The following is a 286,185-nucleotide window of genomic DNA, read 5'->3' on the forward strand; positions in this document are numbered from 1 at the left end:
ATGGCTTCCAGGAGCTGTCACTGAAGCAGCAGCCCTGGCACACCCTGCTCGTCTCCCTAGAATGCCCCACAAAGCCTCACAACATCCTGGACAGGGCCAGGGCCACAAAATGGGGAAAACCCTGGGGTTCCCCTTCCCTCCTCTTGGCAGCACCCTCCCCTCTGTGTCTCCCACAGTGATGACCATCACAGCTGCCACGCTGTCCTGCCCTACTCTGAAGTTTCCATGAGTCAGGTCATCTGAGCAAGAGCTGCCCCACCAGCTGTGCCCTGCACAGACAAGGAAAAGCTGGAATTACCTTTCTGCTCATGGCATGAAAGTCAACATTGAAGGACCATGCTGTTAGCTACCTTGTGGCAGCTGGAAGAGGTTTTGGACACAGAAACACCAAACACATCTAGCTTGATTATAATTTTGAAGACAAAGCTTGTTGTGACAATGAACTATTTAACTTTGTAATGGGTCTCAGCATCTTGTAATTATGTGCAAAAAATTACGGCTCTGAACATTCAGAACCACGATTAAAATAAAAATAAGGTACTAGTACATTTGGCTTAGTCTAGCAGATTTGGCTGACAAATTAAAAGAACAAACAGAGGTGCTATTTATTACTATTTTATGTGAGCTGGTGATCAACACTACACCTGCAACACCAGGAAGAGGGTGACAAAGCTGAACTTCCTGTCATTTACAGGAACCTATGAAAAGCCTTTAATTCAACCCCTGTAAAGCCATTCATTGGTAGTTTGGGGTCTAGTAATGATTACCCCACAGGGCATTGCTGTGGGGAGGATATGGCTAATCCCCTTCCTGACAGAAATTCAAAGTCTGCAAAGCAGAGCCTCCATTTCCCTTTTTATTCACACCAAGTGGTCCCCAAACAAGTCACCAAATCCTGGGCTGAAGCGGTGCAGCTGGAGAAAGATTGATTGTCCTTCTCGGATGTCCCGGCTGGCCATCCAGCACTGCTAGCACTATGGGGGCACGATCCCGATCGCCGTGGTTCGGGACAGCACCTAAGGCAAACCCTGTGCTATGAGAGCAGTGCTACCTTGTGGTAGGATGTGGCTCGGCTTATGGCTACAGTCAGCAGAAATCAGAGAGCGCACTCCAGCTGTGGTGAATCCACCTTTGTTAGGTCCCAGGGGAACCGACAGCCAAAGAGAACGAAGGAGGGGTTGCAACAGCTTATAAGGAGGAAGGGAAACAAGGGAGGAGTCAGTCCTTGGACTAATAGTGTTTCAGAGGGGACTGACATATAAAAGATTGACTTAGGGAGAACACCAATGGGGATAACTTGAGGGTGGGGCCCCAGCCCCTGAGCCAATCACTTGACACTCTAGCTGGAAGTTTCTAGAGAGTTCTAGAGAGAAGGGTGGGAGCACCGAGTGACGGACAGGGCACCGAGGAGGGATTTGAGAAAGGGTACATTAATCTCCAAGGCAACTGGGGAGGAGTTGGGATAACTGGCAGCATAAAGGAGGGAAGGGAGAACCAGGGCAGAACCATTGCATGATAGGGGGAACAGAACAGTCCAACTTATAGAGACACAACACAACACTGGGTGAAGTTGAAAGAGCTGGAAATTATAACCCAGGGCAGAGCAGATGGTGCAGTCAAAGTGAGTTACTGCTCCTTTGATCCCACCATCTGGGCCCCCTCCCACCTGCCCTGCAAACAAACCCTGGGCAAAGTTGTTGCCCGCCCCCAAAGCTCTGCTCCCCACCAAGCTGCCCAGCATCTCACAGTCTCGCACAAACACATTTTATAATTAAAGCACTCCAAAGAGAGAGAAGACACAATTAGGAGGACTCTGGTCCTCTTTTTGCAACCTTAACCCTGCTCCTGTTCAATCTGGCAGAACAGCACTGTCACCTTTCCCCAGGATAATGAACTTGGCTCTGTCAGACCCTTTCCTAGGGAGGTGAAATATCTAACAAATTCTGGCCCCTGTTACCCATTAAGCACAAATTGCTTCAGAATTGCCTTGACCTCATTGCATTGGTCATCCTTGGTCCTGGTCATCATCCTCATTACATCTCCTCTGCAGAGCACACTTAAGAATGCTACCAGGCTGCAAAAAGTTCCCTCTTCTCATCCTGCTTCTGGAGTCAGACACTGGATGTAGCTCCCTATGGGCAGGAGGGCTCCAGCTCCAGGCACAACAACCAGGGCAAAGTTCTGGGCTGGCCCTTACCATGATGGGCATGAGCAGGAGGCACAGCCTGGGCCAGGGTGGGCTGGATCCTCTGACTGCAGAGCTCCCTGGAGAGCTCAGGCAATGCTTACAAACACAGGGCCAAGTGGGTATTCCAGGAAAATTTCCAGGCCAAGTTCTCTCCTTGCCTGAGACCTCACACTCATTTCCTGTTTGTTTTACTGTCCAGTTGTTGGCTACCAGTAGAATGAAGGTCACAGCTCAGTTTGTTAAAAATACCCACCCAGTTATCTGCTGGATCATATTTATCCTGTGTTTTCCTGGTTGTAAGCAGTCCTGGAAGGCACAGGACCACTCACCTCAATGAAGGCAGCCAGTCTGGGAGTATGGTGTTTTATCATTGCCTGCTTTCTCCCAAAAAGTGCCATGTGAGGGCTCTGAGCTCCCTTTTGAGGGGGTCTCACAGCCTTCCCTTTAAGAGTGCTGTGAGGTCTCTGGCACAGAGCAATCTGTTCACAGCATAATTATTCTCTGCTAAGGCCTCAGAGACCATGAGGCTCCTGACATTTTTCACTGCCTGGAGAGGGGTAATTTTTCATTGCTTTCCTGAGGACTCTTGTACTTTACAACAGTAATGGAGCATCCAGCTACACCAAGCTGCAGCCTACAGTTTATTTTTATCTCTTGATGGGCATAAGCTGAAGGACTTCCAGCTAAGATCAGGAAAATGGGGAGGTATAAGCAAAGCTAGTAAGTACACAGAAGAGGCCCCTAGCAAACCACAGATTCTATCACAGTGCATGCAACATGCTTTTGAAATTGTATAATAACAAGATATGCTTTACTAAATACTAAGTAAAAAGTAACAGGAGAGACTGGATCTTGAGTTACAGCAAAATAAATAAATTCTGAAATACAATCATCAGTATCATACATGCCTCTAGCTTCATCTGTCCCCAGCTATAAATCCAGAGGCCAAATCCAGCTGCAGCTGGTATGGGACTGTGTCAGCTGAGCTGCTGGTTGGGAAAGACATCACTTCATCTCTGGGATACATACTGAGGAAAAAAGAGCCCAGAAACCGTACTTTGGCAGGATCTGCACATCTCCAGCAAGTTATTGCATTTTTTCACATAGTCTATTTAAAAGAAAGTAACTGTAACAGAAATCACTCTTGCAAGCAGCTGGTAAAAAAAAAAAAACAACAACAAAAAAACAGAGCAGAAAAGGATTGAAATTATAGCTCCTATTTGAAGGGCCATTGCATGAAAGAAGTGTTTGCAAATACTTCTGAAATCTAACATCTAATCTAACTTAACAAAACAGATAAGCAACAATCTGCAAGCCTGAAAAATAAAAACATCTGAGTTTTGCCAAACCTTTCCAGTGATTTGCGAAAGAATAAATATTTTCATTTTAAGCTCTAAAAAGGGAATTATTTCTGAGACTAAAAATGTAAAGCAAAAATCAAACTCTTTCAAAATTTATTTTTCTGGTAGCATTCCCAGTGCTGCTGCTGAAGGGGAGCAGGCTGGGCTGCTGGCTCAGCCTTACAAAGAGTGTGGGGAGAGGGAGGAGGTACAAACAGGGCTGAGGACACTGCCCTGGTCAGGGCAAATCCCTGCTCCCAAGACAATTGAAAGCCTTCCTGCCCTGCAATTACTTCTCTCTTGTATTAGAAAATCTGCACTTAGGTGACAGAGTAAAAGTCAGGTGAATTTCTTTGGCACAGTCTAGGGCAAAAATTAGGTTGATGCTATTTGCTCCAGACAGGGTGGGTTTTTTTTTCTTTTCTTTTCTATTCCTTTTAAACCCAACCCTAAAATTCAAATTAGGCTCCAGCTCAAAGCCTTTACCACCAGGGCATGAATGCTAAATAGCCTGTTCCCAGTCCAATCTGTTCACTGCTTGGCTAATGATTATTCTCCATAGAAACCTCACCAGAGTCAGTTATTATTCTCTCCTCATGCACTTGTATCTCTCTTGTATTTATATAAGATTAAGTAGCCCTGTTAAGTTTTTACCTCTCTGATTGGAGCTTATTTTAACCTCAATTAAGCCATCAGCCTGGGTTTCTGAAGGCAGAGCAATAGCATAGCCATTATCATTCTCTCCACCTTTTGTATGAAAATGATGTTGAGGATTGGTTGCTTTGGGGATTGCTCTGTGGCAGGTAACCAACGCCGAGAGTCAGAGGATAAATGGTGCCAGACTCCCAGAGGTGCTGTGGCACTGTGTAATTATTGTTCCAGACAGCTGAAAGCAGCAGGGTTTCTGGTTCCCCTGCTTAGTTTCAGTCTGCCATGATTGCTGGCACAGAAAGATGTTGATTGTAAGTAAACATCAATTATGCCCTGCTACCCCACTGCTAACATCTCTGGGCTTGCAAGAAACAGAAGCACAGAGCTGTGCTTGGCTCCTACTACCAAAAAAACCATCTATATGGATTTCAACTTCCAGGTTTTTGTCTTGCTTGGTCAAGGGACATTGCTCATAAATTCCAGCCTCATGAATAATGAGAGTTATGGTGCTCTTTGTAGCACTACTTATGTGCTGTACTTCAATGCTGTTGCTAATATAATGACTAAAGTACTTATTCTTTGAAGAAGGCATACCCAGGTGATGCAGCAAGCAATTCTGTTATCTTTTCTGGAGCAGAGGAAGCATTTTAGAGTCTTTAAAAGAAAAGGAAAAAAAAGCAACCAACCAACAGGGCAAATATAACTTATCAATCATCCTATATGTCAAGGTAATTCTTTTCAGATGATGTGTTTTTTTAAATGTCAGCCTATTCCTTACCCTTTTTTATGTGGCTTTGGGATTTCTTTTTTTTCTTTACTAAGGGAGGCTTAAAAATGCAGAGCCCAGACATGTGGCAGATGACAAGCCCTGCTCCTGGGGCTGTGGGGACAGTTACAGAGCGATTTCCGTGGCACTGGAAATGCAGCCCTGACGCTGATGGAATTTCGCTGTGCTGTGATTGCACCGCACTGCAGTGAAATGGGTTCAATTTGATTATCTGGCTTTTCCAATTCGCCTATATTTACAACCTGCCTGACCTCTGGGGGAAGGGGAGGACAGGCAGCCAGTCATGTTGGAGACATTTCAAAAGGTCAAAGCAATACAGCGCTTACCACTATAATTCACAGGCTCTACAATTCGGAGATAGCGCTCTCATGACAAAAATTGGCAGACAAACACAGTTAATGTGAAATATTTATCTATTCCCAGAGCAAACACAGAAAGAAGAGAATGCTTTCAAAATTCTTCCCTTTCTCCTTTTGGCACATGATGATGTATAAGTGCATAAAAGCAGCGTGCAGACAATACCTTCTCTTTTAGAAGTTGCCCTTGGCTGGTGCCAAAAGGTTTGTGTTGGACTGGTTACCTTGTTCACAGCCTTGGTGCTGATGTTAACACATCTACAGCCCCAAAGGGAGGATTTTGAGTGTGTTCCTGCTGATGCTGTCCCCAGATGGGTGCTACCCTCTGCACCTCCACCACCTGTGCTCAGCAGTGAGGCCTCAACCTCCCTCCAATGTTGTACCAGCAGCTTGGGGGTGGGTGAGAGCAGACAGTCCTCTGCAAATCTTAATTAAACTTTGTTGTTGTTCTATTATTTCTAGAGTCCCATACTGCTGTTGTTATCAGATTTCTAAAGCCCATACCTCTTCCATGTATTCTCATGGCTGCAGATCTTCACTGACTCCTTCTTCTGCATGCTGTTCTCTCTCAGCTCAGGGCTCCTCCAAGGCTCCCCCTGACTGGCTAACCCACCCCCTTTTATCCCAGTCATCTTCATTGGCCACAGCTGCAGCCCAATTAAGGACATCACAGCTGCAGCCCATCAAGGGCAACCGGGACCTCTGGGGCAAAGCCTCTATACAGATATTCAAATACAATTCCTCTACTATATTTCCCCCTTTTCTTTTACTCGAGTTAACAGTTGTACAGATGTTCAAGTACAATACATACATTTCCCCATGACTCACAGGCCATGTACACCACACATAGCTCCTTGCTCAAAGGCCATACTCTTTCACAGCTCCCTGACCCAAAGGCTATGTTCTGTCACAGCTCTTGGCTACCACAGCTCTCAGCTGTCTCATCTTCTGCTAACTATCACGTCGGGGTCACCAATGGTTCTATTATTTCTAGAGTCCCATACTGCTGTTGTTATCAGATTTCTAAAGTCCATACCTCTTTGGTGTATTCTCATGGCTGCACATCTTCACTGACACCTTCTGCATGCTGTTCTCTCTCAGGTCAGGGCTCCTCCAAGGCTCTCCCTGACTGGCTAACCCACCCCCTTTTATCCCAGTCATCTTCATTGGTTACAGCTGCAGCCCAATTAAGGACATCACAGCTGCAGCCCATCAAGGGCAACCGGGACCTCCGGGGCAAAACCTCTATACAGATGATATTCAAATACATTTCCTCTACTATATTATTGTTGTTGTTCTATTATTTCTCTAGAGTCCTATATTGTTGTTATCTGATTTCTAAAGTCTATACCTCTTTGGTGTATTCTTACAGCTGCCAATCTTCACTGATCCCTTCTGCTGCAAGCTGTTCTCTCTCAGGTCAGGACTCCTCTAAGGCTCTCCCTGACTTGCTAACCCACCCCCTTTTATCCCAGTCATCTTCATTGGTTACAGCTGCAGCCCATCTAGGGCAACCGGGACCTCTGGGGCAAAGCCTCTATACAGATATTCAAATACATTTCCTCTACTATAAAACTTCACATGCAGTCCTCCTGTCCTGAGGTACAGATTCATTAAGGTTGTAAACAACCACCACTCATCCCAACTGGTTAACCAAGAAAATGGTGTGTTGACTCCAAAGTACTATTTAAAAATTCTTGTGTACTTTATAGGCCCCAACAGTCAGAAAGTAAGAAAAGCATCTTCATGCTCATGAGGTCTGTGCAGGTGTCTGTTTCTCAGATTTCCATCCCTCCCAAGCTGGGACCCCAGGCCCAGGCAGCCATGCAGTCTGGATCTACGTTTTGCACCTCTAACGTCTTTGTTTTTAAGCACTGCTTTTTCCAAATGTCCCCCAAAGTTAAGCCTTCTGGTACTGGGGACACTGTGAGTTATATTAGTTTTATTTTGAAAGCTGGACTGGTTTTTGGGTTTTTTTTAAAATGAACACTTTGTATGACATTTCTGAGAGCTGCTGTCTATCATTTTACATCTTATTGGATTAATGTGTAAGAGAGAGTGGAGTCTGAGAGGCAGCTATAGGACCTACTTCTTAGCATCTTTCATCTTCTCAGGAAAGATGTTTGAAAGTCAGCCTAAGAGTGCAGAGCAGCTTGAAATAAGGTACAGCCTCAGCTCTGTGAGTCAGCACAGATCAGCACTGTGAAGTGTTCACACAGGGAAGCATTTCAGTCAGATGCTGCATCACATCCCCAAAGGATCACTTGAGGCTCATGTAGCCTCTTCCTGCAGCTGCCATGAGCTCTTGGTCCTCTTCTTAATCCCTAACAGAAGTCTCTGGTGACAGCCAGACCCTGCACAGAGCCCAGGAGAGGAATTTTCTCTGTGGGACAGGCACTGGCTTGTCACTGGCACTGGCACTAGTGCTGGTCAGACTCTGTAGGCAGAAAATATTTTGTTTGTGTGTCTCCCTCTGCTCCAGTCAGCACCACATCACCATCTTGCACCTGTCCCCACGTGGGTATTTGATGACTCACTGAAGCAATAGCAGCTTGTAGGGAGGGGAAGAAGAGGAAATGAGACCTGTGTGCTGTTGGATATGATAAACCAAGTGGGCAAGGAAGAAAAAGGAGTGTGCCAGAGGCACAGACCATGTTTATGAAGTGTGTTTAGTTCTCACCCACAGAGCATCTCCTCTGCAGCCCAGCTCACCCTCACAGAGGAGGAACCCAGCTCAGACCAAAGAGCAGCCCTCTGGTTAGAAGGTGGTTGAAAGCAGCTTCTGCTTACACACAGGACTTAAAAAAGAGCTTTGCACCAGAGGAAGCAAATGCTGCTTTAAGGTCACAGTACCTGGCACTAGCTGGGAGTTTCCATGATCTGGGAGCAGGACGTGATTAGGCAAAGTGCTTTGGGGTGTCTCATCCCTGCTCAACCACTGGCACACTTTTGGGGTTTTCTCCTACATTGTAAAGGCTGCAACTTGTCTTTACCTCTAGATCCTTTTAATAATTCTCTCTTTGCTCTATCTCCTTCCATTTCTTTTTCCTCACCTTGCATTTTATGTCTCCCATTATTCAGCAAGGATCATTCACCTCCCTCCACCCCTTTCCTAAGGCATGTCATAATTTATAATTATCAATACAGACAGTTCAAAATTCTTTAATATAAGACCATTTTCTGGTGAATTATAAACCCATCAAGAGCAGAAAAGTTTACAAGGTTTGCTGTGTGGGATTTCTACTGTGGCTTGTAGTGTTTGAGAGACACTGTCACAAAACCTGCTCAGAGAAACCTCAGAAGGAGCTCAGAGGAAGACCCTGAGGTGAGAGGCCTTCAGTGGGGAGCATTAGCACATCTGCTGTTCGAGGCAGAAATTCAGAAACTGGCTGAGAGGTCTCATGTTAGTGATGAGATTTTGTCATTTCCATGCAGCTTGACCAAATTTGGCCAATTTTTAAGTCTGTGAAAACTTTCAGACTACACATGGGCAATAAATTCCAGCTGGAGGTTGCCAGATAAAATATCTTTGCACTGAACATGTGCCCTCTGAAGGGCCATGAGATGCCAGATGAGCTTTCTACACCTCCCCTTGTGGGGCACAAAGGACCAAATTAAAGCTATTTCAGAAACCTTAATTTTAGAGGCCCCTTTTATTAATTGCTTAGCTGAATGACCTTACTCGGAGCTGTGCAGACAAACAAGATGAAGATTCCCACTGTAATAAAGCCATTGGAGAAATGAATATTTGCTGTATTTAGAGTATGCAAAATAAAGCTTTTATAAGAAACATGTTCATATAACTGAAAATGTCAAAGGTGTGTCTTTATTGTTTGTCAAAAGAATTATTTAATTATTTATTACTCCACACTGCATTGCCAAGATTTACACACTAGTTCAAATAACAGAGTTGCTTAAAAGAGCAAGATGATGTCTTTACAGAAAAAGCTTGTGCAATTGGCATAAGCTCATCTTGGCTGGGCTCTGTCATGGATTGTCTGTAATATCACATTGCCAGGACACAGGGTAGAAAGGAGAAAAGCCCATCAGGCTAAAGCCCAGGATGCAGAATGCTGAGAAGGGTGAGAGACAGCTCCTGCAGGAGTTTCTCCCCTCTGGAAACCAGGCTCAGCAAAAGCCTTTGTGAAAGTGAAGCAAGTAGTAAAAATAACAAGGCAATGAAAAAAATGAAAACAAGACAAAAATATCCACACCAAGAAACAAATACATCTCCAAGGCAGGACAAGGGAGCAACTCAGGGAATTTTTCTGCAGATAAGAGAACTTGGTAAAAAATCCCCAAACTCTCCACCCTGCAAGTCATGTCTGGTGATGGGAGGATGGAGGATTGGATGGACTGTGAGTGCAGCCACAGCTCACCCATGTGGGGAGGACACTGTGCTGTTCTCAGAGCTCACTGAGACCATGGCTGCTGCAGAAACTGGCATGCAACAAGGGCTCAGAAGGTACAAATCTCTGCCAAAGCCACCACCTGCACTGTCAGGCACGTGCACGCTGAGCAGAGCCAGTGGAAGGTGGATGGTGGAGCCTCAGTCTCCAGGTGTGAGGTGGCCAGAGGGAGCCTCCCAGGCCAGGTGAAGGAATGCCCACGAGCCACAGGAAGAAATGTCATACAATTGACAAAAAGTTGCTTATAAAAAGTCTACAAAGGAAAAAAATACCCTATAGTGCTTCTTGTTACTAAAGCTCCTTTTCTATTTTTCTTTAATTCCAGCTGTGAGCAGAAGGAAAAGCTTTAAAAAAGAGGCAAGCAAACCTCTAACCCTGCATAGATTCCTCCAGGCTGTTAACAGCTCTCCAAAAACTACAGCTACACAGCCTTGGCATTCCTGATCTTTTACAACAAACTGGGCTTTGAAACAAGATTTTCCATGTTTGCTTCTTCATGTTACAAAAATTAGAAAGGAACAAAAAATTACAGGCTGCACCAAAACACATGGACCCAGAGGGACATTCCTGAGCGTCCGCCCTGTGTCTGACCCTGGTCTGGCACACGTAACTTGAGCTGCTCTGGAAATGCCAGCCATGTCAGTGGCCATCAGGAGTTTTCCTGCCAGGGCTGTAACTCCAGCAGCAGGTTGCTGAAAAGCCACAGCAGAACTGCAGGATCTTTGTGGTACAAATGGGCAGTCAGTGCCACCATTCCTGTCATGCACGGCTACAGGCTCTCTGGAACTTTGCCCTGATGGGAGCAGGCAGAACCCCAGTATCACTGTAGAGATAAGGCTGCAGGGGACTTCTGGAGGTCAGCCAGGGACACCTAGAGGAGGCTGCCTAGGACCCTGCCCAGATGGCTTTTAAATATCTCCAATGATGGAGACTCCACCACACCCCTGGGTACTGTGCCAGTGTTTGATCACCTTCACATGAAAAAGTGTTTCCTCATTTTCAGAGGAAGCCTTGCACTACCTAAAAAGTTTTGAGCACTTATGCTTTAGGTTCTTGTGAAGAAGCAGGAGCAGAAAGGAATAAAACCCACTCTGCCATTGCTTCTTTGGCAGCTGGCAGGCAGAGTCTCCAGCCTCCTCCCTTCCTACCACAATTTTATTGACTGCTGGAATAGTGGCTGTACCCATTGACAATGCAAAAATGAACATTCATGCCCAAATTGATAACAGATGTTGGGAACATCTCAGAAAACACATGAAGCCCTAAATTAGTCTTTCACTGAGATTAATATTAAAATGTCATCCCAGCATGGTGCAGTTCACAGCAATCTGCCAAGACAAAGAAAGCCATTAAAAAAGTTAAGACTGTGCTGTAAGTCCAAATAAGGGAAGAGAAAAATGGAAGTTTACCCTAAGCTATCCTTAGCTCACCTTACTATGTCTGGATGTGGCAGGTTGTCAGAGAACTCTCCAAGAGTCTTGGGAGCAGGTATGCAGCAGATCAAGTTTTTCAGCTCCCAGCTGGGCAAGAGGTCACTGGTGCTTGCAGACTGGAGCTCACTGTGAACCTCAGCAAAGCCTGGCTGGATTTTAAGCCTGTGTTTTTCAGTCTCCTGACATATTTAGGCATGGGGTGAATTTGCAAAGACCCCAGCACCACAAGTTTTATACAGAGAGCCATTGGACTTTTGTTACTCTCTTGCTGTCCCTTCCAGGTGTTTCAGAGGAGTCTGAAGAATGTCTCACTAAAGAGACCCCCACAGAACATCCTACACTTGTTAGCTGATTTACAAAAGAAAGATAGTGAAGTATCACCTTAAGGGCAATACAGAAACCATGAAAATTTGCACTGACTATGTTTTGACACCACAAACCACCTGCTGCACATACACAAAACCCACACTTGGGAAGGAATATTGCATTGGGCAAGAGTGAGAATGTGTGTAATAGGGTTGTGGATTCAATGACTTCAAACGAAAATGAACATGTCCAAAGAAAAGGGATGTTCAAAGAACAATTTTGTCTTCTCCTACATTTTGGTGCCTTTTGAAGCTATCCTGGTGCAAAAGAATTCTCTTCAGGCACAGGTTTTTAAAGAAAGGCTTTGAGAGGTTTTGCCTTAGAAATTAGTACTTATGATGCAGCAATAGAAGGAGATCACGATGAGCAAGAGCTGGTTACAAAGAAGGAAAAAGATAGAAGCCAAAGGGAGCTGGGAAAGGTCAATAAGCACAAGTAGAGCACAAAGCAGACTACAGCAATTACAGCATCTTTCTGCTCTTATGCCAGTACTGTACCTTGTTGAAAACATGGTGCTTTTCTGTTCCCTGCAGCATAACTCACAAACTCGCAGGATTGCTGTGCCAAAAACCTTCAAGTCAACATACTATGTATTTATATCATTAAAGAAATAAGAGGTCACTTCATCCATGGTGTTTAAGCTGATATATTCAAAACATAAACATGTTTTGAGTGACAAGGCCTAGTAAAGCCATTCCATAGTTTCCTGCTATGAAATTTCTCCAAAACTTCTGCCTGACTGTTGCTACAGGTGAATATGGGCACAGCTGGAATACTCACTACAGCAAACTCGTGCTCCTGCAAGTCTCCATATTTGCTCCCTGTGCTCTCCACATCCCTCTGAGATCAAAGACACCACCATGTCCTGGTTCACAGCACAGCAGGAGCAGAAACTGGAAGTGACACATTTAGAGAGTGGTCCTTTAGCGCTAGCACAGGCGCCCTGAGTTGCCACTCGCCTTGATATTAAACAGGTGTTAAACAGTAGGCAATTTTATACGTTTCTTTTAACTGGAAAGTGTCTGGAAAGCAATGAAAACCTCACAGAGAAGTTTTTGTGAATGTCAGAGGGAAACATCTGTTATTTGCAAACCTAATAGGAGGGAAGCACTGCGGTGAGAACTTTCTCTTTGGCGCGTTTTTCCCATGCCGGGAAATGCTCCGTTGGGACCCTCACTCTTGCCTGCTGCAACACTGCTGGTTGAAGGATTTGCCTGCAAGAGCTGTAGAATCTAAAACTGCCAGAGGTTCAGGCAGTACCTGAGCCACCAGAGAGCAGGTGGAGTGAGGCAGCTCAGCATTGCACAGGCTTCCTAGGAACACAAGGCCATACAACTTAGCACCATTTTGCCTTTAATTTGTTGCATTTCCAGCAAAACTTTAAGCACCACTGCTGTTCATTAAATTATGTCACTTGGCAGGAAAAAAAAAGGTTATTTCAGGGTCTGTCACTTAACTGAAGTTTAAGGAAGGCATTAAGGAAGATTCTAAACACAGAGAATAACAGGTAGAAATGAATCAGTAGCGCTTACAGGACAGACAGATCCAACACATTCCTCCTCCCAGCATTTACTACTGGCCACCACCCATAGGTCACTGGGCAACTCAGACACAGCTTATCCTGAGGGATAAATTTGAGATGGCTCCTGAAAAGCTGTTGCTTCTGTTGCAGGTGCAGCTCTGGCTGCTTTGCTGGGGCTCAGGGAGGAAAAGTGGCACTTTTAGAGCATCACGCAGCTGGTGTTTCAGCCTCCCCTGACATCCTCTGCTGCCCCAACCCCAGGCACAAAGATGCTGTGGTCCCCACTTTGTCACAACCTCAGAAACTACTCTTGACAAGAGCAGTTTGACTGGTGATGCAATGTGTCCTAGTAGAGAGAAAAGGGGCTGCTTTTCTATTTAGACCTAAGGCTTGAGCTATATCCCAAGTCTGGTGTATACCTCAATATTATTTATTTACAAACTCAGGAGATCTGAATTAGATCAAGACAAGTCATACTCAGTCAGATTCTCATTTCTCCAGTCATTTCTTTATTTTTCAACTCAGTCTGAGGGTAGCAAGGACTGGAATCCTCTCACATCAGGGGAGAGAGGTTAGCAGGAGGAACTGCAAAAATTTTCTCTCTATCTTATTAGCAGGTGATGACCAAAGCAGAAAACAAGCCAAGTCTTGGAAGACTTCTGTTAACTCTGTTCAGCTTAGGGCAAACTCTCAGAGCCAAAGAAAGTAGTTGTTTACTGTTGTGCTGTCAGCTTTTAACTGCTTGGTGTGACTGTTTTGGGTAGAAGAAGCAGCTTTTGTCCCATTCCTCTGCTGTACTTGGTTCCTGCCTGCACTGGTTTATTGGATTAAAACATACAGATTGAGGGGGTAAACTAGCCAACAAGCAGGCATGGAGCTCCAGTAGGCTGGGGCAGAGGGTGGTGCAGTGCAGGCTGCCAGCCCAGCACCCACACCTGGGAGCATCGCTCCTCCCTGGGCATGCCTCTGTTGGGGCACCTCTCCATGGGCACCACCATGGCTCACCCCTGGGTGAGAAGTCACATCCATGTTCTCTTCTCCTGGACTCTTCTTCTGGGTTTGTGTGGGTCCATTTGTTCTGTATCTGCACCTGCCTAGAGAGCTCCTGGCATAACTTTGGACCCTGACCAAGTACTTGCAATGTCCTGGAAAAAGCCTCAGGTGAACTCAGTCCAGGGCCTGTGACACAGAGCCCTACATATGCAGGCATTGGTTAGTCACACATTTTCATGGTCCTATTTAGCCAAAACAAGATGATTAGCACAGGATGGAGTTAATGTAGAAGGGAAACCTTTACCAGACATTCCTGCACTGATTTCCATGGGCACAAAGGCCATGTGCTGGGGTGCAGGCTGCTGGCCACATTGAGCCACTAGCTGACACTGGTTTCTGTAACCCTCCAACCTGTAAACAACAAGAAAAGCAAAAAACCTCAACAAAAAAAATCCCCCTTGATTTTGGGGGGGTAGAGGAAAAGGGACCTGTGCACATACAGGCACTTTCCTGCTCAGGCAGGGGCTCAGCCAGGTGTGCTGCTTTTCCTCTGAGTAATCTGCAGAGACACCAGGATTGAGTTGTGCCAGCTCTGCACAGGCTGTTTGCTGCTGTGCTCTATCCCCACGGAATTTGCCATAAGCCAGGCTCCTAAAAGGCTTAGTGTGAAGTCCCTTACAGGAAAACTATTTGGCATTCATCTGCTGCTCAGTTCCAAGGCAGGTTACCTCGGATAGGCTGCAAAATCATGATGTAAATACCTACAGCTTTGCATTACAGAGCTAACCCAGCTCCTCCCACCTCAGAGCCTGCAGGAGAAAGGCAGCAAGTGCCTCCACAACCCTCCTGCAAAGAGCTCTGCCCTCCCTGGCAGCAGAAGGGCTGCTGTGTTCACAGAATCACAGAATATTCTCAGTTGGAAGGGACCACCAAGTCCAATCCTCAAGCAATAGCCCCTGCTGGGATTGAATTTGTGACACACAGACATCAGCTCCCAAGGCAGGCAGTGTCCTCGAGCACAGAGGATTAACTTCATGAGTGACAAATTAAGAATAACTGTCCCATCTTCATTATTATTCCAAAAAATTCAGAATGTAGCAGGAAATCTGACCTCTGTAATTGCCTTTTTCTCCAAAGCAGTAATCACATGAAATAAAAAGGCTCCAGCTTCTCACCCACAGGCATACTTGTAACCTCCTGCAAATACACAAAGATGATGCACAATGCCCATATTTTATCTGCAAATGTTACATTGGGCTAACAGCCCAGGCTGAAACAGATGGGCTTAGGTTCTAAAAGCAAATAATGTGTCCTGAAACACTATTTCAGCATGTGTTCCCTTTAGAAGTATGGCCTAAAGAGAAATTCTAGGTGCACTGGTGGACAGCTGCTTCACCTCTGAGCAAAGTGAAGCCTGTGCTTTCCAGAGCCACAGCCTCTGCTGCACAGACCAGAAAGCCCAACCCATTCCTACCTGTGCTGTGCAAGCCACTTTCTCCAGCCTCTGCCCCTTTTTCCTCCTTTCAGTTGTCTTGATTTTGTGGGCTGAAGCATTTAGACACTTACTGCAGGAGCCTTTTCCCTCACAGAAGCCCCAAGTCTTGAGTGAGGTCATGAGCTTTGTGTGAATGGCTTAGCCCACACTAATTAGGAGCCCCTTTTTTAAAGTATATATTTTTTAGGCTATACTGACATCTGCAGGTGCACCATAATGGATTTTGGAAACTAGAGACACTATCTTTGGTGAATCAGCCTGCAGGTTTGCAATGAAAAGGATGATTGGGATGATTGCATCCCTGGGAGTGAGGGGGAGGAGGAGCAGGGCCAGCTCCCACGAGAGGGGGCTGCACACTGCAGTGGCCAAGCCCTGCTACCAAACCCTCCCTGCTGCTAAGAGCACTCACTCCTTCTTCATGGAATTGTTCTCAGGCCAGCAGGCCAACTTTATAAAGAACCTGCAAGGTGCAGCTGCTCAGAATTAGCAAAGAATTGTATTTAGTGATATTTTGGCTGGTATTCAAACCTGTGTAGATCAATGTTTGCCTTAGTTTAAACAATAGCCATAAAAACCTACATTTGGAAAAATGCAGGATATTGTAGATGAGAATGAGGGTCCAATTAACCTAGGTCATTGTTACTTGAATTTATAAATGCCTATTGAAATTGTATTCAGCCAGAGCATAATGTGCTTTGCAAATATTCTCAAATTTCTAGAGTTCTGATCTTAAAGTGAACATCTCTGATGCTGGAGATGTCACTGCAGAAAGATGTCACACATTCTTCTAAATCAAGTGGGGTTCAGGGTGCCTTGCCTTTAATGAAGCTGTAAACAAAAAATCCATGAGAGATGCCACTTGAAATAGTTGAACAACAGGTGCCAAGACAGGTGGGAATTTCTGCCACTTAATACATGCCTGCAAGCTGCAGAACTGAAGGAAATTGCCTGAAGCTTAACTACCCATGACACTGGTATATTATAACAGTTTTGTGAAGGTTATGATGTACCAATAGTTTTTCTTAGATATGTCCTTTGTGAAGTAAACAAACACAGAGAATTATCCTCATTTACCTTCCAAAGATTTTTCTGGCTTCTTAAAATATTCTATTACCAATACAAGACTTTCTGTAGTATCTCATTCTGAAAGCATTTCAAGGCATAAGGATTTTGACAGTCATTGTGCTGCTTCTAGGTATTCTTACACTATGAAAAAAAGAATAAATAAATTAACAAGACAGAGTCCTCTTTGTTTAAACAGAGGAGCTTCCAGTATCTAAGTTGTGATTTGTTTGTCTCACATCAAATTAAAACTTAAGCTCTTTGCCCAGGGTTTAGAGGATCTCACCAGACACCCAGGCCTGCCTGACCACAGGGAGGCCTGAAGCAGGGGCCTTCAGGGACACAATTCCCACTTTATCCCTGCAAACTCTGCCTGTGCAGTCCCAGGACCTGCACCTGTGAGCCCTCCAGACACCTTGTCACTCATGAGAGGGGCAGCAGGGACTGATCCTGGAAGCTGTTACTTTTTAAAATGAGATTGCCATGGTTGGGTACCAGGAATTAGGTGACATACAGATGAACACAGTAAAGCAGAAAAAAAGCCTGGGATGAAGAAACTACACTTTTTAATGTCAAAGGTCAGGCTCTGCTCACTTTGGCTTTCCAGGAAGTCCTACTGAGGGTAAAGCAGATCCTGGAGCAGCTAAAGAGAAGGAAGTTGGACTGTGAGTGTGCTAATGTTAGAAAGCCTTTCCCCCTCCCAGCCAGGACACTGCATGTGAGTGCTGCCTCAGTGCTCCTGCAGGTGCAGAGCTGCATTTGTACCATTTCCTGGGGCTGGCTGAGCTGGTGGGTTCCTGGAGAAGGAGCTGAGGTGCCATTTCCCCTGTGAGCTGGACAGGAAGGGGCACAGGCACCTCCTGTTCTGCTGAGATCTAAGTGCCCCAACCACAGCAAACAAGAGGAAGCAATTCAGCCAACACAGCTGCACAGTGCCTGAGAGTCACATCCCAGAGTCAGACTGAAGCCTTTGAGCAGCTCTCAAAAAATTGCTGCAGAGCTTAAAAATGATCCCAGCATGTGCTGGTGCAGAGTGCCAGCCATGGGTCAGGGCCTGTGAGCATGAGAAGCGACCCTCTAGTAACACCACACTCTCAGTACACATCTCTCAGGGCAAGATGCACAAACAAGGTTTTTGAGACATTATCTGCCAACTAGAAGTCATGGATGGCCCTGAGTTATGTCCTGGAGGTCTCTGCACAAAGTATGACTGCAGGGAGTCAAGCCCCTCTGGGTTTTCATTACACAAAGCGTGATGAAAACCAAGCTGCAGGGTAAGAAATAACCCTGCACAGCAATTAGGCAACACTCAGATCTGTCTTGTGCACTGGCCCATGTACCCAGCAAACAGAGAGGTCCTACAGCAAGAGCAGTGGCTTATCTCTAGCTGAGATAGGCTCTGTAGCTCCAAGGGTGTCAATGTCCCTCAGGCAGAGCTGTCTGCAGCCTTTTATAAATCCTGCAATGGCATGCTGCCTGATGAGGTAGGAGGCAGAGGTACAGCTCTCCCTGGCCATGGTAGCTTCAGGCATGCCCCTGCCAGACCCAGGTGCTCTTGCAGTAAGGGTCTGACTGAGGGCAAGGTAGCTCTTCCAGTCCCCAGAGGAGAAGCCACTTCTTTTGTCTCACAATACAGGACAAGGCTGGAGAGTTGGAGCCTGAGTGGATCAAAGAGACAGAAAACTCCCTCAGCAAGTCAGGTACAGCAGCTCTGAGGCAGATAGCACTGAATGTGAGCTTCTCTCTTCCATCCATTTAACCACCACCATGAAGTGCCTCAAATGGAGAAAAGCTGATCCTTCTGACTTGGCTGCACTGGGGAGAGAGGCTTTCAAACATTCTGTGGAGACAATAAAGGCTAAAACCACTAGAATATCAGCAAATATTTACTGCCTTTGCTCAGTTTATACTGGGCATCTGGACAGAGATCTTGCCTATATTATATGTGAGCTGTGGAGCAGCTCAGCAGCCCACCAGGCACACCCCAGAATGCCTGGCAGCATGGAATCTCCCAGGAGTTCATCACTTGGCCACACTTTTGCCATGTGGTTGTTTGCATCCTTGTTATCAAATTCAACAGTGCAACAAGCACAACCTCAAACCAAGCAGAGTGTCCATGGAGCCACCATTTCCATCACAGATTTACACTGGTGGAGAGAAAACAAACCTCCTGTCTCTGGGATTCCACAAGAAAACTCTGGGGCAGGTAAACTCTGTAGTAGTCACACATTGTGTGCAGCATGGCTGACAGCCATGGACAGGAGGCAACCTGTCCAAGAGACAGAGGAGGAGAGGAGAGGGGAGGATGGGTGCTGTTCTCACATCCCAGCACTGGTGGAGACCTTGGGAAGTGGTGCCCAGGAAGACACAAGTGCCAGCTTCTTGCTTCTCAGTGCCAAAAGAGTTGTAGTACAAATTAACAGACAAAAATATAATAGCCATGGCCCTAAAGGCCAGGGCAAGCCTTTCTCTTCTTCTGTTATGAAGATTAGACATTTAATAAAACCAGGAAAATTGATTACATGCAAGACCTGTTGAAGGCCCTGGGCTGAGGACCTGGCTCACTTGCTGACATGACACACATTTAGTTCAGCAAAGAGGAACCTGAGGGCAGGAAAAATCCTCATCCAAACTCTACTTGGTAAAAGTGATGGGGAGAAAAGAAAGAAAAAAAAACAGAGTCAGTAGCCAGAATGTATATTTTGGTTTGTGTTTTGTGATAATCTAAACCTGAAGTCTGATCTGAAAACATCTGAAATGCAAGGAATTCAAATTCAGGTATGAGTTCATATTTGGATCCATTCCAAGCAAAACAAAAAAGGACTGTCTTCTGCTGTTTGAAGATGAAACACCTTTTTTTCTGCCAAACTGTCTATTACCAAGCATGAATTTAGCACAATTTAAAAAAATTTAAAAAGGTGGGGTGGGGAGTGGAATACATTTACTTGAGTTTCAAACAGATATTAAATAGTCTAGATATGAAGTTGCCACCTATGGAGACATAAGACACTAGCTCAGCTCAGCAACTGGGAGTTTTCCAATCTTTAAAAAAAAACATTTTGCACATTGTCAAAACAAACTACAGATAAACAAGCATACAACAGGTGAAAAATGTGACTGCAAGGGCTGTGTTGACAGTTCTGTTTGCACAATACATTCATTTCAAGGTACTTGAGCATCTGTTACATATTTAGTTCTCTCCTGCTAAAGACAATAAAGCAGGTGAGCATCACTTACACCTAAGAGACCATATGTTTGTGAGATGCTGGGAGGTTCACTCAGCAGAGAAAGAAATGCATTCCCTTCAGGGGAGAGCAAAGCAGATCAAATTTCTTCTTTGCACTTTATTATAATGACATTATTAATGCAAGTTATAGAAAATAATCTACACAGAATACAGCATCTGGGCTAAATGCTTCCTTGCTGCCAAGACATTAAAAAAGAGTCTTGCTTTGGGTTTTGTGGACAAATAAAGTACAGAAATGAAAGTTAAGAGCAGCTGATTGTTGTGGTTCTATTTCTGGAGTCCATACTGTTGTAATCAGATTTCTAAAGTCCCATACCTCCTCAGTGTGTTCTCATGGCTGCAGATCTTCACAGCACAGACTCCTTCTTCTGCATGTTGCTCTTTCTCAGCTCAGGGCTCCTTCAAGGCTCTCCCTGACTGGCTAACCCGCCCCCTTTTATCCCAGTCATCTTCATTGGTTACAGCTGCAGCCCAGTTAAGGACAACTGGGACCTCCCAGGGCAAAGCCTCTATACAGATATTCAAGTACAATACATGCATTTTGCTAGGACTCAAGGCCTCTGCTATATTTCCCCCTTTTCTTTTACTTGTTAACAGTTGTACAGATATTCAAGTACAATACATACATTTCCCCATGACTCAAAGGCCATGTACACCACACATAGCTCCTTGCTCAAAGGCCATACTCTTTCACAGCTCCTTGACCCAAAGGCTATGTTCTTTCACAGCTCTTGGCTGTCTTATCTTCTACCAAATATCACCACAGCTCTTGGCTGTCTCATCTTCTGCTAATTATCACATCAGGGACACCAATTGTTGTGGTTCTACTTCTAGAGTGCCATATTGTTGTTCTATCAGATTTCTAAAGTCCATACTTCCTCAGTGCGTTCTTATGGCTGCTGATCTTCACAGACAGACTCCTTCCTCTGCATGTTGTTCTTAGTTCAGGGCTCCTTCAAGACTCTCCCTGACTGGCTAACCCGCCCCCTTTTATCCCAGTTATCTTCATTGGTCACAGCTGCAGCCCATCAAGGACAACTGGGACCTCCCAGGGCAAAGCCTATGTACAGATATTCAAGTACAATACATTTCCTCTACTATAGCTGATTTCCTCTACCCTTTGTAATGAATCCACTTCTGAATTGTTAGAAGGAAATATTGGGCATGAAAAGGTGGCCTCCATGCAGATTTCTTCTACTGAATAGAAACTCCCAGATGCTCAGCTTAAAGCCTCAGCTGAAGACAGGAAAAGAAGAGGTTGTTTTGATTTGAAAATTCTTGTTTATGATGCCCCCATTCCCAGAAACACAGCAATGGCTGCTTTTGCTCCCACAGTTAGAGGCAATTTTTCATGTTTAGAGGAAAGCCATGATTAACATTTATTCAGAATGATGTACACTGGGAGTACCATGTCCACTTTTGGACTGCCCAGAACAAGACAGACCTTGAGATACTGAATTGTGCCCAGTGGAGGACACCAAGATTGTTGGAGGCTGGTGCATGTGGATGAGGAGAGGCTGAGAGGGGCCTGCCCAGCCTGGAGAGGGATGGCTGTCAGGGCTCCTGCTGCTGTCTACAGCTACTGGCAGGCAGGGAAGAAGGAAGAGGGAGCCAGACTCTTTTAAGAGGTGCACAGCAAAAGGCAATGAACACAACCTGGAACCTGGAAAATTCCACCTAACTACTAAGTTGGACTTTGTGTGCTGTGAACGGAGTGAGGTTTCCCAAGGTTACTTCCAAATTACATCATTCTGCAATGCTCAAACTGGAGGAACAATCCACCCTCTTCACACCTCAGCTGTGATGGGAAATGCAAAAGCAAAGGAGAGGAATCGTATGAAAACAAAGATGCATCTTTTATTTGACTGTATGGTGTCCGGGACAATTCAGCCAGAAGTGCCCAAGCGAAAAAAAATCTCCGATTTCTGACTTCTAACAAGGTTCACCCAGCTCAAAAAACTTACCAGGTGAATGCATCTCCTCTTCATTGACTGCAGCTCTGCTGAGACAGACAGGGGTCTCAGCCTGGAGAGAGGTTGGAAATTTAGAAATTAAATTTAGGTGTGTGCACTAATTGGCCAAATGAGTTTGTGTTAGTGTAGGTGCAAAAGCAGAACTCCAGGGGGGTAGTCTCACTGCAGCTGAAGATGCTGGTCAAGTCATAACAGGAAAATATTGTTGGCTGTGAAGATACCCAGGTTACTTACTGAAGGGGTTTTGAAGTGTTTAAGTAACAAATAAGATGATACTCTTCTTTTCCAGCTCTAAGAAATTCAGGTCTAGACTGCAAATTGCAGTTATACTAAGAAGACAGGAAAATTACCCCTGAAAGACATTTGGAGAGGACTGAGTTTCTTTGTGCATACTGAAGTACAGAAATACAAGTGCTGTGATGTGACCTTTCCCTACAAGTATATGCAGTGGTAACAAAGGGGAAATTTTGTATGAGAAAAGCCAATGGATTTAATGCTTGAATGGGTTTTGTTTAAAACTAAAGCACTGGTATTCTAAGTAGTACTTACTGTGGGGTTTTTAACAATGTATTAAATGTTTGTTTAGTAAGGAACCGAATGGTATTTCCTCATTGATGCTAACAGGAACCCCTGACACCTTCATTCAATAAGTGAGATCTGTGTATCCTCTCTGGAAGGACAGAAGTGATGCTGATGCTTCAGGAAAGGGTTAAACAGAGATCCTCAGTAAAGGAGAGCTGGATGGCTACAGCAGGACTGGCAGTGAAATGGGATTGCACAGGCATGCAAATGGGGAGGACAATTCCTACAGCTGAGCACTTTCTCACTGCTTCCCTCTGACCAAATCAGGACAATGTTATCCAAGATACCCCAGCTCCTTGCTGGACAGATCTCCAGCCCACCAGATAAGGGCCCTGAAAGCTGTAGCAGTCAGGCAGGGCAGAAATGCTCCCATGGGGAGCCAGCTGACACAGGAGGAGAAGTGGGAACCACCACCCAGCCTCATGTCTCATTCCATGAGAAGCAACAGTGTAAATGGATCTGCCCCACAAACACTCCTCTTTCTGCATGGGCATTACTGGCTGGGGGGGTTCCCACTGACAGAAAGGGCAGAGGAAAAATCTCTGGGGGCTGTGCAAGCCTGCCAGCATTGCAGAACTGGCAATTTAGGGATGCACTGTCAGCCTTCCCAGGCTCCTGGGGATGGAGACAGGCCTGAAAGGCATTTTACTGGGCCAGAGGGGTGGTGCCTGGGGCTCCTGCTTTCCCCCACACCAAGGCTCCCAGCAAGGCAGTGGTTGTAGAGGGGAAGCAGCCCCAGGGGAAGCAAAGCTGCTGGGCTGCTCTCCTCAGGCACACTCTGGACTGAAGCATTTGTCACCCTGGAGCATTTAGTGGGGAACAACTGAGCTGTGCAAAGTCCCAGGGGAAAGCCAGAGCTGACCTTCACCGTGCCCTCTCACTCACCTGCCACCTCCTCCAGGCCTCCAGCAGCCCAGAGCCCACCGAGCCCTCTGCCTGCTACTTATTTATTTATCTGTAAAGATGAGCCTGGGGCGTTTCATGTTTCAGCCTTTTGTGCCCTTGAGGGAGGAGATAATGGAAGACCTGGCAGGAGATGCACACAGTCATCAGCCCAGGGATCCCCCACACCACCTTTGCAGGGATCCCTGGGAGGGCACCACACTGGTATAAATAAATATTTATCAGCAGTGCACCATTAACCCATATACTTTTTAAAACAAAGAATGTGAACATAAATAAAGCTGGGCTAAAGCACATATAGAAAATTTGCAGGAAACACTTGAGACTTGGAGAAGCATCTTTCCTGTACTAGTGGGTTTCCTTCTGCAAAAACACAACAATAAGTAAGAAGTACTTCAACTAACAGCTATAAATAGCATCTTGTGTGCACACTCAGATGATTTACATGCTTGTCCTGGAGTGATTGGGCTGGAATGAGTTGCAGCCTGTTCCTCTTCCTACATGGCAGGAGTTCTCCCATTACCTAAGCTTCATTGTTTTTGCACTTTTTATTCCAGGGCTTCACGCATGGCTTGTTTGCTGCTTAGTTCCTTCCCGTGTCCAGCTTCCCTCCTTGCCAGCATTTCCAGCCATGGAGATGACACCTGATGGTGAGCTGATCAATGGCTGGTTTCCTTCCTCTGAACTCACCCACAGGGTGAGTTCACACACACACACACCACAGTCTGTCAGCTTCACAGATGTTCCCACTTGTTTTCATGGGATAGTTGAAAACAGTTCAAATCCACCAGTGACTGAATGAAAATAATTCACGCCTGAAGTAAATGTGCTGATTTTAATCATATGAATCCTGTTGTAGAGAGGGACACACACACATCCATATACATTCCACACTCTTTGCAGACATGTGCACGTGTGCATGTTTTCTAATGCAGATAATATGTTTCTTCTATTGGTTTCTCTTGGTATGAAGCAGTATCTTTAGAGACAGGAAAAATTGCATAGCGCTGGCATGAAGTTCTTACTATTTGAATTTCTATGGCAAAGGCACTAGTGGAAATTTCCCTTGGGAAAATACATGGCATCTGAGGTTTCTCCCTACATTAAGGAACATATATAAATGAGCCTTGATTATACAAATTGCTAATTGAGAAGATACAATGTAACTCTCCTTGCTATCATAGCTGTAGAATTGCATTTGCCTTCTTTAAAACTTCTGTGCTGCCTCAAGTAAATAAGGGTGAAGTACCCCAGTAAAACACACCATTGTCCCAGAACAGGAGTTCAGAGGCTTTTTAATCTGCTGTGCCAGCTCTCAGCCTTTCAAACTGCAGCTTCACAGACGAGTGCCATCTCCTCTGCAACCCACATGCTGCTGGAGGTGGTTCAAAGACATATGGGGAATGAGAGCCTGTTACAAGCAGCAGACAGCACAGCTTCTGCCGAAGGCCAGACACAATCCAGCTGAGAGCCTGTGGTGTACAGATGAAGTCAAGGCTGTGCCTGTTTAGTCCAGTGCTCTGTCAGCCTTGGCAACTCCCACAGGTGAGCACAGAGTCACAGCCATCGACTGGGAGCTGTTGGAGACTGAGGAGAAGTCACCAATTGCTTTGTTATTTCTTGTAGGAGCACATGGATACAGACCTCCCGGTTTATCCCTGTGGAGCCCTGTGAAGATTCCTGTTCCTCAAGCAGCAGTAACAGCTGCCAGAGGATGTGCTTGTGCTGAGGCTCCACACAGCTGCAGGGTGCTGCAGAAGGGCTGGAGGCACTCCTACTCACAATGGTTGTTTGCCTGCAGCTGGATTATGCACATGGTTGCTTCCAATGTCCACAAAAGGTTGAAGAATGCAGAGAAAACAGCTCAGACAATTGTTTATTTGTTTTCAAAAAAGGAAAAGAAGGAGACTTTCTCAGTGGAGAACATCAATTCATAGCCAAGTACCCGTCTTTGGGACTAGAATAAATGATGTCTCCACCAAAGGAGATGAATGCTGGTATCTCCTGCCAGGCTGGGCCATGACACCACCTCTTGCTTTTGCCTCACCATGAGTGGCAGGACAGCCTCTCCCCGAGTGAAGTTCAGCAAAATTAGGGTCTCAACCTCTTTGGGCATCTGTCAGTAGAGGGCAATGTAGTTACAAACAACCGACCTGCTCCAGGTCCCCACCCAGCAGAAGGCATCGACCTTACCTAGTGTTTTATATTGCCATGTGTGACCTAATAGTGTATCCTGCTGTTATGTGCCGTGTTTAACATACCAGCAACACTATGTCATGCAGCTGATACTAGAATTAAGGTCTAGGGTATGTGTTTATGAAGGCAGGTTCCCTTGTGATCACTGCTATTTGCGGCAGGGGAAAGGAGGGGACACAGCCCTGGAATGGTTTTCCAGTGGGCGTTTGTTTACTGTACTTTCGATGCACTGGTTTATCAGCCCAGGGAATAAGTTAGAGCTTCCCAGCCTGCCTGTCTGGTTACAAATTCCAGTCTGTTCCTCCAGGCTGAATATAGAGAGCAGCTGGCTGAAGCTAAATGAATAATACTGCCTCACAAAACAATAGCGCTGGGCTCAACATGTTGCACAGACATCTATTTTGAGTTTTGATATTTAAAGACTAAGGAGGCATGACAGGCACATTTATGGGGCAGCAATTACCAGCAGCCTGCAGACTGTGCCTTGGATGTGAACAGATTAACACCTTCTTCTCTGCGTGTGTCAAATACTCTGGTAAAGAGTTCACCTTTGCAAAGAAAGTGTCTCTGAAGAGTTGACAAGTCCTTCCACTTCCTGTACATCCAGCACTTTCCTGTTGGATAACCTTAAGCAGAAACTTTCTGTGCTGCAATCAATCCTATCTAAAATAAAGAGACGAAATGTGCTGCTGTTATTTTACTCCATTCTGTAACATTTATTGGTGGGAAATGGTAGAAAGATCTAACAGATCTTTCTGGTTATTAAATTTCTAATTTCATTCTGGTCTAATGAAAGCACTAAGAACCTCCTTAGCAGATAAGGTACCTCAATGCTCAAAAGCATCATTGCTGTTTGAAAGCCAATGGAAAAGGGAGGTGATTTTCTTCCTTTCAAGACTATCAGAGCTAAGACATAACCAGATACATAGGTTGCTTTTGGAGATACTTCACTTCTTTCAGTTTCATCATCTCACTACAGCTATGGATGTCTGCAAATACCAATAATCCAGAAGGAGGCTGGATTCTCATTTTTTTGGGTACAACCTGATCACCTCTATTCATTTCAGACAAAGGAGAAAAGGGATTTGTATGGCTCTGTGGCCTGAGCTTGCAAGTATATATTGAAAATCACAGCTTCAGGACACTGTCACGACAGATTGAAACACTCTCATGCAGGGCAGTGCAAGGATGAGGCTTTAAAATGTATTTGTTTTGTAGTTCATGCCATAAAATCATATACAAGCAGTCATAGGAACTTGCCTGAGGTTTTATAAGCTCATAGTAGCTTCAGGTACTCGGAAGTTCTAAACTTTGACTATTCTCTCCAGCAGGAAGGAAAACTACTCTCAATTAAATGGTGCTTAAGGGAAAAATTGAGTCTTTCTTAAGAAGTTCACTGGCTAGTGACTCTGGGGTTAGAGATAGCTCTAGATCACAGTGGGAGGTCACTCATAGCCCAGGTTTAGGGGCTCAAATATAAATTAACATTGGATAAGAAAGCTCCTGGCCTAATCTCCAGCTAAATTAGCAGTGTGGACTGGCCTGCAGATAGCTTATGCACTGATGCATTAGTAGGTTCATGGCAAGTAACTAAAAATACCTAGGAAAAGGTATTGAGATGGTTTGGCAAAAGAATGCTAGGAAATCCTAAACTGCTATTCATGCCAGAATTTGCTGGGTTTTTTCTGCAGTTTTGAAACCAGCACTGTTCTCTTATCTCATCATGTAGTTCTGCATACAGCAAACGACTGGGACAGTGAAAACAAGCAGTAAACAGAAAATCCCACTGAAAAATACAGTATATCACACTTCTGACTTTTGCCTGAAGATGGATTGTGATACAAGTACTTTGGTCTAACCAATAAGGTCTGTAATCATTAAGCTGGGCATGTGTTTAAATGTTTTGCAATACGAATAGAATTCATCTGAGGTTTTTGGAAAACTGAAAAAATAAGTATATAATAATTTTTTAAGAAACAGAAAGATTCAGAAATCAGATTGTGATTTCCAGAAAAAGGAGGATCTAGTAGCAATTTCAGTAGAATTAAGCATTCACATCTCTATTTTGTGTCATCAGGCTTACAGATAATTAAGGAGCATATTCCCACAACGAATATTGCACACTTATTTACCCATATATTCTCTCTAAGGTCTCAATAAAGAGTAAAAAGTCTTCTAAGTGGTCAGTTCAAAGAACCTAACCTGGAACTGTGCTCTGGAGCACATGCTTGAAGAGACCAACTCAGCAGTTAGCCTGGACAGTGCCTTAGAACCACAGAGTAATTCAGGTTGGAAGGGATCTCTGAAGACCATCTTGTCACCCTGCTGCTCAGAAGGGGGTCAGCTGCAGCACCGCTCTGGGTTTTGATGACTGGGCTTTGCACATCTGCAAGGATGGAGACTCTGCAACCTCCCTGGGAAAGTTGTTGCAGGGTCAGGACCTCCCTCTGCCCTGCTGATGAATCAGGTTTTCCCACTGGCTAATTTGAATTTCCCATGTTCCAGCTGGTCTACTGCCCATCAATGTGTACCACTGAGGAGTCTGGCTGCATCTGGCCTTTTGTGGACCACCTTCCTGAAGCTTTCCCTTCTCCATGCTGAACAAATCAGCCTCTCCCCATACATCACCTGCTCCAACCCTCTCACCATCTCTGTGGCCTCCTCTGGACTCAATCCTGTTTGTTGATGTACTGTGGAGCCCAAAAGTGGACAGAGTGCTCCAGATACACTCCCTGCCTGCTGCCTTTGCTTCATGCTCCCTCAGCTCAGTGTGGAGCTGGCTGCCTTTGCTGCAAGGGCACACTGCTGCTTCCTGTCCCACATTTGGTCCACAATGAGTCCCAGATCCTTTTCTGCCAAACCACTGTCTGTTTGCTTCACCCCCACCCAGTCCTGCCATGTGGGGGGTTGTCTCATCCTAGGTACAGGACTCTGTGTTTGTGTTTATTGAGTTTAATGAGATTCTTCTCAGCTGATTCTCCAGGCTGTTCAGTAAAGCCCTGAAGCACAGCAGCTCTGCCCTCCAGCATATGAATTATCCACCTCCCCCCATTTCAGTACTGCCTGCAAACTGCAGGGAATAGAAGAAAGAAGCACTTAATGGGACAATGTGCATCCAAACCCCAGAAAAGAAGTGTTTGAGGTCTTATCTGCACAGCAGCAGCCATGCACAGACCTCCTGTGAGTCAGCAGTGGGCACATTCACAGCACCTGGCAGTGCTGGGACAGCCAGGACAAACTTCCTGCCACTAGCAGCATTTCTGGGTGCCTGTCATGTTTCAGGCAGACAGAAGTGTAGGGCTGCTGTGACTGAATGTCTAGGGAATGTGCCTGCTCCATCTGAAGAATTTATTTTTGCAATAATGTAATATTAGTATGGTAAGCAGGAGACAAAATAACATTATGTATTTTTTATCAATTCCTTTGCCATCAGAATACACGATGAAATTTTTTCCATGCCTCAACAAAGGGACATGGGAAATAAGAATCACTAACTGATCTGGCAGTTTCCCCTAATTTCAGCTATTCCTTATAGCCCTTTTTATCCAGATTTTGAAGGTTTTTTTCTGGGATCAACTGTGTCCCCCACTGAAAAAGTTGCAGCTGGTCCAGATCTAATGGGTTAAACGCCCTGTTCCTATCTCTGACAATGTTTTACTGCTCTGGAAACTCTTTTAGGGCCGTGTGTCCAATAAAATTCAGTATCTAGATAGTGAAGCAAACTGCAGAACACGCTGAGCCTGGCCTCTGCTCACCACCACTGCTGGTGCTGCACAGCTCCTGGCCACAGCCCTCTGCCAGCATGGCTGGGAATGGCCCTTTGTGTCCAGAGGAAGATACCAAAGCACTCCTGTACCAGGGAGAGCCCTAAAGCAAGAACGAACCACTTGTCCTCACCTCATGCATATGGTACTGAGCACAAAAGGCTGTGCGGTTTCTCAGGGATGCGGTTGCAAAGGCGGGGGATGCACATGCTCTGCCTGTTAATCACCCCTCGGGTGCTTAGAAAATGTAAATCTGCTCTCTGTGTGCTGGGCTTTGGCAGTGCCAGCCACAGAGAGCTCCAGCTTCACCCTGCAGCGTGCCCAGCGCTCCCCGACTCCACACTAAATAGGCTCCCACCTGCTGCAAGACCTGAGGAACCACTTGGCATGGCTTGCTTATAAATAGCACACACCTAATCCCAGCACCAAATTAAATTAGACTTAAAATATTCACACAGTCTACACCTGGCTTCCTGCTAATGGCAGCTACACTAGTAAATGTTTTTTGCCTCTACCAAAGCTGTCCCCTCCAAGGCAGATCTCACAGAACTCTTTGCTCTGAGCAAGCATGACTGGGACAAGGGGTGTGCTCTGCCTCTGCTCCTCATTTGGGCCAAGTCTGCCACCCAAGCAGGCCACCCCTGAAGCCTGCTGGCTTTTTTTTCCCCCAAAGATATATCTTCAGTTTGGTTTTTTTTTGCATCATGCACAAAGTACCATCTTCTTTTAATTTTATATATATATATGGGGGGGAAAAAGACAAAAAAACCACCATTTGCATTTTCAGAGATGCTGGCAGAGTGTGTACTGGGCACTTCTGAAAACAGAAAACTGTATTTATTCAAAGTGTCCAAGAGGTGTGCCCCTGAAGTCTTCCATTTTCTCAGTGACACACTGACTACAGAGATTGATGATATGACTTTATGTTTTAAGGTTTGCTGTATAATTGTTTCCATATAATAATATGATAAAATGTGTTGCTTTTTTTAGCACCTACCTTTGGCCTTAAAGGCAACTTGCCCAGCTAGACTTCCAAGGAACTGCTGCAGGAGGAAGCAGCCACTGCCATACAAGTGGTTCAATAAGTAGAGCCTTTATCTGAGCAGTGTTGTTCAGCCCAGGCTGCAGCAGCTGCCTCTGCCAAGCTGGATGGTCCAGAAGTTTGCAGGACAATCAAATTTTAGTAAGTGTGAGCTGTGAACCACCTGGGCTGGACCCTAACAGGCTGCCCCAAAACAGGAAGAAAACTTTGAAACTTCTACATTATTCATTTATGTATTTTAAAAAGTCAACATTAGCTGTTTTTGTTTAACCTTAATTTATCTTAATCATAATGGTAAGGGCAAGTAATTCAGAAAAAAAAACCAAAAAAACCCACCTTTATCTTTGGCCTGAGGAAAGTATTTAATTCACTCTTTTGTAACAATTCTGGCTGCCAGATTAAAAAAAAAATCATTATTAATACATCTCTTTTCAGAATCTATCAGTCTACATGTCCCATATGGCAAGGCTTAGGTTTTGAGGTATAGTAAATATCAAATATTTATGCAATTTTGGGGTGAGGGGAAGATGGAAAGACTAGGCAACAGTTTATAATTCAGGTTCTGTTTAATCCATGCTAAAAAATAAACTTTGAAAACCACTGTGGAGGCAGCATTTAATCATGTGTCTAAGTCAGAACTATATCTCCTGGCAAAGTTGGAACTGAGTAAGAGGCACTAAAACCAGCCTTCACAAGCCCTATAAAGCCCTTGTGCAGTTCCTTTCTGCAAGTAGTTATGAGCCTTGCTCTTAAAGATGTGGAAGATGTGCCAAAAAGCTGTATCCATGTAAACAGGACTTCTGGTTTCATCACTTTGGAAAAGAAAATATAGCAGTTACACTCAGGGCACCTGAGGAAATGACAGGCAAAGTTTGGAAAAACTGGTATATAATATTAATTGCTTGCAAATTGCTTATTATTTGCAGAGCACTGTGTAAAAATAGAGAGGTTGCCTGCTCTGGCAAGTCAATGTACTTTGTTATTTTAGCCAGTAGCATGAAGCCAGACTGCTGTGGCTGAAGGGGAACCACTGCTTTAATCTGCACTTCTCACCAGCAGACCCACACATTAAAAGCTGCTGCCTGAGCAGCCAAGCCACCCAGTAGGAAAGATGAAAGGGAAACCAGGATTTTGAAAACAGTCTTTCTATTCCTTGCTTTGCCTCAGAGACTGTGGGCAAGCCAAAGGCTCATGTTCCCCATCTTTTAAAGGCTGGTGACAGCACTTTGCTGCCCTGCAAGCATGATGAAGATATGTACATTTAATACTCTGAGACTCTCTGGCACTAAAAAGAGAGAAGCATCCTGAACGGATACAGAGTAGACAGGCTGCCCTGGAAAGGAATGGCTGAGGAATGTGGCTTAGTATTTGCAAATTATAGTTGACACTTTTTTTAGGACTTAGTATTTTCTGGCAACGATAATGTTCTCAAAGGAACAGACCCACAGTCTCTTGCAAATCATGCACTAGAGCAGATGTCATATTTCTGATATTTTATTCCATTACATTTATTTTTGGAACTCTAAAAATTCCTAAATCCTCCAAATCTAGACAGAATACACTATCTGTGTTGTAGCATAAATATGCATAGCTGAAGCCCTGGTTATGACTGTCAATACTAACTAGAGAGCCCTAATGTGCTTAAATTTAAGCCCACTTAATTTGCAGAAAGCTATTCAGATGCTGGCAGTCAAGCTGGGAATTTGAAGAATATTTAAGTTGTTGATTAAGTACTTAACATCAAAGGTTAATCCAAAATTGTCTGTCCTACTTTTCTTGTGGTTATATGGTGACCTGTATAAATATTGGAGTTCTGTCTCGCTCCTTCCAGTGCAGTCAGATCTCATCACCCCAAATTATCCAGGACTAGAGGAGGCACAAATGTGCATTCCTATGTCAGGCTGCTCACTAACAGCTCCCTTGTGCTGCCCATTTGCTCTCACTGATGAGATGCAGATATTCACTAATTGAGTGTGTGAGGTCCAAATAAGGCAGGAGGAGGAGGAAGGAGAAGAAGAAGGTCCTCAGAGCTGCTCCTCTTTCCATACCTGTGGGGAGGCCTTGCATGGGCAGGGAGAAGCTCAGCGCCAGCAAAGGCACACGTGGGAATGGGCACGCTCTTCTGAGAGCCTGGGTTTTATTAGAGCTCCAAAGTGCTGTGAGTCAAGGTGAAACTGGCAACACTAGATCCCTCTCTGCCCAAAACAGTTTCCATCTGAGAAAATCCTGACCCTGTCATCATTTTGCACATGAAAGTGGGAAGGTGAAGCCCTCTCCCCTCTAGAGACTGGGGATTTGTGTGCAGGACACCAGGTCAACAACACAGAGCAGAACAGAGCATTTGTGCTGCCAGCACCAGAGCTTTCATGGGGAGGCTTTGATTTCTTTTTTCTTGAAGCCATAGGCTCTGCAACAAGGGTTTACAGGATGTTTTTAGCATAAAACAAACTAAACTATATACAAAACTCCCCACCAACTTTCTAACCCTTCTTCTTACAGAGAAATGCCAGAAAAGATGAGCAAATGCTATGTAACAGACTTAAAACTCAAAAGTCTCCCATCTTTGTTGTGGGCTATTGTAAAATCTTGTAATTTTAAGCAGATGGACAGGCTGAATGTTGAGGCTGCCAGCCCTACTTTGTTGAACACCATGCAAGCCAGGGCAGCTCTGTACTTCTGGAGTTCTCTCCAGCCACTGTGTTAGCAGAGCTGTGCTACAAAGCTCCTCTGCAGGTGTGTTTCTTGTGAATTTCATGTAGGGAAGAAGAACTTAGGTGCCCTCTGTTCTCACAGGCTTCACTTGGGGTGCTTGGGGCCAAGAAGAGTTCACATTTACCTACTTTTGATGCTGTTTCAAGAGATGAAAAAATGCAGTGTGGTGGTTGAAACTCATCAACTGGTTGGAGCAGAGATCACCCAGTGACAACATTCTCCAGCACTTCATATTGTTACAGAACCCACCTCATCTTCTTCAACAACTCCCATAGCTGCTGCAATTGCCTGCTCTTCCATGTGACACCAGGGAAGAGTATCATTGATTTCTTGCCTGTTTTAATGGAGCTTAGCAATTAGAAGAGAGGTAGAACAAACATTGCATCACCAATCAGTTCTCACAGGTAAGCACCAACTGATCCTCAAACCACAAATGGGACAGCAGTTGGTAAAAATGAGAGGTACAGACATATCCACAGATTCAACATGATGGAGGAGTTCCTGGTACTAATTTTTGGGGTTATCTGCACAAACCCTGTGACTTTACAAGTTACTTTCTCTGCAGTTAAGGAAATTAAAGTTAGGTTACAACCTGCCTATTTGTCTCCTGGACTGTAAGGATGCATGGCTTGTTAAAATAATATATTCTTTAAACATGACTGACATGCTTATAAATGGCCTAAAAATCCAGGTCTAGTAAAATGACACGTGAAGTATGTGCCTTTGTGTTAGTTTAGTCTTAAATGTACATGGGAATTGAACCAAATGTTGTTCCCTTCAGTGTTAAAGGAAAAAGCTCATGGCTTATCTGAATGTGTTTATTCTAGTATGTGTTCACGTCTCTGGGAGTTAGGTTTTTAACTGTACTCCCAGGGTAGCCAGGATGTTGGTAAATATTCACTGGCAAAAACATCCCTTCATGATTGGAATTCACTCCCAGCAGGCATTAAATTGGAACAGAAGAACAAAGGATATGCCAGACTTGATCAGACCACTGGTCTGTCAAGCCTGGTACCCTGCCTCTGGCAGTGGCCCATTCTTTATGCTTCAGACAAAAGAAAAAACAATTTAAAAAACAATGCACCTGTCTGGAAATGCATCCCAAATACCTAACTCAAACGTACTACCTCATCTCAATGTACCCAGGACTAGAGTAACAGAGAACAAAATAACTTAATATAGTACTGCAGGGAATGATTGCATTAATTTTATTTTTACTTCACTGTATTGATCATTTCTTTAGGAGAGACCTTACTTTAATATTTATGCAGTTCTGAGTATCTCTGACACTGTTGAAAATGACTTGTGGCTTCTCAGGGATAATTTTGTGGGTGAGTGTTTCAGAAATCAGATTTCACTCTGGCAGTCTGACACACAAAAACTGCCTTTCACTTATGGCTCAAAAGCCCCTGAAGTCACCAGTTTGGGTAGCCTCGGCAAGAATTGCTTGATTCCAACAATTAGGTTCTGCTTTTATTATTGCAGTTTATCCTGTATTAAGGCTTTATCAGGTCACCCTGCCCAAGACCCACTGTGGTAGCCCATGCACAAGCCTATTTCAGTTTTGACACCCCCTGCTTTCAAAGGCTTTACTGTCCTGAACAGAATCTGTGGCAAGTGAATGGAATAGGTAAGCCAGCAGGGAAGGTGAAGGGCAAAGTTCTACAGTCATCAGGAAAAGATTATCAAGATCCTCTCACACTGATACAATGACAGATCTGATCTACTCATTGAGTATGTGATTTTATTGGCAGTGTCAGGAGAGAAACTGAGGTTTCAGTGACATGGAAGCTGAGTGATAATCTCAGCCCAGGTATAATTGCCTTCTGGAGAAGATGCGAGGCCTGCTGATGAATAAGGTGCTCAATACCCAGCCTTGGGTGCCAAATAGAGGCTCTTAGCAAATCCTAGACATCCCCAGTGCTCTGTTCCTCATGAGCAACACATAAAAAACACAAATATGCTGTGTCTTTGTGCAGGTCAAGTCTCTTCAGGCCTGTGAGCAAGCAGAGCATCTCTGTTTCCAGGTGAGTAAGAAGGGCATCTAGACAAACTTCCTGCACACTTTGAATCCCCCTGCCTCAGGCCACTCTCGAGCACTGCAGCTGAGAAATCTTTGATCCCCAGTGCACTGTATCACACAAAGAGTTTGTGTCATGAAGTCCTTGCTTTTGTCTCTGATAAATTGTAGCCATGTGTGTCTAAGGCAGAGCTTTGTCAAACCAAGGTGCGTGTAAAGCGATAATCACAAAGATGGGCGCGGGGGACGCCACTGGCAGTGAGTGCTGAGGAGCCAGGCCTGGGGAAAGGAACCAGAGCTTTGACCTTAAAAGCTGTTCTGAGCACGTCCAGTCTGCATGGGAAACTCAGTCAAGAACGGACATCTGTGTTTTCGGTCTGTTAACTTGTACTTGACAGCTTGGGTTTTGGCAGCCTGAAAAGATTAAAAAAACACAGCCTGGCCAAGGCAAGTCTTGCACCGAGGCCGATGGCGGTGAGGGATTAGAGGTGAGGGAGGCCAAGGTGCCAGGCACAGCGGTAGTGGTGGGCCCAAAGCTATGACAACAGCCACGCTGCTCACTTTTCCTCAGCTGGTAGCTGTTTGTTTGAGGATTTGTGCTGCCTGCCCCCTGGGTGAGGGTTTGCAAAGTGCCTGCTTGGAAAACATTTCCACCTGCGTTTCTGCACACAGCTGCCGGGGGAGAGGAGCACAGGCTGGGAGTCTGACACTGCTCCACACACCTCATCTCCCTGGGGTGTGCCCTGGGCTGGGTGACTTCATGGCCAGATCCAAGCTCTTCCCAGTGCCTTTAGAGCTGGTAGAGCTCTTCCCCTGTTTCTACAGGGTGTTCACCCACTGAAGGTAATTGAAAAAGGAGCTCACATATCTGACTGCCATGGGGTGTAAAGCTAGCTGAGAAGGAAAAGTGTAGAGCCTCTAGTGGGTAATGAATTTCTGAGTGTGCATCTGTGGTCTTACTTGCTGGTAAAGTTTTTTGTTTCATTGACACAAGAAGGGAATCAAGATTTTTGCCTGATTGAAACTGCAGCAGGGCAGCAGATTTAGAGAAATGTACTTGTCCACTTTTTGCTGCTGGAAGCTAAATGCTGAGAGAGCTGCATACAATACTCACAGCAAGACTTTTATCAAATCCTGCCACTGTTAGGACTATGTCAGGCCAAAACACCTCCATCACATGGAGTCATCTAATGTTGATGAGCTGATGGTATGCTAGGGACAAGGATTTTGCAGGCATTCTCCTTCCCCCAGAAGCAAGAACCAAGAAGCTGAGACTGCTGTGTTGCTTGTGCATATCCTAGTAAAGAGGTACTTCAATGCAATGAGATAGAAGCTCAGAGTAGTGTTGAATGTCATTCTGAAAAATGTTGGTTTTGTGGAGGGGGCAACTGTTGTAATACCCAGCAGTGCTGTCTTCTGCTGGTGCAATGGAGGCAGGAGCCAGCTGGAAGGCAAGGCTGTGCTGCTCCAGAAACCCACCCTGTAGGTGAGCAGCTGGACTAGCTGAACCTTCCAGACCTCTGAGAGCCTGTGACCATTCTAGCTCAAGGTCATTTGGCAGTAGCACCTGACAGAGAAGGCATTTCTTACAGGCTAACTTGTGATTGAAAATGTTTTGTGACTGAAAAACAATCCAGTCAGTAAAGAGCAATAGGAAATGCCAACCAAGTTGGTCATTTAATTCAATAATTTGTTAAAAAATGTGACTGGTAAGAGGGCAGGGTTACATTCCCAAAATTTGTAAGGCTTATAATAAACTACAGAATAGAATGGCACCATAACAGCCCAGTTCTAGTCTCTGGCAAGGCCAGAAACACTGAACATTTGGAATTATTTTTGATTACTCCTCTAGAACAGCATGCCCAGCCCTTATGGAGTGCCCAAGCTGCCATGTGTCTTGTTCATGGGAGTCGTGAGTGTCTGAGCAGACATATGGTGAGGCGAGGAACCAGCCGGTGCGGGTGATGCACACGCTGCCAATTCACTCGCTGCTGCTGCTGCTGCTGGGCAATTAGGCACATCAGGAACTCACTGAGCTTCTTTCCCTCTCTACTTGTTCGTAAGTGAAAAGACAAAGTGTCTGCAGGGCTCATGCACACTTTCCCTGCCATTGTCTTCATCTGAGTCTCCCCTGGCAGTCACCAAAAGTAAGACAAAAATAACACTGTTTGAGCTGAATGTATCTCTGTGCAGAGAGACCCTGTAATGCCTTCCACAGCATTCAGGCCTTGCCTTGGGCCTGCATGTGGCTCATGGCTGAAGCAGCTGTACAAAGGGGGCCCTTGTGCTGGACAAGTTCCTTTGGCACAATAAAAGTCTCTGCTGTAAGAATAAAGCTTCTTTGTGCCAGGAGCAGAGCATTTCCAGTGTGTGGCAGTGGAAGGAACACCCCTAGAGACTGGGCAGCATCAGGCATCCTTTCCCAGCATGAGGCATCTTCCTCTGATGCTGCAGAGCACACAGCAGCATTGATTGCAAAGAGGCAGGCTATGGAAAGGGGCTTTCTCCTGCACCTGCCTCTCCCCCAGGCCGTGGGGCAGCTGTGCCTGGGTGGTCATCTCACTGCTCTGTAAGGGAGCTTGGGGCTGTAAAGATGAGGACTTGCTGCTGCAGGGTTGTCTCTGAAAGTGTAAGGTGGCCAGTATCTACTGCTCTAGTGCAACCAGGCCATCCTGGCACCTTTGGCAAGAGTGCCAGACATGGCCAGGACACCAGGAGTTGGTAATCTCTTCTCCTGCTCCTTCTAATCCTTCTCAAGGCCAGGGCTGTGGTTCACATGCAGGCTGTTGAGCTGCAAAGCCCCAAACAAATGTTCATACACCAGGCAGAGATGCCATTTCTTCAATGTTCTCCTGCTGCTGGTCCAAACCCAGCTTGTGAGCTGAGGGGGCCCCTGCTGCCACCCAAATGAAAAACACCCAGTACAGGCGGGAGCACTTGTGAGGCTGGTGCTTAAAACCACAACTGAAAACAAACCATGTCAACAGAATATCAAACCAGACATTGACTACCTCTGAAACCACATGCAAGTCTGACTTCAGCTGAATCTGCTAAGTGTGCATGGTAAAATGGCTGGTGTGGTCACATTTCCTGCTGTCCCCAGGCCTGGGCACTGCGGTGCTGGGAAGCAGAGCATTCATCCCAGGGAGCAGCCAGGGGATGGACCAGCCTCTGGAACTTTGTACAAATGCTCCCAGTGCTGCCAGTGCTCCCCAGCCCCATGGCTGCTCCCCAGCCCCACAGCTGCTCCCCAGCAAGTTGTCCAAGCACTCAAACACTGAGCTGGGAAGTGCAGTGAGACTCAATTCCATCTGCTGGCATCAGTACAGGGCATTTGTGGATGGGCAGGGTGGTCCCAAACCATCATGGTATGCTGAGCTGTGGGTGGCTGAGGACAGCAGGCCCTGTGGGCACCTTTTGTTGAGCAGCCCAGAGAAGGTTTTTTTATCTGGCTTTAGTTACAGCTGGAGTTGTGGTTGTTAGGAGGACCTTTCACAGGGGCTTAGGGGATTCAGGCATAGTCTGCAGGTAGAAAGAAATATTTCTGGATTTCAGACTTCCCTTTGTTTTGGGAAAGGGATGTTGTTGGTGGGAAAGCTGGGCTGAAGAGAGGTCATGACCTGCTGTGATTGCTCCTGCTGACAGTGCAGGAGACACGGTCTAGTCTCCTCTCCTTGGCTGAGGGAAAGGCTGCCAGCTCCCAGATCCTGTGATGGCAACTGCCAGGGCTTTGTCTGTGAGCAGCTACTGCTGTGCACCACTGGAATGCCTGGGGAATTTCTGCCTTAAAACCCACCCTGCCTCCACAGCAATCAAGTGTCAGGATGAGAGGGACCAATTAGAGGGACAAGTGGAGAGTGGGAGAGGCTGCAATGCTATTCACTCTCTGTCACTTCAAAAGGGTTTTATTTTCTGTATGTTTAATATGCAAATATTTAATGGGGTGTATTAGAGCATTACAGCCATAACTTGAGACCTTTCAGTCAAGAGTAAACAGGTGCTGAGTCTTTCTTTTCAAGGCCAGGCACAGCTGCAAGCCTGCCCTCCCCAGTACATGATTATGGCATGCTGCTGGGACTTTTTCCACATCCCTCCCCCATGATGCTGCACACGCTCCTGCAAAGACCCTTTTTTTGTCTTTCTGCAAAAGACTGTCCTCACTGTTCAAAAGGAACAGGAAAAAAGAAATGTGATTTATTAGCTCTGGCACAGAGGGCAAGGTTTTGACCTCAGGTGTGAATCTGAGAAAAATACTATTTTCTTGACAGCCAGCCCTCTTGGAGTGAATTAAAACTGCTATTGTGAGGAAATGGATTAAAGCCGTTTCAGCTTTTATGACAATACAAGCTGGTTACTTTATAGACCATCTAGGATGTAGACTCGCCCCAAGGTGCTTTATAATCATGGGTTTAAAGGGAGAGAATTTGCCTGCAGAGATGAATCAATGGGTGTATTTTATGAAACATTAATGACTGCTTTTGTAGATGTAAATTTGGGGGTATGTGCCTGCATCTCTCTGTGCTGTCCTGCAGCTGCAGCTTAAGCTCTTTTGCTGTTAGTGAAGATCATAATCCAGCAGTGCAGTTTTGCTGGAGGAGCTTTACATCATCTTGTAATGTAAACAATATTGTAAGAGAGCCTGACAGCCCCACAGGATTTTCATTGAGCTATGATTGATGTGGAAAAGGATGGAGCTGCAGTGATTCTGCATCAGTCACAGCTCTTGCCTGGCTCTAAAACTGACCCTGTTAGCACAGTCTGACTTGGATCATTTGTCTCAGAAGTACCAAGGGATTTTAAAACAGCTGTGGATTCAACCATTTCAAATGGGAACATATTTTTGGTTTGTGGTAAGAACAACATAAACCGTATGTGTTTCAGAACTCGGGCCTCAGCATTCCTGGCCTGTTTTGTCAGTGCGTCTTTGCTCCTCGGCAGCATTCACACGTATGGGTCCATGGAGGCTTTTTTGTTTAGTTGTGTTTTTCCACTTCAAGTCTTTCTCCCTTCTTTTTTCCTTCCATCCTCAAAGAAAGACAGACAGAAAGAAAATGCATCACCCTTGCTTTTTCGGGTTAGGCAAGGTTTAAGCTGAGACAACACGTCAGCAAAGGGACCATTTGTTTTTCAGCCTTTGATGTATCCCTCATCTGATGTTTTTTCTCCTAAATTCTGTAGAATGTGCAAGTGCCTGGTGGTAAAAGCAAATACCAGGCACCATGGCAGAGCCCTGAGCAGTGCCTGCCCTGTCTCTGTGTCCAGATGGGTAACCTATTTCAGTCACGCAAATTATTCTGCTTTTCTACTCCTCAGCCCTTTAGATCACTCCTCCCCTTCTCCTTCAGCAGGTTCCTTCCCCACTGACATCTGTTCCCAGGAATGATGAACTGAGCTTTGGAGCAATTACCACAGTTTGTATTTTCCAAACCAGCTTGCAGCATGTGTATTAAAAACACCAGCATTAAAAGTCAACAGGGTGTAAAAGGTAACAGAGTCTCCCACCTCAAAGCTAATGATGTTTTGCCATGTGAACAAGAGCTGTGTATCCTAATTTGCAGGCTCCTTTCTCATTTGTACAATTTTGAGCCGTTGTTTAATGAAGCCCGTCTGGTTCCCATGATGGGAAATTATATTATCACAATGCTCATGTTAAAGGCCTTATATTTCACCCCAAGCACCTGTGGCTGCACAGCAAGGAGGAAAGCTGTAATGTGCCAACTTGGATTCAGATTTTGAAGCAGGGAAAGGCTGATTTAGGAAATGCTCCTCTGCCTTCTTTGCAGCCAAGCACAGCAGGGGCTGGGGAGCTGGTGGGCTGTTGGGTGCCTGCAGTCCAAGCAGCTCTGTGCTGCAGCCAGCAGCTGGGGATTAATATCACAGAGAGAGTAAGAGCTGAGTTATTTCCGCAATCCGTTCACATAATGGATGTGAATGTCAAGATGTCGCCATCTGAAGTATGAGCACCTTGGAACAAAACAAAAAATTACTGGCAGTGTCAGCTTTCAGGAACGCTTTTCAGAGGTGGTGGAAAGCTGCACACACAGCACTGATTTTCTTCAGCATCTTCCTTTCTGAATAAAGGGTGACCTCAGGCCCTCTCCTCTTCCCCCACAGGCAGTCATGCACAGGTCTCTTATAAACTAAACCCTATGCACACTTACTACCATGTGAGCAGCTATTTGGCAGGCAGTTTCTCAGGCAGGCACCCTGCTCCGAGTGGATTTGTGGCTCCAGTGTGTGTTCAGACTCTGCCAAAGGGCTGTGAACAGACCTGAGCATCTACAAATCCTTCCTGAGGTTTTATTCCCCATTTAGCTGCAGACTGCCCGGAGCTCGTGTCAAACATGTGACATGGGCTGATTTGGCAGTGTCCCATGTACAGACACACCCTGAATCTGTAGCTCCAGGACCAAAGCAAAGCTGGAGCAAGGTTTACTGCTAACCAGGAGATGGCTGTAATCACACTGGTACTGAACTGAAGCACTCTATGCTCAGGAGCTTCCTGGCTGGAAGTTTAAGTAACATCCAGATAGTCACCATCAGTGCAGTTGGTCAGAATAATCTACTCTGTGAGCTCTGATTATACTGGAGAGCCAACTACTTTGCAACTAAAATGCTCCTTTCTTGATCTGGGAGCACAGGCAGGGGAACCTGCATCAATACATCTTGGACTTGGATGCTCAGCAAGCCTTTGCCCCCAGGGCCCTAGTACTGCTATATGACATTAGTAGGAAATTTTGCCTTGCATGTCCCATAGAAAAATGCTACTGACTTTGCTGTGGGTCAGCATGTGGGACAGTGCTCCTTCCCATTTGTAAGGATCCTGGCCCAGGCCCTGTAGGAACTTTGTAACAGGGCCATGGAGTACAGAGAGGGAGTTTTCACTGGAGCTCCTGTGTTTGGTGCCTATGCTGAGCAGTTACTGATGTCTTAGAAATAAAATGCCTGTTGTATCAAAAGAGATGTGAAAATATTTTTTTTTCTCAAATAGACACTGCTGCCCAAAAGTGCTCCCCAAAAATTGTCAGTAGGGAAACATCAAAGCTGGGGTATCACTCCTTCACCATCCCAAGTCAGCTGCAAGGAGATAACTGGTATTGAAAATATTGGATGCAAAATAGGTATCTGATAATTGGATCCATCCCTGTCCATGGTCTGTCAGGATCCTTCAAGGGCTGAACAGTATTTCCCATCTCCCACCCCATGTCACCAACTTTCCCATCATGTAAAGAAGTTTAATTTCCAGGAGAGTAGAAGTGCCCCGGCATTCAGACCTGGCTGCCTGATTTGAATTCAGATTATTTCATCAAGGTAATAACAAGATCTGGGATCAAAATCTGCTGGAATAATTTAGAAAGCCATGTGAGGTCACTGTTGCTTCTTACAAATAGAGCTTAGACATAATTTACCTGGCAGTAACTTGACCTGGAAGAGAGAGGTTTATCTTCTTGGCATGCTGAGTCTGAGTAGCTCGACAATCTCTACATAAATTTGAGATCTTTCATTCTCCAGCTGGTTGTTATTACTTATAATCTCTTAATGCAAAAAGTATTCCTTCCAGGGGCCCCTTTCCTTGCCTTTCTTACCTTTGCTTTTTTTAAGAAAAAGATATATTGCATATTGGTTTGCCTTAGGATCTCAGGCCCATGTCCTTGCAATCATAATTTGGTCACTACACCTAAAACCTTTGTTATGTTTTAGGTGCCTCTTCACCTCTAAATGTTTCACTGTATTATAACATACAATTTTCAGGAAAGATTGAGACCTATATTGAAAATTTTGCGTTGTGGACACACCCCAAAGCTTTGCTTAGAATCCCTTTTGTGAGGAGATTACAAGCAGAACAGCAGAATTGCAGGATTACAGTAGAAATGGGGGAAAATTGTTGCAGAGATTCCTGAGAGAAGCCTGGTCCTGACCTGTCTTAATGTAGTTATGATGCAGTTCTTACACATCACACTCCACTCCTCTTTGGGTGTTTGAGACTGGCAGTGGGTTGCTGTCTCCCCTCACTAGGCCCTTCTCCATGTCTTGGGAAACACTCCCAGTCTCTTGTCCCTTCCTTGGTGGCAGCAGGACCAGGCAGCTCCTCCTCACTGCCTCAGCTGCCTGTCTAATGTCTGCAGTGCTGCCCCTTCTCCCTCATCTACTGCTGACACATTGGGGGATTTCTGCTGCCCTTCAAACTTCTCTGGCTGCTGGAGCATGAAGCACCTCCTCAGCATTTCCATGTTCTAAGAAAGGGTGGTTTCACTTCCTTTTGGGGTTTTTGACTTTTCTTAACTCCAGGAGGGCAGCCCACTGTGGGTTCTGCTTGCTGCTCCTTTAACCAGAAAGACCCATTGCGAAAGAACTGCCTCGTCCTCATGACCAAACACCATGGGGAGCTCTGTGGCAGCTCCACCATTGTGCAGGGAAGGGGAGAGAGACAAGATCAGCTGGAAGTGAGCTGTGTCTCAGGTGTGTGCCCAGGGCTGGCAAGACTCACTGTGAACTGGCTTCTGTGCCCCATCCTGGTCACCAGTGGTCCCACAAGCGTGAGATGGCTGTCCTGGCTGTGCACCAGAGCTTCCCTCTGGGAATCCTGGAGGCATGGCCCATGGCCAGGCCACGTGCAGGTGAGTCCCAAAGGATTGGGATGCTGGGAAGCCTGGTGGGGTCAGCCTGCCATGGTGCTGTGTCAGACCCAGCCTGAGACTGGAAGGCAGCAGATCCCTGGTGCCTGGCCTCAGCTTCACTGTTGGAATAGAGTCAGTGCCCTGAGGTGTCTGGCACCAGCCCTGGGCTGAGAGCATGCTGACCAAAATGCAGTCACCCTAGAAGGGAAGAAGCAAGAAGTGGTGCTGCAGAACATATTTACATCAATAAAATGTACTGTAATACAAACATCCAGTTTGATACATTCATTAGAGTTGTTGCCTGTGCTGCTGCTGTTTCTGACAACAATATTTTCTCTTTTCTTCTCTGATTACCTGGACCCCAATCATTACCAGTATGCTTCCCATTATCACTGAGCCTCATTTTAGCAATGCACAAACAACAGCAGCCTCGGAGATGACAGTTTTAACATGACTAAACCCTCACCCACACTTTCAAACTGGGACAGCTGAGAAAGAGCTTTTATGTAAGATGATGCAGAGCATTACAGCCATCCCCATCAGGTGTTGGCTTTTTTTTTTCTTTTTTCTTCATCTTTGCCTCAAGATGTTGCAGTTTTAGGTTGTATTTGCTTTTTTTCCAGCTCATGACTCCATGTGTGACTGGAAGGCAGAGCTGGAGCAGGCTGTGCTGATGTGTGTAACATTAGTGCGGGGCTGCCGGGGAGCAGACAGCATGTGACCAGGGCAGGCTAAACTGGGACATGGCACTCACATACCGCCTTCCCTATTTCTGGCTCTGCCTCCAGGCCCAGGTTCTGCCACTCCCTCTCTTGCAGGGCCAGCACAGCAGCCAGGGCCAGCAGCAGAGGCAGGTCTGTGAGGAAGAGCATCGGCCATGAAAGGGGAACCAGCAAGGGGACGGGGCTGGAAACACTCCAGGGAGCCCAGTCCCACTGCAGAAGCTGAGGCATTTCCTGCTTCTCCAGCAAAAAGAAACGCTCAGCCCTGCATGAGGGAGCTGCTCTGTCCCCTCTGGCTCCTCTGCCATTGCTTTTGGTTTTGCTGTGAGTTTCTCAGCTGCTCTCCCCACAGCCTGTCAGCCCCTGCTCTTCCTCCCACCGCTCATCAAGTGACTGTGATGGGTGGAAGGTGGAGGGACACTCCTGGGGAATTTATCCAGCCACCTTCGAACTGTGCAAAGTGTACAACTTCAGCAAAGTTTTAATCTGCCCCTGAAAGTTGCAGGTTCTTTTTTATTGGAAAAGAGATTTAACTGAAAATCCAGGACTATGTATTCTGTTGGGTTTTTACCTATGATGAGTTAAAACATGCTACGTGGAATTTTACTTTATTTATGGGGCAGTTGTCACACAAAAGGGGCACAATTTCATTCTCCTAAGAGCTGCCTACAGACATCTGAGAGCAGTGCTCTTCCTACACAGCCTGCCAGAGGCCTGAGTCTAAAATGCATACATTTACAAGAGGTAGAAAGCAGAAATGAAACTTGCTCACCAATCCCCACTGCACAAACTGCTAAAAAAAAAAAGGTTGTTCTATACAAAACACCTATTTAGGTGTCATCTGCCATTTCAAATACTACCAAAACACCTATTTGAGGCTGTTCTGATATTGCAGCTATTATGGCTGATGACAAAAAGGGGTGGAATAAAAGCTCCTCTCCTTTGGTGTTCACTAAGTGGCTCCAATAGAAGCAGGTACTGCTCCCTGCCTACAGGTAACTTGTAAAAGCTTTAATAGGAGAACAAAGAATGAGAGCCTGTGGCACAATGCTGGCTGCAGGCAGCCTTTTCCTGCCAGCCAGTGAACCCATTAGAACAGGCAGAACATCAGGGCACAACATCTGCCTGGATTTCACAGCTCCTTCAGCCCAAACTTTCAGCCTAAAGTTCTTGATCAAAGGCCTCCCCAGCCTTGTCCCTCTTCCCAGTCCCTCTCCCTGCTGGCCTCAGTCTGCTCCTGGCACCAGCCTGGTTCCCTTTTTTCCCAGTTTTCTTCACAGTCTGTATATTCTTTTCTATCCCCTATAAATCTCTCTTGCTGTCTGTGGCCTACCACAGAGAAAGAGATGTCTCTCCCACAGTCTCTCCCTTTTTCCTCATCTCCTACCCAAATTTTTGTGGCCCCATGAAAATGGCACTTTCTGCATCTGAGCTGATTTCCCCCTGCCCATTAACTCTGCCCAGCTTCTGCTGGGTCTTCCCTCTTGTGTCTCCTGATGACCTCCCACAACTGAGTCCAGTTCCACCACAGCCTCCCTGTATTTGCATCTGCTTCAGAGAAACCTCCTGCTGCCTGGAAGCAGCATTAGACTCAAGAGGACCCAAAGTAAAGTGGAGATTTGGATATTCCTCCTCTATGAGCAGATGGAAAGAAGCTGCTTAGCCTGACCTGTGAAGAACCCCTCCATTGCCCTCCCCATGGACAATTGGCCTAGCAGAAAAGACTTTCCCTCCTGAGAGCCTCTCTCCCCCTCTCTCCAGTTGTGCTCTTTGCCTCTGGCTTCTCATATTTCTCACCAGCCACCAACCATCCCTTCCCCTCTGACATCCTCCATGGGCTGTGTGTGGTTTGGCAGTGGCAGCATCACCTGCACCGTCCCCTCTTGGTGATGCTGTGCTCTGGCTGCCCTCTGCACCTGCCCAGCATCAGCCCATACCTGACACACACCCTTTGAATCCTGCTGCTGCTCTTTGACTCAGACCAGACACCCACCAAGGTGGCAGGATACTGCCAAGAAACAAGGGAAAGGAGCTTATCCTCAATCCCCACCTGCTCTTCCTCGTGCCAGGTTTTCTTTTCCTTTCCCCCACACTGTCCTTCACTCCATCACAGATATTGTATGTTAACATGCCCTGATTTGATTTTTCAATTCACTCTGAGAGGCAGTAGCTCATCTCTCTTCTTGGTCCTAACTGATCATATTATCTCAGGAATTTTTGTCACCTTTTTAGAAACCTTTCCTGCTCCTCCAGCTCAGGCTTTTCTGTCTGCCTGTGCACCTGCCACTCAAAGGACTCCTCCCATTTTCCCCCTCCCTCTTGCATCTTATGCTTAAAGGCATATTAGATTAGAAGAATTGGAGAAGCTTGTGACTTTTAAGTTCCAACAATGCTCTGGTCTTGGCAGATTCCAGTGATGTTGTCACAGATGAATCTATTGCCTGGGAAACTGGAGCACCCCACCTGCGTCCTGCCCTGCCCTGCCCTCCGCAGTGACACACACTTGGACTCGGCTGCCTTTGATGTAATCATTCCTCCAATATGTCTCTCTGGGCCTATTATTTATCCTATGCAGCATTCCCTCTTACCTTTTTATTTCTGACACTGGCCACTTCTCTCCTGTCATGCTATCCCCCTTACCCCCACATTAGCAGATCATTTCAGTTCATTTCTCAGCAAAAATTATGTGTCTTCATAAGTTTCTATTATAGTGCTTCTCTCTCCAGTCAAAAAAACAGAGGTGACATGAAATTGAATGACTTTTTATGTTTTCCTCTGCATATTTGTAATCTCATCTGGAAGAGCACTTAAAAAATGTTGCAGAGGATCTTGTTATGACTAATACAATTCTGTCATGCAATTAGCACTAGACTTATTTAATAATCTAGTCTTCAGAGAAAAATTCCCGTATCAATAACATTTATCAAGCCCCCATAACACAAACCACCAAGGTATCAATCCATCTTTTCCCTTCAGTCACTTGATACTATATAACCTCTGTTAAATGCAGCACACCTGCTTACTTGAGCCCTTTTCTTTAGAAATAATGGTTTGCCACACCATTCAAGAAAAACAACCCAGCCCAGGGGCTCTTCCCTAGCAACATTTGGTGTTCAACATTTCAGAGGAATGTCTAAGCTTCACTTTCATGAAATAAGGTAATTTTTTTTTTCTACCTCTACCCAGCAATGAGGTTATGTACTTAGGGAGAAAGCCTGCCTCTCGTGTAGTGTTACAGTCCCTGGCATAAATACAGATACAAATCTCACTGTTACCAGTACAGTGTTTCTCGTTTGACTGTTGCAAAAAGCCACCAAAGCCTAATCTGAGTGGAAAGCTTTCCCTTGCCCCTGCAGTTTCTGGTGCTGTCTGTGTTCCATCTCCCTCCTTTTGCCTGCCCAGAATGGGCTGGGGGTGAGCTGGGTGTGCTCAGCCTTCCCTGCAGCATGGAGAAACCATTTCTAATTCATCTTTAGCAGTATGGTGTGAGCAGCCAGCTGAACTTGTATCAGGAATCAAAGCAGTTCTGTGTGCCATGACTCTGGAGGAGAAACACATGCTGCAGCAAGTACAGGGTCTAAAATAATAGACATTGGAGGGAAATAAAAAGCATGTCAGAGGGTGGATTGTTAAGCCCTCACAGTCAAATCCTGAGAGGTATTTAGCCCTCCTAAAGCAGCTCCTGTTGGCTTCAAGAGGCCTCCAGGTGCTCATCTCCCTTCAGGATCTGTACACAGGGCTTTTACTTAATGAAAAGATCTTCACTGACTGGTAGGAGAGTGAAAGGGTTTTGAGCACAATAAAACATTTTCCCTGGATTTGTGGAGCAGGCAGCATGGACTGGGGTTGTAACAGCAGTCCCTGTTCCCCTGGAAGTGGGGGACACAACTCCTGCTTCTGGGAATGTGGTGCTGCCTCTCAACTTGCTGCAGTGAAACAGCATGTAAAATGGGGAACAAAAAGAGCTGCTGTCAGAAGGGCTGGTAGGTAGCAGATGCCTGTGTGGCTCTCTGGAGAGAGGAAAATCTCTTAATTCTGATGGCCTTGAGCTCCTGACTCTTCAACAGACTGCATATTGTAAACCCCAAAACTTACATTGAAACAAAAGGCACTTCCTTGTTTCCATGTGGAGTGGAGGGGGTCCCATGACTCTTCCCAGGGAGGCAAAGTGATTGCTAATAAAACAGTATTTCAGTGCTCATGCATCCCACAAAGAGAAAGTAGTTTTATTATTATCATTATCATTACTGTTATTATTATTAGACATTGAACAGAAGTGCTGTAACTCAGAGTATTATTTTCAGTAGTTCCAGCACTGTCTGCAGGACACCTGCTCTCCACGGTCATTTCAAGACAGCTCCTGCTCTGTTGTTATTGGCTCCATACCAAGAGCCAGCAAAGCAAAAAATTTTTCACTTAAGCCCAAACTTACTGTTCTCCTGTCAGCTTCCCCATAATGTATTACTTCACCATGTCCTTTGACCTACTGCATTTCTTTATAGAGAAATATAATTAATTTTGAGACACAGCTTAGCTCTGGGGTTCAAAACAGTTTCACGTGTTTACGCAAAACATTAATTTTTTCCTTCTTTTTTAGTTTTCAGGCAGAAAAGGTTATGAGAGTTAAACAAAGCACTGCTCCTTCCAAGAGCTCCAAATGCCAGCATGGCTGGAGGAAGCTGATGGAGGGGGGAGGATGGAAGGGATAGAGGTGGGGCTTTCTCAGCCAGAACCCAGGAGCCAGAGCTGTTCCTGGGAGCTCAGGTAGGAATGAGAGACAGGAAGGAATGAGAGACACCTTTGCTGCACAAATAACCAGTGGTGTATGTGAGGGTGGATCTCTGCAGATGACTCTGATCTTTGAGGGAAGATTTGTTGAAGCTGCTGCTGCCCACAGCTACATCATCACCTGCTCCTCCCGGGCAGGCTCCCCCCTGGGGACAGCTCAGCCTATCCAGCAGCATGTGCCAGGGATCCAGGCAAAGAGCAGCACCTTTTGCTCACAGAAACCAGGACACAGATGGGCTGTTTAAGTGACCTGCCATCCTCCTTATTCATACATTCATTAATGAGGATTTGTCATATGAATGATGACAAATCTTGTCACTGATGGAAGGTCTTACTTGTCACACCAATAGCACTTTCTTCATTTGTGGATTATTGTCCCAGGACAGAGGTGTTTCCAGAAGCCATGAAGGACCCAGTTAAGCCCCTTTTCTCATATTTTCTTTCTGCAGCAGAATTGCTTACCTTGTGGAACACACTCACAGTCCATCTGAGAGCAGGTGCTGCAAATCCAACACGTGGGTGCTGTTAATCCCACAGGAATTATTTTAGGGAATGGAGGGGGAAGGAAAGTTGCATATAGGTATAGGAATTAACAAAAAATCCTCATAAAAATTTAGCACATTTCTGAGGCATCCAGAGCCACCCAGCACCATAAGCAACCAGTAACTGGAAAGAGATCTATTTAGTAATAATGAGAGATGCACTTGGCATCTTATGTTCAAAGGCATGTGAGGTTTTTAGTCCTTACAATTTCAACAGTAGTCCCATATCTGATGCTCCACAGAGAGCCTTGATAACCCTTTGCAAGCCCAGTCAGCACCTTTGAAGTCAATGTTGCCACAGTAATAGCTCTGAAGATCTGTGCTGGCTCTAACCTCACTGGAGGAGTGTTACCATCTATTTTGTAACACTCAGGTTCTTTGAACTAACAGCACTCCCTGGGTTTACAGCACCTGACATGTCTGCTGCCAAACTTCTTTGCTTCTTTCTTACTGCTTTTCCAAAGCAAAGTCTCCTATAACTTCATTTCTTATTGTTTTCAGTAGAAAAGAAAACCAAAAACCCTGGTTCCATAATAAACTCCATGTCTAACTTTGCAGGAATGTTACACAAGTAGACCTGCTGGGATTGAAGCAGTAACCTTTTGCTGGATATTTGTGTTTGTACATCCTCTTGGTTTAATTCATTTTCCTCAATGAGAATGAAAACACACTTCCTGAAAACATACTTGCATGAAAACTAGTGGAAAAAAGTCTAGATTTAATATCAAGAAAGATGTAAAACTAGTTAGAAAATGGACTGTGGGCTGTTTTATTTTTTTTTAAGTCAATATTTCATTGTCATATTGTGAGGATTAAATAATGTTCAGGTTAAGGTTTGTCACAAATCTGGCACAGACTAGGCAAAGGCAGTGCTCCAAAGCTATTATGAAAGCCATAGCTGGCATTTAACATCATGCATCACCTATGAAAACAAGAAACCTCACAGCACACTCTGATCTAATCATGATACATTTGACAGCTGAATGCCAGAAAGTTCTCTGCTGTTGCTTAATGCACTATGGAATATCCAAATGATAGAGTGACCCCTGCCCAGGCCTGACCTGGGGGCTCAGCCTTGAGGCTGTGGGCTGAACCAGGCTGTGCTCACCTGGCTGTGCAGGATCTGCTCAGCTGTGGGAGATTGCATACCAGGCCAAACTTACCCTTTGCTGTTTGGAGCATTTTGGGCACAATGAGAAGTGAACTGCTCAGTGCTGGGTGCTCCTACAGATCCCACTGTGCCTTGGCAGTGCTCACCCCTCCCATACTGCCCCAGAATGGAGAACCTAGCACAGAACTGAGCTGCCAGGCCACATCACAGGCAGTCCTTAGCAGGGGCAGAATAAAAGCAGTTCTAGAGTAACTGGTTGTAGCCAGGGACACAGAAGCAGCTCACAATGCAGTGAACAATCTCTAGATTTTTTAATCTAAATATCCATATCATTATGATATCTAATAAAGAAGGGAAACCAATAGTAATTTATCTGAAGTGTAAAAGCCTTTTGAGTAACTAATTCTCCAGCCTGTCAAGCATAAGTCCACGTAGCCAAGATTCACTACTCTTTTGGTACCCAAACTAAGATAAATGATCATCTTGTCCACAAGTCATCTTATACCATTTCCCACAGGAAGACAAGGTTTGAATCCAAATTGATTCTGAAAACCCCTGAGGTATGGTCAGAAATCAAATAGATGTCAGTAAAAAACACTTAAGAGGGAAATGTCAAAAGCTACCAACAAACAATCCCAGCCTGTGGCCCTCATGAAGAGTGACCTGCCAGGCAGTGCAGAAAGGGACACACAGTTTTCAGAGATCCAGCAGCTGTTTGAGTGTTTGGTGCTGTCTGCCCACAACAAAAGAGAAGGCAAATGCCATCCTGGGACACACACACCTGTGAGTTGTTTCATGTAAAACATGGAAGAAATTATTGTGCTCTAATTGGCACCGGTGCATTCTCTGTGTAGTTTGGTGTCCAGTTCACACCATCATGTGTTAAGGAAAAGGGATGGTCAAGGCCCAAAGATTCTCATATGAAAGCCCAAAAGTTTAGAAGATGCAATTCAAGACAAAAGGCTGATGAACTGGGCATTTTCTGTATGAAAATGGGAAAATGAGGAAAACTTAAAACTTAGCTGTCTAGCAGAAACCTGACCTCTTTCTACCCATCATAAACCGGTGATGTGAAATGTGACGTCTTCCACTCTCTGCTTTTGTTTGGTAGGGTTTGGTACAGCAGGACTGTGCAAATTTAGACCACCTGTTAGAGCATTTTCAGACCTTTTATCTGTCTGAGCCAGAGGTTCCTCAGGTCAAAGTCCTGCAAGACTCCCCTCAGGATCCAGTTGTTTGGCCAACATTCATCACAACCAACTCCTTTTGAACATACCCAGTTGTCTGGGATATGGCATGGCTTAGCCCTAAATGCTGCAATGAAGCTGAGCTCTGGGACACGATGGTTCTTGGTGACAGCACCAGTGTGAGGAGTGACTGCTGGCCCTGGGAGACACAGACTGGACACACAGTGTTGGAGGCATTTCCAACATGGGCATCCTCAGGGTGCACCTGCCAGGGCTGCCAGGTGTGACACAGGACCTACAGAAAACCTGCATCTTCCTGGACCAGCAGCTGGACTCAGGTGGCACTTCCTAGGGGAAAATGGCCAAAAGTCTGTGCCCAAGCACCTGAGCTGTGCATGCTGTGAAGAAGAGGAGGAAGAATTGGAGCAGTGGAGTGTTTATTAAAGCCCATATAACAGGGGCACCCAGTGCATGGATAAAGAATGACATCATGCTGCAGTGACAGTGCTGGGCAAGGTCTGGGGTTTCTGTCTGTCCTACAACAGAGACTCCCAGACTGAAGCCCACCTTGTTGATGGACCAAGAGCAAGGTAGTGCCCAGCAGGGCTGGCAGCAGGGTGCACAAAAGAAAGCCAAGGAAGGCAGCAGAGCAAGGGGAATGGCTGGGATAGGGGCTATTTCCCTGCATGTTACTGCAGCCACTTGTCCCTGCAGGCACTGCCCCCCATCCCCTGCTGCAGCTGTCATCACTAAACCCACAGCTCACCCAGGGTGTGGAGCTGGCACGGACCCCATCGACCCCAGATCCTGTTTCTGGGCTGCACTGACCAAGAGGGCAATCATGCACACTTCCTTCCACATTTATGCAAAAAGCATCCACCCCACACGTATTTCCACTGTATTTGAGGCCTTGTGAAATCTTGGCAGAAGTGGATGGATTTTGCCCAGAATACACAATTTAGTGCTAATTATCTCTTCCTGCTGGGCTTTAGAGCACAGAGCTTTCAGTTCAAGAACAACAGCTACAAGAGCTAATGGATTGCTCTGTTACCAGGAAGCAAACCCTTTGCAGAGCGTGGAGGATCCTGCCCGGCTGCAGGTCCCGGGGAAACTCTGCAACAATAGGAGGATGGAATTCATTAACTCTTCAGGGAAGGAGAGCACAGCACCAGCATGGTAATTGCCTTCCGCCCATGCTGCTGGGGAGAACATCCCAACACAAAAGAGCATCTCACCCCTCCCAAGGCACAGCAAATTATGTTGTAAATATAGAAAAAGAAAATTCCCCTTGTTGGGTCCATGAGAAGCTGCAGAAGAGAAAAGGATGAACTGTGGTTGTGATTCATTCCCTTCCATGTCACATACAGTAAAGTCCATATTTTCTGGGAGTGAGTGTACAGGATATGGATTAAATTGTTGCTTTCCAAACCCCCCTTCCCATGTGCACTTATCTCACATCTAGAAAGGCCTATGGGCCTCTCTGACTGGGCTCCACTGACAAACACTCCCTGAGACAAGGAAGAGACTTGCTCCACTCTGCTGGCAATTAAGCTGCAGGTAATGAATTAACAGCATATAGGAGTCACACCGGGAGCCAATGATAATTTAATTCTCCTGCATTGGCAGTTAACCACCCAGCAGTAACCATCCCAGAGCTGCTCTCCACACAGCTGATTTTGGAGCTTTACAGACCTACCTGTGGTGATCATTTTGGTGATTCCAATGCTGACATGTAGCCTGAAGGAGAGTCCAAAGTACCTCCTAGCACAGCGAGCATTTTGGCTGGTGGTGACCACGTCTTAGTTTTTCTTTCAAATGCAGTCTTTTGGTGTGGCTACTCACCTTCTCAAATATCCTTACAAGTGTAAGAAAAAAAATACCAAAATATAGAGCAGATGCTTCAGGACCTTGGACTAGACCCATTATTGACACAGGACCAACATTACACCCTTCTCAAAGACACATTCTCACTTGCTCATATGGTGCACAGATGTAGGCTGCTGGCAATGATCCCTAAAGCAATGTGGGCAACTTCCAGATTTTCAGGTACCCTTTGTCTCCATTTCTTGTGCAAGATTCTGGCCAGTTTATTCTCATTTGGGTCTTTGTAGTTATAAGGCTAAAATATCCTTCTTGTTGCTGCATTTTTGCTTCCTCTTGGAAACAGAGTGGGGGAAACACTGCTTTAATGAATGGAACAACACCCAGCACTGAAGGTGAGGAGTGGTGGCATTGCCACAGGCCACCAAGATAATCCTGTGACCTGCCTGCCCAACACACAGAGGTTTTACTGGCAGCTCTTCCAGAGAGCATGCTACTACCAGTGGGAAAGGTTTTCACAGCTTGGAATCATGATTACCACCACCAAAAAGTAAAAGGCTCTGAGACTAAAAGGAGTGAGAATAATTCTTTCTGAGCTCAGGAAACAGCTGTACCAAGCCTGACAGCCCTTTGCTGGGACAGTTGTAAGCATCCTCCATCGTGTCCAGACAGAGTTCCCTGTCTCAAGAACAAGTTGTCCAGCACTAGTTCACTGGGAAACACCAGATAAAAAAAAAAAAGAAACACCAAATTGATGCCAAGGAAGATTTTCTTCCTTAAAATGAAGATAAATAATTCTGCTGCTTTATGACTGGTGGTTTTACTGTGAGGTATTGCACAACAGGATTAAATAATGTTCAAGTATGACTGCACCCACTTCTCTCTGGCTGTAATGTTTTCCTTAGCTCATTGTGTCTCAGACAAGGTTGGTTATGAAGAAAAAAAGCCTTTTAGGTCTGCAGATTACATGCACATGAACCCTTCTCACCTGAATGTGGTAACAAGCATGTGGAATACATATTGAACTCATTCTTCATAGTGTTTTGTCTCATAACATTTGGAATTCAAGTAAGCTTTGTACCTTAATAAATAAATATTTAGCTAATTGCATTAATAAACACAAAGCAAAAGGCAGAAAATACCCTTCCTATCCTGCATGTGGACAGCCTCAGTTTCCAGCATGAGCGGGAGGATGACCATGGGCAGAGACCACGGGGTTAATCAGAGCAGCTGGACACCCTGTCCACCAGGCCCCAGGAGCCTGGGCTGCAGAGGGCCCTGTCTCCCATCTCTCTGCCTGGTTGGCCTGCCCCTTCTTCCACATTTTTAACAGGATTTGCCATGCTCCTTTTCTGTCCAGGTGGTCTCTGCCTTGGTACCATCCCAAGAGACAGGAGAGGCTTGACCTCCACAAACCTGCTCCCTGACTGATCCAGTGGAAGAAAGAACCATGTGAGCCCCACCTTTGAAAGAAAGGCATTATTTGCCTCTTCTCACCCAATACACATAATGAGAGTGCTCCACCAACTCTTTCATCACCCATCTTCTCACAGGACAAGATGCTTATCCTCTCTCCCATACTTTTTTCCTTTAAAAACCAAACAAATAAAAAACAGTTGACAAACTGTTGACAAACAGTTAACAAATCTGAGATGCAAATCTCCACACGAGAAATAGAACTTTTGCAAAAAATGATAAGCAGCTTGAAGTAGACCTTACTAGGGCAGACACCAAGCAGGTCCAGGGATGTCCTTCTGCCTTTTATGCAGTGCCTCCAAGCCAAATGCCCTGGGAGGGGCTACAGCCATGGGAGAGCCACATCACACAGGCAGGATTTAATGTGTTGCAGCAAATGTGTAGGAAAGCCATGGTCTGTCTTCCCTTCAGGCAAGGTTTGGGATCTGAGCAGTAAGTCAGGACAGCCCCCATTGCATGGGCATCTGGATCTGAGCACCAGGCAACCTCCATTTCATGGAAAACATTCCAGCCCCATTCACAGGGCAGCAGCTTTGCTCTCCTAGAGCCCCCACCTAAGCATTACTGAAATTGGATCCCCCAGCATGCCTGTGGATAATGACTTAGGCTTACCTTTCCTCTAAAGACAGGGAAACTGGACCAAATACAAAGATTTTTTTCCTGCTGTAGAAATGGTTCAATTGTTTCCATCCTGAATGTGATGTTTGTGATCCAGGACTTTTGCCTTCCACCTCATGTGCTCCTGCACACAGGAAAAAGCAGCACCTGGCTGTTTCTCCTGGCAGCACAGCAACTGCTTGTTGGCTTTGACAGAAAGGGACCAAGACCCACTCAGATGCCCACAAAAATGGTTGGTTTTTTTCACTAGGGCAGCACACTGCTCACCCAGGGGGAGGGGAAACAAGGTTATTTTTGGAAGCTTTGCTGACCATCTGCTGGATAGCTATAAAAAAGCTTTTGTGGGTCAGGTCTGAAAACACTGCAGAGCCATACTCTTAGCTGGAAAGATTCCATATGGAGACTGGATGAAAACCAGCAAGGCAATGGACATGGATGCATCTCTTTTTTGTTGCCACAGCTGATGGAAACCTCCAGTCCATGCTGGATGTTTGCTGACATGATGCAGACAGCAGAAGCCAGATCTAATGAGATGCCTCAGCCCCTCCAGCAGGCAGCCAGAGGTCCCTGTGCCCAGGTGATTGGGGCCACCTCAGTGCCAGTGGGTCAGCACGTCCTTCCTGCCCAGGTGAAGGACATCTTGTTTTAGAGAGATCCCAAAACCTCCTAAGGAGCCTGATCTGCAGGCCTGAGGTCATCTCAGTGTATTCTTCCAAAGCTTGGGTGGAGGAGGCCCCTCCCCTGTTCCTTGTGCAGCAGCTTGGAGTGAGGGCACTTGGCAAGGATGTGGTGCTGGGCTCAGGCTGGTTCTCCTCATCTCCTACATCACCAAGATGCCACCATGGACTGGTCCTTGGGACACAGCAACAGCACAGGGGCATCTCCTCTGCCAAGGGACTGCTCTTGCCACAGGATCAGAGACAGTTCCCTCTGGTGCCTAGGCTTGCTTTTATCACTCGTGCCCTCTCTCCACCTTCTTTTTCACAGGTCCTGAGACGCTGTCTAAAGAGGAAAACATCCTCAATAAAAGGAAAGGGTGTGCACCAGTGCTGCTCTGAAATACTTTTTGTCTGCTAGGTTATGGTGATCAACTACTGAGGTGACAACTGGGGGATTAAATAGGATGTTGGGTTCCTTCTCCTCATGTGAATAATTTAACTTTTTGCACATGGGCAGGAGAGGGGCTTGAAGGAGTGCAGTGAGCCCTGTCCAGCTGTCCAGCACAGACATGGAAAAACACAGATTCCTAGGGAGAAATCCATATTTTGGAGCATGCATGGACAGAAGGACCTGGGTGCATCCCTGAGTCAAGGCAATGCCAGGCAAAGAATTTTCCCTTTGCACTCTGTAGCTTCCCAACAGAGATGCTTGGACTTTATTCCAGGGTCAGGCCCTCAAGTTTTTCTTGTGTCTAGCTCCCAGTCCCAGTGTGATGATGTCCTGCTGCCAGTGCCTCATTTATAAGGAAGGGAAAATCCAACCCATTCAGATTTTGAATCTGCTAAATGACTAATGGAGCTAATTGTGCCCTCTGCTCTTGTAGCAGCTTGAAAGCAAAAAAGAGGGGTTGACACAATAGGGCAAAGGACATTTTCTAGCTCTGACAATAACTCAGCAGCTGACTTTTACATTTGCAGAGACATGCTGCCAGCAGCCCACTCTTACTGGGCTCCTACTCACCTTTGTAATTTACTTCAGTTTTTGGCCTTCAGTCCAGTCTTAAGCAACACTGTTCTTGGCTTCACTCTGGTACCTATCAGAGCATACTGAAACCCTGTGATGAATAAAGCAAACCCAGAAAAGTAGAATACCTGTAATCCAGGGCCTACTTTGTAGTTTTAGCAAAAGCAGCAGCAGGTAAAGCACAGACATAGCAGTGGGAGAATGGGGAAGAATTATTCTAAGTCAAACAGCACAGGAAGAGGTTCTTAGCTCAAAACAAAAACGATCTACTTGCATCACAAAATAAATCGAGTTTTTAGCAGCAGCTGGAAGTCACACATGCAGGGAACAAAAGAGCTCATTTACACAACACTGCTTACTTACATTTCAGAGTAACCAATGTCAGTGCAGGACCAAGAGCAGAGCAAACCCAGTAGTCTGAGTTTAACTATGAGCTGTTACTGCTGCTGACTAAAATGAGAGGACCTTTCCTGAGTTGTTTCTCAGCATTGATACTGGGATATGTGTCTTGGACTAATAAATTGTACTAGTTGTTTCTTTTTGGGAAACCAGCTTAAAATTAGAACATGTTCAGTGCCTGCAATGCACCAGTCTAAAAGGAGAAAATCCACTCCCCAAAATTCCTTTCTCTTGCTTTGGTGTTACTTGGGAAAATGATTCAGCTGAAAAAATAATCCAGGAAAAATGGCTGTTTACTAGTCAGCTTGTTAAGGATCAGTCCTGATGGGGCTGTACTGGGAAATGGAAGAGGATGAGAGGGTGCTGGATTCTCCCTTCCAGCAGCAGCAGCAACATTTACTAATACTGACTGCAATGGTTGCTGAATTGCAGACTTGAAGTTTGGAGATACAGTTCTCAGGAGGTTTAACCATCTGCTTCTGGCATTCCCAGAAGTGCACCAGCATCAGCATGCTGATTAATCCATTAGAGCCCACAGACCATCTCTTCCTTCACTTGTATTGCTTGGGGAGAATGGCAAGAAAGGCTTAAACCCACCTGAAACATTTGGACTGAACTGCTCACTGGTGTGGGAATAACAAGATAATTCATGATTATGTCCATGTAACAGCACTCATGAAGGACATATGAAACTTGCACTCACTTTTTCCATTGAAACAAGGAGGTTTCAAGGCAGCACACTCCATTCTGGCCCTCCTGGAAGACAAAGACTCCATTGTTGGGTTAGTTCCACTTTGCATGACAGAATCCTGTATTTGTTTGGCTGGAGAATAAGCAAATAAACGTGATTCTTAGCCTGTGATGGAGATGGAGGTATCAATCCTGTTGGCAGTGTCCCACATGGATAATGGCCAGACACTGTAGTTAGCACCATAATTCAAGTTTTCCTGTTCAAAGGCAGTGCAATAGTAAATCACTAATTAGACATTCATACTTGCACTTTTGTGTTTCTGTTATCTTTAGTCCTTTCAAATAACAGCATAAACAAGAGGGTGACTGAATGAATGAAACCCACTCTCAACTTTCCTATCTCTCTTGGCTGGACAAGCAGTGGCACGTGCAGGGTGCAGTTCAGAACTGCACTGTAAGGGATGCAGTAATAGCTGTCTTTGCCTAGCAAGGACATTTGTTTGGTCCTCTGCCCCAGGAAGCCAAGTTTCAGAGGTCATGCAAAGATTTCATATCTTTGACACATCACCTTCCCTGCCAAAATTGGCCAGGCTTAATCATCAGGTCAAAATGTAAGATGAGAGAAGGGGACAAGCAGCACAAGCTCACAAATACCACTGCTTAGGAGATCAAGGCCAAACCAGGGTAGGTGGTTACAACATATTTATAGCAAGAGAATGGTATTTCACAAGGTTATTTAATTTATTTCTGCCTTTTTTTTTTTGGCTGAGAAATATACAATTATTCTAAATTTAGAGCACCTCAGAGATTATACAGCAGCATTCTTCCACTCCTTGTCATGGCTGGTCATTCAGGAGAGCATCTCCATGAGCTGCATGACACTGATAGTAGCATGCACATTTTGGGGGAGCAAAGACTGCTTTCCATAAGGAGAATTGGATATCAACATGCACTCAGAAAACTCCATGTCAGGAAACAATGTGTCTACATACCTAAGCAGAAAGATGGGCAAAAAGCATTTCAGAAGCTACAGGAGAGAGCTCAGGTAGTGGATTACAGAAAAAGGCTAATTTGTGAAATACAAGGGTATTAACCATGAGACATCCCAGAGGAATTTGAAATTTGTGCTTAGAGGGAAGTCTATGACTGGATCATGCTGCAATGGTCTGTTTGAGGCAGATCTACTGCAACAATGAGGCCAGACTGCCTCCTGTTCTAGTGTTTCAAATGCTGGCTCTTCCAGCAGCAGTCACTGGAACTGGGCCACAGCACGAGAACCTCATTTACCCACAGCAGCAACAAGGGATGCACCAGTGTTTGGGTGGATTTGGTCTGTGGGGAAAAACTGACAGACCTGGGTAGCAGAGGAGCAGAAGATGGACTTGAAGAGCAGCTTTGAAATACAGTTTAAAAACAAGGAACACAAATGGTCTTTGACCCATAGATGGTTCTTGTGACAAAATATGTGCATCATTTTTTACATCAAATTTTCCAGCTAATTTCAATTAGTTTTATATGCAGTGAGCTGAACAGATTCAGATTCCAGTGAATTAAATGTATTTCCACTCTCAGAGAGTAAGCAATGCAGTGATGTAAATGGTGAAGCAAACTAGACTAAATAAGAAGCTACGATAAAGTAGAAATTAAGTTTATCCTTAATGTTGAAAAATCAGAACACTTTCATAGCAAGGCTGAAAAAGTAGATCCTACAATGATTTTACTGATCTAAGTAATCATGAGACAAGCAATTTCTGTAAAGAAAGATGGAACAATTTGTATTTTTAAACATACATGCAATTTGCTGCACTGAGGTGTTTTTTCCTCTCCACTCCTCTCCCCTGAGGATTGCAGGCAGTGCCTCTCCTGGGGAGCCAAAACACATGTCCCTAGCAGGTGACCTTCACCAAAAACCTACCAGGAACAAGATGATGTATTGGGCCAGCTGGAGCTATAGAGAATCAGCAAAGCTTTTATTCTTTCCCCTCTGTGAGAGCCACTGGCAGAACCTGAGCTCCTTCCAGGCTGACAGATCCTCACACCCCATGTACAGCAGCAATCCCAGCAGCAGGGAGCAACAAGGCCCAAACACCTCTGGTTTCTGGGAACAGACTTTCTGGAATTTACTTATTTCTGGAAGTAAACTGCTGGTGGCAACCAAACACCTGGCCAAAAGTCCCACCAGCCCTTTTTTTTGGCATCTGTTAACTCCACATATGACATTTTGATTGTGTACAAAGTCTGAGATTTGGTTGGGCTGAAGAATTGGCCTCTGACCACAGAGTAAGAGGGTAAGTTTGTCAGGTGGTATAGCTGCTAATGAATGAGCTTCCCTGGGCTGCTGAAAATCACAGAAACATTCTATTTGCCACTGTCCTTCAGAACAAACTGCATTCCAGAGTAAGACAGAAGGCTTTCCCATGTTAGAGTCCTCAGTTCTGTTCCCAGCTTTATCTGAATAACCCTGTTCAAGTTACATTACCATTCATCAATTATTTCATATAATATGGTTTTTATTTCTCCTAAGACAGGAAAACTCACATTATAATCACCGTTGGAAAAGATACAGAAACAGTGATAACACTCATCACAAATGTAAATGGTAGAATTCCTTGTTTCTTGGTTTATAGAGTGCCTCTCCCTAAGCTTCAGGACACAACAGATTGTCTGGGAGACTAGAATGTCAGTAAGAAGACAGATTTAATAGATAAAAGCGGGATTTTAAAGACAATACCATTTTTTTGGGGGAACACAAGTCACTATTCTCATGAATTTGTAATTTACAGGCTGAGGGGCAGCTTTTCTCTGGGCTTGAGCAATGTAAGCCAGCAGCTCCTCCAAAGCATGACTGCTGGCTCGTGCCTGAGGCGTCCCTTGGAGCTCTCTAGACTGGGGAAGAAAAGCTGACTTGAGGTCAGCTTAGCCAGCTTGCCTTGATGGAAACCCCTCTTATCTCTGCAACCAGAGCTGAGATCATTTGCCCTGGTCACCCTTTAACTGCAAACACAGTGCTGCTGGCAGGACAACCCACTCCAACTCCCAGAAGGGTCAAACCTTCCTCCCCCTCACTCCAACAGAGGAGTTGTGCCTTTTCTGATCACAAGGACTCAGAGTCTGTGCAAGTCTTAGCTCAGCTCCTGGTTTGGAGAGGACCAGTGAGAGCATTATGCTCAGCCAGGGCAAAAGAAGTTGAGAACTACTGCCCACAGAGATGTTGTCCCATTATTGGATTCACTTGGTTTGAGAAGGGAGTAGGATTCCAAGTACCCTTTTTGAGTATAGGAACTCACAAACCTGTTAGGAGCCCTTGTTTTGTTTCAGGATTTCACAGGATTTTCCCATTAACTTATTTCTTGAACAATTTGGTTGAGCAGATTTTATTTTTGCACACTGAAAGAGCAAAATGCTCCCTCTATATCTTTGCCATAGCTTACCTGTCATTAAAAATGTAGAAATTTTCACAGAATTCAAGAGATCTGATGATATCCATGCAGAATTTGGCTAAAGAGGGAGCTGTTAAAGGGCAAGAGATGGGAATAGGACCCAGTCATCTTACATGCTGTAGGGCTGGTCTTTCTTTGGGCTCAAAGCTACAAGTGAGCAGGATTTCCAGGCAGAAGAACAGAAGCTCAGCAGGAATGACACAAAGTTAGTGTAGGCATGTTTCAGGCTTTTTTTGCATTTAATAATTTATCCCCTTTATTCCTGAATTAACACAGAATGTAAATCTTGTGATCATTACACAAAGCCTAGTTTACACAATGATGAGCAAAACCCAAGGACAGTCCCCAATACAGAAATGTCAAAATCTAAAGGCAGAATCAGAGGACTTGAGGCTCACTAGAAAACCAAAGGAAAGACCAAAATGGCATTCTCAAATATATATTCTAAAGATTACTTGGCACTGTTCTCATAATTTTTAAAGATCCTTTGGGGGATCTGCCAGTGTTGAGGTAAAGCCTTAGAGAACTTTACCTCATTTTAGGTTAATATTACAAGACTTTCATATTTGGCAAGCTACTAGGACAAACTCTGCCAGAAAAGTCCTCCTCTCATCAGCACATTTCATGTTTAGTCCAAACTATCGGTTTATTTTTTAATTAGTTTTTTAAAAAGTAGATTACTTTTTGTGAAGCAGTGAATATATAACAATATATTGTTCCCCCTAGAGACAACATATGTACAATGCATATGATAGGCATGATATACACAAATAAGATGACTGTGTGACAGATTAGTAACCAGAGGCCATGAAAGAGCAGAGGGATAAAACAAAAGTAATAAATGTTTGGTCACTTTTGAGAGTTAATTTGGTCATCACATTCTTTTGTGGGGTTTTTTTTTGGTGATAATCAGATTGTGCAAATATCATTATAACAACTGTTCAAGAAAAATATTAACATTAAATGACAAAGCACAGACTTGAAAGATACTCTAATATTGAATTTCCCAGATGAAATTTAGAGATTATTGTAGCAACAATTAAACAAGCTATTCTGCCAAGGAAAGATTAAAAAAAGTACCTTTTAAAGCACCAGACTGTGAGCTGCAAACCACACACCAAAATCTCTATCCAAGCAGAGAATTGTGTGCAGACTCACACCTTGGTAGTAAATAAATTAGAAAGCACCCACTCTGAAGAAGTGCTCAGCACAGTGCAGATTAAGCTCTTTTCTCCCTTCTCCTCCATCACCTATCTTCACTATAGCCTCCAGGACCAAAATGGACTTTTCTCATCCTCACACCATTACCTTTACTTCAAATGGTCTTCTGTACCCTAAGAAGTATTTTCATTTCTCTGTTATGGAGTTCTATGTTGGTTTGGAGTGTCATGTTCTGATCTTTCATTGCTTTGATGAAAAAAGCCCCAGTGTAGCATTTTGCTGTAGCAAAAACTGAGCTTTTAGTAGTGTCATATTTTCTATCTTGGAAATAGCTTTTCTTTCAAATTGCCATTTCATCTGGTGGCCACCACCATCCCACTTTGCCAGCACAAACATGAGCAAAGTGCTGCTTGTACAGACTTTGGGTGTACCAGAAATAATTGCAGTAGAATAATTTCACTCAAGAGTGTGAGTACAACACTTGTTGGCAGTTGAAGCAATTTTTACTGAGTCTGAACAACACTGCCTTTTAGGGTAAATATGTTATGTCCTGGGTTGATATGCCATAGTGCATTATTCTACTAAAATTTAAGGTATTTACTGAAGCACATTGCAATTCCGAGATTAGCCAAAGTAACAAAACTTTTTCATTTCTTTTTCTAGCATCCATTAATCTATTTGGAATTCAATACAATATGTTAAAAAACCTTTCAAGCTCATCATACAGAATTGCTGAATATTTCTGTGCTATTAATTACACACACGGATAGGCTGCTCCAGAAAAACAGCAACTAGACAGCAATGTGGCTATGGAGAATTTGGGAATGTCACCAAAATCACCACTGGGATTCCATATGAGTATTACTGAAAGAGAAGGAGCAGTTACTCTTTCTCAATGTATCTTCAGTGTATCCTCTGTTTTCTCTCCTCAAAGTTTTCTCTGTAGCCCTAAGTCCCTCTTTCTTTTCCTATTAGCTCAGGACCTCCTAAGGTTATTTCCCATCCCAGGGCCAAAACTTAGTATTTACTTCTGTAACAATGTTCCTATAGTTATTCTGTAACATTTTCCTTATTCTCATATTATTTGATAAAAGAGGTCATATAATTGTCACAATTTTGCAACTCCAACTGATTTTGAGGTGGTGGTTCATTATATTTTGGAGACAGGTCAGTAGCAGAAATAAAACCAGTGCCCCAGGCACAGCAGGGCTGTCCCATGCTGAATTCCAAGGACACTTTTCTTTCTGCCAGCCTGCTCCCTGAGTGCTGTGCCAAGATGAGGGATGCATGGTGAGCCTGAGGAAGAAGCAGGCACAGACATCAGCTTGGGCACACAGGGCAGCTGATGGACTTTTCATCTTGTGACTGAAGAACAGGTCATAGCACAGTGGAGTTTCATTAAATCTACACAGCTCATGTTCACTGCTCTTTCCCAACTTTCATTTATCTCTAAAAGACAGAAGCAAAGGCTTTATGCTTTTTATGCTTTTGCTTTCATTTTTTTTTTTTTTTTTTTTTTTTTTTTTTTTTTTTTTTTTGTGGGAAACTTGCTGTCCTTGAAACTGCTTTGCCATTAATTCAGAGAGAGGTCACAAAACCCACATGGCCACAGCTGGGCTGCTGCTGCTCCCCTGGGGCTTGGACTCGGTCACAGCTGCCCAGGCATCCCCACACACACACAGAACTTCCTCAGTGCTGGGGCTGGGAACAGCTTCTGCATCCTCTAAGCACCTCTGGGTTCCACATGAGTTTGCTCAACTAAATGAAGACACACCACAGTTTGTGTTTTTCAAACAGGTAACAGATGATATTACAAAGTCACAAACACCAAAGACATCACTGAGCTTAACAGATGCAAAACTCAACGCACCAATCCATTTTGAAGATTAAAATGTTAATAACATAGTGTAAGTAATGAATATAAATTTTCTCCCCCAAAACAATGACATTTCCTGAGTAAAAGTTGCTTGGACTTTACTTACTATCCAAATTACTGGCCTTCTGCATTCAGCTGTCACTTATATGAGAAACCTTAGGTTTACCAAAATTCTCTGTTCTACTACTAAAGACAATAAAATTTTCCCATTTCACCAAATATCTCACTGGGTTTATTATTTTCCCATTTCACCACAGACATCTTGGAATATGAAAAATATGAAAATCTTAAAATAGTTTCAAGAAAGTGTGTTTCATTACCTAAAAGAGAGCAGAGAGCAGTTCTACCTGGGAGAAATTCTGAACCACCTGATTAATTCTGTTATGATGATAATTATAAGACAATATTATTAATGCAACATAAATGTTGTTTTTTTCAAAACAGCTTTCACATATTTAGCTCAATGATACTATGAAGGTAGAATTTTACTTAAAAGTGCAGTATTCATATACTGTACAGCAAGATGCACAGGAAGTAAAATGATTACTATATGGGAGAAATCCTCTGTATGCATTAATACTGAGATAATAAGATTGAGAAATACCCAAAACTTAGGTATGTGAATATAAAGTAACTTACACGATGTTCATAAACCCCCTGCCCCCCATATTAACAACTGAAATTCCATTTTAGGGACCATTAAAGAAGAGAACTTTGCTTAAAGAACGGTCTGTAAACTTTGCTTGAATGACAAAACATTGTAACCATGCATATATATTAAAATTTTCAAGCCTTTATACTTACATTACTGAAATTATATACCTGCAATGTTGGCATTGTATTTTTATGAAGTTCAACAGCAATAGATACATCAGCCTTTCCATGGACAACTAACTCATTGCTAAGTCAAGAAAACAGTTGGAGACTTATTTCATTTAAAAGCAGTCTTATTGAAAAATAGCATTGAACAGTACATTAGATAGGTACACCAAAATAAAAAGACCCAAAAGAACAACCCACATGGTTCATTTTGAAAACTCAGTTGTTCTCCTGACACTGGTAAATCAATGTAGCAATCCCTGTGCCTGCACACAGTTCAAACCCTTCTTCCACTTCCACGCTCCTTATGTACCCCTGAAACCCAGGACTGTCACTGGAGCAGGAGCTGTGTTTCAGTAACTTCTCATAAAAATCATTTAAATGCACTTTCTACATTACCAGAATAATGACAGTAAGTCAGACTTGTTGACGCATTTTATTGTGAGATGGGGAGTCTGGTAAAAAACTAGAAAATGACCATGATGTAACAAGGAACTTAAAAATGAAGTTTCAGATTTGTAACATACATACATGAATACAGGAACAAATTGGCACAAAAATGTTAAACATTGTTCCCAACACTGTTTTATAAGATTATTCTAATTTGGCTTACTAAGGAAATGAGAGTTTTATGGTTAGACTAATCTCTTAATAAAACTGCAGAGCATCATGCTATTAGTCACACAGTGAATTTCAAAATTTAAGAGCTTTATATTAAAAACTGGGTAAAGGTAAAATGAATTGATTGCAATTGTAAAATTAATACATTCCCATTTTAATTCTTCTGTTCTACAGTCCAAGGCAAGTATAAATGTTAACATAACACTGTTAAATCAAATCTCAATGCAAGAGAACCGATTGCATCTCTACTTTAAATCTTATCAACTTTCCAAATTTTCATACTAAAATATATTATTGTATTAATACAAACTACAGTATTATACACTACACTGTGTAATAAATAAAGAAATATAAAAATAAGACACATAAATATAAAAGTTTTCTAAAACTAAAAAGGTACATATGTCAGTAAGAAGGGTATTAATACTGCCAGGTTTGAAGACATACAGTACAAAATGTTGCACAGATCTATAAACTAAAAGAAATAAAATAATACTGATAGGTAAAAATCAGCTAACATTGTTAATAAATGGGGTCCATAATAACTAACATTTGAAAATACTTATGAGCCAGATAACATGTCATGTATGTGTCTGAAATTAAAGTAAACCAATAAAGCAATAAAGCAGATTAGAAAATTTCCCTTGTAATTATTGTAGAGAAATTCTGCAAGTCAGGTATTAACCCAAAATACCACCAAATAATTAAATAATGAAATATACCAGTGTTCTTACTTCTCTGATGGCTGAGTGTTTTTTCCCCATGAATAGTTTAGAAGTTTGATACAAATCAACAAATGCTAGTTATTGTAGGCCACACATTGGGTAAAGGCTGCTTAGAGCCTTTGTAATACTGATAAATGGCACTTACAGCACATAGGTCTTGCATAAGGCCAAAGGAGATACAAAGCTTCATATCATATCCTTCATATTGTTACTACATACTCAAACACAATTACAAACACTGTTTTTGACAACTTTCCTGTCCTTACCAGTATCAACACTGTTAGTCCCTGCAATCAGAACTCAACGACAATCTTCTCAACTACATTTTTAACCACATGAGTAAGAAACTTCAGTTCTTCTATCATCTTCTTCATTAAGGCTAACAATACACTTTAAATGATAATATGCTCTACTACAACATCTAATGTCATAAACTGCTACCTTCTAGGTTGAATTTACAAAGGTAGCCAAGCACTGTTTGCAACTGCATTACACGTCTCTGCGAAAGGGAATTTTGTAGTGCAGAAGTTCTCACATTGTAAAACATAAGAAAATACTGAAGTGGATTTAGGAAATGTTTTACCATAAAAAAAAAAAAAAATCATATAAATCTCTCCCAATTGTACAGTTTAAAAATTAATCAACTTAAGAATGAAAATTAATACTGATAAAACAAACAATGCCAGATGCTTGTCTAATAATCAGGTTTCCTACAACCTGGTAAATCTTTGCTTCCAGAGTCACTGTATTTTTCTAATCTGCTTCATGTTATAAACTTGTTCCTAACTTTGAAAACTGTGTGAAAAATTACTAAGTTTGAGGTTCAGGCACACCTGGATTTCTTTTTTTTTTTCTTTTCATTTTTTTATATATATATTTTTTTACACAGTAGTGAACAGAAATCACAGTATGCAGGCTACTGTGTTTCCATGAAAAGCATGTATAATATAGAAGGAACTTCATTACCAATTTTTTTTTCCTTATAGAAAAAACCTAGCACGTAAGCTTTATTCATTATTTTCTTCTGACACCTGCCCATTATTTTGTATAACTTCTGGTTCTGCATTGCTTGCTTGATTTACAGCTTCATCATTCTTGTCACCTTCAGTTTTCCCTTCTTCCTCTTCTACTGCTGCTACTTCTTCCGCATCCCCTACTTCTTGTAGTTCCCTACATTCTTTTTCTTCCTGAAGTCCCTCTATGTCTTTTTCTTCCTCCTCCTCTTCCTCTTTTTCACTGTACTCCTCCTCCTCCCTGGTTAGGCTCTCCCTCTCATCCGAGTCGATCTGCGAGGGGGACGCCCTGGGCACGGCGTGCTCGCTGCTCAGCGCCTCGGGGCCCAGCTCCTCGGGCTCGGCACTGTCGCGCTCCTCGGGCTCCCTTTTGCAGTAGGAGTAGCGATGGTTCATGTGCTGAGAGTAAGAGCCCGAGTGGGAAAACCTCTTTCCACACTTGTCACATTGGTAGGGCTTTTCCCCAGAATGCAGTCGCATGTGTTCGATCAAATGGTGTTTGTGTTTAAATGCTTTCGTACAGATTCCACACTCGTGAGGTCTTTTACCTGTAAAATAAAGCACAAACAGTTGGGCATCTTGTAGCTGAAGTTTTAAAAATGTGCACTGCTGTTTTCATTGTAAAATGCTGTTGATGAACATATTAGCATAGATGAAATTTTATATAACAAGATGTTCTACTCAATGCATTATCAGCCTGAGTTTCTCTCCTGAGCCCAAAGGACAAAGGTGCAACGGTACGTTGTCACAATCACTACAGTAATTTGTAACTTTTTTTGGAAAAATCATCATCTCATAAAGAGATTCTCATATATAACCTTTAGCACCAAAAAAGTGCAAAAATAAATTAGAAAATGAGACATTTATCTTGCATAAATTATTTTCAATTGAAACCATTTTAACTTTTCTATATTGATGGTATTTTAAAATTAGCTAAGCTTTTACGTTGGTGTTGGTGTATGAAGTCCTTCCATGATACAGGTAAAAGGAAAATCATTCTAAAATCTAGGCTGAATGCTTTATGTACAAAACTTGCTGACTATGCATGCATTGACATGAAAAAAAATCTGTTTCCCTCAGTGTGTTTCTGCTGTTTTCCAGCTCCTGTCTTGTTTTTAGAGTCTCTTAGAAATGTATCAGGAGCCTAGCAGTGTTATTTTGATTTTGACATTTAAAGTTGTTACACAAAATGACTTTGCAGTCTTAGCTCAGACATAAAAGACAAAGACAGTAAGACATCAGGTTTCTGATCACACTACACAGACGACCAGCACAACCATGACATCTCATGCCAAACAAGGAACAAGGCAGATGTTGGTCTCTCTTCCCAAGAAAGAAGTGAGAGGACAAGAGGAAATGGCCTCAAGTTGTGCCAGGGGAGGTTTAGATTGGAAATTAGGAACAGTTTCTCAACCAAAAGGGTTGTGAAGCACTGGCTGCCTGGGGAAGTGGCTGAGTCACCATCCCTGGAGGTACTTAAAAGACAAGCAGATGTGGCACTTTTGGGACAGGGTTTACCAGTGGACTTGGCAGTGCTGGGTTAATGGTTGGAGTCAATGATCTTAAAGGTCTTTCCCAACCTAAATGATTCTATGATTTTGAATGTTACATTGAAGTTAACACTGGTAGGGGAAGAACAATTCTGCTAGGAAAAGGAAGAGTTAAAAGAGTCTCAGGACAGGATAGGTATGAAATAAGACACCCTTAATGAATACAACTTGAGAAAATTGATCAAGACAAAAAAGATTTTGTTATGCTTTTAATTTTATATGTGAGATAACATTAAAATGTTAATATGCAGAAATATAATTAATTATAATAATTCAGCTACTCTGTCAACCAAGAAAGTAGAGCAGCATGAAGGGAGTAGCCAGAAGTTCTAAAGAGTTTATTTTATGGATATGGGGAAAGAGAAGATAACAGAGCCAGCAATAATACAAAACCCAACACATATTTGGCAATATATAGTACAAAACCCAATATATATATATATTTGGGACCTAATCAGTAAAAAAAAAAAAAAAAAAAAAAAGAATTCTTACTTTAAGACACCACAGAAGAAATAAGAGAGCAAGAGGTAATAAAAATATCCTAAAGATACCAGAACCTGAGCCAAAAGGAACAACTATGAGAATTAAAAATAAAAATCAAAGCCAAAAGGGTGTTCATTAGCAGTTAGATTCTATGTCTAATGAATAGCTGAAGCTGTTAACTTCAGGGCATTATAAATGTAGCCCAGTTGGAAAATCCTTCATGCCAGATATGCACACTGTTTTTCATGCACAGTATCAAATACATACATGATCCTTTTTCCGTCAGCTTTTATTTTTAATTTTTTCAAAATTTATAACCAGGCAAGGTAAATTAGAAGTAATATATCCTCATTTATAGGCTGTAGCTCACAGATGATTATCCACAAGCCAGATGCAAAAACTCCCCTTTTTCTATTTAGGGTTTAGGTCTAACAAATTCAAAGAAAGACAGAATTGCTGTTCTGTCAAACAAATATACAAAACCAAGTGTTTCTAAAGAAAGCTTAGCACAGGCAGTAAGGACTGCTACACTTCCCTACACCACCTGAGAACTGGGTTCCAGTTGAGATTATCAGTTACATGTTACCAAAGAAATAACAATCAGAAAAGTCTTTTCCTAGTACATACCTGTGTGTTCATACTTATGTCTCAATAACGAGCTGCTCTTCTGGAATATTTTGTCACATAAATCACATGCATACATCCCATTTTCTGTCTTTCTCATTTTTTTCTTTGGGGGTGTTGAATCAGAATCATTTTGATCTTCTAGATTGGATATTCCTTCTGAGCTAGTGTCTTGCCTTTCATCCTTCAAAAAAATTATAAAAATAGGTTAACTCCAATAAAAGAAGTCACTCACATGAACTGAAGCTTCTATTCCCATTCAATTCCATAAATAACCAAACAAAATTGTTTAGACTTCCACAGTCAAAAAAAAACCCCTTTACTGCATTGTTCTGCTTTGCAGTCCCTGCCACCAGCCAGATACAGATTTCCTCACTGGGACTGGTTTTAATCACATCCAAATATGACTGTTGGCCAGGTCTAAGCTATGTTTTAGGGCCCATAAAATAAATGCATTATTACAGACCTGTAAAGCACTTCAGTAAGTGGGAAGGGCAAATTTGTCACCTAACTGCATCTTTCAGCTAATGCTGGTCACCTACCTTTTGCTGCCTCAGAGATTTTATGAAGTTAAAAGATTGTTTTTGCTGAAGTTTTCACAAAAAACCTATTTAAATTACCATTCAAATTTGCATATTTGACTACCCTCTTCCTCATGAAACTACCACAAGTACTATTTAATCCAAAATTTAGGGGACTCCAAGTACTGTCATTAGTAAATATTTTCAAAAATATAACTGTTGTGTATTTCTAAGCAGTTTAAGTGCTAAAGCTTCCTTGTAAAAGCACAGTATTTTCTACTGATATCAGCAACATGTACATGTTAGCCTCCAACTTTTAATATAAGCAGCCTTGTAACCCTTCAATGCTCCTCAGTCTCTGGCAATACAGAAGCCTGAATAAAATGCTAGACCACCAATTTCTAAGATTTAAGTAGAAACACTCAGCCACTTTTCTGTTCTGCCCTGTCCCTACCTTAATGTTCACAGGTGATTCTCAGGAGGACTGACCCCAATTAGATCCCATCTCGATGTACCCAGGGAGGAACAAGCCAGGATACAGGAATGGCAGATGAAGATAAATATCTCCCTGACTTTCAGTTGAGACTATATCTGCATTTTGTTTAAAGTGACATTACAGTGTAGGATGAATTCAGCTACTCTGCAAATCAAGGAAGCAGAGCAGCACAAAAGGAGTAACCAAAAGTTCCAAGGAGTTTATTTTCTGAATATGGGGAAAAAGGAGATGCAGAGCCAGCAAAAGACAAAAGCCATGTTTTTATTTTGCTTTTTGATCAGGAGCATTAGATGGTCTTTAGAACAGTGAGCACTAATGTCCTAGAAGATTAAATATGGAGAATTAACTGAGTTGTCCACACTCAACAGTTTCTATTAGTCTGGACTCAAGCTGCCTGAAGCTAACTAGCATGGCAGAGGGCACAACAGTAATATCTATTACCTATTTACAATCAAGTCAAATAAGCCTGATAGCTTGTATTTATCTTTTTATTTAGTTCACCTTGATAGCTTTCTGTTAGTTCAGCAGAGGTACAGATTGAATACATCATACGTACATCATGTAGGAATATGGGGACCGAAGTACCTGATTTCCATTGGCTTGGATCTGTTTTGATGGTGTCTCATGAACTGCAGGACTAACTGTAGTAGAGTATGTATAAGCCACCTGTGGAATCAAAATGGTTTGCTTATTGGCAGCGAGAGCTCTCAAGCAGGGAACACTGTTCTGGTCAGCAATGGCAACAATTGTAGGTAACTGGGCAGTGACTGTAGGTATAGCAATATTTATGGGATTGGCACTTGGTGGGATTACATTTACAATAGGATCAGAGTCTGTAACACTGCTGTCCTTTTGTGGTTCTTTTTTTGCACAAGTTAAGTTCAAAGGTTCTTCTTGGACAGAATAAACACTGTTCTGGTAAACACTAGTTATGGTAGATCTTTCCAACAGTTCTCCATGTTGCTTTGGTAGCGAAAGGTCAAGAGGTTCTATTTGTGGCTCTTCTTGTACACCCTCTGCCGTGTACGTGTAACCCTGTGAATTTCTTGATGAAGAAAGGTTTAGTGGTGATGCAGATGGCGTGCTACTGTGTGAACCATTCAGAGTTGAAGCCCCTGGTAAAGTCTGAGATTTCGTTGTACTGCCAGGATTTTGTGAGTTATTTGTGCTGTTCTGGGGTTCGCTCACATTTGAAGTTGCTGCTTGATCATCGTTGTCTGCGGGGCTGCTTAATTTAACTTGTTCAGGAGAAGATGGTCCAGAAGACTGCACAGAAATCTGTCCAGCTTGCATTTTTTCAAACCACTTTTTTACCACATCCAGTGGTAGGTTTACAGAATCTGCTATTTTTGAAAGCTCTTCTGCACTTGGTTGAGCATTTAATGCATAATACGCTTTTAGGAGTGAGAGAAGGTTCTTTAAAGGTGGCTGACCAGGAGACAAGTTGTTCTCCCCGGTTTCTGATGGGACAGGGGACTCAGGTTTCTCAGCTTCTGCTCCACTGGGCTGGGGAAGCTGAGGAGGGCTTTTTGTTTCATAGTGCTTTAATTCTTGAAGTGCATTAAGATCTCCTGGGCAGTCATCACAAAGAAGACAAGTGCTATCGTTGGTCTCTCCTTCAAAGTTCTTATCTTTCTCAGACTTCACTGTGAGATCTTGTGGTAATTTCTCATTTTTGCAAGTATTTGCAGGAACAGAGTTTTCTTTTTTTAGATTTTGTGGAACAACCTGAAGTTGACTTGGCTGCTCCAAGCTGTAGTTGATGATAATTTTGGTTGTCCCATCTTGGTCAACCAAAGGAAGACTGATAGCTGAAATGAGGGAATGGCCAGCTTGTTGAATAGATGCATTGTTGATTGTTTCTTGTTCTTTGGACACAAGATTAGCATGATTGTTTTCCAGTACTTGCCTTATTACATTACCATCCACTGCCACTTTTAGTACATTTTGAATGTCACTTAAATTGATGCTTATGGGAGACACCAGACCTACTGTTGGTAGAACAACAGCTTGCACCACACCCTGAGGAGAACTGGTTGCCTGCAATGGGCTACCACCACTAAAAACCCCATTTTGCAAAGGGTTTGAACAATTAATTCCTGAAGCAACCACTATGGGCTTGAATTCATAATCCACAGGTTCAGTTTTAATTTGGTTAAGAGGAAGCTGCTCTTGCAAGGGTTTATTTTCTATCTTTTGTCGTATCTGTGGTCTTGCTGGGCTACCTGGTGATGCAGAAAGGGAAGGGGAGGAGCACTGAGACATCTTGAGCCCTGACCGGGCTCGACCATTCACGGGCATCAAACCAATACACTTCTTACTGCTTATGTGTGAACTGTATGAACCAGAATGGGAAAAACGTTTCTTGCAGTTTGGGCACTCATATGGCTTCTCTCCTAAACAGAAGAAAAAATAAAAAAGAAAAGAGAAAAGGCATATGCAACAGTTAACGAGGTTACAGCGCAACTTCATCAAACAATAATTATCAGAACAAAAACATCATAATGACCTCTCAAAGAGTTCTAGGGGGGAAAAAAATCTTATCTAGTGAATTGAACAGTAAGAGTATAGCTCTGAGCCAAGGCTCCTTTAACAAGTTGGTGATCCATAGCTATAGGATGGAGCCCACATGATCATATGTTCCAGTATTTCTCTATTTGACAATTATAGATTTCACTGAACTTCATTAAAGTAGTACCACCACTAACTTCAAACTTCTTATATAATATTTCTTATAACTTATCCAATAAATTGTGTCCTGAGTCTACTTTAGTATGACTAATCTGGAATGATGTCAATTACAGCCGCAGGAGGAACACTCAGTTCTTATGTCCTGATTATTATCAATTAAAATTCTCTAGAAAGGCTTGCAACACACTGAATGATCTGCAAACTTTGAAGAAAAACAGACAAGTGCAAAGGACCAGAAAGATGTCCCCATTTCTTCTGTGACAAGTCAAGTTTTCCTTAATTGTAACAGATTAAGTTGCAACTGTAAATCCTCTTGAGTTTTTCTACATATTCCCCGCAGGGAGCTGAAGGCTGCAGTCAGTGCTTGCAGTATTCCAGAGGGAAAAATATAAGGAAAACACTAGTATTTTAAACTTAGACTTACAAGACTGCTATTACATCAAAGTCATAAAGAGTAGAAATGGCAACATTAGTACTCAATTCAATGCTTGATTTATTTACCACTGTGGATTCGTAGGTGCTCCTTTAGGTGGTGTTTATATTTAAAAGCTTTTCCACATTCAGTGCACTTGAATTTTCGATTACCGCTGGACTGCGTCACATGTCTCTGTAAGAAAGAAATCTTAATTATTGTACAGCACAGCATCTTGCAGAAACACCTTCTATTTTCACAGTGCAACATAGAAAAAGCCATACAAACCCAAAAAGAATCAACCATAATTGTAAGAGACTGAAGGTGGTATGGGAAAAGGAAACAAATTACAAATCAGGTAAAAACTGAGGCACACGTTTCTTCGGAATAAATCTGATACAGTAAAGAGAAAGAAACAAAACAAACTCAAAACACAGTTGCCCCTTCTCCTAAATTCAGGTGAAGTTTACACTGACATGTTAGTAGGAAGTTCCAGGATGAATGCTAGTTCTACTTGTGAAAGCAAAACCATCAAGGAAAAACCCCAAGCCCACTACCCACAGAATATTTCATGCAGGATAGAAAAACATTAAAGTCTATAGAAACCTGTTTAAACTTTAATCGGTTGACTTGATTTTTCCATTTACATGCTTCCAGGGCTTACTGTTGGCCTTGGATCCCTCAATATAATGATGCCACAGGACTGCTCAAGAGAAGGTAGCTTAGTGACAATAAAGGTACTCTTGGTCACAATTAATTTGCAAAATAAATGTGAGAAACCAAACCAAAACAAATAAAAATATGGAGGGGTTTCCCAAGTACAAAACATCAAACCTCTTTTCATCATTTGCACTGAAGCTCTGTGATTATTTTTGTTAGATTTTGCCTTGTGAGAACATTTATTGTTAAGTTCTAAATTGTTTTTGTCTTTATTGCTATACTAGTTTTAAAAAAAGCAAAAGCTAAAACAGACATGTAAATATCTGTAGTATATATGTGACACATATGTTCAAGATTTGTAATTTTACCACAAACAGTATAAATCTGTGAATGTGTATTTTTAAGGACAAAAAATACATGCACTTTTAAAGTTGAAACAGCTTAATTGCCAACATAAAAGAGAAGAACTAGGAATTTTTCTGTTCAAACAACTTGTTTATTAGAAAAATCCCAGCAACTCCTTTTTAAATAGAGCTCATTTGGCAAAAAGATACTTTACCTCTATGGGGATGCACTGCAGATTTTTGGTAACTGGGGCAAGCATTTTCATAAACTCATGAACAGAGTTGTTCGTGGACTCCAGGGACAAACAGGCTGCCCACCACCACCAGCAGGTGTGGATCAGCTACCTCTGGTGTGAGAGCATGGGGGGAGCCCCTGGCCCTGGCCTGCTGTGCTTGGCAGCACTGGGAGCAGATGCTCACCGAGTGCTAGGGCTCTTCCTGAGCACAGACACAACAACTGGGGCTGAGAACTGTGCTGGAGAAGCAGGGATGGATAAAACACAGGATGGTGACCCTGCTGTGAGACATGCCTGCAGATCTGAAGAACCTTTGGCTGTGCAGATTGCTGGATGAAAGTCTGAACTCTCTGCTATGACATAGGCTGTCCAAATTACCAACCCTTCCTGTTCTACTCCCCGTCCCCCTTTAACAGAAGACAAATTGAAATAAGATCATCTAAATTACTTCCACATACTCTAATTCAACAGTTCCCCTGGGAGAAGCAGTTGGTTAAGCTGCAGATTTTACCTCTCAGCAGATCCTGCTCCCCCCACCCTGATCAGGGTGAGCTGCTTCCTGCCTCCCCCTGGGCTCTGCAGTGAGGTCTTCACTGGAGTTTATCCCGATTAGCACCTGACCCTCATTCCCAGTTTGTCAGCTGTCTTTTGCTAGTTCACATGGCTTTTCAGCTCTGTTTAACTAAGTCCCTTGAAGATGATGTTCTGGAAGACTGTGGCTGACTCACTGCATTTCACTTTAAATGATCCAACTGCATTGAGTCTAGAGGACCGTGTCAGGATTTACTTAAACCTGCTGAGAGTCAGTTACTACTGTTTGTCTTGAATTATACAAGCTAACAGAACTCAGGATATACACAGTTACTGCAGGTCCTGGACTACATAAATATTCATACTAAGTATCAGGGCATGTATTCAATCTGTCAGAAATGTTTCTGCTCCAGTCTTTAAAATCTAATGTTCTGTTTCTAAGGCATGGAAGTCCATACTCCACTTATCAAAATTCTAATGAGTTTTCCTGTTTTCCCAGTCATAGCTGTAAGGTGCTTTAAGCTTTCTGCTAGGTAGTGTTTCCAAATCTATTTTGCCTTAGCTTCTTATATTTGTAACTCTCTCTTCAGCTTTCTTGCTCTCTCATAATACTGTTCAGAATTACTTTGAAGGACCTTGTTTAAATGTGGCTGAGAAATCACAACATTTCTCCAAAGTACCACCTGTAACACTTTCACCTTCATTTTCTCAGATTCAAATGGTTTTCCCCATCTCAGCACTGTTAAAGCCACTTTAGTTTGCACCTGAGATATGTGATATATTTCTAATACACTGTACATAATTGCTGTTTTCTGCTCATTAAAGAATTAACTGCAACATTCAAAGAATATTCTTCTGCACTCCTTCAAGAACTGAAAGAAGAAACATCAGCATTAAGGTCTTTAACTAGCCACTAGTACATCCCTGCACCAAATGTTTACGGTGCTTAGGACTGAAGCTCACCCCTCTCACACCAGAGAACAAAACTAATTAATGAGAATCCTCCAAAATTATTTGGAAGACAGAGATTACAGGTATATCAGGGGTTTTTCACAGATGATTTGACCATGGTTTCCAAGAACTGCCATTTCTCAGCAGTGTGCACGACACTGTGAAATTCTGAAAAACTACCTACAGGTGCTTCATAAACTGATGAGAAAAAAAATGAAAACAAATATAAGAAGTACTTTTTCACACTTCAACATCCCTTTTGGTGCTTCACATGTGAAGGCAGACGACACATACAGCATCACCTCCTACCAACTGTTCGTGGTGTGGAAGCAGCCAAGGGTGCCATGAGGAACAGGGGGAGGAGGGAGGGAAGAAAAAGAAGAAGAAGAAGAGGTGCAGGGTGGCTCTCAGCTCTCTGCTGCAGCAGGAGTAGAAGTTTTGTATACCTTCCCCTGGCTCAGAAGGAGGCCCAGTGTGCAGGTACCCCTTCCACTGCCTTCACTAAGCTAGATTTTATCTTTGCTCGTTGCTTCTTTGTACAGAACAATTATAAGATTGTCACATGATGGACATTACCAGCTAATAAAGTTATCCAAATAATCTATGGTCAGGTGAAGTTCTTTAAGAGTAAGACATCAAGTTTTAAACATGCAGCTGTTTAAGATCCACAGCCAGGAGGTCTATACTTTACTAATGACAAAATTTTCCATTACTCAAATGATGTAATCATGTATATGCAGCCAATTTTGAAGACATGACAACTTTGCAATAATAACAAAAACAAACAAGTATTTCACATTTACCAAGTATCTAAACCATTGTAGTTTTAATTCTGGCTATGGCTTGAGAGAAAATAACACACTTTCACAGGTGTAATACTGAGTTCCAGATACTCCATAGAAACAACATTAACCAAATACAATTGTGCCTTCAAAAGTATAAATCCATTAAAATATTTTTGTAGGAATACAGTTTAAGCTACCCTTTTTAGCAATTCTTCTGAGTGTTTACTCACTTGGTGTTTTTATTTTTTCATTCAAACTGCATGCAAGTATGGCTTCTATCTCCCCCTACTACTTTATTCTTATGGTTTTAGGCTTGTAACTGAAAAGACTGAAAACAAATGTGGTAGCCCACAAGAAAAGCATTATATAAATAGCATTCATAGATTTTATAGCTAGAAATATAAGATGTATGTAAGATGAAAGTAACTTTTAAAGTGCAAGCCAAGCCAAAAAGGAAGCGAAACAGAAATTAATTGCTCATGGGAAGCATATTTGAGTAAAAAACAACTGCCACACCAGAATATGCTGGTGAGGTTATTCCAAAGCTTGTGAGACAATAAAATCTTTGCAGAAGGGTGGCTGATACTTTTTGTACCAATTTAATTGACCTGTGAATGTGAACACTTGTGTACGAAAATGTATCATAAATTTTTAACCCTGTTATATTTTTGGACTTGGTGATACTTTGTAGAATGGAGGTTAACAGCCAGTGTGTAAAAAAGCAAAAAGCATCTCCTTTACCCTGGTTTCCTTAAGTAAAGCATCTTCCTTTACTCTGGGCTACAGCCTGTATGTTTAGTGGTACCAGAAATGTTGGAAGTACTTTTACTTTTACATTCAGTTTTTCATTTTTCTGTTATATTTGTCTCCTGTTTCGTTTTGGGAGGGTATGAATCTTTCTGGACTGTCCTCTGAAGGAAACATCTCCCAGCCTCTTTAACTTGGTGGTGGAAAATCTGTATGTTTTTTTCTCTGGATAATTCCTGACTGTTTCAAGTTGGTTCCTGAGCCTCAGAGTGCCTCTGATAAGCATGTACTGGGGATGGATGATGGGACATTGTGGGGGTAAAAAAAAAAAAGAAAAAGAGGGATGAGAGAACAGAGACTCAGGATCTTCTGATGGTTATGATCAGATAGTTAACTCGTGGAAGACATTCCAGGGACCCATGCCCTCAGGTCAGCCCATGAACCAGAGAAAACAAGCTTATAACATCTTTAGCCTTTTCTGTTGCTTCATTTAGTACTTAACATCATATTTCACACATTTAACACCATATTTTAAACACTAATTATTTGTATATTGTCTTACAGCATGAATTGCATTTAAAAACTGTACCTCACAGTTCAAGCAACACAATGGTTTGTTTCTTAAGGGCAAAAATGCTACAGTAAATTGTGAATTATTCAAACAGGACTTATGAAAAAAAAACCAGGAAATGTTTCATTAAAGGCTTCAAATTAGATTTAAGTCATAATTTTTATGCAATGGTAACCAATGAACAGAAAAAACCAACAAATTACCTATAAATGTAATAAAGCACTTCTGAAAACAACCCTAGTGCCTAGATGAATGAAAACAGGAATTGAGATCTCAACCAGCTACAGAAAAAGCCTGACTTGAGCAGCAAGCTTGAGTGTGTTCTCTGGGCCTGGACCATGAGCACACAGATGATCTGCTGCTAACAGTTTACTCTCTCTGCACATTTCTGCCCACATAACAAACCACAGCGCTGCTGCAGAGGACAATAACCATAATTCAAATGCCACTTACTGGGTCTCTTCCTGATTTGTGTGATGTCATGTGGCGGTCAAGCTGCGTTTTGTACGCAAACGTGTAGCTGCACAAGGAGCAGCTGAAGTTATCCTCGTTCTTTTCATGGCGGTATTTGATGTGTTCCTTCAGAGAGGTGAAGCGCTTGTACCCCCGGTCGCAGTACGGGCACGTGAGCAGCTGGGAAAACGCATCAGGAGTTCCTACACAGGGCACACAAGGCACCACGCTTAAATAAACGAGTTCCAAACTTATTCCCTGCAACAAACAGGATTTACATTTGCACCTATTACTGTAAGAGAACATGCAGCTGCTGGAAGCTCCATTTGTTTTAGAGAAGGACTAGTGGTAATTTAGATTTTTTCCACATTTTGGAAAATGTGGAAAAATTATGCAACCGCCCACCCTATGGTAGTTGCCCCAATGTACCTTGGAGAGAGTCAGTACAATATGCTGACAGGACAAGAAGGAATGGTTTTAAACCAAAAGAAAGTAGATGGAGACTACATGTAAAGAAGAAATTTTTCATGATAAGAGTGGTAAAATTCTTCAACAGGTTGCCTAGAAGGGTGGCAAATGTCCCATTCCTGAAAATATTCAAGACTAACTTGGACAGGGTTCTGAGCAACACGATAAAGTTGAAGATGTCTCAGCTCATTTCAGAGGGGTTGGACCTAGATGACCTTTAAAAGTCCTGTCCAACCCAAACCATTCTATGGTTCACAGAGATGTATGTGTTGGTAGAATATACTGTCTGCAGGACAGAAAGTAGAGAGATCAAATCTGTGGCCATATATATGAGTCAAACATGGTCTATGGAATTTATTTTGCTGGCTTTCATAAAGTACTTCTGTATTAGTACAGGGAAAAGTGAAACCAGACTGAAGCTTAATATTAATTTCACATGTCTATTTCAAGAAGTCACCATTTAGAAAGTTTTAGCTCCATCCCTTCTTACCAGCATATGTTTAGCCCTCTACATAGGGCTAAACTCATTCTATCCTTGAAAAATTAATTGTTTAAAGGATTGAATAAAATACTTCTTTATAAATTTATCAATAAAGGTATGTTCAAATAAATGTAGGGTTTTCTGTATTTGATCAAAACACCAATTCATAGGTGTGATATCCTCCAATGACCATGCTACTCTTCCTTGCTTCAAGTCAAAGAGGAAAGCAAGTGTTGCAAGGATGCACCTATGCACTGTGCTGAGCCTGAAAAGGTGGAAGGTCTTTACTGATTAACATTTTATGCTCTGACGCACAAGGGGCACATTTGTACACGCTGTCATTTTAGAGTTTCAGAACTGTAAGAATTATTAATGCTCCTTAAATGAACCAGTACTTTAGAAAGTACTTCTGAATTATTTACCTTCATGACCTCTTCCAGCAGTTATCACCACAGATTGATAATATGTCCTATGAAGTAGCAATTAATTCTGTTTGTGTGGAATTTACTAAATTTTTACCGAATGTGCCACTGATCTTGCAACAGCGAAAAGCAATCAGATCACTTTTCCTTATGACTAAAAATCACCACTTTTTCTGTCATATAGGTTCTTTTACACTTGTTACAGTAACAATCAAAATAACCCCTAGGGATTAACCCACAGGGATTGTTTTGTTGTACTATCCATTTTTGCTTTTCCTGGTTTAGCTGAGTTGTCCAAAAAGAAAGGCATCCCCACAGGTGTAGACCAAGTATACTTCCTTTCAATTCTCTTTTTACCATCTATAATTCAACTCATCTGACATAAAGAATACTCCATTTCAGCACAAATACAACTCAGTGGAAATGTCAGAAGCACGTTAGCTTAAATTCTATTTCCATTGGAGGAAATGGAGAAATGAAAACAGTTTCCCAAAATCACAAAAAACTCTGATTCTCTCAGTTCTCTTGTCTACTTTTCCAGTTTGGAAGCATGCATCTTTACCAAATGTCACTATATTTTTGGCATTTTCTGTTCCAAAATGATTAAAACACTAAATACTATTATTCAGCATTGTGATCTTCACAATACTTCTCAGTGAAATTACTGGGATAGGTCCAATTTAAATGATTAATACAAATATGTATTTTTAATGATTACATGGAAATCATATGACAAGTCTGTAAAACTAACTTGACAATATGTGCCACTGGAACCACATATTAAAATCTTAAATTAATGAATGCACTTTTTAAAGTAAAATCTGTAATAGCATAAAATCTCTGGAGGAGCAGAACAAAAAGGTTATATTCATTTCTTAAAACAACTAGAACACAACTCCTAACCATTTATGTAGGCTGTTAGCTTTTCTTGAAAAATCATAAATACTCCAATTGACACAAGCTATCAAAGCTGAACACTTGAGAGAACACAGAATGCCAAATCAATCTCAGCAGCATTCATCTCCAAATACTTCATGATGAAGAAATGAACAAAGTGTAACCTCTCATCTCACACAGAACACCTTAAGCATGAAACTTCTTCAGAGGAAAAAAAAACTATATCTACATAAAAATAACAACAGGTCATTATTTTTTTCACATAAACATTTTTGTATGAACAATGCTTCTTTTTTCTCTGCTGCTGTTCTTTCAGGCAAAAAAACCCAAAAGCCTGTCATAGACCCAATAAAAGAAATTCTATCTAATAGGCCCTATTGGGAGCTTTGTTTAGAAATATAAAAAAGGAAAGAAATATGTTATAACTCTCCTTAAGTTATTCTTATACAAAATTGTACTATTTTGCTTTACTTCTATTTTGTTTAATAAATGTTTATTCTGTTCTTTCATATAAGAATGTTAATGGATTTATGAAAGTATGAACTTCTCAATGACTAGGTTATCATTTAGGTACTCCTACAAGTGAATCCCAGTGCATGTCTTGTTTGCAAAATCAAGTGGCAATGTTTTTTGCATGATGATCCTATCCTCTTATAATTAGTTAACTAAGATTTTTTTTTCCAGTGTAGTAGCATGTATATATACTGCTGTCTTCTTAAGCACAGCAGAAGTTTTGGGTCAAAGAGTGAGTACAACTGATTTCATAAGAACTGAGCTGATGACATATTTACCATTTTCATCCTGACCACTGGCTTCTGGTGTGCCTTGTCTCTGGTCCTCCTCAGGTGCTTCAGGGTAGATAACAGCTGTATCTTCTTGTTTAAGGAATTCTTCAACATTAGGGTCATGGTTTTGCTCATTCTCTGCATCAGAATCACATTCATCTTCTTTTACTAAGTGTGAAAAACAAGACACAAGATACAAAATTAAGTTTAAAAATAATATAAATGGGATTCAGTAATTCACATTGCCAAATATCCCTCTAGCCAAGTATTTAAAAACTCTTTACAGATACTAGCATAGGTCAAGTCCTTTAAGATGCCAGATTATGCCCTGTTTTGGAAGAATTGGTAGCATAATGATATTTAAAAACTTGACTAAACACAGTTTGCCTAACTCAGTGCATTTTTGTCATTTCAGACTTAGCTGCTCTTCTCAATTTCCCTAAAAATCCTAAATGCAACATTAATCATGATTTAGGCCTTGTAGTTGGAAGGCCTGTTTACCATCTTGGCTCCTGTGTTTGCAAAAGTACATTTGTTGCCTTCAAGACACAATTTTTAATGTTATTTATAGCTGTTCATTAGCACAAACTCAGAAGATATTTGAACTCCGTAAAAACCTGGCCAGATAAATGCAGCAAACTTGAACTCTGACTGGCTTGTTCTGTGGTGTTGGAAATGGCTACCAAAAAGGCTTCAGGTCTAGTAAACAACCTTCAACATTTCCCACTTAAAGACTTAAGAGAAAAGCCCAATGAACAACTGTATTGCAAAGTTAGCAAATAATAAATTAAATATTTTACCTAATGCTTGTGTGATAAATATTTGATCCCAAGTATTAGCCTAAATACAATGTTCATAGAGTTTATTTTTACCATAGTGGAACATTCTGTGAAAGCTCTGCCTGCAGCACCTTAAATCATTACAGATGTTCTTCACTATTAATGTGAGGTATATTTTTAATAGGAAAGAGAAGTTTTATGATTCATCTCTCAGTGTGAAGTCACATACTCAATTTACAATTTGACACAATCTTTTTATGACATGAGGCAGTCTCTTACATGTAGACTATAATGCAATGAATAATGCAGCTCTCCACACTTATGTGGCAAGAACTGACTTTACAGGAACTGAGAAGAATGGGTGAAACTAGAGTTTAAAACATATCAATGTGTTTAGATGTGGCTTTGCTTTTAAATAGGACTTACTCTGATATTATCTACCTATCTAGTAAGGGCATTAAATAAACCCCCCACAAACCTTTAAGAAGTTGGATGGGATATTTATTAATCTTCTGGCAGGCCGAGAAATGGAAAAATAACAAACCATCTATTTTTGTTTGAGTCTGAAACTGAAGTACACATTTCATTTTGCTTTCTATGTAATCAGTCCAAACAGAAGAGTGGATAATAAAATACAGTATTAGCTTAAGTCTATTTTTGTATATTTCTTCACAGTTTCAAACACTACCTGTTGACCCTACATGTAAGCTCATTGCTATTCCTTGTCCTGCCCTTTGGAGATGCAGTGCTGCTGGAGCTGTGTGGTCAGTCCCTGGCAGGGCTGCTCTGTGGCCCTGGTCACCTGCACCTCTGGACCCTGGACACCAAAAGATGCCCAGACTTTTTTCCTCAGCTAAAACAACTTTTACAGTTTAAGACCTCTAGCATGGAAAAGCAAAGCACTTTTATAAACAGAAGTGGGAGAATTCCAAAGCTTTTGGAATGATACCTAACTAAAATTCAATAGCACTTTATGAATAAGGGACTCAGATTAACAAAGAAATACCTGTACATCCAATTTCATCTGTCTGAGCTTCAGGCCCCAGGATTTCCTTTCTTTCTTTTCCAGCTGAAATAGCACATTTCACAAAAAGAATGAATATTTAAAGAAAACCCCACAAAACAACAACAAAAGCCACATGCACTCCAACAACTTAAGATACTTGAGTTATTTCATCAGTGCTTTCCATTTCTGTATTGTTCAGGAGTGCATTTAAACACAATGTTCTTTTAAAAATATGGATGGCACATTATTTCAGCAGTGTGTGATCAGTTGAACCACAAAGATATTTCATACTTAAGAAAACCAAACCTAAAAAGGAAGCAATACTAAACACTGACCATTATGTGAAGAGAGATAAAGCCATGGACAGTGTGTTTCACCAGCAAATAGAGAGTCAGCTACTTAAGTGACCCCATGTAGAAATGCAGCCATCTGATACATTGAACATTATTTCCAGAAATCAGAGCATCATAAAATAAATGCAGTTATGTTATTTTCTCCAATTAGCGGTTTTCAAAAATGATTGATAATTTGCTGGTAATGCCTACAAACAGCAACCTAATGTGTTTTCTTTCTTGCAAATTATCTGGAAACCACTTAAGGCTGTGATTGCCTTAAAAAATTAAACAAAAAAAAAGGATTTTAAACACGTGCTCCCCGTTCAGAACAACTGTGCTCTGCAGAACTGCTTCACGTATCGATTCCAATACTTGGTATGAATCTGCAGAACCAGCACTGCAGAGCCAACCTGCTGCTCCAGCTCTACCAGCTCTGCTGAGCTGCAGCCCTCAAGGATGCAGCATGGAAGTTTTAACTCTAATTTTCACCAACAGGTTGCTGGTACAAATCAATAAACAGCGAAGTTATTCTTCATTTTGGTTCATTGGTTAGCATGGACTGGGAAGCTCCCACAGGAAAAGCCACTGCTGACATTTCTGTCGGTACCTGGCTCAGGGCAGGAGAACACAGCAGAGCTACATTGCTTGATTTGCTCTCTGTCAGTCCTATGCTATGCCAATAGATGTGAAACTAAAGTGTTATTTCATAGTTTCATTATGGAAACCTTGGATGCTACAGACCTACACTCAGAAAACACCTTCTAGGTGATGCAGAAAGTTAGAGCACAGCTGCTCTGACCTGAAATGGCAGCTGTTACACTTCTATTACTTATACTTCTTTTACCTTCCTTCATTTTACTTCAGTGCAGGAAAAATCTTTTAAGTTGTCAAGTCAAAAGCCCAGAACATTCTAGCTTTTTAATTACAGAAGAAGCCAATTTCTCCTTTATGGAAGGAAGATGATAAAACCTAGGAGAACTTTCAAGTTCTCAAATAATACCAGCTTCCTCAAAGGAAAAGCTTCTTAATTCTGCCTACTTTGACCAAAGCCCACAGACCCAAGGTATCTGCAAATAGTGGCAATTCAAACAGACTTCTTACTTTAAACAAGAAATGTGTTTAAAAGGAAACTGCAATTCTTAAATCTTACCTTAATTTCAACTGACATCTTAAAAACCCAAATTTTGGCTCATGGTACCAGACTTGGTTCAGAGTTTGTAAGATGGATGACTTGATGCAAAGCAAATTTAAACTCAAAATTTAATTTCTTAAAGTCAAACACAATACAAACCCACTGTTTTCCTTGAAGGAGGGTTTTTGATGGTTGTGATTTTTCTCCATTATGAAATAGGATCTACATGAGGGGAGGATATCAATCAGTAAGTTATTACTCTGGAAATTTAAATTACAGGGTCGCCAGTAAATTCCTCTGGCTTCAGTACAAATAAAAGTTATGCTTCCCAAGAGAATGTCAAGGAATTTATGGAATTATAGATTAATCTAGTGAAGTTAAACTCCCTCTCAATTCTAATAATCCTAACCTCTGTTTGGTACTGTCTCTTCCCAATGACTAAAAGTAGGGTATAAGACAGGGAGAAAGCCTTTTTCACAGGGAAATGCTGTAGGAATAATTAATAATTTGAAAAATATTAATAGATATACATCTTTATAGCTATGTATGGTCCACAAATAAAGGCAATGTTGCAATTGTGCCCTCAGAAGCCCAGTTATCAGACAGCTGGGAAACAACAGAATGGGATGTGATGTGGGATGTGATGATGGGGGAACAGACCTCAAGACACTGTTCCACCAAGCAGAAGTCACAGCTCTGAGTTCCAGAGGAAATTCAAGCTACCTGCTAAATGACAGCTTAAATAGAGGTCTCCACAAATAGCAGCTAGGTCATGAATATCCATCCTAGTATTGCAGCTGGACATACCAGATAGTGTAAAACAAGTTCTTGGCCTTCTACATCTCATCACTGCTTATGAGCTACTGCTCAGAGACACACTGGGGCTTCCCAGGGTTAAATGCTGATGATTTTCAGATGTCAGGGGACAGTGTTAACTAGCAGCAAACATGCCTGACAACTACTGGTATTGGCTGACAGTAAAGATCTCTGCATGGCTAAGATAACTGATCAAATTGAAACCACTAGCAAAGTGGAAATTTTGGCTGTAGGCAGAAATACAAACTTCACTGAAATTTCCACTGCAGTCTTTATCTGCAGAGGAGGAAATAAATTCCAAAGCCCATCAAGAGAGTTTCTAATTTAAATTCTTCAGAGCTAATTTTCTGATATTCAAGTAGCAAGCACTATTTACAGCTTGCAGTATTGACTGGTTGTTTGCTTTTTGACCAAAAACATGCCTCACACAGCCCACCAAATGCCAGCATATACTTTTGAGCATATAGGCTCAATCTAAAATTTGATGACTTCAAAGAATTTTTGAATTCCAGAAAGCACATAAACATAAAACACATTTTTACTTTTTTCAAAGATATCTTAGTTCCAGTCCTGAGACCTCCAGATCTGCTAAATACTTATAGTACATAATAATTTTCTTTTAAGAGCATTAATACAATAAGTTTAACTCCGTCTTTTTTTTTTGTTTTAATTGTAGCATAGTTTTTACTTCTAACTAAAGCAAAGAAAAATCATATTAGAGAATCATTGCACACATGAATGCTGGCACACTGTCAACAACATGTACAGGATACACGTGGTTCACTTTTTTAAACCCTTAGGACTGTTTCAGTTAAACCTCTTGAGAAACACACCTTATATTTAAAACACCTGTTCCTAGGGTCTTTTAGAAATTCAGTTAGAATGACTGGAAACGGAAGGAAACTAATCTGATACAGAAATGTTATGTGTGTTGTTTCTATTCTGGGCAATGCGTGAACAGAATAAATATGCAAAAAACTCATTCTGTCAAGTTCAGCTAAACCCAGAACTACTGAGTACTACTTTACTGATGAAACACAACTTACTGAAACTGCTCTAGAGTATATTTTCCTAAAGGTAATCACTAGTCCTGAAGATAGCTGCACACCATCTACACCAGAACATTCCCCTGTATGTGAGAGATCATGTATTCAGTACCTCTCTCTTCATATTTCTAACATGCAGCCAAGACTGATGATGTGATTTTCAGCTCAGACCTTTCCTTCTAGGAAAGCTATCAAAAGAATAAACAGTATTCTACCCTAGCAAATCAAAGCTCCATAAAACCTAATGTAGCCTCACTTTTCACATACAGCCATTGCCAGAAATTTCAACTATTTATTTAAAAAAACCCCTATTATCAAATTAAAAAACCCTTCCAGACTGCTACAAAAGAGGCTTCAGAATACATAATTTTTACAGATCTTTTACAAATCTGTGGTGTTGAGCAAGCTTGTATGGCAATTGATTAATCTTTTGTCTGGCTACCAATGAAATTCTGTCTTCATTGGCAAACTCCAAAGCAGAGAGACATTGCTTATATTGCAAATCTTCAACCACAGAAGAATTTAAAATTAAAGAGAAGTTAGAATTTTAGAAAGCAAATTTTTATAAGTTAAAAATGGTATGTTTCACATAAGAAGTCAAAAAAGATGGCAGTGCATGTCTAGAGCCCTGAAAAGCCACAGAAAGTTGCCCCAGATGCTGTGTGATGGGTACATCTCCAGAAAACAGCCAGTCCAAGAGGTCTTGATCCCAAATGTCTGGGAGCCAGTGCTCTTCTTCCTTCCCCTTTTCAGATTTCCTACACCTGTCCTTGAAGGGTTCAAGCCTACCCAGAGCCCACTTTAATGTAACCACACTTTCTGAAGCCTGCAGGAGATATTACAGGAGAACTAAGAAAATTACCTACCTAGTAATTCAGCTCCAAAACACTCATTTCCCAGCACAGCATACCTTGGCAGCTATGTAAAAACAGGCTGAGCTGATGCTGTTCTTTGAACTCTCAGCTGCTCTCTCTCAGCTGGACTGCAGTTAGGGCCATATGAGTGCTTTCAGTTTATTTAGATGTGAGGTCATGCACCATGTATTAAACCACCACTGTTAAAAGTGGATGCTAGGAATTGTTGCTGGAGTTCAGATATGCTGAAAAACATTCTGTATCTTTCAGGGCATTAAGGCCAAATTCCACAGTAAATTCCACTAATTTATACATTTATCCCAATTTGGCTCAAAAGTAAGCATGCTGTGTGATATTATGAAACTCAGTATCTGGTTCCACAGTAAAAAAAGGTCCATTTCCTGTCTGCTTAAAATTTTCAGCTTCTAAACCTGCTGCATAATATGTGCAACACTTACCTTCTTCCAGTATTTTCAAAGTAATGATTCATTATGATTTACATAGCCAATTCTAAAACTAATAATCTAAAAATTATTTTTTCTGCCTGTATTTTACAAGGAAAAAGAGAGAAATTTACATCTGATTGGGTTTTTTTCATGTTTTTTGTTTACTGCTTACTCCCCAAGCTGAGCCAATCCTGAACCTTACAGGGAGCTCTGGCAGAGACCTGCCAGGCAAAGACTTGAAAAAACCAAGATCAAGTAACTAGTCTTTAATCAGCCCTTGGAATGCTGCATCTACAGTCTGGAAGCTCCTACTAAACAAAGTCAACAGAATTAATGCACCTCTGAATCTGCTTCAAATAATAAATTAAGAAAATAAAGTATGTTAAATAAATATGTTATAAAACCTCTTTTTTGGTTGTGAATCTTACATGTTATTTCAGTAATAAAGGAACCAAAAAAAGTTCTATTGAATCTTCATTTTAGAAAACTTTCTTTCCATAATATCATCAGTAGAAATGAACATACCTTCATCTTCCCAACAAGTGTTTGTACTCGCTTCTCTTTCACTGTTTTCTGGTAACACTATATGGTCCGTTGGCAAATCATCTTCTGGCACACTAGCATCACAGTCTGCTGCATCTGTTACACTTTCCTCTTCCACTATATGCAATTTATCTTCATCATCTGAGTCTGAGTTTGCTTCTACCACATTGTTATAATTGGTGACTGTGGAGAGACAAAAACAAAATACTGATCAACATACTCTTAACTGATGGCATGGGGTCACATAATTATTGCTTCTTGGCCATGGGGATGGCACTGCCTTGTGAGCAGCTTGGCTGTAATGTCACACACAAGGAGCACCTGACAGCTCCCGGGCTCCCACCCCCTCTCACTGTGCACACCCAGTATAAGGCTGCACAAGAGAAGGCAGCGGGCAACCCCAGAGGTGGAGCCACAGTGGAGCAACAGAATTCCAGCTGGATCACTCCAATGTGGATGCCAGCATTGCCAAATGTCTCATTTATGATTGTTATGGCACTGAAGACCCCGTGGCCTCAGGCACAGCACCCTTCAGAGAAGGCAGCCCAGCTGCTCTCGGGGCCCCAGGAGCAGCCCTTTCCTGCAGGCACACACTGTGTGCTCCCCCAGCCCAGCTTCCCACTGCCTCCTCCTGTAACCAATGGCACCCCACGCTCCAGCTGTGGGAATCACAGGGAAACAAGTGGGAACAAGAATGAGACTGGATTCAGAATGGCTTAAGTGCTCCTGAGTCAAGCTAAAAGCTCTTGTAGTTACACCCATTAAAGCCTCAGCAGGATGAATGTGAAAGGAAAAATCACAGAGATCACTTAGGGAATTTCACGTAACACTTGCCCAGTTACCATAAAAAGGTAATAACTCTACTTTCTTAGCCTGGAGAACATATTGCAAGTCTTTGGACAAAGGATTACATGACAATATATATGTTTCTGTCATATGTGAGCAGATTATTATTATAACAGTCTTCATTTGTCGGCACAAAAGATCAGTTACGGTCATTTCAGCTAAAAATGTAAGGAACTGTAAGTAAACTGTATTAAGAAAAAATTACTTTCACAGTCTGTTTAAATGTCTTGTTACTCACACTGAAGTTAAACTATGAAACAGATCTACGTTGGTATTATTTCTCCACTGCCAAGCTTGAACTTCTTACTAAAATGCTTCAAAATACAGTGTAAGAAAGAGAATAAATTTATAGATGGATAAACCAACAAGACTTGGCTGCAGCACTCTTTCAATGGTTATCAGAATTATACCTGGGAGGCACATAATCATGGTACTTTATGATACCTGCATCCTGTCACTGTTAGTTCACAAGAAGCCACTGATTATTTCATGTGAAATACTGCCTATTAAAGTAGATAAATAGCAAACCAGACTCCTGCTCTTCTGAAGTTAGCTCTTCTTTTTTAGTTTTTTTAGAGTAGATATTTTAGTCATTTAAAAATGCATGTAACCAGGAAAAGTGAGTCACATTATGAACAGATAGGCTACCATCTCATTTCCTTCCAATTCAGGAGAAAAATGTCTCATCTAAAACATGCATGAGAATGACAAAAGAGCCTTTTCAATTTAAAACAATCATTCAATGTTTCCATATTTTACACAGTGCTATTTGAAAAATGTAGTAACTCCCCACTACTCATGGTATTGACATCTTCTAAAACAGCAAATTTGGGCAAATTGCCTAAAAACTAGTATCTGGTCCATTTCAATTGATAAATTGATATTCACTTAATGTCCTCTAATTGATTTTGCCAAGTAAAATAGCTACTGTAAGTGATGCTATAATACTGTGTGATATAGAAGACATACAAAAACAGGAGACAAAATTCCCTCACCAAAGCAGACGAGATTTATGAATTCATTCTCCTGAGGAATGGTAAATGCAACTTTAAAAAAGTGTGAGAACAGACATAAAACAAGAGGAAGTTGAAAATAATTTTAGCCTTTTCTCTTGATTGGGTTTTACTCTGAGGCTTAGATGCAGAGTATTATTAATATAAAATAGCAATGTATTTTCATTTGCCACATATAAAAGAGATAATTAAGAGTGAGGATCAAAATTTATAGGGATAAGTTCAGATGTAGATAATGAATACTTTATTTTTTTAAAAATAAATTTCCTATTTAGTTTGGGAAATTAAGTGGTATTCCTTATATTAGACTTAGAGTGGTTTTATGGAAAACAAAACCATAATCAAACAGTTTGTCTTCAAGAATTAGACTAATGGAGAAAAAATGTTTCCTCATTAAATACATTACAGATTTGATATAGTCATTAGGGCTCTCTTCACCATGAAACATTTCCATTCATCCTCACTATACTCAAGTGCCAACTTTGCAAAAGTTAAAAACTCCTCCTTCCTTATAAAAAGCAAAACTGATCTTTGGGATTTCAGTTTCTTTCATTAAAAATCAGTTGTCAAAAAGGCAAGACAATAAAGCATACAAGAAATCTGGTTCTAACATTTTTTCTTTCCTCTCCCCAAAATGCTTTAGGGAAAATAAAACTGCCAAAGCTGCATCTAAAAGGTCTCAGCACATTTGGGGTGGCCAGGAAACCCACCACCAAACACAGCAGAAAGTCAAGCACTTAAAATGACAGAAGCACTCATATATCTACACATAATTTTAACTAAATGATTACATGCTGCTTTCCTTGCCTCATCTAGTGCAGTGATAGCAAATACAAAGGGAATGCTCAGTTTAATGGAGTGAACTGAATATTTGTAGCCTTCTGCCTCATTTGTTTAGATTGCAAAGTGATTGCTCAAACTTCTTACTCCCTTCAGCCAGCAGTGCACCCAAAGTTTCCCTTATAGGATGTTAGCCAGAATGGGATTCCATATTATATATTATAATGTATGGCATATGCTTGTATGCAATATATTGTAACTATTTATTGTACAATTATAAGATTATATATTTTATATTCTACATAATTCCCTTAGATGGTATTCAGAAGGAATGCTTCAAAACACATAACTAACTGAACTGTAGTAGGGTGATGCTATCTCCATTTTGCAGATTGGAACCTGGTTTCTTAAAACCCAGAAAAGTCTTCTGGCAATCCTGGCATTGCCACATCAGTGCAGGGCACTTTAGGCTGTACTTTTCAGAAGACTTTGCATTCATACAGTGTTTTACACATTCAAAGCACACTTGTGTTCATTCCAAATGCAGCTGTGCCCAGAGCCCAGGTACTTTGGCCCATGTGCCACAGCAACCAGAAACATAGAGACCACTTCCAAATAAATGACCTTCCAGAATCACATAAAACCTCTTTCAAAATGAGAAAGTAAAATCTAGTCTTTCTGAGGAGCTTTCAAACGCCCTGGAGAGAATGCTTTTGATTCCTGCAGCCCTCTACTTAAATTACTCTGCTTTCCAGCAATTAAGGCAAGGGTTCTGGAGGCAACAGCTTCCTTTAATAAACACCCCTGATTTATTCTCTGGGCAGCATTCCTCCTGTGAAAAAATTATGTGATCACATAATTAAAGATCTTATCGTTATGCATACATGCAAGAGACAAATTAAAACAGTTTGAACAATCTTCATTTCAACATTTTCCAACTTTTTTTGAATGCTCAGCTTTCAAAGTCAAGTGTTTGATTTCAAAGAATGTATTAACACTCTTTAATGGAAACGATGGTTAAAAAAACAATCAAACCCTGTAATTTACTGTATTTTTAGCTAATTAAAATTAAAATCAAAATCCCATTACATGATACCATACTGATACCTTCATGGCTGCAAATCTTAGCTTTAGCAATGCAGATTTGCTCCTGGCACCCTGCAAGACGAATGGGTGGCAGTAGGAAGCTGCTGCCTCCATTTGCTCAGACAGATTTTGGCTCCATGTTTCACAGGAACTATGGCATCTGGCATTCAATTCCAGGGGTAATCATCCTCCCCCTCTCCTTTCTTCAGTTCAGTCCTACAGCCAAATTTAAACCTTCCCTATCTGTACATAATTTTGTGTGTTTTCTCCTCCCATCCTAGCTGTTTCCTCAGAATAGTGACCACTGAAAGAAGAGGACAACAAGCTCACAAGCCTTGTTCAATGCCTGGCGCCAGAGTAGCTGCTGAAGTTGGGAGAAATAAATTTCATTAAACCTTTCGGATAAAGATTGAAGTATATTCAATACAAAAGCAATACGTAGAGACAACTGCTTACAATCTCAGAAAGAAATTAAATTGACTATACATAAATGATGACTTCAAGGGGCTTCTAATTTGGCAAAATATTCCATGCAGAAAATAAAACACACAGAAAACCTTGCTCGGAACAGCTATGGCTTCCCAGTGAAGGAGCTACAAGTATTTCAGACTTCAGTACTATTTACTTTTAGCTAATGTCATTTAAAAGTAGCGACTAGCTAAATAAAATAATTCAGCCTGGATCACAGAAATTTGGCACCAACAACAGTCAGTGTCTCCAGGATGAGACATTGCTCTGTGAAAAGCAAGGACAATTAGAGAGGTTACGTCACCCTCGGCCACCACCGCTCCAGGGACGGCCATCAGCCACAGGGGACAAGCTGCAGACCACTGAGGGGTGTCTTATCAAGATAACTGTAAAAGCCACAGATCATGAGCCATGGCTGTAATCAGCTGCAGACAGGTCACAGACAAGCAGGTATGATGTATGACACACACATGGGCCTATTCTGTTCAATGTACAGTATGACACTTCAGCAAAATTTTACATTATTAAAGTTTAATTATTAATTTCAGCTTTACTTTCACAGATTAATAGAAAGCCTCAAAAAACATATTATAAATTACACTGAAGACTAAATATTGATTCAATAAAACCAATTTTTATATCATGACTATATAAGATCTCAAATAATTATGAAACCGTAATTAAAAATACATTTTATGAACCATAATTACTTTTTTCCTCTTGATCACTTTCATGATACAGTATCCTGGTTCTTAAAGAACAAATCACTAGCTGAGCTGAAATTTTCCTTGCTCTAACAACAAATGACTGCAAAATGAACTGCAGCAAATGAGCTTCACTTTCTGGATTTTTACAGTCCTAAATGCATGACATTGCACAATTCTAATTAAAAAAGAAATGTGCTCAGATGGAACTAGTGATTAAAGAGCTAAAACAGAGATATATATTATTTTGCTGGTTGAATACAGGTGGGCAACTATGATACATATGTCTAATCAAATCAAACATGATATTTGAAAGGAAAAATTTGCTAGTTGCTGGTTTAAAATCAGTAAAACCAGGAAATCCAAGGTGAACACCAACATTGTGGTGATGAAAGACTATAGGATTCATTGTTTCCATAACATAATGGGTGAGTCCCCAAAAATACAATTATTATTATTGCCATCTGGGTGGCATTAGAAGGAAAGCTTCTTAAAAAGCTGTCACCAGTTACCTGCTCACCACTCCCCATCCAAACCTGCCCTCAGAATCATTAGATGGCATGAAAGATGACATTCCCAACACAAGGAATAACACCATCAAGTTGATGTCACTCAATAAGATAAAAACATACATGGTAGAACATGCATCAGAATGATCTGAGATCAAATCATTCAAGAGGACAGAACTGCACTTAAAAGAGGACAGAAATCCACAGAGCTAAGGCAAAATGCCTAACATGTAATACCAGGATCTGGAAGGCTGCTTTGAACCTGCTAAAACCTTTTGCTCAATACTCAACAATGCTCACTGTCTTTTATGTAGGATCTGGTCCAGCATTCTTACTAGCTGTCTTTTGTACACCTCTCCATATGTATCCCAAAAATTCTTCCTACTTCCACTGAACAAAAAACCCCCCACAACTTTTGGGAATTTGTGAGTTAACATTGTTGAATTTTTTTAAGATGTTGAACACATAACCAACACATCTGAGTTGTGTGAGCTCAGCATCTCAACACTGAACTGGCAGGGGATGTAGAACAGGTGTGAGAGATTCTGATCTTTAAGAAATCCTACTTCTAAAAGCTCTTCCAAAAAAAAACTGTGAATGCTCATGCATGAATTCTCCTAGAAAGAAAGGTTTGATTCTACAGACTGGAACAACTCCTGTGCTCTCTGAAGTTCATTCCCAGTTCATGGATTTCTGCTCTGACACCCTACAATCATCTCTTGGAAACCATTTACTCTTTGTCAGCCCACCTGAAAATCTGCTCCTATATATTATTTGGATCTAGTGCAATATTTAAGCAAAATATATTGTGAAGTCTGAAACCTAGTCATTTAGCATTCAGTATTTTATACTTAGATTTTAGGGTACACTATTAATTTTGTTACTGCTCCTGAATGAAATGCCATACTTTCAACTCTCCACTGATAAGCTGCATAGACCTTTATGTTATTATCATATTTTTCCTCTCAGTTTAATACATGCACTTGACATGTAATAATATATACAGAACCATGCTAACACCTGAAGCAGAAACATGAGAAAGAGCTTAAGAAAAAAGAAGGCATATGCTCATGCTTCTACTAAAATTCTCTGCTTAGAGTTTTCTGGCTTCTGGAATTCCTAAATGACTTCTACTGTCTTCATACCTAAGAGCTTAATTTTCTGTGAATTTGTCTGCTTACTTTTTGGATTCATGAAAATTTTGGCATCCACATTAGTCTGAGGCAAGCAGTTTCACAGCTCTGTATTGTGGGCAGAATAAGTTTCTTCTGTTGATTTTGAACCTGCTCTGCACTCCCTGCAGTGGGTGCCCATTGTGTGCCCCCCTCGTGTGCTCTGTGCTGTCCATGATTTTATACACATCACAGCACTGCCCTCCCCTACAACATGAAGAGTCTTTGTTCACTTGTTACCCATACAAGTTTTTCCACTGATCATTTTTGCTGCACCTCTCTGGACCTTCTGTTCTGCTGCATCCCTGTGTTAGCAGGGGGAGAGGTGACAATCTAGAACTGCACTCAGCATTCATCTTGGATTAGAATGGCAGCACTACAATGCACTGTTTTCTTCTCTATCCCTTTTCTAACAACACAACCATATTTCTAGGACTTTTTTTGACTTCCACAAGTAATTAAGCTGGCATTACTAAAGGTTTATTATCTGTAAACCTGGAAGTGATATTCTTAAATAGTAACAATCAGGTCAGAATCCATCACAGGACCCTTCCTCATACACTGCTTCACTTCTATCCATCTAGAATTTTACCTGCCATACTATTTGGCTATGTGGAAACACTGCCAGTATTTCCCAAACAAGTACAAGCAACCCTTAGTGAAAATATTTGCTGCTTCACACTCATGTCACTGCCTTCATCAGGCAGCAGAGTGATTTCCTGTAGCACTGAGATGGCCAGCAGCATTTATAGAGGAGAGTGGAGGCAGCAAAAAACATTCCATTAGGTAGCCTGTTGAATTCAGTAAAAATACACAATGAGATATCATTATGTGCAAAGAATGAAGAAACTGTATTATACTTTCAATTAAATTGTTCAGGAACAACAGCCATGCCAGAGATTAGTTTCTGAAACAATTCATTTAAAATTTAATTTAAGAACATACTTGCAATTTTCAGAAAAGTCATTCTGCTTTTAAGAACAGTATAAGTGCTATGACTGTGGAGAGCAGCAATAGCTTTTATATATAAAAGTTTGACTTGTGTTGATTTATATTTGTGTAGATATACACACACACAGGAGTGTGCTCACACAAGAATGGGGAAACTGGATTCAGTCCTTCCTCTGCCTGAAGGGACCAGACTTACATCTCCTACACATGTTTATATAAATATATGAATAGTTGGAAAAATATAAGTCTAAATATTTATATGTACCACGTAAATTTCTGATAATTTTGTTTAACTAATAAAAACCTCTTTCAAAATAGCTTTACACCTCCTAACTGAATTCTAGTCAAATGCAGCATGACACACTTTGACTGAATATTCCAACACATTTAGAGCCACAAAATTCAAGAATTCTAATAAGCTCTAAGGTATATAAATCACCTCAATACACATGCATTGGATTATTTGCTCTTCAGGTCAACTCAAAGAAACTTTGAGTTTAAAATAAATGCTTTGCAAACAGACTGCAGAAAAAATGTGCTGTAAATACTTTACCAAGAGGGACACTGGATGTTTGGCTTGGCTTATCCAACACACATTAAAATCAACAATGTAAACAGAATTTTTCTGCTTGTCAATTTTAAATTATGGTCTTAAAATCCATCAGCATTTGAAACTAAAAATACCCCTGACTATCAATGTTGATGGCAAAGTCTGGAGTAAATTCTGATGATCTAAGTCAGGACCAATTCCCCAGAATAAGGGTAATGGCTACAGCTCAGGCACTACACCCCGAGATGACATAAGTGATACTGGGAGCAAATGTGGCAAATATTCCAGTCTCAGTGAGAAAACTTTCTGCTGGTTGCCTTTGTTCTTATCATCATGCCACTTTCAGGTAACTTAGTCCTACCTGCAAAATGGCATTGGAACAGTTTAGTCATGTACACGCAGGACGAGCTCAAGGCTTCCCAGTGGGGCAGACACGGTGGAAGCTCTGCCACCACTGATGTCAGAGTGTTACTTGTTACAAATGTATAGATCTTCCAAGGGCAGGAAACTCCACAAATAACTCCAGTGCTCAGCTGAGAACTCAGCTGTATGTAGAACTGACACAAGTGCAGAGATGAGAAGCAAAGAGTAACACACAGACAAGCATTTCAGGTGTTTAGCCTTGGTCCAAAAATAATCCTTAATACAAGAAACATTTGTTTACATATGTTTACATATGTATACATACAGATACATACTTACATACATATTTTCAGGTTTGACAGCCTGAAGTTAGATTTGGAAATGAATACCTATATCATAATACAAAAATAATATGCTTTTAAAATATTTCCCTTATTTGGGCTCCTACAGCGAAGTAACTTAAATATAATTTTCACCATGTTGCTTTGAGACTCTTCATTACTCTGCAGCTTTTCTGTGTTAAAAATGCAAACTTTATAGCTTTGCAAAATGAAGTCTTTCAGTCTTTCAGTGGCACAAAGGGACTTGCAAAGGGACTCTTTTGGATTTGCAAATGCTGGTCATTTTTCTGATGAAAAAGCTAACTATTGCCCAAATTTTCTCTCTTTATAGTCTCTGGATTGGTATAAATGCTACGTGCAAATACAAAAATTCTTAGTGGCAGCATAATTTGAAATATTGTATTTACTACAAGGTGCTGACAGGTTTGAAAATACTATAAATGGTCCCATAAGAAAGAAATTAACCTTCAAAAACAAGACAGCCAACGGTGTATGAGAAAATTAACTGTACCCTCGGCCTGTTATCACCACTGTACAAGCCAAGGTTTCTACAAATGAGAACTTAACTCTGTGTAATTCCGTGTCACCTGCTGCTGTCAGGAAGCCTTACAAAAACTTATAGGAAATTTAATACTTTAAGGAAGTATCTATAGAAACAGTGAAGTATTTATGAAGCAGTGAAAAAAGAACCATATCCCCTCCATGCTTTTTTTTTTTAATTTCTATAATTTCACTGCAGCTTTAAACACTCAGAAGGGAAGAAGCTGTGTACCATTGTAACTTTTCTTTCTCAGGGCTCATCCATTTCACATGCTGTCCCTCAGGGAGCTGCAGAAAATGCACAGTAGTGTTCACTCAATATAGGTGACAAAACTTCTCCTATGCAACAGTAAAATATTTACAATTATTTATATTTGTGACTGCATTTGGACAAAATAAATATTAAGCAGAAAGTGGGAGTAGCTATGTAATACACAGGCATGAACTTTTGATAAATCTGCACTCTGCCCATTTTTCACTTTCTAAAGAAGACACAATTTTTCCATAAAGTTGCACAGGCTTAAACAGAAAATCTTCATATTAATAATTTAAAAAAATCTGAATTTTCAAAAATATACTGCAGAGACCAATTCTGGGTAGATGGCAATGTTTTAGTCACTGTCTGATTAAATCAAAGATGAAAAAAGTAGAAAACCTTTCCCTCATGTCCTATGTGACTGCTGGTAAGTTTGGATTTCTGCCACCAGTATTAGTTGCACAGTTTATCATTTTCCTCAGAAGACTGGAAAAATTAATCTGCACACCCAAATCTGCCCCTCACATTCTGAAGGCTGCAGGGGTTTACTGCCTCCAAGACAACTGAGCACTGTGATCATAAAAATCAAGTGTAAGATGTATAAATATCTGAGAAACCTTCACCTTTCAGTACCTCCACTTACTGAACAAATGGAAAGAGTGAATTAAACTGATGAAAGGCTGAGAGCAAGAAGTATGTCCATGTATTACATAATCTGTTTAACTCTTCAAAAATTACCTTTTTACTGGTGATTGTACCACTCTGCTCTATGTTCAAAATACTCTTAACTCCAAACAGTTGACATTTTTTTCTTTATAAAACTTCTCAGATATTGAAAAAATTACCTAAGAGATACATTCAGGAGATAAGACAATTAATTACTTTTTCAGAGTTAGGTTTTTAAAAAGGTGATTTATTATTCCAGTAGAAATTTAACCCTGCACACAGAAAAATGCAACCAACCAAAGATGAGCCACAGAAAATTCTCATCATTAACTGGCACTAGGTACCAATGGGCTCCAATCATTTGGGAAAATGTGGTGAGGAGCCTATTTGATTGCAGCAAGATGAAGGCACTAAAACACATACAGTCATAAACCACACACACCAAAATTACTTGAAAGTTCCCTCATACTGACCAACTTGCTGAAAAAGTGTAATATCCTATTTCTGGTCACAACTGCAGCATAAATCGTACACAACTCTAACACAGTTGCTTTAGATTTATCCTCATTAAAGACTTAATCTGAATTACAGTTTGATAATTACCTTAATCCATGCTGAAAACCTTGGCAGCCACGTTTTCTACAGCCACAGCATTCTACATAAAATGTTGTGTTAGCAGAAGCTATCACTTGTAGCCAAACCCACTCCATAATGCTACTCAACTCAGATACCATTAGGCCAGGTTAATCCTTCAGGAATACACGGCTGACATGTTTATATAAATGTATATATTTCATGATACTGTATATAAATGTATCTATTTCATAATACATTTTTATATAACATCATTACCTAGGTTTATAGACAGTAAATATTTATTTCAGGGATAATAAAAACACTACAATACAGGAATACCAGTTTGGCTTTAAAGTTTTGAGATCCTTTTAAATATAAGCAGAAGGATGATACTCAAATGGCACATTTTATACACATGAATAGCCTATGACAGAAATTTTTTCTTGTTCCAAAAATTTTATGACTATCATAAGATGCCACTAAAAGTCTTCAGCATTATGAAAATTTTATATTTGGCACACATACCACTGAAATTAATTACATGCCTTGTGAAGCTCTGACATAATTCTTTACTCATCCCTAAATTAATAGAGTAATAAATGATGCAATTTTGAAGACATGTTGCATAAATATAATCTAAATTAATAAACTCACAAAATTTATTTAGAGTACAAATTTATTTTCATTTCATATTTTATTTTCATTTCATATTTCACAACATTTTTTTTCCCCTAATCTCCAATCAAATTTAATCTCCATTAAATTTCTTAAATATACCTCTTGGGAGAGAGGCAGTTTGTCAAATGCACAATGGCCATCTATTTGTTCTGACTGTAAGTTCAAACACTCCAGTATTTGAGTAACTCCTGTGCCTGTTCCCCACTTATGACACAGTAAAGGGACTTTTTTTTAATTTGTCTATTAAGTTGACAAGTTATATTTTGGCTTCACTCCTACCCCACATATAGCATTTTAATGGTGTTTTATGTTTCAGTTTTCAAAATATGAGTCCTAAATTTTGGATTCAGGGTAACAAATTTGTAGTGATTATATGTTATTATCATGACAGATTGTTAGAGCAAACATTCCTAATTCCCTTTTTTTTGAAAATAAAGATTACAAAGGGATGCTAGAATATCAAAATGTAGATGAATATAGTCTTAGCATGCAATTTGGATGATCTGGTTTGCTACACATACCTTTGTACTTGACTAACATGAGTTTATTATGCATATTCATACATGATTTGCACATAATTTTTGCATTTATATTCACAGCTAATCAACCAAAACATTGGCAGCAGAAAATTGCTGTCTGGGAGTGGTATGACAAGTTCCAAGTCCCTCCAATTTTTAATTGTCTACTACATTTCTGCAATGCTCATTTTCACATTACAGATTTTTCACATTACTGATTTTCAATTCTTTTAAAATATGAAATCACTGACCATTTATATAATTTATTTGTGTGAAGTGGGAAATAAAGAACCATCTAAATTCTAAGTGTGGCTTGTTCCCTTTGCAAGATAATGAACAGCTATCATTCTCAGGAATCTACTGCAGTGAAGGAGCATGAAAAAAGAGATGGTCAAAAAATACGCAATGGATTTACAGCATTTTACTGGACTTCAAGGACAGACAATCCCTGGTGTTCTCTTGAAACAGGTGGCTACATAAGATTATGAAAGGCCTCATTTATCCTGTTTAAATGGAAGCCTAAAGCTTAAGGAATAATTTAATTTTCAAAAGATGCATTCCATGAGGACTATATACATTGCTAAAATAGTAACGGGAAGTTTTATGTCAGTGGATTTTATACATTTAAATAAACATTTTTATATTTATACAAATCAGAATGAAACTTAATTGGTATTTCTAATATTATATTAAGGAAATAAACATATTTTGCCATACTAACCTCTTGAAAATACTTCAAAAGTCTATGAATGTATTCCACAGCACACATTGGCAAGATGTTATTTTTCTCTGAAGCTCAAGTAATTTATTATAGATGCTTCCAAAGCTGGGGTTAACTTTGTTAAAACTGTAATCTGGGTTTACACTGTTCCATTCCTGTGCACAAATTGTTCACATATAGCTATTGAATCTCCCTGCAAAGGCACTTAAACCCACATGTTTTGACCAAAAACTGGACAAACCAGTTCTTTGGCTCCCGTGTTGAAGAATAACCATTATCTATCTATTGCAATATTTCACAGTCACTGTGAGCACATGCTTCAAGAAAAGTCTGGTTCCCAAAGAAGGTATGAGAATACAATAAACTTTCAGGATTTACACAGCCATGCTGATACTGACACTACAGCTGCTCTCCATCAGAGATAGGAAGATTCAAATCAGCATCGAGAAAGTGCTGCAAGAATGAAGAGAAACACATACAAGAGCCTCTTTCTGAAATACATTAATATATGCACTCTAACACAAAAAAATAGTAAATTAGGCCCTAGCCTAAATTTAAAATAAAATTCTCATTCAGTTCTCAATATAAGTTACTTAGATGAACTAGCAAATTATGAAATGTTCTAGCAAACTGTTTCAGACTGTTTCCCTTAAAATGTGAAATAACATCCTGAGAAAACAGCACTGCCAGCCTTGAAGAATGAAACTCTATCTATCAAAACAGTCTTAAGGAATAAGAAAATACCCTGCAAAGCCAGGAACTTCAGAGCAGACATAACATGATGACACGATATTATCTCTGTCTGAACTTACGTGGCAGAGTAAGCTGGGCAATGAAAGCTGGAGGCTGAGCCATGGAAAGGGACCTGGGGGTCCTGGTCCATGGCAAGGTGAACCTGAGCCAGCAGTGCCCTGGCAGCCAGGAGGGCCAACCCTGACCTGGGGGGCATCAGGCACAGCATGGCCAGCAGGGCAAGGGAGGGATTGTCCTGCTCTGCACTGGAGTGCCTCACCTCAAGTGCTGGGGGCAGGTCTGGGTGCCACAATATAAAAAGAGATTGAGCTGTCAAAGGGTGTCCAAAGAAGGCCATGAGGGTGTTGAAGGGTCTGGAGGGGAAGCTGGATGAGGAGTGGCTGAGGTCACTTGGTCTGTTCAGCCTGGAGGAGAGACTGAGGGGAGACCTCAGTGTGGTCCTCAACATCCTCCCACGGGGAAGCCAAGGGGCAGGCACTGATCCCAAGGGGAAGCCAAGGGGCAGGCACTGATCCCAAGGGGAAGCCAAGGGGCAGGCACTGATCCCAAGGGGAAGCCAAGGGGCAGGCACTGATCTCTTCACTCTTGTGACCAGTGAAAGAACACGAGGAAATAGCAAGGAACTGTGTTGGGGAAGGTCTGGGCTGGATAGCAGGAAAAGGTTTTTCACCAGAAGGGTGGCTGAGCACTAGAACAGTCTCTCTGACTGGCAGAGCAGTGAAGCAGGGGAGGAAGGCCATTGTCTGCCCTTCCTGCAATCCTGGAGGCTGCTGGCACCCCCAGGGAGGGCTCCCACTCTTCCCTTGCTGAGCATCAGGGTTCTTTGCTGATGCTACGCTTGCCTTTAAGCCTTATATTCCTCTGATTATAGTTCAATCCTGCATTTATGAATCTTACCAGCAACAGAAATTTCTACCAACTGCTGAAAATTTGTATACTGCTCAATGATTTCAGAAAATAATCTGCCTCTCTCAAGAGAGATATCAAATTCACAAGCAAACCCAGTACAGGGAGAAATGGCTGTAACTGACACAAGTGCCAGGATTTCTAATATTCGTATTTATTTTTTAACTAATTTAAAGTATTTCTCTACCTTAAAGAAACAATGGTCCAGAAAGCATTTTTAGAATCAGGAAAGAAATAGCTTTTTTTACTGAACAGAACTGAAGTAATTTAATCTGTAATGTGACCAAGATTCAAAAAAAGCCAGTGTTGTTCTCTGCTGTGTCTCTGGAGAAACTCCTTCAGCTGCTTTGCTTCATTCAGCCTCACATTTATTTCTTCATAAACTCTAAAGTGAATTTTTCCTTACACTATTTTGCATTTTCCAGTCATTAAAAAGCCCCCCCAAACCCACAGGCAAAAATATTTCTAATCTTTCACTAATTTGTAGCTATCTTAAAAAAAACAACAAATGAGACTGCAGATAATTGTTATTTATATTTATATAATATTATCTGTAATTATTATTTGGAGGGGCAAATTAAGTGTTTGGCACAAAACAGTGGAACAGAGAAAATACATTCTCTTTTGACATTCTTCAGTTAGTGTTAACATGAATGTAAAGTGAGCTGAATGAACAGTAGCTAATAAGCTAATGCTAAAATCTTTCTTAACCATTCATAATTACAGTATGCAACTACAGTATGCAACTTTTTACAGTATGCAACTACATGATACACTGAATTTCTATGAAAGCATGCACAAATCTTTGCACAGGATCAACACACAGCACAGTAAAGCTGGTAAAAGATTCCTAACCAAAAAGTACTTTAAAAATAAAGCAAATAAAGAGGATCAAAAAGATATTAAAAAAAAAAGAAAACTAAGATTTTAAATATGATATTGGAATTTACTGTATGGCAGGTGTGTTCCAAGACTTATTAATAGTGATGAATAACTGTACTCAATTTAGTCCAACACCTCCAAGTTCCCACTGTCTACACAAGGATGAAGTCAAACATTTTGAGACTTTAATTTAAAAGAGCTTATCTGTTCCATGCAACATTGAAATTCATACATAAGGTAAACAAACAGCAATAAAGAACAATCCAACAAAGGATCAGTTAGTGGGTAGCTTAAGCAGGAAGACTAATTTCCAAAAAAAAGACCCTATTCACCCGCATATTTATTCACGTAAATGACTTGATATGCATCCGTTAATGCACAGGTATTCTTAAATTTAATTTTGCTAACTTCTTGTAAACAAATTGAAAAGACAATTGGAAAGCAACTTAGACATGTCTGATTTCAGATGAGTACTGAGGAAGACAGCAAGAAACATCTGGCCCTCATTGCCAGTCAGACTTTTTTTTGTAAAGGCAACTACAGAAACAGCTGAAGCCTAACAAACCTCAATGCATGGTTTCTTACAAAACTCCTTTGTTTAGAAGGCAAATGATTTTCAAGCTTACTGTATCAGGTCTCCTATGAAGAGACAGAAATTCTAAAAGGGAGAAAAATTTCCAAATACCTTGTGATTTTTTTTTACTGCTTCACAGACAGCATCTGAGAGATTTTTTAAGAACTATCTGGTTAAAATTACAAGCCAGAGAGCTACTGAAGACAGCAAAGGCATAGTGTTACCTGTAGCTACTTTAGTGTATGTGATAGTTTAATTTAATAGAGAGTATTTCTAGAGCAGATTTTAGTTTTTAAGAATCTCATTTGCTCTATCAGAACAGTGAACTGCAATTCACTGATATGCTATGAAAAGGAATAGCAGCAATAGAAATAATGCTAAAGAAATTAAAATATTTTAAACTAGTTACTCCATTTGTGAATCTTAATGATGAAGAGTTGGCGTTAATAGCTCAGACATTAAACATCTCTAGTCTTACAACCTCTTATTTCCTAAGGGAAATAGAACAAAAACCATAGAATTTGAAGAATTCAAATGTGATCAGACCTGACTTTTGGATCTTCTAAAAAGAGAAATATATTTTCCAACCTCTGATGATTTTTCCAAGAACATACCCACACCCTTTATGAAGATCTATCTAATCTTCTGTTCCTCCTAGAAGCAGTTGAGACATCTTTATGGTTACAAGTGTAACTAAAATAAACAGGATTTCCTAGAGGAATTGGAATTGCAGAAGGGGCTACATTAATACCCGATTAGTTTTTCAGGGGAATTCAGTGTTTTTGAAGCTGTGACACCATCAGAGACAGGAGGGTGCAGGGAAATGGACTGAGGATTAGAACAAAAGCACAGTCAGTGAGCAGAAGTCTACTGAGAAGCCATCACAGAATAAGAAATCAATTTATTCATGAAAAACAAATGGCCAAATGAAGGTGGTAAGATGAGATGAGATGTTTAAAAAGAAAAAAGCCCCACAACTCTGCAAGCTGCCTGACAGAAACAGCACTTCTGGGAACACATTTCCATTGTGTTGAGGATTATATGGAAAGACTCTGTGCCCTAACTTTCCTTTACCACAGAAAGTAAAATACTCGGAGGTGTTATGGCCAGTTTGAAGAACTGCCTGGTAAAAAGTCTAATGAAATAGCTGAAAATAACACTGTATATACCAGTAATAGCCAAATGCATCCATACTGCTCTAGGGATCCCCAGTTAAATCTACAACTTTTCTGAACTCCATGAATGTTAAGAAAGACAATTATTAGAATGAACCTTTATGGTTAAAGAAGCTGTGTAGAAACTCAGGAGATGTGTTGTGGACTGGTAAAAGCTGAGAGACACCTATGAAATCTCATCCTACAATTTTATTTTTTAAGCCAAATATGAGACATGAGGTGAAATAAATATTTCTCTTTGAAAATATGAGTCAGTAAGTTTACCCTTGCCTTCAGAACACCCATCTTTTTGCCAGCTGACATAAATGACATATTGGTTCTTTCTGGAGGACAAGGAAACCAGAGAGAGACAAAGAGCAAAGAATTTAGAACAGACCCATGAGGCTTCACATCACAATTTAAATACAACATGACTTTAAAAACCCTTTAGGGTAAGAGTGAAAATCAACTTTGCTTTACCAGCTAAATTTAGATCAATTAGTAAACACTGCAGTCTAATAGGAAGCCACAGGCTTGGCCAGTGCAGGTAATGGCCATGCCCTGGAAAGCAGCAGCTGTAGAGGTGCTGGAACAATCCATCATCCAGCTCACTTATGAGGTCTGTTGATTAACAAACTCAAGGCCACAAAGGAAAGAGAAAAAACCAAGGGAGTAGAATGGGTAATTAAACTCTTCATTTACTACACAGTGCACAGAAACACATGTGAACATTCCCCACACTGGCTTCACTCCAGGTTCCTTCTCCAACATTACAATGTTGTAATATCACTCATATCTACTTAAAGACATTAAAAACCACAAAGGAACCAAACTTTCTTAACACAAAAAATGATTTAAACTCCTTGTGACTAGAAATTTTGAACAATGACAGCGACTTCTGAGACACAAGACTATCAGAGTGGCCAGGATGATGAAGAATTTACAACAAAAATTTCAGATAAATTTAAGAATTTCAGATAAATAGTCAAATTGCAATATGCCTGCTATAATGAAAGGACAGCAGCACTGCATTTTTAAGTAAACCAAAAGTGATGTTAAACATACAAGAGGAGATCAGAAAAGTTAGGAATACTAAGGAAATAAAAAAATAATACACTACTTATAGTACATATTAAAGTATAAAGCCAATCCTCCTATGATGCTTAGCTCAACAGCAAATTCAGGTTATATGCTTTTGGATGAAAAAGTACAATCTTAGGGCCATTGCTTTGAGAATAAGGCATACATAAACAACATAATTGTAAGACAAAGTATTTCAGGCACTTAGAAAACCATACAGAGTTCTAGAACTTTGATATCCCAAATAATTTTTTTTATATGAAGTTCTGCTTGTTTTGCAAAGCTACATATTCTTGACACGTACTCTATCAAGATACTTGAGGAAAACTCAAGCCATATGACATTCAAATTCCTTTCTCCAGAATTCCCAAGCATTTTGTCTGACTACCCACAATGGAAACACTCAACACTACAAACCAACTCCTAAGTGAAACTTCACATTAATTTTTGGCCAACTGAAGCAGAGTTTTGAGGAAGCTGAGTGAACCAGAAGAGCTGAAAACAATATATTGTCATAATCTGAACACACCTAAGAAACAACCTCCCTTCTCTGTAAAAAGCCCAATCTAGTTCTTAAGAACAGAAGAAATGAAGATTAATTTCACAATATATTTCATTAAATAATATCTAGATCTTATAGTAGTCCATTAGCTCAGTGCACTCTGAATACTAATTATGCACTATCTCACTTTAGTGCCTTATGGAGTAAAACCTGTCAAATTATGAACCAATGCTTATGGAGACATAACCTCTATGGCAGCATTTTGCTGGTACCAATTATTCTATTAAGAATTCTTAAAGGATCTAGCAAAATTATACATTCTTTCTGTAATTCTACTGTGACTTGTACCATTAGACATGATAGTGCAGTAGGATCAGTAACATGTTCTTAGTAATAACCCAACATGAAACGATGAATTTCTTTACCATTTATTAAACACTTTGAATAAACAGTTCTGATGTTATGGTCAGGTCACTGCTAAAAGGCAGTGCTGTAAAGGAGAAAATTTACTTGGTTGCAAGAAACTCAAGATGCACATGGAAGTCCCTGCAGTATTCGGACATACCCTCTCTGAAATAAGCTAAAAAGTTTTATGTTTTATACTTCCACCATGGGCTGTGCAGAACTACAAGAAACTACTCATTCCCATAAGCCAAGACACAAAAGTGAAGAGGGGCTGTAATTACTGTTCACCTTTAAAGTGAGTCCACTAGGTTGAATGAGATACTAGTGATGGCAAAACAAAAGGCAGAAAGTTATTTGTGTTATCAGCTGTATGGATAAACACTCAGTATTATCTGATTATCAGTCTTATCTACAAGCTCATTGGTATCTATGTATGCTGTTACAAAAAACTGAATTACTTCAACGTGACTAGCAAATAAATAAGCCATGGTCCTTTTTTCCTTTGTTCTTATTTTTGAATAGCAATGAAAAAAATTACCTGGTTGTCTTCCTGAATTTAGAGATATTTAGAATCCTAATCAGAAATCAAAAACATCAGAGACCAGTCTTACCCTCATCAGAAAGACAGATGCCTGGCTGCCTGATCAAACACATATGGAGCTATACTTTCTATTCAGACAGAACATCTGATTTTTGCAAGTAAAAATGCATTTGTTCACTCTTATTTTACAAACACACAGATCATTAGGCACAGAGTAGGCAATTAATTAACTATGTGCAGTTAAAGAAATAAACCCAAAATATTTTCTTTAAATAATAAAAATGTCAGCCACATATACCTGTTCTATGCACTTGTCAAAATGCAGCTTCCCCTCAGAAAAATGAGGTACAACTGAGCAGCATAAACGTTCCAACAGCAGTTTAGCAAACAAGGAGCTGTCAACTTCCAATAAGCTATTATTCACACCTCTTTAATCACTGCCACAGAGTCGATTATAAATAGCCTCATACATTTTTAAATAAGGTCATTCTGAAATGAAACAACAAAGAGGGTAGTAAATATTCCAGTACATAAGCAATTTAAATTCTACAGCATAACAGGGCTGTGTGTTCTCAAATACTCAGTTTAAAGAAAGCCAACAAAACCTTTTATTAACTGGTGCAGTGTCAGACACGTAATCTCTGTGAGATCAATAAACCAGGCCAATTATGGGGTAGTTTGCAAACAGATCTGAAAGAAATGAAACTATTAAGACTTGCTCACAAAATCCAGCTTCAACAGCATTATTTACAAATATAAAGTAATACAAATTAAGTTAATACAATACACAGAGCTGCATGGGCAAGTGTATTATGTAAACATTTCATACGAATATGAAACAGCTTCTCTCTGTTTTCCCAGAAGAACAGCACAAAGAAACAACTTATGCAGAGCCCTAATCATATGAGACTGTTCTCTGTTTTTCCTGAGATTTTAAATAATTAGAAATTAATGCACAAAGAAAAGCAAGAAAAGATCTGCACAAGTAGAAGTTCTAATTTTTTCCTCTGTTCCCCATATTTTCTGAGATTCAAGATTACTTGATAAAATGACAAATATGACAACACTAAAATAAATTATCAATTAGCTCAGACAAAAAGTGATAAAAATTACACTTTTTTTTTTTCTCAGAAGCACTATAATAGTGGACCACTATAAAAGTGGACCACAATTTAAAGACGTTAATTTAGCACTACCAGAAAAAGAAAAATTAGTAGCAAAAAATATCCCAAATAGTTCTCATTTTATTGACCCCACACTTGATTGTTACTGTGAGACATATTAGAGCACTTCTTCCTGTTATAAGCTTTGTTTTTCTAACTTGATACTCATAGAATCATCGAATATCCTGAGTTGGAAGGCACCCAAAAGGACCACGAAAGTCCAACTCCTGACCCTGCACAGGACAACCCCAGGAATGCCACCATGAGACCAAGAGCATTCTCCAAACACTTCAGGAACTCTGGCAAGCAGTGGTCACAGCACCAGGTGTGGGGAGCCTGTTCCAGTGCCCAACCACCCTCTGGGTTAAGAATCTTTTCCTAATATCAAAACTAGAAAAATCTCACTTGACACAGCCTCAGGCCATTCCCCCAGGTCCTGCCACTGGTCACCAGAGATAAGATCAGTGTCTGTCCCTCCTCTTCCCCTATGAAGAAGTTGCAGACTGAAGTGAGGTGGCCTCTCAGTCTTCCCCAGGCTGAACAGCCCAAGTGACATCAGCTGCTCCTCACACAGCTTCCCCCCAGGCCCTGCTCCATCTTTGCTGCCCCCTTCACACACAGAGACGTGTCTGTGCTTTTCAAGGCTTGCTGATACATTGTGCCATACCCACCCATAGAGCCAAAGTCCTCACCTGCTCCATTGTGGAAAATGAGCTCTATGAGTAGGGGACCCCAATACTTCCCCACTCCCCAAACCTTTCTGAGGTATTTAACCCAGTTACAATTTCAGCCTCACTTACTTATCAGATTTAGCTCAAAGGTGTTTTCTATAGTTCACAGGCTGCTTTGGACCTGATTCTAAAAAGGCTAATATTTGCCATGAGCAGTAAAAATATCAAAATCTTTCTCCAACCTAGAAGCATACCTTAATATTAAAATGTCATATTTAAGTATTCATGCTCCTGGACAGACACAGGAGGCATTGTTGTTTGTACCTGCACCTGGAGCTGGCCATGCCCAGCAGCTGTATCCCCACAGCATCACACCTAACCTACCACCCTGCTGCATCTTCTTGGTGTTTTGTGGTCTCACCATAAAGCAAGAGTGACCTCCTGTATAAAGGATATTCAGAAGTTCAATTCAATTAAGAACTGAATTAACTTCAGGATTCAATTAAGAACTTCACAGCTATCAAAACATTTACCTACACCCACAAACACCCTAGAAAGCAGTGTAAAGGATCCACTCTTCTCAGTCAGACAGTACTGGTATTCTACACAGATACACCTTCTAACTGTTTTAAATAAAGCATATTATAGTAGCTTGCATAGTGAAGTGATAAAATTGCAGCTGACTACAGCAAAATCTACACAAAAGCAAGGAGCAAGCTGTGCTATTTCAGTTCCAGACAATAGAGAAGAAGAAAAGGTTCTGATGTCAACAGGCATCTTAGAACATGTTCATTTCCACATTAGGTATGTTGCTTTTTCATCTGGTTCACTGTCATCTCCCTCACAACAGCCCTTAATGAATACTTAGAAAAGGAAATAGCTTACACAAAGAAATACATCCTCTCAGCCTTAATGTCACCAAAGTTTGGTTCATTCCCCAAAGCTTGCAAACTTCTGTTTTCTTAGGTGTACGTCCTCCATCTACCTTAAATTCCATAATTTGTTCATAGGAGCTAGGCCAGTGTTCCAGATAGCTGTAAGATTTTTTTAACCTGTGTCAAGGAAATGGAGCTATGCCTGAATAGAAACGAAATATTTTCCTCCAAAAAGATGCACTATCTTATATGTACTATACATATACTGATAAGCCACCCCTGATTTTTCTATTTGTTCTGTATAAGACAGTTCATCTGTACTTTCACTCTAACAACTTTTGGTAATAACAAAGCCTCTTACTTGCTGTTTGCAGTACGTTCACAAGCAGAATTTTCTGGAGGAAACAAAGAGTCAACTAGACATGATTTCTTACCTGTATGAGCATTTTGGGAGGAAGGTTTTCAAGCATTTCCTAATATTAGAGAGCATACCTTCATTGGACTACTATAAATAAAAGAGAAACCTTTTTTCTCATCCAGTATGCAACTAAGTGTATAACCTGGTAACTGGGAGAAGTCTTGTGTTAAGAGTAGTTTCAGTGGTTGCTGTGAGCCTCATGGTAATTTGCTTTCAGCTGCCTCACAACCTTGCAGAAGCCATGGAAGAATACTGAGTTCTGATAAACAAAAGAAAGAATTGTGATACGTTTCCCACCACAGTGAGAAGGGCAGAGTTTGGATTCACAAAGCACAATGAACTCGAGAGGTGACAGGTCTGGACCCTTAAGATGTTTTAGGACGAGATATTCAACACTATCATCAGAGATCAAGAAAGTTGCAGCCCCACAGTGGCATTCCACAAGCAAGTAGGAAAGGATCAAGGAAGTGAAACTGAAAAAATCCCATGACTTTTGGGTACCAATTGTGATGCTACATATTCTCAACATCAAAAAAACCAAGGTCACCATAAAGTACAAAAGGGTCTGGAGCAAGCTGAGCCCCAAAACCAATGAAAAACAGTAAAAAATGTTAAACTGTTATTTGTATTCATTAGTATCAGATGTGACCTCTATAAAGAGTAAGACAGAAAAAATAAAATTTGAATCTTATAAAATATGTCTATATTAACACTATAGATACACAGATGTGTTTACACACATATAACTACAATTATTTATGAAGTACCTAACATCACCTAAAAATCACCTACTTGACAGTCAACAACTATAGGAAAAACAATTTCATTGTAATCCAGCAAGGGGAACCCCAGCCCTTGCTGTGTTTGTACTCTGGGCTGAGAACAGAAGCAGGAATGGAAACGGGAACATAACAGAAAAAATACAACTCAACTATGAACCAAATGAGTTAAAAATAAACCCAACTCTCACATGATAGCACAGTATTGCTCAGTATGTTAGGACCATGACACAGTAAATAGAGAAGAATATAACACACAAATACAGATGAAGGCAGCACGACAACCACACTTATATGAGCTGTAAATGAGAATGAAAACCAACACCTACACAATAAAAACTTTAAAAACTAGCAGGTGGGCAGCCCACATGGGATGAAATATCAGCTAATGAAATTCAAGTTTAGAGATAACATTCCAAAGAAGGTCTTGGGGCATGCACAAACAAGAATCTGCACATGAGCATAAGTTCACTTCATTAGGAACATGACCAAAAGCACAGCCCTACTTTCATCATACTACAGTAAAATTATTTTTAATTTTATGAATTAATTTATACACTGAATTAATTTATACTGAATTACCCTAAGGAATTCAAAACTTAAAAAACACAGTGTTGTCTTCTGACCTACCTGTGAATAGCCATGCTTAATTTCTCATGTCTGACCCTACTTGCTTACTCATTTGTTACACAGTTTAATAGATAATTCAAATGACATTGAATTAAATAGTTTAAGGAAAGGTATATGCATCCCAGTCATGATGCAATATCTGGATTGAGATACAGTATGTTATCAATTACACCTTAATAATACTCATGCTTCACTGGATATGGCATCAGAGGAATGAGTAGTAAACAACATCTGAAATTATGTTTTGTTGTTTTATTTTCTTCTTTGGTGACTACACAAATGAAGAATTTCACACTTTTTTTTTTTAATAGAATATATTTAGTACTTCCAATGGATGCTTAGCGTCCCCTGACAGCCACCTGCTTCAGGGGAGAAGGGCTGCCCTGCAGGAGTGCTCACTTCTCTCCAAGATTAAGTGGAATGAATGTGCAGGAGTAGCCCAGATCTCAGCATCTAAAATGCTGACCACTCATAAGCACAGGTGACTATGACAAGGTATCTAAGGAAGAAAATACCTGGGAGAAGCTACCTGGCGAAAACCTGAAAGAAAACAGACACTTCAGGGGTAAGGTGTACTTGAACCTTCTCCCAGGAGGTAGTAGAAGAAACGTGTATGAGAAAACTGAAATAATTTCCCTTTTACAAAATCCATTTGGCTTTCAGTTTTACCCCTTGTCTCCTCCAACATTCTAATTTACATACTTGGGAAGAGATGCTTGAACTTCCTTAAATGTGCAGAAATAGTGAGTGACACATGCAGCAAGTGTGAGAGGGGACAGCAAACATGGCCAGGTTTAACACACTGGGAGCTACTCCCCAAGGCTGACAGTATTACCATCACTGAACCAGCCCTGCAGAGAACTCAGGCCTGCTGCATACTGCAGAGAAGAGTCTACATTTGTATACAGGCTCTTCACCAAGTGAAGTGAGCTCCATCAGGTTCCAGCTTGACTTGGCAGGAGGCAATGACAAACCAAAACCTTCACTGGTGTCCCAGCTTGTGCCAGGCCCAGGCAATCCCATCCTGCTACTGAGACTGGCTCATTAGTGCAGGCATGCTGCTGTAGACACACAGATTACCTGTTTCAAACTCATCCAGAGCAGTACTGCAAGCAAACTGGAACACAAATAATATATGTAACTAAAAATAAGCTTAAGGAATAAAAAGAAAAAAAGGCAGAAATTTCAGCTAGGAGCTCCTAAAATTTCCTAATAGCTTCACCCTTCTGCTATGGGCACCATACTTGGCAGAGAACTCTCTTGTAAGTCAAGCTCTGCCACTCCTAACCCTCCTAAGACAAATTTACAGCCTAAAAGAGATGAAACCAGTGTCAAGGGAGTGTTCAGTCCTATTTCTTTCAAAAAAGATTGCCAGTGTAGGGAGCTTAATTTTGTCCTGCATTTCTACCCCTACATTTTAGTGCTTGGGTCCCTAATCCAGTCAATAACTGCTAGAAAGTAATAGTGGGAGAAGCAAAAGGTCTAAAGCATATTGAAAAATTAAAGAAGATTTGAGCATCCTAACATGAATGTAATACAGGACATCACTTTTCTTATCCTTCTTTGCTGCTGTTGCAGCATTGAAAAACAATTTTAAAAGCAAATTTTTATTTAGAAATTATGACATTGATCAGAAATAACAGTTTATAAAGTAATTTTCCTCAATTTGAGAAGGTCATGCAAATATGAGTTTTAGAAACTTATTACACCTAATCAAACTGTAAAACTTTTTTCCAAAAACACAGGCTACAGTAAGAGCAGAAGACAGATGTCTGGAAATTTTAATGTGGGTGAGTCGTTGGTCCAGGTAGGACCTGCAAGATCTCAGACTTGCATGGACCCATGATCACAGTTTAGTTTTTCCCATTCATGTAAAGTGTTTTCTTGACCATTGGCCACTGCTGTGCAAAGCTTCTCTTCAGGAAGCCCCTGGTGCTTTCTCACTGCATTTTGCACCAGATATTGCAGGAACACCTGCATACAGCAAAAGCTGCCAATGTGCTCCAAGAGAAATCCATACTGCACAGGAAAGGGATCCTTCCCAAGCTCAAAATACCACCTTGATCACAAATTTTGTTTCCTAAAGTTTACTTTGCTTCCAGTGTTCCCTACTCTGCATGTAACTAAGAAGTGCTCAAATTCCTTTTGGATTTAGAATATGTTGCTTCCTTTGTTTTCGTGTCTGTGTCTGCACTGCTTCTGTCAGATGATGTACCAGGTACAATGAACATTTTACCAAATCCCTAAAGAAATGAATCAGGGTAACTAAATTATCTATTTATTTAGCTTGCCACTAGTACAACAAAATGAAAAGGGCCACCTCATCTTCAGTTCTGAATTCTGCTCTCCAATCCCCAGGCTAACCTGGGCACCTCTGAAGCCATCCTACACAACTGGCAGCCCACATTCAGCTGTCCTGCCACAGGGAGTACATCTTCCCTCAGCTTCCCAGCAGGGACTTTCCAAGACAATGTGTACTTTACCCTGCTGAGCAAAGGAATTAGAACAATGAAAAAAGGATCAGTGACAGAATGTCTTAACGTGGTTCTTGCCAATAATATGAAAAGATGAGCCAGTTGTCAGAAAATATCCATGGGAAAGGTTCATTTTGCTTTCTGAAGTCATCCTGAATTAGCTACACACTGGTGCAGGTGGTAGGTCTGCTGAGAAGGAATTTGACAGGGCAGATTTTTCCAACTCTATAAGTTATGTATAGAGAATCATAAAAACACAGAATGGTTTGGATTGGAAGAGACCTTACAGATCATTTAGCTCCACCCCAGGTGCTGGACCTTGCACTTGGCCTTGCTGACCTTTGGGAGTTTTCCTGGGCCCAGCTCTCAGTCCTGTCCAGGTCCTGCTGGGTGGTCTCCGTTCCCTGCAGCAGAAGGAACTCCACAGAACAAAGCCCGATGTCCTGCTGCAGGTGCACTGTCCATCTCACTGTCCATGCTGCTGACAAAGATGTCACACAGGGCCAGTCCCAGTGGTGACCCTTGGCCACAGCTCTTTGAGTGGGACTAATCAGCCAATTTCTTATCACTCACTGTTGCATCCATCAGATCCAGCTTGTCTCCAGTTTTGAGTGTTAAATTCTTCCCACAAGCCCAGGCAGATGACAGAGCTGCTCTTCCTTTATCCACCACTGCCATAACCCTGTCATACAAGCCCATCAAATTTGTCAGACATGGTTTGCCCTTAGGGAAGCCATACTGTCTGTCACTAATAATTTCCTTATTTTCCATATGCCTTAGCATACCCTCCAGAAGGATCTCCTCCATGGACTCAGTGCTGGGCACTGAGGTCTTTCTTTTTTCCATTTTTAAATATCAGGTCATGTTTTCCCTTTTCCAGGTCCATATTTAAATTGCCATCAAGAAGAAATTAGCCCAAGATGAAAATACATCAAAGGATGATTTCTATACCTATTTCAATTTAAAAAAATCATTATTAAACTCACATACTGAAGACAGATTACAAAAATCTTATTATTTGTAGGAAATGTCATTCAATTAATATGGTACTCTTGAATTTAATGTACTGCTTCCTGGAGAAAAACTGAACGTTGTCAAGTATTTGAGGATCCATATAATCTGATTTCATGAGGAATATAAGACATTTTATTGTATGAAGAAAAAAGCACTACAGTATTAGAAGTAGTTCATTGGATGAAGTCTCACCTTTGCACCTCTGCCAGAGCTTCAACTAACCTATCAAAAAATATTCCTGTTTATTAAACCTAGTAAAACATTTCAGACAGTAAACATGATTGCAACTTTTAAATAGCACTTACATTTGAAGTTACTTCATCTGAATAGAATTTCACAGGTTCCCTCCATCTTAGGTTTGCAAGGCATAATGATAAACTGCTTTTATTTTCAGAACTTAGAAAAGGGCTTCAGAGAAAGACAATTTTTTCTATCTTTGCTTTTAAGTAACTATTCTGAACCATAAACGTGCTCATATTTGACCAAAGAAAAGCATACATTTATAAGGTAAATGGTAATGAGTCTCAAATTTCTCTTCCCAACTGGTAAAAGAGATTGTCACGCATCACAAGGGAGATGAGGGGTGCTGAGACAGAACACAAAGTTCCCCAGATCTCTGCCAGCTTTATAAAAGGTCAGAGCCTGGGGCTCCAGCTTCCCGGAGCTCCTGGGCTTCTGCTGACACATGAGAAGTGAGAGTGGGAAGGAAGGAATTCTCCCCCTTAAGTGAATGGCTCAAGAAATCCCAGGACAGGTGGAGATGGCAGTGTCAAGGCAGGCTTAGATGAAAAAAGTCTGGAATCCACATCTGCAAGTGTGTATTTATGTTTACTGTATTAGTTAGCAGCCTAGAGTATGTTCTGTACACATATGGTAGCCTTGTCTACTTAGACTAAAAATTGTTCTGAATATCCTTTCACTTCCTGTACAGGATTTTTTTCGGGAAGTACTTACAAGGGCAAGTCCTCCTCCCCTATGTTAGTTAACTAAAATCTGTGTACAGACAAACCTTATTCAAACTGTTCTCTAAAAGCAAGTTGAAATAGTCATATTTAAACAAATTACAAAGAGACAGGTTGGAAGGTGAGAAAAAAATTTTCATAACACAAAGTCGACTTTAAACTTGAAACTATGAATTGATCTTAGAGATCAAAAAAGAGGAAGTGAAAAGTTACTTTTGCATGGTTCCATCTGAAATTATAATTTTTATTTCAAATTGCTTACACATTAGCTTCAGCTCTTAAAACAGTTTTTTTCTAATTTAACTTCAGAAAGATTCTAACAATAGACTGAAAAGAAATGCCACAAAATAAATTCTTCCTCCAGAAATCAGTAACGGGCAGTTAACAATCAACAGCCCTCTTCAAGCTGTGCCAATTAGATTATTTCCAGTGTAATATCCTCCATACCCAATCATAGATCATCTAGTTCCAACCCCTTGCCTTGGGCAGGGACATCTTATACTAGACCAGGTTCCTCAAAGCCTCATCCAACCTGGCCTTGAACACTTCCAGGGATGAGGCATCCACAGCTTCTCTGGGCAACCTGTTCAGTGCCTGACCAGTGAAGAATTCCTTCCCAATACCTAATCTAAAGCTACTTTCTCTGTTTGAAGCCACTCCCCCTGTCCTGTCCTTACACATCCTTGTGAAAAGTCTCCAATTTGCTCAAAGGCTCCTTTCAGGTACTGGAAAGCCACTATTAGGTCAGCCCAAAGCTTCCTCTTTTCCAGGCTGAAAAATCCCAATTCTCCCAGCCTTTTCTTGTAGGAGACCTCCCATCATCTTGTGGCCTCCTCTGGACTCACTCCAACAGGTCAGTTTTCTTCCTGTGCTGGGAACCCCAGAGCTGGACACAGCACTGCAGGTGAGGTCTCATCAGAACAAAGCCAAAGGGCAGAATCACCCTCCTCAACCTCATTAGCTCTTTCTTATTTAATTGAACTTTGGAGAGTATCTCAATAGCATTATCATCACAAACCAGCACCAACTCCATGATTCAGGGCATCTCTGCAGGAGTGGCTGAATGTTGTGCCCTGCACACCCTCTTCTTGCTGTGTAGACCACCTGGTGAACACACAACACATGTGCATGCATATGCTCATAAATTTAGACAACAAATCATGATAGCACATGATGATTACAATTTTGGAATCACAGGTAAGAAACCAGAAGAAATATTTTAATTTTCAATAGTTAGGAAAACAAATCTCTCCACAACACTGTTTATAGGTGTGATGGCAATTTCAAACCCAAAAGTAAATTGTGTCTGTCACTTAAGCAGATAAAAATACAGTTTTTATAGCACTTTTTAGGAGCAGCTGTGCATTCACCAACAGAGAATTCATTTCAACACTGACAAAATTTTCTGCAATGAGCAAAGGAGAAATAGAAGGGGTAAATATTAGCATATGCGTGACTAAAATAGGAAAATTCAACATTTTGTCAGAAGCATCATTATGCTTTAAGTAGAACAGAAGAGTGACTGGATATTTTGAGCTGTGCATAACTTCAAAAATGCAGCATATATATCTTCTGATTTTCACCATTTGTAGCTACAATAGAAAATACATTCATGAGCTTTAAAGATATTAATTACAGAACCACAGAATATGGGTTGGAAAAACCCTCTGGGGTCATGGACTCCAAGCTTTGACTGGACACCACAATGTCAAGTGCCATGCCCAGTCTTTTCTTCTGCACCACCAGGGACAGTGACTCCACCACCTCCCTCGACAGCCTGTTCCAATGTCTGATCCCCCTTCTGTGAAGAATTTTTTCCTGTTGTTACAGAAACCTTACACCTTATGTTCCAATGTTGTGAGAGGCATTTGTGTTTGTATATACTAATAGCACTTGTCCCACTGGTGCCGAATTGATTTTTGTCTTTTTTCTTTTATATATTCTCTGTATTCTTTACACATATATTTGTAGCCTATTATTGTACTTGTCATCCCAGTACTTTTCTCTACCTTTTCCCTAAGCAGAAAGGCAAAACATATCCCAGAGCTCCGAGCCCTGGGGGATTAAAGGCCCTTATCCCATCTTGGTTCACCCTAGCAACCAAGGCTGAAACCAGCTTTTCAAGACACATTTTTATAAACAAAGTTTGCTTCCTATCTGAGGGGGGAAGATTCTAAGAGGGTTGAACCAGGGGGAATTACCTCACCACTAATGTCTCTAATTGGTGATTTTTGTCAATTATGCTAATTTGCTAAATTTATAGAACTGTATTCACCCTGTGATGGAGGGGGGTGGGTGTTTTGTGGACATTTTCCATATCTGCCCCTGGAGGCCTCCTCCAATAAAGACCAGCCTTTACATTATCTCCTACACTTACACTATCTAGAAAGTGTATTGTTTCATTTCTAGGTTCTCTAAGGCATCACCACCACATCTGAATGTAACATTCTTAAAACAATAATCTGAAATCCAGTGGGGGGAAGATATAAAAAATACCCTTCAATATTGAAACTCTGATACTTAGTTCATTAACTGCCTTCTTCTGAAATATTCTTTAAGAGTAGACTGAAAGAGTCTGTGGCTCTTGATGTGACAGTATCTCATATTAGCATTTTTGGGAAAAAATAATGTTTTGACCATATTATTAGATTCCAACAAAAAAGATCCAAGTGCCAGACCTAATATCTAGAACTGTTGCCAGTTGAAGATTTCACTGATAAGAGAATTAAGTTAGACCTAATGAAGTAAACAGTAAAGGGAAAAAAAAAAAAAAGCGGTCCTACCCTCTCTCAGCACACCATGACTATGGCAGCAAACCCTAACAGATGCAGGAATAAAAGCAATAGTTTGCACTACTCCTCATGTTCAGTGTCTTAGAGCTAAACTATAAAGCACGACAAAACATACTTGAAAAACAATGTTGCACTGTTTGATTGTCTAACTGATCACACTGCAAAGCACCAAATTTTGGGGGTTGTTGCAGTGACAGGTGGATATTCACTGCAGGGCAGGAACAGAAGGGGTTTGCTGTGGCACTACTTTGCCAGTTCCCTTGCCCTCTTCCATAGGTGTCAGCATCCCACCCATGACAGCAAAGAACTTTTCCCCTCAAATCTTTACAGTTATTTGTTCCTCGATTGTGCTATGAGAATAAAAAATCCCTAAAGCCTGAGGCATGCAACTCTCCTTCAAAGCAGGAGAAAATAAAATCTATGGGTGAACAAGTAGCTGGAAAAACTACCCTGATAACAGGCAGTATGCTAGGATGAAGAAAGTAAAATGTTCTTTACTTCTGCTTCTTCCAGGCCCTGGCTAACTGAATATCTTCTCCAAGACATAAAATGGCAGCAAGATGGGTATTAACTTGCAAGCAGTTTTTCAAATGTTCCACTATTCATCCAAAAAAAACCATGCTGTCTTGCTCACATTGGTATTCTGTCCTATTTTTAAGCTTTTAATTACATTAAAAATTGCCTTCAGAATCTAATACATTAAAAAAAAAAACTGTTCAACAGCCTTTGTGGAGTCAACAGAACTGCTACAAATACATTGGTCCTTGTTTTTGGAATGAAGAGAGAACTCCACATAAGCAAAAAGAAGAGAGAACTCCACATAAGCAAAAAGAAGAAATTGCATGCCAGCTCCAATGGGTCTGAACAGAAGTGCTCCTGAATTCTCAACATTATTAATATTCTGTTTTCAAAATGGCAAAACATAATTTTTCTGTTTTTCTTCTCACGTAGAAAGCTACTTGAACATCTTCTGGTTCATTATAACAATGTCAAACATTCTAGATACTTAGTAAGAGCAAATTCCTGTAACCAGTTGCTATGCTGTAGCTATTAGCTGAGCAAGCCATACCCCAGGAAGGATATAAAGAGGTCTGAAATTTTAGAAGCTAAAAATAGTTGGCAGCTTAAAGAAAAACCCAAAATTATTTGTATTAAAGAGTTTTTACTGTGCGAAGAAAAGACTGTCAAATCTAGAAACATCTATTCAAATTTTGATACTGTGTTAATTTCCCCAATTTTAAAGGACACGTGACCAGGCATAACTGCTAGCTTTGAGGTGTAAAATAGAAAATCATGCACATGAAAAGAAAAAAAGCTAAAGCAGGTCTAAGGTTTGAGTTTGGTCTTTTTAAGACTCTGAATCTACCTTGAATAATTTTTCTTTAGGTCTTTAGGCTTCCTTTCCCTGCCTTAGTTGTCATCTTTAGAAGCTGATTTTTAAAATTTTTCTGCAGGACAAACTAAAATACTATTTCCAATAACTCTGTACTGACACAAGTGTACAATTTCTGGGGTATGTAGGACAGAAACAGGACAATTTGAAGGAGTAAAACCATTAGTTTTTATTTTACAGATCACTAAGTAATTTTTTAAGAATTCTGAAAACAGTATCTAGGAAAAAGTATTAACAAACTTGAATTCATAATACAGTCATCTGTATCGTCCTCAAGAAATGTTTAGGATCTACGAATTGAATGCTGAAAGCCATTGGCAGACACCCTCTGTATGGCATGTGATACATCAACATTTGGACTAATACCCAGCTGGGGAAATTAATCTGAAAAGCATTGAACATTGCAGAAGAGATAAGAGCAGACTCAGCACATCAAAATCACTCAGCATAGATCACATGAAAGACATAATCAGAAGTTAAGCAGGGAAGATGACTGCACAGCTGAGGAGAAAATAAAGGCTCCTGCAAATTCATGTTGAGGCCCTATGACTCTACACTACATTTTTCACTCACATAACCACTTGCTGTTTCTTCATGGGACTTTTGCCTCATTCCATATACAAGATAGGCAATGTTCTTTCACTAAGCAGGTAGGCAGATTTAATTTGCAAAGGCATCACTGTGAGAATGTTCAACTCCCAGTTGACCCTGAAATTGTGTGGGATCTTCTGCTCCAGCTGGATCACTACAAATCTAGGGGGCCTGATGGGATTCATCTGAGAATCCTCAAAGAGCTGCCTGATGTTTGCAAAACCTCTCTGGATGATTTCCAAGCAGTCTCAAGAATCCAGAGAGGTGGAATGGAAGCTGGTGGAATATTGTCTCAGTTTTGATGAAGGGCAAGAAGGAGGACCCCAGAAACTACAGGCCTGTTAGTCTCACTTCAGTGCCTGGCAAAATCATGGAAAGGACCTGAAGGACAATACAGTCACTGGCCACAGCCAGCATTGTCTCATGAGGGGAAAGTCCTGCTTGTAGAACCTGATTTCCTTCTACAACAGGGTAACCCACTGAGCTGATGTAGGAAAGCCAGCAGATGCAACCTTTTTGGACTTCAGCAAAGCTTTTGATACTCACTCACAATATCCTCATGGACAAAGCATCCAGCTGACAGCAGGACAGCCCTGTTACACCATGGGTGAGCAAGTGGATCATGGGTCAGGCATGAAGAGTTCCAGTGAATAAGGTGACAGCAGGCTGGTGTCATTAGTGGGGTTCCACAGGGAACCATCCTTAGACCAGTTCCCTCCAACAGCTTCATTAATGGCTCAAAGGAATACTAAGTAAGTTTGCCAATGACACTAAACTGGGAGGAGCTGTCACCTCCAAGGACAGAGAGGCCTTGCAGAGAAACCAGGGCAAATTACAGGTCTGGGCAATCACCAGCTATTTGAAGATCAACAAGGAAAGTGCTGCACTCTGCCCCTGGGATGGAGCAAACCTGAATGTATGGACAGACTGGGCAATGAGAAGCTGGAGAGCAGTGCCATGGAAAGAGACCTGGGGGTCCTGGTCCATGGCAAGGTGAACCTGAGCCAGCAGTGCCCTGGCAGTCAGGAGGGCCAACCCTGTCCTGGGGGGCATCAGGCACAGCATGGCCAGCAGGGCAAGGGAGGGCATTGTCCTGCTCTGCTTGGGGCTGGGGCAGCCTCACCTTGGATATCATGTGCAGCTCTGGGTGCCACAATATAAAAAATACAGAGCTGTTAGAGAGTGTTCAGAGAAGGCACCCAAGGATGGTAAAGGGTCTGGAGGGGAAGCCAGAGGAGTGGCTGAGGTCACTTGGTTTGTTTAGCCTGGAGAAGAGGACACTGAGGGGACACTTCAGTTGATCTTCAACATCTTCCTAAATGGAGGGGCCAACATCAATCTCTTCCCTCTTGTGACCAGTGGCAGGACTCAAGGGAACAGTAGGAAGCTGTGGTGGGAGATGTTTAGGCTGGATATCAGGAAAAGGTTTTTCACCCAGAGGGTGGTCGGGCACTGGAACAGGCTCCCCAGGGAAGTGGTCACAGCACCAGCCTGACAGAGCTCAAGAAGAGTTTGGTCAATGCTCTCAGGGACACAGTGAGATTCCTGGGGTGTCCTGTGTAGGGCCAGGAGTTGAACTCAATGATCCTGATAGGTCCCTTCCAGATCAACACATTTCATGATCCTATGATTCTTTGTATCAATGTACTTAAACATCTTCACAACATCACTCTGACAACAGGAAGACTAGGCTTCACTTGATAAAGTAAGACCAGATTTAAAAATTAAATTTAAAAGCCACCAACATAAAACAATAATTTGTGTTCCATAATTTGGCAGTTCAAGTTTTTAAAAGTATTTATCATTTTGACAACCACATACATGTGCAGGTGAGAATTTTAACACAGTGCAGCTGCCCCTGTGAACACCAAGTGTTCTACAAAAGTGACCTCAGTGGCAGCTACACAGCCAGAGCAAGCTCTGTTCATTGACCACTGAATGAGAAACAGATGTGACAGAAAGCTGTACATTACAGACCATTGTAACCACTACTGTTCCAGGTATGCAGTGGCCATGCTTCACTTTTTACATATACTCTTTCCTGCAGCTGGTGACCTGGCTCATCTTTTGGATCCTGGCTCATCTGCATAACAACTGCAATAACTCAGCATCACACAGGGTCTCAGACTTGTAGCTCTCCTTCTCAACGCTGCAAGTAATGTTGGCAAATTCATTTTGTCTCAAGAGTTTCCAGTCAGAGACCTGAAATAACCTTGCATCAATATCTTTGAAAGATACTATTCATTAAGTCCTAGAGACAGATGAGAATGAAAGCAAAAGCTTGAAGACAAAGCTTTACCTGTGTAGTAGTTTCTGGTACCTTAAAAGCCTCTGCAAACATTAACACTTCTCTGTTCCCAATAACCTCAGTCGATATCAGCCCTGGCAAGGAGCTACAACCTGCTCCTTGATGCTTTCCTCAGAGCCTTCTCTTCCCCATCAGCTAGTTTCCAGGTCATGTCTTTACAGTTCCTTTACTTTAACCCACAGAATTCAAAGAGGTTAACAAAATATCAAAGTAACATGACAGGCACACAGAGTTTAATATTCAACTGAAAAATACTACACCAAGCCTTTTCTCAAGTGCACACATGACTGGGCTAATTCAGGTTTCGCAGGCAGTTTCTACAGTTTTTAAAACCTTTGTTGTTTTATTATTTTTCTTTTTAGACGATATTCCAAGATTATAAGCAGTTAATGAAATCATGCTAAAGAGACCCACACTCATGTCTGGGTTCAGTAGCAAAATCCTGTCGAACAGAGTGGTTTTTCAGCTATGGATTCAGTTTGAGAGATATTAAAGATACCTAAATATGATCATTTTGAGGACTCCTGAAATTCTAAGAGCTATTATGATTAGTAGTAAAAAAAAATTGTATCATTTAAATATTTAAAATGGAACACAACTTACTTACCAGATCTGTGATGAGAGCTAAATCTTAACAAGAGTACACATTTATAACCTGCACTTGAGAACCCTGAATCCCAAGCAGAGTATCCTTAAGGGTACATCACCAGCCATATCAAAACCTTCTTTCCTGACCTTAAATTCACAGAATTCACATCCTTTTGCAATACATAGATACCTTTTCTCAGTTAAAAAGCAAATGAAAAGTCTTAATGAAACCCTACAGAACACTGTGTTCAGAACTTAAGACAAATTATTTGTTCAAATTTCACTTCATAAACTTTGCCAAGTTACTCCACAGCAAAAAGGATTTTTTCATAGGAGACATGAATCCTAAAGAAGGAACAGCACAAACTCCAGCATGAAGACTTAAGTTTTCACAAAGCAATAAGCAACAACCAAAAACAAAACAAAAAAGGAAACAAAATCTTGCTTTTACAAGGTAACATGCTACCCAGATGCAGCATACATTTAATACATATTTTAAATAATTCGTCACATATCAGTTCTAAGGTTAAATCTGAGACTCTGTAATTGCTGTTATAAGGAAAAACTGGTAAAGCAGATGTTCAAGAATTGAAAGGAAAAGAACAGATGAGGGCAGTATAGATTTTTGTCAATTAATACTTTAGAAGATAAGGAAATACTTACAGCTATTTTTAACCACAGCTTCCTGCTGTTTTCCAGACTTACATCTAAATCAAAGTGCCACTTGGCAAAGTAAAACTGCAACTCTGACAACTTTCACAAGCTGAAGCTGTTCCAAGAAAAAAACAAAAAACCAAGAAAACACAAACCCAAACAGGATCCTTCTAACTCTTCTTCCCTAAGCAATCTGTGCCATATCAGCTTATGCTAGGCAGGAAGGATCTCAAGGGGTCATGTTTTCAGTGCCATAATGTAAAAGTAAACACTGAAAGACTGGGAAAGGAGAGTATTGATTCTTACAGGTCAAGGAGGCACAAATAGAAAGGAAGAAATAAGTGGTGTCAAGAAAAACAAAAATTAGCAAAATTTCCAGGCAGAACAGAATAGATTAAGTTGACTAGTCATCACACTAATTAAAAATGCTCTGTATTTTCTCTAGGAAGTGCACTAAAATACATTCCTTTTCCGTTTTACAGGTGTACCTAATTTAAAACAGCATGAAACTTCTAAATAGGAAAAATCAAATAATCTACTTCCTCAAGATTGTTTGTTGCTCCACTTGTAACATCCAATTCCAGCTCATGTACCATGCCAAAAATCCTCTTACTACCATCAGGAAAAGTTGAGGTTTTTTGCCCAGATTCATTGAAATTGAGACCAAAAAGAGAAGAAAAAAATACATATATTATGTATGTTGTACAGCTTTAATAAAGAGGCACAGAAACTCAGCAATGGAACAATTCTAACAAATCAAAGGCAGAAGTTACAAAGTATTTTTTTTTTGTAATGGCACCTCAGTGGGTTGGGGGTTTTCCCCTATGTGCCACAGATGACAGTTTTACTTTCAGAAATTAGATATTTAAAAAGACCTAATCATTAAAACATACATGTATACATATAAACACCCTGAATTTAAGGGGATGAACCTAAAAATCAGCCCAGTGAAATGCTAATCTAGTTTACACATAATGAAACTTGGGTAAAAGCAAATGTAATTCCAATAGGGGCATATAGAAACACCACATCAAATGCCTTTCGACTACTGCTATAGGCTGTTGGTAAAACTCAAAACTATGCTAATGAAGTTTCTAAAAAAGAAAGTTAAACATGGAAATCAACTATCATACAGTAGCATTAACACAGAAAATGAAAATCTTTGCAATCATCCACAAATTCAGTGCTTGAGTCATTGAGAATGTTTTCAGTGCATTTCATAATAGGTGTTTCATGTTGGCACAGCTCAAACTACAAGCATATAAAAATCACTGCCTATTTTAACACACTAAACAAAACAATTATGAAGTGTGTGACAGTTCAGGTAGAAATATCAGTTGTTAGCCGCTATAAACAAAGTAAGCAGTATTTCAGATAATTTACTACTATGCAAAATAGATGTTATTACTATTGGTTCGTCACTGCAAAATTTCTCCCTGTAAGCAAAACCCAACAATTTTTTAAAAAGCAGAGTGAAATAAAAAGGAACGATTACAGAGGGATGATGAGAAAACTGTAGAGTAACAAAATAGGGCATACTAGGTCATATAGAAGACATTCCACAGAGCATATATAAAAAATTTTGTTTGACTTTTATTGTATGTAGACATTTTGATTTGGGAAGTTACTGAAGCCACTGAGCCACACTGCTCAATGTAGACATTTGCTGGTTCTCCTTTTTTCACAATGTTCCCTTAACATCTGCAGTTAGTATCTTTTACCTTTTTCTCTATTTATGCTGCAAAACCAAAGAGCTCATCTGTCAGAGATGAACAGCAAATCAAATAATAGTCAGGGTTTGGAGGCTGGAAGATGAATTATGAGCAGATGCCAAGCAGAGCAGCACTGCCAACACCCACTGATCCCTGAAGGTGTCCAAGAAGATGGTGGATGATACCCAGTGGTGCTCTGCCCAGAAATGTGAGTCTAGGAAGACTTGAGTAAGATGGAAAATTGCAGCACTCAATTTCTGCAGCAGATGGGATAGACAAGGAGCATGGGATCCACCAAGGCTATTTAAATCCAGTTCAGGGGCTCTCTAGCACATGCCATGGTAAGGGGTCTTCAGGCCTGTGTGCAGGATGGGGATTGTGCTGCAGCTCCTCAGAGAGGCTTCTCCTTACTTTCTGAATGGCCAAGAGGGATCCAATTGTGTTGAGAAGCTTTCAGGATCTGTGGTGGTTTAGGTGAAAGACTGGCAGCTGAGAATAGTTTTGAAAAGACCTTTTAATATGGAGGTGAAGAGCTATTGGTCACTTTGGAGCCCTCAAACACGAAAAAAGAAAGCCCACACCCGAATGCTTCATGCAGAAAAGCCTTCATCACATGGGAATCTCTGTGGAGCCTTCTGGAAGTAGAAGGTATGAACACACCCTCCCTCCCAGAGGGACCTCAAAACTATACAGAGAACCACTGAAGGACACTCCAGAGCCAGATCCTTAGTCTGATTCAGGACACACAGTCCTTATAATCAGATTTGACGACCAAGTTGCAGAAAACAAGGCAACAGTTTTGATGCATAATTTCTATCTTAAAAGATAATAAAAAATCTGCATTCTTGACCAGACTTTACTAGTTTGGCTCTGGAGGAACTGCACACTGTAAGGGTGGGAGGGCAAAGGGACAGCTGTGATCAAGAGGCAGAAGGGAGGCTTTAATTACCTTGTCATCATGGTTAAGGCTCCTTCTTCTAACAGTGCAGTGTGGAACCAAGACATTTATTGTTATACCACAAGAGCTGCTTAAAATTTTGCAGGCTAGAATAAAATTTAAAGATTACTCAACATTCAAGTTGCTATTAGAACACTTTGTTTTCACTTTCTTATAAAAAGTAACATCAGCCAAATTTGTTAGAATTTTGACATATTGTCTAAATTGAGGCAAATACTCCACATGGAACTCATCTGTCACAAAATAGCTAAAATCCTTTCAAGAAACCTGGATACAGAAAATATTTTAAAACCTGAGCAAAATACATGTGCACACACACTGAAGCCTCATCTTTGAGCGTGGTGGCACCTGTATATTTAGTAGAAGGAGCCTTCTATGTTTAACAATGTGCAATTTACAGGATAGGAATTTGCACTTTACTGTCTTCATCCCCTAGAACTGGCCTAAAATACATCTTCAAGGTACTGTGGGAATAAGAAATTTGTACATACTAACAACAATAAAAAAAGTTGAGATCCACAACACCACATAGGTCTTTTCAACTTTATCAGCTAAGCTGTCTAAAATCTGTGGACAGCCTCAGTATTGTCAGAGGTCTCTGTGCTCCATTTTCCTCAGAGTAAAAGTTTCCAAGTTACAGCACCCGAACTGTTTTATACAGTATATAGACACAGCCCCAAGAACTGAGTATCTTTTGTGCACTGACATTATCTGGAAGAATACTGCCACAGCAGCACTGGAAAAAGTTTAGGAATTTCAGCAAGAAAGTTTAACAGTCTTTCTTTGACAACCATGACTTCAAGGATAAAGTTGGTCTTTTCAAAAATGAATTTTCCCCACAGTTTTAGCTCTTTGATTAGGTAAGCACTGAAAATACAATCTAGAAGCCAGAAAGTTTCTCCTAAGCTTTCAACTACTCTGTGCTGACACCTAGGCAACATAGAAAGGAAAATGTGATTAGAATGCAAAGGGCATGAATGAAGTGAGGAAAAGGAAAAAAGGAGATTGTAGCAGATGCAGTGAGTGGGAAGCTGCAGGAAACTGGCAAGGGAGGATTTGAGCCTACTTGGCAAGAACAGTGGGAACTGGAGGGAGGGTCAATGGAAAACCCAATCATGGAACACAGGCAATTGACAAGAGACAGTAAGAAAAATGGCAGGTGAAGGACCAACAAGCAGTTGGGTGAAGAGGGAGAATGAGGATGCTGAGAAAGTGGGAAAACTGGGAGCAGAGAGAAAGGCACAAGCAGGGACTATCACAGAGCTCAGAAACTGGGAATGCAAAGGAGGGGGACACAGAGACAGCATCACAGGTGCTGAAAGGCAGTGGGAAGAAGACACATTAATGTAGCTCTTTTCCATTTCTTCTGATAGACACTGGTGAGATGGAGGCACAAGAAGATGGAACAGAACAAAAAGGAGAAAAATTAGAAAGAGGCCCAAGGTAGGAAATAAAAAATGGTAGTCAGAAAAAAAGGAGAAGGGAACCAGGTAAGCTTCCATGAATATACAGGTACAGACTGAATGAGGAGAGTGTGACTGACACAGGAACTCTGGATAATGCAGCTGGGTAGCATGAACAAGACTGAGACAAACATCCAAAGATGGAGCAGGGAGGGGGTATGGGGTGTGAAAGCAAGTTGGGAAAAAAAATTCACGCTCAGAGCTGCAGAAAAAGGAGAATCTTCTGTGGTTTTCAGAACTTTTTCAAGTGAATGCCTAACTCCTAACTGTTATCTGTCTTCTCCCTTGGCAAAAGTTATTCAGCTTGCTAGCAAAACATGCCTCCTCCTATTCTACAGCAGTCAGTGGAACCTGCAGCAACAGCCCAGACCACATGGCTTCATAGGGAATTCAAGAGTTCACAACTTGCTGATCAACTGCATACAAGATAACAAAATGAAAGTGCAAAGGTATCAGCTCAGGCTGTTAAACTCCACTTTTCCCACCTCAGATGAAAATAAAGTCATATGAAACCATTACTCATGTGGCCCCTCCCACCCAAACTGTATTACCCTTCATTGTAGAGGATGCATCTCCTCTGGGAAAGAATGAAGAACTGTCAGTGACTGCTGCATCTTTGGTTCATTTACTGCAGTACTTGCAAAGTTGTGAATGATACCAGAATTGCAGCAAGACAGTCTCTTGCTGATAAAACCATATGCTATTCCTGTCTTTGCTACAAATTCAGACCAGCAGGTAATTCAGACCAAGTTTATTTAAACCTACTTAATTATGCTACTTTCTCTATTTTTTTTTTCAGATATCCACTTGAATTTTCTTCTAAAGCAAACAGCTACTAAATAATCAGCTGCAGCTATGCTAGTGGGAGCTATTCTTGGTATTGCACAAGTTAAGCAGGTTTAAGCATTGAATTATTTAAGAATGCAAAAAAGTCACCCCAAACTGATGGAAAACATTCCCTTTACAAATGCACCTCAAAGAGACAGTTGTGAAGTATTACAAATACCTATATTTTTATTTCTGAATAGTATTGAACATTACACTGCAAGATTCAAAGCAATACATAGAACAATAAGGTGGAAAACTGCTGTGACTAATTTTCCATTAAATATATACCACACATCTGCACTGAAACCTGAGTTACATGGAAAAAAAGCAAGTTATCAGGAACCTAAAAGCAATTACCCATACACATACATGCACACACATTCAGTGAAGAATATGCATCTGGAGAGAAAAGACAGAGCAGAGTGGAAAAGCAGTGAGATCCAAATTAACTATATAGCTTGCCATTTTTTAACCTCTGACTGTTCACTTAAAGTAATAAAAGTTAAAACTGTTTAAGATATAAGAGTAGATAAATCAAGAAGGATAGGAATTTAAAGGGTCTCGCTTCAAGGGTTCTTTATTTTTTTTTTAATAGAACAAGGCCTCCAAATCCTAGACTACAGTCTCCAGGTACTCCATTTGCTGTCATGCTTCTTTCAAAGCAAATTACATTTGACAAGATTCGGATATCAACAATTAATTAAACTCAAAGTGGGAAATTATGTTCACAGCCCACTTAAAGCATTAAAACCGTCTTCTGCTGATAAAGTTTAACAAGTAAAATTACCAGGAAAAAACCAGCAGTTTTAAAAAACAATCCTTTTCTGGTCAGATATAAGCATTTGTTTCTCAGTCAGAATATCCAGAGATCTGCCAAAAGCCAAGAAGAAATGAATGTTACATAGGGAACTCTTCTACACTGGGAATAAAGAACAGGTGATGGTGACTCACTTTATATGCATATCAATGGCATGACTAAGGATGAATTGCTCTGCAAAACACAGTAGCCCTTTGTCCAAAATAAACTTCAAAACCTGCCCATCACTTCTAGTGAATAAATATAAATTAACAGAATTGTTGGCATATTTTCTCCTTTTTTACATGCACATGCATCCTCTTGAGCTCAATGGAAAAGCTTGGTCTTAAAGTTTTGAACTAAGATAAAAAAAGAAACCCAGAGAAGACTGGAAGCCAACACATATTGCGTATTTAGAGTGGGTGTGTTTCATTTGAAAGAAAAAATTCCATTCCTGCAGTTGAAGACTGAACAGAGAATATAATTTAAAAGAAGTCTTCTCATGAAGAGCAAATGTTGAAGAATGGTATGTCTTGTCTTGTAAAAGAAAAAATTTACAGCAACTAGATGGACTCACTGGAGTCTGCTGCACTCTGGTTCAGATGGAGAGTTGCTAAAAATCCACTGTTCCCATTTTTAATATTATATGTAGTCTCAGGGGGAAAATTTGACTTGACAGTGAATTAATCTGCTCTTTTGGTTCTTCTTACAAGAGAAGTAATTCTGTGGTAGCAGCAACAATGTAAAGCTACTATATTGCAGGATTTTTCTTCCTCTTGCATTACACTTGCCCCTTAGATTGTAATTTTTCCTTTTATTGTTCTTTCCTGTTCTGCACTGGTTTTTGTATCATATTCATTTTAAATTAGATTATGCTGGCAACAGACTAGATGAAATTTTGTTGATATTTTCTCTTTACGTAATTTGGTAAATATGATCATCTGATCTATAATGAACTGTAAAAACCTTTTCAGTGTGCCCGTATTGCAGTTTTGGTTTAGTTTAATGGTCTGTTATGGTATTGATTTCCTTGGAGATAGAAACTAATCACAACTGCAGTATCCAGGACCATTTGCCTCAAATAAATGCTTTAATTAAAAATCAAAACTCTAAGAGAAGTCAGAAGCATTGCTACCAGAATATCTGCCATGTTTCACTCCAGTTTCCTCTCTCCAATTCTTTCTATGCTTATGAAGTTTTCCTTAACATGGGGAACACCTACACAATTTACATCACTTGATTTTGTACGTTTAAAAAATGGATTTTACATACTTGATCTCACAATCAGTTGTTAAAACACATTAATATTTGGTTCCAAAATATGGAGTAAAAACCAGCTTAACTGAAATGGCAATTTTGTCTAAGCTCAACTGTTTTCCAATTCTGCTTTCTACTTTACCTGTATCTATGCTCTATTAGTCATTTCCAATATTCATGTTGTCATTCCACCTCTTTTGAACAGTGACTACATTTCTCATAAACTTCTTGCTTAAAACACAGCCTAATTTGTAAGAAGAAAAATCCCCATAGTTTAAATACTAGGTTCAATATCTATTTTAAGATCAATTGCTATGTTTAATATCTATTTTCTTGTTCTAGCTGCTACAGCACAATTCCTTTTATTGCATGAATTTCTGTTGAAAAATTTTATGTATCATGTTAAGATTTCAGTCCCTCTGAAAGATGAGACAACCATCTGTTCTTTTGATGCATGTATTAGGAATCACAGACCAGCAACTCATCCTTTATCATAGGACAAGTACTCTGCTTCAATATTAAGAGTTTTAAAAACACTGAATTTCATTTCTCCCTTTTATTATTCTAGCACAAAATCTCTCTGCAATTCCATGTCACTCTCATTTCCATAACCCTGAAAAACTTCACATCATTTGCAAAGTTACTTTTTGCTCTCCACACCCTTTTTCAGATCATTTACTGAACAGCAAAAGTTTTCTGCATTTGTGTGAGTATCGTATTTTATCACCACTCCCTTCTTCTGCTACCCTCAATTTTAAATTAATTTCTCTGCCCTAAAGGATTTAAGAACTTTCACAAGGGTCTTGGCTAACCATGTCAACTGCATATCCTTCTTGTCCACCTGCCCTGTGACTCTTTTAGAGAAATTAGGAGTGTGAAATCTGTAAGTCTGGAACTCTGGACCCATCCCTGAGCTGTACCCTCCTTCCCAACTGCCCTGACACTGATGCAGTCCTCAGTAATCAATGTATGGAATGCCACAGATTGCTCAGTGATTCCATTCTCATGCCATCCATAAGGAAGGCTACATGTTACCTAGGGGGCTGCTCCCTCCCCCCACCTCCAAACTCTTAACCACCAGTTTCAAGGCAGTTTCCTTTTGCAAGGGAGCAGAGCTGGACTGAAGTGAACTTGTTGCACTCCTGTGCTGTGAACACACTTACTAAAGGCATTGCTTTTTTGTTCCATGACCTTATTTTCTTCAAGTGCCACTTCCATACATTAATCAGTTTCTAGTATTACAGAAAGCCTCTGGTTTCAGATGCTTGAAAAAACAGGCTTTAATAGTTTTCAGGCACCTTGTAAATTGTTCCCCAGACTCTTGGTTTGGCCCTCTCTAGTGTTTCTGGAGTAAGCCTACTAGAACCTAATGTACTTCCTATTCTCAATGCTGGGCACTGTTTGAACTTTATGAGGAAAGGTTATCTTCCTCTTTCTGTACTTCCATTTACTGCACCACCTAATCACAAAAACTCTCTTGATCCTTCACACAAGTCAACTACCTGCAGGTTATGTGGTGATTTCAAGGCTTCAAGAAAAATCACACCACTGTGGGATGCCCCTTGCTATTTCTTTTTAGTTTAAGGAACATTCTTGCAGACATGCAAGTTGGGGGTGAGGAGGGGCCTTCAACACAACTACAAAGGACTTGTTTTGGACAGCTGAAACATTCCTGGAGGAATGAAGTATAGCCTGATTGCTGTTAGAGTAATTCCTCAACAACACTAATTCCAGTCTCTTCATTTGGGTTCAGTCCATCATTTAGGACAAGTCAAAACCACTTTCCCTTGCAAGCCCTCTAACATTCTGTCTGTTATATTTCTGCTGTCTAATGAAAGTGTCATCCTGTGTAGTGGGATTCTGGCAACTTCTTGCACAAATTTATCACCTTCTCTAAAAAGAGGACCAAGAATTTCTTTGTCTTTCTGGAATCTGCCAGTCTTGCAGTGTAATTTAAAAGGCACCTCCAGATCCTTCACATCATATTATCTGTGAATACAATCACTGTGGGCAATGATTTTATTGTGACCTTGAGGGGACAACAAAGTTCAGCTGGGGACAATGTGATTGTGTATATGTGCATTTATTTGCATATTAATGCCACAGCACAACAGCAGCCTGAAGTGAAAGCTCTATCACCCCCCTTCAGCAATCACAGCTTTTATTTTTGCAGTTCTGCAGCTCACTTATGTGCTGCATTCTCCACTATAAGTACCTAATTAAATACACTATAATTTTTCCCCATTGCACACTGTGCTATAAGATACTTCGGTTTGTGAGAACTCAACAATGTTTACAACCAAATTAAACACTCCTTCTGAAAACAAATTCATTTGGGTTAAGTTTGGGTATTTAATAGACAATTAAGATAAGTTTGTTCTTTAATAGAAGCACAGAAGATGTAAGAATATGAGTCAGATGTATTAATGATGCATTTTCTTTATTTTATTTTAAAATCATATCTCCTACTGATATATGCAACTAGAATTTCATATTAGAAATATCTATGGGAATGTCCATTTCCATTCAATGCTGTCCAGGTCAGTATTGACTGATGGGAAATAACAATGACTGAAACTGAATTTTTGGTTCCTTATATCATCAACTTGTATCATCAGATACATAACTAAGAGATTTCAAGATCAATACATTGCAAACATGTTTAACCTGAATCCTGCAAGTGTCAAGGTGTAGTGTCAAAAGAGTATAAGGTCATGTCACCTAACAGACATGATTCACAAGTCTCTATGTATACATGAAGCTCTCTACAAACAGCTTTATAGAACAAAAAATCTTAGCAAGAGCCATAAGCTATAAAACAAGAATCACTTTTATGCATCTCAGTTGTGCTCACTGAGATTAAACTGTAAATAAATAGCACCCCAGCCTTTCTTAGAAAGAAGTTTAAAGAGCAATTTAAAATATTTATTATCTACTGTAATTTTTACAGAATTCTGTTTTCAGTCTTTCTTATTCACACGCATTTAATAATTTCCTTTGGTTTCTTCATGCCATGAGGCAAAATGTGAAAGAATTACTCGCATCCTAAAAGTGAAACCAAAACAACCCTACTCAAATCAAAGCAATCTTAAGTAAATTTGACAATAAAATTAAAGACATTCACAGCCAAGTCTTGACATTCATTATACATCAAAGGTAATAAATATACAAATATTTTGACAGGATAGCTTGAAGCTGAAGAAACTCTGAATTTTACATTTTCAAACATTCTGAATCAAGGCTTGAATACTGAAGTCTCAGGTAAAGATTTTCAGTAGCTGCTTGAATGTAGAAATTTGAAGAACTATAATGTATTCATTAAACCCCATAATCCTTATCAGAACTACTATTCATCAATCCATTTTAGCAGCAAGAAATGTTTACCATGCAGAAAACTCCAATATTATTTCCAGATTAAGGAAAAATACTCTCTCAATTGCCTGGTAAACAAGTTAGGAAAACATTATTCTATGAGATTTTCCAAGCTGCCTTAGTAGCACCAAGGTGCACTGCTATTTTCCCTCCCACTTCTGAAATGCTTTTTTTCACTTGGAGTATTTCTAGATTTCTTACTTATTAAAGAAAACTCCATTAAATTTAAAGGTAAGTCACTGAATAGGCAAGCCAATTCACTCGATGATAAACACTGGTAATTACATCAGCATATCAGTTTCAATAGAAATTATAGATGGTCTCCAGTCAAGAAAATTAGAGAGTAGCTTTAGAGATCAAAAACAGTGTTAAAAAAAAGATGTTTGAAAGTCGACCAAAGTACACCTATTCTGTTGTATGCCTTTAATTGCATTGCTGTAGAAGAAACTCACCACTAATGGATCTTTTTCTTTTCCTACCAGGATACATTTTTTATTTTTTTTTCTATTTTTGACAAATGCTTTAACCTAAGTTTAGCATGCCTTTTTCAAACATAACAGGCAAATGTTTATCAGCTACTGCAAGAAACAGAGGCTGCCAAAGCTAGTTCAGCAGAAATTACCAGGCATTAGCAGGGATAAAGCAGTTGCAGAGCACAGAGCAGTGGGTGCCCCATTCTGACACACCAAAGCGTTCAGTACCACACCAAGAAGACAGCAGACAACCTTTGGCCACATCCAAGGTCTTGACACAAGTCCCACACAAAATCATCCTGTGATCTTCCTGCACAAGTAATAGCAAGATCCCAGCTCTGAGGTTTTGAATGGAGGCCATGGGACATTTGATATGGAACTAAGAATAGGTGAAACTATTTATTACACACACCCTCAAAAACCAAACCACAAAAAATCCAGACCCAAAAATATGACAAGATTGTACCCACTCATGAACACAAGAGGGTTATTAAAGCCTGTAAGTCAGGACAGAAGACTGAAAGGATGTTGTTAATTGATGATGGTCTCAAGTCTAGAATTTATCATGATTATAAAATTGACAAGAATACAAAATGAATTTTCACAGACAGGAGCAAACACTACAGGCAGCTTGTGACAACTTCACTTTCTTTCAGGGGCAAGTAACCAGGACACAGCGGAGATGTAGGACAAAAGTTAATTTTTTCTATTGACAAGAAGCCAGAAGAACTCCTCTCACTCACAAATAGGCAATAAATAAGAATTTTGAATAATTCCTTCTGAGTAAGATAGCATGATCATTCTCTAGTACCTTTCTTTTTTTAACATAAAATATCCTAACTAGTTTGGCACTAAACCTTTGCTCATGCAGAGTTTCTTACTCAAAGATGTTTCAAACACCTCCATGAAATTTTTGTCTCCAACTTCAGAGTAACAAGTCAGTCGTTTAAAATTTAACTTTTTTAAAACTTAAATATGACTTTACTATCTATTCTTCCTCCCCATTTACATTTCACTTTCATTTACTAGTTATAATAATTGCATATAGTCATGTAATCAGAAAATTATTGCAATGTGTGCCTCAGCTGTATTGTACTGTTCTTTACTATTCTTTATAGAGTAGTTATATGTTTTGATACCTCCATTTAACTATTTAAATACAGACACATATTTAGTAATGCTTCTTTACCTACTGCCATGGACACCTATTATATTTGATAGTGGTTTCTTAAGTGATGTTGGTTCCTATCTAAAAATCCCGAGGTCCTCAATTGGACATAGCTTTGCAAAACTACTTTCCATCTCTAATATGAAAGCATGAAAGAAATAAAAACAATGGGGTTAGAATCTAAGTTTTTAGTTCCCAGGGTTTCCTCCAAATTAATTCAAAGGAGGAAGAGGAGGAGAAAGCATGATCCTTTTTCAGGGGCTGGAGGCTTTCCTTTTCAACTTGCATAGGAGGAATACAGACCTCTCAGAGTATCAAAAGCAGTAACTGGACATTTTATAAAATAATTTTATAAAGATTTAAAAATAATAGTAGAACTGCATTTTGCAACCAGAGGTTAGGAATGCTTTCAGAAAGGGCACAGGAGGGAGGGGAAAGAGTAGGAAATTATACCTGCATCTTCTTAAGTGCGAACCAGGATTTTGGAAAAGCTAGCATTCTTTACCTACAAAGTATGTCAAGTCCCTTCCTCTACCTGACCCTTCTGATTTCTATTGAAATGCCTTATTTAGCCTTCTATAGCCCCTGCACAAGTGTCCATGTTGGGGAAGTATGTAGGTCACAGAACACACTGATGTTTATGGTTAAATGTGTGTGACCAACTAATTACATAACAAAACCCACACAGTGCAGCCTGCATCAGTACAAATAGCAATTCACAAGTTCTGTATTTCCTAACACACAAGGGACAAGCTTTTACAACAGTCTGCCTCAAAGGCTAATGGCAGGGAGAATGAATTCTGCATGCATCAGTTCAGTTGTTGGGTTTTAAATATAGATTTTTCAGTTTATTTTGCCTCTTACAGGCACAGACAGAGGACAGCTGTAGGGAAACACCACAAATATCTTGTTTTCAAATTATGCAAACAAGATGCTCACAAGACTCAGAGATCTGGTAACTCATATATTAAAACCCCCCACACAGTATACATAAACTTCCTCACAAGGAAGTTGTGTCCTGAAAGATGGGGCAGAAAAAGAATACTGTACTGCTCCTTTTCAGCCTGTGCATTATGAAGTAGTTCTAGTGAAAACTGGTATTCCCTCATGAGACATTACATATGAAGTGACCAAAAGAAAGAAACAAGAAGTAATTAAAAAAAAAAAATTCACTGACAGTTGGGAGCAAAAAGATCTCCTCTGACTCTGCCAAGTTTATGATCTCTGAAAAGTCAATCCAACCAAAACCAGAGCATTCTCAATCAGAAAAGAGGGAAGAAAGGTACTTACACTGCTTGCTCACAGTCCTGTCCCATGCTGTTCCCCCACATGTTCTAGCTAATTGACACATAGAGCCTTCTGGCAATTCTGTTTATTACATTTAAAAGCTTCTTGTGTTCAGTAATATCACTCTATCCATGCACCAAAACTGAATGCTCATCTGGGCTTTTTTTACCTCTTCAGTGTAGCATTAGTAAACTAGGGGACAAAAGAGAAAGTGTGAGCTCATCATTTAGAAGTTACACACATTCTCCAAAACAGAACATGTGCTAAAACAGCTCTATGACTGCTCCTCAGGAGTCATTTCTGAAATAACTGTTTCTGTCTATGCAGTCTGAGCCCACTGAATGTTTAATACTTTTAAAGAAAGTTTCATGGCCTAAAGTAACATAGGAGAAGGTCCATGGAGGTCTTGGACTAGGGCACTGCAGCCACTGACATGCTGTCCCTAGAACAGAAACATTGATTTGGAGTGGGAAGATGTAGCATGAAAACCACAAATAGAAGGAAAGAGGAGGAAGAAAGTTCAGAACTTGTTTCATCTAACAAAAAACTTGGTCTTCTTTTGGATTATTTTCCCTAGCTAATCATCCCAAATTTTCATCTGAAATTACCTTGGTTCTAAGCCTTTTAGAAACACACAAAATTATTAATTTACAATGTCAGAGGGGGGAAGAAGGGAAAGTCCTCAACAGCAACGTGAACATCAAAAAACCTTGTGAAATTATGTTTTAAATATAGCCTGTTCAGTTTACTTTTTGGTTTCAAGTGTTTAATATGTAGTATGAAGAGCCATTAGGACCACAGAACATGAAGTTATCTTTCTGACCCACTCCTGTGTAACTTTGCATTACATAACAGCACAAGGGCAACAAAAGGAGTCAAGCCCTCTCTTTGACAAGGACTCTGGCTCATTTTGTATTTGTTAACAAGCTCAATAAATATTTGAAATGGGAATAGAAAACTATGCTAACAGTCTGACATTCTTCTCCACCCTTTTGTACCTCCCATACAGAGGAGATTGGCAGGGGTTATTGTTGCTCTGCACAGTAGAGTAGTAGGAATTAATGCCATCATCGTGCTGGACACGGAACAACTTTATTTTCACACTTTTTAACATCAGTGTAACAACAGCATTGCAGAGTCTCTTTCCTTAGCACACAAAACTTAAGCCAAATATTCTCATTTATTACTATTTATTTTCAACTATGAACCATTAAAGCCACAGACACACAATGTAAACTTTTGCCTCTCTCCTAACAATAAATTTAGAATATACTTAACTTTCCAAAAGATTACACATGTTAAATATTCCCACATACCAAACACGAATAAAACTGCATCCAAGCCTGTTTCACAGAAGAATGAGTGGTTTGCTACAATTGTTCACAAGTTCATCTGGAAATGTGTAAAAACCCATTGTGTTGGTGGCAGTCTGAGATCATCTAGAGCAACAGGTGTTCAACCTGTACATTCAATCCATTCCCAACCGGTGACAACCAATTATAAACAAAATTCCACAAGCAGAAATGCATCAACCTTCTCCTGCAGAAGTCCCACAGCAACAGGCAGATTACAAAGCAAAACCCATGAGCTGCTATGCCAGGTTGTGCAGGGCAGGAATGGATGCAGCAATTTCCACGAACACCAACACTTGCACACATCTTGCAAGAGCAGGGCCCCTCTCAATAACTTGCAAGGACATTCTAGAACTTCTTCAGCAACTGAAATTTGTCCAGCTTCCATTCCTTCTTCCTGCTGCTGTTCTACACACTGTCAAGGAAGATGAAAGCAAAAAAAAAAGGGAGCTAGTACAAGGGATGGTAGTTTACACTGAGAAATGCAATGCATACTGAAAGGATGTTTTAAAAACCCTCACAATACCAAACTGACAGTGACATAGTGCAGACTTACATCAGTAATCCAGAGCACTATTCAGCCATAGTGTTCAAGTGTGTTCAAAAGGAGAGACATGTTTATGGAAGTCAGAAAACAATGCTTTAATCTGGCCCAGTAGCTTTGCATTTTACACACTATGGGTACTAGCAGTAGATTGAAGAGAAAAACGTTCAACACTTAAACCTACATCGGACTACTACAATGTATTATCTGCTTGCACTCTTAAAATGAAGCATGGGAAGTTACTGACAAGGAAAACTGGCTTTCTCTAGCTTTCTCTCAATTTCTTTAAAACTATTTAATTGCAAGCACCTTTTTCTTCTTTAAATGTGACCTTTTACATGTTCTTCTAAATCTGTTTTGTTTTGTACAGCTGCTAAGTTGTAAGTAGACAGTATCTGGAAACATTGCAAGTGAGCAATAATTCAGTTGAAAGAAGCACAAACATATGGGTGGGTAATTACTATAGAGACAGCTGAAGAGTAAAGAGGGAAAAATACTTAAAATTTGTAAGAACAAAAACTCCCACCAAAACCAACACCCTTCAATCTTCCCATAGGAGTACCTTCACAAGGTATGGGACTGCAAACTATCATACTAATATGAAACATTTGCAAAGCTTGAGTGTCTACTCCATGCTGTGTTTTATCACCCATCCATCTTCTCCATTGAAAACAAAACAAAGAATTTAGGGCTTGGTCAATCTGCAACTGTTTATGTTTTCCTATTACAGTGGGAGTTAGTCATGATTTTTTACAAATAATTTTGAATAATTTCAACTTGTTCTCCAGTCAAGTAATGGAAGAGCAACAGCATTTACTTGTTTGCAATAAGTACAAGTGCTCAGGAAGGATACTGAAATACCAGCTCTGCATTTCTTTTTAAGATTTTCCTTGAAACATAAACAGTTAAGTTGTAGCTCATGATACTTCCTTCAGGAGCTGTTTGCAACTGCTATGAGATGAAGCATACATAGATATGCTTCTACACTTCTCTCTGCATGGACAACTGCCTTTTTAAGAGATAAAGTTCCTACAGAAGACTACAGGAGACACTGTTCTCATCATGGTGCTCTTAACTTTAAATGACTGCAAGAAGACACTTAAGAGTAGAACTCTTCAGGAGGATAAATGGAAAGACCCAAATAATTAGAGATACAAGTGTAGGTCACCTAAACCAAGAAGATGCCCAGGTAGATGATGGAAGACAACAAGCAATACATATATAAGCCTGTACTAAACTACATCCCCCTACCTCCCAAACATGAACAGCTTTCCAAATAATTGTGTAGCATCCCGCATTGAAAGGGACCTGCAAGATCACTGAAACCAACACTTAGACAATGTATATTTAGCAATTCAACAAATTCAGAAGTTTAGTCACCAACTGCCAATAAATACCATCACCTGAAGATCAAAATCATATCCTGAATTGATTAGATATTGGAATAATCACATTTTGTTCTGTTAATCTCCAACTTCCCCGTGAACAAGGCAACTCAGTTAAATACAGAGGTGGGCACAGCAGGTTAAACACTAATGCCCATATATACTAACAGAAGTTTCACAAATGGCATTTGACAAATATGAACTGATACGAAAATATTTTTTCAGAAATGCTCTCCTTTTCCAATCTCCAAAATCACCAAATATCACAAAACTAACAGAAAAATTGAGATAAATGTACTTCAACTTTGAAGAGAGACAACTAGAATGCTGCATTTTAAAAAAGGGGGGAAAATAGAAAGGCCAAATGTCAGTCTGAATTTCAGTATCTAAATTTAAGTGTTAACCTTCATTCTGCCCTCTCATTCCTGCATCTCATCTAAATTAGGAGTCACCGATCATTGTTATTTAAAATGGAGCTATCCAGTCCAAAACCAGTTAATTATTTCATCCTGCAAAACACATGCTCTTCTGTGCTAATTAAACCCTGTAAGGGCCCTTACTGGCATTTACACACAATCATATTAGTTACCACACCCCTCAGCTGAGAGCCCAGGACAACACAGTGCACAGATCAAGGTTGTCTCCACACAACCCTAACAGTGTCCCAACACCACTATACTACCACACCTCACATTTGAAACTTCTCTCACTTTCAGTGTGGTGTAAACACACACCACTTGTCAACAAGTTTGTAGGGTCACTATATAAACAAAACAATTTCAGCAAATTAATGCTCTTGGATCACTGGAAGGACAAGCCAAACTAAGTGGAGGCAGCATTAGTTTTGCTGGGAAGCTTTTTCCTCAACAGAATGACAGTCTTGTCAATATTGCTTAAAGTCAGGTTTGTCATCTCTGCAAACTTTCCTTAAGGAATATCACAAGATACAGGTCTGTATCAGGTTTGCATTGCAAAGCTGTTGGTAGTGGGGGGCTACAGAGGTGGCTTCTAGAAAAAGATGCCAGAAGCTTCTCCTGTGTCCAACAGAGCCAATGCCAGCCAGCTCCAGGCTGAGCCCTTGCAGCAGCACCTCTGGAATAAAACATTTAAGAAGGGGGAAACTGCTTGGAATTAAAACAGTGGAGAGAAGAGTGAATATGTGAGAGAAACAACTCTGCAGACACCAAGATCAGTGGAGAAGGAGGGGGAGAAGGTGCTCCATGTGCCAGAGCTGAGGTGCCCCTGCAGCCCATGGTGAAGACCATGGTGAGGTGTCTGTGCCCCTGCAGGTCCACAGTGCAGCAAACACCTCCTGAAGCTCATGGAAGACCCTGCACCAGAGCAGGTGGAGGCCCAAGGAAGACAGACCCAGTGAGAAGCCTATGCTGGAACAGACTCCCAGTAGGACCTGTGGAGAGAGGAGCCCATGCCAGAGCAGGTTTGCTGGCAGGACCTGAGACCCCACAGGAGACCCACCATAAGGGAAATTATTTTAACTTCAGTAGGAAACCTATCTTCCCAGAACACATAGATCCTCTAAAGCATCAGGACATGGACTAATGTAATTAACAGACTCATGTAATTAGTTCAGCAATGTCCTTACCTTCTCAGAATAGGGAAGATGTCAAATTTGTCCTGTTTCCCAGCCCCACTCCCATCCTAGGCGGATAATCACTTACTCTTTCTGCTTCTTGAGTCAATAAGACAATCCCTTATATTGTAGAAACTACTGCTTTGGCTGCTTTACATGCCAGAGTGCAAAAGCAAATTCCCAAGCACAACTGTGAGTTCAGTGAACAGAAGACAGGCTGGTAGGAAAAAACCATGAATTACAGTTTCAAACCACCCTTGAGAACTGTTAGCATTAACTTCATTCATGAGCTGAAGCCCTAAGGACAAGCAGAAACTGGGGAGTCTCTGCAGGCATGGGTGGTAGCACTACATCAAGGGGACACAGTTCTGCTGTGAGACTACACAGTCTCCTGCAGAAGCATTTTTCTTCCATGTATTGAAGTGCTTTAAGATGGTACTTGAAAGCTTGACAAACACAAACTATTACAGCTTGAAGAACTTCGATAATCTGAGTATTTCTTTTAAGTTTCTGAACAATTTCACTGCCTAACTTTCCATGACCTTTACACATACTAAAAGCTTTATAGCTAACAGATTTCACAGAGCAAGTATCTAAGGTTATTAATCATTATTCCAATAATTTTTCTGTTTCAGTATACTGTCACTATTTGTCATCCTGAACAGTGTGAGAAGAGGTTATTAACACAGACACAGAAAGAGGTTCACACATTTCTGCATGTGCCTATTTTCACGCTACTATAGCCAGAGCATTTCTGAGTGAGGTCTCACTAAGAAGGTCTAGTTTTAAAGTCTTGACAGGTATGAATTATATATATTAATGCCACAAAAGCCTTAATTATACTGACAAAAGCTGCCTTTCAAATTTACTCTGTTCAGGAATTACTGTAATGTTTACCTTTGTAAATTATTATTATTTTCCTAATGTGGATTAATTTAGAAGCATCCTCAGTTATTAAAAACACTACTTCTGGTTGTGTGCCCAATATACAGTTGCTCACCTTGAAGAGCATTACTCTGAGTTATACAGTACACCACAAAGCATTTGTAAAACCCAGAGGAACTTACTCCAACTCAGGATTTACTCAAATGATGAGTTGTTTTGACTTCTCTTCTGAATCTGCTCTCATGGAGTTAGCCAATATATTCTGATAATTTGTGTTCTTGTTATATCAGGCATCTCTACCATCACAGCTGGATTTAATACTAGTAAAACTATAATTCAAATTCTATTTGTTTAATTTGGTAAATAACCTGGTTCAAGAACTTTAGAGGGCTTTTAGGTAGACAAAGTAAACAAATAATAGCCTTGGCAAAAGCCTAAAATAATTATAATCAATTTTCACAGCAGCTCTGCTTGTTCTCAATAGTTCCAGTCCATCATAACCCTTAAAAAAAAACAAAAAAAAAGTTTAATTTCCCCATCACTTTATAGCATGTTGAGTTGAACTTAACAGTACAATTACAGTATGGATTTAGCATTTTCTGTACTATCTGGGAACATCTTTTGCATATGTTTCCTCAAGAAGATTTAAGTTCTTACATGTCCTACAGCTTTTCTCTAAACTTTCAATGATATCCATGCACTGAGAAGCAATCAGAGTAGCCTACAAAACACAGTTCACCAAACCCAAGTTCTAATTCCTGGTCATGTTATTTGCCTAAAGGGAACCTGAAGTCAGAAATATAAAAAGACATCAGGTGCTAAATTCTGCTAAGAAGTTTCTGACAATTTCAAAGACTCTTGAAATGACATCATTTGCTCCACACTACTTAAAAAGATCATATTAACTTTCATTAACCCATGGAACAAGCAGTATATCCAAAATAGTGAGTTGTTTATGATGACAATAACCTCAATGTGAAGAGACTCTAAAAAACAGATAAAACTCCTTAGGATCAAGCCTTTGAAGAGCTCTCCATCTAATTCTAGGGAAAATCTTTAAAGTTGGCCTAAAACAGACACATCAAACTTCCTCAATCACGTAACCCATAGCAAGAAGCTGGTGACTATCCTTGATTACTAACAAACAAACAAGTGATTCCACATTAACCTACAAAGTTCTTTAAAAGACTATATAAAAATGGCAAAAAAAAAATGCATGAAAAGCAGCAGGTAATATCCTAAACATCAGATGAGCATGTTCTTGATAAATACAGAAAACAGCTTATCATTATTGTACACATTTTTCCACAGCAACCTAATGCCTAACAGCCATCTGCTGTAAGGGGCTGCATGTTGCTGACATTATTAAGGAGCTTCAAATGACCTTAACTGCCTCTAAGTGAGAGTTATATTCAAAGGCACAGCAAGTGGGAGATGCTCTGCATAAAGCATTAGTGAAATTAAAAAAAAACACAAACAAACAAATACCCACAAAAATGAAACCCCAAACAAAGCAAACAAACCAAAACCAAACACATGCCCTTCATTCACCATCAAGCAATCTTAAAGCCAGTGCCTATTATTGATTCACAAGAATGAGACTGATTACCAGAGCTAGACAAGCACCAAGAACTGAACATAACTACTCCATTTGAAGCTCATTACAGCACAGGAGTCAAAGACAGTAGGAAAAAATGGAGATGAGATATACTCTTTCTCCATAAGGTGGTTGTATTCTTTCTCATTACTAATTTTTCAGGGTAGCAAGGAAGAGCAAGCATGTAATTTGTGGGAAAACAATCATTGTTTATTACAAGGACACATGCCAAACCTCCAAATCCTTCAAAGAAGACAGTTCCAGCAAGGTTAAAAGCAGCCACCTGTTTCACTTTATCAGCAAGTTCCTTACCCATATTTGCACATTAGTGCGGAAACAAAAAAAAAGGTAGAAAAATGACTAACAAAACAGTAGTGAGATTCAGGGTAGAAATACTGGTGGTTAGGTAGAAAAAGCCAGGTTTTCTCACAACTAGCTTTGTTGAGCTCAACTTCTGCACCAGGTGAAGCTTCTTGAAGTATAAGACAGGCATTCATTTCTTCAACCACATGCAGGCAAGTAAAGCTAGGTTTGTTATGCTCACATAAAAAAGGCTTATTTTTCAATACCACATCTCCTTCCATACTCCGAGAGAGGATTATACAAGAAAATCCTCCTCATGCTTTGACCATGCTTTAATGAAACTGATACATTTCATTCTTCAGCATACCAGTTTTGATTGTTCAATATTAGATACACCATGAATTAACATTTTTCAACGCCAAAAACATAACTTCAACTTCATTCAATGTAATAAAAATGTAACTTAATCAAGGATTTCCTGAGACACAGTGACTACTTTCATATATCCACACAACATAAAACCCCCTCAGCCTACAATTACTCAGTCCCTGGAGCACCTGATGGACACAGTAGCATGTGAGGATCACCACCAAGAACCCTGGCAAAAAAATACGAATTGTCATTTTGTACTGCCATAGAAGATGAAGCTCTTTAATACATCTGAAACCAAATCATCTAGAAAGGCTCAAAAGTACTTTGCAAGTATTGAATCACTCTACATGCAATGAAAGACATAAATAGAAAGCATATTACAATTATTTATTGGAAACATCTTTAATCCAAAGACTAAGTTAAACCATATTGCATGAGCAGCTTGCCTCCTAACCACTTAAAATGTTTTACACCTTCCACAGCCATGCAGAAGTTCTGACAGAAGCAATGCACCCACATGCCTTTAATTCCCCAGCAAAACTCATTCAACACATACACAGAATTCCCATCCTTAATACACATTAGTCTATCTGTTCAACATACATGCATATTCTACCTCACACTGTGCAGAAAACAGGTGAAAGAAAAACCTCTGTTCTACTTTTCTAACTTGTCCTAGAAAGTACAGATCCAGAATCCCAAATGCAATATATAAGTAAAGAACAAAAATTTGTATCAGATTAAATTCTGCAGAGAAACAGAAAAGTAGATATAAACAAACAAAACTTCAACCAACAGCAAAAAAAAAACCAACTAAAAACCACCAAAAACCTTCAATTGTCCAAAGATGCTGTTCTCTGTCCACCAGACAAAAGTTCCTAAGCTTCAATGAGATTTTGGATATATTCAATGAGATGAAGATGCAGTTAGCATGAAAAAAGCAAAAGGTTAATTGTTCCTAGATTGCCTATCCATGACCAGCTGTGAAACTTTAAAGAGGAACATTTCTTTCAAAAATTGTTTAACAAGCCAACATATGTGAAAGTGGTTCTGAGCACATCCCATGTCCTTCAGGGGCATCACTATTCTAAAGTAAAAAAGCTTTCAGCAAGGAGTGAGTCGTCATTGATCCCACGAAAAGTTTTTAACAGAAAAGGGAGAGAACACTGGCAGCCAAAAAAATGTACAAAACACCCTCACAAATCTCATTTTTATATAAAGTCAGAAATACTATGGGATTTTTTTTTCTTTATTACAGTCAGAAAACACTCTCTAATTCTTGTAAATCTGTATCAGTTTCTAGGTGATAAAAGTGATAAAAACATATGCTAAAGACTATTAATTAAAGGAAAAATCTCACCCTCCTCAAGACATGATGCAATCTTAATTTTCCCTTTTTAATGTGAGGATATCAGTCTTCAGAGTTTCAAACACACTGAAGGCAAGGGAAAAACCCCTACACTTTCTAAGTTTCCTTCTATTCTTTTCAGGCAACCAGAATACCTGGCTAATTAGCAGAAATTACCTCCCTCTAGTAATATTAAAACAGTCTCACAGTTTCCTCCAGCACCCCTTGCAGTTTGGTTCACAGTGATATAGAAATGACACATGAAGAAGCCACAGTCTGGATTTCCAGGATTCCAGATCCTGTGTAGTTTACTCTTAGACACAAGCTGAGGCCTTGCACTATTCCTAGGAGAAAACAAAGGCTTCAACATGAAGTTTATCACAAGCTGAACACAGGAGGACTACAACAGTGAAGAGTCACAAGGGGTACAAATATCCCATATACTTAATTTTCCCATCATGATTTGTTTTGCTATACAAGGATCCTCAGTGTAACAGAAAATACAAAAGTCCTTTGTGCAGAGGGCAAGTGTAGCTGAAATAGTGCCAAAAAGACTGACATGCTTTTTGCTCCATCTGCCTGCTAATAACCACGGGAGCAATCAGCCAGCTGTCTCTGCTGTTGATCTCCAATACCCAGAAGTTCCCAAAAGAAGTCCCCAAACCCACACCCACAAGCAAAACCACAGCAAAGAAAATTTAAAGCCATTTTCCAGAATAGACTGGAAGACAGAGGAATCAACAGAAGATTGCAAGAAATTCCAAGCAAATTTTTTTTGTTTGCTTAGGGAGGATGAGAGGGACATTTACCTCGTGCTACAGCAAGTAGCTACCCCAGCAGTAGCTCAGTTTTTGGCTGGCAGTGGCAGTACTCTTACCGTGAACATTCAGCACGACTGTCACAACATTAAGAAAACAATACATGCAAATCACTGTTTTAAGAAGCAATTATCTAATGGGCTTTTGGTAAGTGCTGCCTCTTTATCAGTAAACCCTAAACCAAACAAAAACCAATACAAAGGGTTTGGGGAGGAGGAGGATGCCCAGAACAAAAACTCTACTGCCACCTTTCTCTTTTGCAATACAACAGTGCATTAAATAGGATAAAGCCTAAACAGACATAAATGTAAAGGAGATCATACAAATGTATTTAGTACCACTTCTATAAAACAATATTAGTCGTCACTGTTTTCATCTGCATAAATGAAAGATATACCTAGCCACTGGAGGACTCTTAAATCTGAAGATGTACATATTAGTGCCCTACTTCAAGAATTTTTTACTTACCTTTTCAGGACTATGAAGTACAAACTGTGACCCTTCAGCATTTACTTAACAGTACAATTACACTTTGATCTCGAACCTACATTCACACTTTGCTTTTAAATCCCGTAATCCCCACAAAATTTCACATATTTGTATAATGGTATAATGATAGGTGGAGCTTTTTTGTAATAAAGCAATAGAAGAGTGATCTCAGGTGCCTGATGTTAATGAAAGTGGAATTACATCTCCAGACTTGGGAGGGAAAAAAAAACCAGTATCAGTTTTTTTCCAAACTTACACTTTTTGTCAGAAGAATATTTAAAAGCGAACACCAAGACAAAACTTTGTTTTGTCCATCCCCTCAGGTTCCTTGTTTTTTAACTGTAATGGCTTCAGACTCTTTGCCACCCAGCTACTGGAAATGGGATTTCTTCTTGGCAGTGTGTGCCACAACTGCATGTTCTAACACAGGGCAGCTCAGGCTTGCACACTGCCAGTGATTAGAACTGCCTCTCCAATGTTTAATATGCACAGCTAGCTTGGGAAAGCCTCAAAAGCAGATCTCGTTTAAAGTATATGTTCTAAACAGCCACCAAGACAGGGGAAAGAAGATACAAGATATCCCTGCCATTGATACTGAAAGCAATTTGCAGGCATTCTTTAGGCAAAGGATTGCCTAAAGGGAAAGAACAACATTTTTAGGTAAAGAAACTGAAGGTACATATTTTGATACTGCTCCTGAAATGTTATGCATGACTTGTAAAACTGATCAGTAAAGAAATAAACAAACAAACAAAAAAACCAACATACAAGTTAAAAAAAATCTAAACAAAAAAATCCAAAGCAAACAAAACTAAATGCTACCAACTGTGACTTCAAGTATGGTAGTAATAATTTGTTTATTTCTTGCTACAAAGTACATTTCTCTATACCACCATATGTGATGAAAATCTCTCAGATAAAGAACTGCCTACCTCAACCAGCAGCATTATTGAAAGTACTTTATAGAGCTCTTGCTCTAAGTTCTGTTTAATGATAGGGTTGGTTTGGGTTTGGTTTTCTTTTGGTGTGTGTTCTTGGTGCGTATTGTTTGGTTTGGGATTTTTTTTTTTGGCAGAGATGGGGTGTCAGGCATTTTATATGCTTCTGACCTGAAACTCAGAATCATGCAACAGTCAGTTTGGGTTGAAAGGGACCTTTAAAGGTCAAACTTCCGCATGTGCTGCTATTGCCATCCCTCCCATGGTAGAATATAACAAAGTATTTTACTGAGACTGGTAGTAGCTGAAAGAAAAAGCATGCATATAATAAGAGAAAATTAAAGTGGTTAGTTTTCTACTTCCGATTCAGGAGAAACTTTTTCAAATGGACTGAAGTTTAACTGAAGGAGTTTAGCAGTTGCTCAAGCTTGGTTTTTTGTTGTTCAAAGTCAAAACTCACAAGTTGCTTCAAGTAAGCATGGTGTGTTAATTAGTTTTAAACAGGTCATAAAAGAGTCATAGTTCACATGCAAAGTAATTTAACCATTCACTAAACTGCTATTCAATAGGCAATGAAGCCTAACAAACTGCTTCTTCCAGAGGTCCAGCAAAGACAAGTTCCAAGCACTTCTGAAGTGAAAATGTAAGCATTGACCTTTGTTAGCAAAACACATCCAACATGGAATTCACAGCCAAACTGATTTACCCCCTTTGGCTGCTCCCCCAGCAAATGGAGCATTAAAAATCACTGTTAGAAAACTTAAGTGAATTTTTCCACAACTTGCCCAACCATAAAATGTATTTTCAGTAGGAGGAGAAAGCCATCATCAACAGTTAACAATTACAGAAAGTTACTGCCAAGTTGTGTGCATTAAGCCAGTCTCAAATCCATAAAAGTCATCTAACATTTCTCTCCCCCAATAGAGGGAAATCAAATAAATGGAAGATGGGAGTACAGAAGGCACACAGGGAGAGAATCCCTTGAACATAACAGACAGTTCTTAGATTTCTGAATCATACAAATCCAGTGGCTTTAATATAGCTGACTATGACAAGTGTTAAATCCTAAATTCATCTCCTTGCTAAAAATCTCATATTAATATTTTATTTTGTTACATAATGCTTCCTTCACGCAAAGCTAAGTTCCAGAATCTTATACCTTTATGTAATACAGAGCTCACAATCCCCATCCTCAGCCTTCCCCCACATTTCACATTAAATTAAAATGAAACTAGTGTACCTCATCCCTTATCCCACAGGACAGAGTCTGCCATAGCTCCTTTCATGCCTCTTACCCTGTGCTCTCCTTTCACTGCTGCACATCTCCCTGCCCTGGAAGACAACCCAAGGCCATTCCTGGCTGACTTTACTCCAAACACTGGACATTTTATCTCCTTTTCTTCTTCATTCACAGTATGAGACAGAAGCAAACAAGCAGTTGAGGAGAAGGCCCAGTGGGGACAACAAGGGATGATCTTATAGAAAACCAGTTGTTATACAGAAACACCTTCAGCCCACATAAGAGCAGGGGAAATGGTTGCAAAATGCACATAATAAATATTTCTGAGAATGTGGCTCCTTCTTCCCTTGCTTTTCTGGTCACCCCCTAATAAAGTCACATCCTTTGCTGCTCTTTGACTAGAACGATGGCAAATGAGGCTCATAGGAGGCTCAGTCATAGGAACACTGAGACCTCAATAAAGCCTATAGCCTATCAAGGCAGTATTCACTGACAGTTATATGAACACCTTACTTTTGAGTTTTCATGTAGTCATAATGCTTAGTATTATTTCTTCAATGCATCACAGAGACGGGAGGTCCTTACAAGAGACTCAAGAACATGGATCTGCTTGTATGGAGACCGGTTTACTATTAGCTGCAAAAAAAATGTTGGTACTCAAATACTTAACTGTGAGGTTTACAAGAGAAAAATACAAAGCCAAGGTGGGCCAAGAAGTAGAAGAGATCTTATTCAAAAGCTTTTCATTCTTGCTTAGGGTTGCTCTTTCATACTGAGGCTTTATATCGTATCTTCAAACATGTTATGGGTCTCTACATTTTATAGGTATCTTTTCATTATACTTTTGTACTATTTCCACAAAAAAAAGCACTGCACTAACCACCTGTACTTGAAGTACAATTTCTGCTACTTTTTCCTGTTTGTCTTATGTTCCTTTTACAAAAACCCCAAAATTCAGAACTGATTTTTCCCCCTGAATTAACGCACAGCATTAAGACATGTCATCCCTCCTGCAACTAGGCTGGTTCCCAGAGGCCTGAAGCTTCAGGCCTGGGACATCTCAACTCCATGAACTCCCCTGTATTAGCTATGTCTGCCAGCTGCTCTTCTCTTTTCATATATAAAATAATCTTTAGGCAGCATATGGCCTTGACTATGTGTGTGTGTTCTGGCAGGTTCAGGCTAAAAGGGTTACAGGCCATTTGTCAAGCTGTATCACATTTCCTCCACGCCCTTCCTCTCCTGAGTAACCGTATGCCGGAGCACGGCCATGACCGAGGGAAGGCTGTGCCTCGAACTCAGCATTACACACTGGTGCCCATACAGTGAGTCACGGCTGTTAAAATAAAGGGCATGACACAGCAGAAGTTAAATTGATAAGGAATTAACAGTTCATCAGGCTTGAGGAGAAAAGCCTGGTTCTCCAAAATCACAAGAGGTTAAGCCTTCGGTTGTTGTGTTAGACAACCACTGGAGCCACTATGCACCAGCACAGAAGTGAGGTCATGCTACACCACCCTTCAGATTCATGGGTGAGGAAGCCCACATTCCATGGGCCTCAAGAATCCCACTCCACTCTGCAGCATGAGATCTGTAATTGAAGGGCTTTGCCAGTTCCATACAATCGGCCAAGTGATGATCTGCATGTCTGCCTAGGTAAACGACAGATGTAACAACATTTACTGGCTTATCTGAATATCTCCAAGTGTGTTACAGGAAAATCAGAGTTTGACAATATAAACTCCTGAGTGACTCAGGGAAGATTTACTGGCATAGCTATATCAGTCAAGGCACCTGGCTATGCCTCTTGCCAACACCTCTGAAACCACTACAGTCAGGATGAGTTTCCAATACACTACTGTCTCACCTTTGGTTCCTACTTCCTCTGAAGTGCAGTAGTGTTTTGGGATGAAGTATTGATGGATGGCTGAAAAGCAACTTCATTTCCCTCATCCACAGCTTCACAGACAAGTTTTCTGTACTTCACAATTAAATCTTTTTACTGAGCCAAACTCTTTCCCTCCTAAACAGTCCCTTTAAAGTGAGCCAGTTGCATAGAGCAGCAGTCATCTCTTTTCTTATTCAAAACAAAGAAAATTAAAGATTTATATTAACAGAGCAGGTATGACAATCACAAGAGATCACGCTAAAAGCTCTTCCATGGGAATCATCTTGTTTCACACAGGTCAATGAACAGGTAATTTACAAGACATGCTTCAGTATCAGGATAAGAACTTTTCCCACATCTTGGCCAGACACCTTTGAAGAAAAATCATGAATTACTTCTCAGTACATTTAATGATGCTTGAGAAAAGTCTAAATAAAATGGATGCTTTCCGACCAGGGAACAGGCCGTTAAGTTTCAGAACTTGAAATGCACAGGAATTGCACACTATGAGAATGATCAAATTTAGAGGCAGTAACAAAGTGGATTTCCTCATTCATAGATGATTTACAGAAACAGTAACTAAAGTCATAACAATATGTAGCTCATAACATAAGAATATGCTGTAGATATCTGCTTCAATATCTACTTGGGGAAATATGAAATAACTGGTTTCACAAAGCAACTTTGAACAGGTGGCTGCATTTCAAAGTTTTTCGTCCAAATACAAAGGCAGCCTAATGCTTGAGAAACAGCATAAACCCTTCTGTTTTGTAAACCTTCAGAACACCCTTATTTGAGGCACAGAGCATAAGGAAACAGAACTGCAGTACAATGAGATGTATCAGCATGCAGCAACAGATTCAGGATGTTTAACTTACTCTACCAGCTCCATCCTCATCCCAAGTGACTACATAGCGCTACTTGGGTAATACCAATAAACCACAGTGCCTTCTTGACCTTGCTGCAAGTTAGTCCTGAGATGCCCCAAAAGAGGTGTTCTTCTCCTGACACAAGACCAAGCAGTTATCTGTAGAAAATACTCTTGCCTTGGGATATGCTACTCTTGGAATTGCATACCCTTTTTCTAATGGGAAGCTAAGAGCTTCAGTAATAGTAGTAAATCACAAAATTTGGCTTCTGAAGACATTTCTGTGCAGAAAAGTTGTCTGAATTGTTAAGTATACCACTAAAAGCATTTAGAGCACAATAGAAGAACCAACCACAGGAATGCCCACTTACAATGGAAAAATCAACCACAGGAATGCCCACTCAAGATAAGCCTAAGTATCATTCTCACAGCTCAAAAAGTTAGGAGCTCACCAGCTGAAGCACACAACCTTCACTTACCTGCGGTCTGCTCCCTCCCTGTCCCCACTAGCATTCCATAAAGTGGAGCAAGGTGGAGGAAGAGCTGAAAACATCAAGGAGGCCACCCATGTCCACATTTGTATTGTCTGAAAAACAGTTCTTTGGGGCTTCTTGTGATGCTGAACAAGCATCTATACAAAAACCACAGAAGTGCCAAAACATAACCAGATCAGTTTCTCAGGATTGCAGTTGGAACTCTGGTGGACCTCTCTACTGAGATTTTTCATGACACAGCATCATTGAAGACAATTACTGATACTGACTGTCTCACTCCATGGTTAGGCTGGAAGGAAGGGATGAAGGCAGCACAACATGTTTATGCAGTACTTATTGCAACAGTTAAAGAAGTCTGGTCCTTTTGAACAGAATTCAACAGCAAGCTGCTTGACAATCCCCAAACAGGTGCTAACTCAACAACCTAACAACTTTCAGGTTTGGATAAGTAAAAGTACAGCAGCAAAGTTGTGTTCTCATCTTGAAAACACAAACTGAGCTCTTCATTCTTATCTCACCTCCATGGGAACAGTGGAAGCTAAGCTGTTAACAATGCCTCTAGCCATACCTAATATATTTTGTTGATTATGCTATTTAATAACGTAACAATAGCACGTGGGACCTGGAATCAGAAACAGTGAAACTAATACCAGTGAAATTTATTTCTACATGTGGATACCTAGATTCTGAAACCTCAAAACAATGGACTCAGAACAGCTTCTTACAACCAGCTAAATGCTACACATCTTACTTTGAAATAAGTTGCAAAACAGACTGTCAGACACCTTTGCATTAGTTTGCTTTGTGGTTGGTTTCACCTATGTTAACCACATTTAAAATTGGGGGGGGAGGGAGGAGGGGATTGGGTTTTGTTTGGTTTTGGGGCTCAAAGCTCCAAATAGAAAAACTCTTCTTGGGACTTTTCCCAAACTCCTATGTATTGGGATAAAAACTGCATTTCTTCCATGCTTCCCATGCTGGTGACACAGAGGGCTGTATCTATGGTAGTGCTAACTGTTTTAGGAAAGGAAAGTCTCATGCAAATAAAACTTCTGTCTCTTTTTTTCTTTTCTCTTAACAAACTGTAACTTTCCAAACCATGCCTGACAGCTGCCTGCTTTCTACACTGAAAGTCTGTTACAGTTCATGGTATCAAAAACATTGCTAAGCAATTTAAAAGAAATTCCTTATGGGTCACTTTCAGAAGTTAAACCTTAGGGAATTCTTCAAACCTACCTAAAAAACTGCTGGACTTATTTACAGCTGCTTCACTTGACTTAACAGTTCTAATAAAGTAAGTGCAAACCATACAGGTTTGAAATGGTTCATTATCATGTAAGTGCTGCTTTGGTGGTTCAAAACAACCACTGGAAAATGGTGATCAGCTGTCCAGATTCCAGCAGACATTATAGCAGGACTCTTTACCAAAAGTTGGTTGATATACCTCAAAGGAAACCACTGGCAGGTATGATAACCTTGTTAGCAGTTAATTCAGTCACAGGACAAGAGACGACTTTCAGTTACCAAGACTTACATTTAAATTTTTATCTTGATGGCACAGCAGGAGGAACTTGCTGCTATTACTCAGTAGCAAAAAAACCCTACTGAAATGTTGAAGTTGTAAGCAACAGGTTTGCTTCTTCCATTAAAAGAAACATTGTTATGATCTGTTAAAACTAATGAGATGCAACTCAATTAGTTGAAAGACATACCCATTACAAAAAAAAAAAATAAAAAATTACTTAATACAAATGTCCCTGTCCCTAGTCCTTCCCACACAAATATTACACAACTCTACATGATCATTACAGGACTGTTTTAGGTCATTACTGACTTTACCAAAAACATAAGCTTAACTTCAGAGCACCATCCTAAAAGAAAACCAAGGCTGAGTTTCATGTTTTTGTTTTGTCATGTAATTGTTATGTTCATCACATTTAGCAATTTACACAGATCTTCTACACTTGCATGGTTAGAAGAAGCTTTGTTCCTATTTCACCAGAAACTGGGTTCAGAGCACTGCTAGAGACAAACTTAACACCCCAGTTAGGTTGGGGACTGGAGCAAAGGGGAGGAGGTTTAAGTTGGCAGGGAGAAGGGGAAAGAAATGGGAAAAACCTCACGCAGGTGCACAAGCAGAAAGGGTGGACCACAAACCCAAAAAGCATCCATCTTTTATTATCTTTGTAATATAAATAAAAAACTGTGAAAAAGCAGAGCAGGAATGCAAAAACTTTTTTTTTTCTTCTTTCTGCAAAAAGAAGAAAAATAAAAAGACAAAAAGACAAAGAACTAGTAAGTTGACTCAGAAGACTGTTTGGGATGAAACAGATGCAGCCTGTTCTAAACTTGAGTTTTTCTAGCATAGATCATGGATTTTTGCCCCTGTACACGACCAACATCTCAGTGCTGTAATTATACCAACAGAGACTGTTGGCCTTGCTTCAGTTCAACTATACATGCTACTGCACTTAGAATACACCAGAACAACCCCATCCTTCAAAAGAAGAAATAACACTAACCAACTTACAAAACCCAAAACAATTTCATGCCATATATGTCCTTACACTTAGAACAGAACAAATATTTTAAATCCCTACAATACCCAGCATCTGCATATATTTTTGGTTTATACTGTTGAAAGAATATTTTTTTTAGCTGAGAACACCACTTTCCCCACAGTAAAAAAATTAAAACATTACAGTAGCATACAGTTCCTGTAGAGATTCCAACTGGAGCAAGATGCAGTTGTGCAAAGTCTATGATGCATGTTGCTTGTGCTAGACTAGACTAAGAAAATCTACTCCTTTCACTACTTTAGGAAAGAATTTCTGAACCATAGTAACGATGTTGCTTGCAGCAAAGTAATTTGTAGAGGTTGATTGACATTGTAACTGTTCACTGACTTCCGCAAAGAGCTACATTCAACATTGAACAGAATTGCACTGCATATGGATGCTCCTCCCCGGGTAATTCTTCCACCCCAAACCCCCTTGTTGTTTAATTTACAGGCGGATGCTATTAAGTGAAGTCATCAAACATTTCTTGCTCCTATGCAATAAAGCTGGTTGACCCACGGGGTGCAAACTCCTGGAGTTCACCAAGCAGAGTCCTCCAGACAACCCCTGCACAACACTGAAAGCAGACAGGCTCCTGGGGCTGCCAGCATTTCAAAATTGATCCTGGCCCACACCAGTGCCCCTTGCCAGCTGTGCAATTAAGGCTCACGTTGGGCTGTGCTTCCAGAAGGCCAAGCACCCTAGATAATGAAGGTACAGGGTAGATAAATCAGCACAGGGTAGATAATCAAAGAGCACACACATTCAGCAGCAAACCACATCAGAGAAAAAGCAAACATTGGAACTGCAGCCATTATTTACTGGCTTACAATGCACTAGCAAGAGCCTACACAAGAGTGCATCCAAGAGAAGAATAGGAAAAAGATAAGTATTTCATATCACCATTGCTTTGCAATACAGCTGGCAATTAGAGTTGCAGTTATGCTGATGACCAGCAGAGTTCCTGTCTCCTTACTGATCCACTTGAAACACCACAACTACTTTTCTTCCCTTCTGGAAGATAAATCAAAATTACTGCATATACACAGTGCTATAAAAAATGCAATCAAAGCCTTTCCAATGGTAATATCAGAGATTTAAGGTGCATCACCACAAGAGCAAGAATCAAAAGAGTCACTTTTGTCAGTTACTCCATTCAATAATCAGCAGAAATGATCATTTACAGTTTCAGCAATGCATGTTTTCCCCTTCCACTCCAGTCAACAGCATCCCATGTTTAAAGCTGACTTTAAAAAATGCTCAAACATCTTGAGGGGTAAACAATAAAATACATCTTGTAACAGAAGGATGTTAACAGCACACTCACTTCTTGCTGAGCTTTTAGAAACCAACAGCAGCCAATACATTGTAGAGTGTAACTATGTTGTATTGGGAAGAAACAATCTAGTTGAAAGAAATCTGGGATTTCTGGTGTAGACCAAGAGCATCTTCAGCTCACTGTGAGCAGCAGCTGCACATGTGACCAATAAAGAGAACCTAGCACCACCCAGCCCCCAGACAAAGTATGGCCAGGTGCATCATTCAAGAGCTCAGAAGTCTGATATTTGAAAATATAAGTAGTGCAAATAACCTAGAGTTCAACCTGAGAGTGAGTTTTACCTGCTGTTCTTGTGTTATAAGCCCAAGAACATCCTTCTTCAACTGTTTAGATTACACACAAAACTCAATAGTGGAGGTGGTGTAAGAATTAACTTTACAATTTATCTGTTGGGGCAAATAACCCAGAAGAGCATTATCTGCAGAAAGCTCTCACAGACACCAATGCTGCCCACCAGCCCTTTCACTACAATATGCTTTTGCCAGGAGAGAGGGATGCAGGCATATTCATTTTAAACCAAGTGTAGAAGATGTACAGTCAAATTATCACATAAAATAGACTGCATATATTCTCCAAACTTAGAGATGTGTTGTACACATGTAATCTTATCCAAACTGCATCTGAGGAAGCTTTTCCCAACTGTTCTTAAGCAATCAGTATTTGAGAACACAAATTTTTTATTTCTCAGAACACAAAAATTTTGGGCTAGGTATAAGATATACAGAAATTTTATATCTAGCCTGTAATCAATTTCCAAATGTGCAAAGAATTCTGTGCCCCCCCCCATCCCTGGGTAAAAACAGATACAGCATGATGACCTAGTCTGCCACCTTGAGCAGCACAGAACACAATTTCAGCCACCAGCTCAAGATGTCCATGATTCCTGGTTAACCCAGAAACTACTATTTAAAAGTCTTATTAAGCTCATTTTAAAAATTCATTTATGATCATCACAAACTAATGTTTGGTAAATTCCCCAAATTTAACTGTCTTTAAGACCTGACACATAGAAGAAGCCTATGGTAGAAGTAACTGCTGAGAAGCAACAGGCATCTACCTTTACCTGCTAGAACTGCCCAACTTCAGCTTTCACATCTTCCTCTGAGCTTCTTTCCTCTGTGACTTATCAAAACATTTCCTACTCTTCTTCCAGGTAAACTCAAAGTAGGCTTCTTTATTCTCAGCACTAACTGCTTTGCTAGAATTTTAATGTAAGTTTGGTGTTCTGGTTTTGGGGGGTTGTTTTTTGTTTGTGGTGGTGGTAGTTTTGGTTGCATATTTTTATATTTATTTGACTTTGGTTTGTTTTTTAATATGAACACAGACACAATATTTCCTGTATATCATGCTGGCAACAGTTCTGAAGAGCTGGTACAAGAAGCAGGCATGATACTCTAGCTTTGGTCTTCTCTAATGACATATACAATTGCAACACCACCTCCTCAGCATTTTCCTGTCAACAGGGAGACATTTCAGAGTCCTAGGAACTCACAATCAGCTGGCAACCACCAACTTCAGTGTCTTCCAGGACCATCCTTTCAAAGGAATGCACACATTAGCAGCAGTGAGCAACTACAGCCTGAAAGACTTTCTAGTGTTTGCTGTAATTACATTCTACCTGAAGCTATTCAAAATTAAAATCCCCAAAAGGTCAATATGAAAAGTTAGCATGCAAACACTCCTTCTGAGTAGATAATCTCACTTACTGCTACATATAGGACAAATTATTTTCAGATCATCAGTTTCTTTCATATTACTTTTCATAAGTTTAACTATCAAACACATGGATTTGAATTCTTCAAAAGGGTATTTGGAAGAGCTAAAAATATGTTGCTTTAATATGGTTTTGGGTTTTTTTTTAAAGTATTTCCTAAAGACTTCTTAAAATTCACACTAACATGAAAGGATCAGAAGAAAACACCGCCTAGATCATTTTCACCCAAATATCACATTTCCAGATCATTGAAGGAATGTGGTGACTTTCCACAGAGCTTCTTGTACAACTTCAAGAGATTTTGATTTCTACAGAAATAGATAAATATATTGCTTAGTCCATGAAATTAAATTATTTCTTTTCAATGGAAATTTGGAAAAATTAATGCAGTTATGCATATAGACTTAACTCCTCCGTAATTTTTAATAGGAATTTTTAACTCAAGTAAAAGCTATGACACAAAAAAACTACAGATACAAAGTTATGTTTCAAAGCAGATGGATACTACATTGATACAGTTATGGCAGAGAAGAAAAGGAAGAAAAGATACGTGTCAGGCTGCCTCTACTTCTGTTTGCAAAACAAGACACTGAAGAAAAAAAATCAGCATGAAGTTTGAGCTATCAACCCTCTTGATCTTCTCTTAAGAAATCTACCCATGTAGGGATGGTTCAAACACTCCTATCACTTCATCTCAGAATCTGAGATTTTAGAAGAGCCAGTTACAAGCTGAATTCCTACAGGATGCCTACTCTGCCTTCCACCAGTCCCCTAGTTGATTACAACAGTGCAAACCTACTCCTTTTCTAACATAAATCTATTCATTTCCATAAATGAAGTCAAAAGGACTGTAAAACAACACTGTACAGCATGAACACTAAAAGATGAACTATTTCAGCTATAACTTAGTACAGCATGAGAGATTTAACTATAAGTATCTACTTGTTTAAGCACCATTCTTCAGTTCTTGCCTGTGCTGCCCCCCCTCCAGCCACTTCACTCTTTAAGTACTGAATGCATCCTGTGGTTAGTGAGCACTCTGAATATTGAGGACATAGCAAAATCCAAGATGTGCACTCTGGCTATGGAGAAACCTTCAAGAAGGCAACTACTACTATACAGGAAGAAGGGAATAAGAAAAGATATTTTTTTGTCTAAGTTGCTCAGCTACACAATAGATTCTTCCTTGATCTGAAACAACTAGCAATTACTCTAATCACATTGAACTCAAGGCCCTGAAAATTTCACTGCTATTTAAAAAAAAATAGTCCTTCACAGATACATCTCAGTTCAAAGCTTCAAAGCAGCTTTTCCCATTATTAAACCTCCCCACTCCAATGCCTCAGTCTCATTTATGATCACCATTTCAGTACAAAAGCACTACTTAAGTAATCAACAGAAATTAACATTTTAAGTTAAAAGCTAGTTGTGACCATCTATGACAGCACATGCAACTGAACAAGAGAAAACAGCAGAGCCTCACAACACTCTGAGATAGCATATAGATTGCAAGAAGCTCATTCCTTCCCCAGCAGGAGACACAAGAAACCTGGCTTGAGTGAGATAGGTTGATACCAAGGTGTTCTGAAGGAAAATACATGGGGCAGGGCAGGCAGCCTGCTTCCCAGCTGAACTAACACACCAGTCTATGAGTGCCACAGAACTGAAGACTAGATTGTTAGAGAAAGCTCTAGACAGCTAACATCTTCACAATGTAGCTTTTAGTGCTCAAAAATTTCAACCACTATTATTATTTTCAAAAGAAAGTAATAAAAGAGAGAACTCACTAAAGGAGTTTTAACAGTGAAAGAGCATAAAACAGTTTTTTGATTAGTAGAGGTAAAAAGAGCATTAAGGTGAGACAGCTCACAGATAGTAAATCCTAGATTCAGGCATTTTTGCATCAACTAGCTGCTTATGTTCCCACTAAAATCAATGGTATATTCTGCTCATCCTAAAGCAGATACCTATGTTCAGTCAGCTGAGCAGTTCTTCAGGTCCACTGGCTAGGTCTCTGCAGACTATAATGGGAACACAGGCAATGAGCTCACACCCTGGCATCTAAATTTAGGTGCTCAAGACTGTGAGCCAACCCTACAATTTATACAGCCAAAGTACATAGGCATGCTGATAGGCCAAACATACACATGCTGTAAGCAAGCTCTGGGACAACAGCCCTTTAAGAAAACCCTTTTCTGAAGAAGGATGTAGGGATAAAGAGAAGTCAATAAGAAAGCTGCTAACAGAATGAGCTGAAGTCTGACTACATTCCATACAAGTTTCAGTCTGCATGAAAAGAAAATAGTTTGTAGATACACATAAGGAGGAAGAGATTCTGCCCTACAAAAGTTGTCTTTAAAAATAGCAACACATCTGAATGACTTCCAGCACACAACTGCTGAGGGAAACCATCCTTCATTCATGAACTGTGTGAGTAGGGAAGGGCTGACATGGATCTATCTTTTTATTAGAATTGTGTGACATTTTTCCCAGTTGCCACGTGTATGTACGTAGCACTGGACTTAAAAACTAGAGTATTAAATAAATAAAGGTCGCGTCAAAGAAAAGGATGTATTCAAAATGAAACAAAACCCCTAACAAAAAAATCCCACACCAGAAAACTCCTACAACACAGAAGCTAGATTTTGAGTTAGGGCATGCTCAGACACTGCAATAAGACAACAAAGCACCACTTCCCTGAATTGCCCTAAATTGACCACTTGTTCTTAATCTCTCCCAATTGTGAGATAACAGATCCACTTGTTGACAGAGCCACAGATTGCATCAATTGGTTGCCCATAGAATAACACTGGGACCACTTGTTTGACAATTATGCAGGCTAACATCCCTCTCTCTCTCAGTTCCTCAGTATCACACTCAGAGGAAAGGACAGAAGAGTGAAAGCAGCTAAAGCACAGGCTACATTCTTAACCCTTGAGATGCCAACAGTTGGCCTACTGAGGTGTTCCTGTACACTTGGCTTTCTTGGCAAACAGGATTCTCCAGGGTAGAGTGTGAGTAAAACTCTATCTACAATTCATTAATTCTTCTTCTCCTTTGGGCTTGCCTGCCACTTTGACCAGGAATGATTTTCAGTCAAGAAATCAAGATATTGAAGCACAGGTTCAAGCAGCAGTCACAGGAAGACTGGAGCAAAATATTGCTGTAAATAACATGACAGTGATTCTGCATTATTCTGCTGTCTTGAAGTCTGACAAAAGCTGTTCTTTCCTCACTTTTACTTTTTCAACATGACCACCAGACTTCCCCTAAACCTTTACTCGACAGGATATTATTTCCTCCATCTAATACTTTGTCAAGTAACCCCAAGTAGCAGTCTCTCTGTTATTTTGCCCAAGGACCTAAACTGATAATTATTTTGATTGTCCTGAATCCTCTTAACTACTAGGACAGGACTTAAAGAAATAAATCACACCAACCAACAAATAAAAATTCTGGAAAACAATTCCACAGCACTAGCAGTGTGGAGCTGTTGGTTTGTTTCAGTCTTTAGTAGTTGCTACTTAAATAGGACCAGAGCCATTTTTAAATGAACAGGTGAAGAAACTTTTAATTTTCCTTTTGGAATGAAGCATTCCAAAACATAACCAAGAGATAGTAGTTAGCTAAAGCCCAGCACAAAAACAAAAGCCTTGGGGCTGTCAGTAGCCAGACATTCAAGAGGACTCAACTCAACTGTTCCCAGACAGAGAAACCTGGGGACAAACCCACCAGTTTCCATTTTGAGGTAAGGCCATTCACATGCTCAACACATCACATTGTTTAAGAGCTCAAGACTAGAGCAGGAGGGTATAACATAGATTTCAGTCCAGTTGGAAGGAATGCTTTATGCCAATGGGCTCCAGGCCTCTGAAGGAAGACTTCCCAAATTAGCACAAAGACTCTGCAGCAGCACAGCAAGTTGCAGGGGTAGGTGAGCTGAAGGACCCTCACATGGCAGGCTGCTGGTCAGCAATTCTGCCAGGAACTGTGGCTTTGAATGCACACCTGTTTGTGCCTTTATGGTCTCAACTATTCAAGCTAGCCTTTAAGGCACATTAGAGTTCATTTATTCCCCCAGGCACTTGCACTTGGGACAGTAAGAGAAATGTAAAATCCAACAAGCTTACATTCCTGAATTGTCAGCTGTGGGTATTACTGAGGTTTATAGCTGTCTCCTTGAACTAGACTGCATTTGAGATCAACTGGGAAATCAGATCAGCTTCCCAACTAGGTACAAAACAGCAGGTTTGTTTCCTCCAGCACTGCTTCTCTAGTTCAGCCTTTTCACTTCACAGCTGGTAGAGATGCTTCTCCAAATGCCACCCTCACACCACTAGACCCAAAAGAACCCCAAGAGAACATCCCAGGCTTGGAAACCAATGGAGAAGCTGTGGGATCATTAGTTACTAGAAAACCTCCCTTAACATTTCAAGTTTAAAGCAGCCTGGAAACAGAGAACATCAAGAAAATAGCAACTCTTACACAGCATGTAGTTTCATAGCCTGAGAGAATAGGAGAGAGGCAGAAGTAAAAGAAAAGCTGTTAGTACATAACATATAAGTAGCATTTTAAGATCTGAGGGTTTGATTTACCAATTAAAACACCTGAACCTGCAAAAGTGTACATTTGACTTCTGCCTCTTTATTCTGATTAATGCAAGAAAAGGATTTTCTGGTATTATTTACAAGTACCCAAGACTAGTAGATAAGAGTTCATAACAGCTCTGAAAAACACATATCAGTTTCACTCAACTATGGTGGAACTGTTCAGAGTTTTCTTATCCTGAGAACCAGTAAGCATTGTGGCATATTTTGTAACTTACTAATTTACAGCCTGCAACAGTAAGGAGTTTCAAAATGCAAATTCTTGCTGTCATTAATATTATACAGTTGAACTAAGTATGCCACAAAGAACACTACAGGCTAAATGCAGGCTAGTGAACTCAGGTATGTAAGTGCAACATTCAAACCAAGGCAGGTTGTGATAGGGAGAGGGTACACAGGTCAGGATCCAAGCAAAAAAGCACACCCTGCTGCTCAGCCTGAGATTCTGAGCAAAATTATGCTGGTAGTGTCAAATAAAGGCACTAAACATATTCCTTAAAGCAGCAATAGATGATTAAATACTTCTTCTGCCTCCTGCCAGTGGCTGCCGCCTCCATAATCCACACAGCTAACACAGGTATAGGTCCAGGCCTCAACTACTTTTTAAAATTATTTTACTGGGCTGAAGCCTTTTAGTTCCAGCTCATGCTCAGGGCTGTGAGCTGTGGGGCTAAGTGCACCTTCCAGTGCTTCTGGGAGGAAAGCAGGAGCCAGCTCTGGGTGTTCATGTCCAGAGAGAGTGTGAGGCAGCTGCTTGTCTTCAGCCATCCCCTGCTTGCCTGTGTCAGGCAAGAGAAGCAGTGTCCTGCTCTCCCCAGAGCATCTCCTCTTCGAAGATGGACTGAAGTAACACAATTCTCCTTCCAAAAAAATTCAAACCCCCAAAACATCCAGCTCAAGAGCAATTCTTTGTGCAAAAGTGTTTTAAATCTGAAAATTGGGTGCTGAGTGAAGCATATTTGTTTTCAAGCAGAATAAACAGGTTTTTAATTACTTTTCCTCTAAGCTATGAAAAGAGAAAGTGAACAGTGAAAAAACACAGAAGAAGGGAACTGCTGAGGAGATCGAGCTTCAAAGTTTTGTTCAAAAACCAAAGAAGTACACTCAGGATTTCACAATTATTCTTACCAGGTTTAGTTATATATATATAAAAAGACAGATCTCCTTGATGTTTAATGTGCTTTAAATCTCTGAAGTTAATGAGAGTGAGTTATTTCCTAGTTTGGAAACCTTTAAAAAAACAAGGGAACACACTCTTTCCTTAAAAATAAATGTTTGAAAATTTAATTAAAAATCTAACAGAAAAAAAACCCAAACAAGTGCTTGTGTTAAGGTGGAAAACAGTGGCCAAAGCACCAGACTTGGAGGAAGCTCTCACCCCATGAGGTGCACAGGGTCCAGAGACACATGAAGTCGTTTCAGGGAAAGCCTCAGAAGGTGCAGGGTACACAAGCTGAAAACCCCCAAGTCAGAGAGAAATTTCCCATAAGCCTTGTGTGAAAGGCTGCCTCCTTATCCTCCAGTGGCTGAATAGTGCTTTTCTTCTGAAACAAAGTGCATGAGGTACAGCGAACAAACTGTAAAGGTAACTAGGCCTTTTGTCATGGAGTTCCTCCACCCACTTGTACTTTACCGCACAATAGCTCGTTTACAGATTCAGACCACTCCAGCTCCACACAGAAACAATCCTGTATTGTGAAGTGAATCTACCAGAGGAGTAAAATCTAAAAATACTGCAAAAAGTCTATAGCAATCATTTCGTAGAATTCTCCGGTTCTTCCCTTAGAGACAAAGGCTTTCCCAATTTGAATGGCTAATAACAGACTTAGTCACTCCTTACTTGAGTGTGACTAATAGCCTGCAAAAGCAAAAAATGCATATGTACCATATGAAGCTGTTTATCTCTTAAAATAATAAAAAAAATAAATTATTTGTACTGAAGCAAAAGTAGTCCTAATGTGAAAACCTATGTTACCTCCTCTCCCATGTCCAGTGGGGAGAACAAAGCACTTTGTAGCACAGAGCCACTCCTGCATGTGCTACCCAGGACAAGCCAGAGGTGCCTGTTTACACCAGTGGGCAGGCACAGCAGCTACAGAATAGTGATGGGTAGAAAAAACTAGCAAAGCACATGGCTCAACCAGCAACCTGCCTAGTCAGCCATACATTAACACAAGTAAATCATGGGAGACCAGTCAGGCTGCTGGGAAAGTCTGGAAGAAAAGACAGATAGCCTACCTACACTCTACTTGCACTTTCACCTCACAGAAAATAGTAACTCCATCCCCCACAAGCCACTATAATAGAATAAAGATAAACGCAGGATTATGCCAAGTTGACCCCAGGCTTTGTTCTTTCCCTCCAAGCATATTCAGTGAAAAGGTCTAAACACACATCTGATTTGACAAGCATTCAGATTCACAAAGAACGTGGTGAAAGTGAAATCATACTTGGGGCATTCATGGGTCCCTATGTCAAAGGTCATTCAGCAGTGTTTCAGCTGCTGCTTGCTAGGATTTGAAATGAACTAGTTTAAACCCCCACCACCACAAACACTGACATACAGTTTATGCCAGCCAAATATGTCATAGCATGTTTAGCAACATTTAGCTCAGAGATAAAATAATTTTTGCATGAACATTTAATTCTCACAATTGGCACTACCTCATCTGGAAAAATGGATCATTTTCCTTTTTAGTCACATTCATGTCAACTCACATAACTCATCTGCAGAATATTGAATTATTATTAGAAAGAATGTCTGACCAAACCATTTATATCCTTCCCTCTTTACACAAAAAAAAACCCAAACCCACAGTTTTTTCTACCTAACTAGAAGTTAATTAGTTGCTTCAAACCAGAAAAAAAAGTCACATTTAAATCACTTAGCTACCCCAGAGAGCTCAAAAAGGTTTATCAAATAACTTATCATTGATTTTCTTAGTTTCTCAAATATTATTTGAGTCTTCCAGCTGCCATTCAGGATATTTAAAGAAAGCACACAAGAAACTAACTTGAAATAGTAGCGGGCTGGTAAGCTTCAGGGCTACTAAAAGTGGGAGAGCCTGCAACTTGAAAACCTGCTGAGAAATAACAACAGGGAAGGAAAACAAATGTATTCTTCCAAAGCCTTTGTGAAGCTCGCTCTCAGCTCCGGGCAGCACAGTGGCAAGCCCAGCTGTCGATTCAGCAAGCTGCAAGACTGTCACTCCAAAACAGGTCACAGTTCAGCAAGCAAGTTGTTATTTGTTTTCACTGCAGAAGAAGAGGTCTACACCCTAAAAAGCAGCATTTCTGAGGCAGTGCTTTCCTAGGAACAACTCTATTTCTTGATGTCTTACAAATAATACAGCATTTTGTCACCAGTAGACATCAGTAGACGTCTTAACTGGAAAGAAACTCAAACCTCTCTTTATTACAGGAGGTGGTTTTCCATAAGAATGCTGGCTCACCATAGCTGGCAATCAGACACATTTCTGTCACTTTGTCAGCAACCCAGACTTTCCCAAGCCAAGGAGTAAGGCACCAACATCTCCTACTGCTACCACCTCTAGCTCCTATGCCAGAGCACTGCCAGTGCATCTGCCAAAAAGCAGCCTCTGTTCCTCAATTTCCACCAAAGGCACACAACCAGGTAACAGCAGACTCAGGACTGCCCTACTGACTGCTTCTCAAGGCAGCAGCAAGAGGGCTGTGTTTAGTGGGATTCACACCATTAACTGACAGGAATTAGTTGCATTACATGTTCTCATCTCAAACACTAGGGCATCAATTTAAATAACCTTTGGGCAGGAGACAGTCTTTATTCTTTTGACAAATGGGAAAAAAAAAAACCTCTCAAGGAAGCACAAAATATGCTTGTTCTTTTTGGCTAAGGAAATAGGCCCCCTGAATCCTGCAGATGCTCAGTATGACTTCTTCATCTGCACCTTTCTCACATGAATAACTAAGATTCCATTAAAAGTAGAAGACTGACATGATCTCAAAGACTGAATATTTTGTTCCAGAGCCCCCAAGCCTAAATGGAAACCTACACGTAGGCTTTCCAATGAGTGTCCTGCTTGCAGAAATGGAGAAAAACAACAAAAATAACACTTCTAGAGAGTTTGAGACAGGAGAGATGACTAAAGAACCCTTACTCTTTCTCACGTGAGGATGACAACACAAGCAGCACAAGGAAATGCAGGCCTCACTTCTCTCCAAATCCCTTCTGTCCCCTGCTGTGAACAAAGCACATTGCTTTCCTAATGCCTGGCAGGTTGTGTTCAAGATGGTACAGAAATCCCTCCTATTCTATCATGCTGTGTAAGCAAACAGATTTGTCATGTTGGGGCAGTTGCTTACTAGTTTCAGAATATTCTGAGTTTTGTAGATGGCTACCAGATACTTTGGGAATCTGAGAGGTACAGAGAAATAATATTCAGTTAACAAAACCTTAAAAAAACAAAACAAAAAGAAATAGAATCAGAAGTATTGCTTAGTCTCATCAATAACACCCAAGGCAGTAATATCAACTTTTTTTTTTGGCTGCATGGTTTTCCAGAACTCCACTGTGAGTCAACATCAAAAGGAAATCTAAGGGCAAGCACATGTGAATGAACCTGAATGATTTTGAATACTCGTTTCCTCCAAAACAGAACCTGACACTCCTTGTTCTCATATGCTACAGGCTGATCAGCTGAGGATTGCATTTCAGTCTCTGCAAGTAACCCAAATTAAAGAGTTCCCAACTGTATCAGAGACTGTCCACTGAAGTACTCTGTAATAATCACATAAGTTTTCCAGAACTGCATGATTTGCTCCAAGAAACCTAAACCACCTATTATTACAGCAGAGATAATCATATGCCTTATTTAAGCTGAAAAACACAGATTTGGCTTTTTTTGGTAGCATTTTTTCCCATCTCTAAAAGAGTCTTGCTTGGAAGAAGGGGAAGAATGGAGGTGAAAATACACTGTAGCTCTGCACATCTTAAAATCTTGATGCTTTTGGACAGCTAGAAAAGCATGACAGGATTCACTACTTCATCCAGGAGTGAGAACATTGCACTGACTCATTTAACTTCTTTTAAGAACTACTCAATTCCAGAATAAGGAGAAAAACATGAGGCTTTATAACATCTGTCTATACAGCACATCTAAAAAACTTTTCTTCATATTTGCTGGAGTCACCAGAATTCACACAGGGCCTAAAACACATAAAAAAGATGGCAACAAACAATATTTCACATACCCTAACTTGTCTACTGCAGAAACCAATCTGTTCTACCTAAGAAAAACAACAGAAAAAAGACAGGTAAACTGCATGGTTCTGGGCTGAAGTAGGGAGCAAATCAGTGTCAACCTGTGAGCTTCCACATCTTCATAGCACTGTGTTTGTCAAAGCTTAAGGCAAGGGCTGGTCACTAGGACCCACAACAGGAAAACTGGGGAGAGGACACAAGGTAAAGGATAAAGAAGGCACCTTCCAGGCCTGTATTTTCTAAGCATCTCATTTTGTGACATGCATTGCACTTCTGTTTGCACAAGGCCTTCTGTAAATTCATAGTTTGTTCACTAAATGCTTTAGAGAGGAGACACTAAGCTCTTTCCACATCCTCCTCACTCCAACCAGCAAAAGACAACCTGTTTGCATACTTTTAGAATATGTTGTAATTTGAGTTAAATCTAGCAATAAATATTCTGAACTGGTTACCTTTTAAACTTGAAAAACATGGATTTACAAGTTTCTGCCCTAAGCCATTTCATAGCTTTGCAGCGGATGCTCTTAATTATCAAATCCTAAACTCAGGATTCCAATCCTGCTGTACCAGTATTTGCCAACAAAAAACTACCAAGAGACCTTAAGCATCAACCCAAAGGCTGTTATAATTGAGGGCTAATCCTGTTTCTTAGTACTAGGACTATATTTCACTAGTGTATTTTTAAATAGAGAACTTCAAACATACCAGTTAACCAAATGCTGACTTCCAAACTAACAGGTATTAGCAGGACCCAGAAAGTGCTCAAAAATTCCTGGCTTTAGTGAATTTGTCTGAAAGGGACATTTAGAAAGTGTACTGCTTGGTCAGACAGACTGACATACCATATCACTTGCCACTAATGACAAGCAATCACTCAACTCCACAAAGCAAGGACTCTGGATTCCACACACCCCACTCCTCAATGGTATAGGAGGAGTACCCCATTACAAGACTTCTCTTATGGATGTTTGGAGTATATTAGCACAGATCCATTCATATCTGCAAACTTTCCTCATAATATGGTGTTTGAGTCAGCTGTGCCACCATTACACCTTAAACAACACAGAAAACCACAAGTAAAACTGTCCACCAAAAGAATACTTTTTCTGTACCTAAATACTTTTAAGAAAATGAAACCCCCATTTTCCACATTTTCTTCTGGCTAAGTGAAGATGATCTTTCAACTGTTCTGCCACTCTGCTCCTCTGCAATTTCCCATATCTGCCCTGAAAACCAGCCACAGCAAACACTGTAGCCATGCCAGCCAGATCAGTTGAAGGCAATACCCTTCTCAGCCCAATATGTAACTATAAAAACCCTATAAAGGACAAGAACAGGTCTAGATCTTTTTATTCATATTCATAAATGCAACTTTCCTAAGCTGCAATAATGTGCAACATACTGCTTTCAGGAGTGCCAATTAAGTCACAGGAGTTGAAAGATTTGTAAAATATGTAGCTAACTCCTTCCCCCCAAGAGAGTTCACTTTCTTATTCTTACTGAGATGTCTTTACATCACCTACCAGTGAATATCCGTCCCTTTCCGTCTGTGACTGCAGAAACTAGTGGCTTCCTACTGTAAACCACAGCAATCACATGGGGCAAAGAAAGAGGAGACGAGAAAAACCCCACAGATCTCTCTTAAGCTAGTCTGGAATGTATTTTATTTGTCACCAGTTACAGACTACCCACTGTCAGAGATAGTTAACTAAGCTTTAGTTTTATCACCAGCTTCCTTGCTAAGTAGCTACAGTCTTCAGCACCATAAAAAGACCATATTATTATAGAAACAATTCTGAATGCAAAATAAAAATGTATGTAAAGAGAATTAATAGTGCTGTCGAGGGAGCAGCATTTGTGGAGCACTGTGGTATTATCAGTTTTCGTTATTTCCTTTTTCCTTGGGAGAGGGGGGAGGAGGCAATGGGCAGGAGACTTTATTGCAGGACAGGAAGGGAGCAGAAATTTTGAGGAAGGGTTTTTGCTTAAGGCAAATCAATCCAAGGGACTGGGGAAAGTTGATGTGTAACATGTAGCTTTTAAAAGGAGATCTTCAAAGGACACAATCCTTACAACAAAACAGTATCCACATCCAGAACAGTCACAAGGAGACCTGGCAGCAGCTAACAGAATGACAAAAATAAAGCTTGTTCAAATAGTATTCCCATTTTATTTATTAAAAGTTTCAATTCATACATTTTGCTGCTCAAGCATAGATTTCCAGAGCCCATTTCAGTTTTAACCACAGCAACATATTGAACACACCACAACAAGCAAGACAAACTACACCAAATGTGAGTTAAGAGGTTTGTTTAATTAAATATTTTAATACAAGTTTTCCATGTTTTAACAATACATATGTATTCTATGTACCAAATTGTTTTTATCCTGACTTGCCAGTTAGTTTGGAAGCTCATATATATCAGAAGGTGTCTTAATTTCCTGAGCAGATGCAAACCAGGAAGATCTTCCATTTAGCATAAATTAACGTACTGCACCTGGTTTTTTTTTTTTAATGGGGGGATAGCACCTTTTAGAGCTTGAATGCCATAAAAACAAACAAAAAATCTTCTTGAAAGCTGTAACTGGAAGTTACAAGTGCACAAGCAGCCACTATTGCTTACTGACACAGTAAACTGTAGACAATTGAAAGGGCTTTTTAAACACTGGATTCTTACAATGGGTAAGTATAGCTGTCAAAAAAACTTGATAAGATTCCTCATTAGTTTTTCTGCTACTATGCTTCTGCACACAGCCTCATTTGTCTACTTGAGCCAACTCTCTACAGCTTTATATTTCATGTCCTCCTCCTGCATCTGGACTCCCTGTGTCTCAGCCATGCTCCTGGCCCAATTTCCTTCAAATCTGTATTAGCACATCTTCCAAAAGACTTAATAAACCTAACACACTTCTGCAGGGCAGATTATGTAATCCTGTAAGCAAAATATTAGAGATAAAAAAATTTAAAAGAAAGGAGAAAACCACACACACCTGCATGATGAAAATGAAACTGAGCCATCATGCTGTTACTCCCTTCCTACCCCCACACATATACAGCAATCAGAAATAGCAAGTAGTACATCACCAATTTAGCTCATAAGTATTTTCTTGCCAGAAGAACTGTCAGCACTGCTCTGTAAAGCACCTAGGAATACTTTTGACAGTTGAAAAAAATTAAGTTTATTTTATACCCAATAACATGATCATAAACCAAAGGCTATTCTCTCCATCTCCAGTACAGACGTCCTCCATGGCAGGCTTGTCATTTTTTTGCTTTATAATGGAGTCATTTTATTGTATGCAAGAAGCCCCAGGCATTCTGTACAGCCCATTACTCTTTGCTGCCCACATTCAGATGGCTAATCTGCTATCAGCCAGAAGCTTGACAGACAAAAGGAAAAGGCAGGAAAACAGCTCATGCAGCTGCACATGCGCACACACACTTCAGCTACAAAGTGTTCCAAGAGTAGACCCAAGAATGAACAAGACACACATTGGATTGACAGTCCTACTTAAGACTGTGGTTGCAGGAAGACACACGAATTCTTTAAAGGTAGACAGGTTGGGGAAATATTTAAGGGATAAAAAGCTTCATTAGGATGCCTATTAAGATACTTTAAGGCACAAACCCGGAAGACTTTACTCAGTAAGCAAGCACCTTGGAACCTCAGAAAAGCCAAACATTTTTATTCTGAGAATTTGCAATACAAGACCTTCAAAATGCTTAAAAATAATGTCAAAAGTCAGGAAGAGAGTTAAATATAGGCAACTGTAAACTATTAGAACAAGACATTTGACAAGCTTTAGATTTCAGCACTTCTGTTTTCTTTCTGGCTCAGAAAGGAACTCAGTCTTTTCTAAAGAGTTATATGCCAAATTATTGCAACACCATACATATGAAAAAACAAATGCAATGAAATTATTTGCATACAGTAGTGCATAACAAGGAGCTTTTTAATTACTTTTTCCAGGCACGTGACATAAATAAATGGAGAAGGCTTGCAACTTCATACTAAAACAAAGAAAATGCCTATATTTGCTGGAGTTCTTAACCACCTTATTCTATTTCACTTCTGAAGGAAAGCATCTTAGCACCACCACAAGCAGTACTGCCAAAAACATTTTTCAAGCATCAGATCCACAGACAACAGTTTGCATCAAACATCTTGTAAGAATTTCTGTCAGGATCATAAACCTCTGCTGTATGTCATGATTTTTATTCAACTAAGTCTATTTGTATCCTTTACAGTTGAAAAGCTAAAATTCTCCTTGTGTGAACTGGCTTAGTTCACAGAAACAGAAAGTCTGCCACTAGTTTTATTCACTCACATGCTGAGGTAAAAGCCAGGCTCATCATCATGTAACAACCACATGAGCTATGCAGGCGTGATTAATCACGTGGTGAAACAGAGAGAACTATGGCACGTTATACTGTGTGATGTCTCACTGGAACTATTTCCCTTTTCCTAGTCCACAGCTACCAATTAAATTCTGCTTCTCATTTCTAAGGTATTATTTCACTATTGTGCAGAAAGTCTCCCAGCATTTTGATTGCACTATAGAACCAATTCTATCTTCCAATATTTGCTCAAAATCATATTCAGTGTTCCAGGAATACAGTACATCTGTCAATTCCAAATCTGGAAAATGTACAAGGTAAGCCTTACCATGAAGGGCAGAAGTTGTCAGAATAGTCCGTTCCATAGAATTAGTCTCTGTGGTTTTACTATCATTACAACACTTATGAACAGAAGTCTACCTTGTGTTAATACTGGGAGCATTCAGACCAGTCTAATAAATTAAATTATTGGATATAACTACAAATATATAGGTATAGATAGATGTAGATATATATATATATGTCTACAAAACAAATCTGTACAGCAAATGCAAATTTACTTTCAGCACCAGTAGCTAGAATGTATCAAAATAGGTTGTTATAACAAGCCATCCTACAATCTGCTCCTATCCAAAGTTTAAAGTTGGCAAGAATACTGTTTTCTTGTTGCCTTTCAGACATAGAAGTTCTGAAATCCCCTGCTGAGCCTTGTCCTGCAGGTCAAGTACTTGTCTCCTTCTGCAGCCATCTGCAGCATCTCCTCAACAGCAGCACATCCCCAACAGTACTCTGCAACCTTATCTTCCTCTCCCACATGTGCAAGGTAAGAAGGGGGAAAAATACTACATTTGCATATGTAATTATGGTGCAGCTCAGCAGTGAGCAAAAAATTACTGGAAGTTGAGAACAGATATGCCCATGACCACACCTTAGTATTTCAAATGAAAATGCTTAGCAAGGAAGGGGAAGGGACAGCAGCAGGGAAGGAAGCCAGTCATTACAGCTCCAAATCTGCTTCAAAGCCCTTATTCACCACCTCATGCTCTTTACCAGGCAAACTGTACCTAGGTCCTTCCTGTGAACAATAGCATAAGAATGAATCCAGTAGCGTGTGACTGGTTCTATTTTGCTTGACTTAACCAAATAGCAGTGCCAGGAATACTATGAAGAAAAGGAAAGGCTTTGGAAAGACATAAACAAAACAGGATGGAAGATTAAACAGATTACAGATTCTGAACAGTATCTCCTTTTCCAGTCTAAGACTTAACATGACTTATAGTGGATAGCTTACAGGAACTTAAGAGAAATGACAAAATGGACTAGAAGGTGAGAAGGAAAATCGGATACATACCGGGAAGCACACAAGGCAAAAATACCTCAAGGCATTAAGAAAAACTGTTTAAAGACAAGTGCATCTTAGAAAGAGGGACAACTCATCTCCCTGATGCTTCTAGGCATTAATAAAAATTATGTTAGCTTACGTGAGGAGGAAGGTGTTAGGAAAACAAACAAATAAGAAGCCCAACCTGCTTCTTTAGAGACCTACCAGTTCAACAAAAACCAACTTAAGTCTTGTAGTTAAGGCCTGATTTTTCTGTTCTTTAGTTTGTCCTTTTTCAGATGGAATAGATTTCCCCAGGCTTTTTTCAAATCATGCCACATTTGTGATGTTTTGTTACATCATTTTGCTTTCTTCCATATACACATCTGTGGATGGATGCCTACAAAATAGAAAGAAAATTGCCCTCACTGTCTGTCAGCTGCCTATCAAAGAGAACTGGGAAAAGGATATTTGCTGAAATAATGAAAATATTTTATATCACAGTAACTGAAGGTGTTCTCTAGCATCACTGGCCCAACTAGCATTTGATCCTAACAAGGACAGGCACAGTAGTTCATAGGTAAAAATACTCTCTACCACATCAGACTCTTAACCCCTTCTAGTGCTGTCCATGAAAATCACTCTCAGAACCATGGTGAATGGCAAGGCTTATAACTAATTTTTCTCCAATGATCTTGCCAGCTCCTCCAGTGTTCCTGACCTGTGAGAAGCTAAAGAACAGAGGAGTTGCAGAAAGAGAGGATATCTGCATCAGAAGAAGTACAGAATACTATGCAGTTACTTAAGGAACAGTTGTTTCTTTTCCTTCCGATACTCTCCCATATCATAGAGAGTTCTTGGTGTTTAAAGAACTAATTTTACATGTCCTTTCACTGAAGAACAACTGCTACTCATATTCACAGATCCTAGCTGAACAGGATGCAATGTCATCACAGCACAGCAAACAATTTTTTTGCTCTCTTTTTCAGTTATAATTAAGAATACGTTCATCATTAGACATGCTCATTTGCTTTACACAGTTCTCCAAAAATAGGATCAATGGAACACGTTGAAGGGAAAGCAACAAGAAAGATGCTACCAAACAGAAAGCAAATATTTGTAAGGAAACCAATAAAGGATGACCATTTTCAGGTTTTAACCTTTGGGTGACAGCAGCTGTTAACCAAACTGCTTTGAAACAACAGGGGTAAAGTCCTCACATCACGGAGATTGTGACAGCTGGGAGTGACAGCTGAAAAGGAGAGAACTGAAACAGGCTGCTTTCAAACAGTACTGACTTTCAAAAATGAGAAAGCATATTTTTAGTTAACTTCTGCTGCTCTGAAAAGGCATGTTAAAATAAAATATATTACATTACAGTAATGGCATCTGAGACAATCAGAGTGAGGCAAAGTAAAATAGGCTCCTTTCTTCTCTATTGTCCTTTCTGGGGACAAATATACAAGTCTAAAGAAACATGGTTAATATGTTCAGCACTACCCAACTGAAACATCTGAATCCTGCCTCGCTGCTCCACATACAGACAAAAATTTAACAAATTTCTTCTTTCTACACTACCATCACCTATCCTGCTAACACATGTGAGTAAGCTGCCAGGTACTCACACAAGGAATTGGATGTATAGGCCAAGATACAGGAAGACTCAGTACATACATTTTTACTGCCTGAAAGGTGCTTACATTCTGTGTGATGGAAGTAGTATTCTTTCTCAGGAGTACTGAAATAGATTTATAAAGCTATACTGCATTTAACTGGAGTCAGTATTTTATCCATCAAGTCTCACTGCTCTTGACTGAATTCCCATTCTTCTTGACTGTCACTCAGGAATACTACTTATCTATGCAAAAAAGAGATAAATAGAATATTAAATAAACAAACTGTAGCTCAATAGGAAAAATGAAAGAAATGGTCACAAAGATTAGAAAGTTGCAACTGTGAACAGTTTTTTAAAATATCAAACTTTTGTTACTCTTTCCAACAATAATAAAATAAGATGTAAGGAACTGGAGAACTAGAAAAGCAAACCAAGACTGAGAAATACATGAGCACATAATAATTAGCAAAAAAATCAACTGAGAGTATTAGAGGTAATAGCTTATAAAAGGTTGAAAAAAAACTTGCCAACATAACATGGACATAGAAAGTATTACAAAACAATCCACTCATGAAACCCCCTACACAACTCAACAACAATTCCAGTATTTCAAGGCATCACCGAGTCAAGTGAGGTCAAAGCTATTTACCACTGTGATATTCTCATGCAGCAGCCAAATACATTCCTCCCTGGAAGGCCAGCAAGGTGCATCAGAAATCAGGTATCAGACCTTCAGTGAGAAGCAGACTACACCCCTGCCTACTCAACTCTTCTTCCCTCAAACACAATTTTGCCTCTCCCATACAACCCTCTGCTCTCCAGACTTTGCTTGGGTGTTTGTCCATATTTTTTTTTAACTGCTAAACATTTCCAACAGCATTTCTCTCAGCAGGAAAGAATCCCTATCCTAACTGATGTATTGCAGTGTCTCATGAGTGGAGCTAACCACACATCTTCACAAATGAAGATATGAGAACATTCTTCATACCCACCTTTGCCTTGTGCTGCCCAGGCAGGAGCACCACCCACCTGCACCCACAGCTGCTTCCCACACAGCTCCACCTGTGACAAGCAGCTGTGCTGGTAAAACCTAGACTTGCATGTGTTTGTCCCAGTCTAGTCAACTTATCAGGCCTGGCACTTATTTAGGCATTCCTGGGAAAGTTTTGTTTTGAGAAGGACTTATGCTTTTTTATTTACTTACCATTTTCAAATATTAGAAATGCTGGTTATTTATACACTGAGACTCTTCTCTAGTCATTACTGTCACAACAAAACCAACATCTGATGAAATAATTTCTGCCCAGATGTGCAACTCCAACACAGTCCCCTTAAAACCCTCCACATCCCAGCAGCGGTGTTGATGTTAACAGTGTAGTCCTTAACTAATTCCTTCCTGATGTGATTTATTTTTGTCTACCCTTGCATCATTGAACAGAAGATTTGGAAATACAAAACACACCAGAAGACAACATTCTACTTTTCTGGCACATCACTACATAGTATTTTCACTGGTGATGTTTCCTGTCTTCATAGTCTATCTTAATACCATCTAAAAATGGCTAAAGACAAAATTGAATTTTGCATCTTGCTACTTGTTCGGTGGAAGCAAAAATATTCCAATAAATATGAACAAACTTAAACAATCAAGCTGAAAGGAATAGTAACTACCAAATGACAAAACTATTCTTTCCCTTTAAGGCTCTAGATCAAGCCAAATGCAAGAGTAGTCCTGAAGATTACAAATGGATTGGGACTCAGTCTTGCTATGGACTTCCTGTGTGACCCTGGGTAAGTCACTTGAGAATTTAGTTCTCAAAAATAACAGGCCTATTATAGCTGCCAGAATGAAGCACCAATGTTTCTGAGACCACAAATGAAAGACAGGGTTCTGCTTACTTGCCCAAAACAGAAAAGATCCTAGGCTTGAGTCCTCTTGAAAAATGTAGGTAACAACCGCCAAAAAGTCAGGAATATTGATGTTAATCAGCTGAAAGTTAATCTGGAACTGTACTTCGCAATATGGTACGAAAGCCTACGTAAAAACAAAGTAATTTTTGGGTTTCAACCTCCAGTTTTGGGTATTTGAAACCTATCATGAGTAGAACCCTTATGATTTCCAGAGACTCAGAATGTACTGTTTACAGTTGACAAAGCACACCTACTCCAATCAGTTTGCAATATCAATTAGTTAAATGTTTTTGAAGTGACTACAAACAGCTAATGACTTCAGCAATAAGCTTATATTTTTGGTAAATAATAATGACTGAATTTAGAAGCAGGGATGCTTAAGAGGCATTTGGCCAGATAATGTAGATTCAGCAGTTTCTCTGCAATAGAGAGCAGTGGATCAAAAATCAGTTAAAAAACCCCAAGTAAAAAACCTACAACCCAAGTTTCACAGAAGTTAATTTTATTTCTTTACCATAGTAATACAGAGTCCCACACATGTTAAAAGTGTCTGCCATCCCTCACTGGCATTTTAAACTCTATTAAAACAGATGTTTCCACATGAGGAAAGGCATTACAGTGATATTTTGACTTCAGAGTACTTCAGCCTCTCCCCCCAGCACTGGAAAAAGTCTATAAGAAAAAATTACAGGCTAATACCACAACCGGAGTGTCAGTGGGGAAGGAAGGAGGGAACAGCTGTAGAACCCCTTCCTCCTGCTGTGTCCACAGAGGAACTGCTTACAGAGAGCAAGAGCCCAACCAAAGTCAGTAACACCAATTAACAGGACCTGACATAAAGCCCGAAGTCCTCAGAAACCCCTCCCCACTGAGTCTACCTGATGTAACTAAAATATTCAGCAGAAAATTTGGACTGAATTCAAAGAAGTGAAATCCTCAGACTTCTAACTAAAAACACTGAGTGATTTCTATGAGTGGGAAGCCCATGTCAGAAGGAAAGTTTCATCTTCTTGCTACTTTTTATTAACCCTTTCAGCAGCACATGTACAGAGCCCTACAAGCAAGGCAAACAGGAAACAAATTACCTTAAGAACACCCAACTGCCTCAGGTAATTAATTACCATAAGACAACCTGCTTCACAACTATTAAAATAACAAGCACGGACTGCTGACAGAAAAGTGAAGAAATAGTGACCTTTTTAAGAGAACTCACACTATATTTCAGTAGCTAACACTAAAATAGAAGTGCTACTTGTTTATAAGAGAGAAGGTTTCCTTGATCTCAAACAGTTAATTCAGCTGTCTATGTAGACCCGTTCACTGTGCCTGGAATTTTAACTCAGGCTACATTCCACAAATCCCAAATTGCAAATTTAAATTAACATTAGAGTGAAAACATGATACCTAGCAAAAAATAAAGGCAAGGGGGCAAGAGAAGACAGGCACAAGCAGGAACGTTGTATCCCAAGTGTCACTAACACCTGATGTCCTGCCGGTAGGTAACACCTTGGAGCTAGAAGAAATACGCTTTTGCCTTATTCAAAGGGACTTACAGTCTGCTTACAGTTCTTAGCCTGGTAGCAAAACTTTATATGAAAGTGTTACCTAATAGAAATAAAAAAGAGAGAAGAACCAACTGTAAAGCAACTGAAATAGCACTCTAACAAGTCAATCGACATAACCTTTTAGTAATGAACTCACTGTGACCAAGGCTGGCTTATATCTTCTCCTCACATGTACCTGACAGCATGCAGAATTTACCCAAATTCATACATTCCTCTTTTCACCATCAAATATGCATCTGAAAACCTGAAGGCATACTTGTATTATTTTCAGAACATCTATACTTTACGTTGATATCTTTTCTCACTCTGGGAAGGAAAGTTTTAAATATATAGTTTTACTTATCTCACAGCATTGTTGAAGAACAAGATACATCACATTTAGTTTTGCTGTTTAATAAAAACTAAGACAATCCCGTAACATACATGAGAGAAGCTAAGAAAGCAACTAATCTTGCCTGCAAACCAACTCAGAACAAGAAAACCTTTGCTGATATTGAATCTATTTGAAGTCTACTCAGGAGTCTCACAAGAGCGTGGCTATGCAGATGACTGGCAAAAAATACCCAAACCACATCTCTCTTTCCTCCTCTTCATTTTTCTACCAAAAAAGAGGGAGAAGGGAAAGAAGTAGATGGGATGAGAGACTCCCAACCAGTGCTGTGTTTGTGCTGTATCACATTATCTCAACACTTTGTTAACTCTCCTGCTGTAGCAGAAGTTGTTTGTGTATTGGCCAGAGCTAAGGACAATGACACAGGGTAGTTTTCCTCAGGTAGGAAGTGCCAGATTTCCTTGTAGGTGGAGGCCTTAATGGCAGCACCAATCGGCTCTTTGCTGACCTCCTGTAGGGACCAATAAACAAGGCAGAAAAGGAACCAGCTCCAGAGTTAAGATGATAAGACTGTCTTTCCAACTAGAGTTAATGCACCAGGATGGCTCCCAAACACAGAGAGTAAGAAGGGGAAAGAAAGAAAAAGCAAAAGTTTACAGTGTAAGATTAGCTGTATTAAGTTTTACAAGAGATAAAAAGAAGAAAAGTTGACAATACTCAGTGCCATAGCCCAGTATCATTAACTGGCATATTGGATGTCTAGTGCAATCTCTCTGTAATAATTTCATATTCTGTGGGAACATGGATAGGAAACAACATAAAAATTCTTTTATTTTTTTATACTACAAACAAGCCAGTTGCTTATGCATCTCCCCTATGCCCATTCCTCATTAACAGAGGATACCTATAAGAACCAAGTGCATTCTGCGACTTTGGGGAAAAAAGCCTCATACTTATTTATTTTAAAGGTTAAAGGGTTAACATTTTTTTCTATGCATTTTCTTCAGTAAATATTTGCAAGTCAAACATAAACCCACTGCTGAGAAATCTCTATTATCCAGATTCTATTATCTAACCGATCCTGATGCTCCAATGCACAATGACTTAAGTTGGTTTTAATTCCTCAATAAAAGGAACCAAAACCAGCCTAAACCAAGACACACTACATTTTACATTACAGAACTAGTTGATAAAGACTCAGAGGCTTTACATAATAAAGTAGGTGCAGGAATGAGGTCCAAAAGTGATAAAGATGAAAGATACCTGGAATGATACCAGACCTTATACACCTTTTGTTTTCTGCAAGTGATACACGCTGCAGACAAAACGGTTTGTGCTAAACAGCCTTAAATCTGGTTTTCTAATATTAAGCACAAAGGAAAAACACTGACAGCAAGCGTGGTAAATAAATCCCTCCCCTGAGAATGAAAGCAGCAGACAGGAGGGGGCTGACATGCATGCAGGAGAAAACTAAACACCATCTTTTTTTTCTACCTGCACAAGTTGCCATTTGCTGCAGCAATCAAGGATCTTTTTCCCCCGTCGATTTCAAAAGCCAGGTTTTCAGAAAATTTCTCTCTCAAGTCATCTGTTGATATGCTTTAAGAGTATGGTATTCATATCACTGGATCTTTAAGAGAAAAATCCATTTTCTTTCCTGTTCAGGTAAACATGTTTACAGCTCCTGCACAGACGCTGGGTGGTTCAGACTCACATGTCACACATGTTGTCGTCAGCAACAAGAAAAGCCCCTTTCTCTGATCATCCACATTTTTAATAAGGCAAAGAGAAAAGCACTTTCCAAACTTACCTTTAGCACAGCCAAATCATGAGCTAAATATAAATATTTACACTAGGACAAGGAATTAATAACATGAGCGTGGAAACAAGAGTACTTGCTAGAAAACGCACACAGCAAAAATAAGAAAACCCTTTTAAGTTCAACGCAATCAAACGAACCCGTTAGCCCCTGGAAAGGCCGTCATTTATCACCACGTTATGCCCCGAACAGGGAGGATTAGAGAGGTGAAGCACCGATGGTGACTCCGATCTATTTCGGAGACCGTTCACTGCATATGAAAACATCTCAGATCGCAGGCAAAGCCTTCCTATCTGTGACCCTGCACAGGAAATGCCACATAAAACCTAAAATTGCCAAGGAGGGTTACAAAATCGCCTACTCTACATCCTATTCCGAAGAGTCGTGCTACGAGGACCGAACTACTTCTCCATTTTCCAGAAAATAAGTAGAGAGTGGGTGTTACGAGCCTTTATTCCCCCCGCCGTGTACCTTCCCATTGCATCTTAAAGTAACACACGTACCAAAGGGGAAAAAAACCACTACCCCACAGCAGCCCTTAAGCCTGAAATGTAAATGTAATTCCTTATATAGACTGCAGCAGCTGGTCACACACGCACGGAGAGCGGAGCGGGGGCCCCCGGCCAAACCGTTACCACCCATTATTATACAAACAGGTACCTCCGAAGCCAGAGGGAAGGGAAGAAACTTCGCCGCCCGCCCCCGCCGCCCGGGCGCAGCCCTCCCTTCCCCACCGGCCCGGCGGGGCGGCCGCGGGGCGCCGCCGGGCACCAACTCTCGGCGGGGCGGGGAGGCGCGGAGCGGGCGGGCGCGGAGCGGGGGCGCCGGCCCGGGGCGGCCGCGCTGCCCCCGCGCGAATCGCCGCCCGCTGCGGCGGCCGTGCCTCCCCCGCGTGTGCTCCCGGGTGTGTCCCCTCGGGGCCGGCCGGCGTCTCCCACCGCCGCCCCGAGAAAGGCGAGCGCCGGCCGGGGGCGAGGAGCCGGCCCGCTGCCGGGCGAGCGGGGAGGAAACTCCGGCGGGCGGCAGAGGCGCTCCCGGGCGGGCGGCGGGGCGATCCCGCCCGCGGGGCCGGGGGGAGGCCCCGCTCCGCCCGGGGTAGCGCGCAGGTAACAAGTTTCGGAGTTGGGGCTGCCGCGGCCGGGCGGGCGGCGGCCGCTCCCCCGCCGCTCCCCGCGGGGCTCCGCGTCCCCGCCCGGGCCGGAGGGTGGCGGCGCGGCCGGGGGCCCCCGAGCCCGCTGCCGGCGGCGGGGCGGTCGCGGGGCTTGAGGGGGAAGCAGCGTGTAACGGTCCCGGACAGCGGCGGAGTGCGGAGGCACCGCTAGGCGGAGGAGGGAGGCGGCGGCGAGGGAGGCTGCAGGTAGCGGATATAACGGTGCGGAGGGAGCCGCGCTCCCGGCGAGCCGCGGCGGGGGAATTACTTTGGCGCCCGCCCGACCTCCCCCCTGCGCGCTCGGGACGGCTGTGCCCGGCCCCCGCCCCGGCCCCGCCGCCGCCCCAGCGCGGCCGCGGCGCTGCCCCGCGGGTGACTGACCGTTGTTGCGGCGCGGGTTCGGCTGCTTCCTGCGCTTACACCTGGGGCCATCCGCCATGATCCGCTCGCTGGTGTCTAAATGCTCCAGTCACCTCCTCCCCCGCCCGCCCCCCTCACTCCCTCCCCTCCCCCCCGGACCTGGTTTACGACACTGGGTGGTTTTACTTTTACATCACCTTCCTACACCTAGTGCTCGCCCGGAACCTTGTTGCCACGGGAGACGGGCGCTTTACGGCAGCGCGTTTGAACGGCGGCGAGGGAAAAGTTGCGCCCGCAGGTACCGGGAGCGACGGCGCCGCCCGGGGGGGCTCGGGCCCCCCGACCCCCGCGCCGGCGGCAGAGCGGGGGGACCCCCGCGGGGCGGGGCGGGGCGGGGCCGGGCTGGGGGCGTCGGTGGTCGCCGGCCCCCGGGGCGGTGCAGCAGGGTTCCCGCGGAGCAGCACCGCAGCGCCGCGCTGAGGGTCCGGCCCCGCGCCCGCCCCGCTGCCAGGTGCGGCCCCGGCAGCCGCCCCCAGGTGCGGCGGGGCCGCGCTCCCGGCCCGGCTCCCCCGGCCCGCGGGGCTGTCCCGGCGCGGGGCCGCGCTCCCGGCCCGCGTGGCTCGCACCTGGCGGGGCGCGCTGCGCTGCGGGCGCGCCCGGGCTCACCGGGACTGGCGGGAGCGGCCGCTGCTCTGGCGGGGCTGAGCGGGAACCGACAGCTGCAGCGCAGGGACGCCGTTCCCACCGTGCGCCAAGTCTGCCGCGCTCGGGCTTTCCGTGTCATACTTCCCGGTTTTACAGAGAGGAGGAGAAGTATAAAATTCTGTGCCTTTACGAATAAAAAGAAGAGAGCAATTTTTCACGGATAATTAATAAGCAAGCTCTGTTGTGCTTAATAAACTTATTTAATATATATAAAAATTAAAACCATCAAACACTTGTGCTATTTATTTACTCTTGCTTTTCACTTCAGGCAATAAAATAATTAAGAGAGTTTGCTTCTAGGCTTCCTTATTTCTCTTTTTTTTTTCTTTATCTTGGCATGATTCTGTAGAATTTATAGTTCTGTGCTTCTGGGGAACTCTTTTATCTAAAGAAATTAAATGTAATTAAATTAAATTTCAGTGAAAGCATTTCTATTAATGGGATACTTTCAATAAGAAATTGATACACTACAGAACTTGAGGTCTTCAGCTGTTCTACATTGTCCTATTCCACATGCTATATATTCACATTCTGTAGCAGGTCACCTCATTTCATGGAAGCAGCATAACATGTCTATAGGAAATGAACTATGGAACACTGCCAGTTTATGGACATACCTATGAGCATCTGAAGCTCCCACAAAAGTCTGGACAATCAGAAGTGCTTAGAAAAGAAGTATTGGGCTAAAACAGGTGCAGATTTAGGTAAAGATCCAAAGGGATATTTTCCTAATCAATTGTACCCTCAAAAACCCCCAAGCCTTGGCTTTGGATACTTACATGAAAGCAGTGGTTGCAGTTGCCAATCATTTGATACTTCTCAAAAAATCCTTAAGTTTAGGTGTATTGTTTTTACATACACCTAAACTTAGTGATGGTTGGCTGCTGATCTCAGCATTTTAATAAGGATCTGCCTAAGAGGGATGAAAGAAGTAAATCAAACAGTACCAAGTGCTTGATGGACTAACGGGAGTTGTTCAAAAGCATTAGATTTGGCATCAGCTGGGACTACTGAACCCCATATATGAGGATGGCTAAGAACTGCAACATGAAACCAACTATAAGATAAAAGTGAAACTTGTCAGCTCAAATTTCAAGTGAACGAATTACAAATTTTAAGGCAGAGTTTTGTTTTTAGTTCAACATCGTTGCTTGTAAAGTTTCTGTGCAGAAGATAACCTGTGGCTGTGAAACTGTTTGCAAATGAGTGCTTAAGGTATTTTGGAATTGTTAGATGCTTTTTATCATTCTGTGGATGAATTTGAGGACGAACCAAAATATGATGTACAATTCTTCATGCAAAGTTTTTACTTCCTTAAATTTAGTCATGTTCTTAGAAGGTAGTTGCAAATAATAAATAATATCTGTAAATATATTTGCAGATCTGTAAGAATATTCTCCTGCATGCCCACACAAAGTTCCAGGCCCTCTTTAAGCAACCTTGAAGAGCTTGTTTTCATTGAGTCTTGTTACTTTTCACCTCTGGATAAAATTCTTGTCTCTTCCTTTTGAGCAATTTATGTTTCCTAAGAGAATGAGAAGAGAAACAGTCTCCTGGTGTTTGTTGTGCTTATTTTTCAAGAGCCATAGTGTCTGTTTGAACTGGAATCTCCTGAGGTTTCCAAGCAGCTGAGAGAAACTGGTGACAACTCCTGCTGCCCATTAGTTCCTGAAGAGCAGAACTGAAACTGGCAGGAACATTGGTAGCTGTACACTGCTATAGTTTGGATAAATGAGAAGAGAAAAACAAAGCAACCTTGGTGTATGTTATCTTTGAGACCAGGGAGGTCTAGAAAATAAAAAAAAAAACCCAGAGATTAATGTTTTGCATCAAGTTATTGATGACTCCAATCACTATTCATGGTGAAAAGTGTCTCATTCACAACTTGTAAATAGATATGTAGACAGGTTGGGTTGTTGGGGTTTGAATTTTAAACTTCGTCATATTTAATCCAAGCAACTGGGCACTTCACATCTTTGTATACAAAGTTCTAATTATTTACTGTGCCAAATTAAGGGTGCAGCCACTGTAAAAGAATTTTTACATCCTTCTAATTCTGGATGCAAAGCAACTAGTTAAAATTCCTGTTACATTTGTCATGTTCTGCAGGACGTGAGCATGTTGTATATGTAATTTAAACTGGTTTGTGCTTCAAGAATGGAAAATCTGGTTTTCCATTATGATGCACAGCTTTCAGTCTGACTTGTCAGTCAAGGAGGCAGGAATTAATTAAGATGTTCATTTGCAAAATCTTAGTGAAGAGGTATATTTCTGCATCCTCCTAAATGTGGCAGTCTTGAGAAGATATCTCTTTAAAGGAGGAATTCTGAGACAGTGGTCATCCATAACAATTTCTAGTAACATAATTTGTATGGGAATTTAGGCAACCTGAATAGGTTATTGTAGTTAAAACATGGGATTGCACAGCTGCTGTACTTCACCTTTTTTGAAATTTATTTCCATTGTCTGAAGACAAGAATTAAAATATTTCCATACTCACACTATGATGATGTTGTATGCATGTGCAAAAACCAGGTAGTGATTCTTACAGACAGTTTTTTTCCATTTTAAAAATGTTCCTGTATGTTGTGTTTTGATTTATGATCTCTTAAGTATGTATCATTAAATAAAAGCAATCAGTCCTTTGTTTGTATTCCTACTCCTTATTGATGCTTATGATGTTTCCCATTGTATCTTGATTATTCTAGATTTAAAGGTGTTAATTTAGTTTCAGGAATTGAGAATTACAATGGAAAACAACTCACTGTTGTTTCTTGTGTATTGTTTCTTGTTTTATTTCTGATTTGTGGAGGTTCTTATTATCTTTTTTTTTTTTCTGATTTCCATTAGTGAAGCTTTGTTTTCAATTCTACGTATTTCTTGGAATCTCAGTTCCTAAACTTTATTTTTCAGTTAATGATTTTTTCTTTTTGATTTTTTGTTAAATGCACTTTTACCCCTCTATAGGAATTGCAGTTGAAAGATTTGTTAGGAGAACAGTGACACAGAAATACACAGTTTGCTGCAGCTGAGGAACTAATCTTGAATAAAGTGTTAATTGTTGAGGTAACAACATAGAAGTGTAATGCCCTTTCAGATGGTCTTCCAATTTCTATTTATGCTTCCAAATTAATCAAATAAGTTTTGAAGTTATACCCTGGGATGCTGTACAGTCTCAAAAAATGGTAAAGCTGCTTGAAATTTTCCCATTCATTTAGAGCAGACTGTAAATATTTATCATGGGAAATTACCTTTTTTTTCACTTTCCTCATCTCATAATTTTGTTTTCTGTTTTCATACTTTACCCTTAATTTACTTGTACATTTAAAGCTTGGAGCTTATGAGGTCTAATAAATTGTCATGTCTTTGCACAACTTGAGGAGATTGGACCTGCTTGAAAGATGTAAGTGTGAGGGTGTAAACTCTGCCATAAATCATCAAAAAGTACATAGCATAGATAGCTATAATGACTTGCACATATGCAACTGACTTTTCTAACATCTTCCTTATTAAGAAAAAGTGTTTGTGAAGGTCATAAAGGCTTTCAAACCCATTTTGTTTCTCTTGCTCTCCCTTTGCCCTACTTGTTGCATATTGTTTTTCTCTTGAAAGTAATTAACCTGTGCTGATACCTATGTCAGGTTAGTATGCTGCAGAAAATGAATGTACTAGAATATAACAAGGACCTACTCTTCCATTCTTATACTAATTTTAACTTTCATTGTGATCTCTGTTTCAGAGCCTTCACACAGCAAAAAATGATCTGAGAAAAAACTTGAAAAGGTCATTCCACATTCTTCACCCAAAAGGCAAATCTCATCTATTCAAAACGGAATAGGAATGAAAATTTGGATATAAGTGGTGGATAGTGAACAGTTGTGGGGGTTTTTTGTTTGTTTTCAAAATACCTGGAACTTCAGATGAAAATGTCTGCTTCAACACTTTATTTTCTACCACTAGATGCAGTAGCAAAGTGCTGCTCCAAAATACTATTTTAAAGAAATTGCATCTGAAGTTGTGACTGATCAACTTACACTTGTAGTGAAGTTAGATTGCCCGCTTTTAATAGCAGCACATTTTCCATTCATCTTTATTTATGATGATTCTGCTAAGTGTTCTTATCCTTTATACTAATTAAACACTAATGTGTTGTGAATATTTTCACATATGGATCATGTTTGTTTACTTCTGTAACTTCCACTCTATTTCTGATTTAGTTCTGCTCCCCAGCCCTTTTGCTGTTTGCTGTCTCACAGTTTTGTGCAGTTGCTCATTTGGCTCTCATTTGGGGTTATTCCCTTTGTTATGATGTCTGTACAGCTCTTTAAATCCCAACTTAAAATAATTTCTTAATTATTTCATTGCATAGTCTTCTCATTTTATCTGGGGGTTTTAGTAGTTGAAACACATTCTAATGTTAGGCGTTAGTCATTTGTTATCACTCGTTTCTTATTTTTCCTCACTTTAAGTGCATAATGTTTCTCCAGGGAATGTTTGTTAATACATAAAAGGAAAGCTGTTGTTCTGGAGCTCAGTGTGTCTTCTGAATATACAGGATTAACATAAAGAAAAACAGAAAAAGTATGAGAGTCTAACAAAACAAACAAATAAATACAGTTGAAAGTCTCATTTTGCTTAAGAGACCTCAACAAATGATCAGCCAACACCATAAGGAGAAACAGATATTGCAATGGTTAATTTCTGGAATGTGAAGTGAAGCTTTGGTGCACTCAGCATAGTTTGTCTGATTCTCAGGGTTGGCAAGGTCTGTCTGATAGTTACAAACATATGGTGTTAAAATGCAATATGTTTGAAATTCAGATGCATAGACCAAACTTATTGGAACTACAGAGCTATGTAAAATTCAGGTGTAATTATATCTGAGTTGAGTTAATTGGAGCAGGCAACAGCAGTTCAGTGCAAGAATAATCATGTGTTGATACAGAATTGGAAAGGGATTGTGATTCTCACGTAAGGCTATGCATATCAAGAATTTTGGGTTGCACTATCAAAAAGAAAAGCCTAGTATGGATCCATCCAAATAATAGGGTTTTCTGTTTTCCATTGTGGAAAAAAAATTCTAAAAAGATTTTATGTGAGATCATCTAGAGTATGTCTTTTTTCACCCAAGTATTAAAAGCCTGCATTAGAGTAATTATTAAGGGAGAGCAGGTGGTCCACAGGTTTCTATGAACTAAATGATTTGAAAATTCACTTTATTAGGTTCCCTGTTGTTCCTGGGGAGATTTGAACAGAGATGTCTATGGTGGGCAGTATCTTAAATCCCTGGGCTTTAGATGTTATGAAGAGCTTTCATTTTCTCTTACTGATGACTAAGTACTGTAAAAATGACAAGAGCTCCTGTGTCATCTTAAGAGAAGAACTTTAAAACACTCTCCACACCATTTAGATAAATGTTATGGCCATTAGATTATAATATTTCTCTAGTTCCATTATTATTTTAAGTATTTTAAACCAAAAACATCCATCAGTACACGTGAAGACCATCTGAATTTTCTTTAGGAAGGTGAATTTCCATCATTACGGAATGACAATGGTTCAGATTTTTATTAGAAGAGAATATAATTGAACCTTGGTTTTCAATATCCTGCAGGAACTCGGTGACTACTGGGATTTCATATTAAAGATTGATCATACCCAATGTTTCATGCATGCTGGGCTTGTTCTGAAAAGCCCAAATTGGTTGCTGAAAAGCAGTTAGGTAGAGAAAAACCAAGTTTAAAGGTCTGCAGGTGGTTAGGTAGAGTGAAGAATTAGGCAGATTAGGGAGTACCAGAAGCAGATCTTCATATGCCCTGAGAATTTACCTGAAAAATCCTGAATAAGAATAGAATTCTACCTAGAATTATGTAGAAGCTGGAAATAGTAATTCAGAGCTTTGTAGGTGTCTGACCATGACCGTGGTTTTGCAAATACAAAAAAGCTATTGATGCCTCAGGTTTTAGCTTTTATGTTTTTCAGATTCTGTGCTGCTTTAGTGTGTAGTTCTGAGCTTCATATTAAGGGATGGTAAGCTCTCTTCACAGAGTAGGGAGACAAAACAATTTCTTCTCTAGCTGGGGACCCAGGACAACCCATCCAAATCTCAGGCCCAAGAGCATAAACAATGATGGAATGAAGAGAGAAAACAAGAAAGATAGGACTTCATAAGCTAAATCTATAATTGGACAATTAACTCCAGTATGCTAATGGACTAGAACTTATAAAAGGGAGAGACTTCATGACCAGTCCTTCACTTTCTGTGACCATTTTGGGTTCATCTTGGGTGTAGCCCTGGCTGGGTTCTTGTACTGCCCAAGGTATATCCATTGAGGCCTTTTAATAAATACCTACTTTATTCTTTAACTCTGTCTAGCCTCTGTTCTAGGTCAGCCCTCACAAGGCATCACTCTCTGCTGCAAAAAAATTAAAAATTGATTTGTTTTAGGAAATTTTGTTTTATTTCAAAGATTCATGACCTATTTCAGTAGCTGTTGGTAGGCCTTCAGTTGAGCAGTTGAGTTCTTGCAGGTGATGACTAATTCCTGTTTAGTGACCATGGTAGGTGACCATGTGTGGGACTCAGCTGCCTCCCATAGTTGTACTTGTGGGCTGTTCCTTCCAACTGCTTTGTAGTTAGTGGGGATCCAGTCAGTAGAGCCTGGCACATCTCACAGGCACATAAGTGAGATGAATTCCTGCCCATCTCTTAGTTCTGACATCAGTCCAATCAATGAGGTGTATTTTCCTGTCATGAGGTGTTTGGAGTATTGGAAATTACTTCATTCCTCTGTTCTAATTTTTACTCTCAGTTTTGTGGGGTGAGAAATCCTAGAATTTGTTGTCTCACCTGCAACAGATGTCTGTTTTGTCAAATACATTTAGATACTGTTTCATGACAAGGCCATCCTCTGTGGATTTTCATATAATGTAACACCAAAAGAAACAGAAGTACTTGTTATGGCGTGAAAAAAAATGCTTTTTTCCCCCATAAATATTTGAAATCCACACAAATGTTTATTAAACATCTGGGCAGACTTAACATAGAGAAGATAACTGTGGAGGCCTTATTCTGCAGAGATGTACAATTCTGAAGTTCAAAGTTTGTTCCTGCAGCCAGATGTATTTGGATTCATCATTTCAGCATCTTTCAGAGAAGGACAGAAGAAATTCACTTAATTGTATTAATAACAGTACTTTGGTGCCATGCCATTTATTCTAAATAATGTCAAAAACTTCATGGGATTCATTGCTAATTTTGGTGTTACATTAATTTGCAAAATGGATAAACTCCTCTCTTCAATAGTGTTCTTCACCATGAATCCAGAGCTGAATCTACCTTGGAATCTTCACCTTAGCCTGCTTTGTTTTCAGTTGCTGACTGCTTCCTAAATAGTGCTCTGCTCCTAAATGGTGTTTATATGTTCTGTAATGTTTTTATGTTGACACTGTTTCTTGCTTAAATGTTTATTCCAGAAGGTCTGAAAAATTATGTTTGCAACTCCAGTTAATTTCCCCTTGCCAGGTAGCTTATGGGCAACTATTTTTCAGACTCTCTTTCAAGGTATTCTAACTACAGCCTAGACTTAAGTTGAGTCAAATCACAGTCACATTTTCTGTTGAACAGTAATGCACTACATTTGTTTTACAGACTCTGTAACTGCATTTTAAGGACATATGCATTGCTCGGGTCTCCATTCTGCTTAAACTGATGCAGGCTGGTATGAATCCTAAGCAAACTGTTTTGGTGCCTTTTTCCCAGCCTGTTTTTCTTCTGGAATAGTGATGGATAACCCTTTCTGTTGACTTGGGCAAGATCAGAGAAAAAAAAAAGCAAACAGACAGACCTGTCCATTGCTGTGACTACCTAGTCTGAAATGCCAAACTTAGCAAAGAGGCTGTTCTTCATACATAAAAGAAAATATAGACACAGTACCCAGCCAGGCAGGAATCACCAAATGCACCAGAGCAAAGCCCATGACTAAAATGAAATGGAAATATTTCATGTAAATTCATCTGTGTGTTCTTTTACTTGCTTGCTGCACAATGTTGTCTGTCACTTCTTACTACACCAGAGCTCAGGGTGCCTTTCTTCATTAGCTTTTCTTACCTTTCAGAATGTTAAAAACATGCAAAACAATTTTAGATAGCATTTATGGTGTATATCTGTTACTACAATTTATCTGTTTGTATATATACACACATGCATAAAGCTATTTTTAAAGATTAGGAAGGTCACAAAGGCATGGGCTTGGCCTAGATTCATGATCCCTTGGTTATACCCGCATCTGGCTGCCCCATCCTTCCCAGGAGATTACTCCCACTGCAGCCAAGGCTGCTGTTCAAATCCCCATGTATTAGCAAACTGAAAACAGCAGTAGTCCAAATTAAAAATGCTCCACTGGACCAGCAGCTGCAGACCCAGCCTTTCTCCCATTTATTTGAAGTGGCTGAAGAGGCCACTGTTTCCAGTTGTAGGATCAATGTTCTTTTCAGCTGCTACATCCATATCCAGCATGAATGGCAACATTACAGAATGGAAATATTAATTCTTCTCTTTTCAGTCACAGTTTTAATTTTATCCCATAATATGTTAGCTACATTACCCCATCTCTTCCTGCAGCTTGAGAAGGTGTGTCGCTTGGCAGTGTGTTAATGTATCTTCCCTCCATGTTCAAAATAGTTTCCAAATCCTAATGATCCAGGTTATGCAAGGCCCACTCTGAAGATGATCTTGGAATTTCCATGGAAGGCAGTCCTGGGCAGATGCTTATGTGTGATTTTGACTTATACCATATATGGAAGGTCATACATCATGTCAGACACATTTCATTTGTCAGAGTAGTCTTCCCAAATACTTTTAGAAACTAGCTAAAATGGAAAATTCCTTAACCAAGGAAAGTGTTTGAGGATTCATTTGGTCTTTTCTTGTTCCAACACTTCTACCATACTGTTAACTACCAGCTGAGGGGACATATCTCTTTTGGGGAGTAGTGTGGAGGAGTTGGTAGCAGAAAAGTTCCAGATACTTTTTATTCCACTTTCCTGATGGGAAAAAATACAGGTTTCTCCAAACCTTTGCTCTTCCCCCTCAGAATCTTAACAAATTCATCAGAAAGCTCTTTTCTTCATCAATTAAAAGAATGTTGAAAACACTTCCCTTTTGCAGTCCTACTTGGATCTAAATCTGCATTTGACATTTCATGCTACACCCAGTTCCAACAGATGTAGGCTCTGTGGCCTTGAAATTAGGTACTATGTTAAGTTATATCTAATTTTAGGCCATGCCATATGGCTCTCCCTGTATTCTCCTAGATCGTGTATGGAAGGTGAGCGTGCTGTTTCGTTACAGAGATCCCTTACCTCCTGAAGGCATGGGAACACTCCTGCTCCTTGGACCACAATCCATCAGCAGGCTTTGTAGAGCCCTTCTACATTCTGGTTAAAGATATGATCTCAAAAAGGAAATACAGGCATCAATTAATATCAGGACATTGATCCCTAGCTTGAGAATGCATATTCCCACTGCACATTCCATAATAAAAAATACGCCACAACAGGTTATATTTAACAAGGAAAAGAATTACCAAGTTTAAGGATAAGTATGTAGCAGTAATTTTTCTATTTTTCCCTTTAGAAGATGCCATTTGATATTAGGGACTAGCAATCTCCAATTTTTAAGTTACTATTAATTTCAGTGAACAGACCTGTCTTCTGTTATCTGACCATCTGGGATCCTTTTAAAAGAAAAACATCATTCCAGTATTAGAAAGAATATTTTAGCTTGCCATATTTAATCAAAACATATTGAAGCAAGATGCAAAGCAGTATCAGATAAAAGCTAAATTCCTCTGTTAGATGCTAAGTGAGTATAACCTTCCTGTCTAAAGAGAGTCAAAGAGTTTAAGAAATTACTGGCTTAGGGTTATGCAGAAAATAAGAAGGAGTAGTGATTTAATAATGTCACAGTTAAATATAATAATAAAACACAAAGATTAATATATGTTGACTATATGTTAGGACTTTTTAGGGGTTAAGATAAGCATTAAGCAGAGTGTCAGGTTTTTCTCTTTGTCTCTCCCATTAGGAATTAGATCACATTCCAGAAGGCCAAAGGTAATCACCTTGTTTTCATTTTCCATTATGAATTTTTCAGTGCTGCTCTGTCGGGCTTTAACCACGTGCTTTCTAAACAGAGTCCATCTGACCAGTGCTGAGTGCTCTGCTTGCTGGCAATGCATCCATCACTGGGAGTGTGCTCCCTTCTCACCTGACAGCACTGCTCATCCAACTGCTCCCAGAGTGGGAATCTACAGAAGGCACTTAGAGAGACTAGGGAAGCTCTTCCCTGGAAATCAGGGCTCTTTGAGATGAACAGAGGGAGGTTTGAGATGATGCTTCACCCCATGCTGCTGAGTCAAGTCACCATTAGGTCAATACATAGAACTCTTGGGAGTTCTAATTACAGCTGAGAATCTTAGGAAGTCAGAAAAGGAAAAAAAGAGGAGGGCGGGAGTGCTTTCATAGCCTCTTCTTTTGAATATCCAAGGAAAATGCAAGGAGAACCCCATTACTCATGGAACCCAAGAACTGCAGTTGCAGAATCTACCCAGCATCAATCCCACTGATTTAATCCACAGCAATTAGTCAGCACTAAGTACCTACAGAACTGTCTGTGGTGGACCTTGCTATAAGATTTGTCAGCATCAGTGTTCTATCTCTTCTACACATTGCTGCTGGTGCTTGATCTCCATTTCTTCTAGCTTGAATTGATGTACATGGCATCCAAATTTTTGTTTTCAGTGTATTTAGTATTTTGTAACAATTTGTATCATTATAAGCTTGATTCAATGCAATTTGTTGAGGGTAATTAGCCAGTAGTTGCCCTTTAAGGAAGTAAAAATGAAAAAGTAGTTGTGTAGTCCTCCTTTAGAGTGACATAGCTGAAATAAATCTATTGCCCAAAAATGAATGGTAGGCAAATTTGTCAGGAGGCAGCTGTGCAGAGGCATGGCTGGAAGTGGGTGTCACTGGCATATACCTGGAAAAGCTGAGAGAAGTGACAGGGGGAGAAGTAAAACTGTGCTTTGGGGAGAAAGTCCTGCAAAAGAACTTTTTGTTGTCCAAGTGCCGCTTAAAGCGAGGCATGAAATGGCAAGCAACACAAGTGCCTTCCCTAGTATTTCATTCCTGCCTGGCTGGCAGAGCCACAAGCCAGAGCTTTCTGGAAACTCTCCTGGTGTGCACTTGGCAGCCAGCAGCCTCGGGAGGGCTCGGGCAGCCGGGCGGGTGCCCCTGCCCGGCGCTGCTGCCCCGGGACACCCTGTGCATCCCCCGGGAAAAGCACCATTGGCACCCCGTTAGCAGAGCCAGGCAGCCGGACCGGGATGGAGGACATCCTGCGGCATGAGCTGGTAATTAAGGAACCTCAATTAGGCAGAGCCTTGAGGCAAGAGGATAACCTATGTCTGGGAAAAACAGGTGGGGCTGTAAATCAGTGTAAGTCGCTTGAGAACTCTTGGGGTTTGTTTGGATTTTTTTTTTTTTGGTGGTTTTTTGTTTGTTTTCTCATTTTAATTTTATATATATATATATATTTACACACACACAATATAATTGTATCTATTACTTTATATTCCTAAGTGGTTTAGAGCAAACTGTTCCAAAATATTGAAGCATGAAGAACAAAAGAATTACCAAATATTTGAATTAGTAATCATTCCCAGAATTTTGAGAACAAATTTTTGATACAGAGTGTTACAAAAAAAACCAAAGTGATTGGTTAGTGGAACATCAGGGAGACACCCCAGATAATTACCTGAAAATGAGCAGTGTCTTGAATCTCTCAAAGTGAAGTCCTATGGATTACAAGCTCCATTTTCTGGCACACAGTGTCTTACTTTCAGCCATTTTTTATTCTTCATTTTTGCCCATCCACTTTCAGATGTAACTAATCTCCCCTAGGTGGAGATTCCAGCATTACTGCAGAACTGTCCCACTGCACATTCCGTAATAAAAAATACACCGCAACAGGTTATATTTAACAAGGAAAAGAGGAATAGAGAGTGGCACATCTGCACAATGAATTTATATAGCATTGACTTGGAACTTCCTGACTTCAACAGTGCTTCCAAAATAATAATGCATTCATAGAATTACACTTAGCTTTCTGCTTTTAAAAGGAAAATATTTGAAAGCAAAATTATTTTCATCTTCCAAGTACTTCTGGCTCTGTGTGTGAGATAGTGGAAATAACACAGGGCTGTGTAACCACAGCAAACAAGTGGGGTAGGAATTCTGTTCCTGCTTGGCTGGACCAAACCAGAGCAATATTGAAGCCTGTATTTTGAATTTAATAAGTAAAAGTTTTTTTCCCCTAAACTCTATTCATTTCTATGGATGAAAATAAAATTACTTGTAGACAGAACTGGTCTACAATTGCAGGTGACCTGCAATTACTACTGCCTGGGATTTCCATCATAAGAGGCAGGTTTTAGTTGGCTATAATTTCAGCTGTTGATTGGTTGAGATTTTACCTGATTAGACAGGAGCTTCCTTTGCTGGCTAAATCCTGCAGCCTGACTTTTTCAAGGCACAAGTTTCAGCAAAATTTTTCATCAATATCTATCAAGCAATTAAGCAAAAAATATATTATTCTGACCATATAGAGAAGCTCGGTATATTAAGCTTGTTTAAAATTTGGTAAAGTACTCACCATCTTGTTGGGATGTCTTTTCTGCCTTCTGTGCAGAGTTTCAGAAGTTGCAGCTATTTGTACAAATTTAGTACATGGATGTCGAAAAAAAACCAAAAAAAATCTATCTACCCAAGCATGCTCCAAAGCAGGGACAGAATTAGATCACTAAGAAACACTTGATTGATTCACCAGTAAAAATGCTGAAAGGCAGCTGAAATATGTACATATGTAACCTCCTAGCAATTTTAACTTTTGTGGGGTTTCGCTGGTGAAATGTATAGTTATTTTCCTTCCCAGTTTTACCAGTAAAATTCCCTGATATTTACAAAACTTTGGAGTTTAGATTTTATTCTCCCTTTTATAAATGAATTTTTTTTACCATCACTGTGAAACCAAAAAAATGGCCACCTGACTCATTGACTTCTTCCTAGGTGTTACTCTGGAAGGCATTATCAGATACTCTTTGGATACTGACATCTTTAACCATAATAATAAAAACGTTGAAGATGTGTAAAGATGACATAATTTTGGAATCTTGGTCAGTGAAGATTATTGGGCATACAGCACTGTGTCTTAGCTCGATTCTCTGTTAAGTCTCTTTTTAGCATCCAGCTCACTTCTAACAACCAGGGAGGTTATTGATGTAACATGCACAGAGCCTCTGGTACTTCCTCAGTGCTCCATCAAAGTGAAAATCTCTTCTCCATTGTCCTTGTATCCTCTTCCCACTATTTTTTGCTGTCACCGATATGACCTAAGAAATAAAAAGTTGTAAAACTTGCATTACTACTGGTAAATTAATGGCCTTATTAATGTTCCCAAATGCAATACCAATCATTTGTTTCTGTGATTACAGAGATGTGTTCGTTTTCCTTTATAGGTTACTCAGTATATCAATAATTTTAGCTATTGAGTTTTGATACTTCACTGTTTTCCCGTGGGAGTATTTGGAGATAAGTTCACAAACCAGCAGATTTTAAATAAGACACATTGCTCCTGGTTTGGAAACAGCTCCTAGAGCTGAGTGTGGTGCACACCAAAGGCCAAGGGGCCCGACGGACAGGCTGATGCTGTCTTTGCCAAGTCTCCAGGAGAAACTGGTGGATATTGGGTCAGGCCCTGGAAGTTGTCTGTCTTCTTCCATTTAACTGCAGGCTTAGAGCAAGTCTGAGCAGCTTTTCCTGTGGTGAGCTTAAGCGTGGGATCAGTGCAAACACATATGTTCTTGTGGCTTCATTGGATCCAGAAAATCTGGTGGGAGTGTGTCTGCAACTTAGTCGTGATTGCTGCAAGCTGTGAGCGTGACCAGGGACACTGCAGAGCTTCAAAGCCTTGGGAAGACTGTGTTAAGGTTAATGACATTGGATATGCAGCTGATTTACAGTATGCTGAAAGCATCTTTCCTATATAAGAGATGGAAGAAAAAGCAATGTCAACTGTGACTGTTTTGATGAGTAGATTTGACACATTGTTGCACCCTAAAATTATCTGGGAAGTTTTTTGTTTGTTTGTTTGGTTTTTTTCAGACTAAAGATCAAATACAGATTTTCAGTAACTAAAAATTGCAATGTGTAGGGTGTTTACAAGTTCTAGAATCTAAATCAAGGTTTTGTCTACCACTTATGTGATATCTACCTACTCCATGCCCTATTATTTAGCTTATGGGAAAAAACTGTGCTGGTGTTACTTTTTTCCATATGTTCCACTCTGATACTGAACTCCTGAAAAGCTCAAAGCAGACTAAATAGGTCATAGTCAAAACAGTAAGGTTGCTCTTCATGCATTCTTTAAATCAGATGTTTTAATTATAGCTTTCAGTTTGTTTGCTAATTAGAAAACAGGTCCACAGTGTAGTATCTATCTACTTCCATTTGAATCAATAAACAGAAAAGTCATGAGAAAGGGACCTCTTCCCTCCAGGGAGTCTTTTCTTGTTAATGTTGACTCAGGTTGTTAGTGCTTATTCTTGTCTCCTTTCCTCTTCTGCTTACTTCCCAGTCTTTTCTCTTTCAGTTCCTCCTTGTTTCCCAATGTGAGTGAGATCTGTTGCCTTTCACATTAGCATCTATGCACTTGTCCTTCATATTTACCTGCTCTGTCATGACTGTGTATTTTTCAGTCTGCATTATGAAAGTGAGGTCTTTAACCAGGTTGAATAATGCTTTTTAAGCCAATAAAGAGTTCAGATGTGAGTTTCATTGTAAGTGAAACAACAGAAATACTTTAGCTATAAATAATGAATATGTACTTTTAAATAACTTGTGAGAAGTGTTTGGAATAATCCTGAAGGTTTGCCTCCCATCTGCAAATCACAGTGCTGGCTGAGAAATGAACACTTTGTGTGCTTGCAACTTGATTAAATTGAGATAAGTTACTAAATGGTCTGACTTTTTTCTGTTTGCTCTGTGCTTTGAATGACACAGTCAGATTTTATAACTTCTCTTTTATGGTTATCTGAATCCAGCTCCTGCAAAGACTTAACAGGTATATATTACTTTATTTTGGCTGTGTGTGTAGAGATTTTTTAGATTTGGGACCATGATAAGTTTCTTCCTTGCTGAACAGACCGCTGTAAATTTCAATAGGGAAGCAGAAAAGCCCCTTAACAAATTTTAAGGAAGCTTCTAAAACAATGATTTGAGGATGTACTATTTAAAGTGAATTGCATTAGGTACTAGGTTATTTTGAAATAAAGGATGTCTGAATAACAGTGACCTGATTTTTGTATGTTCAGGCTTGCTACTGCACACCATAAAATTAGAAACTATTTGTAAGGGAGTGAATAATCAGAAATTCAAATGTAGCCAAAATGCTCTGATGTTCAAGGGATGCAAATTCCCAGTTGTTTAACACTTTGTGCAGGGCATATTGGGTCCCTGCAGACTCTAGACACACCTTGCTTGGATTCCATATTTCTCCTGTGTGTCAGGTCTGAAGGGCTTTTCCCACGATCTGGAAATAAAGAAAGGTCAGGTAAAACAAATACCATAAAAGGGCAAGATAAAATTTTTCAGATTTTAGAGACATTATCTGTCTTCAAATCCCCTCACTAGACCTACATTAAAATAATGATCACAACCCAAATATAGAATATTTGAACTGCCCTTTTCCAGGCCAGATGTGCTATGTTACGTAATGCCATTTTCACCATTTTAGGGTGATTGCTGGAGCTTGGAGTAAAAGGAAAATGAACATATTGTAGGTATTGCTCCAAAGAGCAAACATCATAAAAAATGTTATAAAACTCAAGGCCTTGAGCAAAACATTTTAGCAAATGTAAGTTCTACTCTGAGCCTTGCCTACATTCAGGCTGAATTCTTCAGCAAGGAACAATCCAGCCACAGGCCCCAGAGCTTGCAAAAAGACACAAACACAAATGCCTGCAGCCACTTCACCTGGACACATGGTAACTCCTCAGAACTCACTCCAGCCTGGCTCACTGCTAAGGCAAACCCACTACAGCAGAAATTTTCTCCATATGCTTCTCTAAACCTTATTAAATCAAAACCATCCAAGCCAGTAGTTGTTGGTACGTGTGTGCAACAGGCTTTCCAGCAATTCTTTGTAAATAAAGCATCAATGTTTCCCACTGCTTGCAGGGAGAAAATCTGCTGAGTTCAGAGCACTGTGATCAAACCACATTGCAAAGTCACAAACAGAGAAACACAGGACAATCCCTGTCCATTTTTTGCACTGCAGATGCATTAATCAGATTCCATTTTCTTCACTCCTTCCAACTGCATTATCAGGATGGAGTGCCAGGGCCCTGCCGCCACGGGTTACGGAGCTGTCCCCTCTGCCACTGCAGCCAGAGATGGGACAGCACACTTTCCACTTGAAGCATTTCACAGCTGTGATCTCAAGCAGAAGAGGAGTGACTGCACAGAGCATTTGAGAGGAAACTACACCCGGGGAAAGCCTTGGAGCATCTACAGCAAGAGTCTGAACATGTATAGAGAACACACCACAAGAGCCTCTGAGCTCGGGCAGCTCAGGCAGCATTTCTTCTCTTTGAAACATCTTTTCACTGTGAAGAAAATTTTCTTCCTTTTCAGGCGTTCTGTAGCAAGGGCAAAAATAGGAACCCAATTAGGCCTGGCCTCTCAGCAGGGAGGAGAGAGCGGCCGAGGACAGGGGGGGCTGTGCCTGGTCATGCCTGGGGCACAACCTGCCCAGGAACTCGCTGTCCCTCAGGGGAAATGTGACCTTTAGCAGCTCCCTTGTTCTCAGGGGGGATGACAGAGCAGCTATCCTCGGCAGGAGCAGCAGGGGAGGCTGTATGTGAGCCCTGTTCCCTCAGGGCCTACGCCTTGGGGTGGTTGTATTTTAGGCCACATTTACCTCCACCTTGTAGACTCAGGATGAAAGAAAGAATAAATAGTCTTTTCCCAAGCTATTGAAGAGAAACCTGCTTCCTTCTGGGAGAGGGACTCAGCAGGAAATGGGCAGCATTTCCAGGCTGTTGAAGTGTCCCCATGGCTTCAGACTCTTTGCAAAGCTGACCAGGGGTAGGGATAGGCAGGGATAGGTAAGGTAGGTAGTTTGAGCCCAGCAGACACCAGCAATCTGCCAACTCTTCTTACTTACTCTCCATCCATGTGCCAACTGGGCCAGTCAGATCTCTGGCTTGGCCTTGGGAAGGCTGGTGTGCCTGCACAGCTCTGAGTGTTGTTCAGAAAAGTAAGTGTGGGTTTTCAAACTTATTTAGTTCTTCACATGTGTTTCATTGCTGTGGTATTTCCAGATCTGTGCCTGTTTTCATTTTTTTTCTGTTGTTTCTTTTTGTTTGTTTGTTTGTTTGTTTGTTTTTCTTTTTGCTTAGCATCAATAACATGAATAGGAGAGATTTAAAGATAACAATTGTATCTCCTCTCTGGCTTTATTTGGCCATGGGATTATGTAGTCTCATAAGGTAGTTTACTCATAAAAAAACCTGTTTAACCTCATAGCCTCACTCTGCACCTATCCCACTTTGATTTTCACTTTTCTGTGTGAGCATCCCAGTTATTCAGAAGATGTCTGCAGAGGTGTCCAATGCCTTGGACTATTCAGATGTCTGCAGAGCTTTGGACAATGCCTTGGACAAGGGCCTGAATTTTTCCTATGTGCTGCCAATGCTTTTCTGTATCTTATGATCATGTTTTGCATCCTATAATCATGTTTGTAATTTATCAGGACAATCCTGTCTCGGCTGCACTAATTCTGTGATCATCCAGCAAGTTCATGCTTATCTTGCTCCTCTGTTTTTTCCATTTTTCTCTTGTTAGTTGAAATTCCTGATCTCACACTTTCTACTTTCAAGTGTCTGCTCATGTCTAGTACCTCACTCCCCTTTCCTGACATTTCTGGGGGAAAAAAAAAAGGCAAAAAAAAAGCTGTTAATGGTGCTACCTTATCTATTGCTTTTCTTCAAGGCACTTGTACTTTATGCAAAATAATAATGTAAAACTCTGAGCAGAAGAATCAGGAGTTCTTGCACTTTAAAAAATTGCATCAATGAAGAAAGTCTTGGGCAGTGTGTGCCTGCTGACTGCACCAGGGCAGGGAGCTTGTGGAAAGCAAGGGTTGTAGTGGCTGGCAACTCACACAGAGTCTGAAGCTCACAGGGAATCACTGTAGGGAGATCATGGAATTGATTAGATTATATTGTGCACAGTCATCAAAACTGGTCCTCACAATGATTGTAATGATGTGCTTTGTTCTGATCTTTGCTTGCATAATATCAGAGGAGCATCATCTTCTAGATAAAATAAATGTAAATGGACGTAACTGAGCCTGACAAAGTTATCACTCTCCAGTTGCTGGAGGTAAGATGAGAGAGAAAATAAATTCACTGCCCTGTAACCAAAAAAATTTTTAAAACTCACAGGTAGAGAATTTGCTGCTTTTGGGGGCTGGTACAGCAAGTCTCTGAGTGGCCATGCAGTAGAAACAGCAGTGATCAGTGTGTTCCACAAGGGTGGGTTTGAAGAAGCATTAGAGATTTTATAGCAGCTGAAATATAAATAAAGGAGAAAGGCAAATGTCTGAGGATGAGTCAGCTGAGAGGTGAATGCATTTACTCATAAGTGGGCTGTTTTGTAGATCACAGTGAGACTCCTTAGCCAAGATAAGGCTGCAGACTCTGGGCTTGAACTTTTTAGAAATCTTTGATTAATTGCTAGTGGATGATCCGTCTAAAACGTTCCCATTTCTTTCTCTCTTTCTTTTATTTAGCTCCTATTTCTTTAGCCTTCTGTTCTCTTGCATTTTCCTTTTTCTCTGTATTTTTTTTCTCTAATTAAATATAAATAAAAAGGACTGCATGTTCTGTGCTGTCACTTATGATACATTACTTCCCAGTAGAAATCCCACATTCAGTAGTGATTTTAGCTGACAGATTGCAATTAAATAAAGATAGAAGATTTATAGGTTTCAACTGTGAATCTGCATTTCTTGTCTTCTGTGTGGTTTTGTTTTCCAAGTTAGCTGGCTTTTCAACACGTGCACATGTATAAATATTTCTGCTTTTCTATCTGATCAGATAACTATTATTTAGGTCACCTCTAGTCAAGCAAGCCATGCTGGCATGGCAATGTCAACTAGGGAAGGGATGGGTTTGGGGTTTTTTTGGTTTTTGGTTGGCTGGTTGGTTGGTCATTCTTTCTTTCTTGTCTAACTAGGGAAAATCTGAGTTCAATGTGCAGTGAAACCAGAAGAATCCTCGAAAAGACTCAACAAAAATTCATGCTTTTTTTTTTTTTTTTTTTTTTTTTTTTTTTTTTTTGAGAGACCTCATTTTCCTTTGGGTAAAGCTCCACAGGTGAGACCTGGTCTTTTTCTCCCTTTTTCCGCCCTTTTCCAGCTCTCCGTGAGCTGCTCCCGGCGGAGGCGCTGCCAGCGCGGCCCCAGCGTGAGCCCCGTGCGGCGGCTCCGGCCGCGCCCGCTCCTTCCCCGCTCCTTCCCCGCTCCTTCCCCGCTCCCTCCCCGCTCCTTACCCGCTCCCTCCCCGCTCCTTCCCCGCCCGGGGCCCGTCGCTCCTTGGCGGGGCAGGGAGCGAAGGGAGCCGGCCCGGGGGGAACCGCCCTGGCAGCGGCCGCCCTTGGCTGCCGCGCAGCCGATGTGTTTCCCCGTGTCCTGCCAGTTCCAGGCAGCCAGAGCGGCCGCGGGAACAGCTGCAGGGCAGGAAGCGAACCCAGAAAGAGCTGAAAGCTGATGTTGAGCAGCAGCAGGCGGGACAGAGGATGCCTGATGCAGCTCTGCTCCCTGGACCGTGCAGCACATTCCCGGTGGGACCGTGGATGCGCCGCAGCGGCAGCGATCGCGCTCCCGCAGGAGCATTTCTGCGCTAAACGCCGGGCAGGAGGCAAACCTGGGCGCATTCAAGCGAAAAACCTCCTGTCATTTCAAAAAAACTAACTGCAAGTTAACTAGAGTTATTAACTATTATATTAACTGTAGGTTTCACAACATTAAATCCAATTATCTTGGAAAGTGGCTTTTTGAGGAGAGGCCTCTTCTTTTATGGTCATTTTTCATTTCTTGTGGAGGTGATCTGCATCCCAAGGAGAGCTGAAACAGTCCCCCCAGTTCTGCATGGAGCAAGGTGACCCCAGCTCCTGGTACACTTTCCATAGAAGAGGATGCTGTGAAACATGAGAATTTGATTCTGTCCTGGGTCCTATTCACATCTACCTTGGTAATCCCACTTCTTGTTAGCAGAAATACTAAAGACAGAGAAAACCTAGTTTATGCTATCCTGCTCCAGACCTCTGGAGCAGCCTATATCACTGCAGCCTTTCTACTTTGTCTGTATTCAGTCCCTTTCAGTGTCAGTCCTTCTCACTGGGAATTTGTTATGAAGAAAAACCTTAAATGCAAACTACTTCCCAGGCCAGTAAGAAATATTTAAACACTTCAGGCATTCAGTCTGTGATTCAGAGATTTATTTATAAAACTGTTGATTTTGGGACACTAAACCATTGCATTTAAACTGCAGAAGTGAGTCATATTTGTGGGAGGTAATTACTACCAGAAAGCACAACTAGCTTTTGTAGGTTTCTCTGTAAAATGTCCACTTAGGATCCGCAACTACTAAAAATAACATGCTTTGTTGAATTTCAGCACAAGTTATCTTTACAGAATTATGTGGCTTTATACATGTATTCTGTTTTCATGTCATATGAAGAAGTAAGTGTCTCACATACCTGAGAATTTATTTGAGTGTTTTATATGGACTGACCAGGTAACTTGTTCTGCTTATATGATTTTCATATAAGCAGAAGTTCAAAGTTTCATATAAGCAGAAATTCAAAGATTTTGTGGTAACTTCTAGAGAGAAGCCATTTAGCATGGGAAAAGAGATTGTAGCAAGCACTTATAAGCAGTGTTTGTTCATCAGAAATGTATCTAATTTCTTGTTTCATCCAAACCCACAATAATCCACTCAGTCTGTTCTCTTCTCCATGGTTAATAGATTTTGGGAGCTGAGGGAGTTCCAGATGTCCAACACCTGCAGAAGCTACTTGCAGAGCTGAAGGGAACTTTCCTCATTATCCCTCAGTCATGACTGAGGAATTCAAGTTTATTTAACTTGTGGTCACTTAGCAGCACACCCTACTAGCAGATGAGTCAGATGGTATGCCACCTATCCCAAGAGAATACCCTGCAACTGAGTTCAGAAAAATAATGCCATCCATCCTGGCATTCTAGGCTTTGAGCAGTTTTTCCCATGTCAATCAGGGAGTGCTCAAGGTGCACCATGAACCCAAGGAGCCTTTCATTGCTAGCAGGCCAAAAATGCAGCTGCTACCCAGCAGTTAAACCACGGTGCTCTGACTGCCTCCTTCCCCTTCAAAAGGGACAATTATAGAAGAGGCCTTCCTTTAAAAATTGCTATTACCTGTTTGTGTGATTTGCCAGGAATCAGGTAGTGTGTGCTACATTTCCCAGGAATCTTGTGACAAGATCATGGTCAGGAAGCCTTTCCCCTGTTCTCCCTGCTCTTCCAAAGTGAATCCAGTTCCCACTGACTCCATAGCCTTGGTGAGGTGATGGGGTCAGAGATGGGGCACATGGGACCTGCACTTGCCTTTCCATGGCTTTCTGAGGAAGAAATCTAAATATTATCGTGCTAAGCTATACCCCTTTGAGCAGCTCCACCATATTCTACCCATGATTTTTTGACAAATAAGGACTTTTTTATTTTTCCTGGCTTTATATATATATATTTTTCCCCCTGGGATCAAATTTTAATTACCAGCTGGCTCTGAACAAATGTGCTGCACTTGACCATGGCAGCAGGGCTGGCTACAAGAGGGTTTGCCCACATAAACTGAGCTCCCCATGCTGCTGGGATACCTCTGGGATTTACCCATTCAGGAAGAGGGCTGAGTGACTGTCACCCCACACTTGGAGACACCACACATTGAGGGATCTCAGCTGCTGGTCAACAAAGGTCAGAATTGTCTCTCATCACTAAGATTACCTCAATTGGTAAGAGCAGGGTGCTGATAATGCCAAGGTCATGGATTTCATCCCTGAACGGGCCATTCATGTAGGAGTTGGACTTAATGATCTTTGTGGGTACATTCTAACTCAGAATATTCAGTGATTCTGTGAAACCTGCTCCTCCCTGTGCTCACAGGGTTTTCTTCACACCTGATATCAGCATGGAAGTGCACTTGGGTACACTTCACACTTTTACCTTTACAGGCACTGGTAAAAGGGCTTTTCCCACTCCCTAACTCACCTGGCCCTACAACATGTCCTCATTGCCTTATTCCTTCCTCTGGCTGCATGCTACTGCTCTGGGTTAGGCTGAGCTTTGCTTCTGTGCTGCTTCATCTGAGCCTCTCTACCCCTGACCCCACCATTTTTAAACATAATTAGTTGGTACAGCCTCCTGTATATTACTGGAAGTAGAAACTCCTTTGTGCTGTGGCTCCTTTTCCAACAGGAAACACCTTGCCAGAGCCCTGAGGTGACACAGCCCAGATCTTGCACCAGGAGAGATTTACTCTGTTTTTTATTCTGTTGATTTACTCTGAGATTTTAGCCTTCTGACTTCAGTAAGGACTGTCCACCTTTCCTGCTGAGAGACTTTGGCCTGATCTGGAGAAGCATTAGGAAAGGCTGCCTGCAGGCAGACAGACAGACAGAAAGAATGATAACTCAGCTTTGGTACAGAATTTGGGCTCTGCAGTCTCTGGTTTATGTGTTTGTGAGGGGAGTCAGCAGCATTTTTAAGCCAGTTGTTTTCAGTGATTCAGGAGACCTAGAAATGCTGTGAGGATTGCACGGATAAAGACTGGTCATAGATTACTCATAAAAAGCAAGATATTTCAGAAGAATAAATTAAATGTTAGCTGACAATCTGCTTGCCAAGTTTTAGTTCAGTAGAGTTGAAATGGCCAAGTTTTTAATGCCAACAATTGAGGTTTGCAAAGGAAATACCAAACCAACCTGGTGGAAAAAGAGGTGGACATTAAATTACAGAGCAAAGACTGTCTTTGCTTTGTAGGTGGAGAAATAAACAAATTACAGAAAAGAAAATCAGTCTGAGTCTTTTCAATTTGATCCCTATGCCTCAGCAGAAAAATGTAGGATGTATCACTAATCTCAGAGCTCAAGGGGACACTCAGCAAACTGTGCAGAGCTGTTGGCCAGGGGACAGGGAAGAGGACCAATACAGGGAAGTGTTGCAAAAATGCTCAGAAACTGGTGCTCAGTCTCATCATGTAAAGACTTAAAAAGAGCCCAGACCAAAAATTCTTGACTGTTCTTTTTTCAACTAGTGCCAAACAGACACATTCTTTCATGTATACAATAGTTTTTCTTGGATACTATGTGAACAATATATACTTGTCGTTGGATATTTGTATATTTTTTCCTGTATAATGTGTAGGAGCATGTTCCTGAATTCCTGCAGCAGCAGCAGGCCAGCTAAATTCACTGTGAGCCCTATCTTCATCCAAGAGGCATTCCTCTGAAGCTGGAGAAACTATTCACTGTGTGGGGACTGCCAAAGCACACTGGAGCAAGGAGAGCAAAATCTTCTCTTGAAACATTATTTCAGTCATTTCAGTTTTACAGAATACAGGAGAAAACATTGTACATTGCATGGTTAGACTTATTTGTCTGCTCCAGAAGGCTGAATGCATTTCATCCAGAAATGACAGAGGTGCCTGAAAAACCACTTCTCAGAATTAGAAGGTTTATTCTGCAGTGCAGCTTGCCAAACCACACCCAGCAATGGACATCAGAGAGGTCACAGTACAGAATGCCAAGGCACAGGCACTGGTTCTGACACAGGACCAACCTAGAGAAAACTTGATCAAGCAAATTTTGCACCGTGTACATCCCCAACAGATGTGCTGCATTTGTGGTTCATGGCAGAGACTGGCAGCCAGTGGCCAAAACTTCCAGACTGGTCTCGTCAGATAACCTAAGAATGACTGTCCTCCCATTTTTAAATTGCTAGCTCAATGAAAGTCTTTCCTGCTCAGTTAAGCAGATGTTGTGCAACAGTAGAGCATTTCTGGGGTTTCTGCAGTAAATTATTCATATCTGGAAAAAAGGCAGCACCAGGTACTATTTGGGTACCTCAATCATGTGCAGCAGTCACCTGTATGTGCCTTTTGTGGCTGCAGTCATTTGCAATAAGTTGCTGCAGTTTTGCTTACTTTTTTGTTATGCTTTTCTGTTCTTTCTAGATTTTCCTTTTATGTACAGTAATTTTTAACGAATTCAAAATACATATGTGTTTTATCACATGAACATATGTAAATCTTGTGGTGCAGAGGAATATACAGACTGTTGTTACTCTTGCTTAAATGATGCACAACCTTTGTAGTTTTAACCTTCCAAATAAAATCAGAGAAAAGTTTCACTGATTAAATGATCTGTAGCAGCAGGAATACATTATTTAGTTTTTGGTATATGCTCCTTGCTAGAGGTAAATGAGATATCATTGCAATACTGTTCACTCTGTTACAGCTCTGGCTGTGTCAGCATTTACGTTGCAAACCTTCTTCCAGGGGTTTATAACTCAGCCATAAAATGCACTCCAGTCTAAAACTTGGCATACAATGTCTCAGTCTGGCAGTGAATTTATTTTACAAAAACCGAGAACAATCCAATATCTGTTTGGCTGTATCTAAGTTACAATTGTTTAGATTTTTAGCAACAGAGTGGGCTGCACAGCAGATCTTGAGAAGTATCCACCTAACACATCACTCCAGCCTCACCCTTTTAAGGTCACCCTAAAATCTTATGTCAAACTTTGTAAAAGCCTGAAATGCTTTGGGAAATGTTAATACTGCAGTGAGTTTAATTCTAAAGGTGGAGTTTCAGAAGTGCTGCGCATTGCACTTCTCTAGGTAGCACTGCCACTGCTCCCACTGCCAACAGAGCTCAGCTGAACTCCCAGACAGCTCTTCATGGTCCACAGCCAAGCCCCAGACCTGCTGTGATGGTGGGTAGCAATGTCTGTTCCACTTCTATATGTGCCTTCATTCTCAGCACCTGACTCTTCTCTCCCCTTCACTTCTGGCCCAGGGCAGGAGCCCAGGCACCTCACCCCGCGCGCCCTCTGCAGTGCAGGGCAGCACAGGGAGCCAGGCTGCCTTCCCCTGGGCCAGCCTCTGATTGCCCACAAATCACACAGGGAACAGCCCCAGAAACACTGGAGCTGCTGAAGTCAGGATCTCGTGTTCAGATGCTGAGTTTGCCATGCCCTCCCTGTGGCTTTGCAGGGAATGTCTGTAGTTACAGCCCCCAAGGCCAGGTTGGTGGGCAGTTAATAAAGCCTCTGTTCTGGCCTTATCCTAAGGCAGAGCAGTAGGGCTCAGGAGCTCAGTCCCCGAGCGGGACCGGGTGCCTGAAGCTCGCTCATGCCAACGCCGTGGGTCAAACGCCCAGCAAGCTCAGAGATTCTCAGCTCTTATAGTGAAGGCAAGCTCTCAGGATTTCAGCCCTGCTTGCTAGGTAAGTTTGCCCTTGGCTTGAGGCTGCAGCAGATGGAGAGAGAGGAGAAGGAGAAGGCGCAGGCTGTTCTATGGAGATGGCTTTATTTGGGGAGGTCTGTGAAGGGTCTCTGCTCTTCTTCTTCTAACTAATGGGGTACAGTATGCTTCTTTTATAGGGTTGGATAGGATCCAAACTTGACCAATAGTAAAGGTTTAGGGGTATCCATAAATGATCAATAGTTAAGGGTTAAAATGACATTGCCTTATAGGGTAACAGAGACAGGCTATGGGGCGGATGTCCATGGAGACAGGAACTTCTTTGCTGCCTCAGCATTCCTATTATTCAGATCCTCCATGGTGCTTTTCCTAAATCTATGGGGTTTACTACAGGCAGTGGGGAAGCAGCGCCTTTGCCACACAGCCACAAACCTCCTCCTCCTCCTCCTCCTCAGCAGCAGTTACCTCCCCACAGTCCTCACCCAAAGTTTCCAAGAGAATTCCTGGCCCTATGACAAGGCTTTTTTCTGCTGTTAGTGCTGGAACATAACTTGGGTGTTTACATCCTTGGATTTGCCATGAAATTACCACTTCCAAAGATATTAGTGCATTAAAAAGCGAATACTACTGGAAGAGCGGGCAAAGGATCTTTTTATGGAGCACATCTACTCTCTGCTCTTGCTCTGTGCCACACCTCAGGCTTTCTCCTTCAGTTTCAAGAACGTGTTTTGGCTCTCTTTCCATCCAAACTGAGGAGCTGAGTGAGCACTAGTCTAGTTTGCCAGGTTTGATATATGCTCACCAACCAGCAATTATAAAAACCATTTGAAACATACAGCATATACTAATACATAGATTTGGAGTGATGCTGTTATTAACCATTAAAGAACATGCTTTATTTAAACAGAAATAGAAAGGCTGATGAGATTTTATCTAGAATCCATCTTTAAGACAAATATATGAGATGTAGTTTCCAAATATTAATTCACTTTCATCTCATGATATTTCCTTTTGGAAAGCCTCAACCCTCCAGGTTCTCTCTGTTTCTGCACTGCAGATGTTGGAAGATTGTGATATTGATTTCATCTGTTTAAAAATGAGCAGTTTGCAACATTATCTTTAATCTAAGCAATATAAGACTATGCTTGAGGGAAAAAAATCATAAATGTGGCTTTGAGCATGCACACAAAAAAGTATAATTTTAATAATGTCATAATCTTAAAATACAACTCAATAGACACCTAGTATTCTGTAAAAATGAATTTAAAGAAAAACAGACATGATGTTCCTACTTTCTCAAGCCAAAGTTTGCATTGGATGTACATTCAGGGCATATTTTGCCTGAATTGTTCAACTATTTATGTCATTTGGAAGGATATTATTTCCAGTCTCCAGCAATGAAACTGATCTTCCAAACTCACTGACAATTTCTATCACAGAAGTAAAACCTCAGCAATCAGGTGATTAAGTCACTGAAACAACCAATTCAATCAAATATTTGGGCTCCAATGTAAAATACATGTTTAATGGTAGTCAAGCTGTTTTATTGTCTCCAGAGAATATTAAGAAATGGGAAGTAAATAAATCTTAATATTAAAATATGCAAGTTGTCATAACAAGGATTATGGGAGAAAAATAGGCAAAATTAAAATACGATTCAAATTTTTAAAATTGAGCCAAAATTGTACATTGCATATTTACAGAACTCAACAGAGTTACAGTAATGTACCTCCTTCCCTCTGAAGAGTTTCTTCCATCAGGGTTTTTTTCTGGCCAGGGAAGGCATATGCATTTTATGAGCACAGTAGAAACACACATTAAGCAAGTATGTTCATGGTTACACTGGAAAAACAGGGCATTTTTTTTTTCTGTACAAGTACATTTTTTGAAAAAGCACAAACAGCTAAAGTTCCTATTGTCACTAATTCCATGCATGAAGGAAAAAGGTAGTGGAAGCTTCCACCATGCAGATACTCTCTGAAATGCAACATTAGCAGAAATGTTGAACCTGTAAAGAAGAAAATATTTTCATGACAGGAAAAATAAATCATTCAGAAATCTTATGAAATATTTGCTCTGATAAATTGTTAGACTGAGTCTGAAATTGGAAGAGGTAACTCCTTTGTTGTGATGTTATGGAGATAAGATGTTTTTCTCAGTGCTGAAACTCTTGAAATGACTGGCAAGATTCAAGAATGAAAATATAGGTCTCAAGTGACAAACTGTATGAAAAAAACCCACAGAAATTTTTCTATGAATGTATGACATCACAAAACAGATTGACATTTTGAAGAAAATGAGCTGCACAGTGTTTATTTTTCTGCCCAAGGGTTTTCCCCGGCTGGACTTAGGGGCCATGTACAACTGAGCTGAAATGAGCATGCTCAAGAATAGAATAGGTTTTTCTGCCCATCCACCAAGGAACTGCAGCAGGGCTCCAGCTGTTTCCTTCCTGTCCCACAGTCAGGACATCAGCCCTGGCCCAAAGAACTAATGTTATCAGGATAAAGCCTTGTGGCTTTTGTGACATCATAAGCTATTGGTTTTGTCCAGACACCCACAGCAAAGCCCTCTGAGCTGTGCTGGTCCAATTTGTGTAGACAAGAAATTAGCACAGCCATTAGCTAAGAACAGATTTTGATTGCTTCTAATCCCCAACATGTAGAAGGTTTTTGCTTTACTTAAAAGTTCTCTGAGTCTTTCCATTCTTTTGCTTTGTCTTTGGCCCTAGTTAGCAGTGGTGTATGTAAATTAGATTAACTCACCTTGCAGAGGTTGGGTCTCTCTGTGAAATCTGCAGGCCCAGACTAGCATGAAATCACATTGGCTGTCCATTGGGTGCCACTACCAGGATTGAAAGTTATCACAATTTGGTAAAAAACTTTCATCCATTGCCTATTTATGATCTCTCATTTGCTTTCTGGTCCATGATTCCTGAGAGGTTTATTTGTCACAGAACTGTTGCCATCTGAGCTGTGGTCCAACCTGACAGAAAGACAGCACTGTTTCAAAGTTATTTTATGTGACTAAACAAACACAAGTCAGAGAAAGGAAAAGAGCTTCTAATTATTATTCCCAAGGCTGACAAAGACCTTTTAAATCTAAGTGGTCAGGTTTTTATTTTAAGGGCAATCTCAGATCAATATTGCCTCGTGGGAATTTTTGGTGGAGCAAACCTAAACATTTTGTGGTGTGATTCATGCAAATCATTGACATGGTCTTTGAAAAAGTTTGTGTCATCAGCTAGGTGAAGATCATAAGTATCTCCTAAAAGGATACCATCATCACTGTTCCTTCATCTTCAGACTAGTGAATTAAGCTGAGTTTGAATGCAAATCCCCCCTGAAGGATAGTGTCCCAGTCCCCAGGAATCAGGTCTGCTGGTGAGAACTTCCTCTGCACTCCCTCCTCGCAGCTCCAAGCTACCAAAGACTGTAGTTTGTATATTCACATTTCCACCATGAAGATGCTCACACTGCCTGGCCACCTGCCCTTAACTCTCCTAACAACACAGGAACTAAGAAATTGGATCAGACCCAGCCCCTTCAGCCCCCCCTCCTGTCCCAAGTGTGTTTTATGCCATGTTAGAGCTCCACGGAGAAAGGGGCAACTAGATAATCAGATTTCTAGTACCCTCCCATTTTATAACAGTGTTTTAAGGAATTTTGCAATAAGCAGTTCAGTTTGAAGCATTGGTCTCATCATGCACAGATATACGTGTCAGTTATGGTAGTGTTCAATTTCAAATGACAAATCTATTTTTTTTTTCACTCAGCTTTTATTTCAGCCATATCCTGTGACAACAGATTTCAGAGAGTAATTAAGGACTGTAAGAAAAAGGGCTGATGTTTGATTGTTTTAAACTTACTGTTGGATAAGCCCTTTGGCAGTCTCTAATTCTGTTGTGACAAATAACATTTAATTTTCCCTTTTTTCCCCCGCCACAAACCATTCATAATTTCACAGATTTGCATTACAGCCATATAAAAGAGGAATCATTTTACTTCTGAAATTGAAAATCCTAGCCACAGCAGGCTCCCTACACAAATGCTTTTCCAGACCCCTGATCTGCATCATACATCCTTTATTCTCCGCGGTTCTGCCGTGTGCTCTCTGAAATGAGATAAGCAGCCCCGTGCAGCACAGGAGCTGAGAGGGCTCCTGGGGCAGTGGCACTCCCATTTCTGGTCCTCTTGCTGTCCCTCTCCTGAGAGCTCTGCAGGCTGCTTGTCCCTATGGCTGTTGCAGAGTGTGACACTGCTGTGTTCAGACCCTGCTGTCTCAGAAACGCCCCTGGATTTGAGAGCCCTGGGCTTTGGGTTTTGAGACAGTGAAGAACTTGGTGCTTGTAGAGCTGCCCTTTAGCTTCCTGTGATTGCTGATTTCAACCAAAAAGCATGAGGCCAACACATGGCTGCAGAAACTTCTGTCCATTTTCATGTTGAGATCAGAGCAGGTTTGCTAATAGAGTCATAGGTGGAACACAGCTGTCACAATTAATCCCAGTGCTCTGCTGGGTAGCTCTGACCTCCTGGCCAGGACAAGAAGGTGCATGGGAGAGAAGGGTGCCAAAGATTTGAAGGAACAATCCATTTAATTTTTTATTTCAGTTTTGACCATAAATCAAGGGTGTTCTTACTTGCACTAACAAGTAAATATGTTTACTGGGAGAATTTGCTTCAGAATACGATAAGAATTTGTTTATGTTAAAACATTTTATTAGTTTTAATTGTTCAGAGAGCTTTGGAAAGGTGATGGAGCCCATATCCTTGACCACAACAGGTTATTGTTAAACAAATTTAACCCTTCACCCCTATAAAAAAAAAAAAAGGGTAATGTAAATATTGCTCAGTCTCATTTTCTGTACTCGCAGTGTTGCTATTTCTGTGTCACATAGGCCCTCCACATATATTTAAAGTGCATATGCTGAGAGGAACCCTTTGGCTCTGCCCTTTCTGTTATTTCAATGTTCAGGAATGAAATACACTGTTTATGTGACTCCAGGTTTTGCACTTGTTCATAGGCTGTGTATACTGTACATAAGCTGGGTTTATAAAGTGGAATGACCTCAGCCACCTAGTTTCAAGCCCCAAGTCCAGATGTTGACACAAATCCTTCAGTCTCAAGCACATTTCTTTCTTTTTGTCTTTGATCGTTTTTATTTTAAATTTGTAAACTTTTTATCTTTGCTACATAGAAAAATGCATAATAAAAATTAAAGAAACTTTGTATTCATTCTTCTTGTCCACTGAGACTTTAGAACTCCTTAGAGGTCACAATTTCTTTCTCCCTTGTTTATTTACTTCTCCAAAATATGCTTCTAAGAAGTTGTGGTTTCTCCTTATTGCAGAAGACAGACAGAACTCTGTTAGTTCAAAATAACAGCCAGGTTCTGCCCTAATACAAGACACGCATTACATCTGGAGTGGGATCTGCAAGCACCTGTGTTGCTTAGATGAAGTAAACAGAAGAACCTAATGGAAGTAGCTTTTACTCTATGAAATATTTACAAAATCCAAATTTCTTGATGTCCCAGCATTCCCTTCCTACCATCCCTTCCACCCTCTGACATCCCCTATCCTCTGCCCAAGGAAATGTTGTTATCCTTGTTTTATATTAGAAATCAGAAATGTCTGACTTTTGAATCTGCTGTTTTTTCTGAACATCCAAAGCTTTCTCTTCTTCTATGACATAGGAATAAAAAATTCTTCCCCTCCTTCTTATCATTTACTTTCATCCAAATAAAGATTTTTTTAAATTAGTTTTTATTTTTTTATTTTCCCCCCTGAGTAAAGAGTTGAAATTCTGGAGTTTGCGGTTCCCTGTTTGTGAAACAGACCCAGACTACCTTGGAGGAATGTTTTAATAAAATTAGTGATTTCAAGGTAGGAGGTCATGCTGGTAGGAGGTCTTGAGCTAGACATTGCATATATGAACCTCCTTGGAAGCTGGGGGAGGAAAACAGCCTGCAAGGCAGAATATTTTGGAGAAGGCAGCAAAAGGTCAGTCTCTGTGCACATGGCTCAGTGTTTGCCACAGGTGCAACAACTGTGTGTATCACTGCCTTTATTTTCCCAGCGTTGGCCCCAGCACTTGAGACGTGCTCTTAGTAGGTTGTAGCATTAACAAATAGACTCCAAGGGTAGATAAAGAAGGTAGGGAGTCAGGAGAGATACTCTGAGTAGGGGGAAAGTGGGGGCAAAACCTGAATGCTTGTACAGAGCCATGGCTATAGCCATGAAAAGACAAAAATGGAGGTAAAGCTTTTTTACTTACTTTCTTTCTCTTACTCTCAACAGACACAGGAAATAACAAGGACCGAATGAGAGTTCAGCAAGGAATAATATCCAAACTACAGAACAAGTGGATAACAATATCAGACAAATGGCCTGTTCCAGGCAGATGAGACTGCCCAAGAGGAAAATTGAGATTTATACTATGCAGATGAGAAATCTGGCATCACCTATGAATTTGGCAACCAAATATTCCCTGGTTAATGACAGGGTCATTTTTGAGATATGTGCTTCCAGCTGGCTGGAATTATCAGTGAAAGAAACAGTTCTAAACCATAGTTAAGTCCTTAAAAAATAGCAAGGGCCACAAAACTACCCCAGGGTAAAAGTGGACACAAGGGCAGAACAGATATGAGACACTAGAAAAAGTTCTTTTCTGAACTGCCTGGAAAAATCCTATTCTGGTTGAAGGTGCAACCAGGTGAATGGAGCACTGCAGAGCAGCTGGATCAGGTGGAGAAAAGCCACCAGGAGCTGGGTCACAAACCCATTCTGTGACCAGTAAGGTGATCAAGGTGGCTGTTGGGACAGCTGAAGACAGAGCTGCTGTCACTAGGATCAGCCATAGCTTCTGCTGTGGGAGAAGAGAGGATGGGTGCAACTCTGGGCAGTATCTAAACAATCCTCCTGGGATCACAGATCTGAGAGCCCAAGATGTGGCTGAAGCTGGAGATGCTGCTCCACAGAGTGCACCCACGAGTGCCAGGCTGCAGATCATCTGTTTCTGCAAGACAGTGATAAAGGACAGGCAGAAACAGGCACTGTTCATCCTCCAGTGCCAGCACAGAGCCTGGGGCTGCCTGTGGCAGGGAGAAAACTCCCAGCTAACCACAGCATCTGCCACTGAAGGCAGGTGAACTGAATGTTGAAAAGGATGGCTAAATCATATAATTCTAGCTACAGGGTAGGAATAGATGCCCCTGCTGTGGTGCAGCAATGGGCTCACTGAGATGGAGGAGCCACTCAGCTGCCTATCAGTGCCAACACAGCTCCTGGCAAGTACAGCTTGGCAGAAATGCCCCTGGGCATGTGGCCAGCCAGAGAGGTGCTGCAGGACCAGCACCTTGGGGGTATTGCAGACAGAGCTGTGTGGCAGAGGAAGTCTGTAGGAACCTGTGTCTGCATTCTGCAACCTCAGCACAACAGTCAGGAGGAGAACCTTAGGGCAAAATTAGCCCAATGCTAATCCTCTGAATCTGATGTCTGCTGGTTTCTGAAGGACGCTGATCAGCAAGCCCCAAACAAAAGAAGAAATCTGACCATTTGGACAGACAGGCAGCTATCTTCCCTCTGAGAAGCCCAGGCACAGGAATGGAGGGACTTTGGGGGCCTCAGTCTCTGTGGGACAGCCAGAGCTCCAGCCTGCTGCCACAGAAGGATGACTGTCACAAAGCAGAGCAAATTTCTGCAGCCCTGGGCATTTGGTAACAGAGTCCCAGCATGCTGTAGGGTAGAGCAAGACCAAGAGAAGAGTTTCTCTCCTCTATTTTCTTTAGGTCCATTTATTCAACTTAGAGGTTTTGATCAGTGCTGGTATCCCAGAGAGGGCCTGCTGACATATGTAATTACACTAAGCAGCTCCATGACTTTGTTTTGTTTTGTTTTTCTTTAGTACTACAGTGGAAAATAAGGTACTGTCCTTAAAACGACTCCCAAGCTACATTTCTCTGAGGAAAATAAATAGTATTTAACACATGATGAAAGCATTTTGGAAATGTCCAGGCATCTAGCAAAGTACTGAAGGGCTCCAGGTGCTGTAGAGAGTAGAGCAGCTCATGGTCACTTGCAGAAGGAACAGTGCCAAGGAAACTCCCTGTTGCTGCTTGGTAAGAGACCCTCTGTGGCCATGGCAATAGGCAGAGCAGCAGTCCCAGCAGGCTGGCACCAGGAGGTGAACACTCAGGCAAGCCTGTGAGTATCTCTGGCAGCCAGAACAGGATGCTCAGCTGATGTATTGTACACTCAGTGTGACCATTGAGTGATCAGGTCAGGAAAATACCAGGCCCAAAACAGAGTCAGAACCGATTTGTTCCATTTTAAAGGCAATAGCTACATGATCATGTTAAATTGTTGCTTCTCTTTTTCTAAAGAATGGGCTGTGTGGAAGGCATTCAAGCAAGAACAGAAATCATGAAATGCAAGGTACATTTCTCAGACAGTAGGTTGTAATGCACTGCAGCAAAATTCAAATAATTCAATGCCATGGGAATCTGAGCACAAGACCTCTTCCCTTGGGTACCTAGAAAACAAGTGAAAGGCAGGAATGACAGGAAAGAGCCAGGAGCAAAACCTGCACAGACAAGAAGAGATGTCTGCTTGGAAATACCATGCTCTTGCAGCAATCCTCCCAGGGACAGAGCACCAGCTCAGCAAGAGACCAATGAGTGGCAAAATCCAGGCCCCAGGGTAAGCTGGCAGACAGGCTGTCAGTGCTAGGAAGAGGACAGTGCCTGAGTGGCAGAGCAGCCACGAGGCACAAGGTAATCTGCTGAGACACACGGGGGCTCCTGGGTGCCAGCTGGTTCTCAGGGCAGCAGTGGAGATGAAACTGAAGTCAGATCACCAGGAGGCAAGGGGAGAGCAAGGCAGACATAGCAAGATCTCAGGAATTCACTGCTTTGACACAGGAGTGCTGGAGAAATGATGTCCCAGGAAGCCAGAGGAGGCTGCATGACTGAAGCAGCCAAAGAGGCTTGAAAAGCCTCATCAGTAGCAATAACACAAACAGGATGGGGAAGGCTGGGCTGAAGGGGGGCACACTTGGAAGACAGCAAGGCTCTAGGTATTGTTGGACAGCAGCAGCAGCAGTGAGAGCCCAGCCCAGGCTGAGCAGGGTAACTCCTCACTCAGTCAGTAATAGCTGCCAACATGGCAACAATAAACAGCTAAGAGCAGAGATTAACGACCTTCAAAGGTCCTGGAGGAGCAAGTGTGGCCCTGGAGAGGGGCTTGGAGGGGGCAGCAGGAGCCGCATCTGCGTTTGCTTGGCCGGAATGGCTGCGGCGTCTCAGGTTTTACAAGTGTGGAGTCCTTTCATGTTGTTGTCCAGTGCCAAGAGCATGAAACACTTGAGGTGAAATCCTGCCCCCACTGAAGTTAATGGCAATTTGCCTTGAGTCTGGTTTCTCTCTGCTCACACTCTCTGGTGTAAGGAAAGACAGATCTTGCCTCAAGAGAGAGGGAGGGGAGAGGAAGGAGGCAAAGGAAAACATTTGTGCGACTTTGCTGTTGAGTGTGTGCCGAGGGGACAGGGCTGGTGTCCCTTCCTGCTGGGCACTGAGGCAGGCCCAGGGCTTGCTGAGCTGAACAGAAATGGGGAGCAGGGTGAGAGGGCAGGAAAACCCTCAGCACAGAGGGAAGCAGATGGAGAGGGCAGCTGGCATGAGAAAAAAAGCACAAACTGAATTGAAAGGTGCAGCAAGGAACCATCAAATAGCAAGGGGAGACCACCCCCACAGGGCAGGCAGGACAGGTCACCAAAACCACACCTTGGCAGCACCAGCAAACCCACAACAGAGCTGGAAAAAGGGCAGGGACAGATTTTTTTCTGATAATGCTTCATTGCTGTCTTGGTTTTACTGCATTGGCAAGGCAAAACACACACTGCTGTACTGCTGGAGTGGGTAACTTCAGGGCTCAGAAAAGTGGGAAATGGGTGGGTTTATGTCTTCATGGGCATCACAGGAGGAGGGCAACAATATTGCTGTATGATACTTCAGCAGGATACCTGAATCCTATGGATTAGTCAAAACCAAGTGGCAGCAGCAGAGATAGGAAGATCACACACCAAGGGTAGCTCAGCATCTGGAAGTTGTGTAAGAACCCACTAGAGGAAAAGTAGCAGCTGCATGTGTCTGAGCAGTGCTAATTTATTTGGCTCAAGCAAGCAGATTTCATTGCATCTTTGGAAGAGCCACTGTGGAAGACACAATGAAGGACCTTGCAGAAGAGGTGCTTTCCTTTAGCTGAAAGCTAGAATTGTGATATGTACAATTCCTGATTGTCTCCGTGCTGAAAGTGCTACAAAATAGCCAGAGAGAGAGGAAATTCCCACAGCAGAGCTGCCAGTGACAGATGACAGCAGTGTTGAGAAAGGTAAAAAAAAGAGCCAGAGCAAGAGAAGTCTGTGGGCAGACCTGTTTAGCACTTTTCTTTTTCCCTTTGGCTGAAATGTTTTCTGATGGGAAATGCTCATTTGACTATATGAACATGTCTCTCTGTTATTTCCTTCACAAACATGTCTGAAGCCAAATGATTCTTGCCTAGAAACCCCTTGTCACTCCCTAGCCAAAATGGGCAGGAATTTCCCAGGAGTCTGGGATGCCCAAGTCCAGTGTCTTTCCACCACAGGACCTGGCAGCAGTGCCAGGGTCCCTGTCCCACCACCAACAGCATCAACATGGGGCAAGGGGCTGGGCTGGGTCACCACAAGCTCTGGACAAAGGTGGTGGGCAGGCACAGAGGAAACAGAAACAATTCAGTTTCCACTATTCTCATTTATATGGAAAGTAATTTCTGGGGAAAAGTCTGGTTTCTGTGCTCTTTCCTCGTGGACACAGGGGCAACTGTTCTCAGTGCAGGCACAGCTCCCAGTGCCTATGCCACTGAGCTTTGAGTTGAGCTGACAGCCTGAACCCTGCCTGACTCCTCACAGCCTCAGCTCATCCCTCTGCACCACCACCAAGAGCTGTTCCCAGCTCATGGGGCTGTTGTGAGACCTAATTACCAAGTGTTTATGAAGAACCTCATTCATTAGAGGAGCTTAAGCTATATAAGTGCATATTATCATTTAGGATACTTCAAGATGAAAGGCACTTAAGTGCTTGACAAGCTGAGAAAGCAAATGTATACAGGAATCACAGCATTGGCCTCTGAAACGAAGCATCTGGGCTGAGATGTAACAACTGCTTTGGGCAGTGGTGTGAGGTGAGAACAGCAAAGCCCTGGAGCTCAGCTAAGGATCCCAAGGCAGAGCAATGCTGCTGCTCAGGGCCCTGGCTGAGCAGGGATATTTATGTGGATCCCCTGGCCAGGGGGATCCCAGCACTGGGGTGGGTGTCCCTTCATGGGAAGTCTGAGCCAAGGAGGGGGCAGGGACCAGCCAGGCACTGCTGGGCCACTGGGCCCCTGCCAGGGGATTGCACATCTCAAAGGACACTGACAGCAGGCTTGCAGAAGAGAGCCTCCTGTTGCTGTTCTTTCCCCTCTGAGAAGAGGAGGAAGGAGGAGGACAGGGAAGGGAGAGCTCATGTGCCACGTGTCTGAGCCCGAGCAGGTCAGCTGGAAGGTGCAGTGCAAGTTCAGGGCAGGAAAGATTCATCGAGCCACCTTTTTTATTACTATTTTGCATGCATAACTTTGAGCTGAAATAAATACCAGCAGATGATTTAAGTGCCTTCCAACAGGCCCTGTAGCCTTTCAGAGCTATTAGCAGTGTGCCTCCAATAAGAAGTGCTCTGTTTGGTGTGATAAATCCGTGCTACACCACACCTCCCACGTACACAAGTGCTCGATTTCTGCAGCAAGTGGAGATAGCAATGAAGAGGCCTGGAAGGAAACCAGAAAATAGATTACTGGGGACTAGAGACCATTTAAAACACATGCTGCAGTGACAGTGAAGGTTTTTTAGAGAGCTTTCACAAACTACATGCATGGGCTGCTTTGCCCAAGCCAGGAGCCTTGAAAAGCATGTATTCCATGGTATTTTTGCCAAGGTCCTAAACAGGGCAGGATTAGTAAGTATTACTAAATTTCTTTCTTTCTTTGCTCCAGTTCCTTAAACTGTGTATGATATCATGATACCAAAGCTCTGAGTGAAAAATATACTGGACTATATTTTGAAGTCTTGTTAGGGAAAAAAAAAAAGTCTGAGGGAAGACAGGTACTTTCTAAGTTGCTTAGTGCAAAGTATGTGCAGCAGTACACAAAGGGACTTCACTCATCAGACTTGTAAATTGTTTCTTAAGATATGGGGCAAACTGTTCCATATTTGCCACCTCATATTTATGTGGATCTTTATTTCCCAGATGTCAGTGCTTCAATTCATGCTTTAATTCTGAGGTCATCTATTTTTCTCTCATTACTTGCAGTCTCTGAGATCTTTTCCTTTGCATTGTCCACCTGAGCATGATTGCTCATTTTATGCTCTGCAATCCTCTCCTCTCCTATCAACCTCTTGGCCTGAGGTTGACACATTATTACTAAAATTTCTACAAACATGTGTGGTCAAACACAAAACCTTTCACTGGCCATTTTAACCTGGCTATAACATATTTCGGGCTGTGTACCTATTTTACTTTTTTCACTTTCTCTTCGATGTCACAACAAGAGCAGATGTTCTATGGCATAACTCCTGCTGGGCTGAGTCCAGGGCTGGGGATCACACCCCACCACACAGGACAGCCAGGAGTGTCCTCACAGCTCCTGCCAGGCACTCCAAGCTTTGGTGTCTGGCTGTCATGACCCCCCCTTTTATCATCCCTGTGGCATCCTCTGCTGCCTCTGACATCCCTCACCAGCCATGGCTGTTATCTTCCTCTGTAGAGGAGGCACAGAGGGGCTCTGGTTCTGCTCTGTGCATGCAGGGCTGTTGGTTATCTACAGGACCATGCATGAGCAAGGCAGTGCAGACCTTGCAGCTCCCCAGGCAAACAGCCCAAGACAGCAGTTAACATCTCATGGCATCTGTAATCTGTCACATCCACCTGTCCTGAAACTCCCTCAGCTGTGAGTCTGGAGAGTCTTAAAACTTCCTGAGTTCTTGTTCTGCTGGACATCTCCACTCCAGGTGAATACCAGAAGAAGCATTTTACACTCTGCACCTCTAAAACACAAAAGCTGTTTTTACTCATATTGCTGCATTTAGGACCAATAATGTTGGCCCATACTGATAAAGACACACTGAGCTGATAATGACACTGTGACATGACAGTATATTTAACAGTAAGAAATCAGTATTACTGAATGCCACCTTTATGTGACAAAAATTCTGCATTATGTGCAGAAAAGGTAAATCAACCTTGTGTTGGATCAAATCCAACTATTCTTTTACAATGAAAGAGTGTAGCATGATACAAAGAAATAAAGTACTTGTAGCTTGTGGTAGCATTTTGATGTACTTTTTGTATCTTATTAATATTTTCTTGTGAAAATACAGTGATTTAGAGGATTTATAATAGAAAGGATCCTGTGATGTAACCAGTACCTTCAGCTCCCTGGAGCAGAACTGTAGCAGCTTTCCAGGCATGGCTTACACAGACAGGAACTTGTTCTGAAGAAGATTGAGCTCCCTCCAACATCATTGATATGGAACTTAATTCAGCTTAATTCAGCAGGATTCTCAGAAGCAGTTAAATTTCAGCAATGTAGTATTTCTTGTAGCCCAAGTCTGAGGCTTTTGAGAACTTCAGCATCATGTAGAACAGTTTCTGAATACATTCAAGGTGGGATAGAGGAAGTAAGATGTTCCCCTCTAATATGTAGACATTAGCAAGCAGGTGTCTGTGAGCCAGAAATAAAGTGAAGAAAGAAAGGATGTGAGGAAAAATCCAAGAAAATGCAAAATCCAGGCAATTATCTTGCATGAGTGAAGGCAAATTCACAAATGGTGTATGATAGAGTACTGAACCCCTAAAGCTCTGTAAAGTCTGAAAGTACACAAGCTGAAGGCACAGGCTGATTGTACTCTCACCAGCACTGCTGAAGCTGGAAGATATCTAGCTGAGCTTTTAAATGTTGACTGTTCTGAATGGAGATATGAGAAACACTCTTTATCTAACACAGAGCTTGGTCTGGTGTGCCAGCTTCAAAAGAGCAGCTGCTGCAAGTGTGTTTCCCAGGGGCTGATTAAACATTGGAAGGAAATTTCCAGAGTCAGAATTTACATTGTGAAGGAGTAACTTTAAAAATAAAACACAGCCTAAAGTTTAACAGAATGTTTCTATATCAGCTGCTCTTGGAAACTGTTGCTTAAATGCAGTAAATATTTCTTAATAATATGCTGTGCTGTTGCATAAAGGGAGAGTTATATTGAGCAGGCAGAAAGTCAAAAAGAAGTAGACTCTTTTTTTAACCAGCTTCACTGATACACAGGAGGGAAGCAAGTACCAAAAATTGCTAACGAGTGATTGAAATGTTACAAGTTTTTCCTTGGAGGTAAGGAAAGGAGTGCTGTTCCATGCATGCCTTAGGGGTAGGAGTAAGGGAGGATGATGAAGGAGGGTAGAATCCATTAAAAACATTCCACATCCCTGGGAGAAACCAAAGAAACCCCGAAGTGGCAATGGGATTAGGTCTGCAGCAGAGGGCAGGGATGGAGAATCCTGGTGTAGCCTCTAAGGCTTCCCTCTTTGCCAAGACTGAGACTGGTAGGACAAATTCCCACACAAGCAACCAAATCTTTCATACTTCTGTGTTTTCTTTAATCCACCTTAATTTGCTTTATTTTACATGGATTTAAATGTTTGCATCTTACGAGCCGAGCAGCTGAAAGATGGTAGAAGCCAAAGCAGCATGTAAATTACAGCAATTCATTTTCTTTGTGTCAGGAGAGCCCAAGTAAAGAAAGACTAATTTAATTTAATGGGAAGTCTAATTTAATTTAATGGGGTCTAAGCTACACTGCTATCATACAGACACAGTCTAATCATGCCCAATATTTCTCCAGTCAGTGCTGGTACAAGTGCTCCATGGGCGCCTCTCATCAGTATGACCAAGGCTGATAAACCTTAAAAGTAACAGAAAGGGACACTTTTCCTAAAAAATATGTTTTTAACCTTTACCTCAAAAATCTGTTCCAGTGTTTTGCATCAGAAAAGCTGTGGCAATATTCAGTAGAAAGAGGAGCTAGAAACCAGCCTCTCTTTAACCTGAATGAAACTCTTTTATAATAGATTAATAGAGAAGTTTGCCTTTCTACCCCAGGGTCAAAGCAGGTCAACTAATTTATAAAGTGACTCCAGGAAAGCAGATCTTCGTGTCTTACACAAAGATTTGGGGAAAAAAACCCAACCAAAATCAAATAACAAACCCCCAAAAATGAAAGAGAAGGCTTTTGTCAGGCTGTGCTTCAGGGCAGGCCATTTTCTGTGCTGTGAGCATGTGGAGGGTTCAGCCATGGCAGAGAAGAGTCAGAGGTCCTGATGGCAGGGCCTGGCAGGGTTTGTCCTTCCCTTCCCAGAAAGGAGGAGAGACTTTTCCAGGGAGAACAAACCATGCCCACTTGATGGAAAGCAGTGGGTGCTGTGTTTCCATTGGAGGCAGCTCCACTTTCCAGCTGCCACGTACCCTGAGAGCACCAGGGCCCTGATCCCATTGTGATGAGTCCTTGGGCAGGAATCCTCCTGCAGGCAGCTGGTGTGGGCCACCTGTGGGAGGTGGAAGTGCTGCAGCAGCTGCTCCTGAGGCAGGCAGCAAATTTTAATTGTCCAGAGTCCATCAGCAAAGTCCTTTCCATGCTATGCAGGAAACTGACAAAAGTAAAGGGTTTGCAGGAAGCAAACAAAAGGAAAGGGTCTGCAAAGTCCAGTTTGCAGTTTAGTTGGTTCATCCTTGTTTGTGCAGGTGAGAAAATGCATGAGGTTTTATGGGCAGCTGGGAGAAGCTCTGTCTTGCCACTTGGAAAGCCACACTGGGGCATTTCCCAATGATTCTCAAAATTTACACAGCAAATAAGGCCATTATGGAGATGTAAAGGGTCATAGACAGTATAAAGCACTCCTTCAGGAAAACTGGAAATTTTCCTATGTATTTGTGGAAAGAATTTTAGGGCACATCTAAAGGCCCTCAAGTCTGTTCCCTTGGTTTTATGACAAAATAAAATCTACATCTGCAGTTGAAGGGCACTAGGAATATTTACCACACAGAAGATGACCTTGCAAAAAGATGATGAGGTTCAAATACTGCAAACCTTCCAAAGATTAATCAAGAGCTTTGCACTATATTTTTTCCAGCTTATTTTGGGTGCGAGTAAAAAGTAACTTCATTGAAGTCAGTGAATTACAACAATTACCAGTATGGGAGAAGAATGGACTCTCTGGATAGACTCCAAGGTTTCATCACACCAGTTCATGCCTGTTTTCTGACTATGACCCCCTTTTTTGTTATTTTGTCAAGTCAGGCTGAAAGAGATTAAACCCCAGCTCCAATAACTGTTCAATAGCTTAAGATCTATAAAATATTTATGCACTCAGCAGCTTGCTTCTGCATAATAACTTTCAAAGATTGATAATGTTCCATCTCTGAGGCTTTTGACTGATGGCATTAACTTTTAACATGCACTGATTTACTGCCCCTGATGCTTTCCCCTCTTTGACTGCCTCCAGCCCAGCAGAGCCCACGCCGTTGCTGCACTCCAAGGAGTGGTGCAAAGCAGGATGAGGCATGAGCCAAGAGGGATGTACATCCCAAGGGAGCTTTTTCTGCTGCTGGAATCCTGGGACTGGCTTAACCTGGGACACTGTGGATGTGGGGTGTGCCCCCAGGAGGAGGGTGATCTACCTGCTACTGGAGATGGCCACCAGCTCCATCAGGGCTGGACAGGAAGCACGAGATTTGCCTTTCACCAGACAAACCTCTAGCCCCGGCAGTTTCCCAGCCTGCTGGGGGCTCTTTTGGCATTTGGGAACAAGTCAGCATCGCGTACCAGTAAAAAACACGGCCAGGATAAGAAGAGAACCCCTATTTTAGGGGAAACAAAGCAACAATGGGCTCAGCCAGTCGTTTGTGGTCTGCTTGGCAGGACCCAGATTGCTTTTCTTCCCTGGCTCTGCACAGTGATAGAAGCAGGGCTGCAGCACTTAAGGCCTTGGCACCGTCATCCCAGTCGGCATTTGGAGCTCCTCCAGGAGGCCCAAGAAACCTACACCTTGGGCCAAGAACTGGGAATACACAGGGCTGTTCTGGATGATTTAAGGTAGATAGCAACAATTTGAAAATGCCTATTGCCTGGCTGCTCCTTCAGCCTGTGAAAATGTTTGTGGAGGGCTCCAAGGTTTTCAGCTGTTGCAACAACGCGGTTGCTTCTCTTTAGGAGCCTATTTTTTCCCAGGAAAATATCCACCTGCAAAAAGCTCAGAGGAAAAAATCAGTAAATTCAAAGGAAAATCTGCAGAGGTGCTTGAACCGCTCAGTTAAGAAAGAGCATGAAAGCTCCTCACTTTTTTCTCATTTCTTCTGGGAAATACATTGTATTGGCTATTTCCCTCTTGCGTGTTGGGGTAATAGCAAGATCAATAAAGGACAGAAATATTTTTGACCCAGGAACAAAGCATATAAAACTCAGCTATGTCCTTGAACTCACACATTATCATCTATCGTTTGCCATGGTGACCTCACATCCATGACAGGATGTCTGGATGATGTTCAAGCAAGTTATTTAACCTCAGGTGGCTGCTAGCAAAACTGCTGTGCTTATGGCATTTTCCCATTCTGATGACACAGTCTTGGGTTGCTTATTCCCAGAAAATTATGAATCATCGTGGGTCACTTTACTCTCTGCAGATTCACTTCTAGAACAGACTATTAGTTTTTTAACATTTGGGGTGTTAAGCAGCATCCACCTTGTGAGTTCTTTTTGGGAAAGCAACCACATTAACACATGTATTCCTCAAGAAGTAAATAAATCCTGAACAAAATTTTCCCATAAAAATTTGATGCTGCTGCTCTGATTTCGAAATAATTATCAGCATTTGTAAGACTGCAGGAAAATATTCAGGATTAAGGGAGTCATTGCTCTACATGTGAAACAGAAGCTCTGAAAGCTGACTGTAAATTAGAGTCACAGGGTCTTGAATCCACTCCTCTCCAGCAGGTATGGGGAAAGGAATACAGGTATGCCAGGGTATTCACTGCCTTATTCTGACACATTCTGCTGATGCTGATTCTGAAAAACATATCTGTTATCTGCAACATAAATATGTTGGTCTTAGATAAAACTTTTGAGAAAATACATTATGGAGAAATATGTTGGTATTCCCTGCATGAAATGAAGGGCATACAAGGGCAGTTTAAAACCACACCACGCCCATGCAATGTTGATGTTTGAAGATGGAAACAGAGATGTAATGGAAGCAAGACATAGTGCAGAGAGGAGACACAGGATGTGGTGAGAAGCAATGCATAAAGGCTGCAATGCTGTCATGCTCACAGTGAGGGCCTTGATGCCTGGATCTTCCTGCTTACCCACAGCATTTACCACTGGCTCTTCTGCCTGCAGTCACACATTCCAGGTAAATCCTGGATTGTCAGACCTCTGCAAACATTACACTGGAGGCTTTAACTGTGAGATAAAACTGATCTTCAGATAGAAAATATGGCATTATACCAATGGAATTGTCCAGGAGGGGAAGGGCTAAAGTGTGATGGCTGGTAGCACTAACACTGCTGCTCTCAACGTGCAGAAACACACAAATCTGGTACTAGGTGGAGGAGATCTATGTTTCAGCAGAAAATGGCTTTGGGGATCTGTGTTATCTGAGATGCTTTCAGTCACAGAGTGAGAGTTCCCTAGAGAGACTGCCAGTCCCTTACTGCAAGCTCCGTGTCCATCTTCTTCCACTGTAGCGCTCATGGTCAGTACTCAGCAAGTCAGAAACTCTTTCTGACTGTTTTCAGTCCAACATTTTTATAGTTCTGGGCAATTTCTAAACTCTCAGTTATGGTAATTTATGCTGTAATTTTCTTGACATTCACTATAAATGCATGTGTACAAGAGAGAAATGGAAAGAGAACAGGGAATATTTCTTTTCTGGCAACACTGTTATACCACTCCCCTTAAAAAGGGGAAAATACATGATGTTTATAAGTTCTGGCTGTTGGAAAAGTCCTATTTTATGTACCATGTTAAAAAAAATCTGGATTTATATTATTTCAATACTAACATTCCTGCTAAATTCAAAGGTGCAGACTCACGCCCTAAATAGGAAAATCTCTTGCAGGTTTTGTGGATAGATGAAAAGAAAAACAGTGTTCAGAATAACACTCTAATATGTATTGGAAAAATAATAGTCTTTAGAGACTATTGCTTCAATAGTTTTAGGATTAGCATTTGGACAAGCTGCTGATGTTCAGAAAATCCCTCTTTAGAACAACGAGACTGTGTGTTGGTGGGGAATGTGCTCCACTCCTACAGGGACAAGGCAAACATATGTTCATCCAGAGCAATGACTGTACCACTTCAGAGAGCTTTGCTTCAAGAGTCTCTCATGGCTCTCACTGAATTGGGCTTTTCAAATCCTACCAGACTCTTCTCTCAGCTTTAATTTCAGCCACAGCTTCTATAAGGATTTTATTAAATATTTGAAGACGCAGCAAACTTCAGCAGACAGCTGGTTCAGGAGATCTGCACAGTAGCAATGCTTCACTTCAGAAAGTCTCCTGGAAGGATGGCAGGGGAGAAGAGCATCACCATCTCTGTTTGTGACTCTCACAGTGTCTGTCACCTGAAGCCAAGAGGAGATGCATGCTCCTGCACAGGGGCTGATGATCTCAAACACCAACCAGGCACTTACTGCACTAACAGGGACAGGTAACTGCAACTGAGGAGCACAGCTCTGGTTTAAATAATCTGTGAAAGGAGGCAGAGGAGCTGAGTTCAGTTCTTACAACACAGATGAGACACTGATGGATGTGAAAGGTTATGGGGCTCAGTGATGCACTATGGTGCCATCCAAAAAAGGCCATTTTAGTTGATTCAAATTAGGCAATGCTTTAACATAAGAAGACTGGGACTAGGAACAGGATGCAGGAGTTAAATGCAGCCTGCTTGCAGCCTAGAGAGAGCATGTAAGGCTTAGTTCTTGGCTCCTGAGGGAGATACCAAAACCAAGGCCAAAGGAAAGAGCAGAGGTGCCAGTAGAGCTGGCTCAGAGCTCCATGCCCCCAGTCTCTGCCCAGGCATGGCCCAGAGGTGGGAGCCTCCTCCAGAGGCCCAGCACCCACCTGTGCAGTGCTTGAGAACCAGATGGCCATGTTGCCCTTGACACCTGGTTTTACCAGGTTTTTAATGGTGGCAGGACCTTCCAGGAATGAGAAATCTGATTTCAGATGCTGTCATTGCCTGAAGGGGTTCTGACCCTCATCTCCTGTTTTGAAGTGTTCCCAGTTCACAAACTCAGTGAGACAGGGAGCATCAGGGAGGTTGTGTAGCAAAAGAGCATTACAGTGGCCAAACTCCTTAGTGGATTTACCCCTCGCTCACAAGGGATCAGACCCTTGATTTGTGCAAGGCTGTTGAAAATATTTTTCTCTCAGACCTATCAGAAATTATCAGAATTATTCTTTTAACTGTATGGGTTTGAACAACATGGGAATCTGGCCTCATGGCAGTGAGAGATTGTTCTCTGCAGGATACATTCTGGAACTAATGCAATTGTCTTGCATGTTTGAATGAGATGCTATTAATATGTATCGAATGTTCACTTAGCAATAATTGTATCTACTTCATTACTAATGACAGTAATGTTGTCATTTAGAAATTTTATTAAAAATTTGCAGCTGAGAGGGTAATCCCAGTTTAAATACTGCATTCCTACTTAACAAATCTCAGATCAGAGACAGCCTCTTTAATGGTTCTTGAATGCAGTGGAGAAAGTTGGATACTCACAAATCATTTGAAACCATTTGAAAAGCCATGAAAGCTTCTTTAATGATTGATCTATTCAGGAATTAGAAGAGCTAGAGTAAAGGTGAAAATCTTTTTGTAATCCTCTGCACTGCCTTTTCTGCTCCACAGAGCTGCATCTGAGTTACAGGGCCAAGGGCTCTTCCTACCTCTCACATTTGGCTACAGAGCCTGTTGAAAGCATGCAGGGCTGAGGCCTGGATGCACTCTCTGTCTGCTGTGGTTTCCAAAGAACAGAAAAGGTGAAAGAAAACTGGATCCCAGTGCTCTGGATGTCAGATCATGAGCGCACCAAGGAGCAGACCTGCCTTGTCCAGAGGGAGCTGGCCAGGCCTGCAGCTGCTGAGCTCTTCAGGTGTGGGTCCAACCCCAGAAGTGAGAGACCAAACTTCCAGTCTGCCAACCCTCAAACCTCTACAGAGCTACAAGGATGAGTGTGTCTTGCAGGTGTCACAAGAAGTAAAACACCTCAAACCCTGACAGAACCCTCTCTGGAAATTAGGATACCATCTCTTATCTGGTTCTTTTTTGATACTTTGCTGCTGGGATCATTGGCCAGAGCAGTGGGAAGGCACTGCCCGGTGTCTGCACTGCCCTTCCCACCTCAGGTGACCAGTCCCACCTCACATTTTGTGACCCTCCACCCTTCAGATAGCATCCACACTCCTGCTAATAATAGCCTTCCTCTATCTGATAGAGCCTCACAAGGTGCTCTGAAATTTTAACTAACATCTCACATGCCATTAATCTCTTGACAAATCAAATAAATTAATGGTGAAATGAAATCTTGTGCCATAAGTGGATGGGCCTTGTAAGGCTTAACTCAGCAAAAATACATTGAGATGTCACTCAGGCAGGCACTGCCAGGATAATAGGGGACTTTTTAATAGGATTTTTCTCCCTGTTCAGAGTTTTCTCCAACACTGGAGTAAGCATTTTATTGGTCTTGCTGACTCACACCTTTAATTAGGAAAGAGCAATGTTTTCTGTTCTCTGAATAATATGCTTAAATAAAATGTTACAAGTACTCAAATGTATTAAAATATTTAAGAAAATATTCCATAATTTAATGTCATATATATTTCTTGGCAGCAGTGAACTCCAAGAGCCTGAAGCTGTAATTGAACAATAAATTTAAACCATGATTTCAGCCCATGTATTATAGATGTGTTTGGGATCTTTACCAAGCTCCTTGCTGATACCATGTTATCAGAATTCCTGTTTTTCAGACAAACTCTTTCTGTGCATTTCTTATTGAAAAGTCCTTATATTGCAGCATTATTGACTCCAAAGTAATATTTGACTGTAATTTTGAGGTCTTAACATGTGGAAATTGGATAGACCTATGACAGTCTTTCCTTCAAAGCTGAAAAATAGCCACTAAATTGATTTCTCTGATCTGAGAGATTTTTGGGTAGGTTATTTTCTGGCTTTTTATAAATACCTTAATAGCTTATTCACATGCAGAACTGGCCATCTACACACCTTGCTAGAACTTGATATTTAGAATATTTACCATTTCAAACCTTCAGAGATCTTTATCCACTGCTTATAGAGTCAGATTTAGTAATTACAGACACTCTGTAAAGATTATTGAAAATAGTATTCAGTAGTTATTCAGCAAGCTAAAAGAAGGCTCCTTTTCCTCCATTGTGTGAGAACACCCAACTTCTGTGTGTGTGTTGGATCTATAGCCAAGTTAATCCAAACTGCCTCCATTCAGTTTATGCAAAGCACCTCTAGCTCAGGGAAATGCATTTGTGAATTTGCAAGCATTTATGCTTAGGTCTGAATTCAAGCACTCACGTCTGTGGTGGCAGAGAAATATGGCAAGGGAACAAATTTAGAGTTGGCTTCTGCTTTATTTCTTTGGCCAGTGTTTCTCCTTGAGGCTTCACAGAGCCTCAAGAAAAACTGCTCTGCAAAAGTCACCTGTGCCCATGCCCTCCATGGCATAGGAAAACTGGCCAAAAAAAGGTGCCAAGCAATGGAGGTTGCCATGTCCACATTATGGGAAAAAAGTAGCTCCTGCTATTTCTTACTGAGGGATTTGGGAGCGCTCTCCTCCAAAACCAGTCCCTTGAGGTTGACCATCTGTTGTTTCTGAACCTGCTCCAAACCCCCTGTTCCTGATCAGGACTGTCGAGAAACTGGTGCTAACACAGACCTTGCAGCCTGGACACCCTGGAGTCCCCTGTGCCTGAGGCTGCCTGGTGCCCAGCCAGAGAATGGGACAGGCTGCCCTGCCTCAGGGGCCAGGAGCCAGGGGCCAGCACAGGGAGCTCCAGGGGCTGTCCCACACACACCTGTGGTGAGGCTGCCAGGCACAGGAAGATTTTGTGAAGATGATGCTGATGGGGCACCCATCCACCCTGGAGCAGAGTGTAAAATGTCACCCCCTCTTGCCTTGCCCGTACAATATTGTTCCATAATTTAAAGATGTTTTGGAGACTCCTTATCACTCCAATCAATGAGAGATAGCACTTTTGTTATGCTGGCATGACTGAGCAAATTCCATAGTTGAGAGCTAGGACTGGTTCTGAATGAAGATCTTTTGTTCCCAAGAGCATGACCTCATTTTTGGTACTGTAGGATTTCATCCCTTCCCTTTCCTCTAGCCTCGAGGGCCATATAATTCTTCTTTCGTGTGGTATTCTGCTGTTCCTCTGTATTCATGATGTTCCTTAACATTAGGTCACCAGCTAATTCATCTGCACAGTTCTAATGGCTTTGACAAGGTCATTATCAAAATATTAAGACTTTGGAGTCTCTCCTAGTAACCTCCCTCCAGCCCCATATTTCTTGCAGGATTACTCATTGTCTCCTTTTCCTCCACACTCCTATCTCTAAGCCAGCTTCTTACTCACCTTTCACTTTCCCAACTGACCCCAGCTTTTCCAGTTTAAAGAAAGGATTTCCATGTGACCTATAGTTAAATATCCTACCAAAGCCCAAAGACTTTGTATGGAATATTTTCTTTATTAGATAAATGTAATGTTTTATCTAAGGCAGTCTGGCAGAAGCTACCTTAAAATCACTCCTGTTGCGTTTTATCACTTTTCTTTAATTACAATTTTCTTCAGAATCTGTTTTAAACCATGAACACTGCTGAGACAGACTAATGAGTCTAGAATTAATCTGAGTACTTTGTTTTCCTTCTGAAGTACCGTCTTGCCATTTTTGTGCCAGTATTTTTCAGAACTCAGGGATGAGATCATACCCTTTCTCTGAACCAAGTGCATTCAACTCCTTGAGCTTTGTTTCCACTGTGATTTCCAGCTCTTTTTACCATCGTCTGTCTTTTCCTCTCATGATTAAACTCGTCACCCCTGTGGGAAACTGAGGCAAAGCCTGGATCCACAGTGTCTCACTTCTATTTCCTTATGTTTTACACTGCTGAAGAGCTCTTGCTCTTTTTCCTCAAGCTTTGCAAGATCATTTTCAGTTTTCCTTTGGCAGTACTAAGAATACCTCTGCTCCTCTCTTTTTTTTTTCGTATTGGTCCTCTTTCCAATTTTTGTACAGATTTATTCTCTTTCTTACGTCTCTCTGTCTAGCCTAGTCTGGAGTAGAAATCTGTCTTCTTGCATTTTATCCTGTTTGGGATACAGATTTCTGATCCAACTTTTGACAAGTTTGTCCTGAATGTATTTTCTTCACCTGCATGTTCAGGACTCAGCCTTAACCCCCAGCTCACTGGACTTCTGGAGGACATGGGATGCAGCTGTAGCAGACTGTGGTGTGTGTTTCAGCTCTGCTGAGTACCCAGATTTCTCTGCTGAGGTTTCAAGCTGCAGTTGGAGGATTGTGGGCTATGGCTGTAGTAGGAGGCAATTGCTGCAGGTGGCTGCTGGAGGAAACAGCCCATACTGTGATCCTGTCTTGCTCCCAGGTGCACACACACTATCCCAGTCAGCCCTCTGCTTTGAAATTAAGGTTCTAGCCAAAGGCTTTCTCAGCCATCTCTGTGTTTGCACATGACAGAAAGGAGAACTGGGAACAAGGTTGACCTTGCTTTGGGATGGGCATGAGGCACAAAATACTCATCAAACAGGTTTTTAACCTACACTGTCTTTGAGGATTATTGCAGATGATCATCTCAAACTTCCCAACAGGGAAAACAACAGGAGTTCATGGTGAACCAGCACTCCAGAGGCTGCAGGCCAAAGCTCCTAAGTGGCCAAGGTGCAACCCATGTAGCACAGGATGAAGAGGAAAATAATGGACTGGTTTCATTCATAATGATGTAAAAATAATCTGAGACTTTCTTACTGCTACTCTGAATGTCCCAAGACCCGTGACAGGGGCAGAACACTGGAGGGATTATAAATACATTCTGAAGTATTTGTTGCTCCTGTTTTGGGGTAGGGAGTGGAGGTGGTAGAGAAGCAGTTTTTAGTACCAAATAACTCCCCTACTGAAGGGAGTCCTGGGGAACATGGAAGAAACATTTCCCCCAGTAAAACAGCATGAAATATCCCAGTAGAGTGGTGAATCCTATCCTTTCCTGGGTTTCTGTTCCAGCTTTTGAGTCATTTATGCCACAGCTGAGTTCTGGGATGACGACAGCTCAGGAGTTTTGGTTGCCTGGGTGGCAAACAGAGGAGGCAGAGGCGGCTGAGCTGCTGCAGTGGGACGGGGCTGGGACCCGCTGGCACTGGGCACTCTGCACCTGCCATTCCCCAGGGCAGCCCTGGCCCCCTCAGAAACAAAAACTGTTTCCCACTGAGAGACAACTGAGCGTTCAGGAGCTTCTGAAGGATGGCTGGCTGTGTTAGAGGGTGTAAGCACAGCCTGTGTGTGTTCTCAGGTGCTGCTCTGAACAGCACAAAGGGGTGACCCATGAGCCCCAGTCCTGTGCTGCTGGTCCCAGCTCGTGTGCCCAGGTGCTGCACACCCAGAAGGGCTCCCTGTGTGAGCCCAGGGAAAATGCAGGTGCTGGAAGCAGGGCAGGCTGTGCCCAGGCCCTGAGCATGAGGCTTAGAGACTCTCAGGCAAGTGAGAATTTGGAAAGATAAAGGTTTTTTCCCATGCAGTGGTTACTGCGGTGTCTAAACACAGAGAAACATCTGTTCTGTAGAGAAACACACTTTGTTTCAACATCAGGTTCTTTGGAAACATTTGTGTAATCAACAAAACTACAAGCATTTAAATCAGTAACCCACTGTACACTACAGAGATTTCATGGAAATCGTGAAAAGCTGAAACCCCACCTGAAATGAGCTGTCACTGTGGTCAGCAGGGCCATCCTGACCTAGAGCAGGTGAGTGTCTGACCCTAAAGCCTTTGAAACATGTGATATGGCTGTATCTGGGAGCTGTGCAGCACTGAGAGCTTCTTTCTTATGATTTTTTTTAAGGCATCTTTTGACAGAAACAGTATTACAAAAAGGAATTTTAAAGTACAGCATGATATAATTGACCAGGAAAATCTTACACTGAGCCCATAAAATATTTCTGTATCTTCTGTCATCTTTGGATGCATATTTACTTATAGGGCAATTTCCGGACCACTGCTGTTCTGATGGAAAGTGGATTTTTTTTATAAAGCTATCTGTGGCTTTATTTCAGAAAATGAAACTTCATGTGTATCATTGGTGTTTTGATCACCAGATAATTTTTGTGACACAGTGGAAAGTCTGAGACTTAAAAAAAAAAATTACAAAGATGAACGGATGATAAAATTATTGAAAAAGAAAAAGAACTTTACATAAGAAAGAAAATATAAAACCCCACAGCAGTATCTTATATAAAACAGCAGCAATAATTTCTATGATAGTGTTCCTGGGAGGGAGGGAGGGAGAATTGAAAAAATCTAGTTGTATAAAACTGTTTTGCTGTTTATTAGGTTATTATTTCTCTGTCTAGAGCAATACCAGACTGTGTTTGATAACGAACACAGACTGAGAGCTGTGAGGATGAGAAGGTTTAAATTTCTGAAATAAAAATTAAACAAAATTCCTTATTCAGTTATTCAAAGCCATTGAACTAGAACACCATAGTACAGAATATTACATTCTATCACAATTTATCTATCTTTTAGGCAAATTTATTGTTCTGCTTATAAAAAAACCTAACAGTTCTCTACTTGTCACATTTGATCATACCCTGTATTCTTTAGTGCCACGTGCATCGCTGTGAGTGCCTGTAATTTGCCATCATCCCTGAAGATGTTCTTGAAAATGAGATGTTTCATCTCAGTGGTCATACCCTGCTGACATTTTTTAAATAAATAAATTATCAGTTCTGTAGTACTGTTGTTGAGGTTTAAGAGGAATTTACATAGAGTGCTGTGCTTCTGTGAAAATTGTGAAATCTTAATCTTCCAGTAAGTGACAAAACTATTATTAACATATCTCTAGGTAATATTGTTTGGTGTTGATACTCAGTGGAATATACTTTTCATTAAAGTATGAAACCAGTCCAAATATGCTTTACTCTCAGACAGAGTATTAGCTGTGTTGTTTCTTGGAATGACTGCAATGTAGAAATTAATCTAGTCTTACTCAAATGACTTTTGTGTCTCTGTACAAACTCTGGACTCTTTCATGGGTGGCGAGATGAATGGAGACAGGAGGAAAAAAAACCTTGGGAGGCAAAGCCAATAAAAATGTCAATTAAAGCCAGAGGTTTCAAAGTGATGAGGTGGTTCCCAGTGATGTGTAGGGAAGCTCCTCATCTGATCTCGTGTTGGTGAATCCCCATCTCAACTTCATCGCAGGAGTGAGCTCTGAGAGTGTCAGTATGAAGCTGAAGCTGGCCCTGGGTGCTGGCAGGGTGGTTCCCACTGTGAGAAGAGCAGGCACCCTGTTTGCCTGAGGCTGGGTCCCTGCAGCCCCTCTGCCAGATGGCTAAGCAGAAAGGCTGAACAGGTGGTTGGAGCCATCCAGGTATCTTCCAGAAAATTAAAATCCCTCCTCCATGCATCCACAAAAAGAAATACAAACAGCCTCATATTAAAAAATACAATAAATATGAAATTATTTTAAATATGAAATATTTGCAGCAAAAGTAGCTGTAGAAATAATAATAATTTTTAAAAATTGAAAAAAGAAAAGTTTTTTTCAGTGTTTTGCCTTCAAGGGATTCAGTGAATTTATGAGGAAATACACAGGATTTTTATTACCATGTGGACAGGGAAAGGATAAGTTACATATGCCCCTAAAGTTTGGAAAAGTTTTTTTCTAACTGATCAGCACAAAACCAGCATGCATGAGTTCAGCCTAGTGAAAAATAACAAATGACAGTAAATGGTTAATTTTCACCTGGGAAAATTTTAACAGTTGTGTTAAATCAAGATACTATTCTAGAAAAACAGGTAATTAAAAAGTATTAATAACATGATTTGAGATATATCAAAAAAGTAAAGGCAGGCAGGGTGCAAACGGGATTGCAAGGAGCTTAAAACATCTTAAGCTAGTTCATGGGCAGCCCTACAGAGGAAGAAAGTAATTTCCAATAAACAGGAGGCTGAGCAGTGTTAACAATGGACTTATTGCTGGCCTCTCAACACACCATAACCAGTCAGAAAATAAAACCAGGAGAGAGCGAGAAGCTGGTGAAATTCTTGGAGGAAGAGTAAATTTACACGGAAATGTGGTTTTGAAAGTCCTGAAACTATTTCTGAGTTCAGCTCAAGGCACTCAAATAGTTTCACTTCATTTCTTTTTTTTTTTCTGGCAAGAAGGTAGGGAGAAGGAAGCAAGGAAGGAGCCGGGGGGGAGGTGTCATTTCATCCTCCTTCATCTCCTACTCACCTTGTCCTTTGTGTGGGCCATGGGAGAGCCAGCTGTAAATCCTTTTCCCTTCTGGAAGGACCAGACCCTGCAGAAATGTGCAGAGAGGCGCCCATAAAGCAGCCAGGGGACTGAGCTTCGTGCATGGCAGCCCCAATGGGCTGAGCCCCGAGGGGTGTGTGACCAGAGGGACAGTGGTGCCTCCTCACACTGCCTCTGTAATGGCTCTGTGTCCTCTGGGCCATTTCCTGGAGCCAGCTGGGGTGCTGTGGTGCAGCTGGGCACCTTTCTAGGAGCTCAAGCCTGGTGGGGCTCAGGGCTGCCCAGCAAGTGCCTTGGCACTGCCCAGCTGTGCTGTTCCTGGCAGCTTGATAAAAAATTGCCTTGAGCTGTGTGGGGTTAAGTGAGGGAGGGGAAGGAGGGTCTATTTCTGCAGGGAAGAAAAAATAAGGAGTTTTGTGTCTGAGGGCTAACTTACCTTCCATAATCTCAAGGGTACAGTTTCACATATGGACTAATTTTCATTTTAGTCTTTGGGAAGAAGATCACTATCCTCAGATGTCAATCAATACCTTTCCAAAACTGACCTAAAAGAAAAATTAAATATTTGACAAAATTCTTCCTTTTTCCTTGTTTGTGCTCCACTGTTCTATGTGAACACTTTCAGCTTTTCTTTTTAAATTTCACAGCCTACAGCATTCAGTAATAGCTCATTCATTATTCAAGTAAATGTTTCTGTAACTGGGTTAATAATAGTCCTCATAGCTAAGTACAGTAGTCTAGCTGGTAGAGTTTAAGTTCCCACAGAGCTTTTGTTTTCCTCAGTTTGCAGTAATATTCCAAATAAAGTCATTCATGGAAATGACTGTGTCACAGCAGCTTATGCATAACACCCAGTGAATTATTATAACAAGATTTGTTAAAACGCTGGAGGAGATTTGTGGTAAGATAGTTATCTGAAAGCAATCTTTAAAAAAAAAAGTTGAAAGTTCTCATTTCAAGGTATGCTGCTTTCTCTGCTGCAGTCAATTCCAAGAGCTGCTGAGGTTACTGTAATATCTGAAGGTAGTTTGTGATTAAAAGCTTAGACAATTTTCCCTCACATAAAGCAGAAACTGAGGCACCAGCACAAGCAGAAGTGCTCAATATGGAACCCCACATTTAAAAATGGAGCTAAGGATCATTTTTGAATCAAATACTTCAGTGTGTAGAAAATTAAGAAAATAATTAGACTAATAAAGCACAAGAATGTTTCTAATTTGGTAAGAACATACTAGCATGACATACATAGAAGTAAATTATGCTTCTCCTAAACTCATAGAATGCTCTGAGTTAAAAAAAAATAGTACATTAAAGCAAGATGATAGATATAATTTATTTAGAGTGTTGAAAAGCTTCCGATAGGATTCTGCCTGTGAGAATATGCAAGAAGTCTGGTAACAGGAAGGTGAGGCAAAATCTTGTCCTGGATTAACAACTGCTGAAGAGACAAGCTGGCAGTGGAAATAAGTGTCTGAAGCCCGGGGCTGAAAAATATTCAGAGTGAAGCGCCCTAAGGATGTCTATAAGGACTATTTTTTATCTGTCCATGTGCAGGTGACTACATTGTACATACATGACACTGATTTCCTTCATTTCTACAGGATCTGTTTACAACAGACAGCAGACAAATATGGACTTTGAGATAAGGAATGCACCCATTAGTTTTTTATAGATTTTTTATGTCTTAAGACAGATGTCTTAAGGCTATGATCATAGTTTCAGTGGATTTGCTAAGTACTGCATTTCCTAATAACACTAAGAATTTGATGAACAATGAAATGTCAAAATATGCAGCTGATAAAAGCTTGATCAGAAAGGAAAAGCTGCAAAGGATTGTTTGAAACATCAGACAACTCTAATACCACCAGTGGTTGTCCTAACATGATGGCAGATGAACTTGAACTAAAAGGTAATGCATTTGAAAGAAATAATTTAAACTACTCTGACACATTGATGGCTTCTGAATTAACTGTAATCTCTGGAGAGAAGACCTGAGCATTATTGTGAACAGCTCAGTGAAGATACTAAGCAGCAAAAGCAAAAAAAAATGTGCCTGAGATGCAGCAGGGAGGGGATGCATTAAGGAGAGATGAGAATGTACCTACCCTGGTGTGCAGACGTGGCTGCAGGTGTAGCCACTTGTGCACTCACAGGGATGGCTCATCAGCCTCATTGCTGTGTGCAACTTCAGATGCCACATGTGCAATCTGAACCTGCTAAAAGAGCCTGTGAATAATTCATGGTTCCCAAGTGAGAAGAAGGGCTGAGGATAAGGAAGTTGGTCACCAGCCAGTCCTTCTGGCAGTGTACCAAAAGCTGGGAGAATGGGAACGTTTGGGTTGACATACGGGGTGTCTGAGCACACAGACTCCTCATCAGCTTTTGCCCTGCTGCTCCTTTTCAGGATATTTCCAAGTACTTCTGCCAAAATTTGCCCCTGTGTCATTTTCCAACAAGGATCATGGCCCACCTTGCCTCTCATATTGTTAATTGTTGTCATACTTGTGGCCTGGGTGCACAAACCCTCATGGAAAACTGAAACAGTGCTAATCAGAACTCATGAAGGAATCATGAAAGGAAGGGCTGGGGGAAGAAACTGCAGGAGAGCAGTGACAGTGAGCAAGAAGGAGTGGAGAGGAGGCAGGAGATGGCAGAATCCCATGGCACCCCCCATCCAGACTGGATCAATCCCTCAACCAGACTCTCTTCAGCAAAGATTTTCTCTGTCTCCAGGTCTGTGGTGCACCATCATCCCTGACACATTGCTTTACACCCAGTTCCCATTTAGGATAAAGAGAGGAAGCTCCTAACCCTGGTTCAGTTGCAGTTTCTCTGGCTTTGACGCAAGATAACCCCTGCAAAATGCAAACTGAAGCATGGTTATCTTTGCTACCAGAAGGGCTAAACACTTCATTAGGTTTTTAAATGAAAGCTTAGTTTCTGCAGTCAAATCTGCAGGAAGGACCTAATTCCTCCCACATTTTCATGAGCATAGGGGATCAACATCTTTGCCAGTCAGATGCTCTTATTCTGCCTGTCCCTGAAAACAAGGAAAAGGGGATGCTTGCATTTACAAGATGACACTTTTAAAGCCGACAAAGGGAACCATGAATAAGTAGTGTGGAGTAAACTTGTAGAATTCACTGAAGGAAGTTTTGAGTGTATTCTGCAGGATTAGAAAAGCACCAGCCTTTTATAAAAGCAATGTTTGCACTGCACTAGTTACAGTGGCTGCAAATGGTGTTAAGAGCCAAAATGTTCTCCCTGGCCTGGCATAGTGGATTGAAGTCAGAGGGGCAGTAGCAGGTATCCTGTGCTCAATGACCCTCCTCATTTATCATGAGCCTCTTCCCAGAGTTGCTTGCTGTGTCCTTTCTCATTGGCAGTAATACTGTGTGAAAATCAAAGTTTTCATTGAAAGAAGGATGTGAATTTTTTTCATATTGTATAAACAAAATTGAAACTCCAAGTCCCAAAGTTTCAAAAAAGCAAAAAGAAAAAAAAAACAACAAAATTTGCACTTTTTTTGGTAGGTAATGATATCTGAGTGGCTGGTGTCAGCAATACTGAGAATGGATTCTGAAGCTGTTGAGACTTGCACAGAGTGTTCCAATGGGCACGAGGAGGCACGAGTAGCCACTGACACCAAGGAGAGACCGAGGAAAGAGGGAAGGGCTAGGAAAGAGAAAGCAGCTTTACATTTCCCTCTTCTAAGGTACTCTGAAAAAGGGAGTGAAAAGCCTCTGAAAGAAGCTCAAATAACCCTGGAAACCACGAGGGAGGCTGGATTTCAAAGGACTGCTGAGAATGAAGATCAATGGCACCAAGGAGGATGGCTCAATCCTGTAGTAGATAAGGCAAAGGCTTCACCACACTGGATTATTTCATGTTTTGCCTGTGTGTTTGCTTGGAGGGCATGGAGTCCTGATTTAGTGGGACAGCCAAAATATCCAAACAGCAGGAAGAAAGTAGTCATTGGCCAAGTAATCATGATAAAAAGATTATTTTGTTAAGGTTATGAGCTCTTCTCTTCCAGAATTGCCACACAGGAACTGGCAGTATGTGTTTTCTCATTACTGATGGAAGCGATGAGAATGGTGGAGACAGTGCACTAGATTAGGGAGACCCATATTCCCATGGATCATCAGCAAGGATATCTGAAACCTCTGAAACCTGAAGCATCATCACTCAGCAGATGGATGTGTCCTTTCCTATTAAAGCCAGTGAGACCAAGGGGGGAAACACTTGCTTTCTCCTTTAAGTTCTTCAGGAAAAAAAACTAATGAGGAATTGACATAGGACCCCACTTTGAAGCATAACTCAAATAAAACCTTGTAATTGAAGCTGAGTTAATGGGAAATGTCATGCTGGCTTTCATAATACAAACCATGCACCTGCCTCTATAGTGCCATACCCCTTCAGAAGATCCAGTGGTGGGGCCTGATAATGAGCCAACATCACACAGCCACACTGCTGCTGGATGTACTGCACAAGGTGTCAGCATCCTGCCAGCTTATTCCCTGAACAGGCATGGCTGATGTTTCCAGGAGCTGTAAGACATCTAGGAGAGTCGCCAACAGGGAGCAAAACCAATGCTGCCAGTAGGAGGATGGGGCAGTGCCAAATTAGTACAGAAGTTCCTGTACGTGCCAAATAGCTTTCTAATTACATTGTGATCAGCAAGACAAAACTGTGTCTCTTTAAAAACATATGTCTGTATTCACAGTGGGTCTTCAATGCAGAAGGGGAATTTAGATGCAAAATGGCAGATAGGGGGACCCCAGTCCATAGGACTGACGCCTTCGCTCCAAAGAAATCAAAGAGGACAAAGAGGAGGTGGGATCTGGCAGGTGAGGAAATGATGGGGCCATTTAATGGGGCCATTTAATGTTCCACACATTGAAACAGGTGAGTCTGGCAGATACCTTCCCACTAAACACCAAACAAAACCCGTTATGGCTCTGTTTGGCTGCTTTTGATTGAATAGCACATGTTCCAAACATAGCACTGGACCACTGGGCCCACTTCCTTTGGTGGTTTTGATTTCAGTGTAATTTCCATATGAATGTAGGACATATTTCTAAGAGTTGGGTTGCAGAAGCCTGAACTTAATAAGCTGGTCCAAATTACAAGGATGCATCTGATACTCATTACAAAGAGGATGCAACAGCTTTTGGAACAGATAGTGGATAGGACTACATCATGGGGGATTTTACAAAGAATGAAAAGTGAATCATGTTGCTACAGAAATAATTATTTAAATATGTGGTAAGTAAAATTTCATCTGGATCCTTTGTACTCATTCAGACTTTCTTTGAGCTCCTTTAATGTGTAATGAGGTCACCAGCAGAGTGATGAGCAGGTTTATGTGTATATGGGCTTAAGCCTCTGCCTCTTCATCAAGCCATTACCCTCAGGAGCCAAGTACATTTTGTATCCAGTAAAAAAAATTAAAAGAGGAGGACATGTGAATACATTGCTCTGTGGATTTGATGGGTGGTTATATTGCTTTTAATGTACAGTGAGCTGTGGTGTAGACCTGTGCTACAGTAGCTACACTAGCTCCCTTTCAGACTCCCAAAAGTCACATTACAGCAGAACAGTTTTCTCCACTTTCAGTGCCTTTCTTGTGTAGGTTTTATGTGTAGCTGCTCCCGCCCCACACACCTCCATGGGTTTTGGGGAGTATTCAACAGCTGGGCTACAGCACATGGGCACCCCCTGAGATGATCATGCAGGTTCTCTCTGTGAATTTGAGTATTTTGAGAATCAGCAGCACCTAACCAGGCTGGAGCTTCAGTCTTTTCCCACTTCTCCACATATCCTTGGTTGAAGTGGCCTGATCCCTGTTAGCATGTGAAATAACTATGTGGTTGGGATAAACAGTAACAGTACAGGCAGAAATAAAATTCAGTATTCAGTATGACATTTTCTATTTCTGGGTACACAGGGTTTGTGCAGGACTGCTTGGACATAGTTGTCATTTATCATACCCAAAAGAACATTTCTCCAGTTATCAGTGTGCACATCATTCTCTGAGGCACCTATGCAGATCCAGCACCTTGCAGCAGGTCCATGCATACAAAATAGCAGATGTGTTGTTTATTTTATTTTATTTTATTTTATTTTATTTTATTTTATTTTACTTTATTTTATTTTCCTTTTGTGGCTTCTGGCAGATTTTGTCACTGTCAGTCAGCATGAACCTACCTGCAGTACAAATTTCTGGGTCCTGCATAACTAGAGAAGGCTAATTCAGCAGGCCACCACTCCCCAGACCCTACATGTAGGGCTCTGACAACCTGTTTTCTTTGAGATTTCAGGCATTCCAATATTGTGGGCCATTAATTGTAGCAATCTCCTGGCTTCTGTTTGAGGAATAAAAACAATTTAGTTCAACAGGAGGTAGTCCCTTATGAGATACATCCAGCTGGCCACAGCGGGGATCAGCCCCGTCGTCTTTATGAGCAGGATATGTTCACATGCCAAAGTCAGCAGAAACAAAATAGATGACACATCCACACTCTGAAGGTTTGTATTCCCAACAAACCCAAGCAGAAATAAGACAGGATGAGGAGCCAGGTCCAACTCAAGCATTTAATTCAAACATTTACATGCCTGAGATCAGACTCCTGGATTATGGATTAAATCCCTAAAACGTTTAGGAAGGCAGGAGCTGCCTGTGAGTTGTCTCTTAGATATGTCTGGGGACATTTTGTGACATCTGTTGTACAAGCTTGGGTTTGTAAAACCCACATGCAAAACAGTGGGTTTAGACCAAACTGCTGATGTCTGAAATTTTCACTCTGCTTGATATGAGACCTTGCCAAATCTCCAGCAGTATCTGTGCCTGAGACTCTTTTACCTCTCATCCCACACACCTTGAGCTGATTTTTACTTGGACAACTTCTTGCTCTTTGTACTTGGGGAGCCATATATCAAGGAGAAATCTGCTCAGGAGGAGAGGACAGGCATTCTGTCTGTTCTCTGATCCTTAATGCAGTTTTCATCTTGAGGTGATTTAAGTCTTTCCATTCAAAAAATCTGACATCAGCCATGCACTCTCAGCCAAGTGAGGTTACTCAGGATTTATTGCATTCTGTTGTGTGACCACTGAATTTGGAGAACAGTTGTGAGGATGATGTTTGCTGTTTTGATTTGGGGACATTTCTGTCTCACCCTTTTTCTTGGAATTTGGTGTCCTTGCATCCCTGCACAGAAAGCAGTAGAAGCTCACAGTGCTTTTCACCAGGCCCTGCTGGTGAAACCACCACAGGGCCCCAAGCCACTTTCTCTGTATTCTCTTGGGTATTTTTGGGCAGCAATGTGCTCCTCACAGGTCATTTCAGAATTTCTGCTGGAGTTTCCTGTACCCTTTTGGAATGAAACCTGAAATCCTGACCAAAGAGAGCCCCACAAGGCTCATGCCTACCTGTGTGCTGAGTGTTGGGCATGTCCCAACCTTCCCTCTGGCCCCGCACAGCTCTAGGGTGACAGCTCTGAATTAATACTGCATGGTGCTGGGACAGAGCTCCTTTCAGTGGCACCTGGAGGACCCAAAGAAAACTACAGATCACTGCTAGGGGCACTTTCTCCTGTTTTGAACTAACTGGAGTGGACTTCCTCTCTGACCACACTGTTGTGTTTGAGGAGAAGCCAGTGTCAGCAGCTGTCCATCACTGAGAGACAGAAACAGCCAGAACAGGCCCTAAAATGGATCTCTGTGCAGATCTGGCATTTCAGCTCTGAATTCAGTGGGGAACAATTGAGAGCTTCTGCATGCTCAGTGGATACAGCATGAGAGAAGGTGTCCTAGCACAGGGAATTTTGTGCATTCACATCATTTCCAAACTGGCTAAAGGGGGTTGATATCTTTCACAGCAGTTATCCACTTTTGGGAAATCTTGTGTGATATAAAATTCCAGAGGGAAGAAGATATTACACTGCTATTGTTGGGGGACTGTTACTGTTGGGTAAGGCTGTTTGTGCTGCTCATGAAAGATATGTCCATGCTGTGCTGTTCAGACAGCTCCTTTGCCACACAGAATCTCTGAAAACAAGGGGACTTGAGGCTAGGAATGGAGACCTCCACGAAAACCAGTTTTGTTGCTTGAAAATAAAGACTGATGATTAAATGGACTATCTAGTGTGTTTTCCATGGATTGAATGCCTCTCTTTTCTGTGCTTACTGTTTTTTAGCCTTCCCTGCTCACAGCATCCCAAGTACATGTTAGCACTCTTTCCTTTGGATGAGCTAACAAAACATCTTCTCTGAACTCCCCTCAATCTGTGTAGCTGCATTCCTCCTTGACTTGGTAGAGCTCCAAGACACCATTCCACAGACAACTTGCCATGCAACCTGTGGCTGTGTGTAAATAAATGTGCATATATAGTGTATGTGGTGTCCTCTATAAAGGCAGAACTGTACATATTGGAGCAGTTTAGAATCAACAAAGAAATAGATGGGGTTTGCACTTCATCTTCTTTCTCCTCTCTCCATCAGAAAGAGACTAAGTAGAAATTGCTCCTTTAAGCAAGGTCCATCCCTGTTGGATCAATTCTTTACTCTGGGGGTTCTGCCTGAACTGCAAGTGAAAGCTCAGACCTGAGGTTGGTACATTTGTGTAAATTAGGCAACCATGCAGGAGCAGAGTCTGGCCAGCAGTGGGGGGAGGAGGGGGCAGTGCCTGTGGCCATGGGAGCAGGCAGCACTCTCCCCAGGCAGGATGAGGCTGGCTGGTGCCCACAGGGAGGTACAACTCTGCAATACCTTCCCCATTCCTTGGGGTTTAGAAGCACTGACAGATCTTTTCCTTCCACTTAGAAAAACTCAGTCAATAGTGAAAAGTGAATTCTAAATGGGTCCATCACACATTAACTGTTTTTTAAAGGACTTTAGCAATTTGTTTGAAGCCTGTTACTGCCTTCTGTCACCATCCTTCCCCTTTCCCAATCCTTTGAAAGTTTCCCTGCCTTCACAGCAGATCAAACCAGCGAGCTCAAGTGTCTGCTCCGTGGTCACCCAGAGGTGTGCAGGGCCCAGGCTGAGCTCAGAGCTCCATCTCAGCCGAGCTGCATGGAGCTGGCTCAGCTGGCTCAGGCCCAGGATGCAGCTTATCTGCCAACAGAGAAGCCACCCATGGATAATGGAAAGTGACTGCAGCAATGGAACGTGTTACAAAACTCCTACTGACTTCAAGGGAGCCGACTGGCAGAAATCACTGTGTACTTACACTGGGGAAGTAATCTGGGACAGTAAATTAATCTCAACACTCCTAGCTTCAGGGGTTCTTGAAGCTATTTTGTGCAGTTTTCATTTGCATGGATCTTTTCACTATTAAATTTGTAAGAACGAAGCCAAACCTCTCTCAAACTGCTAAGCTGTGCTTTGTTTTGGGATTTCCAAAAAAATAGATGAAGCCAGAGTTTAGTCTGACTCCCACCTGGAAGCAGAAGCTGGTCCATGTCTGCTGAAAGCCTTGTGACTCTCTGCAAATTTGAATCCAGCTTGCCTGTGATCTCTATCTGTGTCCACCTGGCTTCAAGTCTCATTACAGAAGATCCACCCAGCTGTAGTTCAAGGGTACAACAAATCAAGCTTTGTGTATGAGCTGGATCACCCATAATATCAGTTGGGTCAAAATGCAAATGTAGTAGCCATGATCACAGCAAAGGGTGGAACTTCTGGTTTCCTCTTTAATCAGAGATGTGTGAAATTCAGGGAGGAAGGAGAAGCATGTCTACATGAGTCAGGGAGCATGTATTTAGCAATTTTACTTTTTGCAGTTTAAAATGGGCCCAGCCCAAGTATTTCCAGGGAAGATCAGATTTGTGTCCAGACCCATATTGGTATTCCATTTTTGAGTATCAGTGGTACAGAAAACACTTGTCTTTTAAAGTTGAATTTCCAGCTGGGGTGCTGTGAAGACCAGCTTTGTGATGAGCCAGAGAAGAGAGAGGAAACTTTCTGAATTTCTGTGGACTTCATGCAGCACCAGGAGGAAGTAGGGGAATGCTCTCTTTATAAAGGTGCCTGGGCATGGGGGCAATGGCTTTCCCTCCATGGCTGCAAGGCCTGTCTTGGCTGCAGCATGAGCTGGGCTGCTCCTTAAGAGTTGCCCCTCACCTCTTTCCTCCCTCCACCTCTCTTGGGGTGACCTCTATCCTGGCAGGGAACATGGGCTAGAGAGAAGATGCTGCTGTCCCCCTCCCCTGCCTGCTGGGATCAGCACAACCCCTCGCAGTGCAGTGATGATAGGAGATGCTTCTAGAAATGCAGGTGGCACAGGAGGGGAGCACGGCCACAGCAGGGACACCATCACCCAGGTGGGACACAGGCAGGGCAGCCTCAAGTCCCCTGGACAATTCAGCTCTGGAGCTGCAGCTTGGCAGACACATCCCTGCCTGCAAGAGCCACCACAGGCACCATGAGGAACAGGGTCCCCATCTGCACTGAGCACTCCAGAAGGAAAACCCACTCATTCCTTCCTCCTCTGCCCCAACTCCACCCCCTGCACTTCCAGCTTGGAGACTCCCTCAGGGCTGCTGAAAGCTCTCTGGCTTTCAGGAACACAGCTGTTAGTGACCTGACAAAGGAACAACAGATTTGTTCTGCCTATTTTATATTTTTACTGGCACTAGAATTCCTGTGACAGGAGAAAGGGAATTCCTAAGAGACTGAGGAGTGAATTACACACTTGCACATTGTCACTGGTACAGTGGAAAATGGCCACAAGAAGGTCCTCATCTGCTACCTGATAGAGGCCTCGTAACCTGTAGTGCAAACAAAATCTACTCTGCTGGAAACTTCTGCTTGCTTTCACCTGAGAACTAGCAGCAAGGCAAAGATCACATTCTGCCAGCTCTGGTTTTGCCTCAGCACTGGTAAAAGCTTTATTGCTTGTATAATTAAATACAGGTTTTAGATTGCTTTTCTTAAAGCAGCTTTTTCTCTTCATGCTTCCTTGGTTGCTCTTAGAATGATGCTGTTGGTCGGACGAACACATTGCAGCAAGCTTGAAGATTTGTAACCTTCTGTCAGCAGAGACACTTTCTTTTCCCTTCAGAGGTTCCCACAGTCGATGCTTTGGCTTCCCCTCTTGTGTTCCTGCACCAGTGAGTCATCTCCCTGTCTGCCTTCTCCCTACACAGGTGCTGAGGCCTCTCTGGGATGTTGAGCATGAAACCAAAGTGATTTGCAGAATCAAGACTACATGAAAGTACTTCCTTTGTGTTGACTTCTTCAACAATTTCCCATCTCTTTTTGGTTTTTTTCTCCCATGTGTCTCCTATTGTCATGCTTTGTCATATCTACAAATTAGTTTAGTTTGCAACTAAGTTAATTTTTCATCGACAGCCAGGCCAGGGAGGGGCTTTCAAATATTTTAAATATGCAAATTTTTTCCCCCTCTCTGCAGTGGGAGAGACTGTTGTCAGCTGGGGACCAGGAGAAGGGTATGTAAACTTCAGGGAAGAAGGCAGGGAAGGGGCTCATTTGAGCAGGGCTGAAAAGAGCCTGTCAGAAGGTGAGATTTGGGAACACACTGCTCTGAAGTCTGCATACTGAAATGAAGAAGATCTAAAGGAACCATGACAGTGAGATCCAAACCTCAACACTCGTGCATCTACACCAGTGTCTTAGTTTGGGCCAGGAGCCAACTTCCAAAGCCAATCTCCCAGCAGTCCCTACTTCCTGTGCTCTCTTTTCCTTCGTGGAGTGGATCTGGAGGAGATGAAGCCATTGTCTTTCAGGTGAAACACACACTTAAAACACCTCTGGAAGCCCACTGTGGACAAACACAGGTTCAGTCTGTGCCATGCTCCAGGTAGCACACTGTTCCCATGGTGTGGCTGCTGAAGGGCCTGGAAGTTAGGCTAAAAATAATAAAAAAATCACAGCTTCAACATAGACAAAGGAACAGTGGCCCTTGCTCCACTGTGCATCATACAGAGAAAATTTAATGATATTTGGAAATAAGACCATCTGTATTCAAAAAAGAGTGTTTAAAAAAGCTTGTGAAGTGAGATATCACTCATGAGAGAGTTGCCAGTACAAACAGAGCTGTTGAAATGATGCTACAAATACTGCATATAAAACCTTTGTACCCATGTTAGACCCTCTTTAGTCTCACTAAGAAAAAACCAAAAACCTATGCAATATATAGTTCACAAGTATTTATATGTATTATATACGCACATAAAATCATCTCCCTGTGTATGTTGTGATTTTGAAAACAGTGGACCTATTATTGACTCATGCTAATCTCTGTAAGGGAACACATAGATTCTGTAACATGTTGTTTCATCCCAGTCCTTGCTTTGTATACAGAAACGATGAAAGTACTGATGTATAACCTGAAAGCAAATAAATCTTAGTATCTGAAACATAAACTTTGCTACTCCTGCTCTATCCTGGTCTAGAAGACACCGGATCATGAAAAGCAGTTATAGTAGTAAAAGCTTAATTGTTCCTTATTAATTACTGGATGAAATACATTAAATGTCAAGGGTGTCAGTAGTAAAAAATGACATCATGTATGATATAATTAAATACACAAAGCTATGTTTAAATAGCTGTAAGTATTGGGCAATAATAAAATAGCTGTAAGTATTTGGTTGATATGGGTAAACCAAATCAACCAAAAAAAAATTTCAAAGACAATATTGACAAAGGCCCTTAAATCACACTGTTGTGTATAGAAGTTTTTCACAGAAATCATGTTAGTTTTAACAACAAATTTTATGGTAGGTTACAGTCTATTTTGTATTTTTATAATTATTCTTTTGTATTTCAATGGTAATAAAAGCCAATGATAATGTTATTTTAAACAGTTGGCATATTTGAGAGGCTGATAAAAATGAGTTGATCAATGTATAATATTACCTTGTGATATAGATATAGCTATGGATGTAGTTACCTAAAGGCTCTGGGAAGAGCTACCTAAACCTATGGTGTGACCGCTACTATATTTTGTGTCTTCAGAAATTATGACCTCATGTGGCCACAAAAAAGTCTCTTAAATTGGATGTTCTTGATGTCAGCATAACTGAAATGTTTGTGCAGTCTGACCAAGGTGTAGGAAAGCTTGTGGCAGGGCAGGAATTCGCAGTGGCTCCAGGGGTAGGTTTGATGGTCAGCTGGAGCTTCTCCCTTCCTGCCTCTCCAGAGAATCCCAGCGTTGCTCTTGCTGACAACTTTTCTCCCAGGTTTCAGGATGAAGGAGACGTTACTTACATTAAAGGAGGAACTTAGATGAAGCAAATGCTGCCAGACCAAACAGGAGCAGCGTGAGCGCAATGCTGCTGTGATGAAAATACTCAAAAGAAGTGTTATAACTCAAATTAAACACCTCTACGTTATTCAATAACGCAGACCTTGAATGACTTTTACTACCCATGGACGCACCTAAGTTATAACATGAGGTGTTCCCAGCTGATCTGAGGTGAGGAAGCGCAGCCGGCGGCGCTCGGGCAGCAGCAGCAGCAGCGGCGGCCGCGGAGCCACCGCGGGGCTTTGTTCCTTTGTTCCCCAGCCCCGCTGCCCTGGCCAGAGCAGCCTCCGCGCAGCCTGCTCGTGGCTTTGCTTTTTCCCTCCCTGCTTGCTCACCTGCAGTCTCTGTTCATATTGTTTTATGGTACTTTAGACAACGGGTTTTAACAGCTAAACATAAAAGCCACTGAGAGCATAAACAGGAAACTTGTGTTTAGGTGGGAGTGCCTAGGAATTTTATACTGCTGACCACAGAGGCCATGGGAGAAAGGAAATAGGAAAAACACTGTAAATACCTGGGTGACTAATGATTTGTGCTGTTCATCTGGCTTTTCAGAACATGAAAAGTTCAGCCTTTTCCAGGCAAAACAGCGCAAGGGAGGCACAAATTCTCCAGTCAATACTCTCCATGCCCCTTCGCTGGCTGTTTCCCTGCTCTCTCCCATCACGGAAAGCGCCCCGTTCCTACAAAGTCAAACAAACCCACAATAAATTTTGGCCGGCACTGGAGGCTGCGTGCACTGACGGCCAAGGGAGGGAGCGTGACACGCGAGGGTGCTCGCCTGCCCTCCGCGTTCGCACCGCCTAAGAGGATTTCGATGAAAGAAACCAAATTTGCAGCCCCCTGTTTTGTGTTGAGGCGGCAGCTGGAGTCTGGGGGCAGCTTTGTCCAGCTTTGCCTCGCCGGCTCCCGAAGAGGTTGCCATTGTTCCCGAGGGGCCTCGGCGGGGCTGCTCCTGTGCCCGCTCCCTTTTATCGCCAGCCGCACGGCTCGGGAGAGGTTTTGTCTTTTGCTGACAGCAGCAGATTTGGCCGATCGGCATCTCCCAGGCGGCAGCGCTGGGTGGGATTCCCAGGTTGGCCATCTGCGCGGGGGGGGCTGGCAGAGCCCAGCGGGGCCTTTTGGTGACCGGGCTGCTCCCTCCGGGGCCGCTGCTGCCGGTGAAACCGCGACATCTGGTCACCTTCACCGGGCCTGCGGGCTCCGGTTTCACTCCACACCCTGGGAGCGTGACCCGGCAGAGGAGGACGAAGGCAGATGAGGATGCTTCCCCAGGTCACGTTTCGGGGGGAGCAGCAGCCCTACGGGAGGGAACAGGAGCCGGGCCCTTCAGCCTGTGCAGCCTGGGAAGCCCAGGAGCCCACCCGCAGCTCCGGGTAGCGCTTGCCTCAGTTTCCCGGGGAGCCCGGCCCGAGGGGTTAGTGCTGCAGGAAGAGCAGGGCAATGTGGGCTCCAGCAGGATGGAGGGAGCCCCTCTGGTGTCCTTTATTCAGGCCTTGGTGCTTCTCTCTCCCACAGCACAAAAACTGATAAACAACTAGTCCTCTTTTCATCAAGTTCCTGTAAAAACCGAATAACCTGCAGGTAATATGATGTGCCCAGGCTGCTCCAGAGAAGGACCAGCACAGCCAGGGATGTCAGCCCTGGAGCAGCAGCTGGATCTTGCTGAAATCAAGTGTGTTACTAAATAGGGGTGGAATTTCACTCATGGAAAGTTAAGCACATCTGTAAATATTTCTCTGAATGCAGGCTGGGGTTTCATCCACAACGAACTTGTCGTTTGATTGCTGGAGTGATGTGATAAACCATGGCAAGGTTTGGCAGGGCGCTGGGGAGCACAGCTTTATTGATAGCCAGGCATGATCACTTCCAGACTGTGCAAACACTGAATTTTATCGACAGACACGCATGTATGCACTCGATGCATATGTTACTCGATGTATACGTGTACCTATAGTTACAAATGAGTGTAGATACAAATTGACTCTAGTTTATAATAACATAGTTACTTGTTCCTATGCAGTTATAAAAATATGTAGTGAAGGTTGCTGTGATCACAAAACAGACTACCTTTTTCTTTTTTTCTTCATGAATATTGTAGCAGTAAAAGATGCTGGGCTCTCTAAAACCTCTTCTTTTCCCAAGGTACAACTCTAACCCCATCAGCAGGACCTGCTCAGAGCCTGTCCTCTCAGCTGAGCCTCACCTGCAGCAAGCACACAGCCTCGCCGCCGTCCAAGGAAATCGCTGAATGTGTTCAGGAAGGTGAAACACGACACTGCTGAGCGACAGCCGCAGTGCAAGAGCCACCGAGGGGCTCAGGGGTAGCGGTGCGGCCCTGGCGGAGTTCAGCCCCCGGCACAGCCCGTGCCGTGCGGGCGCCGTGCGCTCCCCGCATCCCCGCATCCCCGCACGCTGCCCGGGGGGATGGCAGCGCTCGGAGCCCACAGGGCACACAATTAGCAATTGGGGTGGGATGGCAGCGCCCGGAGCCCACAGGGCACACAGTTAGCAATTGGGGTGGGATGGCAGCGCCCGGAGCCCACAGGGCACACAATTAGCAATTGGGGTGCTAATTGGAAGGACAAGCGCTCCCTGCTCTGAGCCTGCTGCCGAAGCCAGCTCTCACACAACGACCCCGAAGCCGTGTCCTGAAGACTGCAGAGGCCAAAGCATTTCTCAGGGTTTTACTTCTAAATCCCTTCTCCCGCACAATGCTGAAAAGGGGCTCTGACCCAAGACTCTTCTCGGTTAAATACCCGAGCTGCCAAGCTACAGATTTTCAGGGATTCCTTTTGAAACTCTTCCACTTTGTACAAAGCGATTAAATATTCATTGGCACGGGGACTGGGAGCCGGCCTCCTGGATGAGCACCCCCACCCCAAGCCGCAGAGCCCTTTTCATTCCCATCCTCTGAATATTTAATCAGCTCGTACAAAGCAGAGCGGCTTCAGCGGGGGAGCCTGGGAGAGACCCGGCAGTGAGAGCCGCTGATCAGAGCGCGCAGCACCGACACCCGATCCCAGGCGCCTGCTCCAAAGCAGGCACATGAAGGATTTGAGCATTCGGCTCAGCATAGCTGTGAGCGTGTTAGCTATTCACAGCGGAGGATGTGACACTTCCTTTCTCTTCTCTCCCCCACCCCGTCTTTTATTTCAGTTAGATGTGATTTAACCACCTCAGAGTCCAGCCAGGAATGAGGAATGCTTCATTTGTGTCCCGAAAACTGTACAAAATGAATGGATAAAAATTTGATGAGAAGTTTTTCAGCCATTCAAGTACCTCTCTTAATAATTCAGATGTTTGATTTTCTTCTTCAGTATGCAGTAAGGATTAATGCACTTTGAAGATGGCATAGAAACTTAGTTTTCAGAAAAGGAGAAAAGCCTCAGATTTAAAAAGAAAATCCCACCTAGGAGTATGACATTATTACGTGAGCTTCTATCCTGATTCTCCTAACTGATGACTGGGACAGGCTTTGCACTGAAATTTCAGCAGAGAGAGATCTTTTGCAGCCTACCTCTAATAAACAAAGTTCACAGCGGAAATGCTGACAGGCTGTGATCAAAGCAGCACCCTCAGGTGTTGCTGTGATATACTGCTTGCTTACTAAAACACAGCAGTTCAAACAGCCAGGCTGTGTTTAATTGGGATATATAGTATTTCCAACTCGGGGAGCTCAAGGTTTCTCTTAGATCTTTCACTCTGCCATTGTTCTGCTATTTGTTCAGAAGAAAGACATTTAGGAGACCAAGTTTTGGGTTACATCTGGAACAAGAACCCTAGGACTATTCACAGCATTGCCTTGAACTTTACAGGAGGCTGCCCTGTGAGCACTCTTCTGCTGTTCCCACTCAGAAGCCCAGGCTGTCCTTTCTCCAGCTGTGGGGAGCAGCTCTTCCCCAGGGATGATTGAACATCTTTACTTCAGTCACATCAACTGCATATGTAAAAAAATGACACTGAGAGTATATCATAATGTAGTTTTAGAGTCTTTAAAGTATTAGAAAAAGAGAAAAACACCCAGATGATGAATTCTTGGATTTACCAGTCACCATTCAGGACTTGCTACTTGCTACTGTCTGGAGCAGTGCTTGGCTCCATATTTAAAGTTCACAATTCATCCTCTGAAATTCAGATGTGTGTCTAAAACTTTGGCCTAGCCTGACCATAGGAGATACAAGCTCATACATTTTTGAGGAAGAATATTTTTTTTCTTGCCCATTTCTTTCTCAACATCTGCCACAGTCCCAGATCCTGGCTCTCAGCATCAGTCTTCTTACCTGAGGAGTCCAGACCCCCACCAGTGTCACACCCCTCCCTCTTGGTCAGTGAATTCCCACTCCTGACCAGTTGCTACTTCTTGGTTCCACCATCTGTTTGTTGTTTTCCTTTAGTCAAGTTTTTGTCTTCTTTCCAGCTGCTCCAAAGAATTCCTTGTTTACACCGCCTCAGTGCTGGCAGGGATGTTTCATCCCATCTCTGACTTTTACTTTGAGCGATCAAAATTAGAGAAATCCACTTTCTTTGACTTTGGATGGAGTACACTCAGCCCAGGGTGAAGATGATGCACATACCAGCTTTGTGCCAGGCAGGAGCTGTGAAGGGACAGAACATGTGCAGTCACTCTCCATGGACAAACAGCATCTTCTTTCATCCACTCCAGCAGCCCTGAGAAACTTGCATGTGTGCCCTAAAGATGGGAGGTATGGAGATATTAATTCTTAAATTAAAATGTCTCTACTTAGCACAGGCAAAGTAGGTTTTATTCCAAAAGTTTCTAACTGGACCTAAATGAGAGACTTCCATAAAAACAGCAACAGGCATTTCCCAACAGAAAAGGCCACTTTGCTCCACTCCTGCCTTTTGAGTCACTGCTACAAACTCCTGAGAAACTGGGCCTTTTTGAAAAAACAGTTTGTTATATTTTTTTTGTAATATGAACAAAACAAAATATTTTCTTAATTCTTGTTCCCAGAATCTGCTAAACTGTTTTGATAAATTTTTTTCAAAAAATTCTGCCTTAGGCATACACCTGGAATATAAAATATCATCCCAAATGGTTAAAACTTGACAATGTGTCAAAATGTGATTTTATAATAGGAAATATTGTGCAAACATCATATTATGCACTATTAGCCCCACCTATTAAAAATATTTCCTTACGTGTAGCAAAGAGGCTTATACAAACCAGCACTTGCAGATGTAGTCACTGTTTCCTAGTGTGCAATACCTTAGTAATTTTGACTTTTTCAATATTACTGAGTGCAACAAGATAACATTAATGAAATAATCCCTCAGTGAATTTATTCTTTTAAATAAAAGCTTACTTTGAATTATGCTGTAAAAATACATCTTTAAATCAACTAATTTCCATTTAATTACACGGATATTAGTTAAAACCAGCTGAGTGGACTTTTCAATTTTTAATTGTGAAAATTCTCTCCCAGGCTGAACTCCTCTATGCCAAGTTTCTGCATTGAGCACATTTTTACGGTCTAGTTATAAACCCTAGAAAAACAACGTTTATAGGAAATGTTGACACAACCTTAAATAAAGTGGTGCTAGCTGACACCTCTATATTTTCAATTTGGGGATTTCTACTGGGAAAATATAAACGCTAATGCAGCAAAGGAAGCCAACTATAATAAAACCCTCATAGTCTTCCTGTTCACCACACGAAGACCTACTTCAAAAAGCACCAACTCAGACTGGAGATGAGTTGAAGTTAACTGCATTCCTCTGAGGGCACTAAAAATTACCTGCAGATAGTTCAGCCTTACAGTTACTTGCAAGGCTTCAGTTTAGCCAAAGTCACCTGAATATCCATCTCCAAAAAAAAAAAAATGTGGAAAGAAAATAAGAATGTGCATAAGCTCAAAAAAAAAGGGTACTAGTCCATTTATATCCTTCCTAGCACAACATAAAAAGAAGAAAATAGACTTTATAGATTCTAGTGAAACAAATCCAAGTACACACAAGGGAAAAATACAGAGATGGAAAGTGAAAATGAAGTTAGCTTTCCTATCTGTATCTTTTAATTTTAGCTCACCTAAAATGAATGAATAAAGGAAAGGCAGGGGCCTCTGCTTAGCCTTATTTTTAAAGATGTTGGAAAAGATTAATGAGCAAAGATCTGGATGATTTTCAGGGCAGCTTCTGAGTCTTGGTGACAGAGATTTGAAAGTGTTGGGTTGCTGATCCTGCCTCAAGAATAAAACCCAATCATATTAGTGGTATTCTGGATGTGAGATATAGTTTTGGAGGGAGGATGTTGGAAAAGGTGTCAATTTCAGAACCTAAATAAGAAATTCAGAATAAAAACAAAATTATATTGTTTAAGGGCAAATTGTGCTAGCCTGGTTGCCTCCTGAGATAAGAGGTCTGGGTCTGTACATGAGGGGAATAAAATGGATGGCATTTCTCTTGATTAAGCAATACTTCAGAGATTATTTCCTGTAGCATCCTTGTAGCCAAACTGGGGAGATGTGGACTAGATGGCTGGACTTGAAGATCTGTGATAAACTGACTGAATCTTCAGGCTCAAAGAAAATTAACCAATGGTTCAGTCTAATTGAAAACCAGCTGAATGGTTTACTGGACTTAACAGTGGGGCTGATGCTGTTTAATGTACTCCTTAGTGTCTTGGGCAATAAGCTACAATGCACTCTCAGCAGATTTGCAGATAATATCAAACTGGGGAAAGGGGTCAGTACTCTGGAGGGCAGAGCTGCCATTCAGGAGGACATTGACAGGCTGGAGAAATGGGCCATGACAAAAATATCACAGTTCTACAAAGGAAAGCACAAATACTGCGCCTGGGCTGAATCACCAGGTGCAGCTGGCTCACCAGGAAAGGAGCTGGCAGTCCTGGTGAACAACAGGTTAAACATGTCAGTAGTGTGCCCTCTGGGAACAAAGGTTCCTCTGCACACTGGGCTGTAACAGGAAGGGTAAAACCAAGGGACCAAAGGAAGGGACTCTTCTCCTCCCCTTGACAATCATGAGACCTTGTATGAAATAATGTGTCCAGTTTGGGAACCCTGGTACGAGGAAACACCGACCCATGGTGGAGTCCAGAAGAAGGCCAGCAAGGTGCTCAAGGGGCTGAAGCAAGAGGCAATAAAGTGTAGTTGAGAGAAGTGGCTTTGCTGGGCCTGGGGGATGAAAAGAATGAGGAGAAATCTTGCTGTTGTTTTCAGTTACCTATGGAATGGCTGTAGAGGAGGATGGGACTGACTCTTCCTGAAGCTGCAGGAAGATAACAGGTAAGACAAATGTAAGAACAGGAAATTCCAGTTGGACATATGAGAGAAAAAAATCCCAGTAAGAATAGTTGAAAAATGGCCAGGTTGCTCAGAGAGATTGTGATAGCTGTTCTTAGAGATACTCAAACCTCAGCTGGGCAGGTAAATCAAGCTTTGAAGAGCAGGCTGGGCAAGGTGATATCCAGATCCTTTCAACCTGAGTGGTTCTGTTTCCATTTGCTATTTAGAAATCACCCTGACTTGCCAGTTCAAGGGGTGTCTGGGAAAACCAAGACTTTCCAATGTCACTTCTGGCATAGACTTGCTCAGTGGAAAAGCAGAAAGTGGGCACGGTGACACTCTGAGCAGCAGCCTGCTGGCTCTCAGATGCCATTCAGGTTTATTCAGGTTTCTCCTTTGGACAAACTGGCTGCTGATAAAGCTGGATACTTGCCTGCCTTTGAGTGCCCAACCTTATCTGTTTTTAAGGAAAGGCATGCTGAACTCTCTAGCAACATTAGAAAGTATTGGCCTGAGTTTTTCTTTAGTTGCTATCATACCTAACCTTCACCTCTTCAGAGGCAAGCACTAAGAAGTTATGTAAAAAGCCAAACTGAATCATCCTGGTAAACAACACTGACCTTGTCTTAGACCTGAAAGGACCTACCCTTATATAGCTGTAACCCATTCCACTTAATGCAGTTAACAAACTGCAGTCCTTTGATTCAGTGAGACACTTGCTGCTTTTACCATTACTTTTGTCTTGTCTAATCGTCTATTAAGAAGGTAATTTGGGTTACACCCCAATGAAAATCAGACCTACCTAACCTTCTGCAGTTCCCAAGAGACCTTTCATGGAGGTTTCTCTGTGAGCAGAAGAGCTTTGGATGATAGGGTTTTTTTTTTTTAACCTTGCTAACATTTCAGCCATTCTGGCAGCAATTTATATCATTTCTGCCTGCTGCCTCCCTCTTCTTCTGTTTTTCCCCATAGGTTTCCCAAGATATCACAGTAACCTTGGCAAAAATGTGAAATCTGCTTTAAGGTTAATGCTAAACTTCTGTAGTACATTATTTTAAGGTTTAAAAGAAAGATAGTAAGTTCCAGTATGTACCTGTCAGTACTAAGTGATTGTTCATTTCCTGTGAATTGGGAATAAAGTAATAACATACATCTGGTGAGCTAAAACATGTTCCTTATTTCTTTTTCTTCTCTGAGCCATATCCTTTACCAGCTGTGAGACATCACCATGCAGAATCTCCAAATACCTTTGAGAAAAATTAAAACAAAGGGAACAGAGGGCTGGAAGGGACCCCCTGTGTCTTGGAGCCCAGTTCCCTGCCAGCCCCAGGCCACATCACACAATGCCTTTCCTCAGCTGTTCTCACTCCATCTTACAAACCCTCTCATGCCCCCAAACTTGCACTGGAAGTCTGCTCTCCCCAGCGTTGATTGCTCAACTGGCTACATAATGTCTTTCAGCTTCCAGTTCAAATACATTCACGGGCAGTTTATGCCCATTTGTTCTTGTGCCAACGCTGTACTTTATCTTCAAAAGATCTTTTCCTTCCTTGATGTTTAACCTCCCGGTGTATTTATAGAAACCAATGACATTCTGTATCAGCTTTTGTTTTGCTACACTAAATATGTCAAGTTCTCCTGGCCTCCTTATGCAAAGTAGAATTTCCACTCCCTCTCATTACAACTTTGCTGCCCTTGTTCCCAGGCCATTTTTGGCCCAGGGGGCTGTTGCTGGACACAGTGATCCTGTAAAGGTTTCATCAACTTATTTATTTGTTGCTAACCATTTTCTTGTATGAATCAAGCCAGAAGATGTAATGGTAAAAGGATATACATCACTAAATGTACTAAATACATTGAGGAAAATCCAATTATAGACTCTTTTCCCTTTGTTAATGTAATATTTCTAAATATTAGGTGTTTGTGGGCTTTGCAAGAGAGTGGAACTCTGAGGATGGATCCTGAAGCACATGATAGAGCCTGGAAAAGGAGGTTGAGCTATGAAAACAACAGCCATGGAAACGCAGTGATCAGAATAAAGAGTCCAAGGGAGAGGTGAAGTAGGATTTATTACTGCACTGCAATGGATGATAAAGGAGGTGATTAGAAATTAACTGTCAAAATCAATTTTTTACACTCTTCTGGCTTGACAAACACTTGAAACATAAAAATACATGTTTACATGAATAAAAATCTCAGCCTGTGGCATTTTCCCATCTTACATTTCAAAGCATAAAGGATGGCAACTGATTTTTTTATGCTATAAATATTTGCTTTTTGTGTATCTTCAAGTCAGAACTATAGAAAAATGTAACCAGCATGATTAAGTGGAGAATAGAAGATCCTTTTCATTTCTCTTCACATGCACTCAGTCTTCTCAGGTCTTGAACAACTTAATGTAAAAGTTTAAATTTTACATGCTCATTGTTCATTTCTGAGGCATGACCTGAATAAAATCCCTGGGGGGAAAAACCCCACAAAACAAAAGGTCTTATTGATTGAATGTTAGTATATATTATTTTATGGAATAGAATTTCAATGCATATATTGCTTATCATGATACTGAAATACCAAATTTCTTCAGTCTTTCACAGCAGTTCCAGAAATTTAACGTCTCTTTCACAGTTTCTGCCAGCACTGAGCTATGCCCAGTAGAGTAATTTTCTTTAGTGTAATACACCACATAAATATCACAGTTTTATCTGATGGCAATGAATCTTAGAGGCAAACAGTTCTTTTTCCAGCCCTTTCATATTGCATTCATAAAGGCATGAGGGCAGCTTGAATGATTAAACATTAAGCTGGAAGGCAGCATTTGGAAGAGACCTGAGTGGGGACCTCCCTGCTGGATTAAATGTAATGTTCTCCTTGCAGAAAATGGCTAACTGGGCTGCAGGCAGGAGGTGAGCTCCACTGCTCTCTGCGCTCCCAGGGAGGAGGAATTGTGGTTTGTGCAATTTTGCTTTATGTAAGAAGCAGATTCCCAGCCATTGCTCAGCTGCAGCTGCATTAGGCAGTCTTTGTACCTCTTCTGCCCTTTGTGGTTCTCTAGCCACGTGAGTGTCATCCTTCTGCATGCAGATCTCCGTGTTTTGAAGATATTTTTCCTCTATTTTCCTCTAGACCTGTCTATTGGACCAGCTGAGGCTCAGATTACAGAGGTATTCAATGGATATTAAGCACACACTGGTATTTTTCAGGCAGGAATGACCTCTTGAATCTGGAGCTGTAAAATGCAGCTACTGTGTTTACTCAGTTAGGGGACAAATTGTGCTCCCCAGGTCTCATATTCTCAGGTTGGTTGTAAACCTTTTTGTTTTGCTTGTACTATGTTCTGAGACTCAAATGGCATACCCTCCTGGGGTCTGTGCCTGTATGAGGCTCTCTTGAAAAATATGACTTGATTGGGTTCTAGTTCTGCATTGCTCACCCCTCCAAGTCTCTGTGTCAGCTCAAGCACAATGTCTGATAACAGACAAAACTCAGCTACAGTGAAACAGAGTTACTACATGAGATTGTCCTTTTTTAATTCTAATATCTTCAAATGAGTCCATTTCAGGAATGGAGAATAATTCTCTTGGAGCAATGAAGTTTATATAGCCAACATAAACAAACCCACGCCTGCTTCATGCCAGGAGAGGAGAGAGGGGGAGATATTTTTTTTGCTACCAACATAGGCTCTTTTCCTTGAGTAGTATTTTTGGCAGATGCTACCATATTTAACTTCCCACAATGGCACTGTTTATTTAAGGCCAATATAAAACATCCCTGGCCCTTCTCTTAGATTTTTCAATCCCTTGGTTGACTTTCACGTATCCTTTTAAGCACATTTTTTATGGTGCCTTTGGAATCACTGCTCAGTGCCTTTAAACAAAATACTTCCAAACAACAAGATCTCCATCTCAGCAGGGTGAGAAAATAAGCTGTGCATGGGCCACTGCTCATGGATTTCACCACTTTCTGTTCTCACCAGTAGTTCAGAGGAACAAATAAGTGCCAGACCCAAATACCTTGTCACCAACAGAGACCAGTTGTGATTATTTAGAGAAGAGTGTACAAAAATGCATAGTGATGCTTTGCCTAATCTGCACTGGAGCTCCTGACAATCATTTTGTCCAAGGCTGCACTGTTTTGTTTTATCAGACTGACCTAGGGGAAATTTAATTCCAGTTTTTGCGCTCTGACTATTTGTGGCATAGAAAATATATTTGCAGCTGTAAATCTTTCTCAGATTTGCATTTGATTTTAAATCAAAGGTAAAAATATAGCTGCAAAAATGAGTTTCAAATCCTTATAGGAAGTTTAATAGGTCCTTAGGGACAATAGTTTATGGTCAGCCCAACAGCCTCTGCTTTTTACAGACCATGGTTACTTTTCACTCCTGATTTCAGGCAGAAGCCTCCTTCTCTATGTGACTGCAGTGGCACCATTTCTCTTTGTACCCATTTCACCTAAGTTACTGGTTACTGGCTTCACACGTGCCAGAGCACAGTTGTGCTCCAGCCAAAGTCACCACCTAAAAGCTTCCATGTGCCAGCCAAGCTGCCACAGCTCCTGGAGAGCCACCTTGGGCTGCCTGCACTGTGGCCACAGCCATAGGACACCTCCATCCATAGGAGCAGGCTGCTGCTCTGGAGATGGACAACTTGAGCAGTCAGCACTTCCCAGCCTGGCAGGGACAGCTGGGGAATGCAATCCTCAGCATTCCTGCCTCTTCAAGCAAATGTGTCAGAAATGGCTTTATAGTGGCCTACTCACGTCCTAATTTTTTTCCCAGATCTGTTATTTCTGCTTAACAGTATTTACTGTTGGTATTTTGGTAAACCTCTGGCTACTCAGAGTTTCTGGTCATGCTTTTCTACCATCTTCCCCAGGTAAGAATATCACTGAATACTTTAATACCCTTAAATACCCTTTAAAACCACCATTTTCTTTTCCTGTGCTGTCCTGTGAAATACTGTGCCTGCCAAACACAACCCAAACAGCCATCTGCAGAAATAGGGTCTCCCAGAGGAGGTGCAGAATGTGCACAAACATGTGCTCTGTTTTCCTAAGGACACCTGCCAGAGTCCTGCTGATGCACCAAGCATAGGAAAGTATTTGGCACAAGCCATGTCTCCAAAGATTTCTGTCCTTGTAGGTAGTGTAAAATATTCCTTTCTTAACATACTTACTTAGTTTTCTTTGGATTCTCTCTATATAAGTGAATGTTTCTGTTGTTCCTGTTGTGGTGTCCAATAAGCACAGCCACTCGTGGTTTCTCAGGTCTCTCAGAGCACTTATCCAGTCTCATTTTAGCTCCTGCCTCGAGGTGAGTGATGTGAACTGTTATTATGCTGCACTCTCCATGCTCTGTCCTGTTCTTCTGAGAGTTTCTTTTTTCCTAAGAAGACTTCCTCTAATTCTTTTTCAGTTTTTTAAGTCCTTGGGGTTTCCAACAAATGCATCTTCTTAAAGGGACTAAGAACTTTTTTATCTTATTAATGGGTACTGCCTTCACCAATATACTCATGAATTGTGCTGAGGTGGTGGCATGACTGGAATACTAATAAAGGCAGTATTTATTAATCAACAGCTTGCTTGGAAGGACAGGAGAGATTAGATAAACTGCCCTGCATTCAAGGGTACACAGGTGTGCTGGGAGATCCAGAATATGGAGGAATTTCCTATCTCTGGGGGGCGGGGTAAAAGGGGAAAAGAATATGAAGGCTTTCATTGCAAGGATTGCAAAATATTAAACAAGGAAGACTTAAGGCTTTTTGTGTCCAAAAAGCAGAATCAGCCAAAGGACAGGATATAATATTAATGAGGGATTTTAACAATCCAGGTATTCCTTAGTGAAAGAATGCAACAGAATGCCAATGTCCAGTGAGTTCCTGGAATTACTGGCAATTCTTGTTTACAAAAGTGTAGGATTTTCCAGATTTGAAGCTAAGCAGCAAAGAATGATGTGAGAATGTGAAGGTGAAAGATTTAATATGTAAGAGTAACCTTGGAGTCACAGGATATATGATTCTTGGAAAGGCAGGGAAGAAGAGCAAAAGAAGATGATGGACTAGAAGTGTGGAGGCTTCAATAAAGTAAAAGACAGCAGGTAGCTAAGTGAGCACAGGCATCAAAGACACCTGTAAATACCTCAAAAATGTTGCTAAGTATGAATTATTCCACGTGAGAGAAACTATAGACACTGTAAAAAGAGAACAAACTGGTTAAGCTATTTGCAAAATGTGGCCAAAGGAATTAAAATGAAACACTTGCACAGCATAAACAACACAGAAAACAGAGGTTTAAAGAGCTGTGATGGAAAATTAAAATTATTCTCAAATAGATAAAAAGTCACATAAAATTAAGAGGTTTGGTGGGTTTTAAACCATAAAATTAGATTATAGCAAAACATTGAATTTCAATACAAAGTAATACTTTCAGTGGTAAAGTAGTAGAAAGCTAGTTTGTGAGTAGGGTCATCAGAGATTTTACATCAATGGAGGTTTTTAGGAAGGAGAGGAAACTGTCAGAAGTCATCTAGAAATAGTTCCTATTAGTGGGTAAATCAGTGGGCTACATGACCTCTTGACTATGTCTCTAGGCATTTATTCAATTTTTATTGAACTGTACTTCATTTATTAATCAACATTGAATTTAATCACATGCTCACTTTAAGTGTGTGTTCATCACATAAAGGCCTAAATCTTGCTTCTTAACCACCTTCTTTCTGTGAATTTTTAGTGTTAAAATTTATAGTGGTCCTGCTTTGGCTAGCATACCTCTAACCTCCCTAAAAATTAGAACTCTTCCACTTGCTTTCCCTGATTTTTGATTGCAACATTTTCCAGTGATCCTACAAAAATCTTCTTAACTGGAAGTTCCTATATTGCCCTTTTTATTCCTGCTGGGCATACTTTCCAGACACTTGGAAACTTATACAGTGATGATGTCCTTTAGGTCTTGCATCTTACTCCATGGGCCAGCACTAATACAAGATGATGGGGTGGTCACTTTTCAAAGCACAATATTGAGAATATTGAGAAGAGTGAAAGAGTGGCAGCAGGAGCACACAGATTGAATGTTTTCTTGTTACAGAAGCAGATATTGTTCATCTTTAAGATTTTCACTGGAGTAGTTTGCAAGGTGAGAGAGAGAATCAGGAGGACCTGATGACTGAGGCCAGCTCCCCTCCTTCCCTTAACTCTGCTGTTCTTAGCAATTCATTCTTAGGGATTTGGACTTGTGCTCAATTTCCCTAGCAGCAAAGTTCATATGTACTTGATTACTTACACAGGAGACAATTTAACCATGAAAACCTCATATGTGAGGGATTAGCTGAGGGCAAAGTAGGGCTCTTAAACTCTTAATGTAAGTATGGTCATGACAGCGCAGTTTGATTAAATTGAAACATTTCACTTAGCAAAGTATAGATTTAATTCTAATAATTTTAAAGGTGTCAAAAAGGAAGGGGTACTCATTTCACTCAGCACATACAGTCTGCACATCTCTCCTCGAGGGGAACAATGAACAAACCTTGCATGGAAAAAATAAACAATTACTGTTTCTGTACATCATTTATCTACTGGTACTTGCAGTTTTTGTGGACACATCCACATGATTTCTACAAATCCTATTATATGTTACATAGAGAAATGAGATTAGTGATACAAAGTTTTATTTGAGAAGCAAGGTATTAGGTTGCTTTGTTTTAAGATAAAATTTAAGTGTTAGAAATTCTCACTTTTATTTCCTGCAGATAAATGCTGTTGAGGATGCTACTGCCATCTTTTCCCCATTGCAATGGTTTTGTCTCTAACCATGGTTTTCATGCTTAATTTTTATGTTTACCATCAGTCATGCAATTCCAATTGACATATGATTTGATTTTTCTGCTGCATAAACCAATTTTGCATCAGTGTAGTTCCAGTAACTGAGGCTACTCACGCCACAAGAAAAAGATGAAGCCCTTTTTTGTTTTCTTTAGTTTCTCTTTCCTTAATCACTTGGGCCAGATTCTTAGCTAATTTAATTTTCCTCTGTTATCTTCAGTTCAGCTCTGTTGACATACTGTATTGGCGAAATTTGTACTTCATTGTTACAGGTAAATTTCTAAATGAGTAATTTAAAATTTCTGTGTTTCCATTCTGCTGAACTCTCTCCTCTGTGTTGAACATTTGGAGCTCTCTTCCTGCCCTCACAGGCACCCACGTGATTTGCTGAAATAATGCACGTGAAATCGCAGGCTGAACTTGCAAGAGAGCTGCCTAAAAATAATAATCTTAAAATCAATGGCTGAACTTAAGAAACCTCATTTATACATTTTATGCAATGTGATAAATTACTGTTGCACTGTATTAAAAGTTTATACTGAGAGTGACTCAAGTGAATGGTATGAACTGCTTCATCCAGCAGCTAAAAATCTGTTTTCTTCTCACTCTCTTCTGCCTCATAGAGAAGGGGAAAAGCAAGTTGGAGTCCTGACTGGTTCTGACTTTAGGAAAGAGTGAACAGCCCCCTCTCTGTGTGTGTGAAGAGACAAAAAAGTGTGCAACCATCACCCTCCTACAATTGCTCACAATTTAAAAGCCAGCCAGCAGCAGGAACAGGAAGAGAAAAGGTCACAAGAGGACAGTGTCCATGGCCAGCATCAGGTTTCACAGAAGGGACCATAAGGGAGAAAATGAAAAACATTTGGACTTAATTAAGGCACTAATCTGGAAAAATGAGGAACAGTTGAAAGCTGCAGAGTTGGGGCATTGTATAAACTTTTCTTGATCACAAAGTAACCTTGCAGTAGCTTCTGCTACTGAGAATAAGGAAGGAAGAGGTTGGTAGGAACTGGGGCTCTGAGGTCTACCCTAGAGCACTGTTTTTTATGATGAAGTAACAATAAAGGCAAAGGAGGGAGTACAAAAGGAAAGGGGTCTGTGAGAAAATGACATACATTGCTTAGAGCTTTGCTCCCTAAGGTAGTGCTTTCACATCTTTGAAAATATCTGTTTCTCCTAGAAGAAGCTTTTCAGTTGTCATCTTAAATTTTCTGCTAGAAAATTCTCTGTGTGCTTGGCTATAGTATATAAACAACAGGTAAATACTGAGTTATATAAAATAACATTATAGATAATATGCACATGTATTTGCTTGCATTTATCTTAAAAGAAAAAAAAACTGGCACACACATCTGCAAAAAATGAAACGAAGACAAGATGCTGGAGTTCCTTCCAACCTTTTCAAGACCTGTCTGCACTACAGCTTTGATTAACTAAAGGCAGAGGTATCTGATTTAGTTTCAGTCCTCTGTGTTTTGTCACTTTTTTGGACACAACAGCGTTAAAGAATAAAATTAGAGGACTTTCTTGCAGTCAGTGGCCTGCCCATGCTTCACCATGAAAAGCACACAAAAAAGCAGTAGGTCTGGGCACCCCACACAGACAGACAGTGAGAATGCTCAACCTCAAATTGTGTCCTTTCAAAAGCTGAAAACTGGCATAGCTATTCAGCAGGGAAATGCAGTGCTGCTCAATATGGCACTGGCATAAATTCACCCATTGGAAGCTGCATGCACACATCTGAGGGTATTGAATAATCAGGGATTACAGTTAGATGAGGGTTAAAATGGATGTTGAGTGTCTAAATGTATAATTTCTTTTTTTCTTTATGGTCATAATGAAGACTAAGAAGAGTGTATTTTGTTCATGTGCAGAGACCAAGGCAGATTTGCTACCAGACTGGGTAAGCATGCCTTATGCAAAACTTCTATGGAAAGAGATTTCTAGCCCAGGATTCAGGACAGAGATGCTTGTGGGTAGGAAACAAAGGACATAGCATTTTCACCTGGTTTTCACCTTTTAGATTCACATTTCATGATGATACTAATATTCAGCATAATTGAAGAAGAAGTTGGATATCAGACTATTTTTTCCATTCTAGTTTCCATATGAAATTTCTCAGCAATAGGAGTTTGAGCACTGCTATGGCCACACCCTTATCTACAGAAAACAGGCTCCATTAAAAACAGAATGATGTTGCTTTATGCCATAAAGGTGGTAGGGCCCTCAGTCCGGGTATGTCTTCAGTTGAGTTTTGGCCCCTGACTTTCCCACACTTTGTTTCATCTGCAGCTGTCTGGGCAAACCAGTTTCAAAGTTTCAAAATGTGCACAGAAAGCTGCTCAAGTACCCAACAGTAGCCTGCATCTATTTTGCATGATAAGTATAACAGATAAAGACAACACAGTCTAGAATCAAAGCAACCTCTTGTTCCCTTCCCATTAACATACAGGAAAAGAACAGAACATTGATGTCTACTGAAATAAAGAATTATATAATAATACTGTTGTTTTAGAAAAATGGAATAGAGTTTTTTGATAGAAATATGTACTATTTGGTAAGTATGCTTAGAAGTTTGTGGGTCTGACATGAAAGTTCTTTTTAAATTATGTTTTGTGGCAATTCTTTCTAAAAACAGCTGTGGCAGGCAGTAAGTAGTACAGTTGTTGCTTTGAACAAAAATCTGTCTGCAGTGGTCTGAAAATAAAATCCCACATCAAGGAGTTCACTACAAGTTAGCCCTGCTCAGAGACAAAGAATACTTATGCAAGGATGTGTGTGAGTTATTTCTAAGCAATGCTTTTCCATGTAGTTATTTTGGAATTGCAAGTATGTTTCTCTTCTCTTCATTTCCCATCACTGGTGAGATGTGCTCCCTTTCAGCCTCAGCAGAGTACTAGACAGGTGCACTGAAAGCCCCAAACTTGCAGCTGAAAGATGCTTGCATGGTTCACTCAGCTGGTAGAGCTTATTCTGGTATCATTTAGGCCAGATTTATGCTGATGGAACACCTCTGGGTGAAATCCAGGTCTTTTTGAACTCAGGGCTAAGATTAACTCCAGGAACAGCCAAATGAAACCAGGTTGCAGGGAAAGCACTAGAAATGCCTTTGTTATTTATGCACTTGACTTAAGCCAAGTGATCTAATTGTTGATGGGTTTCAGTAAAGTATGCCCCAACTGATGCCATTAAAGTCAACCAAGTTAATCTTGTTTTACATATGTGGGATTGGGATCAGAATTTGTATAAAGAGCCTTTTTTCATTCATTTAAGTGGAGGAAGTGGAACTAAAGGCTTTTAGAGCTGAATTAGTATTTTAAAACAAGAGTAGATGTAGGAAGAAAGGAAGATTACAGTGAACTTATCTGAAGTGTCCAGCCTACTAAGAAGCAGCTTCTGTTGCCACTGTCTCTGCCAGCCTGTGTAGTTACATGCCATCCTAAGGCTTTATTTCCAAAAGCCTCATCAAGGTACTTTCTGCCTTCTCATATGTTACTTTTCTCACTGAGAATATCAGCAAGCAAGTTTTCTACTCCGTTTTTAGCCCTTGAAATGGGTGGCAGCATTTTATACTTTTAAGTAGTGTCTGTGCCAGCTACATGGGAACTCCTTTTTCAAACTCTACTGTTGTCTGATGTAAATCTAGGCATAGATGCTACACAGTAATCATTAATGCCCTGCCATGCATGTGCATGGACTACTGCAGGGGTCAGTCCTGCCCTTCCCAGGTGCTACATTTAGTTCCATCTAGGAGTCACTAACCTAAACATGAGAAGACACTGTCAGAGCAAATGAAGCAGAAAAGTTGCTCCCAAAAATCAGTGGACACAAATCTCTCTCCTCTGCTTTCTGAAGAGATGCCAGTTCCTCCTGTGTATACACCTGGTAGAGCAGCACTGCTCAAAGAAACATCTCAATCTTCCATGGCAACAAGCCCAGAAGCTGATCTGCCAGCCCCAACCTGGTTAACTACTAACAGGCAGTAAGTGGGGGCAGCCAGCACCCCAAAGAGCAGGGGCAACCTATTTCTTCTGCACTGGAGACAACTTTCATGCTGCTGCTCTGGTGCTGCAACACTTAGGTGACTTCCAGGACACAGATTTCTCAGCAGTTTCCTTTACCTTTCTGATAATCTGCTAGGAGGCTCAGACATCTGAGTTTTGCTTCACCACCTCTCCCAGGAGATCTGCTAGTTGGCTCAGTCTACAAGCACATCTCATATCATGGGCAGTGGCTCCAGAAAAACTGCTCTTCAGTCCTTGTCTTTTTTCTTCTCTGTTAACAATATTCCCATGTCCTCAGAAACCTGATAAATGACACTGCCAAACCAGTCTGCTGCCCTCCTGCCAATGTGTGCACACTCTGATGGACACTCTGGGCAGCATCCCTTGCTCTGCCTGTCAGCAGGTCACAGGTGATGCTGGAAAAATCAGCAGATGCCAGCACAGGAATCACAGGAGTTGTTACTTTTTAGTCCAGTTTCCAAATTTCTGTAGTTTCTGGTAGGCATCCTGGGATTCACCATTAGAACAACTATGGAATAGCCTCATGGAATATTGGAGGATTTATTAATGTATAGACATATAGCTATATAGAGACTGTATGATTAATAAGAAAAGCACCTTGACTGGGGAAAAAACAGGTGGTATGTGTACACTTCTGTTAAATCTCTTTAATTACTATAATTTCAGTGAATGACTAAAGTAATCCAATGGAATAACCCCAAGCAGACATACCCAGGAATTTCCCACTGATGTCCCCCAAGGACATCAAAAGTATCCAATCCCAAAAGTACTTGTGGATATTTTTTGAATTCTTTTTGAATCTTTTCTGTCTATTGCTTTGTAAAAAGGCCTTCTAATTCTGTACACTTTATTATTCGGCCTGTTTCAATTAGGAGTGCCCCCAAAAAGCTTTGTTTCTTTCTCTCTTCTGTAGACAGAAGTTTTTATGTTAAAAATCACAACAATCCTCCTTCCATATTCTGTTTTTACTGTATATATTCTGTCATCCTAAATTTTACCAGCACAAATTGTGAGACATGCTCTCTCTGCATGGGGGAAAGATGTAGTTATTTATACATAACTTAGAACATGCTTTGGTATGTGTTCCTAGCTAAATATATAAAAAAAAGACAACTACCAACTCAACATCTCCTGAAAAATTAACGTTCTCAATTCAGTGACATTTTTTATTATGCACTTTCATTTGGCTTAGTAGGCTATGCATGAGAGCATCCAATCTGGAATCATTAGTGACAGTTACTAAAGTTCAGCTTTTGCCTTCTGTTTTCAGGTTTGTGTTTTTTTTTTTTTTTTTTAATTTCAACATAAATCTGACTATGTTTTCAAGCTAAAGTATATAAATCATAAAAATATTAAACAGACATACACATACATCAGAACCTCTGGTTTCTTCTCAGATGCACCAATTTCATCTGTATAGGACTGCAATTATGTCTAAAAGGCTTAGGTACTGAGTCTCAATAGCAATTAAGTAGTGATGCTTTAAAAAACTGTTTCATGTGACATTTGGGAAAGACCTGGTGATAGAAAAACATATACTTTTTCCTTCCAAGAGTAAATCAAACTATGACTCCTTCACACTCAGCCTGTATTTCAGATATGCAACAATAAACCCATTACAGCTCATCTCTAGATACAGTGCTCCAACTCTCCATTTCATGTAACTTAAATGATGTAAAATGCATGCTCATGAACTAAAATATAGTTGTTGCTTTTTATGAAGAAAATAAACAGCAGGATATATGTTAGCATTGCTATCAGAGGGAACTTTACTGAACAATTCCTTTAACTATGGTATGAAATATCCAACTTTAAACGTCAGTAACTGAAGTATGAACAAACAGACTGACAAAAGGCTTTCCTGACCAAAGATTCACCTATTCTAATATCCCTGTACTTCTGTGGAATACTCTCCCACCTTCCACAACTTCTGTAGGAATACCTGGGGTTTTTATTAAAAACTTTATTTCATATATCAAGATGACATTTTTTATTAAATATAATAATATAGATACTATTTTTTATGTTTTATATTTGCCACTATTAAACTAATACTTTAGTTTTATTTCACAAGCTGGAAAATTCTAGCTAGATTTCTTGTGCCAAAAAAAAGTGCTCTCCTCACTTTTTATACAGTCATATCTTGCTGCTCTGGAACCAGCCTAGGGGGAAGAAGCTGTGGGAGACTCCTTTGCTGTCCTCTGTACCAGTCACCACAGGGTTCCTGACATCACACACCTCCTTTCTTCTCTCTTACATCTGCTAAGTGATTCAATGAGTATACCAAATCTACCTTCATTTGTGTTGCCATTACTGTGTGTACTATAATTGGTAAGAACTCCCTAGGATATCCTGTATCCTTGTGACATATTTTACCCTAAACCCAGGAGACAAATTACCAAAATGGTTCCATTTCTTTCTGTTCAGGACACAGATGTCTTGGCACAGGATTTGCACTGAAGAATCACAGCTCAGTATTATTGGTCTTTTCCTTCCTCTCACTGCTGGGCTGCTCATGGCCAAGAGCCGGATGGTCACAGGCTTTATAATCTTCTTTTCTTAACCTGGCTGCCCACGGAAATGAGGTATTTGCAACACTGCTTTTCATCTGGTGGTGTGGTTTGTTTTGGTTTTTTTTTCCCTGCCTGCCAGTGCCCTGGCAGTAACAGAGAAATCCACTGAGGAACTTTGCATCTGAAAGAGGAGTTTCAAAGAAAATTATATTCTTACTGGTTTTGCAGCAATACACAGGTAGGGGAGAACAGCAAGATAAAATGGTGCCATTTGGGGGGATTAGCTGGACATAAATTGTGCCATATTTTGGGTGGCAGCAGCTGGCTGATGACCCAGCAAGCTCCAAGCACTGTTAGCCAAAGTACACATGTCCCTTGCAAGACCAGGAACATCAGGATGGTCCTGAATGAGATGGAGGTAGACAAATGTATAGGGAATCAAGGTGCAGGAATTTTAAGACTACAGGAACAACTTATTTTCTTGCCTTATGCTACCCTTTTAAGAACATACTATTTATGGTTTTAAAGCTAAAGCCAGGTTTTGCCCTTGTACAATTTTTCTATTTGAGGAACACAAGGCACTATATGAGCATTAGATCATTTTCCCCCACACACCTTCTGAAATTATGCACTCACAGTAATCATAAAGAAAACATGCAAACTGGATTCTCTAATTTAAAGCAGCTATAGCTTTTCTTTGTGGACCTTATTCACTGACACATTTTTAATATACCTATGTACAAATAATACATATGAAAAATAAAATAACAGTAAATGTATCATATATGTAAAATAATCTGATAAGAAATGATGAAAATTTTTAGGCTTCTTCACCACCGACTGAAAACTATAACGGTTGGTTTCATATTTCTGTGTGATATGGATCCTGAATAAAGAATAATAATAAATTTTTAATGCATTTAAACACTGATTTTCTAGAGGTTTCAGAGGATAGACTTTTGTTTAATCACATTTCTGGGCTGTTGCCAGGCTGTCACTATTCCCTAGAGCTGAATCTCTGGACATCAGAGGTACTCCCCTGGAGCTGCATCTATAGACATTAAAGATTCAGAGTCGTTACATACCTTAAGCTAGGAGAGACAGGGGACTTGGTCCTAATTACAGCTTATGCCCATTTAAGGCTCTTTAAGCTTAATGCAGAAGCCTTGATGCAAATGAAAATCAGGTCCTCAGTCACTTCAAAAGTACTCACAAAAAAGGTTAAAATTCTGTTTAACTTCCTCTTCTTATCAAAGTCTTGGAAAAAGAGAGCCTTTTCATAAGGGCTGAGCACTGCATGTTTTATCTGAAGTCTGCTGTTTAAAGAGGGTGATTGATTTTTCCACATTAAGGGCAAAATAGCAGGAAATCTGTGCCTCACTAACTCTTACACACATACCTGCTAGCAACTGAGAAGCTCACTAGTCAAATCAAAGTGGGATTTCTGGGCTTTAACTGTAGCACTTGAAGGGCTCGATTCCTTTGGCTTTGTCTTAAATTAAGAGCCAGAAATTATTTCCCCATGAGATTTCAAGTTAGATCTTTGCCAAGGCCATGGGTCACTTGATTGCATCCAGAAGTTTACTCTATACTTAGCTGGTGATGTGTTGATGTGATGAGGTTTCAGCACATGATACTTCATAGTGACTGAAGCTGGTTCCCATGATTTTTAATTCAGTTGGGGAATAGGTGTACATAAAATCTGACTGTAGTTTTCAGGATTTTTCTCCCCCAAGTTATAGTTTTCCAGAAACGTAAGAATTTACAGGGACCTTTGATTTCTCACTTTTATCTGTACACCACAGAGTTATTAATGGAAATGAAAAATAAAACTGCCATGTAGATGCACTGCTGTGAAAAAAAATAATACTAATTAAATGTGGATTAAGTGACTATGATAAAACCTCTTGGTAATATGCCTGGCCACTGTGGGACAAGAGGTCATGCTTCACGTGCCAAGAATGACAGTGAGATGCTACAAGGGTTTGAGAACCAGTTGGAGAGTCAGTTCTCTAGTTCAGTGACCTCACTTCAGTGGGAACTGTATAAACACAGAAGTCAACCAAATAAATTTAGATGTATTTATAACTCTCTTGTGTAGTGAAGAACACTGAAGACAAGGGATGTAGAAATTACAGACTGCCAGTAATGGTATAAGAAAACAACAACAAACACATCTTTAAATATATATTATAAAGAGCAGACAAGGAAAAAAAACTTTCCAGAGAAGACTGCAAGTAGCTCAGTGACACTGAGCTTTCTCACACCAGGATCCTTTTCCTATTTGGTTTGCTTCTAACAGAAGCCTCTGTCTTAATTGTCAGTCTGGGCAGAACAGACTGGCTGGGATTCTCTGAGAAACCCTGCAAAAAACATTAAGGCTTCCTTGCCTCAGTGCCTAACTGGAAAAGAAGACTATAGTTTTCTTGCTCACTGAGTGGCATACAGATAAAGTATTCAAATTAATTCTTTGAAATGAGAGAAAGAAAATAGCAAGAACTGCCTCAAGAGGTACTAAAGGACTACTTAAATTTCTTAAGATTAAAATGACAAAAATCCTTTGTAGTCTAATCTCCCACATACCCCATTCCCATACACTCCCATAACCTATAGGATGGTTTAAAACAAATCCAGATTGCAATTTTCAACAAAACCAATCTGTGCTGTGATTCAAGAGCAATTTGCTCACCCTCAATGCTGCAGCTCTGCTAGACACAGCTGCATGTGGGCCACTCCCAGAAGGTCCTGTGCAAATCCTGTGCAAACTGTACCCTGGCACAATCATCTGCAAGAAGCCAAGTCCCAATGTGCAAGTCTTCTGCAGTATGAAACTGAAACAGAGGGGCACTTCCTTGTATTACATAAGAGACATATTGCAAAACACACACACAAATAAAGATTTTTATGAGAACATGTGACAAACCATCTAGAAAGCCAACAGTGTATCTGTGCCACAGATCATCACTTGTTAAAATCATTGCTGTCTGTGCAGGGTTCCTGCTTTACTCGCTGCCTTGAATGGTCTCTCTGTGAGCTGAGACTTCATTCAAAAGTTGATTTTTACAAAGCATCTCTTCATTGTCAGAATAACACCTTCATGAACTAACTCAAAATTCTAAGCAAAAGCAATTTAATCCTTGTCTCTGGAACACAGCATACTCTTGTTGTACAACATTGCTGGAATAAGACACATAGCGGTCAAGTATGGATTGCAGTTACAAAGGGCATTCTATGCTTTCATTGAAAAAAAAAAAGAGGTCATATTTGATTTTTTTTTCAGTCTTCCAGTATTTGTCCCTCTTTTCAAGCTTCATTGACAGCGCTACAGGAAGTTTCACAGCAAATACCTTTTATCCCCTAGGATGCATAGCAGCTGGGCTGGCTGACAGACTTACAACTCTGCACATTTTTCAAATGTTTCCTTGACTGCTTTTTAGGAACAGTTATTTCTATAAACCTTTTGTTACTTCGAAGTTGTCCAACCTTTAAGGAAATTCCTTTCTAGATGAATATGAAACAGTATCTTCACTGCTTCTGAATCACTAATTTTTGTCATGCCCATTTAATCTCAGAATGCTTATCTTCAGTTTCCATTCACCTTCTTTATTCTTCTTGCAAAAGCCCATTTTCAAGTATAATTTCATTTTTTTCTATAATCCCTTTAAAAAATATTTTATTTTTGTATATATTGCTCTTATTTTTTTATCATTTTCAAAAGTTCTGCATTTTTTTAAATCCTTCCCAAAGTGATAGTTATTTGTAGAGGCTTTGTAGAGACTTTTTAGTCCACAGTAGTAGTAAAAAACATTTCGTGATACTGAAAGAAGGGAGTTTGCTTCTTCCTGCTTGCAAGCCTGCAGGTTTCCTCTCAGTCATGTGTGTTTCCTTGGCTTCTCATTAAGAAAAACAAAAAAAGAGACAAGAACTATGTGTTCTTGGCTTGTCACAGTATTTTACTACCTTGAAGGACAGAGATCAACTTGTTGGGCACAAAATGAAAACTTTAGAACAAGCAGCTTGTGGGTTTTTAAAAATAATTTTTATTTGGCATCGCCAGTCAAGCCTTTCATGTTGCTGAAATCTATTGCTGTCTCTGAAAAATCAGTCAACCTAAGCTGGTACAAAATCAGTTCAAAGAGAGATTTTTCTTACTTAACATTTTTTTTAAGGGGCTTTTGAAAGTGTCACCTCAAAAGAAGGATAATAAATACTTAAAATTTGTTCCTACTCTCTTCCATAAAGCAATAATAAAGGACATAAATTCTGGCCTTCACAACACAAAAGCTACATTGAAAGAATTTTAGGAGGTTGAGAAATCACATCCTGATTTTGGCTCTCATACTCTTGATGATGATACAATTCTTACTTATGTGTGTCCAACCTTTTTTTAAAAAAACAGAACAAGAGGTGGACTAAATGAGTGATTACAGTGTATTTACTTTCTCCTTCAGGCCAGGTGGGTGATTAACCATACAGAGTGCTGTTGTTTTGACTACTGTGCTGACTCCATCTTCTATGCAAATGAAGATATATGCTTTTGGCCTTTAATCTGCAGATATATGTTATGTTAAGGGGAAATATTAAAATTAAGCATCTCTAATCCATTCTAGGATTTGGAATAGGACATGTTCATGTGTGCAAGATTATTCTGCTTGCTGACTATGAATTTGTCCTTCCTCCCTCTACCTACTTCTGCAAGTCTATCTTGTCCCACTTCAGCAGATAGAAGACTTTTTCCTTCACTTATGGGACTCTGTCCAATCTCAGTCTCCTTGTCCAGTCTGTTTCAAGATAAGATCATAACCATTACCTGAAAATCTCCATTTGGCCATCCCCTAACACCAGAGGTACTTGAGCTCATATATCTGAGGTAGTGCCACAGGCTTCTCTTAGAGGAGAAGAAACAAGAACTTACATGGCACCATGGATCTGTTTGAGACTGTGGGAGTTAAACTGCTGCCCAGGCTTCTCTGACACATTGTCTCAATATGCATTCACTTTCAATTTTATGCCAAGGTGTTTCTTAGTAGCATATTAACAACCCTTCCGATTTCCAGCAGCATTTGTTTCAGATTTTTTTCTTCTCATTTTTCTGAGCTGTAAATTTTGATGTTCTCTGTCCCTTGGATTTTTCCCCTGTATTTATTTTAGTTTCTTGGTCTGCCTATTTGATCTGGATCTTGGCTTCTTTATTATCTTAGTTGGCATTTCTCCTTTTTTTTTTATTCCAAAAGCAGTGTTTCAGCACTTAAATGTCTGACAGGTTAATCATGACAAAAAGGAATGTACTTAAATCTCATTATATTTTTCAACTTCAAAGAGTTTTGCTCATATTTATTAATGTATCATCACAATATTTAAGTCAGAATTACCACTGCTGTTTCAAAGGTAGGTGAACTGAGGTGCAGACATTAAAGCTTAAATCTCTTATACATTTAAAAAGTACAAATAGTCAGCAGGAGGCCTAATCTGTAGGAAGCAGGAGAAGTCTGGTACTAAGAGGTTTTTCAAAGCTTGTGTTTGGTATTGTCCAAGTTTCCCAACTTCTTTGAGTCTGTGCTCTAGTGCAGTGGATTTAAGTACCTTCATCATCTTTAAATAACAGTGTTCTGAAGTACTACAAACTTAACTACCTAAACCAACATCAACCTCAATGATTCTCTGCCTGGTCTAGAGCACACTAGCACTGTGCAGTAACACCTTACTGCATGTGGGAGGATTTTCTTTACAGGTGATGTAAAATTCCTCCATAGAGAGTGAAGTGCAAGAGAGAACAGTAAGGTAATGATTAACGTTCTAAAACTTCACAGATTATGGGAGGGTGGGAAGTATTACAGTTGTTTGTTGCTGCTGCTGTCCCCATAAAGGCTCCAGTTCACAGTACCACAGAACACAGTGGTTCCCCTCTTTATGACCATGTTTTGGCATTTCCACTTCCACTGATACATGGCAAAAGCACTGCTGTGCAAACACCTCTATTGATTTAATTCTGAAAATATAACACACTGCTAAATAAAAAAAAAAATTAATGTGAGCATTGCAACTATGGATTTTTTATTACCCTGAATTCTAAGTAGTGCACATTAATACTGTATATCATAAAACTCTTAATCATGTAGGTATACTCTTCAGTTTATTCTATCTGATAATACACTACCACTCTTCTAAATCATTACCAATGTAATCTTTAAAACAGTTGCTCTTTGTCCACTGTAGGTTGTAAAAAGAGAAAATATTACCTTCATCAGATATCACAGCTTTCATTTTTTCCGATGGTATTGTTTATTGGTGACTAAGGTCTGCTTACTTTCAATTCTGAGCAATTCTAAGTATTCTATTACTTCACTTTTAAGAAAAACTCCTTCCCAAAATCCTGTAAAATAAGATTAAAATCACTGACACGCTTTTCTGAAAAGTATTTAGGAAACAGTACTACTGAATATTATAAGCTCAGATGTTGAGGTACTACATCACAAAAAATATTTTCTTCAACTAGTCACAATGAATTATTTTTCCCAGTCTTGTTTTAAAACATGATTTTCCAGATTGACATTAATTATCACTGCTACTAAGTTTCTACAGTATATAATAAAGTAAGGCTTGAGGAAAATTATTACACTCTCTAATAGAAATGACTGATATTTTCTGTGAATACTGAAAATAGTCTATACATTTTTATATTGTCATCAGATCTCTTTTCCTTCTCACCAGCAACAGATAAATCCACTGTAGCATTTTATTTTTAAATGAAAACTAATAGTTGGTAAAGGTACAAACACATGTGCACATTGGAAAGTATATTTTGTGTCTCTCCAAGTGGCAAGAACCATTATTGTATGCTCATTATGCCACATCTGTGGTTCAGAAAGGCAGTACATACAATGGATATAGTAATACTTCTGCGTAAGAAACAGCTAGTACTTGTATAAATCCAAAAGGAAATACAATTATTTAACACCATTTGGAAGATTCACCTTCAAATTCACTGTATTTGATAAGCTCTGTAACTGCAAACCGCTTCAGCTTTAGTGGTACATAAAGGTGAAGAATAAGTATGTTTATTTTTAAACTTCAGTTCCTGTTGAAATTGTCAATGACTTTTAAAGGAAGTATTCTGAAGTACCAGAACAATTATTTCAGATACAGAACTTCCAAGTGGAACACATGACTGAAGGAAAGTACCATACCATCATAAATGTTCTGAAATGACGTTGAGCCAGCCTGCCTGTTTTATCACCACAAATTTCATTTGCCAAGATGCAGTTACTGTATTCACAAAACTGTGCTTATGTTCAGAATCACTAATTCTAATTCACCTTTAACTTCAGGAAATCTGAGTTTAAAAAGAGCCTAATATTTTAACTTCTTTTTATTGTATGGCTAGACTAGAAAAAATTGTCAGGTACTCAGGATATCTGCTTCCTTAGCTGTCACTTTGCAGCGAGCTGCAGGAACGGGTTTTCAGAAAACTGCACAAACATTTTGACTCTATTTCTAATTATTAGCATACTGTCTATAGCTACACAGTTCAAATTTCAGCCATAGGTACACATAAAGAAATGTGACTATTTGGAGGACATTCCACATTTCTTCTATCTTCTGCCACACTCATTTCTTTTTCCACTTTTGGTGCTTTTGGACTTAGTATCACAGCAGCATCATTGATGCTAAGTACATGATAGCAAAAACCATCAGAATTAAATTCTTAGTTTAACACCACTTGCTCCTTTCCCTTACTCCCACTTCCCAGAAGCTGTGTCAATGCTTTTCCACAGATTCTTTGTTCCAGCTGTGGCTAGAGGATGGATCCCTGTCACCCATTCTTCCTGCAAAGGGCTATGGCAGAAAGCTGTGCTGAGTGCAGGCTCATGGGAGATGGGGGTGTCTTGGCAGAGCACATGCAAGAGGAGCTCATGAAGATGGAGACAGTCCTGCATCACAGGATGAGACTGGAAAAGGACGTGGCCTCAATGTCCAATAGACTTTGAAGTGCTGCAGACAGAAGTTCTTTCCTTCCCTACAAGTAACATCTCCATGGTAGAAGAGATGGTGAGATGAAGGTCCAGAAAAGAGGTTGTTTTTTTTTTTAAATTCTGAATGTTGCTTCTCTTTTCTTTCCACACCTACACATTATATACTTCCCTTCTTTCTTCTGCGCCTCCCCACCTCTCTCCTGCCCAAATAACTTCTCCTTTCAGCTTTCTCTTAAATCTCATATTATCCTATTTCTGTCACACTTTCATTTTTCCTTTCAGAGAGAACCACAGAATTATAGAACCATTTGGACTAGAAAAGACTTTAAGATCGAGTCCAACTGTTAACACAGCACTATGAAATCCACCACTATACCATGTCCCTAGGCCCAATGTTTTTAAACACCTTTTTAAACATCTTTTAAATGTTAAATCCAGGGATGGTGACTCCATCACTGCCCCCGCCAGCCTGTTCCAGTGTTTAACAACCCTTCTGCAGAAGAAATTCTTACCCATATCTAATCTAACCCTCCCCTGGTGTAATTTGAGGCCTCATTCTAGTTCTTGTTACTTGGCAGAAGAGACTGATGCCCGCCTGGGCACTCACTGGCTCAGATTCAGCTGCTGTCCACCAATACCCCCAGGTCCTTTTCCACCAGGCAGTTTTCCAGACACTCTCCCCCCAGCCTGTAGCACTGCAGAGATTGTTGTGACCCAAGTAGAGGGCCCAGCATTTGGACCAGGCAGTTTTCCAGATGCTCTCCCCCCAGTCCGCAGCACTGCAGGGGTTGTTGTGACCCAAGTAGAGGGCCCAGCATTTGACTTTCTGGAACCTTGTACCACTGGCCTCACCCCATGGATCCAGCCCAGATGCCTCTGCAGAGCCTTCTGAGTTTCCAGTAGATCAACACTTCTGCTCAATAAAGGTATTAAATCTGCCTGACCCCAACACTAAGCCCTGAGGAACACCCTGGTGACAAGTGACCAGCTGGATGGAGCTCCTTTCACCAACTCTCTCTAAGCCTGGCCATCTCAACACTTTTTTTACACAATGAAGGACACACTTGTCCAAGCCATGAGCAGTAGTTTCTCTAGAATGTTGTGAGAAATGGGGTCAAAGGCTTTACTGATGTCCAGGTAGACACATCCACAGCCTTTCCCTCATCCACGAAGTGGGTCACCCTGCCACAGAGGAACAGGTCAGTTAATCAGGACCTGCCTTTAATAAACCCATGCTAGCTGGGCCTGATTGACCCATACATGCTGTGTGAGGCTGTGGGGATCCTCAGTATAATTTGCTTCATATCCAAACTAAACCTTCCCTGTCACAACTTTGAGGCCACTTCCTTTTGTCCCATCACTTGTTACTTGTGAGACTGGCCCCCACCTCACTCCAACCTCCTTTTAGGTAGCTCTGAAGAGCAATAAGGTCCTCCCTGTTCCTCCTTTACTCCAGACTACCCACCCGCAGCTCCCTTTAGCTGCTCCTCATCAGACTTGTCCTTCAGATGCTTCACCAGCTTCGCTGCCTTTCCCTGGACATGCTCCAGCACCTCAATGTTTGCTTTAAAATGAGGGCCCCAAACCCAAGCCCAGTACTTGAGACATGGCCTCACTGCTGCCAAGTACAGAAGCACAATCATTGTCCTCATCTTGCTGGCCACACTATTGCTGATACAGGCCTGGATGCCACTGCCCTTCAAGGCAGCTGATGTTCAGACATCT

At 41.2% G+C, this 286,185-nt stretch overlaps 1 protein-coding gene and 1 long non-coding RNA gene across 5 annotated transcripts; one reads left to right on the forward strand and one right to left on the reverse strand.

Moving 5' to 3' along the window:
* Positions 1–66,412: 66,412 nt before the first annotated feature.
* Positions 66,413–186,693, reverse strand: ZEB1 (zinc finger E-box binding homeobox 1). 4 transcript variants are annotated; one of them, XM_071428708.1, is made up of 9 exons: positions 186,582–186,693; positions 90,399–90,599; positions 85,245–85,307; positions 83,466–83,627; positions 80,407–80,609; positions 75,218–75,323; positions 72,611–74,421; positions 71,012–71,192; positions 66,413–68,899 (listed from the first exon to the last, which is right to left on the reverse strand). In XM_071428708.1, exons 1-9 carry the CDS (start codon positions 186,637–186,639, stop codon positions 68,346–68,348), a joined length of 3,339 nt encoding a protein of 1,112 aa, XP_071284809.1. In that variant the 5' UTR covers positions 186,640–186,693; the 3' UTR covers positions 66,413–68,345. The 4 variants fall into 4 exon arrangements, with proteins under 4 accessions (XP_071284809.1, XP_071284810.1, XP_071284811.1 ...); XM_071428709.1 differs by lacking the exon at positions 186,582–186,693 and adding an exon at positions 185,711–185,835; XM_071428710.1 differs by lacking the exon at positions 186,582–186,693 and adding an exon at positions 184,726–184,952.
* Positions 186,270–189,924, forward strand: LOC139590861 (uncharacterized). Its single transcript, XR_011679458.1, has 2 exons — positions 186,270–186,407; positions 186,772–189,924. It is a non-coding gene; the product is annotated as an uncharacterized lncRNA (long non-coding RNA).
* The last annotated feature ends 96,261 nt before the right edge of the window (positions 189,925–286,185 follow it).

Source organism: Agelaius tricolor, unplaced genomic scaffold (assembly GCF_023055355.1).
Source record: "Agelaius tricolor isolate 1412-34295 unplaced genomic scaffold, bAgeTri1.0.p SCAF_6, whole genome shotgun sequence".
NCBI classification, from domain to species: domain Eukaryota; kingdom Metazoa; phylum Chordata; class Aves; order Passeriformes; family Icteridae; genus Agelaius; species Agelaius tricolor.

Coding starts and splice junctions, on each gene's coding strand:
- ZEB1 (XM_071428708.1), bottom strand. CDS start 186,639: ATGGCGGATGGCCCCAGGTGTAAGCGCAGGAAGCAGCCGAACCCGCGC. Junction 75,324..80,406: donor ACAAATCAGGAAGAGACCCA/GTAAGTGGCATT, acceptor TCTTTCTTACAG/AGACATGTGACGCAGTCCAG. Junction 68,900..71,011: donor ACATAAGTATGAACACACAG/GTATGTACTAGG, acceptor TTTATTTTACAG/GTAAAAGACCTCACGAGTGT.